This window comes from Pseudorca crassidens, chromosome X, assembly GCF_039906515.1.
Source record: "Pseudorca crassidens isolate mPseCra1 chromosome X, mPseCra1.hap1, whole genome shotgun sequence".
NCBI lineage: Eukaryota > Metazoa > Chordata > Mammalia > Artiodactyla > Delphinidae > Pseudorca > Pseudorca crassidens.
The window spans coordinates 80,437,487-80,725,844 of NC_090317.1; the positions used below are offsets into that span (position 1 = coordinate 80,437,487).

General features: G+C 36.3%; 1 protein-coding gene, 1 long non-coding RNA gene, 1 other non-coding gene and 2 pseudogenes across 4 annotated transcripts; 3 read left to right on the top strand and 2 right to left on the bottom strand.

The window, feature by feature from the left end:
* Nucleotides 1-1,055: 1,055 nt before the first annotated feature.
* Nucleotides 1,056-237,519, top strand: LOC137217213 (uncharacterized). 2 transcript variants are annotated; one of them, XR_010940057.1, is made up of 3 exons: nt 1,056-1,277; nt 6,140-6,299; nt 237,352-237,519. It is a non-coding gene; the product is annotated as an uncharacterized lncRNA (long non-coding RNA). The 2 variants fall into 2 exon arrangements; XR_010940058.1 differs by lacking the exon at nt 237,352-237,519 and adding an exon at nt 104,253-104,437.
* On the top strand, nt 9,639-10,872 carry LOC137216392 (thioredoxin-dependent peroxide reductase, mitochondrial pseudogene; annotated as a pseudogene).
* LOC137217264 (NADH dehydrogenase [ubiquinone] flavoprotein 3, mitochondrial pseudogene) lies at nt 143,392-143,737 on the bottom strand (annotated as a pseudogene).
* Nucleotides 178,414-182,334, top strand: SPIN4 (spindlin family member 4). The gene has a single exon (XM_067724664.1). It carries the CDS (start codon nt 178,731-178,733, stop codon nt 179,478-179,480), a length of 750 nt encoding a protein of 249 aa, XP_067580765.1. The 5' UTR covers nt 178,414-178,730; the 3' UTR covers nt 179,481-182,334.
* LOC137217739 (U6 spliceosomal RNA) lies at nt 192,561-192,667 on the bottom strand. The gene has a single exon (XR_010940239.1). It is a non-coding gene; the product is annotated as a U6 spliceosomal RNA (small nuclear RNA).
* Nucleotides 237,520-288,358: the final 50,839 nt, after the last annotated feature.

The window sequence follows — 288,358 nt, forward strand, 5'->3', positions numbered from 1 at the left end:
ATCTGGTGCTAGTGCAGTTGGTCATCTCTAAATTTTATGTGAATGCCAAAAAGCTTTGTTGACTCCATAACCATGAACTCAATAAACAGTTTACTCATGTGGCTCCTATTACTAAGTGTGGCTAATAGGCCTGTTCTGGCACATTTTGTCTCTCTGTGTTCCACATTTTACTTATTTATTTAACAAACATAGGACTTCCCACTAGCCAGACATTGTTTAAATATTAACTTGTTTAATTTAATTTTTATGACAAGCCATTAACAGATGAAGAAACTGAGGCACAGATAAAGCAACTTGCCAAATGTCCCATAACTTAGTAAAGAGCAGATCTGAATTCTGACCAAGGTAGCATGGCTTCAGAGTCCCTGTGCTTAATATTTCTGCAAAGTCTGAGTCTCCTAATTTTTTATCTTCATGGCTTTCTCTGTTTCTTCTTTAGGGACTTGACATTATTACTGATCACAAGAGGTTCTTTGTCTTGGTTAACTCTGATGTACATTCAACATGCAGCAGCTCTGTCTTTCTGACAGAAGTGCTCAGAATATCAGATTCTCCTAGGCCCTCTGACAGTAAAAGAGGGCTTTTCAAAATCCCTTTTGTGAAGATTCTTCCTGCTTGAATTCTGAACGGACATTTTCACATTGCTATTACCCCTCTTATAAAATATTACATAGTTCTAAAGCTACATAGGGTGCTGTCATCATTGGATTTTCCTGTATACATAATCCATTGTTATTTATTCATTACAATTTGTTTTCCCTTTGTTGATTTAATTACAAAATAACACACACTCATCCTAAGAATCCTAACAATACAGAGCTATGCATAGTTCTTGGTGAAAGTCTCCAATTCCTTTCATTCCTTTCTTTATAATTCCCAGTTTAATGCCATAGAAATAGACAACACTTCCAGCAGGCTATTCTGCATTTCGCTAGTCACAGCTATTTGAGCTGTACCTCTGGGAAGCACTCTCCGCATTCCTTGGGGTGGGTTACATCCGGGAGGAAGGAACCATTGCCTGGGAAACAAGTCACGTGGGAACCTCTGGACACAAACTGGGTGTCGGGATTCTGACCTGAGCTGGGGTCTGCGCTTCCAGTGAATGCTGTGGGAGCAAGTGTTGGTGACAGGTTAGTGGATGGCCCTGGCACCAATAAGGGCACTGGCTGGGCAGCCTGGGCGAGCTGGAGCCTACCAGAAAGCTTAGATCCTGTGGCCAAGGCACAGAAGTTGGCGAAGTGGAGCGTGGCAGGCAGCCTTATGACAGCTACTGTCCGGTAAGTTAGATTTGAACACCTGGTGGGAGTCAGTAAGGGAAGATGAGATTGGACACAGTTCCTTATGATTCTTCTTTTGTCCAGGGGGACGTTGAACTGACCAGCATGCCGCTAGAGGTAGGGGTGGGGGAAGCAAGGAACAGGGCCAGTGAAGTGGGAGGATCCTGAGACGCTCGGGTCCTGTTTTGCTGGTCCTCTTTCACTCTCTATTTCCTCCTTATTCTTGTTCTTTCTTTTCCTGTTTACACTTTTTCTTTGCTCCAGAACCTGAATTCTAATGTAAGCAGTTTGGCTCCTGAGCCAGTTCTCTGTTAGCCTTCCTGACAGGTGCAAAGAGCTGTTAAAAATATGGAAAAATGGGCAAAGACTCAGAAGACACTATTTACACACAGGAGCAGTAATCTTTTGAAAAAGTCAATTGCCTTCAATAATAAACACACATGAATAAAACAGGATAGCATATTAAGATTGACAAGAATGGGAAAAGATAGTTTATCCCCAGTGTTGTGCAGGGTTTAGGAAAACTGACACTAAATAACAGTGTTGTTAAGGGTGTAAGTTAGCAAAACAGTTTTGTATTAGGCAATTTGGTTTATGTAACAAATCTGAAAACCTGTTACTCTATGACCTAGAAATACTATCTGAGGAACTTATCCAACACAATTACTAATAGAAATGTAAACATACTCACACACATACATACAATGTATTCATTAAGCTTTATTTGTAGTAGCAATTAGGGATATCTGGACACTGAATATTTTATGATATTAAGAAATTATTGTTAGTTCTCTATGTGAAAATAGGATCATAGTTATGTTTTAAAAGAATCTTTGTCTTTAGGGATTAATTCAGATATATTTACATATGGAATAATATGATATCTAGGATTTGCCTGAAAATAATTGGTATTGACTAATGGATTAGGGAATAGATGGATTGATAATTACTGAAGTTGGGTGATGGGAACATGGGGGAGTTCATTATTATTATTCTCTCTACTTTTGTATGAGTGTACGGGATTTTCCATAAGTTAAAAAAAAAACTAATTCAAGGTAGAAAATTATGGAAGAGTATTAGTAAATAAAAATCATCTCTAAATCTACTGGATAATTATAACCAGTGTTAAATTTTGGTGTGTGTGTGTGTTGGGGAGGTGGATTGTTGTTCAACATTTGTTCCACTTTCCTGCACTTCAGGAAGAGCATTTAAAAGCACAGATTCAAGTCAGATTGTCTGGGTAAGAATCGCACCTCTGCCAATTACTAGCTGCCTGATGCTGGATAGGGTACTTTAGTCCTCGGAGCCTCAGTTTCCTCATCTATGAAATAATAACGATACTGTGTATTATCAAATCCAATCAATAGTAAGCTACACTATTACGATTTATGCCACTATGGCAGAAAAATCACTTCCAAATAAAATGATGCACATCTTGATTTCAGAGGTGTTAGAACATTAAAAGATATGAATCTTAGAATTAATGAGATATTGTGGTGTCTACCTTATCGGGTTTTTGTGACAAGTAAATAAGTTTAAAAGTGTAAAGTGTGTGGCACATGAGTACTCACTAAATATGAGTTATCATTATTACCTCATCACCATCACGATCCTAAGAGTGCTACCTAAGAGTGCTCATGTAGGCATCTTCATGCATTTTTCTCCCATTTGAGCAAGGAGACCAAATTATCAGATCTTGCTTAGGGTTTAATAGCATTACTTCTGGATTGTGGATTTTTTTGTGATATTCTAAATTGATAATGTATGAGAATATACATTGCAGCATGGTTGGTAAAAGAAAAAAAAAATATTTGTAATAGCTTAAGCACTCACAAACAGGTAATTGTCAAATACTTTATGGAGGTATTCACACTGTAATACTATGCAACTTTGAGAAACAGTGAGGGAGGAGCTCAATGTACTGACATGGAAAGATGTCTCTGTTATAATGATTAGTAAAGAAAGCAAATAATTGAATAAAATGTATAGTTTAAGTAGGAAAAAGCTTATGTTATTTATAGATATGTATATATTTGTGTGTGTGTGTGTGTTGTGTGCGTGTGTGTGCGCGCACGTAGATAGATAGATTCCAAACTTTTAAAAATGGCTGCCTCTGAGAGATTCACATTGGGGGAGGTGAAATGAGACTTTCACTTTTTTACATATGCGTTTGGTATTGATTTTTATACTATGTATTACTTTTGTAATTAAAATATAATTTTGAAAAACTCAAGCATGAGATTTTTTTCAGAGTATGTAAATCTATTCACTAAGTTTTTCTCCTACATAAGATTTGTCCTTTTAACATCTTGTCTTAGGTTTGTAACATGAAACTTTTAAGAATGAAATGAGTATATTTTAAAACACTCTGTATTTTGACAAAGGCCACCCTTTACAAATTGTGAAGTTCTTATAGCCAGCACATTATTTCCAGTCCTCACAGATGCTAAACCTGTGCATAATGGCTTCCTATTATGTAAGTATACTATTGATGCAGCAACACATAACTATTGCTTAGCCTAATACTATTAATTACTTATTTCCCTAAACAAGATTTGCCAAGGGATGTTAATAAACATTAAATTGGAATGTTAATAAACATTCCAATTTAATGTTCCTCTCATTAACTTGGAATACAGAGCAATTTCACTCCAGTTAGAGGGTATTATGATGCTTTACAAGTTATGTATCACCCACAGAATATTTTTTAAAAGAGTTCACAGTGAAATTTGGATTTCCTACATTCTGATTACCTTAGGCTGATGACTCCAGTATAGCTCACAGGTATAGACTTCAAGAGTTTAGGTTGGTAGAAGGTCTTTTCCTAGTGGTCTGAAGCTGCAAAATGGCTGCAAAGTCACTCTTTCTGCCAGCTCCCCAATCACCCGCCCCACATCAACAGAATTTGTAACTATTTCAAACTTCAGCTTAAACAGTTTGGAATTTCTTTCAGGTGTCAATGTGAATGTAATATATAATTCCAAGATATATTCTAAAATAAGAGTTACCATGATCTATTAGTTTTTGCTAGTTTATACTTTGAGAAGAAACAGCCCCCAAAATTCAATAACTTACAATAACAAAAAAATGTTACTTGTTGGCTTTGGGGTTCTTCTCTATATCATTTTCATTCTAGAATCTAGGTTGGAGGAGCAGCCCTTATCTGATACCAGCTGCTCTTATTATACAATGAGGAGGAATGATAGAACCATGCAAAGATGTCTCTAAGAGCTTAGGCATGGAATGTAAATATCAAACTTGATATCAATAGAGTAGGAAAGTATAATCCTTTCACAGGGAAGGGTAGAAAATAATGTGGAACACTAATGCAATGTGTTGCAAAAGGTATTTGCCAAATAATAATTTTGCAACATACCCAAGCTCCTAAGTATGCATTAATTTATATGAATATATATTCATAATTAAAACCCTCTCAGACAGGGGATCTTACAATACAATATTTTGGGAGGAACGTTATGTTACAAAAGTTCCAATCATATGAATTTTGGCTATAAATTTCATGGACATACCTACATGTATGTGTGTGTATGTCTTTTGTTTCTGTCATGTTTTACTTATGCAAAAACAAGATTGTGTAATAACATATTACTCTGCAACAGGATATCATGGCCATCCCTGTGTCATGATTGCAATTGCATATATGTGTGTGTATTTCAGATCAGTTAATTTGATGCAGTTCATAAGTTTGGCTTGTGCAGAAATATCTTTTCAAAAACTTTTTTTTGAAATAACATGTTTTAGTTCTTAATGTATGAAACTAATATCTCTTCATTGTAGGAAATTTGAGTATATATGTGGTTTTGTAATAGAGAGAGGAAAACATTTTAAAAGGAATATACTATGGTTGCTTTGTCTTCTATAGTGAGTGTCATAACTCATACCAGTGTGGAAGTAAGTGTGTTTATTGATCTCTTCCTCCCTAAGAGAATACTGGGGAAAAGGAGAATCATGATATTAAACATATTAAACATTTAAGGCCTCTGCTGGTTCTTTTGTGCTTCTAAAGTGTGGTCCACTGTTTAGCAGAGCCCATTAATTAGTCTGTGTAGAAGAAGGTGCAGAGCCTAACTTAAGATAGATGTGGGGCAGTAGTGATGTGAGTACATGTTGTATGTGTGGTGGGTGATGCCTAAGGGAAAGGTGCCTAGAAAGAGGGGACGCAAAACATCTAGAAGCGATGAATGGGGCCATGGAAGAAGGTGCAAGAATGGAGTCTACAGAAGTGGACAAGTGAAAAATTGCTGCTGGTAGAATTGTTGGACAGCATTTAGGTTGTAAATGTTCAGTGTTAAGTTGTTTCCCATGTCTTGTTGTGACTTAATTCCACTCCACTCTGCTTCTCAGACCTTCGGTGATGTGTGGATTTATACAAATATCTTGTGTGTGTGATTCTTAAGTGGGCGTATCATGAAACCACCCGGTCACCTGCAAGTAAATTAAAACAGTGATGAGTCAGCATTTTTAATTTTATCATATTGCCATAGAATAAAAAGAATGATGGGTGAGTGATCACTGTGCATTAATTTCCAGTCCATGAACTGGTCTGATAAAGCAGTAGAAACTAGCTTTGAATTCTTGCTTCATTACACTGTCATCCCAGTATACAGGATACATTTTTGTGTCCAACAAATATTTCTAATTTCGTTTAAATTTGTGGTCTTTTGAGGAGGAAGTAGGCTAGGGAAGTGAGGGGTGAGAGAAGACAAGCTCTGATGAGAGTGCTAGAGTATGTGCTGTTGGTAAGGATAATTACCAAACTATTACTGGAGGAGAGAAAGGGAGAGGCAGTCAGAAGAATGAATAGGGAGAAAGGAATTAAATTTTAGACCGTTTTTTCTTAGTGAGAACTCTTCATACAGATGAAGAATATCCAATAGCTGGAATGATGCAGCTTTGGAGGATCTAAAAATGGTGATGACTTCTACTCCAACTTAGAAAGGCAGTTCTGTGGTGGACCATGACCCCAAGCTTCCTTGATGAGACCACTGCCTGGATAATCAGGTGAGTAATCATAAACGAACCAGCTTTCCGTTTATGGTAGTATATTTGAATCTATAGAATATCTTCTGTGACACTTATGGAAGGTCCAGAAAATATAAAATCTAATGTAAGAATCCCCTTTCCCTGCTAGGATGACCAGCTTCACCAGTTTGTCTAGGCTTTCCTGGTTTTAGACTTGCATTCCAGGAATTCTCTCAGTCCTAGGCAAAACAGGGATGGTCACTCTGCTCCAAACCCCTCTCTCCTGCCATCCCCACCCTTTCCCATCCCCTCCACTGACTCAATTTCTCAAACCTTAGCATTGTCTTCTCCCTCTGCAAGGACCCTATTATCCAAAAAAAAAACAATGAAAATGAAAGTGCTCTGATGACATCATAAACAAGGAAGGTATTGGATTTCTTTTTATCCTTAAAATAAACTTTTCTTTAAAAAAATATTTAGAAAAAGTTAGCAAAGAAGTGTGCCAGAATATTAAGAAATGACTGAGTGGGGTAATTGTGAATTTTTTACTTCTTTACACGTCTTTATTTTTCAAAATTTACTCAAAACAGATTATGACACTTATATTTACCAGATTTAAGCAAGTATAAAAACTAAAAATCAAAAAAAAAACACTGGGTTTGGTTTCCAAGTTAATGTTAAAGTATCTTTCAAAGTTGTCTTTAAATCTATTTTTAAGTAAATAGCATGTCTTATATGGTCCAGGAAACAATGTGAGCTTCTGGGAAGATAGAAGATTCCATTTAATTTACTTAACATTTTTGACTGTCTATTCTGTTCCAATTATTGTATCAGGTGATAACTGATATATATGGTCTTTGGAATATTTTTATCTTTAATTTATTTAAATAATAAGAATGTGTTTAATGATAGGCATATGTTCTTGATAATTATAATGCTAAATAAGGACCCAAATAATATGTATATATTTATATTATCTTCTTCTGTGTAAATTTTTCAGTTTATACAGAACCCTGCATACAGTTTGATTCCATTTTTATAAAACATTATGTGTATATCTGTAGGTGGAAAACCTATAAGAAGAAAATGAAAGGAAATATCCCAAAATGATAACAATGGTTAACTTGGAATGGTTTAGTTATTTATTTCATTTGTTTTTACCAATAATTCATTTTTTACAATTTTTATATAAACTTTAAATTTTAGAACAGTTTTAGATTTACAGAAGTATTACAAAGATGGTACAAAGTGTCCCTGTATACCTTGCACCCAGTTTTCCCTATTATCAGCATCTTACATTCATATGATACATTTGCCCCACTTAATGAACCAATGCTGATATATTATTATTAACTAAACTCTATACTTTCTTCAGATTTCCTCACTTTTTTCCTAATATCTTCTCTCTTCGAGGATCCCATCTAGAATACCACATTACATTTAACAGTCATGTCTCCTTAAGCTCCTCTTGGCTGTGACAGTTTTCAGACTTTCCCTGTTTTTGATAAACTTGGCAGTTTTCAGGAGTACTGGTCGGGCCTTTTGTAGAATTTCCCTCAGTTGTGATTTACCTGATGATTTTGTCATAAATAGACCGAGGGAGTGCATTTGTTTGGAGAAAGAAAACAGAATACTTTTTAAATAATATCAAGGGTACATACTATCAACATGACTTACCATTATTGATGTTGACTTTGATCATTTGGGATGAATAGTGTTTGTCAGGTCTGTCCACTGTGAAGTTACTGTTTTTCTTTAGGAAGAAAAATCACTATATATAGCCTTCACTTACAGAGTAGAGAGTTATACTCCCACTTCTTGAGGGCTAAGTAGTACATAAATTATTTGGAATTCTTTTTTAAGGGAGATTCATCTCCTTCATTTGTTTTTAGTCAGTTATTAATATCAGTTTGGATTCATGGATAACTATTTCATGTTTTGTGTAATAGTCCAATACTGCATTATTCATTTATTTGTTCAAATTTTTCCAGCTTTGGCCATTCAGAGCTTTTTCAGTTGGCTCCTGTGCCCCTTTGGCATACTGCCATCAAAGTTTTGAGCAATCCATTACTTTCAGGCACATCAAGGAGGAGGAGTATGGGCTGCACATAATAACTTTCATCCAAAGAGTGGAGTATGGAACAGGAGAAAAAAGAGGAAATACATTGTGGAGAAATCTGAGAAACACTAATTAGCTTTGTAATAAAGGTCAATATCAACAGTGACACCATGTTAATAGTATGTACCTTTGATGTGATGTAATGAAAATGGAATTCAACTTCTTTGGTCTTCCTCACCAAAACATATTATCCCACTCTAGTCATAAGAAAAAAAATCATTAGACACATAGAGAGTTATTCTGCAACATCCTACAATATGCCTGACTAATACTCCTTGAAACTATTAAAGTCACCAGAAACATTATAAGTCCGAGAAACTGTCAAAACAAAGAGGAGCCTAAGGAGACATGATAACTAGAAGTAATGTGATATTCAGTGTAGGTTCTTGACAGAGAAAAATGATATTAGGGAAAAACTGAGGAAATCTGAGTAAAGTGTCTATTTCACTTAATAACACTCTATCAATTTTAGTTCATTAAGTGTAACAAATGTGCTGTAATAATATGGAAAATTGATGTGGAGGTTATGGGAACTGTCTCTACTATATTTGCAACTTTTATATAAATTAAATATATCCTGAAATGAAAACATTTATAAGCTAATCAATTGGGCATATTTTTGGGGTCTTTTTCTGAAGTCTCTCTTCTAATCCATTGATTTATGCATATATCCCTCCAACAATACCACAGTCTTGATTATTGTTGCAATGTACTAAACTTTTTAAAACTGCATTAACATTGGTTTATAATATTATATGTTTTATGTGTACAACATTATATTTCAACTTCTGTGTGCATATAGTATGCTTACCACCAAAGGGTTAGTTTTAATCTTTCACCATACTGTTGACTCCCTTTACCCATTTTGACCTTTTCTATCCATTACTCTCTGGCAGCCAATTTGTTCTCTGTATCTGTATGTTTCTTTTTGCTTGGTTTGTTCATTTATTATGTTTTACTTTTAGAGTTTTTTAATTCCACATTTGTGAAATCATATGGTATTTGTCTTTCTCCATCTGACTTATTTCACTTAGCATAATAACCTCAAATTCCATCCATGTCTTCACAAATGGCAAGACTTCATCTTCTTTAACGACTGAGTAGTACTCCATTATAAATATATACCATATCTTCTTTATACATTCACCTATGGATGAACACTTAGGTTGTTTCCATATCTTGACTATTAAAAATAATGTGATGAACATAGGCGTGCATATATCATATTGAACTAGTGTTCTTGTATTCTTTGGATAAATAAAGAGAAGTGGGGGTGCTGTGCACCCTGAAGATGGCGGCCGTGGCGGGAAGGTTGCTCCGGACTTCGCTTGTCCGACAAGTGAGTGCCATTCCTTGGGGCATTTCTGCCTCTGCAGCCCTTAGGCCTGCTGCTTCTCAAAGAACGTGCTTGACAAATGCACTGTGGTCTGGCTCTGCTCAAGCAAAATTCGCCTTTAGCACCAGTTCCTCATGCCATGCCCCTGCCGTCACCCAGCATGCGCCCGATTTTAAGGGTACAGCTGTTGTCAATGGAGAGTTCAAAGAAATAAGCCTTGATGACTTTAAGGGGAAATATTTAGTGCTCTTCTTCTATCCTTTGGATTTCACCTTTGTGTGTCCTACAGAAATTATTGCTTTCAGTGACAAAGCCAATGAATTTCATGATGTGAACTGTGAAGTCGTTGCAGTGTCAGTGGATTCCCACTTCACCCACCTGGCCTGGATAAACACACCAAGGAAGAATGGCGGTTTGGGCCACATGCACATCACACTCTTGTCAGATTTGACTAAACAGATTTCCCGAGACTACGGTGTGCTGTTAGAAGGTCCCGGCCTTGCACTACGAGGTCTCTTCATAATTGACCCCAACGGAGTCATCAAGCATTTGAGCGTCAATGATCTCCCAGTGGGCCGAAGCGTGGAAGAGACCCTCCGCTTGGTGAAGGCATTCCAGTTTGTAGAAACCCATGGAGAAGTCTGCCCAGCCAACTGGACACCAGATTCTCCTACAATCAAGCCCCATCCGACTGCTTCCAAAGAATATTTTGAGAAGGTAAATCAGTAGACCATCCCACGTGCACCTGCAGCTTCCCACACCAGAAAAGAACCACAGCTGGAACTCACTTTTAGCATTTCAAAGATCATTATTTATAGAAGGCAAAAAAACAATTATGCTTGTATTCGTAAATATTACTCTAAATGTTTTGTTTTTGTAACATTGGCCAAGGCTTTTAAAATGTGGTTAGTTACTAATGTAAGGAGTCCTTTATTAGCAGTGTATGGATGGATGGCTAGTTGCTATAGAATGTGCAGTTCCCCTATTTCTTGGATCATGTCTTCAAAGGGAAAAGGAAACAACTCTTCTTTATCAGCCTTACTTGAACCTTTGTGTACACTAGCGTAGTGTGACAGGCATCAAAAGCTTCTGATCAAGGGTCCTGAAATTTTCTTCTTGAGTTTCTTTGTATTAAACTGAATTTTCTTTTAAGATCATAGTTTTAAGTTGTTAGCATCAATTGTCTAATTTAACACTTGCAGGACTTCCCTGGTGGTCCAGTGGTTAATACTCTGTGCTCGCAATGCAGGGGGCGTGGGTTCGATCCCTGGTCAGGGAACTAAGATCCCACATACCATGCAGTGTGGCCAGGAAAAGAAAACAAAACAAAACACTTGCAATGAATGTGTATGTGATTGAAGCAGATGTGAATCATGTTTTTTAAAAAACCACCTACAGTGGCCAAGTGACTTAACTGACCATGCATGTTCCCCAGTCCTGAGATTTATACTTTATATGATTATTTTACTTATTTTGTTAGCTGACTTAGTGCCTACATACATTTCTAATATTTATTGGGCATAATTATAAAGGATAATTATTGAATCCAGGGATTGCATTTTGAATTATTCATGCATTTGAATCATTGTAATTATTTTATTTCCTGAAGTGTTCAATGTAAAAAAATATAAAAATAAACATTTTAAAATACTTGCAAAAAAATAAATAAATAAATAAATAAAGAGAAGTGGAATACCTGGACCATATGGTACTTTTACTCTTAAAATTTTGAGGATTCTCCACACTGTTTTTCATAATCGCTGAACCAATTTACATTTCCATCAACAGTGGATGAGGGTTACATTTGCTTGGATTCTCTACACTGTTTTTTATAATTGCTGAAACAATTTTCATTTCCATCAAAAGTGTATGAGGGTTACCTTTGCTCCACAACTTCTCCAATGCTTGTTGTTTCTTGTCTTTTTGATAACAGCCGTTCACACAGCATGAGGTGATAACTCATTGGTTTTGATTTGCATTTCCTTAATAATTAGTGATGTTGAAATTTTCAAGTGCCTGTTGGCCACATGTATGTCTTCTTTGAGAAAATGTCTACACAACTGTTTTGTTCATATATTGATTGATTGATTGATTGATTGATTTGGGCTGTGTTGGGTCTTCATTGCTGCCTGCAGGCTTTCTCTAGTTGGGGCGAGTGGGGGCCACTCTTCGTTGCAGTGATCAGGGTTCTCATTGCAGTGGCTTTTCTTGTTGCAGAGCACAGGTGCTAGGTGCATGGGCTTCAGTACTTGCAGCACGCGGGCTCAGCACTTGTGGCTCATGCACTCTAGAGTGCAGGCTCAGTAGTTGTGGTGTACGGGTTTTGTTGCTCCGTGGCATGTGGGATCTTCCCAGACCAGAGATAGAACCCGTGTCCCCTGCATTGGCACTCCCGTTGTGGAGCACAGGCTCCGGACACACAGGCTCAGTGGCCATGGCTCATGGGCGCAGCCAGTCCACGGCATGTGGGATCTTCCCGGACTGGGGCACGAACCTGTGTCCGCTGCATTGGCAGGCGGACTCTCAACCACTGCGCCACCAGGGAAGCCCGGCAGGTGGATTCTTAACTTCTGCGCCACCAGGGATGTCCTTCTTTCTTTCCTTCTTCCTTCCTTCCATCCTCCTTCCTTTCATTCTTTCTCTCTCTCTTTTTTTTAAACATCTTTTGTGGAGTATAATTGCTTTACAACGTTGTGCTAGTTTCTGCTGTATAACAAAGTGAAAGTGAAGCAGCTATATGTATACATACATCCCTATATCCCCTCCTTCTTGCATCTTCCTCCCATCCTCCCTATCCCACCCCTCTAGGTGGTCACAAAACACCCAGCTGATCTTCCTGTGCTATGCAGCTGCTTCCCACTAGCTATCTATTTTACATTTGGTAGTGTACATATATAAATGCTGCTCTCTCACTTCATCTCAGCTTACACTTCACCATCCCTGTATCCTCAAGACAATTCTCTATGTCTGCGTCTTTATTACTGTCCTGCCCATAGGTTCACCAAAGCCGCTTTTTCTTTAGATTCCAAATATATGTGTTAGCATATCGTATTTGTTTTTCTCTTTCTGACTTACTTCACTCTGTATGACAGACTCTAGATCCATCCACCTCACTACAAATAACTCAATTTCGCTTCTCTTTATGGCTGAATAATATTCCATTCTATATATGTGCCACATCTTCTTTATCCAGTCATTTGTCAATGGACACTTAGCTTGCTTCCATGTTCTGGCTATTGTAAATAGTGCTGCAATGAATATTGTGGTACATGACACTTTTTGAATTATGGGTTTCTCAGGGTATATGCCCAGTAGTGGAATTGATGGGTCATATATGGTAGTTCTATTTTTAGTTTTTTAAGGAAACTCCATACTGTTCTCCATAGTGTCTGTATCAATTTATATTCCCACCAACACTGCAAGAGGGTTCCCTTTTCTCCACACCCTCTCCAGCATTTATTGTTTCTAGATTTCTTGATGATGGCCATTCTGACTGGTGTGAAGTGATAACTAATTGTTGTTTTGATTTGCATTTATCTAAGGATTAGGGATTAGTGATGGTAAATTAGAGCATCTTTTCATGTGTTTGTTGGCAATCTGTATATCTTCTTTGGAGAAGTGTCTACTTAGGTCTTCTGAAGATTTTTGGATTGGGTTGTTTGCTTTTTAGATATTGAGTTGCATGAGCTGCTTGCATATTTTGGAGATTAATCCTTTGTCAGTTGCTTTGTTTGCAGATATATTCTACCATTCTGAGGGTTGCTTCTTCATCTTGTTTGTGGTTTCCTTTGCTGTGCAAAAGCTTTTAAGTTTCATTAGGTCCCATTTGTTTATTTTTGTTTTTCTTTCCATTTCTGTAGGAGATGGCTCAAAACGATCTTGCTATGATTTATGTCAAAGAGTGTTCTTATGTCTTCCTCTAAGAGGTTTATAGTGTCTGGCCTTACCTTTAGATCTTTAATCCATTTTGAGTTTATTTTTGTGTATGGTGTTAGGAAGTTTTCTAATTTAATTCTTTTACATATAGCTGTCCAGTTTTCCCAGGACCACTTATTGAAGAGACTGTCTTTTCTCCGTTGTATATTCTTGCCTCCTTTATCAAAAACAAGGTGACCATATGTGCATGGGTTTCTCTCTGAGATTTCTACCATGCTCAATAGATCTATATTTCTATTTGTGTGCCAGTACCATACTCTCTTGATTACTGTAGCTTTGTAGTATAGTTTGAAGCCAGAGAGCCTGATTCTTCCAGCTCTGTATTTCTTTCTCAAGACTGCATTCGCTCTTTGGGGTCTTTTGTGTTTCCATACAAACTGTGAAATTTTTTGTTCTAGTTCTGTGAAAAATGCCATTGGTAGTTTGATAGGGATTGCATTGAATTTGTAGATTGCTTTTGGTCATGTAGTCATTTTCACAATGTTGATTATTCTAATCAAAGGACACGGTATACCTCTCCATCTTATTGTGTTGTCTTTAATTTCTTTCAACAGTGTCTTTTAGTTTCCTGCATAGAGGTCTTTTGTCTCCTTAGGTAGGTTCATTCCTAGGTATTTTATTTTTTTTGTTGCAGTGGTAAATGGGAGTGTTTCCTGAATTTCTCTTTCAGATTTTTCATTGTTAGTGTATAGAAATGCAAGAGATTTCTTTTCATTAATTAATGCTGCTTCTTTACCAAATTCATTGATTAGCCATAATAGTTTTCTGGTAGCATTTTTAGGATTCTCTATATAGAATATCACGTCATCTGCAAACAGTGACAGTGTTAATTGTTCTTTGCCTATTTAAATTCCTTTTATTTCCTTTTCTTCTCTGATCACTGTAGCTAAAACTTCCAAAATTATGTTGAATAATAGTGGTGAGAGTGGGCAACCTTGCCTTGTTCCTGATCTTAGAGGAAATGGTTTCCATTGTTCACCATTGAGAACAATGTTGGCTGTGTGTTGTTATATATGACCTTTATTAAGTTGAGGTAGGTTCCCTCTATGCCTACTTTCTGGAGAGTTTTTAATCATAAATGGGTGTTGAATTTTTTCAAAAGATTTTTCTGCATCTGTTGAGAAGATCATATGGTTTTTCTCCTTCAATCTGTTAATATGGTGTATCACATTGATTGATTTGTGTATATTGAAGAATCGTTGCATTCCTGGGATAAACTTCACTTGATGATAGTGTATGATCCTTTTAATGTGCTTCTGGATTCTGTTTGCTAGTATTTTGTTTAAGTTTTTTGCATCTATGTGCATCAGTGATATTGGCCTGTACTTTTCTTTATTCGTGACATCTTTTCTGGTTTTGGTATCAGGGTGATGGTGGTCTTCTAGATTGAGTTTGGGAGTGTTTCTCCCTGTGGTATATTTTGGAAGAGTTTGAGTAAGATAGGTGTTAGATAATCTCTAAATGTTTGATAGAATTCACCTGTGAAGCCATCTGGTCCTGGGCTTTTATTTGTTGGAAAATTTTTAATCACAGTTTCAATTTCAGTGCTTGTGATTGGTCTGTTTATATTTTCTATTTCTTCCTGGTTCAGTCTCAGAAGGTTGTGCTTTTCTAAGAATTTGTCCATTTCTTCCAGGTTGTCCATTTCATTGGCATAGAGTTACTTGTAGTAATCTCTCATGATCCTTTGTATTTCTGCAGTGTCAGTTATTACTTCTCCTTTTCCATTGCTAATTCTGTTGATTTGAGTCTTCTCCTTTTTTTCTTGTTGAGTCTGGCTAATTCTTTGTCAATTTTGTTTATCTTCTCAAAGAGCCAGCTATTAGTTTTATTGATATTTAATATTGTTTACTTCAGATTTTTTCATTTATTTCTAATTTTATTTTTATTATTTCTTTCCTTCTGCTAACCTTTGGGGTTTTTTGTTCTTCTATCTCTAAATGCTTCAGGGGTAAGTTTAGGTTGCTTATTTGAAATTTTTCTTGTTTCTTGAGGTAGGATTCTATTGCTCTAAACTTCTCTGTTAGAACTGTTATTGCTGAATCCCATAGGTTTTGGGTTGTCATGTTTTTACTGTCATTTGTTTCTAGGGATTTTTTTTATTTCTTCTTTGATTTCTTCAGTGATCTCTTGGTTATGTCGTGGCGTACTGGTTAGCCTCCATGTGTTTGTATTTTTACATGTTTTTTCCTGTAATTGATATCTTGTCTCATAGTGTTGTTGTCAGAAAAGATACTTGATATGATTTCAATTTTCTTAAATTTACCAAGGCTTGATTTGTATCCCAAGATATGATCTATCCTGGGGAATATTCCATGAGCACTTGAGATGAAAGTGTATTCCGATTTTTTTGAATGGAATGTCCTATAAATATCAATTAAGTCCATCTTTTTTAATGTGTCATTTCAAGCTTGTGTTTCCTTATTGATTTTCATTTTGGATGATCTGTCTATTGGTGAAAGTGGGGTGTTAAAGTTCCCAACTATTTTTTTGTTCCTGTCATTTTCCCCTTTCATGGCTGTTAGCATTTGCCTTAGGTATTGAGGTGCTCCTATATGGGATGCATGTATATTTACAATTGTTATACCTTCTTCTTGGATCGATCCCTTGATCATTATGTAGTGTCCTTCTTTGTCTCTTGTAATAGTCTTTATTTTATAGTTTATTTTGTCTTATATGAGAATTGCTACTCCAGCTTTCTTTTGATTTCCATTTGCATGGAATATCCTTTTCCATCCCCTACTTTCAATCTGTATGTGTCCCTAGGTCTGAAGTGGGTCTCTTTTAGACAGCATATATATGGGTCTTGTTTTTGTTTCCATGCAGGCAGTCTGTGTCTTTTTGTTGGAGCCTTTAATCCGTTTACATTTAAGTTTGTTATACATATATGTGTTCCTATTACCATTTTATTAATTGTTTTAGGTTTATTATTTTAGGTGTTTTCCTTCTCTTGTGTTTCCTGCCTAGAGACGTTCCTTTAGCATTTGTTGTAAAGCTGGTTCAGTGGTGCTGAATTCTCTTAACTTTTCTTATCTGTAAATGTTTTAATTTGTCTGTCAAATCTGAATGAGATCCTTGCTGTGTAGAGTAATCTTGGTTGTAGGTTTTCCCCTTTCATCACTTTAAATATGTCCTGCCAGTCCCTTCTGGCTTGCAGAGTTTCTGCTGAAAGATCAGCTGTTAACCTTATGGAGATTCCCTTGTATGTTATTTGTTGCTTTTCTCTTGCTGCTTTTAATATTTTTTCTTCATATTTAATTTTTGATAGTATGATTAATATGTGTCCTGGCATGTTTCTCCTTGGATTTATCCTTTATGGGATTCTCTGTGCTTTCTCGACCAGTTTATTTCCTTTCCCATGTTAGGGAAATTTTCTCCTGTAATCTCTTCAAATATTTTATCAGACCCTTTCTTATTCTGGGACCCATATTATTGAAATGTTGTTGCATTTAATGTTGCCCCACAGGTCTCTGAGACTGTCTTCAGTTCTTTTTATTCTTTTTTCTGCCCTGCTGTAGTTATTTCCAGTATTTTATCTTCCAAGTCACTTATCAGTTCTTCTCTCTCAGTTATTCCACTATTGATTCCTTCTAGAGAATTTTAATTTTCCTTTATTGTGTTATTTATCATTTGTTTGCTCTTTAATTCTTCTATGTCCTTGTTAAACATTTCTTGTATTTTCTCCATTCTTTTCCCAAGGTTTTGTGTCATCTTTACTAACATTACTCCGAATTCTTTTTCAGGTAGACTGCCTGTTTCCTCTTCATTTGTTTGCTCTGGTGGGTTTTTACCTTGCTTCTTCATCTACTGCATATTTCTTTGTCTTATAATTTTTTTAACTTATTTTGTTTGGGTTCTCCTTTTTACAGGCTACATATTCGCACTTCCCATTGTTTTGGGTGTCTGCCCCCAGTGGGTAATGTTGGTTTGGTGGCTCGTGTAAGGCTTCATGGTGGAGAGGACTAGTGCCTTTGTTTTAGTGGGTGGGGCTGGATCATATCATTCTGGTGGGCAGGGCCAAGTCCGGCAGTGTTTTGGGGTGTCTGTGAACTTAGTATGATTCTAGGCAGCTTCTCTGCTAATGGGTGGGGTTGTGTTCCTCTCTTGCTATTTGTTTGACATGGGGTGTCCAGCAGTAGAGCTTGCTGGCTGTTGGGTGAAACTGGGTCTTAGCATTGAGGGGAGATGTGTGGGACAGCTCTTGCTGATTGGTACTTTGTGGGGCCAGGAAGTCTTTAGTGTTCCAACGTCCTGAACTCAGCTCACCCACTTCAGAGACTCAGGCCTGAACCAGGTTGGAGCACCAAGTCCCTGTCAGCTACATGGCTCAGAAGAAAAGGCAGAAAAAAAGAAAACATGAAAAAAATATTAAAATAAAAAATAGTAATAAAAAAGAAGAGAGCAACCAAACCAATAAACAAATCCACCAGTGATAGCAAGCGCTAAATTCTAAACTAAATGAACATAAAAATCAGAAACAAATCAGTTGCAGACAACAAACCCTAAGTCTACAGTTGCTCCCATAGTCCACCACCTCAATTCCGGGATTATTAGTTGTATGCAGGGTACATATGCAGGATACATGAAGTTGATTGTGGGGTTTAATCCACTGCTCCTAAGGCTGCAGGGAGAAATTTCCCTTTGTCTTCTTTCTTTGCACAGTTCCTGGGGTTCAGCTTTGGTTTTGGCCCCACCTCTGCATGTATGTCTCCTTCAGCCATCTGTTACCTGCCCAGACAGGAGGGGGTTAAAGCCACGACTGAATATGGCACTCTTGCTTGCTCAGGCTGGGAGGAAGTGAGGGGTACTATAGTCATAATTGGAATTCGTGGCAAGCCTGTAGCAGCAGAGGCCAGCATGATGTTGCAACAGCCTGAGGCATGCCATGTGTTCTCCTGGGGAATTTGCCCCTGGATCACAGGACCCTGGCAGTAGTGGGCTGCACAAGCTTCCAAGGAGGGTGTATGGATAGTGACCTGCTCTTGAACACAGGATTCTTGGTGGCAGCAAGAGCAGTGTTAGCTTTTCATGCCCATCTCTGGGGTCTGAGCTGTTAGTTGTGGCTAGTGCCTGTCTCTGGAGCTTGCTTAGGTGGTTCTCTGCCTTCTGTGGGCACACGGACATGGAATCCCCTCTCCTCAAGCACCCCAAAACAATGATCTCTTTCCTCTTCAGCAGGTCCAGACATTTTCCTGGACTCTCTCCTGACTAGCTGTGTCACACTAGTCCCTTCAGACTGTCTTCATGCAGCTACCCACAGTGTTCTCCCTGGGATCTGACCTCTGAACCCCGAGCCTCAGCTCCCAGGCCCCTCCTGCCCCAGTAGATGAGCAGACAAGCCTTTCAGGTTGGTAAGTGTCTGGTCAGCACTGATCCTCTGTGCGGGAATCTCTCCACTTTGCCCTCTGCACCCCTGTTACTGCACTCTCCTCAATGGCTCCAAAGCTTTTCCCCCGCCAACCCCTGTCTCTGCCTGTGAAGGGGCTTCTTAGTGTGTGGAAACTTTTCCTCTTTCACGGTTCCCTCCCAGAGGTGCAGGTCTCATTCCTACTCTTTTGTCTCTGTTTTTTCTTTTTTCTTTTGCCCTACCCAGGTATGTGGGGATTTTCTTGTCTTTTGGGAAGTCTGAGGTCTTCTGCCAGCATTCAGTAGGTGTTCTGTAGTAGTTGTTATGCATGCAGATGTAGTTTTGATGTATTTCTGGGGAGGAAGGTGATCTCTATGTCTTACTCCTCCACCATTTTGAAGGTCTGACCCTCTGTTCATATTTTAATTGAGGTTTGTTTGTTGTTGTTGAGTTGTATGACTTCATAGATTTTGGAGATCACACCATTATGAGATATATGATTTTCAAATATCTTCTCCCATTCTATAGCTATCTTTACATTTCGTTGATGGTTGCCTCTGCTGGGCAGAAGCTGTTCAGGTTGATGGAGTCCCATTTGTTTAGTTTTGCTTTTGTTTCCCCTGACTGTGGAAACATATCTAGAAATATATTGCTAAATCTGAAGGCAAAGAGCATACTGCCTATGTTTTCTTCTAGTTTTATAGTGTCAGGTTTTACATTGAAATCTTTAACCCATTTTGAGTTGATTCTTACTTGATTTTTGTGTGTGGTGTGAGATAATTACCTAGTTTCACACTTCTGCATGTGGCAGTCCAATTTTCCCAGCACCAGTATTTAAGAGACTATCCTTTCTCTATTGTATGTTTTTGCTCCTTAGGCATAAATGCATTGTCCATATATGGGTGGTTTTATTTCTATCCTCTCAATTCTGTTCCATTGATCTCTGTGTCTGTTGTTCTGCCAATACCATGCAGTTTTGATTGCTATAGTTTTGTAATATCATTTGAAATCAGAGAGTGTGATACCTCCAGCTTTGTTCTTTTTTTCTGAAGATTGCTTTGCCTATTCAGAGTCTTTTGTGATTCTGCCTAAGTTTTAAGACTTTTTGTTCTATTTCTGTAAAAAATATCAGTGGGATTTTGATAGGGATTGCACTGAATCTGTAGATTACTTTGGGTAATATAGACATCTTGACAATGTTAAGTCTTCCAATCCTTAAGCATGGGATATCTTTCTTTGTACCTTCTTCAATTTCTCTCAATAATGTCTTGTAGATTTAAAGTATGGGTCTTTTTCACCTCTATTTCATTTATTTCAATTCTGATCTTTATTATTTCCTTCATTCTACTGACTTTGGGCTTCATTTTTTCTTCTTTTTCTACTTACTTTAGTTGTAAAGTGAGATTGTTTATTTGGGATTTTTCTTGTTTCTGGTTGTAGGTTTGCAACTTTCCTTAGTACTGTTTTTGCTGCATCCCATAGATTTTGGTATGCTGTATTTTCTTTTCTTTTTTTTTTTTTTTTGAGTAGTATTTAGTTTCTTCTTTGATTTCCTTGTTGACTCAATATTATTCAGTAACATGTTGTTCAGTCTCTACATATTTGTGATTTTTCCAGCTTTCTTCTTTTAGTTGTTTTCTAGTATCATACCGTTGTGATCAGAAAAGCTGCTTAATATGATGTTAGTCTTGTTTTTTGTGTCCCAACGAATGACCTACACTTGAGAATGTTCCATTTTCACTTGAGAAGAATATTATTCTATTGCATTGGGTGGAATGTTCTGTACAAATCCGTCTAGTCCCTCTAATCTAATGTTTCCTTTAAGGCCATTGTTTCCTTGTTTACTTTCTGTCTAGATGTTGTATCTATTGATGTAAGTGTAGTGTTAATGTCCTCTACTATTATTGTGTGGCAGTCACTTTCTCCCTTTGGGTCTGTTAATAATTGCTCTTTATACTTTGATGCTCTTATGTGAGGTTCATATATATTAATAACTCTTATGTCTTCTTGGTGAATTGTCCTCTTTATTGTTATATAATGTCCACTTTATTTCTTGTTACCTTTTTTGGGCTGGAAATCTGTATTGTCTGATATGAGTATGGCTATACCCACTTCCTTTTGATTGCCGTTTGCTGTGAGTATCAGCTTTCATCCCTTCACTTTGAGTCTTTGTTTGTTTTTAGAACTGAGATGTGCCTCCTGGAGGCAAAGTATAGTTGGGTCTAGCCACTCTGTGTTTTTTGATTGGTTAATTTAAACCATTTACATTTAAGGTGATTATTCATAAATAAGGACTCAGTACTGCCATTTTAACTATTGTTTTCTTGTTTCTCCATTGTTTCTTTTCCTTGTGTTTTGTCTGCCATTTTAGTTTAGTAGTTTTGTGGTGTTTTTCTCATTTCCTCTTTTTTTATGTTTTTTGCCTCTGCTTTAGCTTTATGTTTTGTTTCTATAAAATGTCTCATAGACAAAATTGCCCTTTTTTTGCTGACAGTATCTTAACTTCATTTTCCTATATGGGTTCTGTCCTTTTCCTCTTCCACTTTTATGCTTTTGGTGTTTCAAATTGTCCTTTTTGATATTGTGAATTTGTTCAAAAACTGAAGGAGCTCGAGTTATTTTTACAACTTCTTTCCCTTTAACCTTTGTGATATTATTAAGTATTTAATAATCTATTCTGATATAGAGTTGCAATTTTCTGATTTTCTCTGTCCATTTATAACCTTATACAGTGTTTTGTGTACTTCTTCCTTTTCATTTCAGATAGAAGAGCTCCTTTCAACATTTCTTGTAAGGAAGGTTTTGTGTCGATGAATTCCCTCAGCTTTTGTTTGTCTTTGGAAAGCCTCATTTCTCCATATCTGAGTGATAACTTTGCTGGATAGGTACTCTTGGCTGAATTTTTATCTTTTAATATTTTGAGTATGCCCTTCCACTTTTCCAGGCCTGTAGAGTTTCTTCTGAGAAAACTTCTCATAACCTAGTGGGGTTCTTTTGTACATTATCATTTTTTCCCCTGGTTGCCTTTAAATTTTTTCTTTGCCACTGACTTTTGACAGTTTCAATATGTGTCTTGGAAAAGGGTCTTTTTTTGTTAAGGTAATATGGTGTCATCTTAGCTTCATGGAATTTTATATCCAGTTTCTTCTTCAGGTTTGAGAAGTTCTCAACAAATATTTTTAAAATTATACTCTCTGTTCCCTTCTGCCTCTTTTCTACTTCTGGGCTGCCCATTATTGTAATGTTGCTCTTCCTAATAGAGGGAGATATTTCTTGTAGAATTTCTTTATATTTTCATGTCTAAATTCTCTGTCCTCTTCTACCTGTTCTAGATTTCTATCTTTGCATTTGCTAATTTTCTTTTCAATTTGGTTTGTTCTATTTCCATTATTTTCTAATGCATTCTTCATTTTTTGAGTTTGTCAGCTCCAGAATTTGTTTCTTTTTTTTATGAGTTTTAATATCTTTGTTAAAGTGTTCCTTTTGTTCATTAATTTTATTCCTGATCTCATTGAACTGCCTTTCAGAATATTGAAGTTCACTGAATTTCTTCATGACAGTTATTTTGAATTCTCTATCAGTTAGATCACAATAAAGTAACTGGAGAATCGTCATGTCTTTTTGTTATACTGTGTTTCTCAGTAGTGCTTGATGATGTGTTCCTATGTCAGGTCATTGGAAGTAGTTAGCACCTTTTCTCTTTAGGTAAAGGTTTTTTTTTTTTTTTTTTTTTGACTTGATGGTAATGATTCAACAGGTTAGAAATTAGAGGTCTTTTTGTTTGTTTTCTGGTATGTTGCACTATAGCACAAGTTTTTGGTTTCTCTTACCTGAGCTGCTTTTGGATATATTTGCAAATTGGCACTTTCCACCCTCCCCCAACTCTGTCAGAAATGTTGCCTGGTGGTGCCCTCATTGTCAGTGCTTGTGAATTCAGCATTGTTGGTGCTTTGCTACTGCTGGTTTTGCTGATATCACTGCTGGGGGCACTGGGATGGTGGGCACCTTCAAAACATTTGGAGCCTCCTGAGTCATAGGTTCTGCTGCCATGAGGGGAGGGGAAGGGTGGGTGGGATCTGGGTTTGTGGGTACGTCTGCTGTGTTTGGGGTTGTCAAATTTGTGGGTGCTACTCCTGAAGGCAAGGTTAGGCAGTATTGTGGGCACTTTTGTGACTGGAGGGATGGACTTGCAGGCCCTGTTGCTGCTGACTGATTCCCTGTGGCTGTTGGCACTGCTGTGGCTGTGAGGTTAGAGTCATGTGTGCTATCTCTCCAGATGCTACTGGGTTTCCTGGGGCTTCAGGCTCAGCCACCATGTCCAGGGGTCTGGGATCACAGACACTCATTTTGCTCTTCCTCTGGTTCTGCCTCCTCTATGTGTTCTAGTTCACAAACCTTTAGATGTACAGATGTGTGGAATTCTCCAGTGTCCTGATGTGTTGGGCAGAGGCAACTTTGTTGAGTTATGGATGTTTTATTGGTTGTAGACTGAAGGGGAGAGACAAAGAGTGTATCACTACCCTTTTATAGTGGCATCACTCACAGCAAATTAATATCAAGGAAAAAAATCTTGTAATTTGTTCTCTTTTTTCAAAAATTAGTTTACCTATTTCATTTACTTGGCCTTTCTAATAACTTTGAAAATAATGTTGTCTACAACTACAAAGCTCTTGCTGGAATTTTGATAGGAATTGCATTAAATCTGTATTCATATTTTTATTATGTTGCTCTTTCAATCCATATACACTGTGTCTTTCAATTTATTTAGATATTCTTTGATTTTTCTCATCACCATGTTTTCATTTTTAGCATACAAGTCCTGCACATGTTTTGTTAGATTTATACCTAAGTATTTCATTCTATTGAACAATCATAAATTGCCTTGTATGTTTAGTATCACTCCCCATTATTAGCATATAGAAATAGAATTTTTTCTTTATTATCTTTATTCTGAAATCTTTTGAATTCATTTATTTGTTCGAGGAGACATTTTTCCTTGTAGACACTTTTGGATTTTCTGTGTAGACAATTTTGTTATCTATGAATTGTGATGGTTTTCTTTTTTTTATTGATCTGTATTACATTGTTTACTTTAGTTATTTTATTATAGTAGCTAGAACTTCCAGCACTAAGCGTTTAGCATTTCCCTATTAAGTATAATACTAGTGTAGGTTTTTTGTATGTGCTGTCTATCAACTTATCACTAGTTCATCTTTATTCCTATTTTTCTGTGAGTTTATCCTAAAACTCAGTTGACATTTGTCAGATGATTTATCTACATTGATTGATATGATTATGTGATATTTAGAGTTTGCTCTGTTAATATGGTTTATTACATTGATTACTTTAAAAATATTTGTACTCCTGGAATAGACCACATTTTGTCCTGGTGTATAATTGTTTTTATATATTTGTGCAGTTTAGTTTCCAATATTTTTTGTGTCTAATTTCATACGGGATATTTGTGTGTAATAATCTTTTAAAATATTTTCTTTGCCCAGTTTTGTTATTAGACATTACTAGCTTCAAAAATAGAAAGGGAAGTAATCTTTCTTCCTTTTTTTCTGAAGGAGATGGCTTAGAATTTATCTTAATTAATTTTTATATATTTGGTAGAATTCTCTGAAACCATATGGATGTGGAAATTTCTTTTTAGAGAGTTTTTATTTTTTTATTTTTATTTTTTTATTTTTATTTATTTATTTATTTTTTAACATCTTTATTGGGGTATAATTACTTTATAATGGTGTGTTAGCTTCTGCTTTATAACAAAGTGAATCAGTTATACATATACATATGTTCCCATATCTCTTCCCTCTTGCGTCTCCCTCCCTCCCACCCTCCCTATCCCACCCCTCCAGGCTGTCACAAAGCACCGAGCCAATATCCCTGTGCCATGCGGCTGCTTCCCACTAGCTATCTACCTTACTACGTTTGTTAGTGTGTATATGTCCATGACTCTCTCTCGCTCCGTCACAGTTCACCCTTCCCCCTCCCCATAACCTCAAGTCCGTTCTCTAGGAGGTCTGCGTCTTTATTCCTGCCTTACCCCTAGGTTCGTCATGACATTTCTTTTTTCTTAAATTCCATATATATGTGTTAGCATACGGTATTTGTCTTTTTCTTTCTGACTTACTTCACTCTGTATGACAGACTCTAGGTCTATCCACCTCATTACAAATAGCTCAATTTCGTTTCTTTTTATGGCTGAGTAATATTCCATTGTATATATGTGCCACATCTTCTTTATCCATTCATCCGATGATGGGCACTTAGGTTGTTTCCATCTCCAGGATATTGTAAATAGAGCTGCGATGAACATTTTGGTACATGACTCTTTTTGAATTTTGGTTTTCTCAGGGTATATGCCCAGTAGTGGGAATGCTGGGTCATATGGTAGTTGTATTTTTAGTTTTTTAAGGAACCTCCATACTGTTCTCCATAGTGGCTGAACCAATTCACATTCCCACCAGCAGTGCAAGAGGGTTCCCTTTTCTCCACACCCTCTCCAGCATTTATTGTTTCTAGATTTTTTGATGATGTCCATTCTGACTGGTGTGAGATGATATCTCATTGTAGTTTTGATTTGCATTTCTCTAATGATTAATGATGTTGAGCATTCTTTCATGTGTTTGTTGGCAGTCTGTATATCTTCTTTGGAGAAATGTCTATTTAGGTCTTCTGCCCATTTTTGGATTGGGTTGTTTGTTCTTTTGTTATTGAGCTGCATGAGCTGCTTGTAAATTTTGGAGATTAATCCTTTGTCGGTTGCTTCATTTGCAAATAGTTTCTCCCATTCTGAGGGTTGTCTTTTGTTCTTGTTTATGGTTTCCTTTGCTGTGCAAAAGCTTTGAAGTTTCATTAGGTCCCATTTGTTTATTTTTGTTTTTATTTCCATTACTCTAGGGGGTGGGTCAGAAAGAATCTTGTTGTGATTTATGTCATAGAGTGTTCTGCCTATGTTTTCCTCTAAGAGTTTGATAGTTTCTGGCCTTATATTTAGGTCTTTAATCCATTTTGAGCTTATTTTTGTGTATGGTGTTAGGGAGTGTTCTAATTTCATTCTTTTACATGTACCTGTCCAGTTTTCCCAGCACCACTTATTGAAGAGGCTGTCCTTTCTCCACTGTACATTCCTGCCACCTTTATCAAAGATAAGGTGTCCATATGTGCGTGGGTTTATCTCTGGGCTTTCTATCCTGTTCCATTGATCTATCTTTCTGTTTTTGTGCCAGTACCATACCGTCTTGATAACTGTAGCTTTGTAGTATAGTCTGAAGTCAGGGAGCCTGATTCCTCCAGTTCCTTTTTTTGTTCTCAAGATTGCTTTGGCTATTCGGGGTCTTTTGTGTTTCCATACAAATTGCGAAATTTTTTGTTCTAGTTCTGTGAAAAATGCCAGTGGTAGTTTGATAGGGATTGCATTGAATCTATAGATTGCTTTGGGTAGTAGAGTCATTTTCACAATGTTGATTCTTCCAATCCAAGAACATGGTATATGTCTCCATCTATTTGTATCATCTTTAATTTCTTTCATCAGTGTCTTATAGTTTTCTGCATACAGGTCTTTTGTCTCCTTAGGTAGGTTTATTCCTAGATATTTTATTCTTTTTGTTGCAATGGTAAATGGGAGTGTTTTCTTGATTTCACTTTCAGATTTTTCATCATTAGTATATAGGAATGCCAGAGATTTCTGTGCATTAATTTTGTATCCTGCTACTTTACCAAATTCATTGATTAGCTCTAGTAGTTTTCTGGTAGCATCTTTAGGATTCTCTATGTATAGGATCATGTCATCTGCAAACAGTGACAGCTTTACTTCTTTTCCGATTTGGATTCCTTTTATTTCCTTTTCTTTTCTGATTGCTGTGGCTAAAACTTCCAAAACTATGTTGAATAAGAGTGGTGAGAGTGGGCACCCTTGTCTTGTTCCTGATCTTAGTGGAAATGCTTTCAGTTTTTCACCATTGAGGATGATGTTTGCTGTGGGCTTGTCGTATATGGCCTTTATTATGTTGAGGAAAGTTCCCTCTATGCCTACTTTCTGCAGGGTTTTTATCATAAATGGGTGTTGAATTTTGTCAAAAGCTTTCTCTGCATCTATTGAGATGATCATATGGTTTTTCTCCTTCAATTTGTTAATATGGTTTATCACATTGATAGATTTGCGTATATTGAAGAATCCTTGCATTCCTGGAATAAACCCCACTTGATCATGGTGTATGATCCTTTTAATGTGCTGTTGGATTCTGTTTGCTAGTATTCTGTTGAGGATTTTTGCATCTATGTTCATCAGTGATATTGGTCTGTAGTTTTCTTTCTTTGTGACATCCTTGCCTGGTTTTGGTATCAAGGTGATGGTGGCCTCGTAGAAGGAGTTTGGGAGTGTTCCTCCCTCTGCTATATTTTGGAAGAGTTTGAGAAGGATAGGTGTTAGCTCTTCTCTAAATGTTTGATAGAATTCGCCTGTGAAGCCATCTGGTCCTGGGCTTTTCTTTGTTGGAAGATTTTTAATCACAGTTTCAATTTCAGTGCTTGTGATTGGTCTGTTCATATTTTCTATTTCTTCCTGATTCAGTCTTGGCAGGTTGTGCATTTCTAAGAATTTGTCCATTTCTTCCAGAATGTCCATTTTATTGGCATAGAGTTGCTTGTAGTAATCTCTCATGATCTCTTTTATTTCTGTAGTGTCAGTTGTTACCTCTCCTTTTTCATTTCTAATTCTATTGATTTGAGTCTTCTCCCTTTTTTTCTTGATGAGTCTGGCTAGTGGTTTATCTATTTTGTTTATCTTCTCAAAGAACCAGCTTTTAGTTTTATTGATCTTTGCTATTGTTTCCTTCATTTCTTTTTCATTTATTTCTGATCTGATTTTTATGATTTCTTTCCTTCTGCGAGCTTTGGGGTTTTTTTGTTCTTCTTTCTCTAATTGCTTGAGGTGCAAGGTTAGGTTGTTTATTCTAGATGTTTCCTGCTTCTTAAGGTGGGCTTGTATTGCTATAAACTTCCCCCTTAGAACTGCTTTTGCTGCATCCCACAGGTTTTGGGTCGTTGTGTCTCCATTGTCATTTGTTTCTAGGTATTTTTTGATTTCCTCTTTGATTTCTTCAGTGATCACTTCATTATTAGGTAGTGTATTGTTTAGCCTCCATGTGTTTGTATTTTTTACAGATCTTTTCCTGTAATTGATATCTAGTCTCATGGCGTTGTGGTCAGAAAAGATACTTGATACAATTTCAATTTTCTTAAATTTGCCAAGGCTTGATTTGTGACCCAAGATATGATCTATCCTGGAGAATGTTCCATGAGCCCTTGAGAAAAATGTGTATTCTGTTGTTTTTGGATGGAGTGTCCTATAAATATCAATTAAGTCCATCTTGTTTAATGTATCATTTAAAGCTTGTGTTTCCTTATTTATTTTCATTTTGGATGATCTGTCCTTGGGTGAAAGTGGGGTGTTTAAGTCCCCTACTATGAATGTGTTACTGTCGATTTCCCCTTTTATGGCTGTTAGTATTTGCCTTATGTATTGAGGTGCTCCTATGTTGGGTGCATAAATATTTACAATTGTTATATCTTCTTCTTGGATCGATCCCTTTATCATTATGTAGTGTCCTTCTTTGTCTCTTTTAATAGTCCTTATTTTAAAGTCTATTTTGTCTGATATGAGAATTGCTACTCCAGCTTTCTTTTGGTTTCCATTTGCATGGAATATCTTTTTCCATCCCCTTACTTTTAGTCTGTATGTGTCTCTAGGTCTGAAGTGGGTCTCTTGTAGACAGCATATATAAGGGTCTTGTTTTTGTATCCATTCAGCTAATCTGTGTCTTTTGGTGGGAGCATTTAGTCCATTTACATTTAAGGTAATTATCGATATGTATGTTCCTATTCCCATTTTCTATATTGTTTTGGGTTCGTTATTATAGGTCTTTTCCTTCTCTTGTGTTTCTCGCCTAGAGAAGATCCTTTAGCATTTGTTGTAAAGCTGGTTTGGTGGTGCTGAACTCTCTCAGCTTTTGCTTGTCTGTAAAGGTTTTAATTTCTCCATCAAATCTGAATGAGATCCTTGCTGGGTAGAGTAGTCTTGGCTGCAGGTTTTTCTCCTTCATCACTTTCAGTATGTCCTGCCACTCCCTTCTGGCTTGTAGGGTTTCTGCTGAGAAATCAGCTGTTAACCTTATGGGGATTCCCTTATGTGTTATTTGTTGTTTTTCCCTTGCTGCTTTTAATATGCTTTCTTTGTATTTAATTTTTGACAGTTTGATTAATATGTGTCTTGGCGTATTTCTCCTTGTATTTATCCTGTATGGGACTCTCTGTGCTTCCTGGACTTGATTAACTATTTCCTTTCCCATATTAGGGAAGTTTTCAACTATAATCTCTTCAAATATTTTCTCAGTCCCTTTCTTTTTCTCTTCTTCTTCTGGAACCCCTATAATTCGAATGTTGGTGCATTTAATGTTGTCCCAGAGGTCTCTGAGACTGTCCTCAGTTCTTTTCATTCTTTTTTCTTTATTCTGCTCTGCAGTAGTTATTTCCACTATTTTATCTTCCAGGTCACTTATCCGTTCTTCTGCCTCAGTTATTCTGCTATTGATCCCATCTAGAGTATTTTTAATTTCATTTATTGTGTTGTTCATCGTTGCTTGTTTCATCTTTAGTTCTTCTAGGTCCTTGTTAACTGATTCTTGCATTTTATCCATTCTATTGTCTATTCTATCTCCAAGATTTCGGATCAACCTTACTATCATTATTCTGAATTCTTTTTCAGGTAGACTGCCTATTTCCTCTTCATTTGTTAGGTCTGGTGCATTTTTATCTTGCTCCTTTATCTGCTGTGTGTTTTTCTGTTTTCTCATTTTGCTTATCTTACTGTGTTTGGGGTCTCCTTTTTGCAGGCTGCAGGTTCGTAGTTCCTCCTGTTTTTGATGTCTGTCTCCAGTGGCTAAGGTTGGTTCAGTGGGTTGTGTAGGCTTCCTGGTGGAGGGGACTAGTGCCTGTGTTGTGGTGGATGAGGCTGGATCTTGTCTCTCTAGTGGGCAGGTCTACGTCTGGTGGTGTGTTTTGGGGTGTCTGTGGACTTATTATGATTTTAGGCAGCCTCTCTGCTAATGGGTGGGGTTGTGTTCCTGTTTTGCTAGTTGTTTGGCACAGGTTGTCCAGCACTGTGGCTTGCTGGTCGTTGAGTTAAGCTGGGTGCTGGTGTTAAGATGGAGGTCTCTGGGAGATTTTCGCCGTTTGATATTATGTGGAGCTGGGAGGTCTCTTGTGGACCAGTGTCCTGAAGTTGGCTCTCCTACCTCAGAGGCAGAGCCCTGACTCCTGGCTGGAGCACCGAGAGCCTTTCATCCACACGGCTCAGAATAAAAGGGAGAAAAAGTAGAGGGAATTAGTAGAAGTATGAGGAAAGAAAGAAGGAAAGGAGGGAAGGAAGGAAGGAAGGAAGAAAGAAAGAAAGAAAGAAGCAAAGAAGGAAAGAAGGAAGGAAAGGAGGGAGGGATGGAGGGAGGAAGGAAGGAAGGAGGGAAAGAAGGAAAAACAGAAAGAAGATACAGTAAAAATAAAATAAAGTATAATAAAGTTATTGAATTAAAAAATTCTTAATTAGAAAAAAAGAAAAAGGGACGGATAGAACCTTAGGACAAATGTTGGAAGCAAAGCTATACAGACAAAGTCTTACACAGAAGCGTACACATACACCCTCACAAAAAGAGGTAAAGGGGGAAAAATCACAAATCTTGCTGTCAGAGACCACCTCCTCAATTTGGGATGATTCGTTGTCTAAAGGAGGGAAGGAAGGAGGGAAGGAAGGAAGGAAGGAAGGAAGGAAGGAAGAAAGAAAGAAGCAAAGAAGGAAAGAAGGCAAGAGGGAACAAAAGGAGGGAGGGAGGGAGGGAGGAAGGAAGGAAGGAGGGAAAGAAGAAAAAACAGAAAGAAAGAAGATACAGTAAAAATAAAATAAAGTATAATAAAGTTATTGAATTAAAAAATTCTTAATTAGAAAAAAAAAAAGGGACGGATAGAACCTTAGGACAAATGTTGGAAGCAAAGCTATACAGACAAAGTCTTACACAGAAGCGTACACATACACCCTCACAAAAAGAGGTAAAGGGGGAAAAATCATAAATCTTGCTGTCAGAGACCACCTCCTCAATTTGGGATGATTCGTTGTCTAAAGGAGGGAAGGAAGGAAGGAAAGAAAGAAAGAAAGAAAGAAAGAAACGACGAAGGTAAAGTATAATAACGTTCTTAAAATTAAAATTGATTATTAAGAAAAAAATTTTAAGAAAAAACCATGGACGGATAGAACCCTAGGACAAATGGTGGAAGCAAGACTATACAGACAAGATCTCACACAGAAGCATACACATACACATTCACAAAAAGAGGAATAGGGAAAAAAATCATAGATCTTGCTCCCAAAGTCCACCTCCTTAATTTGGGATGATTGGTTGTCTATTCAGGTATTCCACAGATGCAGGGTACATCAAGTTGATTGTGGAGCTTTAATCCGCTGCTTCTGAGGCTGCTGGGAGAGATTTCCCTTTCTCTTCTTTGTTCTCACAGCTCCCAGGGGCTCAGCTTTGGATTTGGCCCTGCCTCTGCGTGTAGGTCGCTGGAGGGCGTCTGTTTTTTGCTCAGACAGGACGGGGTTAAAGGAGCCGCTGATTCGGGGGTTCTGGCGTACTGAGGCCGGCGGGGAGGGAGGGTCACGGAATGCGGGGCGGGCCTGCGGCGGCAAAGTCCGGCGTGACCCTGCACCAGCCCGAGGCCCACCGTGTGCTCTCCCGGAGAAGTCGTCCCCGGATCCCGGGAACCCAGCAGTGGCGGGCTGCACAGGCTCCGCGGAAGAGGGGCGTGGAGAGCGACCTGCGCTCGCACACAGGCCCCTTGGTGGCGGCAGAAGCAGCCCCAACGTCTCCCGCCCGCCTCTGGGGTCCGCGCCTCCAGCCGCGGCTTGCGCCCGTCTCTGGAGTCCGCGCCCTCAGCCGCGGCTCACGCCTGTCTCTGGGGTCCGCGCCCTCAGCCGCAGCTCGCGCCCGTCTCTGGGGTCCGCGCTTTCAGCCGCGTCTCTCGCCCGTCTCTGGGGTCCGCGCTTTCAGCCGCGGCTCGCGCCCGTCTCTGGAGTTCCTTTAAGCAGCGTTCTTAAACCCCTCTCCTCACGCACCAGGAAACAAAGAGGGAAGAAAAAGTCTCTTGCCTCTTCGGCAGGTGCAGGCTTTTCCCCGGACTCCCTCCCGGCTAGCTGTGGTGCACTAACCCCTTCAGGCTATGTTCAAGCCGCCAACCCCAGTCCTCTCCCTGCGCTCCGTCCGAAACCGAAACCCGAGCCTCAGAGCCTCAGCTCGCAGCCCCGCCCGTCCCGGCGGGTGAGCAGACAAGCCTCTCGGGCTGGTGAGTGCCGGTCGGCACCTATCCTCTGTGCGGGAATCTCCCCGCTTTGCCCTCCGCACCCGTTGCTGTGCACTCCTCCGCGGCTTCGAAGCTCCCCCCTCCGCCTCCCGCAGTCTCCGCCTGCGAAGGGGCTTCCTAGTGTGTGGAAACTTTTCCTCCTTCACAGCTCCCTCCCACTGGTGCAGGTGCCGTCCCTATTCTTTTGTCTCTGTTTATTCTTTTTTCCTTTTGCTCTACCCAGGTACGTGGGGAGTTTCTTGCCTTTTGGGAGGTCTGAGGTCTTCTGCCAGCCTTCAGTAGGTGTTCTGTAGGAGTTGTTCCACGTGTAGATGTATTTCTGGTGTATCTGTGGGGAGGAAGGTGATCTCCGCGTCTTACTCTTCCGCCATCTTCCGAGAGTCTCCTAGAGAGTTTTTAAATTACAAAGTCAAGTTCCATATAGTTATGGGATATTAAAATTATGTATTTCATATTAGATGGCTAGTGGTAGTTTGTATTTTTTCTACAAATTGTACCATTACACATAAGTTGTTAAATTTATCTGCGTAATTTCTTATAATTTTATTTCCCTATTGTCTGTAATATGTGTAGTGATAACTGCTTTTCTTTCCTGATATTTGTTATTTGTTTTAATTTTTGTCAATCTTGCTAGAGATTTGTCTATTTTATTGATTTTTTTCAAAGAAACAGTTTTTTCTTTTATTGATTCATTCCTTTTAAAATTTCATTAATTTTCTGCTCTTATCTTTTTTTCCTTCTTCATACTTGTTTTGTATGGTATTTTTTTCTTGAGGTGGGAATTCACATTATTGGTTTGAAATTGTTTCTCTTTTCTTATACATATATTTAGTACTCTAAATATCCCTCTTATCACTGCTTTAACTGTGTCACACAAATTTTGGTATGTTGTATTTTCATTTTTATTTAGTTCAGTACATTTTTTTAGTTCCCTTGTGATTTAATGATTGACCCATGCATTATTTAGAAGTGTGTTGTTTAGTGTTTAAGTGTAAGTTGATATTCCTATTATTTTTCTGTATTTAACTTCCAATTTGATGCCATAGCCTTTGGAGGATACACTTTGTATGATTTCAATTCATTTAAAATTTTGGAATTTGCTCAAGCGTACGTGATACAGACCATATTGATGATCTAGTTTCCTGGATATTTGCAAAGAATCTATATTCTGCTGGAGTTTGAATGCTAAACAAATAGTAAAATTGCATTGTCTGATGATGTTGTTGAGTTCTTCTATAGTCTTCCTTGTTTTCTATGTCTTCCTGTCAAGTGTTAAGTTAGTTTAGCAGTGTTGAATTATCCACTGTAATTGTAGATTGTTCATTTTTCCTTACGTTTTGTAAATTTTTGTCACTTATTTTGCAGTGACAAAATATTCTATTGATGAGAACATACACATATATGATTATTTTGTCTTGGTGGATTGACCCCTTTATCTTTATATCATCTCCCTTTTGGTCTCTGGTTATTTTCTTTCCTTTGAAATCTAGTATATCTGATACTAATGTAGCCACTTCTGCTAATTTTTCATTTTTACTTTTTCTTTTTTTAATATAATTGATTTCCAATATTATATTTGTTTCAGGTGTACAACAAAGTGATACAACATTTTTTATAGATTATACCCTATTTAAAGTTATTACAAAATAATGGCTATATTTCCCTGCACTTTACAATGTATCCTTGATGCTTATTTATTTTATACATAGTAGCTGGTATCTCTCTCTCTATCTCTTTTTTTTTTCAGCCATGCTTGTGGCATGTGGGATCTTATTTCCTGGACCAAGGATCAAACCCATGCCCCCTGCATTGGGACCATGGAGTCTTAACAATTAGACCACCAGGGAAGTCCCAGCTTGTATCTCTTAATTCCCTACTTCTATATTGCTCCATACCCTTCCATCTCCCTGCTGGTAACCATTAGCTTGTTCTTTATATGTGTTAGTCTGTTTTGTTTTGCTATATACATTCATACGTTTTATTTTTATATTCTGTATGTAAGTGGTAAGATAGAGTATTTCTCTCTAACTTATTTCAGTAGCATAATATCCTCTTGGTCCATCAACATTGTTGTAAATGGCAGAATTTCCATGTTTTTATGGCTAATATTCCATTGTGTATGTGTGTGTATATATATATATATATACATACATATATATATATACACATACCACTTGTTTATCCATTCATTTCTTGAGGGACACTTAGGTTGCTACCATATCTTGGCTGTTGTAAACAATACTGCTATGAAAATTGGGGTGCATGCATTTTTTCAAATTAGTGGGGATTTTTTGTATATATACGCAGGAGTGGAAATTTTCTGTTTTGTATATATATTCATTTGTATTATATTTTAGATTTCACATATAAGTTATATCATGCAGTATTTTTCTTCTCTGATTTATTTCACTAAGAATAATATCTCATAGGTCCATTCATGTTGCTGCAAATGGCAGAATTTCTTTCTTTGTTATGTCTGAGTAACATTCCATTACTTGTATATATACCATACCTTATTAATCCAGTTATCTATTGATGGGCAGGGGGGTTGCTTCCATGTCTTGGGTACTGTAAATAATGCTGCTGTGAATATTTTGGAGCATGAAACTTTTTGAGTTAGTGCTTTTGTTTTTTCTGCATATATACCCAGTAATGAAACTGCTGGATAATACGGTAGTTCTATTTTTAGTTTTTAAGTACCCTTCATACTGTTCTCCATAGTGGCTGCACCAATTTACATGCCCAGTAACAGTGTAATAGGGTTCCATTTTATCCACATCTTCACCAACATTTGTTGTTTGTAGACTTTTTGATAATAGCCATTTTGACAGGTATGGGGGGGATATCTCAGTGTTGTTTTGATTTGTATTTCTCAGAGATATAGTGATATTAAGCATTTTTTTGTGTGCTTGTTGACTATGCATATCTTCTTCGGATATATATATATATATATATATATATATATATATATATATATATATATATATATATATAGTATATCTTCTTCCACTTCAGGCTTTCTGCCCATTTTTAATCAGGTTGTTTGGTTTTTGATAGTAAATTTTATGAGCTGTTATATATTTTGCATATTAACCTCTTATAGGTCATGTTATTTGCAAATATTTTCTCCCATTCAGAAGAGTGTCTTTTTCTTTTGTCAATTGTTTCCTTTTCTGTGCAAAAGGTTTTAAGTTTAAGTAGGTTCCATTAGTACATTGTTACTTTTGTTGCTTTTGCCTTAGGAGACAGATCAAAAAAAATATTGCTACAATTTTTGTCAAAGAGCATTCAGCCTATGTTCCCTCCTAGGAGTTTTATGGTTCCAAGTCTTACATATAGGTCTTAATCTACTTTGAGTTTATTTTTTCATGTGGTGTGAGAAAAATGTTCTAATTTCATTCTGTTTCATGTAGCTGTCCAGTTTTCCCAACACCACATATTGAAGAGACTGCTTTTTCTACATTGTGTATTCTTGCCTCTTTTGTCATAGATTAAAGACAATAGGTACATGGGTTTAATTCTGGACTCTATTCTGTTTCATTGAGCCATGTATCTGTTTTTCTGGCAGTACCATGCTATTTTGATTACTATAGCTTTGTATTATAGTCTCATCAGGGAGCATGATACCTCGAGCTTTTATTTTATTCCCAAGATTCCTTTGGCAATTCAACCTTTTATTGTGATTTCATATAAAGTTTAGGATTACTTGTCTAATTCTTTGAAAAATATCATGGGTAATTGATAGGCATAGCATTATATCTGTAGATTGCCTTGGGTAGAATGGACATTTTAACAATATTAATTCGTATAATCCAAGAACACAGAATGTCTTTCCATCTGTTTATATTGTCTTCAATCTCTTTCATCAATGTCATAATTTTCAGAGTTTAGGTCTTTTACCTCCTTAGGTAGGTTTATTCAGATGTATTTTTTTCAACACAATGATAAATTCAAGCAATATTATTTTGTTATTTCACAGACTAGAATCAGATATTTCAGCCTGTTTGCTACTTCACACTCCTATCTCAGTGAAGCTGATTTTCTGACTCTAGTGCTTTTAATTCTGGTTTGTTCTTCAATTTACAGTAAACTAGATACTGTGGATCTTTTATTTTTCTTATACCTTTTGTACCATGTGATTTTTTTTAATTGAGTGAAAACCTATAATAGACAATTTACCATTTTAACAATTTTTAAAGTGTACAATTGAGTGGAATTTAGTACATTCAAAATTTTTTGGAAGCCATTTCAACTCTCTCATTCCAGAACATTTTTGTCACCACAAAAGGAAGCTCCATACCCATTAAGCAGTTGCTCCCCATTTTTCCCCTAGCCCCTTGCAACCACTAATCTCCTTTCTTTCTCCATGGATTTTCCTATTCTGGACATTGCAAATAAATGTGATTATAAACTACGCTGCCAGGCTTCCCTGTTGGCGCGGGGGTTGAGAGCCCACCTGCCAATGCAGGGGACAAGGGTTCGTGCCCCGGTCTGGGAGGATCCCACATGCCGTGGAGTGGCTGGGCCCATGAGCCATGGTCACTGAGCCTGTGTGCCCGGAGCCTGTGCTCCGCAACGGGAGAGGCCACAACAGTGAGAGGCCTGCGTACTGCAAAAAAAAAAAAAAAAAAACACACACACAAAACACCACAACTATGCTGCCATTTCTCTCAGGTTTCTTTCACATAACATTTTCAGAGTTCATATGTATTGTAGCATGTGTCAGTACTTCATTACTTTATATGGGTGAATAATATTCCACTGTGTGTATATATATATATATATATATATATATATATATATATATATATATATATGCTGCATACTGTTTATCCATTCATCAGTTGGTGAAGATTTGGGATTTTTTCCAACTTTGGCTATTGTTAGAAGATTTTCTGTGAACATTCATGTTCAAGTGTTTGTTTGAGCACCTTTTTCAACTATTTTGTTTGCTCCAAGTCTTTAACCACTTCCTAGAGCTCTGACAAATTTGTTTCTCACAGCTTCTGCTTCTTATTTTCAATTTTTTGTCGGTGAGCAAGAGATTAGAGCTGCCTACTCTGCCATTTTGCTGATAACATGCAGTAATAACTACTGTATTCATGAACTTTAAAATAATTTCAATTATCCTTATTTTCCAAGAATAAACCTTGTTTATCCAGAGAGTTGCTACTTTTAAGCTCTATTGAATATTATTTACTAATATTTTATTTTGAAAATTTGCATTGATACTCATAAATGAAATTAGTTTATAGTTTTTTCTGTTATCCCCCCCAATATCTTTATACTTTCTGGTGCTAATGTTGTACTGAATTTATAAAATAACCGTGAAAGTCTTATAAAGCCCTATAAATGGACAGAAGTGTTTAAATAGTTTAACAGGATATTAGTTTACTTAAGAGTTTAAGTAATTTTCACATGATAGCATTTGCACCAGGCACATTTTTGTGAATAGTTTTTCGACAAATTTCTCCTTTTCTTTCATGCTTCTTGAATTATTTCGGTTTTTTATCCTGTTTTAATCGAAATTCATTAATTTATCATTTCTGTAAAACTTTTCATTTGACTTTTTCATTTGCATAGAATTATAGAAGTTGTGCACATGTTTTTGTAAGTTCCTCTTTCTGTGTTAATATCCTGCTTTCATAATAATTTGTGAGAAGTAGTATTTTCTGCCATTCATCTGGTGCATTGCATTTTTCACCAAATATCAACACTTTGCTCTAGTTATCATTCAAATGTGTTTTCAATTTAATTAATTTATATTTTAAAATTAATTACTAGCCCTTGTTCTTTCCTTAGGTTTATCCATTGTTATTTTCTTAAATTTTGTTGGATCTTAATTCATTTTAATTCACTTTAAACATCAAAATTCTTTAATATTAATGATTTTCTAAGTATTGCTTGTTGCATAGGGTTCTCAGCTTATTTTCAATATCTATATCAGAGGTGGAAAATAGGTTTCATTTCTCATAATTTCATGAACGGATATGATAATGGCTAAGCAAATTATTATGTTTATGAATGTTTGAAACTATAATCTCCATGCAGTGGGATAGGATTCCCTAATCAAAAAATTCTGCCAAGAGTTTGGAAAGGGAATGGAATTTTAAAAACATATATTTGACTTCCCAAACTATAACTCATTACTTTTAGTTGCTTTTTATTTTTAATTCAAAGTTGTTTAATAGTTTTTTTACATCTTTATTGGAGTATAATTGCTTTACAATGTTGTTAGTTTCTGCCCTATAACAAAGTGAATCAGCTATATGTATACATATATCCCCATATCTCCTCCCTCTTGCATCTCTCTTACACCCTCCCTATCCCACCCCTCTGTGTGGTCACAAAGCAGCAAGCTGATCTTCCTGTGCTATGTGGCTGCTTCCCACTAGCTATCTGTTTTACATTTGGTAGTGTATATATGTCAATGCTACTCTCTCACTTCGTTCAAGCTTCCCATTTCCCCCTCCACTTATCCTCAAGACTCTTCTCTGTGTCTGCATCTTTATTCCTGTCCTGCCTCTAGGTTCATCAGAACCATATTTTTTCTTTTTAGGTTTCATATATATGTGTTAGCATATGGTATTTGTTTTTCTATTTCTGACTTACTTTACTCTGTATGACAGATTGTAGGTCCATCCACCTCACTACAAATAACTCAATTTCATTTCTTTTTATGGCTGAGTAAAATTCCATTGTATATATGTGCCACATCTTCTTCATCCGTTCATCTGTTGATGGACATTTAGGTTGTTTCCATGTCCTGGCTATTGTAAATAGTGCTGCAGTGAACACTGTGGTACATGACTCTTTTTGAATTACAGTTTTCTCAGGGTATATGCCCAGTAGCGGGATTGCTGAGTCATATGGTAGTTCTATTTTTAGTTTTCTAAGGAGCCTCCATACTGTTCTCCATAGTGGCTGTATCAATTTATATTCCCACCAAAAGTACAAGAGGGTTCCCTTTTCTCCACACCCTCTCCAACATTTATTGTTTGTAGATTTTTTGATGATGGACATTCTGACTGGTGTGAGGTGATAATTCATTGTGGTTTTGATTTTCATTTCTCTAATGATTAGTGATGTTGAGTATTCTTTCATGTGTTTGTTGGTAATTTGTATATCTTCTTTGGAGAAATGTCTATTTAGGTCTGATGATTTTTGAATTGGTTTGTTTGGTTTCTTGATTTTTTTTTAACATCTTTATTGGGGTATAATTGCTTTACAATGCTGTGTTAGTTTCTGCTTTATAACAAAGTGAATCAGTTATACATATACATATGTTCCCATATGTCTTCCCTCTTGCGTCTCCCTCCCTCCCATCCTCCCTATCCCACCCCTCCAGGCTGTCACAAAGCACTGAGCCAATATCCCTGTGCCATGCGGCTGCTTCCCACTAGCTATCTACCTTACTACGTTGGTTAGTGTGTATATGTCCATGACTCTCTCTCGCCCTGTCACAGCTCACCCTTCCCCCTCCCCATATCCTCAAGTCCGTCCTCCAGTAGGTCTGTGTCTTTATTCCTGTCTTACCCCTGGGCTCTTCATGACATTTTTTTTTCTTCTTAAATTCCATATATATGTGTTAGCATACAATATTTGTCTTTTTCTTTCTGACTTACTTCACTCTGTATGACAGACTCTAGGTCTATCCACCTCATTACAAATAGCTCAATTTCGTTTCTTTTTATGGCTGAGTAATATTCCATTGTATATATGTGCCACATCTTCTTTATCTATTCATCCGATGATGGGCACTTAGGTTGTTTCTATCTCTGGGCTATTGTAAATAGAGCTGCAATGAACATTTTGGTACATGACCCTTTTTGAATTGTGGTTTTCTCACGGTATATGCCCAGTAGTGGGATTGCTGGGTCATACGGTAGTTGTATTTTTAGTTTTTTAAGAAACCTCTATACTGCTCTCCATAGTGGCTGAACCAATTCACATTCCAACCAGCAGTGCAAGAGTGTTCCCTTCTCTCCACACCCTCTCCAGCATTTATTGTTTCCAGATTTTTTGATGATGTCCATTCTGACTGGTGTGACATGATATCTCATTGTAGTTTTGATTTGCATTTCTCTAATGATTAATGATGTTGAGCATTCTTTCATGTGTTTGTTGGCAGTCTGTATATCTTCTTTGGAGAAATGTCTATTTAGGTCTTCTGCCCATTTTTGGATTGGGTTGTTTGTTTATTTGTTATTGAGCTGCATGAGCTGCTTGTAAATTTTGGAGATTAATCCTTTGTCGGTTGCTTCATTTGCAAATAGTTTCTCCCATTCTGAGTGTTGTCTTTTGGTCTTGTTTATGGTTTCCTTTGCTGTGCAAAAGCTTTGAAGTTTCATTAGGTCCCATTTGTTTATTTTTGTTTTTATTTCCATTACTCTAGGAGGTGGGTCAGAAAGAATCTTGCTGTGATTTATGTCATAGAGTGTTCTGCCTATGTTTTCCTCTAAGAGTTTGATAGTTTCTGGCCTTACATTAAGGTCTTTAATCCATTTTGAGCTTATTTTTGTGTATGGTGTTAGGGAGTGATCTAATCTCATACTTTTACATGTACCTGTCCAGTTTTCCCAGCACCACTTATTGAAGAGGCTGTCCTTTCTCCACTGTACATTCCTGCCACCTTTATCAAAGATAAGTTGTCCATATGTGCGTGGGTTTATCTCTGGGCTTTCTATCCTGTTCCATTGATCTATCTTTCTGTTTTTGTGCCAGTACCATACTGTCTTGATTACTGTAGCTTTGTAGTATAGTCTGAAGTCAGGGAGCCTGATTCCTCCAGCTCCTTTTTTGGTTCTCAAGATTGCTTTGGCTATTCGGGGTCTTTTGTGTTTCCATACAAATTGCAAAATTTTTTGTTCTAGTTCTGTGAAAAATGCCAGTGGTAGTTTGATAGGGATTGCATTGAATCTATAGATTGCTTTGGGTAGTAGAGTCATTTTCAAAGTGTTGATTCTTCCAATCCAAGAACATGGTATATCTCTCCATCTATTTGTATCATCTTTAATTTCTTTCATCAGTGTCTTATAACTTTCTGCATACAGGTCTTTTGCCTGCAAAGGTAGGTTTTTTCTGAGATATTTTATTCTTTTTGTTGCAATGGTAAATGGGAGTGTTTTCTTGATTTCACTTTCAGATTTTTCATCATTAGTATATAGGAATGCGAGAGATTTCTGTGCATTAATTTTGTATCCTGCCACTTTACCAAATTCATTGATTAGCTCTAGTAGTTTTCTGGTAGCATCTTTAGGATTCTCTATGTATAGGATCATGTCATCTGCAAACAGTGACAGCTTTACTTCTTCTTTTCCGATTTGGATTCCTTTTATTTCCTTTTCTTCTCTGGTTGCTGTGGCTAAAACTTCCAAAACTATGTTGAATAAGAGTGGTGAGAGTGGGCAGCCTTGTCTTGTTCCTCATCTTAGTGGAAATGCTTTCAGTTTTTCACCATTGAGGATGATGTTTGCTGTGGGCTTGTCATATATGGCCTTTATTATGTTGAGGAAAGTTCCCTCTATGCCTACTTTCTGCAGGGTTTTTATCATAAATGGGTGTTGAATTTTGTCAAAAGCTTTCTCTGCATCTATTGAGATGATCATATGGTTTTTCCCCTTCAATTTGTTACTATGGTTTATCACATTGATAGATTTGCATATATTGAAGAATCCTTGCTTTACTGGAATAAACCCCACTTGATCATGGTGTATTATCCTTTTAATGTGCTGTTGGATTCTGTTTGCTAGTATTTTGTTGAGGATTTTTGCATCTATGTTCATCAGTGATATTGGACTGTAGTTTTCTTTCTTTGTGACATCCTTGTCTGGTTTTGGTATCAAGGTGATGGTGGCCTCGTAGAAAAATTTGGGAGTGTTCCTCCCTCTGCTATATTTTGGAAGAATTTGAGAAGGATAGGTGTTAGCACTTCTCTAAATGTTTGATAGAATTCGCCTGTGAAGCCATCTGGTCCAGGGCTTTTTTTTGTTGGAAGATTTTTTTTTTTTTTTTTTTTTTTTACTTTTAGAATTTTTTTTTAACATCTTTATTGGGGTATAATTGCTTTACAATGCTGTGTTAGTTTCTGCTTTATAACAAAGTGAATCAGTTATACATATACATATGTTTCCATATGTCTTCCCTCTTGCATCTCCCTCCCTCCCACCCTCCCTATCCCACCCCTCCAGGCTGTCACAAAGCACCGAGCCAATATCCCTGTGCTATGCGGCTGCTTCCCACTAGCTATCTATCTTACTACGTTTGTTAGTGTGTATATGTCCATGACTCTCTCTCGCCCTGTCACAGTTCACCCTTCCCCCTCCCCATAACCTCAAGTCCGTTCTCTAGTAGGTCTGCGTCTTTATTCCTGCCTTACCCCTAGGTTCGTCATGATATTTTTTTTCTTAAATTCCATACATATGTGTTAGCATATGGTATTTGTCTTTTTCTTTCTGACTTACTTCACTCTGTATGACAGACTCTAGGTCTATCCACCTCATTACAAATAGCTCAATTTCGTTTCTTTTTATGGCTGAGTAATATTCCATTGTATATATATGCCACATCTTCTTTATCCATTCATCCGATGATGGGCACTTAGGTTGTTTCCATCTCCAGGATATTGTAAATAGAGCTGCAATGAACATTTTGGTACATGACTCTTTTTGAATTTTGGTTTTCTCAGGGTATATGCCCAGTAGTGGGGTTGCTGGGTCATATGGTAGTTCTATTTGTAGTTTTTTAAGGAACCTCCATACTGTTCTCCATAGTGGCTGAACCAATTCACATTCCCACCAGCAGTGCAAGAATGTTCCCTTTTCTCCACACCCTCTCCAGCATTTATTGTTTCTAGATTTTTTGATGATGTCCATTCTGACTGGTGTGAGATGATATCTCATTGTAGTTTTGATTTGCATTTCTCTAATGATTAATGATGTTGAGCATTCTTTCATGTGTTTGTTGGCAGTCTGTATATCTTCTCTGGAGAAATGTCTATTTAGGTCTTCTGCCCATTTTTGGATTGGGTTGTTTGTTTATTTGTTATTGAGCTGCATGAGCTGCTTGTAAATTTTGGAGATTAATCCTTTGTCGGTTGCTTCATTTGCAAATATTTTCTCCCATTCTGAGTGTTGTCTTTTGGTCTTGTTTATGGTTTCCTTTGCTGTGCAAAAGCTTTGAAGTTTCATTAGGTCCCATTTGTTTATTTTCATTTTTATTTCCATTACTCTAGGAGGTGGGTCAGAAAGGATCTTGCTGTGATTTATGTCATAGAGTGTTCTGCCTATGTGTTCCTCTAAGAGTTTGATAGTTTCTGACCTTACAGTTAGGTCTTTAATCCATTTTGAGCTTATTTTTGTGTATGGTGTTAGGGAGTGATCTAATCTCATACTTTTACATGTACCTGTCCAGTTTTCCCAGCACCACTTATTGAAGAAGCTGTCCTTTCTCCACTGTACATTGCTGCCACCTTTATCAAAGTTAAGGTGTCCAAATGTACGTGGGTTTATCTCTGGGCTTTCTACCCTGTTCTATATTTCTGTTTTTATGCCAGTTCCATACTCTCTTGATTACTGTAGCTTTGTAGTTTAGTCTGATCAGGGAGCCTGATTCCTCCATCTCCGTTTTTTCTTTCTCAAGATTGCTTTGGCTATTTGGGTTCTTTTGTGTTTCCATACAAATTGTAAAAATTTTTGTTCTAGTTCTGTGAAAAATGCCCTTGGTAGTTTGATAGGGATTACATTGAATCTGTAGATTGCTTTGTATAGTTCTTTGTTTGATAGGTTTCATTTGCTTTAGTAAGGCTTCAATAATGTGTACTATGGAGGATGCTGTGATAAGCCACCCTATGACCTTGAGGAATGATGGGCTTTTTACCCCAGATTCTTGGTGTACAGCAGGAAGACCGCTCTCAGCCTCAGCTGAAAGAACAAGGACATGTCCTATTCTGAGGTTGACTCAAAGCCTATGACTGATTTAAGCAAGCGTGTAAATGTCTAGCCTTCTAGTCCCACGTGTTGTTTTCTAAACTTAATTATATTTGATTTACAATATTATATTACTTTCAGGTGTATGACTTAGTGATTCATTGTTTTTATATATATACTCCACTGAAATTATTACAATATAATGGATATATTTTTCTGTGCTTTACAACACTTGCTTTTGGCTCAACTATTTTACACATAGTAGTTTGTTTCTCTTAATCCCATACCCATATCTTGCCCCTGCAGCCTTCCCTCTCCTCAGTGGAAAGCACTAGTTTGTTCCCCATTTTTTGGGAGAATTTTTCTATTTTGTTATATATGTGTTTGTTTTATATTTTAGATTTCACACATAATTGATAAAATCACCTTTCTCTGACTTATTTTACTAAACATAATACTCTCTAGGTCCATTTACGTTGTTGTAAATGGCAAAATTTTTATTATTTTTCATGGCTGAATAATATTCCTGTGTGTGTGTGTGTGTGTGTGTGTGTGTGTGTGTGTGTGTGTAGAGCACTTCTTCTTTATCCATTCTTCTGTTGATGGACACTTAGGTTGCTTCCATATATTGGCTATTGTAAATAATGCAGCCATGAACATTGAGTACATTTATCTTTTCAATTTAGTGTTTTCATTTTCTTCAAATATATATCTGGGAGTGGAATTTCTGAATCAAATGGTAGTTCTATCTTTAGATATTTGAGGAACATACAGTTTTCCACAGTGGCCACAAGAATACTCTCCCACCAACATTGTACAAAGGTTCCCTTTTTTCCACATCATTGCCAACATTTTTAATTTGTGGTCTTTTTGACAATAACCATTCTGACCAGAGTGAGTTGCTATCTTTTTGTTTTGATTTGTATTTCTCTGGTGATTATTGATTTTGAGTATCTTTTCATGTGCCTGTAGGCAATCTTTATATCTTCTTTAGTAAGATGTCTCTTCAGGCCTTCTGCCCATTTTTTAATTGAGTTGTTTGTTATTTTTGAGATTGAGCTGTGTGTGCTTTTTATATTTTGGATATTCATGCATTATTGGTCATATCACTTGCAAGTGCTTTTTATTGATGGTTTCCTTTGTTCTATAAAAAGGTTTTAAGTTTAATTAGGTCCAACTTGTTTATTTTTGCTTTTATTTCTTTTGAGTTGGGAGACCTACTGAAGAAAATATTGCTACAATTTATTTCAAAGAGTGTTCTGTGTTCACTTCTAGGGGTTTTATGGTTTCAGATTTCAAATTTAGATATTTAATCCATTTTTATTTTATATAGGATGTGGGTAAATGTTGTGACCTCATTTTTTTACATGTAACTGTTCAGTTTTCCCAGCACCATTCATTAAAGACACTGTTGTTTTTCTTTTCCACTGTATACTCCTGCCTCCTTTGTTGTAGATTAATTAACCATAGGTGTATCAATTTATTTCTGGGCTAACTATTCTCTTCCCTTGATCCATGTGTCTTTTTTGTGCCAGTAGCATTCTATTTGGATTACTGTAGCTTTGTAGTGTAGTCTGGGAGGGTGATACTTCCAGCTTTATTCCTTTTTCTCAAGATTGTTCTGGCAATTCTACATCTTATGTTGGTCCATATAAATTTTAAGATTATTTGTTCTAGTTCTGTGAAAAATGTCATGGGTATTTTGATAGAGGTTTCATTATTGCTTTGGGTGGTATGACCATTTAAGTATTAACTCTTCCAATTAAAGAATATGGGATAAATTTCCGTTTCATTTTATCCTTTTTAATTCCTTCATTAATATTTTACAGTTTTCATCCTATAGGTCTTTCACTTTCTTATTAAGTTTATTCCTAGGTGTTTTATCATTTTTGGTGCAATTTTAAATGGGATTATCTTGCTTTATCTTTCTGATAGTTCATTATTGTAGTATAGAAAAGCAACAGATTTCTGTATATTAACCTAGTGTCCTACTTTACTGAATTTATTCATTAGTTCTGATAGGTTTTTGGCGGTGACTTTAGGGTTTTATATATATAGTACCATGTTACCTGCAATTAGTGACAGTTTTACTTCTTCTTTTCCAGTTTAGATTCCTTTTGCTTCTTTTTCTTGTCTGATTGCTGAGGGTAAGCATTCCAATGCTATATGAAATAGAAGTGGCAAGAGTGGGCATCCTTGTCTTTTCCTGATTTTAGAGGAAAGGTTTCTCAACATTGCATATGATATTAGCTGTGTGTTTGTCATAAATGGCCTTTATTTTGTTTAGATATGGTCTCTCTGTGTCAACCATAATGAGAATTTTTATCATGAGTGGATGCTGAATTTTGTCAAAGGATTTTTCTAAATTTATTGTGATGATCATGTGATCTTTATTCCTCAGTTTGTTAATGAGGTGTATACATTGATTGACTTGTGAATATTGAACTATCCTTGCATCCCTGGGATAAATCTCACTTCATCATGGCATAAGATCATTTTTATATATTGTTGAGTTAAGTTTGCTAATATTTTGTTTAGGATTTTTGCATCTGTGTTCATTAAAGATATTTGCCTGTAATTTTTTAGAGTGTCTTTCTCTGGTATTGGAATCAGGAATTTTGGCCTTGTAGAATGAATTTGAGTGTGTTCCATCCTCTTCGATTTTTTGGAATAGTTGGAGAAGGATAGGGTATTAGCGTTTTTAATGAGTTTGGTAGAATTCCTCTGTGAAGCCAGACTTTTGTTTTCTGGGAGCTTTGTTTTGTTTTTTAAATCACAGTTTCAATTCCACTGCCAGTGATTGGTCTCCTCAGTTTGTCTATTATTTTCTGATTCAGTATTGGCAGTTTGTTTCTGTAAATTTGTCAATTTTGCTAGGTTCCCTACTTTGTTGGTATGTACCTGTTCACAGTATTCTCTTATGATTTCTTGTATCTCTGTAGTATTTGTTATTTCTCCTCTTTGTTTTCTTATTTTGTTTACTTCGGTCCTCTTTCTTTTCTTATTGGTGAGCCTGGCTAACAGTTTACCAATTTTGTTTCTTTGTTTAAAGAGCAATCTCTTGTTTTCATTGATATTTTCTACTGTTTTTGATCTTTATTTCATTTATTTCCTGTGTCTTTATTATTTCCTTCCTTCTGCTGACTGGGCTTTCATTATCCTTTTTCTAATTCCTGTTTTTAACTTTTTATAAAAATTTTTAAAAAATTATTGGAGTATAGTTGATTTACAATGTTTTGTTAGTTTCAAGTGTACAGCAAAGTGAATCAGTTGTACATATGCATATACATATATCCACTCTTTTTTTAGATTCTTTTCCATATAGGCCATTACAGAGTATTTAGTAGAGTTCCATGTGCTATACAGTAGGTTCTTATTAGTTATCTATTTTATATATAGTAGTGTGTATATGTCAACACTAATCTCCCAATTTATCCCTCCCCCCACCTTATCCCCTGGTAAGCATAAGTTTGTTTTCTACATTTGTGACTCTACTTCTGTTTTGAAAATAAGTTCATTTGTACCTTTTTCTTAGATTATACATATAAATGGTATCATATAATATTTGTCTTTCTGTGTCTGACTTACTTCACTCAGTATGCCAATCTCTAGGTCCATCCATGTTGCTGCAGATGGCATTATTTCATTCTGTTTTATGGCTGAGTAATATTCCATTGTAGATATGTACCATATCATCTTTATCCATTCTTGTGTTAATGGACATTTAGGTTGTTTCCATGTCCTGGCTATTGTAAATAGTGCTGCAGTGAACATTGTAGTGCATGTATCTTTTTGAATTATGGTTATCTCCAGGTATATGCCTAGAAGTGAGAATGCTGGGTCTTCGGGAAGGCCTGTATTACATAAACGTCCCTCTTAGAACAGGTTTTGTTGCATCCCTAGATTTAGGGGTGTTGTGTTTCCATTTTCATTTGTCTTGAGGTATTTTCTGATATCTTCTTTGATTTCTTCATTGACCCAATGCTTTCTAGTAGCATGTTGTTTAGTCTCCAGGTGTTCGTGCTTTTCCCATTTTTCTACCTGTAATTGATTTCTCATTTCATACTATTTTGGTTGAAAATAATGCTTGGTACAATTTCTAACTTCTTAAATTTCTTGAGGCTTGTTTTGTGCCCTAGCATATTATCTATGTTTTAGAACATTCCGTCTGCACTTGAAAAGAATGTGTATTCTGCTGTTTGGGGAGTGAATGTCCTGTACATATCCATTAGATCCAACTGGTCTATTGTGTCATTTAAGGCCACTGTTTCCTTATTGATTTTCCATCTGGATGATCCGTTCATTGATGTAAGTGGGTTGTTAATGTCCCCTAATATTATTGTATTATTGTTAATTTCTGCCTTTATGTGTCTTAATATTTGCTTTACATATTTAGATTCTCCCATATTGGGTGCATATATGTTAATGCGTGTAATATCTTTTTCTTTTTTGGTTCATTTGTCGTTTTTTAATGCTCTTCTTTGTCTTTTGTTATAGATTTTGTTTTAAAGTCTGTTTTGTCTAATATGAGTATTGCTACCCCCATATTCTTATCATTTTAATTTGCATAGAATACCTTGTTACATCCCTTCACTTTCCCTGTTTGTTTTCAGATCTGAAGTGAGCCTCTTTGAAGCACCTTATACATGTGTCTTGTTTTTTTATCCAATCGACCACCATATGTCTTTGTATTGGATCATTTAGTCCATTGCCATTTAAAGTAATTATTGACCAGTATATACTTACTTTCAATTTATCATTTGATTTCCAGTTGTTTTTGTAGCTCTCTGTATTTTTTCTTCTTTTTGTTTCTTCTTTAGTTTGATGATTTTCTTAATTGTATGCTTGTGTTCCATTCTCTCTAGTTTGTATGTATGTATGTATCTATTGTAGAATTTTCATTTGTGGCTACCATGGGGTTCATATATGTTGACCTATAAGTATATATACTTATTTTATACAGGTAGTCCTGTAATTTCAAATACATTCTAACAGATGTACATTTTTTTACTCTCCACATTTTGTGGTTTTGATGTCATATTTTGCATCTTCATGTTTATTCCTTTAATGAACTTTGTAGTTATATTTGATTTTATAATATTTTTTTCTATTCATTTTTTTCTAGTTTATTTTATTTGCCAATCCTCAGCCTTTACTACATATTTGCTTTTCCTAATGGGGATTTCCCTTTTCTATATATTCTCACTTATTTTCCAATTAGAGAAGACCCTTCAACATTTCTTTTAGGGTAGATTTAGATTTTATGAATTCTTTTAGTTTTTGCTTGTCTGAAAATTTCTTTATCTCTCTTTCTATTCTAAAACATAAACTTGCTCTGTAGAGTATCCTAGGTTGCAGGTTTTTCACTTTCATCACTTTGAATGTATCTTGACACTCATTTTCTCTCTTTATCTTTAATGTTGTCATTTTAATTATAATATGTCTTTGTGTGGGTCTAATTGGATTCATCTTGTTTGAGACCCTCTGTGTTTCCTGTTCCTGGATATCTGTTTCTTTCTTTGGGTTTGGGAATTTTTCAGCCATAATTTTATCAAATATATTTTCATTCCCCTTCTCTCTCTCTTCTCCTTCTGGGACTCCTATAATGTAAATGTTGATATGATTAATGTCCCAGAGTTTCCTTAAACTGTTCTCATTTTTTCAACTTTTTTTTGTAGTTTTGATTGGATGATTTCCATTATTTTATCTTCCAGATCACTTATGCCTTCTGTATCACCTTGTCTGCTCTTAATCCCTCCTAGCGTTTTTTTTTTCCTTTCAGTTATTGTATTCCTCAGTTCTGACTCATTCTTTTTTATATTTTCTAGTTCCTTATTAAGATTCTCACTGGGTCCATCTATTCTTGTTCCTAATTGGTTAGCATTCATATTACTAATGCTTGAATTCTTTTTCTAGAAAATTGTTTATATCTGTTTCATTAGGTGACTTTTGAGTGGTTTTCTCTTGCTGTTTCAATTGAGACAAATTCCTCTGTCTTCTCATTTTGCTTACCCTTCTCTGTCTGTATGAAATTTGGTGAAACAGTTAGCTATTCCAGTTTTGAATGGGCGTCATTATATGGGAGAGTCCCTATGGAGTCTTCATGTGTCCATTGTCTTTAGCAGGTACCTGAATTTAACATGAACACAAATTACGTCTTTCCTCAGGGTTTTCTATCAGTTATTACCTTCGTAGGAGGCAAGGCTGGAGATGGAGGAGCTAGAGCCAGAGCCAGTGTTAGCTGGGGCTTCCCCTCTGCTTGGTGGTTGTCACCACACTATCAAGGGCAGAGGTGGATCTCAAGTTGCTGGAGTAGAAGCCCTGTGAGTCAGTTCTGAGCTGAGTCTTTTCTCCTTGAGTGTGTTTTCTCCCCACTCCCAGCATAGGCACCCTCACCCCAAAGTGGATCAGTGCTGGAGTAAGGCAGGCTGGTGTGGGCACTTGGCGTGTGTTGTCCAACTAGGGTCAGAGATCCTGATTGCTTCTAATGCTCTGCCTGTGTAAGTGCCAGTAATGGCTGTCCCTGCCCTGCTCAGATGCCACTTCAGTTCTGAGCTGCCTCTGTGTCATACAATCGAGCCTCCAAGCAGGGCTACAGCTTTCACTTGGCACTGGGTATTGTGCACGCTGGGATGGTCACACAAAATTGACCAGCCACTCATGCAATATTCAATCTACCCCCTCTGCCTTGTTTTGGGAGCAAGCAGGCATGAATGAGCTTCTCATGAGGAGAGTTCAAGCTTCCCACAGTGTTCCTGTTAGTCCCAATGGCCATCCAGCCAGCCAAGGAAGGTCATATTCCCTCCGTTGGACCCCCAGCTCCTAGTGTGTGGCTCAAACTACTCACTCCCCGGGATGATCAATGCTCATGTAATCTCCCTTTTCCTTTGAGTCCCCTCCCAGGGGCACAGATCCTGACCTGATTGCTTCTTTCCCTTTCCTACCAGTTTCTGTGGGGTTCTTTCTTACAAATTGGGGTTCTTTTTGCCAGTCTCCAGTTTTCAGTGAGAATTGCTCTACATGTAGATGTATTTTTGATGTGTTCCTGGGGCGAGGTGATTTCTGTGTCTTACTAATTACACCACTAATCTCTAGTCCCAAAAGTTTTTAAAATAATATTTTATTAGAACATAGCCATGCTCATTTGCTTATGTATTGCTGTGGCCTTGTTCACATTACAATGGCAGAGTAGAGCAGCTGTTGTTGAACCTGTTCATGAAGGTGAAAGTATTTACTATCTGTCCCTTTAATTTAACAGTTTACAGATTTCTGTGCTAAAGGGTTGTTTTACCTCTAGATAGTACTAGTTGGGTTGTGTTAAGCTGTCATTGGGACTGAATTACAGTTAGACTTCTGCCCAGCCGCATGTCCTTCCCCTTCCTTCTGCAGATGTTGAAACCAAAGATCAACACAATCATTCTTCACACTAAATTGTCCCTCAGAGTTGGCTTCCTAAGAACACAACTTACAATATGGATTCTTTCCTTTTAGGTTATAAGTATCTCTTTCAATTTATAATCAATGTTATTACTTATAGCATTTATATATACAATATTCTAATTTATGTTTTGTTTTCACTTATCTTTAAATGATTGAAAGATGTAGGTTGAAGATTTCTACCACTGTTGGACATATGTTTATATTTCCTGCAATAATTGCTGTATATGTTTCAAAACCATATTTTTGTAATAAAAATTTTCATTATATTTATTCTTTGTGGATTGCATCCTGCATTGTTAAAAAAAGTACTACAAGTTTACTGTGTGCCTTTTGCCATGAATTCCAATGATCTGGACATCAGCTTACTTTCTAATTTTCTTTTGGTAAATTCTTACTTTCAGATTTTGAATTACTTTATTTTTGATAGGCCTTTTACAAGTAAAACATTTGTGTGTGTGTGTGTATTCAAATGTTTAGGTACATAGATTAATCCTAGAAATGGGGGAGAAAAGAGAAATGAAGCTGGTGATTTTAGATGAGGTCTAGCATCTTTTTTTTTTTTACATATTTATTGGAGTATAATTGCTTTAAAATGTTGTGTTAGTTTCTGCTGTATAACAAAGTGAATCAGCTATATGTATACATATATCCCCATATCCCTTCCCTTTTGAGCCTCCCTCCCACCCTCCCTATCATACCCTTTTAGGTGGTCACAAAGCACCAAGCTGATCTCCTTGTGCTAAGTAGCTGCTTTCCACTAGCTATCTATTTTACATTTGGTATTGTATATATGCCAATCCTACTCTCTCACTTTGTTCCAGCTTACCCTTTCCCCACCCCATGCCCTCAAGTCCATTTTCTACATCTGCTTCTTTATTCCTGTCTTGCCCCTAGGTTCATCATAACCTTTTTTTTGATTCCATATATGTGTGTTAGCATACAGTATTTGTATTTCTCCTTCTGACTTACTTCACTCTGTATGACAGACTCTAGGTCCATCCACCTCACTACAAATAACTCAATTTCGTTTCTTTTTATGACTGAGTAATATTCCATTGTATATATGTGCCACATCTTATTTATCCATTCACTTGTTGATGGAGGTCTAGCATCTTGAATTTCTTACATAGCCTCCAGTATTTTCTTACATCTGTGAGACTGATAAGCATAGCCAATAATTACAGTGTTTATGATCTTGATGGAATATCTTTACTATATTAAACTTAGGTTATGATTTTTAAAAACTTTTTCTTTAACATTTTGGCTCAAGCATAAATGTAAAAATCCAGTTCAGTGTAATACAGTAGATTTGGTGGCATATTCTTTGTTCAAAAGAATGGATGGAGAATATATATGAGAAGCAGCATTTACTATCTCTTTCTAATAATAGGGACTAAAATAAAAATGAGAGAAAGTAATTTTTAATCATCCTTTGTTTTATTAGTTATGTGTTGATCTTGTTCTGATCTATGTTGAAATTTAAATATTCTTAATGTTGAATTTGAGTGAGATATTATAAGATGTAAATATCTCCAACACTCATTTAATACATATTTCGAATATCTATGAAATAAGTTTTTGAACTGTTTTAAGTTTTGTAGTCATTGTGGCCCACTGATAATGTTTGCTATAAACTGTTGAAGAATAATATTGTAGGACTATGGTTTTTTAGATAAGCAATAACACAATATTTGTTTTATAAAACAAAGCACTTTCTCATAGATGATTTTTTGCTTGCATCAATATTGTTTCTCAATGTTTCTTTTGCTGTGCAAAAAATTTTAGGTTTAATTAGATCCCATTTGTTTATTTTTGTTTTTATTTCCATTATTCTAAGAGATGGACTAACAAGATATTGTTGCAAATTATATAAAAGAGTGCTCTGCCTATATTTTCCTCTATGAATTTTATATTATTCAGTTTTACATTTAAGTCTTTAATCCATTTTAAGTTTATTTTTGTGTATGGTGTTAGAGAATGTTCTAATTTCATTGATTTACATGTAGCTGTCCATTTTTCCAGGCACCATTTATTGAAGAGACTGTATTTCCTCCATTATATATTGCCTCTTTGGCAAAGATTAATTGACCATTGGTGCATGGGTTTATTTCTATCCTGTTCCACTGATCTATATGTTTGTTTTTGTGCCAGTACCATACTGTTTTGATGACTATAGCTTTGTAGTAGAGTCTGAAGCCAGGGAGCGTGATTCCTCCAGCTCCGTTTTTCTTTCTCAAGGTTGCTTTGGCTATTAGAGAAGACCTAAGTAAACATTTCTCCAAAGAAGACATAAAGGGGAATTCCCTGGAAGTCCAGTGGTTAGGACTCAGTACTTTCACTGCTGAGGGCCCAGGTTCAGTCCCTGGTCAGGGAACTAAGAACCCACAGCTGCAGAGAGTGGCAAAAAAAAAAAAAAAAGACATACAGATGGCCAACAGGAACATGAAAAAAAGCTCAACTTCACTAACTATTAGAGAAATGCAAATCAAAACTACCATGATGTGTCATCTCACTCTGGTCACAATGGCCATCATCAAAATGCCTACAAATAATAAATGTTGGAGAGGGTGTGGAGGAAAAGGTTGTGGGAATTTAAATTGGTACAACCACTATGGAGAACAGTATGGGGGTTCCTTAAAAAAACTAAAAATAGAGTTACCATAAGATCCAGCAATTCCACTCCTGGGCATATATCCAGAAAATAGGAAAACTAATTTGAAAAGATACAGGCAGCCCAGTGTTCATTGCAGGACTATTTACAGTAGCCAAGACGTGGAAGCAACCTAAATGTTCATTGACAGATGAATGGATAAAGAAGATGTATATATATACAATGGAATATTACTCAGCCATAAAAAAGAATGAAATAATGTCATTTGCAGCAACATGGATGGACCTAGAGATTATCATCCTAAGTGAAGTAAGCCAGACAAAGACAAATATCATATGATATCACTTATATGTGAAATCTCAAATAAAATAACTTATTTACCAAACAGAAATAGATCCACATACATAGAAAGCAAACTTATGGTTGCCAAAGGGGAAAGGAAGGGGAGAGATAAATTATAAGGTTAGCATTAGCAGGTACACACTAATATATATAAAATAGATAACTGACAAAGACCTACTGTACAGCATAGGGAACTATACTCAATATTTTCTAATAACCTATGATAGAAAAATGTCTGGAAAGGAATATACATATATATGTGTGTGTGTGTGTGTGTGTATATATGTATATATATACATATATAAATAACTGAATCACTGTGATATACACATGAAACTAACAGGACTTTGTAAATCAACTATACTTATAAAATAAAATAAAGGAAAAACTAAATATATTTTTATATTATATTATAAACATATATTTTATTTAATCCCCATATGTTTACTGATACTCAGCTAGAAGCTTGGCACTGCTAGTAATAGTTTGTATATTAAAACAAGATAAACATATAAAATAGAGCATTTAATCATAAAAATTGCATATTTTGGCTGTTCTCTCATATAGAATGTAATCATGTGATAGAGCATATGTCCATATATATAAGCATATTTGTGCTTTTTCTGTAGAAAAATAACCCAATTTTTTTAATATATACAAACACACACATATATACATAAACTCACATATACCTATATGCATATTGTAAATGAAATCATATGTGTGCAATAATTTTTACTATTATACTCTAGCAAAGTAGCCTTTTGGAATGAGAATAACTATAGAATGATAGAATTAATGCATTTACATTCAATGAAATGCCAAAGAGGATTTAAATTAAAAAGTTTTCAAATATCCACTCTAAATAATTATTTTGTTTATCTCTGAGTACAATTATTGAAATTGTGTATAAAGCAATTCGCTTTTAAAAATGTTTCAGGATTAAGAGTTTCAAATTATTTTGCATAATTTCTGCTAAAATGTATGTTAACACACTAAAAGTATGTTAGAATAATATTTTGATATATGTTCAAGAAGTTTTGGCTCCAGGTTAACATATACCAAAGCAAATATATTTAATTTTCATAGTTTTTCTGAAAACATCTTTATTGAAATGTAATTCACATTCCATAAAATTCACCAAAGTATATAATTTAATATTTATTACAGTATCTACAGAGTTGTACATCACTGTACTGCCCTTTCCATAGCCCCTGGCAACCACTACTCTATTTTATGTCTCTATGGATTTATGTATTCTAGATATATGATATAAATAGAATCATACAACATGTGGCCTTTTGTGTCTGGCTACTTTCACTTAGATAATGTTTTTATGATTAATCTTGTAACATATATAAATACTTTATTCCATACACTGCATTTTTAAAATCTATTCATCAATTTATAAACACTTTGTTTACATTCATACTTGGATATTTTTAAAAAAGCTTTTATGAACATTCACGTGCAAGGGTCTGTCTGGACATATGTTTTCAGTTGTTTTGAGTATATATCTGTGAGAGGACTTGTTGGGTCATATGGAATTTCTAGGTTTAACATTTTAAGGAAATGTCAGACTGTGTTCCAAATCAGCTGCATCATTTTACATTTATACCAGCAATATAAAAGTGTTTCAATTTTGGCACATTTTTGCCAACAATTGTTTTCATCCATTTTTATAATTATAGGCTTTCTAATGTGTGTGAATTTGTATCCCATTGTCATTTTGATTTGCACTTCCTTAATAACTAATGATGTTGAGCTTCTTTTTACTTTTTGTATATATGCTTATCACTATTTGTGTATGTTCTTTGGAGAAACGTCTATTCAAATAATTTGGCCATTTTAATTAATTATTTAACATCTTTATTGGAGTATAATTGCTTTACAATGGTGTGTTAGTTTCTGTTTTATAACAAAGTGAATCAGCTATACGTATGCATATATCCACATATCTCCTCCCTGTTGCGTCTCCCTCCCACCCTCCCTATCCCACCCCTCTAAGTGGACACAAAGCACCCAGCAGATCTCTCTGTGCTATGTGGCTGCTTCCCACTATCTATCTATTTTACATTTGGTAGTGTATATATGTCCCTGTCACTCTCTTACTTGTGCCAGCTTACCCTTCCCCCTCCCCATGTCCTCAAGTCCATTCTCTACGTCTGCATCTTTATTCCTGGCCTGAATTTGGCCATTTTTAATTGGCTTTATTTGTGTTTTCATTGTAAAGTTGTAAGAGTTCCATAATGCCCTCTGGATACAAGATCTTTGTTAGGTATATGATTTGAAAATATTTTCTCCCATCTTCTCATTTTCTTGATGGTGTCCTTTGAAGCACAAAAGTTTTAAATTTTTATGAGATCCAATTTATCTATTCTTTCTTTTGTCAGTTATGTTTTTGGTGTCATATCTAAGAAACTAGGGCCTGACCCAGGATCATTAAGAATTACTTCTCTTTTTTCTTCGAATAAAGTTTAGTTTTAACTCTTACATTTAGGTCTATCTTTCATTTTGAAATAATTTTTTTATATAATGTGATGTAGCATTCAATTTCACTCTTTTGCAAGTGCTTATTCATTTTCCCAGCACCATTTATTGAAGGATATCCTTTTCCCATTGAATTTCATGGTATCATTATCAAAAATCACCATAAATGTAAAGTTTTATTTATGGACCCCCAATTATTGATATAATTCATTGATCTCTACACCCATTCTTATGTCAATTTAATGCTGTCCTTTAGTTTTATTGGAGTATGGTTGCTTTACAATGTTGTGTTAGCCTCCACTGCACAACAGAATGAATCAGCCATACACATACAGATATCCCCTCCATTTTGGACTTCTCCCCTTCAGGTTACCACAGTGCATTAGGTAGAGTTCCCTGTGCTATACAGTATGTTCCCATCAGTTGTCTATTTTAAATGGTGTCTTGTTTGCTGTAGCTGTGTGGTACATTTTGAAATGAAACTGTGTGAGTCCAAAAAATATGTTCTTTTTTTCTCTTTATTATATATTTTGCTTAAAAATATATTGATTAATTAAAATAGTAAAAAAAGATTATCACTTTTTAATGGGTACTTACAAATTTGAAAGTAAAGTAACATTTTTGAGGTACATTTCACAATAAAGAATCACATATATTGAAAGTGTGTGATGGGATGATTTGATATACATAAATATTGTGAAATAATCTTAACATTAACAATAACATATCCAGTCACCGTATTTTCTTTTTTTTGGTAAGGACACTTAAAATCTACCCACTTAACAGATTTCAACTATTCAATAAAGTATTATTAACTATAGTTACGTGTTGTACATTACATCTCTAAATATCTTGCATAAGTGAAACTTTATACCCTTTGATGATCGTTGGATTCCCCACTGCCCCATCCCTGATACCATTATTCTTGTCTCTCCTTCTTTGAATTCAAGGTTTTTAGATTACACACATAGAAGTGAGATCATGCACTATTTTTCTTTCTTTATTGGTTTATTTCACTAAGCATAATGTCCCCCACGTTCATATATGTTCTGTCAAATGTCAGGATTTTCTTTTTTAATATAAAAAATATATAATTTAATATAAATTATATACATAAATTGTATATATGTATGTATCTGCATATATATAATTTTCTTTATCCATTGATGGCATTTACGTTGTTTCAATATGTATCTTGGCTCTTGTGAATAATGCTGAATAGAACATGAGAGTGCAGGTATCCTTTTTAGATTCTGATTTCACCATTGATATATACCCAGAAGTGGGGTTGCAGGACCATAAGTCTGTACCAGTTTATATACCCACCAATATTCTATAATAGTTCCCTTTTCTCCACATCCTGCCCTACACTTTTCTTTTTTTTAATCTTTTGGGCAATAGCTATCTTAACATGTGTGATAATGTTTCATTATGATATTGATTTGCATTTCTTGATGATTATTACATTTTTTCAGGTACTGATTGGCCATTTGTATGTCTTCTTTTGAGAAATGTGTGTTAAGCTCCATTGCCCATTTTAAAATCTGTTTGTTTTATTGCTGTTGAATTTTTTGAGCTCCTTATACATTTTGGATATTAACCCTCATCAGATAAATAGTAACTCCCATTTCACAAGTTGCCCTTTCATTTTGTTGATTATTTCTTTTGCTGTGTGGGATATTTTTTAGTTTTATGTAATCCCACTTATTTATTTGAACTTTTGTTGCTTGTATTTTTGGTGTCATATCCAAAAACTCACTGCCAATTCCAGTGTCAAGGAGCTTTCCCCCTGTTTTCTTCTAGGAGTTTTATGATTTCAGGTCTCAAGTTTGTCTTTATTCTACATCATTAAATTTTTGAAAGGTGTAAGGTAGGAGTCTAGTTCCATTCTTTTGCATGTGGTTATCCAGTTTTTCTAACAAAATTTATTGGCGAGACTATTCTTTCCCTGTGACTATTCTTGATTCTCTTGTAAAACATTAGTTGACGGTGTATGCAGGGGTTTACTTCTGGAATCTTAATTCCATTCCATTGGTTTAAGTCTGTTTTTATGCCATCATCATACTGTTTTGTTCACTCTAATTTTGTAGTATATTTTAAAATTAAGAAATGTGATACCTCTAAGCTTGCTTGTCTGTCTCCAGATTGCACTGGCTTATTGGAGTCTTTGGGGTTCCAAATAAGTTTTAGGATAGTTTTAAATATTTTTTCTGTCAAGAATGCAATTGGGGCTTCCCTGGTGATGCAGTGGTTGAGAGTCTGTCTGCCAATGCAGGGGACACGGGTTCGTGCCCCGGTCCGGGAAGATCCCACATGCCGTGGAGTGGCTGTGCCCATGAGCCATGGCTGCTGAGCCTGTGTGTCCAGAGTGTGTGCTCCGCAACAGGAGAGGCCACAACAGTGAGAGGCCCACGTACCACACAAAAAAAAATGCAATTGATTTTTTGATGGAGATTACACCTATACTGTAACAAAATAAAGTCTTCTATCCGTGAATATGGGATGTCTTTCCACTTATTTGTGGCTTCTTTAGTTTCTTTCAATAATGTTTTATAATTTTCATTGTACAAGTATTTCAGGTCTATAGTTAAGTTTATTCCTAAGTATTTTATTTTTTGCAATTTTACATGGAATTATTTCCATAATTTTATTTCAGATACTTGTTTGTGTTTGGAAAAACAATGAATTTTGCACATTGATTTTGTATCCTTCAGCTTTACTGAATTCCTTTATTAGTTGTAACAATTTGTGGTGAAGTCTTCACAATTTTCTACATATATGATCATGTCATTTTTCAAACAGATAATTTGTGTTCTTTCTGATTTTGTATACCTTTATTTATTTTTCTTGGCTAACGGTTCTGGCTAGGTCCTCCAGTACTATGTTGAAAATAAGTGACTAGAGTGGGCATTTTGACCTGTACAAGATCTTAAAGGGAAAGCTTTCTGTTTTTCCCCATTGATTTAGATGTTTGCTGTGTGCTTTTCATATATGGCCTTTATTGTGTTGAGGTAAGATCCTTCTATACTGATTTTGTAAGAGTTTTTTATCATGAATGGATGTTGAATTTTGTCAAATGCATTTTCTGCATCTGTTAAGGAGACCATGTTTTTTATTTTGTTATTATTGAAATATAGTTGATTAAAATATTGTATTATTAGTATCAGGTGTACAGCATAGGGATTTTTTCTTTTTGCAGATTATATTCCATAATAGCTTACTATAAGATATTGTACATAATTCCCTGTGCTATACAGTAAAACCTTGTTGCTAATTTACCTATTTTATGTATAGTGGTTTGTATTTGTTAATTCCATATTTCTAATTTGTCCCTCTCTCCCTCCCTCTTCCGTTTGGTAACCATATGTTTGTTTTCTATGTCTGTGAGTCTGTTTTTCTTTTGCATATAGATTCATCTGTATTATTTTTAGATTCTACATATAAGTGATATCATATAGGATTTGTCTTTCTTTGTCTGACTTACTTCCCAAGTATAATATTCTCTAGGTCCATCCATGTGCTGCAAATGGCAATATTTTGTTTTTTATGGCTGAGTAATATCCCATTATATATATATGTGTGTGTATATATATATATATATATATATATATACAGTATATTATATATATTGTATAAAGTATATTATATATATATAGCAAGTCCCCTACATACAAATGAGTTCTGTTCAGAGAGTGTGTTTGTAAGTCCAATTTGTTCGTAAGTCCAACAAAGTTAAACTAGGTACCCAACTAACACAATTGGTTGTATAGTACTGTACTGTAATAGGTTTATCATACTTTTCACACAACACATACATAAAAAGCAAACACAAAAAATAAAGGAAACATTTTTAAACTTATAGTACAGTACCTTGAAAAGTACAGCAGTACAGTACAACAGCTGGAATGCAGGGGCTGGCATGCACATTCACATCTTTGAAAGTTTGCAACTTGAAGGTTCATATTTACCAGACTTACTATATATATATAACTTACTATATTTATATCTATATCTATATATATCACATCTTTTTAAGCCAATTATCTGTTGGTGGGCACTTGGATTATTTCCATATCTTGGCTATTGTAAATAGTTCTGCTATGAACATGTCGGTGCTTGTATCTTTTCAAATTAGAGTTTTCATCTTTTCTGGATATATACCTAGGAGTGGGATTGCTGGATCACATAGTAGCTCTGTTTTTAGTTTTTTAAGTAAACTTCATACTTTTTTCCATAGTGGCTGCACCAATTTACATATCCACCAACAGTGTGAGAGGGTTCCCTTTTCTCCATACTCTCTTCAACATTTATTTTTTGAGGACTTTTTGATGATAACCATTCTGACCAGTGTGAGGTGATACCTCATTGTAGTTTTGAATTGCATTTCTCTAATAATTAACAATGTTGAACATCTTTTCACATGCTTTTGGGCCATCTGTATGGCTTCTTTGGAAAAATGTCTATTCAGTGCTTCTGCACATGTTTTGATTAGGTTGATTGTTTTTAATTGAGTTTTATGAGCTGATTTTATGTTTTGGATATTAACCCTTTTTTAGTCACATCATTTGCAAATATTTTCTATCATTCTGTAGGTTGTCTTTTATTTTTCTGGATGATATTCTTTGATATGCAAAAGCTTTTAAGTTTCACTAGGTCCCAATTTTACATTTTTGCTTTTATTTCTTTTGCCTTAGGAGACTGATCTAAGACAATATTTATATCAAAGAATGTTTTGCTTATGTTCTTTTTTAGGAGTTTTATGGTGTCATGTCTTAAATTTAGGTCTTTAAACCATTTTGAGTTTATTTTTGTATATGGTGTGAAGGAGTGTTCTAATTTCATTGATTTACATGTAGCTGTGCAGCGTTCCCAGCACCACTTGTTCAAGGAGACTATCTTTTATCCATTATATATTCTTGCCTCCTTTGTTGTAGATTAATTGACCATTGGTGTATGAGTTTACTTCTGGGGTCTCTCTTCTGTTCCATTGATCTATATGTCTGTTTTTGTGTCAATACCACACTATTTTGATTACTGTAGCTTTGTAGTATAATCTGAAATCTGGAGGGTTTTGCCACTAGCTTTGTTCTTTTTCCTCAGTATTTATTTGACAATTTGGGACCTTTTGTGCTACTGTATAAATTTTAGGATTATTTGTTCTAGTTATGGGAAAATATTTTTCCCATATGCATAATATTATGCATATTTTGATAGGGATTTCATTAAATCTGTAGATTGCTTTAGGTAGTACGGCCATTTCAACAATAATAATTTTTCGAATCCAAGAACATGGGATGCCTTTCCATTTATTTGAGTCATCTTCAACTTCCTTTATTAATGTTTTATAGTTTTCAGTCTGTAGGTCTTTCAACCCCTTGGTTAAGTTTATTCCTAGGTATTTTATTTTATGACACAATTTTTGACAAGATTTTTTAAAAATTCCCTTTCTCATATTTCATTATTAGTGTAAAGAAGTGCAACAGGTTTTTGTATGTTAATCTTGTATCCTGGTACCTTGCTGAATTCACTTATTAGTTATAATAGTTTTTGTGTGGAGACTCTAGGGTTCTCTAAATAGATTATCATGCCCTCTACAAATAGTGACAGTTTTACCTCTTCCCTTCCAATTTTGATACATTTTATTTCTTTTTTCATGTGACTGCTGTGGCTAAGACTTCCAATACTATTTTGAATAGAAGTGATGAAAGTGGGCATCCTTGTCTTGTTCCAGAATTTAGTGGCAAGGCTTTCAGCTTTTCACCATTGAGTATTATGTTGGCTGTGGGATTGTCATAAATGGCTTTTATTATGTTGAGATATGTTCCCTCTATACACACTTTTTTGAGAGTTTTTATCATGAATGGATTTCATATTTTGTCAAATGCTTTTTCTGTGTCTATTGTGATGATCATGTGTTTTTTTTCCTTTCTTTCTTTTTGTTAATGTGGTGTATGTATCACATTGATTGATTTGTGTATGTTGAACTATCCTTGTGACCCTGGAATTATTTCAACTTGTTGTGGTATATGATCACTTTTATGTATTATTGGATTTGGTTTGGTAACATTTTGTTGAGGCTTTTTCATCTATATTCTTCAAAGATATTGGCCTGCAATTTTCTTTGTTTTAGTGCCTTTGTCTCGTTTTGGAATAAGGAAGATGGTGGCCTCATAGAATGAATTTGGGTGTGGTTCCTTCGCTTCAATTTTTTGCAATAGTTTGAGAAGGGTAAGTATAATTTCTTTCTTGTATTCTTTGAATTCCCCACTGAAGTTGTCAGGTCCTGGACTTGTTTGCAGGGAGCTTTTTAAATTATGGATTTCAGTACACTTCTAGTGATTGATCTGTCCAAATTATCTGTTTCTTTTTGACTCAGTTTTGGCAGGCTTTATGCTTCTAGAAACTTGTCCATTTCTTCTAGGTTGTCCAATTTTTTGGCATATAACTGTTCATAATATTCTCTTATGATTTTTTGTATTTCTCAGGTATTGGTTGTTATTTCTCCTCTTTAATTTCTAATTTTGCTTTTGGGTTCTCTCTCTTCTTGGTGAGCCTGGCTAGAGATTTGTTGATTTTTTTTTTATATTTTCAAAAACCAACTCGGTTTTATTGATCTTATCTATTTTTTTAACTGATCCCCATTTTATTTCTTCACTGATATTTATTATTTACTTCTTTCTGCTCACTTTGGGTTTTGTATTTTCTTCATTTGCTAATGATTTTACTTGGTAGGTTAGGTTGTTTACTTGAGAATATTCTTGTTTCTTGAGGAAGGTCTGTATCACTATGTAATTCCAACATAGAAATAATTTTGGTGCATCTCATAGATTTTGTAAGGCTGTGTTTTCATTTCTTTTGTCTTCAGGTATTTTCTGACGTTTCTTTTTTCATGGAAATGATATATTTAATAGAGAATAGACATCATCACTATAAAATATCTGATTATATACAAATACATATTGCAAGTTAATTTGCTGGTTCAAAAATAAAAGTACATACATTAAATTGTCAATAGGGGCAAAAAGGTGATGAATCCTTAAACTTGAATGATCAAATCAGGAGCTATATATTTTTTCTCATTATTTACCAAAAAATGTGACTTATCTTCCTAAAGCAGAGTTATAAATATTCCCAACTTTTTTTTAACAATGTTATTGGAGTATAATTGCTTTACAATGGTGTGTTAGTTTCTGCTTTACAACAAAATGAATCAGTTATATATATATATATGTTCCCATATCTCTTCCCTCTTGAATCTCCCTCCCTCCCACCCTCCAGGTGGTCACAAAGCACTGAGCTGATCTCCTTGTGCTATGCGGCTGCTTCCCACTAGCTATCTACCTTATGTTTGGTAGTGCATGCCTCTCTCTCGCTTTATCACAGCTTACCCTTCCCCCTCCCCATATCTTCAAGTCCATTCTCTAGTAAGCCTGTGTCTTTATTCCTGTCTTACCCCTAGGTTCTTCATGACATTTTTTCCTTAAATTCCATATATATGTGTTAGCATACGGTATTTGTCTTTTTCTTTCTGACTTACTTCACTCTGTATGACAGACTCTAGGTCTATCCACCTCATTACAAATAGCTCAATTTCGTTTCTTTTTATGGTTGAGTAATATTCCATTGTATATATGTGCCATATCTTCTTTATCCATTCATACGATGATGGACACTTAGGTTGTTTCCATCTCTGGGATATTGTAAATAGAGCTGCAATGAATATTTTAGTACATGACTCTTTCTGAATTATGGTTTTCTCAGGGTATATGCCCACTAGTGGGATTGCTGGATCATATGTTAGTTCTATTTGTAGTTTTTTAAAGAACCTCCATACTGTTCTCCATAGTGGCTGTATCAATTTATATCCCCACCAACAATACAAGAGGGTTCCCTTTTCTCCACACCCTCTCCAGCAATTATGACTTCTAGATTTTTTGTTAATGGCCATTCTGACTGGGGTGAGATGATATCTCATTGTAGTTTTGATTTGCATTTCTCTAATGATTAGTGATGTTGAGCATTCTTTCATGTGTTTGTTGGTAGTCTGTATATCTTCTCTGGAGAAATGTCTATTTAGGTCTTCTGCCCATTTTTGGATTGGGTTGTTTGTTTTTTGTTATTGAGCTGCATGAGCTGCTTGTAAATTTTGGAGATTAATCCTTGGTCAATTGCTTCATTTGCAAATATTTTCTCCCATTCTGAGGGTTGTCTTTTGGTCTTGTTTATGGTTTCCTTTGCTGTGCAAAAGCTTTGAAGTTTCATTAGGTCCCTTTTATTTGTTTTTGTTTTTATTTCCATTTCTCTAGGGGGTGGGACAAAAAGGATCTCACTGTGATTTCTTTCATAGAGTGTCCTTCCTATGTGTTCCTCTAAGAGTTTGATAGTTTCTGGCCTTATGTTTAGGTCTTTAATCCATTTTGGGATAATTTTTGTGTATGGTGTTAGGGAGTGATCTAATCTCATACTTTTACATGCATCTGTCCAGTTTTCCCAGCACCACTTATTGAAGAGGCTGTCCTGTCTCCACTGTACATTCCTGCCTCCTTTATCAAAGATAAGTTGACCATATGTGTGTGGGTTTATCTCTGGGCTTTCTATCCTGTTCCATTGATCTATCTTTTTGTTTTTGTGCCAGTACCATACTGTCTTGATTACTGTAGCTTTGTAGTATAGTCTGAAGTCAGGGAGCCTGATTCCTCGAGCTCCTTTTTTCGTTCTCAAGATTGCTTTGGCTATTCGGCGTCTTTTGTGTTTCCATACAAATTGCAAATTTTTTTGTTCTAGTTCTGTGAAAAATGCCAGTGGTAGTTTGATAGGGATTGCATTGAATCTATAGATTGCTTTGGGTAGTAGAGTCATTTTCACAATGTTGATTCTTCCAACCCAAGAACATGGTATATCTCTCCATCTATTTGTATCATCTTTAGTTTCTTTCATCAGTGCCTTATAATTTTCTGCATACAGGTCTTTTGTCTCCTTAGGTAGGTTTATTCCGAGATATTTTATTCTTTTTGTTGAAATGGTAAATGGGAGTGTTTTCTTGATTTCACTTTCAGATTTTTCATCATGAGTGTATAGGAATGCCAGAGATTTCTGTGCATTAATTTTGTATCCTGCTACTTTACCAAAGTCATTGGTTAGCTCTAGCAGTTTTCTAGTCGCATCTTTAGGATTCTCTATGTATAGTCTCATGTCATCTGCAAACAGTGACAGCTTTACTTCTTTTCCGATTTGGATTTATTTTATTTCCTTGTCTTCTCTGGTTGCTGTGTCTAAACTTTGCATAACTATGTTGAGTAAGAGTGGTGAGAGTGGGCAACTTTTTCTTGTTCCAGATCTTAGTGGAAATACTTTCAGTTTTTCACCATTGAGGACGATGTTGGTGGGTTTCTCATATATGGCCTTTATTACGTTGAGGAAAGTTCCCTCTATGCCTACTTTCAGCAGGGTTTTTATCATAAATGGGTGTTTAATTATCTTGAAAAATTTCTCTGCATCTATTGAGATGATCATATGGTTTTTCTCCTTCAATTTGTTAATATGGTGTATCACGTTGATGGATTTGCATATATGGAAGAATCCTTGCATTCGTGGAATAAACCCCACTTCATCATGGTGTATGATCCGTTGAATGTGCTGTTGGATTCTCTTTGCTAGTATTTTATTGAGGATTTTTGCATCTATGTTCATCAGTGATATTGGCCTGTAGTATTCTTTTTTTGTGACATCCTTGTCTGGTTTTGGAAACAGGGTGATGGTGGCCTTGTAGAATGAGTTTGGGAGTGTTCCTCCCTCTGGTATATTTTGGAAGAGGTTCAGAAGGATAGGTGTTAGCTCTTCTCTAAATGTTTGGTAGAATTCGCCTGTGAAGCCATCTGGTCCTTGTCTTTTGTTGTTGGAAGATTTTTAATCACAGTTTCAATTTCAGTGCTTGTGATTCACCTGTTCATATTTTCTATTTCTTCCTGATTCAGTCTTGGTAGGTTGTGCATTTCTAAGAATTTGTCCATTTATTCCAGGTTGTCCATTTTATTGGCATAAAGTTGCTTGTAGTAATCTCTCATGATCTTATGTATTTCTGCAGTGTCAGTTGTTACTTGTCCTTTTTCATTTCTAATTCTATTTGTTTGAGTCTTCTCCCTTTTTTTCTTGATGAGTCTGGCTAATGGTTTATCAATTTTGTTTATCTTCTCAAAGAACCAGCTTTTAGTTTTACTGATCTTTGCTAACGTTTCCTTCATTTCTTTTTCATTTATTTCTGATCTGATTTTTATTATTTCTTCTGCTCTGCTAATTTTGGGGGTTTTTTGTTCTTCTTTCTCTAATTGCTTTAGCTGCAAGGTTAGGTTGTTTACTCGAGATATTTCCTGTTTCTTAAGGAAGGACTCTATTGCTATAATCTTCGCTCTTAGAACTGCTTTTGCTGCATCCCATAGATTTTGGGTCATCGTGTCTCCATTGTCATTTTTTCTAGGCATTTTTTTATTTCCTCTTTGTTTTCTTCAGTGATCACTTCATTATTAAGTAGTGTGTTGTTTAGCTTCCATGTGTTTGTATTTTTTACAGATCTTTTCCTGTAATTGATATCTAGTCTCATAGCGTTGTGGTTGGAAATGACACTTGATGCAATTTCAATTTTCTTTAATTTACCAAGGCTTGATTTGTGACCCAAGATATGATCCATCCTGGAGAATATTCCATGAGCACTTGAGAAAAATGTGTATTCTGGTTTTTTTTGGATGGAATGTCCTATAAATATCAATTAAGTCCATCTTGTTTAATGTATTATTTAAAGCTTGTGTTTCCTTATTTATTTTAATCTTGGATGATCTGTCCATTGGTGAAATTTGGGTGTTAAAGTCCCCTACTATGAATGTGTTACTTTTGACTTCCCCTTTTATGTCTGTTAGTATTTGCCTTGTGTATTGAGGTGCTCCTATGTTTGGTGCATAAATATTTACAATTGTTATACCTTCTTCTTGGATTGATCCCTTGATCATTATGTAGTGTCCTTCTTTGTCTCTTCTAATAGTCTTTATTTTTAAGTCTATTTTGTCTGATATGAGAATTGCTACTCCAGCTTTCTTTTGGTTTCCATTTGTATGAAATATCTTTTTCCATCCCCTTACTTTCAGTCTGTATGTTTCTCTAGGTCTGAAGAGGGTCTCTTGTAGACAGCAAATATATGGGTCTTGTTTTTGTATCCATTCAGCCAATCTCTGTCTTTTGGTGGGAGCATTTAGTCCATTTACATTTAAGGTAATTATCGATATGTATGTTCCTATTCCCATTTTCTTAATTATTTTCGGTTCATTATTGTAGGTCTTTTCCTTCTCTTGTGTTTCCTTCCTAGAGAAGTTCCTTTAGCATTTGTTTTAGTGTAGGTTTGGTGGTGCAGAACTCTCTCAGCTTTTGCTTGTATGTAAAGGTTTTAATTTCTCCATCAAATCTGAATGAGATCCTTGCTGGGTAGAGTAATCTTGGTTGCAGGTTTTTCTCCTTCATCACTCTAAATATGTCCTGTCTGTCCTTTCTGGCTTGCAGAGTTTCTGCTGAAAGATCAGCTGATAACCTTATGGGCATTCCCTTGTGTGTTATTGTTTTTCCCTTGCTGCTTTTAATGTTTTCTTTGTATATAATTTTTGACAGTTCGATTAATATGTGTCTTGGCATATTTCTCCTTGGATTTATCCTGTATGGGACTCTCTGTGTTTCCTGGACTTGATTAACTGTTTCCTTTCCCATATTAGGGAAATTTTCAACTATAATCTCTTTAAATATTTTCTCAGTCCCCTTCTTTTTCTCTTTTTCTTCTAGAACCCCTATAATTCGAATGTTGGTGTGTTTAATGTTGTCCCAGAGGTCTCTGAGACTGTCCTCATTTCTTTTCATTCTTTTTTGTTTATTCTGCTCTGCAGTAGGTGTTTCCACTATTTTATCTTCCAGGACACTCATCCGTTCTTCTGCCTCAGTTCTTCTGCTATTGTTCCCATCTAGAGTATTTTTCATTTCATTTATTGTGTTGTTCATCATTGTTTGTTTTATCTTTAGTTTTTCAAGGTCCTTGTTAAATATTTCTTGCATTTTGTCTATTTTATTTCCAAGATTTTGGATCAACTTTACTATTATTATTCTGAATTCTTTTTCAGGTAAACTGCCTATTTTCTCTTCATTTGTTAGGTCTGGTGGGTTTTTATCTTCCTCTTTCATCTGCTGTGTGTTTTTCTGTCTTCTCATTTTGCTTATCTTACTGTGTTTGGGGTCTCCTTTTTGCAGGCTGCAGTTTCGTAGTTCCCGTTGTTTTTGTTTTCTGTCCCCAGTGGCTAAGGTTGGTTCAGTGTGCTGTGTAGGTTTCCTGGTGGAGGGGACTAGTTCCTGTGTTCTGGTGGATGAGGCTTGATCTTGTCTTTTTGGTGGGCATGTCCACGTCTGGTGGTGTGTTTGGGGGTGTCTGTGGAGTTATTATGATCTTAGGCAGCCTCTCTGCTAATGGGTGGGTTTGTGTTCCTGTCTTGCTAGTTGTTTGGCATAGGATGTCCAGCACTGTAGCTTGCTGGTCGTTGAGTGAAGCTGGGTGTTGGTGTTGAGATGGAGATCTCTGGGAGATATTCGCTGTTTGATATTATGTGGAGCTGGGAGTTCTCTTGTGGACCAGTGTCCTGAAGTTGGCTCTCCTACCTTAGAGGCACAGCACTGACTCTTGGCTGCATCACCAAGAGCCTTTCATACACACTGCTCTGAATAAAAGGGAGAAAAAGTAGAAAGAAAAATTAGTAGAAGTAGAAAGAAAGAAAGAAAGAAAGAAAGAAAGAAAGAAAGAAAGAAAGAAAGAAAGAAAGAAAGAAGCGAGGGCGGGAGGCAGAGAGGAAGGAAGCAAGGAGGGAGGGAAGGAAAAAATAAAGAAATAAGATAAGGTAAAATAAACTAAAGTAAGATAAAATATAATAGTTATTAAAATTAAAAAAATAACTATTAATTGAAAAAAAACAGATGGATAGAACCCTCGGACAAATGGTGGAAGCAAAGCTATACAGACAAAATCTCACACAGACGCATACACATACACACTCACAAAAAGAGGAAAAGGGGAAAATATCATAAATTTTGTTCTCAAAGTCCACCTCCTAATTTGGGATGATTCGTTGTCTATTCATGTATTCCACAGATGCAGTGTACATCTAGTTGATTGTGGAGCTTTAATCCACTGCTTCTGAGGCTGCTGGGAGAGATTTCCCTTTCTCTTCTTTCTTCTCACAGCTCCCAGGGGCTCAGCTTTGGATTTGGCCCCGCCTCTGCTTGTAGGTCACCAGAGGGCATCTGTTTTTCGCTCAGACTGGATGGGGTTAAAGGAGCCGTTGATCCGGGGGCTCTGGCTCACTCAGGCTGGGGGGAGTGAGGGGCACGGAGTGTGGGGCGAGCCTGCGGTGGCAGAGGCCGTCGTGATGTTGCACCAGCCTGAGGTGCGCCATGTGTTCTCCCCGGTGAGTTGTCCCTGGATCCCGGGACCCTGGCAGTGGCGGGCTGCACAGGTTCCCCGGAAGAGGGGTGTGGATAGTGACCTGTGCTCACACACAGGCTTCTTGGTGGCGGCAGCAGCAGCCTTAGCATCTCATGCCTGTCTCTGGGGTCCGTGCTTTTAGCCGCAGCTCGCGCCCGTCTCTGGAGCTACTTTAAGCAGCGTTCTTAATCCCCTCTCCTCCCGCACCAGGAAACAAAGAGGGAAGAAAATGTCTATTGCCTCTTCAGCAGGTCCAGACTTTTCCCCGGACTGCCTCTCGGCCAGCTGTGGTGCAGTAACCCCCTGCAGGCTGTGTTCATGCTGTCAAGGGTTTTTTCCTTCCCATTCCTCTCCCTGCACTCTGACCGAAGCCCGAGCCTCAGCTCCCAGCCTCTGATGTTTCTTGAATTTCATTGTTGACCCCCATTTTTTTTAGTAGTATTTTGTTCAGTCTCCATGTGTTCATTCTTTTCCCATATTTCTTTCTGTAGTTGATTTCTAGTTTCATACCAGTGTATTCAGAAAAGATGCTTGAAATAATTTCTTTCTTCTTATATTTGTTGATGCATGTTTTTGACCTAGTATGTTGTCTCTTCTACAGAATGTTCCATGCACACTTGAAAATAAAGTGTATTCAATTTTTTAAATGTAGTGTCCTGTAGATATCATTTATGTCCAACTGTTCTATTGTGTCATTTAGAATCTCTTTTGCTTTATCAATTTTCCATCTGGATGATCTGTCCAGTGATGTCAGTGGGATGTTAAAGTCTCTTACTATTATTGTATTATGGTACCTTTCTCCCTTTATATCTGTTAGTATTTGTTTTATATATTTAAGTGCTACTATATTGGGTGTGTATATGTTAACAAGTGTAATATCCTCTTCTTGTATTGATCCATTTATCATTATAAAATGCTCTTCCTTTGTCTTTCATAATGGACTTTGTTTTAAAGTGTATTTTGTTTGGTATGAGTACTGCTACCCCTGTTTTTTTTGTTGTTTATATTTGAATGAAATATCTTTTTCCATCCCTTTACTTTCAGTCTGTGTGTGTCTTTCACCCTGAATTGAGTCTCTTTTGGGCAGCATATTTTACGTTCTTGTTTTATCCAATCTGCCGCTCTATATCTTTTGATTAGAGCATTTTGTCCACTGACATTTAGAGTAATTATTGATAGGTATGTAATTTTTGCCATTTTAATCCTTGTCTTCCAATTGTTTTTGTAGTTTTTCTTTGTTCATTTCTTTTCTTTTTGGTTTTCCTTTTGTAGTTTGATGATTTTCTTTTGTTGTATGCTTGAGTTCCTTTCTTTTTGGTTTTTGTGAATATATTGTGTATTTTTGATTTGTGGTTACCATGCAGTTCAAGTATGTTGACCCATAACTATATCTACTTGCTTTAAATAGTCATTCAAGTTCAAACACATTGCAAAAGATTTAAATTTTTATACTCCCCACCCCCACATTTGGTGAATTCAAATGTCCTATTTTACACCTTCAATGCTTATCCTTTTACTGTTAGCTTTCGTTATAATTGTTTTTCAATTTGGGGGGATTGTTTTTTAATCTGTGTACTGGCTTATTTGAGTGATCTTCAATCCTTTTATATATTTGCCTACTGTGATTTTCCCTACCTATAGATTCTTGCTTCCTTTCTATTTAGAGAAGATCCTGCAATATTTTTTAGGATTGGTTTAGTTTTGCTGAATTCCTTAGTTTTTGCTTGTTGAGGAATTCTTTATCTCTTTTTCTATTTTAGATAATAATCCTGCTTAGTAGCATATTCTCAGTTCCAGGTTTTTATCCCTTTCAGGATTTTGAATACATCATGCTGCTCCCTTCTGACCTGCAAAGCTTCTGCAGAGAAATCAGCAGATAGTCTTAATGGAGGTTCCCTTGTAACTGACTCTGTTTTTCTCTTGATGCCTTTAGAATCCTTTCTTTATCTTAACATTTTACATTTTAATTATGATGTGTTTGGAACCCTCTTTGCTTCTTGCACCTGGACATCTGTTTCTTTCCATAGTTTGGGAAGTCTTCCAACCATAATTTCTTAAAATACATTCTTAATCCCCTTCTTTCTCTCTTTTCTTTCTGGAACCCCTGTTATGGATAGGTTGGCATGCTTTATATTATCTCATAGATCTTTTTTTTTTTTTTCAATTGTCATTCTACCTGCTGTTTTGATTGGGCGATTTCCATTATTCTGCCTTCCAGATCACTTATTCGATCCTCCGTGTCACTTAGTCTGCTATTCATTGTTTCTGGATTGGTTTTAATCTAGACAATTTAATATTTTTTATTGTTTCATCTTTATAGTTTCTAGTTCCTTGTTATAGTGATTACAATCTATTGATTGTCTTTATTCCTTTAGCATTTTTATTACCTCCTTTTTTGAGCTCATGATCTTGTAGATGAGTGAGCTCTGTTTCATTATTTGTTCTTTCAGGTTACTTCTCTGTTTCTTTTATTTGTGAGTAGTTCCTCTGCCTTTTCATCTTACTTAACTTTCCCTGTCTCTATGAATTTAGGAGAAACAGTTATCTACTGTGGTCTTGAAGTGGTGTTTTTATGTGGGGACATCCCTGTGCAGACTGTGTTTCCAGTGTTTTTGGTGCTAGGCCCAATTTCAGTTTGGACACCATCCATGTCTTTCCTCAGGGTGTGCTAGCTGTTATCCCCTTGACAAGGGGGTGTGGTTGGTGTTGTAGTATCTAAAGCCTGTCCTGGATGTGAAGTGGGGCTACCTCTCTGCTCCATGGCTGTACTGCCCTGTCAGATGTTGGATGTTCTCCCTAGTTGGAGTAAAAGCCCTCAGGGTCAGGTTCGATCATTGTCTTTTATGCATGCCCTGCCCCAAAGGAGGTGATTGCTAAAGCAAGTGAGGCCCATGTGATCATAGAGGACCTATTTGCCATTCCACTCAGAAGCAGGCCAAGTTCGTGTCCCTTTCTCTGTTGTGATCAACCTGGATCTGGTTCAAGGCTTGGTGTGGAGTAGGCTAGGGCTGGATGTTGGGGTATTGTAACTGTGGGAATTGAGAGGACTGTGCTGCCACCTGAGATTTGGACTGCCTCTGTTGCAGACTTCTCCCAGGACATGTTTGCTCCAGATCTAGTGCTAAGCTGTGTTGTGAAGTGGGTGAAGCCAGGTTGTTTTTGTTGAGAGACAAACAACTGTGTACTCATGGGCATGCTGACAATGGCGTCACCCAGACCACACCCCAGGCCCTCTGGGCTGTCTCTGGGTAACCAAATGGAGTCTTCTCTCAGGGCTTGTCTGCCCAAGATTTGGTGCTTGGCTGCTGCACCCCCCTGTAGTGCCACCCTCCTTGCATGCTGACAATGTCCACCACAGCTACATCTGCTTCTCCATAAGTAAGCTGACACTGTTTTCTGTGGCTCCATCTGGCTCACACCCCAGGTGCACCAGTCTGTTTCTGCACAGCTAGACCAAGTCTCTGTCCGTATTTCATACCAGGATGTGGTGTGGAGTGAAGCAGGGCTGTGGTGTTTGCCCCTTCAGATTGGGAAGTGCAGCAAGGCATCTGCCACCAGTGCAAGGCTTTCTTTGCCCTGATTGTCAGAAAGTCAGCATGTGTGCTCTCCTCAAAAGCAGAACCTAGGCTTCTCTAGCCCTTCTATCTCTCTCAGTGTATTCCCCAGCAGGCAAGGGCGCCCATCTCCTCCATGCAAGACCTCAGGACTAGGATACCCAGGTTGTGGCTAGGCCTACTCACTCCCAAGGGCAAGGGTACACATGTGTGGATATTCTCCTCCTTACAGATCCCTTTCAGGTGTTCAAGTCCTGACCCAATGCCTTTTATTCCCCATCTACTGGCTTATGTGGAGATCTTTCTTACAGCTTTATTTGTATAGGAGTTTTTTCCAGTTTCCAGTTAGATTTCCATGAGAATTGTTCTGCATTTTGATGTGTTTGTGGGTGCGAGATGAACTCCACGTCCTCCTACTGTGACATCTTTATCCTCCATTCCAAAATCTATATTTCAAATCATTAATCTACAGTTCCCTCACTAAAATTATTGTTAAGTTTATTATTATTGTATTGTTATACAATACTGTATTTATTAGCTTAATTAATATTTTAGATTTAGAAAGTACTGTGGAATGACTCCAAATTATTTGTATTTAAGTCTGTGAAAATTTGTGTGGTATGCTTTTATACCACCCATTAATTAAACTTGGGAAAACTGGATGATAAAAATTATATAAAAATTTCATAATTATAATGACATGAATTTATTTCAGGAAGTTTCCTTCAGAAGTTGGAAATTTGCCAGGTGGTATATTTGACCTATACACTATGTTCAAATTGCAAAATTTATTTTTCTAAACCATAGAACTATGGAACCAAATCTTGGATCAACTTTAATTTGATCTAATTACTTTTTGCTTTAATATGTGTTAACCAGTATTGGTTTCTTAAATAGTGGATTTTCGTTGGTAGTTGGGGACTGCCAAGATGCTTTCTTCATGTTTTGTGACAGTCAGTAATTTGAAATTTTATTTCCAAAAAATCCCAGAGATTAAGTTAAATTTGTGTGGATGACCATAACAGTCACTGAAGGAGAAAATTATAAAGAAGACTGTGTTTTTAAAGGTTTCCTGCTGTAGCTAACAATATGCTTTTTTTTGGTATTGTGGTAAAAAACACACATCATAAGATTTACCATCTTAACCATTTTTAAGTGTACAGTTCATTAGTATGCTGGTATTGTTCAAATGTTTATAAACTTACCTGTGATTTTTAAAATCTTATGCTGGTAAAACCCTTTGCTAAGATGTTAACACCATCTTGTCCTGGAAATGAAGTATAAATTTATTTCATTTTATTATGGTAAATTTCAAACATATACAAAAATAAAGAGATTAATATAATGGATTCCCATTTTTGCAACTCAGCTTCAACAAATACCAATGCCTGGCCAATCTAGTTACCTTTATGCCTACATCCTCTCACACACATATATATATATATATTTTTTTTTTTTTTTTTGCGTTACGCAGGCCTCTCACTCTTGTGGCCTCTCCCATTGTGGAGCACAGGCTCCGGATGCACAGACTCAGCGGCCATGGCTCACGGGTCCAGCCGCTCCGCAGCATGTCACACACATATATTTTAAAGCGAATCATACACATCCTATTTTACATGTATAACTATTTCAGTAAGTATTTCTAAAGTAAAGGGACGTTTAAAAAACAAAACCACAATAATATTATACACCTACAATTAAAAATTCCTTAATTTAATTAACTATAGTTAGTATTTACATTTCTCAATTGTCTTATATTATGTTCTTTGGGTTTTAATTGGGTTCCAAATATAACTCATGCATTGTGATGTGTCAATATGTGTTTTAAATCTCTTTTGGTTATGGGACCTAACTGCATATCTTTTTATTCCTTGCAACTTTTCCTGTTGTTTTTGCTGATAAAGAAACCAGGGCATTTATGTTGCAGTTTTCTAAATTCTGGATTTTGATAACTGTACCCCATGAGTTGTTTAACATGCTAGTCTGTCTCCCATATTTCCTGGAAATTGGTAACTTCATCTAGAGGCTTAGTCATGTTTAGGTTGATTTTTACAGCAAGGTTACTTCATAGGTGGTGTGTATATTATCCAATACGAACCATTCATGGTTATTGCCTACAATAGAGCAAATAATTTATCATGGGTTGCATAATTGTGATATTTAAATTAAATTCTTATTTCTTCTTATGTTAGCTGGAATATTCGTTAAAGAGAAAATTTACCTCATCAAATATTAGGCTACTGTAAAAAGAAAAACTCATACAAGAAAGGAAGGTTAAATTCTTGATTATATTCCTTTATTTATCAGTTTTCAGAATGATGATCTCTTATCCTAGCATCCATCTTCCAGTTGTAGCCACTGAATGCTTTTATTTATTTATTTATTTTTATACTTCTTTTTTAAACATTTAAAAAATTGTATTTATTGGAGTATAATTGATTTACAATGTTGTGTCAGTTTCAGGTGTAGAGCAAAGTGATTCAGTTATACATATACATATATTCATTATTTTTTAGATTTTTTTTATCTTATAGGTTATCACAGAATATTGAGTAGAGTGCTCTGTGTTATACAATATAGTAGTGTGTGTGTTCACCACAAATTTCTGATTTATCCCTTCCCACCACATTTCCCCTGTGGTAACCATAAGTTTGTTTTTGATATCTGTAAGTCTGTTTCTCTTTTGTAAATAAATTCATTTATTACTTTTTTCAATTAGATTCCACAGGTGAGTGATATCATATGACATTTGTCTTATTCAGTCTGACTTACTTCATTTAGAATGATAATCTCTAGGTCCATCCATGTTGCTGCAAATGACATTATGTCATCTTTTTCATGGCTGAGTAATATTCCATTGCATATATGTACCACAGCTTCTTTATCCATTCCTCTGTTGATGGGCATTTAGGTTGCTTCCATGTCTTGGCTATTGTAAATAGTGCTGCAATGAACAGTTAGATCACGTATAATTATGGAATATGTTTTTCTCCAGATATATGCCCAGAAGTGGGATTTTAGTTCTTTAAGGAAATTCCATACTGTTCTCCATAGTGGCTGTACCAACTTACATTGCCAACAACAGTGTAGGAGGGTTCCTTTTTCTCTACACTCTCTCTAGCATTTATTGTTTGTAGACTTTTTGTTGATGGCCATTCGGACTAGTGTGAGGTGATACCCAATAGCCCAATATTTAGTTTTGACTTACATTTCTCTGATCATTAGTAATATTGAGGATCTTTTCATGTGCTTTTTGGCCATCTGTATATCTTCTGTGGATAAATGTCTGTTTAGATCTGCCCATTTGTTGATTGTCTTTTTTTTTTTATAGCAAACCAAATGAGCTGTTTGTATATTTTAGATATTAATCACTTGTCGGTTGCTTCATTTGCAAATATTCCTCTTATTCTGAGGGTTGTCTTTTCATTCCGTTTGTGGTTTCCTTCACTGTGCAGAAGGTTTTAAGTTTAATTATGTCCCATTTGTTTATTTTTGTTTTTATTTTCATTACTCTAGGAGGTGGGTCAAAAAAATCTTGCTGTGAATTATGTGAAACAGTGTTCTGCCAATGTTTTCCTCTAAGATTTTTATAGTGTCCGGCCTTACATTTAGTCTTTGATTCAATTCATATTTAGTTTTGTATATGGTGTTAGAGAAGTTTCTAATTTCATTCTTTTATATTTAGCTGTCCAGTTTCCCCAGCACTACTTATTGAAGTGACTGTCACTTCTCCATTGTATATTCTTGCCTCCTTTGTCATAGATTAATTGACCATAACGTGTGAGTTTATTTTTGGGCTTTCTACCCAGATCCATTGATCTATATTTCTGTTTTAGTGCCAGTACCATACTGTTTTGATGACTGAAGCTTTGTAGTATAGTTTGAAGTCAGGGAGTATGATTCATTCAGCTCCATTTTTCTTTCTCAGGATTGGTTTAGCTATTCTGGATCTTTTGTGTTTCCATGTAAATTAAAACAAAATTTGTTCTATTTTTTGCAGGGCAGGAATACAGAACAGACGTGTGGACATGAGGGGGTGGGGAAGGGAGGTGGCATGAATTGGGAGATTGGGATTGACATATATACAGTGCCAAGTGTAAAATAGTTAGTGGGAACATGCTGTATAGAACAGGGAGCTCAGCTCTGTGCTCTGTGGTGACCTAGATGGGTGGGATGTGGGGGTGCGGTGAGGGAGGTCCAAGAGGGAGGAGATATATGTATACATTTAGCTGATTCACTTCATTGTACAACAGAAACTAACACAACCTTTTAAAGCAACTATACCCCAATAAAAAATTTAAAAAAAATTTTTTTTGTTCTAGTTTTGTGAAAAATGCCATTGGTAATTTGATAGGGATTGCATTGAGTCTGTAGATTGCCTTGGGCAGTAGAGTCATTTTGACAATACTGATTCTTCCAATCCAAGAACATGGTATATACTTCCATCTGTTTCTGTCATCTCCAATTTCTTTAATCAACATCTTATGGTTTTCAGAATAGAGGTCTTTTGCCTACTTAGGTAGATTTATTCCCAAGTATTTTATTCTTTTAGATGCAATGGTAAATGAGATTGTTTCTTTAATTTCTCTTTCTGATCTTTCATTGTTAGTGTGGAGGAATGCAAAGGATTTCTGTGTATTAATTTTGTGTCCTTCTACTTTACTAAATTCATTGATTAGCTCTAGTAGTTTTCTGGTTGCATATTTATGATTTTCTATGTATAGTATGTCATTTGCAAACAGGGGCAGTTTTACTTCTTTTCCTGTTTGGATTTCTTTTATTAATTTTTCCTCTCTGATTGCTGTGGCTAGGACTTCCAAAACTTTGTTTAGTAAATGTGGTGAGAGTGGACATCCTTGCCTTTCTCCTGATCTTAGAGGGAATGTTTTTAGATATTCCCTGTTGGGAATGATGTTAGCCGTGGGTTTGTCATATATGACCTTTATTATGTTGAGGTAAGTTCCCTCTATTCCAATATTCTAGAGAGCTTTTATCGTATATCGGTGTTGAATTTTGTCAAAAGCTTTTCCTGCATCTATTGAGATGATCATATAGTTTTTATTCTTCAGTTTGTTAATATGGTGTATCACGTTCATTGATTTGTGGCTATTGAAGCATCCTTGCATCCCTGGGACAAATGCCACTTGATCATGACTTATGATCCTTTTAATGTGTTGTTGGATTCGGTATCCTAGTGTTTTATTGAGGATTTGTGTGTCTACGTTCATAAGTGATATTGACATGCAATTTTCTTCTTTTGTGGTATCTTTGTCTGGTTTTGGTATCATGGTGTTGGTGGACTCATAGAATGAGCCTGGGAATATTCTTTCCTCTGCAATTTTTTAGTAGAGTTTCAGGAGGATAGGTATTAACTCTTCTGTAAATGTTTAATACAATTTGCCTGTGAAGCCTGGACTTTTGTTTGTTGGAAGTTTTAAAATTACTATTTCAATTTCACTACTTGTGATTGGTCTGTTCCTATTTTCTGTTTCTTCCTGGTTTAGTCTTGGAAGATTTTATCTTTCTGAGAATTTGTCCTTTTCTTATAGATTGTCCATTTTATTGGCATATACTTGTTCGTAGTAGTCTCTTATGATCCTTTGTATTTCTGTAGTGTTTATCGTAACTGCTCCTTTTTCAATTCTAATTTTATTGATTTAAGTCCTCTCCTTTTTTTTCTTAATGAGTCTGGCTAAACGTTTATGAATTTTGTCTTCTCTTCTCAGAGAACCAGCTTTTAGTTTCGTTGATGTTTGCTACTATTTCCTTCCTCTCTATTTCATTTATTTCTGGTCTTATCTTTTTATATCTTTCCTTCTATAAATTTGGGTTTTGTTTGTTCTTCTTTCTCTAGTTGCTTCTGGAGTAACTTTAGATTGTTTATTTGAGATTTTTCTTGTTTCCTGAGGTAAGCTTGTATCACTATAAACTTCCCACTTAGAACTGCTTTTGCTGTGTCCCAAAGGTTTTCAACCATCTTGTTTTTATTTTTATTTTTTGGAAAACTTAACATTTACTTTTTATTGAGGCCCTAAAATGTGCTAAAAATGCTCTATGAGTAGGATTTTTTTTAAGACATAAGGCAAACTTTTAATCGCACTCTTGCTGAATTTAATTCCATTAGTTTTAGTGTTCTACTTGTTTAAGTATTTTTTTAAACATCTTTATTGTAGTATAATTGCTTTACAATGGTGTGTTACGTTCTTCTTTATAACAAAGTGAATCAGCTATACATATACATATATCCCCATATCTCCTCCCTCTTGCACCTCCCTACCCCACCCCTCTAGGTAGTCACAAAACACCGAGCTGATCTCCCTGTGCTATGTGGCTGCTTCCCACTAGCTATCTATTTTACAATTGGCAGTGTATATATGTCCATGCCATATGGACACTTCATCTCACTTCGTCTCATCTTACCCTTCTCCCTCCACATGTCCTCAGTTGCATTCTCTACATCTGCATCTGTATTACTGTCCTGCCCTTAGGCTTTTCAGAACCCCTTTTTTTCTAGATTCCATATATATGTGTTACCATATGGTATTTGTTTTTCTCTTTCTTACTTCACTCTGTGTGATAGACTCTGCATCCATCCACCTCCTTACAAATAACTCAATTTCGTTTCTTTTTATGGCTGAGTAATATTCCATTGTATATATGTGCCACATCTTCTTTATCCATTCATCTGTTGATGAACACTTAGGTTGCTTCTATGTCCTGGATATTGTAAATAGAGCTGAAATGAACATTGTGGTACATTAATCTTTTTGAGTTATGGTTTTCTCAGCGTGTATGCCCAGTAGTGGGATTGCTGAGTCGTATTGACCATCTTGTTTTGTTATCATTTGTCTTTAGGTATTTTTGAATTTCATCTTTGATTTCTTCAGTGACCCATTTGTTATTTAGTAACATACGGCTTGGCCTCCATGTTTTTGTGTTTTTTAAAAGTTTTTCTTTTTTCCTGGAATGGATTTATAATCCCATAATGTTGTGGTCAGAAAAGAGGCTTGATATGATTTCAATTTTCTTAGACTCATGTTAAGCACAGGGCAGTGAAACTATCTGTATGATACTTTGATGGGAAAAACATATGCAAAAAATTATTAAGAGAAACCTCAATTAAAATAGAGTCAGGACATTTCTCCAAAGAAGATATACCGATTGCCAACAAACGCATGAAAGGAGGCTCAACATCATTACTCATTAGAGAAATGCAAATCAAAACTACAATGAGGTATCACCTCACACCATTCAGAATGGCAATGATGAAAAAATCTAGAAACAATAAATGCTGGAGAGGGTGTGGGGAAATGGGAACCCTCTTGCTCTGTTGGTGGGAATTTAAATTGATACAGCCACTATGGAGAACAGTATGGAGGTTCCCTATAAAACTAAGAATAGAGCTACCATAGGACCCAGCAATCCCACTATTGGGCATATAACCTGAGCAAACCATAATTCAAAAAGTCTTGTACTACAATGTTCATTGTAGCTCTATTTACGCTAGCCAGGACATGGAAGCAACCTAAGTGTTCATTGACAGATGAGCTTATAAAGAAGATATCACACATATATACAATGGAATATTACTCAACCATAAAAACAAATGAAATTGAGTTATTTGTAGTGAGGTGGATGGACCTAGAGACTGTCATACAGAGTGAAGTATGTCAGAAAGGGAAAAACAAATACTGTATGGTAACACATATATATGGAATCTGAAAAAAAAAAAGGTTCTGAAGAGCCTAGGGGCAGGAGAGGAATAAATATGCAGATGTAGAGAATGGACTTAAGGACATGGGGAGGGGGACGGGTAAGCTGGGACGAAGTGAGAGAGTGGCATGAACATATATACACTATTAAATGTAAAATAGATAGCTAGTGGGAAGGAGCCACACAGCATAGGGAGATCAGCTCAGTGCTTTGTGACTACCTAGAGGGGTGGGATAGGGGTGGTGGGAGTCAGACTCAAGAGGGAGGAGATATGAGGATATATGTATATGTATAGCTGACTTACTTTGTTATAAAGCAGAAACTAGCACACCATTGTAATGCAATTATACTCCAATAAAGATGTTAAAAATAAGTAAATAAAATAAAACAAAAAATATAATAAAATAGAGTCAGGAGGCCAGAAGGGTATTTCTCATGCCCTACAACAATAACAGAGCCCAACAGGAAGAAGGAAGACTTCCTCTTCTGACCTAGCCAGAGATAAGCCAATGAGAAACCATCACAACCTACCCAGGGAAAAGCCCTATGTTTTGAACTCTTAATTTTTCCCAATAGACTCTTTGTTTACTATAGCCTTGCCAAATTTATTTTCCTCTCTTTAAAAGAGTTCTTCTCTCTTTGCTTTGGGGGACTTGCACATGTCTTGCTATGGTTGCAGACCCGAATTGCAGACAAAGAATTATTGATTCTTAATAAATGAATATTTTCCTGGAGAAATAACTGGCAGTCTATTTGTTTTAGATCAATGCATGACACTACGTTTGTCCAAATCCATAGAAATTTATAGCACCAAGAATATTCCCTAATGTATAAACTATTTTAAAAACTCATTTAGGAAGTTGGAGTATTCTAGAATGGAATTCGGAGTTTAAAAAATAACAATGTAACAATATTACAAATGTAGGAAACAGCCTCACTTATGTGGTGGGGGAAAATGTGCTGACTTAAGTAAATTTAGAAATGAGCAAGTATATAAAAATTGAGTCTAAAGAAACTGTATATATGTAATTTATAAATTTGTTTTTTTAGAGGAATACAGGTTAACAGTTCTCATACCACTCTACATGTATAGTATTATGAACAATTAAGTACTAAATAAATGGTAGATATGAGAGCTTGGTGTCTCAACGTTGGAATGATTTTAAAGTTAAGTAAGTAAAAGAGGCTAAAACGAACCATATAGTAATAGATTAGAGTTGTGGAAATCAGTATGAACTCATGTTTAGCTAAATATATATATATATACAAATAGTTACATATAGAAATACACACACACACACACGGGTTAATATGCATGTATATATTTTCTTGTTCTGTCAGCTGAGGGGACTTAGAAGCAAATGACATTCCATTAGCAATGAGCACGTGTAACACTCAGCTCTTGGTTTCTAAAGCCATTTCTGACAAAATGAACCAGAAGCTTTTGCATAAATGGCTGATTCTAGGATTGAGGAGGAAAATATACAGGATGAGCTTAGAGCATCTTGCAGTGCCAGAAAGTAAGGAAATGATAAACACACACACACACACAACACAGTGTTTGGAGGTATATCAAAGGAGCACAAGAGTCAACTGAAAGAACTCCAAATGACCAAACCTAGAACTATTGGAGAAAAATTTAAAACACTCATACTGGATTCTATCCCAAAGTATAAACTAAACATATAAGATTCCACATTGATATAAATAATTGGCTGAATAAGTAAATAATAATAACTTACCTTCAAAGACGTTTCTAACTTACCCTCAAAGATGTGAAACATAACTCCCCAGTTCTTAAGTCCCAGCATCACATAGTGACTTCCTTCCACTGAGTATATAGTATGGGTAGGGAAATAGAATGTTAAAAGAGGCAGGTGATAAGGTTAACATGAATTACTTATTTTGATAGCATATGCCCTTGATATGATGTGATAAGAAATACATTTTACCTCTGTGTTTTGCTTCCCAGAAACATATAAACTCAGCCTAATCAGGAGGAAAAAAATTATCAGACATATCCAATTCAGGGATATTCTATAGAATATTTAACCAGTACTCCTCAAAACTGCCAAGATCACCAAAAACAAGGAAAGTATGAAAAACTGTCAAAGCAAAGAGAGCAAAGAAGAACTGATAATTAAATATAATAGGGACTTTCCTGGTGGTGCAGTGGTTAAGAATCTGCCTACCAATGCAGGGGACATGTGTTTGATCCCTGGTCCTGGAAAATCCCACATGCCGTGGAGCAACTAAGCCCATGGACCACAACTACTGAAGACCATGTGCCTAGAGCCCATGCTCTGCAACAAGAGAAGTCACCACAATGAGAAACCCACACACCACAACGAACTGTATCCCCCACTCGCTGCAACTAGAGAAAGCCTGCACTCAGCAACGAAGGCCCAACACAGCCAAAAATAAATAAATTTAAGAAAATCACAGTGTCAATAGAGGGAGAAAAATTTTATAAAAATATAATATAATATCCTGGATGAGAGCCTGAAATAGGAAAAGGAAATTAAGTAAAAACTGAATATGGCAATCTGAATAAACAATGAATTTACATGAACAATAATGTACCAAAGCTTGTTCTTTAGTTGTAACAAATATACTATATTAATGTAAGATATCAATAGTACAAAAACTTTATGTGGGGACACATGGGTACTCTGTACTATCTTTGCAATTTTTATGTAAATCTAAAATTGTTAAAATGAAAAATTTAATACCATTGCTCTTTGGAATGCACTTTTGTGGTCCTCCCAAAGGCTTCTTCAAATATAAAATATAAGTGATTTCTCTTTTATCAACAGATATCAAATATGATAATTTTGTCACAGGTAATGGAAATCCCAAGTAAAATATCTTAATTAAAATTCAAACGTATTGGTCACATAATAGGTATATAAATAATACAACTCTCCTCAGGACTGGATTAATTTAGTGAGTGAAATCAACACCAAGAACTGAGTTTCTTTCTTTTTGTCCTTCTGTGAAATCAGATTCATAGTAAAGTTAGTATTTTTCTGAACCTGGCTATCAGATCAGGACATGTTTTCTTTTCTTTTTTTCTTTTATTTAGATTTTGTTTATTTATTTATATTGAGATATCATTCACATATAACCCTGTGTACGATTAAAGTGTACAACATGTTGATTTGGTACATTTATATATTGCAATATGATCACCACCATTAGTGTTAGCAAACACTTCTATCATGTCACATAAGTTTTTGTTGTGAGAACATTTAAGAGCTAGTGCCTTAGCAATTTTGAAGTATATAATACAGCACAAAATGTTTTTTGCTAACATTTATCAAGATAGAGTATCTATCTAAGAGAAATCAAGGGCTTGCATTCGAGTAAATCTTTCATGATTTCCAGAACTGAATGAATCACTATGTAAGAGGAAAGTGATTACCCTTATTGGGGTAGTTTAAGTAGGTCCAACTCATGGATATGTAGACATCAGTCCTACCAAAACTGCTGGATGGTGTACACTCAGGAGGTGGAATGGATTTGGGGAAAGCAACTGGACTTTAACAGTGGGCTTTATATATTTTAATTACGTAACTCTGAAGTTATTATGAGATATATCACCTGTATGTATGTTAATAGTAACAGGTTTCTATCATAAATTTAATCTTTTGTAAATTAATAATTAACGTATTTAAAATATTATTTTGAAATATAAAGCCTACACTGATATGATACCTACCATTATCCTTTTAAATAAAATTATAGAACAAGTTCTTCTTAACAGACAAATTTTATATTGTTTCATTCTCTCTTTGAACAAATATTTAAAATTCACTCTCTTCTCACAATGCTATCATAATATTATTGGTTTTATACATTTATTAACCACAATATTATATTTATTTGGAAAAAAATAATATGTTCTATATAGGAATTATGCTTTCTGGTTACACATGAAAATAGCTTGGAAGTTGCCACTTTATCCTACAACAAGTGAAAAGCTGAACAGATCTAAACATCAATAACCCTTCTAGGATCTGTAAGAAAGGTGAGACAAAGGGCAAACCACTCTTAGAAAGACAGACAGGTGAGTACAGAGAGTCATGGGTTACCAGAGCAGAGGCTCACAAGCAGAATCCACCATAAGAACCAATTACAGCATAGCACTTTGCAGTACACCTGAAACTAACACAATATTGTAAATAAACTATACTCCAATGAAAATTAAAAATAAATAACCAATGCCAGGGTAGGAAAACCTGAACTGTTATTAAAGAAGTGTTATCAGTGTGGAAAAGTCAAAAGTTAAAATTTCCAGGGGGACCCAGTCATATGGAGCCCTAAAATGTTGTGAGATTTACCTCTAGAAACTTGAACAGTTTCTCACAGTAAATATCTGAAAAAATTCCACAATATGCTTCTGGCAGGATGACTGAAAAGAGTTCTGTTTTTCTTAACAAGGTCAACAGGAGAAGCTAGTCAACTAGGGTCTAACCTGCTGGAGTATTATCAGACCTTAACTTACCTTGGTAAAGGGAAATCCCAAGTCCAGTCAGATCTAGGCTTTAACATGGGAGAAAGGAAATACCCAAGACATGAAAACAAACTAAGTCTCCATTGACAGGTGAATGGATAAAAAATAATATAAAAATTTATGGATAAAGAATATACACACACACATACATATATATTTCAGCCATAAGAAAGAATAATATCCTACCATTTGTAACAACATGGATGGGCCTTGAGGGTATTGAAACAATTTATAAAGAGAAGACAAATACTGTGTGATCTCATACGTGGAATCTAAAAAAAAAAAAACTCATATAAACATAGAACATATTGGTTGTTACCAAGGCAGGGTGTGAAGGATGGGAGAAATGGTTAAGATGATCAAAAAGTACAAACTTTCAGTTATAAGAAAAATTCTGGGGATCTAATTACAATATGGTGAATATATTTAAAAATACTATGTTGGAAAGTTGTTAAGAGAATAAATGTTAATATGTCTCATCACAAAAATAAATTTGCACTATATGGGGTGATGAATATTAACTAAAATTATTGTGGTAATCACTTTACAAAATGTATATATATCAAACTGTTATGTTGTACACCTTAAAATAATGCAATTATATATGTCAATTATATCTCAGTGAAACTGGGAAAAAAAAACCAGCTGTGATTTAATACATTAGGGGCTCTAATGGAAAAAAGGGAATAAATTGAAAAAACTATCCCAAGCAAATGGAAATCAAAACAAAGCTGGAGTAGCATACTCATATCAGACAAAACAGAATTTAGAAGATATAACAATTGTAAACAGACATGCACCCAACATAGGAGCACCTCAATATATAAGCAAATGCTAACAGCCATTAAATGAGAAATTGAGAATAACACGATAATGGTGGGGGATGTTAATACCCTATTCTCATCATTAGACCATCCAGACAGAAAGTTAATAAGGAAAAACAGGCCTTATATGACACATTAGACCAGATGGACTCAATTGATATTTATAAAGCATTCTGTCCAAAAGCAGCAGAATACACTTTCTTTTCAAGTGCATATGGAACATTCTCCAGGATAGATCACATGCTGGGCCACAAAGCGAGCCTCATTAAATTTAAGAAAATTGAAATCATATCAAGCCTCTTTTCTGACCACAACATTATGGAATTATAAATCAATTACAGGAAAAAAAACTATAAAATACACAAAAACATGGAGGCTAAGCCATATGTTACTAAGCAACCAATGGATAACTGAAGAAATCAAAGAAGAAATTCAAAAATACCTAAAAATACCTACAGACAAATGATAACAAAACAAGATCGTCGAAAACCTTTGGGACACATAAGTCCCCTTCTGGCCTCCTGACTCTATTTTAATTGAAGTTTCTGTTAATTATTTTTTGCATATGCTTTTCCCATCAAAGTATCATACAGATAGTTTCACTGCCCTGTGCTTAACCTATTCAATCTTCAACCCAAACCCTGGTCAATCACTGTTATATTTTCTATCTAGTTTTACATTGTTCAGAATTCCTATCGTTGTTACTAGACAATGCATCGTCTCCTCAGGATGGCTTCCTTCATTTAACAACAGTCACTTAAAATGCAGCTATGTCGTTTTGAAGCTTGTGTATCTTTTATTTTTATTACAGAATAATATTTCATTATAAGGATGATTCGACATTTGTCTACACATTCACTTATTAATGGATATTTAACTTGCCTCCAGTTTAATTTTGGAATTTAGAATATTCTCAGACATTATTACATCAATTATTTCTTTTGATCCATCCTCTTTCCTCTTCTGGTATTCTAATTATATGTATGTTACACCTTTTCAGGTTACCTTACTGTTGTTAAACTTCTTTACTGACCTTCCCTCATTCATTTTCTTTTTTTCATTTCAGTTCAATAAATTGCTATTCACCTATATTTAGGTTCACTGATTTTTTTCCTTCATCATGTCCAGTCCATTGATGAGTTTAACGAAAGCATTCTTCATTTCTGTTATAAAGTTTTAAATTTTTAGAATTTCCTTTGATTTTATTTAGAATTTCCACCTTTCTGCTTACATTGCCCCTCTGTTCTTGAATGTTGTCTATTTCTTCCACAAAAGCACTTAACATATAGTTATTTTTAAATTTCATGTCTGATAATACTAACATCTATGGCATACATTAATCTTGTTCTGATACTTGCTTTGCCTCTTCTGAATGTTTTTTTCTTGTGTTTTAGCACACCCTGTAATTTTTTGTTGGAAACAAAAGAAATATATTAGGGGAGAGAGATGGATGTAAATGTGCTTATATTGTAAGAATTTAAGTAGCCTTAACTAGGAGTTGGGCTGTGTTTAGTGTTGGCTGTTTCTGTAGGTGTCAGAGTCTTTAAAGTACTCTAGGGTCCTTGCTTTTGTCTATTCTCTTAATTTTCTGCTTCCCTAGGTATTACTCATTAGAGACAGTCTGTCTCATGTAGCTCTTTCAGCACCTATAATCTACTGCTATATAGGAATCCTGTTGATGTGGTTGTTAGGTGTGGGGCAAGGAAAATTTTGTTATAATATTTGATTGAATATCAGGCATTTAGTGAGCCTGTGCCACTTGACTATGGCCTTTACATATGTTTCTCCAGAAATATAGGTCCCCTCCTACTTTTGTATTCAGGAAGGGTAGATGTTGCTTTATGTGGGAGCAATTGTATTCCACAAGCTGGAACAAGCCTCTGGTAAACACTTTTCTCCTAAGGAGTAGACATTTGTCATGGAGGAGATTCTGAGTGTATTTCAGTTTTCTTACTTTGTCTTTTTACCTGCCAGAGTTATCAGGGTACCTTTCTCATATATTCATAATAAGAACTTGCAGGATTTGTAGAGTAAACCCAAAAAACTGTAAGAATCCTCCCAAGGCTGCAGCTTCTATGAAATTTTTATTCTCATTTCACACTCAGGCTCTATAAATTTATCAAAATTACCATTTAAGTGTTTCTACCAGTTTATGGATCCAGAACCTCCTGCTCCAGTAAAGCAGACCTCAAAGTGACCCTAGCTCTGCCTTTATATGCATAATTCAGGGTGCGGGTTTTTCCTCCAACCTCAGTTCTCTGATGGTTCTTAAAAAATAGTTGTTTTTCAGTTTGTTCAGCTTTTTCTGGTTTTATGGAAGACACTGATAACTTCTAAGCTCTCTACTGTCAGAGATACATCCCAAAATCTATCCCAGATATTCTTATACTTATGTTTAATCTTGTATGATGAGGATAATTAGGATTTTTCCTAAAGAAGAGAAAGACCAAGGTAACAGCACAGGCATGTGAATGGCAATATAGATAGCATGGCTTAGAGGAAGATGGTCAGACAGTTCAGTTCAACTAAAGAGTAGTGGAAAAGAAACAGTAGAATACAATATCTGCATTAGAAAATCCCAGTCTAGAGGGTCCATTGGTGGGCTTCATAAAGATTAATAATCATCATGATATGTATTTTAAAAGTTTAAACATATGTGCGTTTTTCTTAGCTTACCACTTTCTTTAAAATAAACCAACATATCACCAAAGAATTTATATAGTTCACAAAGATCCTTGCATGCTAGTAAACTTTATATTTTATCTTGTCAATGGGAAACATTTTATTGTTACTCAGGAATTAACATGTTTGAATTTGTGTTGAAATACTATCACTCTGACAATTGAAAAAGTAAGGTATAGTTAGCTCTCATTGTGTTCTCTAAACTTCTTAACAAGTGTTGATTACTCCTTAACCCTCAAGTGTCATAGGGACATTGCCTATTTTTTAAAAAAACAATCAGAGTCTGCTTGGACTTTTGCCCAGTTTTCTCCTCAAATTCTTGTGCTTTGTTTCAGCTAACAGGAATCACCACTCTGGACTCTGACAAAGACATTTTATAACTTACTAAGAAAACCTTGTTATGGAAGCAGAGAGTCCTAAAAGCAAATGCTTGACTGATGACTTCACTTAAATAAATAAATGAAATCTGCTACAAGATTCTGTTTTAATATACTTTCTGGAATGGTAGAGGAGTCTAATACTACCCTGGGGCCAAATTCAAATATTATTAATTATTCTGTGTGTAGAATTCTGCTTATAGGGTACTTCAAATTAATAATAATAAACAAATATATTAGAAAGAGAAATAATAAAAGTAATAAAAAATAAGAAGCATTATTCTCAAGGTCCTAATGGTGCTTCTAAGGTTGCAAGCTCTGCTTGATTGGTAGTTGTTAGTTTGTGCTTATATAAAAGCTGCTTTAACTCATTATTTTCAAGCTACACAATTGATTAATGACAAACAGACACATATTATCCAGAATCAGCTTTGAAAAATGGCAAGGCAATTAGGTTAGAACACATATTTTACAAACATTTTACAAGAGATAATTTAAGATTCCATATAGTTGTAAGAAATAATACAGGGAAGTGATGTCGGCAAAATGTCAAACTAAAAACTCTCCAAGTCCTTGTTCCCACATGGAAATACAAAGCAAGCAGACCAAAAAACTAGATTGTGACTAAAATAACTTTATAGGAGCTCTGCAAAATAGTCAAAGGTGTATAGCCACCAAGAAAATGCTCTGTCAAGAAAAAGCCAAATTCAAAATAGAAATAAATTTTGTGATGGCTTTATTCATCCTTGTCCCACTCTTTCCTCATTGAACTACAACACTGTTGAAGGAAGCAGTAGCCTGGTCCTCAGTTTCATTCCTCAATTTAGAAGGAGCAAAGCAGACCTAATTTTCAATATTCTAACCTGTCTGGGAAGTGCATGAGGGAACGCTCTATGTTTCTCCTGACTCAGACTTCAGACAGAGGAAAACAATGTAGTTTACATCTTATGCTAGGAAAAGCCTTAGGATAAGAAGGCACTGCTCATGAAAGCTGTAGGGTGACTATGGACCTGCAAGTGCCTGGTGGCAAGAGATTTGGGGTGTAGGAATACAATAGAAAGGTTAAGGTCCTGAGAAGAAGCAGGGTTGAGATTTGGGGGGAAAAGAATTAAGGTAAAAACAGTCACATAAATAGGGGTATCAAAAAAGAAGACACAGGGCCAGGCCATATGCATACTCAGAAGAAGTACAAGAACATCTTAAGCCTTCAACCAGTGATGATCCCAAGGTTTAGGATATGCCCTGACAATTTGTCAATGCCTTCTCTGGTGTGGAGTCAGTCTTCAGTGACTGGGAGATGTGGCTGTGCTTTCAAAAACTTAATTTTTAATAAATACTGCAATGCATTCAATGAAATCAGAAAACATTTTCCATTCGGAGAAAGAAAATAAAGACTTCACAAAATCACAGGCTTCCGATTACTAGGCAAATAAATTAAAATAGCTATCTCAAATGTGCTCAAAGAACTAAAGAGAAACATGGAGGAAGAAATAAAGGAAATTGGGGAGGACAGCTCCAGATCAAGATGGTGGAGTAAGAAAATCCTGAGCTCACTTCCTCCCATGGACACATACAAACTACAACTACATATAGAACGACTATCTGTAAAGCTAAGTATATAAAGAAAAGGCCACATTGAGATGGGTAGGAGGGGCAAAGATACCATCTAGTCAGAACCTCTCAGTGTGGCCACCCACAAGTAAGAGGAATATAACAACCATGACATTCCCCTCAGAGGAGTGAGGGGTCCAAGCCCCATGCCAGCCTCCCCAGTTCAGGAGTCCTGCACAAGGAAGGAAAAACCCCATAACATCTGGCTTTGAGAATAAGCAGGGATTATGTCCAGGAGAGCTGGAATGCTGTGGGAAACCAGGACTCTGCACATGAAGGGCTTGAGCACAAACACCCGCACTCCACGTCCCAGGGCAGAGGCAGCAGCATGTCCTACATGCCTGCCCTGGCCAGCCCTTGCAAAGTGGAATACCACAATAAGTTTAGTTAACATTTATTACCACACATAGTGATAATTTGTTTTCTTGTGATGAGAACATTTAAGATCTACTCTCTAAGAAACTTTCAAATGTACAATACAGTATTAATTGTATTTCAATACATTTAATATTATATTTTGATTTCCTCTTTGACTCAATAGTTATTTAAGATGTGTTGTTTAGTTTCAACATATCTGTGGATTTTCACATTGTCTTAGTGTTATTGATTTCTACTTTTATTCCATTCTGATCAGAAAAAGTATTTGGTATAATTTCAATCTTCTTAAGTTGTAAGACTTGTTTTGCGACCTAAAGTGATTTAACTAGAGATGTCCCATTTTTGCTTTAGAAGAATGTATATTCTTTCATTGTTGGTGGAAAGTTCTGTATATGTTTATTAGTTCCATTTTTTAGGGTAGTTCAAATAAACTATTTCTACTTTCATTTTCTGTTTGGTTGTTACATGTCTCATAAATAGTAGAATATTGAAGTCACCTACTATAATTACATTGCTTTCAATTTTCCTCTCAGATTTGTCAATATTTTCCATATGTATATTCTGACTTTTCCTGTTGAAATGACTCTTTTATCATTACATAATGACTTTTTGTCTTGAGTAACCATTTTGTACTTAAAATTCTGTTTTTCTTGTATAAGTTCTTTCTTTTATTTACCATTTGCATGAAATGTATTTTCTAACCCTTCACTTTCATTCTCTGTGTGTCCTTAAATCTAAAGTAGAGAGCATATCACTTTTTTTTAAGTCCATTCAGCCACTCTTTGTGTTTTATTAAGGGATTTTAATCCATTTGCCTTTAAAAGTAACTACTGCTAGATAAGGACTTAGTATTGTCATTTTCTCAATGTTTTCTGTCTGTTTTGCTATTGTTTTATTATTTCTTCTCTTGATGTCTTTCTTTGCTTTCTATTTTTTGTAGAGTTTTGTGCTTATTCTTTTACTTGTATTTCTGTTTACCTATTATAGATATTTCTTTGTGATTACTACAAGGCTTGCATAAAACAACTTGTAGGTAGAACCGTGTTTTTAATCTGATAAGAACTTAACTTCAATCACATTAAAAAATCCTACAGTTTTAGGGGAGGAGATCAAGATGGTGGAGTGGGAGAATGATGAGCTCAAATTACCCCATGAACATATCAAAAATACATCTACATGTGGAGCAATTCTCACTGAAAACAAAATGGAGAGTGGCAGAAGGACTTCTACAACCAAGACTGTAAACAAAGATCCACAGAGCGTCAGGTAGGAAGGGAGGAAAGCAATCAGGTTGGTACCTGTGCCTCTTGGAGGGGACACAGGATAAAAGGGGGATTACACAGGCAGAGATCCTCCCTGGGAAGTGACACTTCAATTCACATATTGGACATCCAGGCCCTGAAGCCTGACAATGGGAAGATGAGTCCCCTTAACTGGTTTGAAAACCAGTGGGACTTACAGGACGCCTGTAGCAAACCAAGAATCTGCTCATGAAGAATGTGCCCACATGCTTGCTTACTCCTGGGAACAAGGCAGAGGAAACAGATTAAAACTTCCCAGTGCACTATCTTGTTTCCTACAACCGTAAGGGTGCATGTCATGGCCCATGATGAGCACTGTCTGGCCACTGTAGCTCCAGTGCAGCTCCCCACTAGGGTCAAGGCTGCCATTGCCAAGGACAGTGCACAATGGGGAGAGAAAATAAATAAAATTGAGACCCTAAAAAGACAACAGAAAAGATCAAGGAAAGCAAGAGTCAATTGAAGAAAATAGAGAGCCCAGAAATAAAGCCATACACTTATGGCCAATTAATCTGCAACAAAGGAGGCAAGAATCTATAATGGAGAAAAGGCAATGTCTTCAACTACTGGAGAGCTACATATAAAACAGCAAGATTAGAACATTACGTCACACTACATACAAAAGTAAATACAAAATGGATTAAAGACCTAAATGTAAGACATGAAACCATATACTCTTAGAAGAAAGCATAGGTGGAACACTCTTTAACAATAATTGTAGCAATTTTTTTGATGTATCCCCTAAGCCAAAAGAAACAAAAGTAAATATAAACAACTGGGAGCTAATTAAACTTAAAACATTTTGCACAGCAAAGGAAACCATTGAGAAAATGAAAAGACAACCTACTGAATGATGGGAAATATTTGCAAATCCTTAGACTGCTCAGGAGTTAATATCTAAAATACATAAACAACCCAAAGAACTCAAGATTTAAAAAAAATCTGATTTTGAAAATGAACAGAAGCGTTTCCCTGGTGGCGCAGTGGTTGAGAGTCCGCCTGCTGATGCAGGGGACACGGGTTCGTGTCCTGGTCCAGGAAGATCCCACATGCCATGGAGTGGCTGGGCCCATGAGCCATGGCCGCTGAGCCTGCATGTCTGGAGCCTGTGCATCCAGAGCCTGTGCTCCGCAATGGGAGAGGCCACAACAGTGAGAGGCCCGTGTATCACAAAAGAAAAAATAAATAGAACAGAAGACCTGAATAGACATTTTTCACAAGAAATACAGATGGCTATTAAGCACATGAAACAATGCTCAACATTGTTAATCCACAGAAAACTGCAAATTAAAACCACAATGAGATATAACCTCACATCTGTGAGAATGGGTACCATCAAAAAGTCTACAAATAGGGGCTTCCCTGGTGGCGCAGTGGTTGAGAGTTTGCCTGCCGATACAGGGGACTCGGGTTCATGCCCCAGTCCAGGAAGATCCCACATGCTGTGGAGCGGCTGGGCCCATGAGCCATGGCCGCTGGGCCTGTGCGTCCGGAGTCTGTGCTCCACAACGGGAGAGGCCACAACAGTGAGAGGCCCGCGTACTGAAAAAAAAAAAAAATCTACAAATAACAAAAGTTGGTTAGTGTGTGGAGAAAAGGGAACTTTAGTACACTGTTGGTGGGAATGTAAATTGGTACAACTATTATGGAAATTATGGTAAAGCTTCTTCAAAAAATTAAAAATAAAATTCCCATATGATCCAGTAATCTCACTTCTGGTTATATATACAAAGGATATAAAATCACTATCTCAAAGATATATATATATCTGCATGCCCATGTTCTTTGCAGCATTATTTACAGTGCTCATTAGAGGCTGAGTGGCTGGAGTAAAAGGGAAAATGGTGACAATCGTTAATAATAATGGATCATATACTGGAAATTTACTAAGAGAGTAGATTTCAAGAGTTCTCACCGCACTTAAAAAAAATGATATCTATGTGAGTTCAAGGATATGTTGAGGAGTGACATCACATCATGATGGCACAAGTCATTCCTCTTTCCTCTCCCCTTTTTAAAAGAACTAATTAGGGATCCATAACCAAGCATAAGTACGTGTGCACAATGCACCAAGGAACCCTGAAAGATTTTACCCAGTTGTGAACTGAAAATGAAGAAACAGAACCTCAGAAATAGTTGAGGATCCAAGGAAGTGAATGAACCAGCCCCACACCCACTTTTCATGAACAGAAAAAAATGACCTGGAGGGAGCAAACCAGGGCAGATATCCAGGTGGGAGAGAATTTGTGGAAGTCCAGCCTGACTCACCAGAAATTTCTGCATGGTGTGGGAGTGGGATAGAGACACAGTTGGACACAGAGGAGAGAGAGGAACTTGCTAAGATGGTCCCTATCTCCAGGGCCACACGTTCAGAGTCTGGGCTTTTGACAGAGTGACAAAGTCTCTGACAGAGGAGGTTGAAAGCAGTGTCCTCTTCCACAGAGAAGGTGGAAAGTGACAATGGTGGGTGACTGCCCAGTTATCTCAGTCTTGTAGGTTGTAGCTGGAGAAACATGTTTCTCTCCAGCAGCACCTACATTTCTGAGGAGGGACCTTCATAACTGGGGAGAGGGAGAAGAAAGGACATGAAGCAGATAAGAATACCAAAGGGCATTAAATATGTTTCCTTCTGCCTGCTTTAGGACTTCACCAGGAAGCCTGCCTGCAAACTTCTGGTAGTACTCCTTTCAAGGATTCTACCACCAGGACTGAGGCATCCCCAAACCCCAAGGGTAAAAGACATATCACCCCCAGTCTCCTGCTGGTTTCTGTTTGTGCTCCCAAGTGTGTCTGCAAGAGAAAGCTCAGATAGACACTGAAGGTATTCAGATAATAGGCAAAAGTTGGTGGGCAAGGAAGAACTCACAAACTTGAGGTGTAATGTCACCTTCTGGAATACAAATGAAAGGTTTGTTATAGCTGGTCAATTAAATTGTAAAATCCAAACAAGACATAAAACTTTAATTAAGGGGGTTACTGCTATCTCAAATGCAAAACTGAAGTACATACCTACAAACTATAAAAGTTCAAAGAAACATTGTATCACAAAAAGAAAATATTTCTCCAGCAACCAAGATGAAAGGTTAGAATATTGTGATCAAACTAATAAAGACTTCAAAATAACTGTTATGTAGAAATTCAACAAGGTCCAAGAAAACTCAGAAAGAAAATTCAGTAAACTCAGGAATAGAATTAATGAAGAGAATTTGTTCTTTACCAAAGTGATTGAAATTATTTTTTAAAAAACCCTGAAAATCTGGAGCTGAATAATTCAATGAATGAGATAAAAATGCAAGAAAGAGCATCAGTTACAGGGCAGACCAGATGGAAGAAAGAATGTGTGACTTGGAGGAGAGGAATATAGAAATAATTCATAGAAATAATTCAGTTAAAATGGGAAAGAGAGCAAAGATTTTTTTAAAGTAAGGAAAACATACAAGAGCTATCATCTTTGTTCAGAAAAACAAATATAAGAAAAATTGGTGTACCAGAAGGAGAAGAGATGGAATAGGGGGCAGATAATTTTTCAAATAAATATCAACTGGGAACTTCCCAATCTTGGGAAAGGGTTTTGACATACAAGTCCATGAAGCTAATGGAACACCTTATTAACTCAATGCAAGAAGACCTTCTCCAAAACACATTATAAAGCATCTGTCAAAAATCAACACTATAGACTTCTTGATTGACATATTTTTTCTTTTAGCACTTTGAATACTGACTTCTAGGCCTCCATGATCCTGGGTGCTAATTATTTTTTTAATCTTATTAAAGATTTTTTGTATATGATGAGTCACTTTTTCTGCATTCAAAATAGCTCTTTATCTTTGTGTTTCCATAATTTGATTATGATGTGGTCTAAGTGTGGATCTGTTATCCTACTTGCAATTCATTAAGCTTCATGGATGTATAGATTAATGCTATTCATCATACTTGGCAGGAATTTGGGCATTATTTTTCAAATATTCTTTCTGCCTCTTCCACACTCTCCTATCTTATTCAGATTCCTACTACCCATTCTTTGGCTTGCTTGATTGTGTTCACAGCTCTCTGTGGCTCTGTTCAGATTTCTTCATTCTTTTTTCTTTCTGTTTCTCAGAACAGATAATCTCAATTGACAATTTGAGTTCACTGATTCCTTATTCTTCCTGCTCATACCTGCTGTTGAGCCGCTGTACTGAATTTTTCATTTTAGTTAATATACTTTTCAACTGCAGAATTTATTTTTTTTTCTTTCTATCTTTCTGTTGTTATTATCTACTTGGTAAGACATCATTCTCACACTTTCCTTTACTTTTGTAGATGTGGTTTCCTCTAGTCTTTGAAAATATTTATAATAGTTGATTTAAAATTACTCACTAAATTTAGCAGTGTCTGTGGAATTTGCCTGCAGCAATTACTACTAGGATGTTGAAACAGTGATTGAATTTTTATCCTCATTTCTTTTTCCTTTATTAATTGGAATTCTTCAATAAGGAATAGCTGTCCCTCTTCTCTGATTTATTTACCAATTGGTGTTTTTAATAACAACATAGACTCATGGATACTGATTTTATTCTTTAGATTTTAATTCAATATTTTTTTCACTTATTTTATTGCTCAGATTGTTTTAGGTTTGACCACTGGATGCTCTTTTCTGTTGGCTCCTGTATCTTTTAAAATTTCTTTCTTCTTTTCTACATTCCTTTCTTATTTCTAGAGAAAATTGTTTAATATCTCACATGACAAGATGCTCCAGGATTATCTATTTTCATTGCCCTTTCTGTGGCATCAACCACTTCTCCAAGTGGCACTTGTGCCTTTTATTATAAAATGGTATTTAGAAACTCATATCTGGGTGCTAGATGTGCTTGTTTCTACTGGATGTGCTAGATGTGCTTGTTTTACTACTTTTAGGCTGTCTCAGAGGACGGAGCTCTGTGTATGCATTCTAATCTATGTATTCACTTATATTACTTTCCCATTGCTGATTTAAAGTTTTATTTTATTGTGGAAAGAACACTTAACTTGAGACATATCCTCTTAAGAAAGTTTAAGTGTACAGCACGGTATTACTAACGATAGGCACAATGTTGTACAGAAATCTCTAGACATTGTTCATCTTGTGTAATTGAAACTTTATACCCATTGAAAGTTAATTACCCATTTACCTGTCCTTGCAGACACTGCAAACCACAATCCTACTCTCTGTCTCTATTTGACTACTTATATAACTCACATAATTAGAATCATCCAGTATTTGTCCTTAGGTGACTCATTTCACTTAGCATGATGCCTTCCAGATTCATACGAGTTTTCACATACAGCAGGATTTTATCCTTTTTTAAGGGTGGATAATATTCCATTTTAAGTATACACTGTTTTCTTCATCTGTTCTTGTGTCAATGGACATTTAGTTTTTTTCCATATTTTGGATACTGTGAATATGTGAATAATCTTGCAATGAACATGGTTATTATCCTAATTTCAGTTCTTTGGGAGTATAAATTTGTGTTTTTTTTCCTCATAATAATAATTTTAAAGTATTTGCCATATAAGTGGTGTGAGGTAATAGCTAAGTGTGGTTTTGATATTAATTTCTTTGATGATTAGCGTTGTGCATCTTTTCATATACTTGTTGGCCATTTGTAAGTTTCCTTTGGATAAATATCTATTTAAGTACTTTGCCCATTTCTTAATCAGGTTTTGTTTTGTTTTGTTTTGTTTTTTGTTTGGCTATTGAGTTGTAGATATTTCTTGTATATTTGGGATATTAATAATTGTAAGGTATATGGTTTGCAAATACTTTCTCCTAATTAATTGGTTGTCTTTTTAACTCTGTTTATTGTTTCTTTTGCAGTGCAGAATCTTTTCAAGTTGATGTAATTCCACTTTACTTTTTATTTCTTTGCCTGTGCTTCTAGTGTCATATGCAAAAAATTATTGCCTACACCAATGTCATGAAATATTTTCCCTCTATTTTCTTCTGGGATTTTTCTAGTTTCAGAACGTGGTTATGTTTAAGTCTTTAATCCATTTTTAGCTGACTTTTGTGTAATGGCGTAAAATAATGGTCTAATTGTATTCTTTTGCATGTATGTAGATATCCCGTTTTCGTAGCACCATTTGTTGAAGAGACTATCTTTCCCCATTGTGTATTCTTGGCACCTTTGTCACAAAACAGATAACCTTATATGTGTGTGTTTATTTCTGAGATTTCTATCTGTTCCATTGGTCTATATGTCTGTTATTATGCCAGTAATATACTGTTTTAATTACCGTAGCTTTGTAATATATTTTGAAATCAGAAGTGTGATGTCTCCAGCTTTTTTGTTCTTTTTCAAGGTTGCTTTGGCTATTTAGGATCTTTTCTGTTTCCAAATAAATAATAAAATTGTTTTCTATATTTCTGTGAAAAGGGCCTTTGGCATTTTGACAGATATTTCTTTGCATCTGAAAATTGCCTTTGGTATTATAAACATTTTAATAATATTAAGTATTCTGATCAAGGAATACAAAATACCTTTCCATGTGTCCGTGTCTCCTTTAATCAATGTGTTGTAGTTTTCAGTGTAGAAGTCTTTTATCTGCTTAGTGAAGTTTATTCCTAAATATATTTTTTTAATTAAAATTTTTTTTATTAGAGTATACTTGATTTACAATGTTGTGTTAGTTTCAGGTGTACAATAAAGCAAATCAGTTATACATATATATATATATCCACTCTTTTTTTTAAATATTATTTTCCCATATAGGTAATTAAAGAGTATAGAGTTGAGTTTTCTGTGCTATACAGCAGATTCTTATTAGTTATCTATTTTATATATAGTAGTGTGTATATGTCAGTCCCAATCTCCCAGTTTATCCCTCCCCCTTATCCCCTTGTAACCATAAGTTGGTTTTCTACATCCATGACTCTACTCTTGTTTTGTAAACAAATTCATTTGTACCCTTTTTTTTTTAGTTTCCACATATAAATGATATCATGCAATATTTGTCTTTCTGTGTCTTACTTCCCTCAGTATGACAATCTCTGGGCCCATCCATGTTGCTGAAAATAGCATTATTTTTTTCTTTCCTATGGCTGAGTCATATTCCATTGTACATATGCAACACATCTTTATCCATTCCTCTGTTGATGGATGTTTAGTTTGATTCCATGTCCTGGCTATTGGAAATGGTGCTGCAGTGAACATTGGGGTGCATGTATCTTTTTGAATTATGGTTTTCTCTGGGTACCTGCCCAGATGTGGGGTTGCTGGTCACATGGTAGTTTTATTTTTAGTTTTTAAAGGAACTTCCATACTGTCTCCATAGTGGCTGCACCAATTTACATTCTCACCAACAGTGTAGGAGGGTTCCTTTTTCTCCACACCCTCTCCAGCATTTATTATTTGTATACCTTTTGATGATGGCCATTCTGACTGATGTGAGGTGACACCTCAATGTACTTTTGATTTGCATCTCTCTAATAATTAGTGATGTTGAGCATCTTTTCATGTGTTTTTTGGCCAGCTGTACGTCATCTTCAGAGAAATGTCTATATAGACCTTCCACCCATTTTTTATTCGGTTATTTATTTTTTTGATATTGAGCTGCATGAGCTATTTGTATATTTTGGAGATTAATCCCTTGTCTGTTGCTTCATTTGCAAATATTTCTATTCTGTGGGTTGTCTTTTTGTTTTGTTTATGGTTACCTTTGCTGTTCAAAAGCTTTTTAATTTTAATTAGGTCCCATTTGTTTATTTTTGTTTTTGTGTCACTACTCTAGGAAGTGGATCAAAAACATATTTCTGTGATTAATGTAAGAGGGTGTTCTTGCCTATGTTTTCCTCTAAGAATTTTATAGTGTCTGGTCTTATATTTAGCTCTTTGATCCATTTTGAGTTTATTTTTGTATGTCGTGTTAGAGAGGGTTCTAATTTCATTATTTTACATGTTGATGTCCTGTTTTCCCAGCACTACTTATTGAAGAGGCTGTCATTTCTTCATTGTATATTCTTGCCTCCTTTCTCATAGATTAATTAGACATAGGTGCATGAGTTTATTTTTGGGTTTTCTATCCTGTTGCATTGACCTATATTTCTGTTTTTGTGCCAGTACTATACTGTTTTGATGACTGTAGCTTTGTAGTATAATTTGAAGCCAGGGAGTCTGATTCCTCCAGCTCCATTTTTCTTTCTCAGGATTGGTTTGGCTATTCAGGGTCTTTTGTGTTTCTATGTAAATTAAAAATGTTTTGTTCTAGTTCTGTAAAAAATGTCATTGTTAATTTGATAGGATTGCATTGAATCTGTAGTTTGCCTTGGACTGTGTAGTTACTTTGTCAATATTGATTCTTCTAATCCAAGAACATGGTATATACTTCCATCTATTTTTGTCATCTACAATTTCTTTCACCAGTGTCTTACAGTTTTCAGAGTTAAGGTCTTTTGCCTCCTTAGGTAGGTTTATTCCTAGGTACTTTATTCTTTTTGATGTGATGGTAAGTGGGATCGTTTCCTTGATTTCTCTTTCTGAATTTTCATTGTTAGTGTATAAGAATGCAAGAGATTTCTGTGTATTAATTTTGTATCCTGCAAATTAACCTAATTCATTGTTGTGCTCTAGTAGTTTTCTTGTTGCATATTTACTATTTCCATGTATAATATCATATGCAAACAGGCAGTTTTACTCTTCTTTTCCAGTTTGGATATCTTTTATTTCTTTTTCCTCTCTGATTGCCATGGCTAGGTCTTTCAAAACTATGTTGAATAAATATGGCAAGAGTGGACATTCTTGTCTTGTTCCTGATCTTAGGGGTATTGCTTTTAGATAATCCCTGTTGGGAGTGATGTTAGCCATGAGTTTGTCATATATGACCTTTATTATGTTGACGTAAGTTCCCTCTATTCCCACTTTCCAGAGAGCTTTTATCATAAATGGGTGGTGAATTTTGCCAAAAGCTTTTCCTGTGCCTATTCAGATGATTATATAATTTTTATTCTCCAATTTGTTAATGTGGTGTATCACTTTCAGTGATTTGTGGATATTGAAGCATCCTTGCATCCTTGGGATAAATCCCACTTCATCATGGTGTATCATCCTTCTAAAGTATTGTTGGATTTGGTTTGCTAAGGTTTTTTTGTTGTTGTTGTTGTTGAGGATTTTTGTGCCTTGGTTCATCAGTGTTATTGACCTGTATTTTTCTTGGTTTGTTGTATCTTTGTGTGGTTTGGGTATCAGGGTGTTGGTGCACTCATAGAGTGAGCTTGGGAATATTCCATCCTTTGCAATTTTTTGGAAGAGTTTCCGAAGAATAGGTGTTAGCTCTTCTGTTTGATAGAATTTGCCTGTGAAGCCATCTGGTCCTGGACTTTTGTTTGTTGGAAGTTTTTTAATCATGGTTTCAATTTCACTACTTGTGATTGGTCTGTTCATATTTTCTATTTCTTCCTAGTTCAGCTGTGGAAAGTTGTATGTTCTGAGAATTTGCACATTTCTTCTAGATTGTCCATTTTATTGATATATAGACATTTGTTGTAGTCTTTTATGATCCTTTGTAATTTTGTGATGTCAGTAACTTGTTTTTCATTTCAATTTTATTCATTTGAGCCCTTTTCCTTTTTCTCTTGATGAGTCTGGCTAAAGGTTTATCATTTTTTTATCTTTTCAAGGAACCAGCTTTTAATTTCATTGATCATTTTTATTGTCTTCATCTCTATTTCATTTATTTCTGCTCTGATCTTTCTTATTTCTTTCCTTCTACTAACTTTGGGTTTTGTTTGTGCTTCTTCCTCTAGTTGCTTTAGGTGGAATGTTAGGTTGTTTATTTGAGATTTTTTCATGTTTCCTGAAGTAAGCTTGTATCACTATAAACTTCCCTTTTAGAACTTCTTTTTCTGTTTCCCAAAGGTTTTGGACCGTTTTGTTTTCATTAGTATTTGCCTCTAGGTATTTTGAATTTCCTCTTTGATTTATTCAGTGATCCATTGGTTGTTTAGTAATATATTGTTTAGACTCCATGTTTTTGTGTTTTTACAACTTTTTCCTGTAATTGATTTATAATCCCATAATATTGGGGTTGGAAAAGAAGCTTGATATGATTTCAGTTTTCTTAAATTTAATGAAGCTCACTTTATGGCCCAGCATGTGATTTATCCTGGAGAATGTTCCATGTACACTTGAAAGGGTATTCTGCTGCTTTCGGATTCAATGCTTTATAAATATCAACTAAGTCCATCTGATCTAATGTGTCATATAAGTTCTGTTTTTCCTTATTGATTTTCTGTCTGGATGATCTAATGATGAGAATGGGGTATTAGCGTCCCCTACCATTATTGTGTTATTGTCGATTTCTTCTGTAATTGCTGCTAGCATTTGCTTATATATTGAGGTGCTCCTTTGTTGGGTGCACGTCTGTTTATAATTGTTATACTTTCTAATGTCTGTTTTGTCTAATATGAGTATTGCTATTTCAGCTTTCTTTTGATTGTCATTTGCATGGGACAGGTTTTTTTCCCATTTCTTCACTTTCAGGCTGTATATGTCCCTAGATCTAAAATGAGACTCTTGTAAACAGTACATATAAAGGTCTCTTTTTTTTTTTTTTTGCAGTATGCGGGCCTCTCACTGTTGTGGCCTCTCCCGTTGTGGAGCACAGGCTCCGGACGCGCAGGCTCAGTGGCCATGGCTCACGGGCCCAGCCACTCCGCGGCATGTGGGATCCTCCTGGACCAGGGCACGAACCCATGTCCCTTGCATCGGCAGGCGGACTCTCAACCACTGCGCCACCAGGGAAGCCCAAGGTCTCATTTTTGTATCCATTCATCCAATCTATGTCTTTTAGTTGGAGCATTTAATCCACTTACATTTAAAGCAATTATCAATATGAATGTTCGTATTGCAATTTTGTTAATTGTTTTGGATTTATTTTTGAAGGTCTTTTTTTCTTCTCTTCCTCTTTTGTTTTATTGTCTTGTCATTAGATTTCTATCTTTAGTGATGTGTTTCAATTGCTTTTTCTTTTTTGTGTGTATAGATTTTTGGTCTGTGGTTCCCATGATGTTTTGATATAGCAGTCTATATATGTAGAAGACTGTTTTAAGTCGCTGATCTCTTAATTTCAAATGTTTTTCCAATATCCTGCATTTGCACTCTCTTTTTCTCATGATTGCTTGTTTTAATATTATATTTGTGTGTGGATGATTTCCTACCTTTATTTTTGCAATTACCATTTAGCTTCCCCATTTGTAATTTTCTTGACTCTAGTTATGGCCTCTCCTTTTACCCTTCAAGAAGTTCCTTTAGGATTTGTTGTAGCACTGGTTTGGTGGTGCTGAATTCTCTTAGCTTTTGCTATTCTGTAAAGCTTTTGATTTTTCTGTTGAAGCTGCACAAGAGCCTTGCTGTATAGAGTATTCTTGGTTGTAGGTTTTTTCCCTTTCATCACTTGAAATTATCATGTGACTCACTTCTGGCCTGCAGAGTTTCTGCTGAAAAATCAGCTTATAACAATATGTGGGTTCCCTTGTATGTTATTTGTTGCTTTCCCTTGCTGCTTTTAATATTTTTTCTTTGTCTTTAATTTTTGTCAGTTTGATGAATATGTTTCCTAGTGTGCTCCTTCTTGGGTTTATCTTGTATGGGACTCTCTGTACTTTCTGGACTTGACTGAGTGTTTCCTTCCTCATCTTAGGGAAGTTTTAATCTACAATCTCCATATATTTTCTCAGGCCCTTTCTCTCTCTCTTCTTCTGGGACCCCCAAAATGCAACTGTTGTGTTTATTGTCCCAGAGGTCTCTGAGACTGTCCTCATTTCTTTTCATTCTTTTTTCTTCATTCTGTTCCATAGCAGTGATTTCCACCATTCTGTCTTCCAGCTCACTTTTTCCTTTTTCTGCCTCAGTTATTCTGCTATTGATTCCTTCTGGTGTATTTTTTATTCCAGATATTTTATTGCTCATCTCTTTTTGTTTATTCTCTAAATATTCTAGCTCTTTGTTAAATATCTCTTGTAACTTCTCCATTCTTGTGCCTCCATTCTTTTACTGAGATCTTGGATCATCTTTACTATCCTTACTCTAAATTATCTTTCATGTAATTTACCTATCTTCTCTTCATTTATTTGTTCCTGTGGGATTTTATCTTGTTCTTTCATCTGAGATATATTTCTCTGCTGTCTCATTTTGTCTAACTTTCTGTGTTTGTGGACTCCTTTCCACTGGCTGGAGGTTTGTAGCTCCTCTTGCTTCTGATGTCTGCCCTCTGGTGGGTGAGGTTGGTCCTGATGCTGTGGAGGCTTCTTGGTGGGAGGGACTGGTGCCTTCCCATGGGTGGGTGGAGCTGGGTCTTGTCCCTCTTGTGGCCAGGGCTGTGTCAGGTGGTGTGTTTATAGGTGGTTGTGAGCGCTGTATGGCTTTAGGCGCCCTGTCTGCTAGGGGGTGGATGTGTTCCTATCCTGCTGGTTGTTTGGCCTGAGGTGTGCCAGCACTAGAGTCTACAGGCTGTTGGGTAGGGCCAGGTCTTGAATCTGAAATGGCAACCTCCAGGAGAGCTCGTGCTGATCAATATTCTCTGGTGCCTCTGCTACCAGTATCTTTGCCCCCCCAGGGAGCCACAACTGACTCCTGTCTCCCCAGGAGACTCTCTAAGACTCGTAGGTAGGTCCAGCCCTGGTTCCTATCAAGTCACTGCTTTGTGCTGGGTCCCAGTGTATGTGCAACATTGTTTTCACCCTCCAAGAATGGAGTCCCTGTTTCCCCCAGTCATGAGCAGCTCCTGCACTCAAGCCCCGCTGGCCTTCAAAGCCAAATATTTTTGGGATTCTTCTTCCCAATGCAAGACTCTCAGGCTGTGGAGCCTAACATCAGGCTCAATAGACTAATTCTTTTGGGAGAACCTCTGTAATAAATTATTTTCCATTTTGTGGGTTGCCCATGTGGTGAGTATAGGATTTGATTATGTTGCCAAAGCACCCCTCCTGCAATCTCATTGTGGCTTCTTTTTATGTGAATGTAATATATATTTTTGGTAGGTCTCTTTCTTTTTCATCAATGGTTGTTCAGCAGTTAGTTGTTATTTTGGTGTTTTTGTGAGGGAAGATGAGCTCAAGTCCTTCTACTCCATCCTCTTTTCCATAATCAATGTGCTGTTTTTAGTTTGGATGCTTGCTACCTCTTTCCTCAGCATGTGCTGTCCATTATCACCTTGATATGTGGTGTGCAGGTACCGCAGTCCTTCACACTCCCAGGACAGCAGAGGTGGGTCCTGGTACCTTCTCACAGATTCCCTAGGGGAGGGTAATCTCTGCACCTTCCCAGGACAGCAGGGGCAGGGCCTGGTGTCTACTTGCAGATCTCCTAGAGATAGGTACTATCTGCGACGTTCTGGGACAGCAGGGGCAGGGATTGGCACCTTTAAGAGGATTTCCTAAGGACGTGTGCTATCTGCACCTTTCCAGGACAGTGGTGCCAGGGTCTGGTACCTGCTCGTGGATTTACTAGGAGTGGGTGCTATTTGTGCACTCCCAGGACAGCGGAGGGCAGGGCCTGTCACTTGCTTGCAAATTTCTTAAGGGTGGGTGTTATCAACACCTTCCTGGGACAGTGAGGGCAGGGCCTCATGCCTGCTTGTGGATTTCCTAGGGGTGGGTGTTATCCATGTCCTCCTGGGACAGTAGGACCAGGGCCTGCCACCTACTCACAGGTCTCATAGCAGCAACTCATCTCCACCTCTGGAGCCCAGGATGGTGGGGTGGCAACTCATGCCTGCCCCCAGAGCTCCCATTGTCTGGGAGCACTCATAGGAAAAGAAGCTCTTATGGTGGTTCCATCTCTCTCCTTGTGGTTCTGTCTCTCTCCTCATGTGCCCCCCAATAATGGCACCTTACCTATCTGGTGTGCTGAGGCTTCTTCCTAGTACACCCTCAGTTCCCACAGCCCAGCTTCTTCAAGCTGTTTATGTGCAGCCAACCCTGATCCTTTCCCTGGCTCTGGCCTCTGAAACCTGAGCTTCAGCAGCTAACCCCCACCCCCATTTACAGACGAGTGTCTTAGGCTGGGGAGTGCAGTGTTGCAGTGCCAACTTTCTGTGCAGGTTACTGTCCGTTTTGCCTTCCACAAATCGATTGCTGCACTTTCCTCCTAGGCTCTGAAGCTCCCCTTCCGTCTAGTCTGATCTCCCCACTGGTGAGGGGACTTCCCAGGATGCGGGAAACTTTTCTCCTTCACAGCTCTCTCCCTGGAGTGCAGGTCCTGTCTCTGTTCCTTCTTTTCCTTTTACTCTTGTCCTATCTGGTTACTTGGAGATTTTCTTGTCTTTTCGGAAGTCTGAGGTATTTTGTAATCATTCAGTAGCTGTTCTGTGTGAATAATTCCACTTGTAGATTATTTTTAATGTTTTTGTGGTAGAAGGTGTGCTCTACGTCTGCTATCTTGATTACCCTCCTCACCAATGAATGTTTTAATGTGTCATTATGAATTCATTGATGTAATCATGTTTGAAATGTTTGAAATCTATGGTCATTCTTATCCTTATTGTGTCCAATTGTCCAATGTTTGACCACTGGGAACATTTTTAGATTGACCCTTGAGTTCTTATGACATTTCCCTGGTAGTTTTTGAGAGATTTCTTTTTTACTGATATGAGAAGATCTTCCAGTCTCATTTTGTACATTTCCTGCCCCAAATCTCAAATAGCCAGTTTCCTCATCTGTAAAATGGGTATAAAAATATTACCCCTACTTACTAGGCTCATTGTGGGTATAAAATTAGTTAATGTGCATAAGGCACTTGTAACTGTGTCTCACATGTTATAAATGTCACATAAGTGTTAATTATTAGTAGTAGTACTTATGTAGTGATTTTGAAAGATGAAGGACTATACTTAAAGTGTGAATTTGGTAAAGTTGCAGGATACAGATTTTATATATAGAAATCTGTTGCATTTCTATACACTAATGACAAGCTATCAGAAAGAGAAATGAAGAAAATAATCTCCTTTACAATTGCATCAAAAACAATAAAAATGCCTAGGAATAAGTCTAACCAAGGAAGTGAAAGACCTGTACTATGAAAACTATAAGATGTTGAGGAAAGAAATTGAAAACAACACACATAAATGGAAAGATATACTGTGCTAATGGATTGGAAGATTCAATATCATTAAAATGTCCATACTACCCAAAGCACACTACAGATTCAATGCAGTCCCTATCAAAATACCAATGGTATTTTTCACAGAACTAGAACAAATAATCCTAAGATGTGTATGGGACCACAAAAGATACTGAATAGTCAAAGCAATATTGAGAAAGAAGAACAAAGCTGTAGGTATCATGCTTCCAGACTTGAACCTATCCTAAAAAGCTATAGTAGTCAAAACAGTATAGTACTTGTGAAAAACAGACACAAAGATCAATGGGACAGAATATAGAGTCCAGAAATAAATCCATGTTTATATGGTCAGTTAATCTATGTCAAAGGAGACAGGAATATACAATAGGGAAAGGACAGTCTCTTCAATAAACTGTGTTGGGAAAATTGGACAGCTACATGTAAAAGAATGAAACTAGACAACTTTCTTACACCCTATACAAAAATAAATTCAAAATGGATTAAAGACTTAAATGTAAGACCTGAAATTTAAAAAATCTTATACGAAAACATGGGCAGTAACCTCTTTGAAATCAGTCTTACCAGTAATATTTTTAGCAATGTCTCCTTGGACAAGGGCAACAAAAGCAAAAATATGCAAATAGGACTAGTAAACTAAAAGGCTTTTGTACAGTGAAGGATACCACTAGCAAAACAAGAAAGCAATCTACTGAATGGGAGATGATATGTGTAAACAGTATATTCAGTAAGGGGTTGATATTCAGTACAATTCAGTATCAAAAAATAACCCAATTAAAAATGCAGAGAGGACCTGAATTGACATTTTTCCAAAGAAGACATACAGATGACCAACAGGCATATGAAAAATTGCTCAACATCACTAATTATCAAGGAAATGCAAATCAGAACCCAATGAGATACCACCTCATACTTTTCAGAATGGCTATTATCAAAAAGACAAGTAATAGCAAGTGTTAATGAAGATGTGGAGAAAAGGGAGCCCTTGAGCACTGGTGGTGGGAACATAAATCAGTGAAGCCACTGTGGAAAACAGGATGACAGTTCCTCAAAAAACAAAAAATAAAACGACCATATAATCCAGCAATTCCACTTCTCGACATTTATCTGAAGATAATGAAAGTACTACTTCAAAGAGATATACGTATCCCTATATTTATTGCAGCACTACTTACAATATACAAGGTGTGGAAGCAACCTAAGTGTCCATCCATAGATGAATGAATAAAGAGGATACATTATGTACATACAATGGAATATTATTCAGCCATAAAGAAGAGTGACACCTTGCCATTTGCAACAACTTGGATGGACCTTGAACGTACTCTGCTAAGTAAGACAAAGGTTGAAAAAAAATACCATATAATTTCACTTATATGTGGAATCTAAAAATCAAAACGAATGGACAAGCAAACAGACTTACAGGTAAAGAGAACCAATGGGTTGTTGCCAGAGGGCTGGAGGTTGGGGGACTGGACAATCAAAAGGGATTAAAAGATATAAACTGCCAGCTATAAAATGCATAAGTCATTTGAATGTAACATAGGGAATACAATCAGTGATACTGTAACAACATTGTATGGTGATGGATGGTAACTAGTCTTATTGTGGTGATCATTTAATAATGTATAAAAATATTGAATCACTATGCCATACACCTGAAACTAATATAATATTGTATGTTAATTATAACTCAATTAGAAAAGAGTGTCTGTGTTAGATAAGTGTTAAATATTCTTATTCTTACTGATAATAATCTTATCCTATTATTATTATCAATTTTGAAAAATGAAGTGTTATGTTATTGTGTGAAACTGTTATTGAGTTATAATTGACATATAACATTACATTAGTTTCAGGTGTATATCATAATAATTCGATATTTGTATATAATGCAAAATAATCACCACAATAAGTCTAGTTAACATCCATCACCATACATAGTTACAAACTTTTTTTCTTGTGATGAGGACTTTTAAGTTTTACTCTCTCAACAACTTTCAATTATGCAATACAGTATTACTAACTATAGTCATCATGCTGTACATTACATACCCATGACTTACTTATTTCATAACTGGAAGTTTTTACCTTTTGACCCCCTTTATCCATATTGCCCACCCCCACTCTCCACTTCTGGCAACTACCAATCTGTTCTCTGTATCTATGAGCTTGGTTTTGTTTTTTGTTTCTTGTTTTATATTTCACATATAAGTGAGATCATATAGTATTTGTATTTCTGTCTGACTTATTTCACTTAGTATAACACCCTCGAGTTCCATCCATGTTTTTGCAAATGGCAAAATTTCATTTTTTTAATGGTTGAATTATATATATATATATATATATACATAATATATGTATACATGCACACACCATATCTTAATTCATTCATCTATTGATGGGCACTTAATTTGTTTCTATCCTTATCAAAAATAATGCTGCAACGAACATGGAGATTTATGTATCTTTTTGAGTTACTGTTTTGGTTTTCTGTGGATAAGTACCCAGAAGTTTAATTACTGGATCATATAGTAGTTATATTTTTAACTTTTTAAGAAACCGCCAAACTGTCTTCCATAGTGGCTGGACCAATTTACATTCCCACCAACAGTGCATAAAGGTTCCCTTTTCACCACATCCTCATCAACACTTATTATTTATTGACTTTTTTTTTCTGATACACGGGCGTCTCACTGTTGTGGCCTCTCCCATTGTGGAGCACAGGCTCCGGACGTGCAGGCCCAGCGGCCATGGCTCAGGGACCCAGCCACTCCACGACATGTGGGATCTTCCCAGACCGGGGCAAGAGCCCGTGTCCCCTTCATCAGCAGGCGGACTCTCAACCACTGCACCACCAGGGAAGCCCTATTTATTGACTTTCTGATAGTAGCATGTGTGCGATGATACCTCATTATGGTTTTGATTTGCATTTCCTTGATGATTAGTGATGTTAAGCATCTCTTCATGTACCTGTTGTCTGTCTGCATGTCTGTGAAACTTCTTTGTCCTTAGTATGAGTCCATAAGTTTACTCACAGTCAGTTCAAGTATAACTGCATATCATTCAGCCTCAGAAGGCATTCTCAAAGGATTGATGTGACTGAGAATTATAAAGAACTCATGTAATAGGTTAGTGCCTTGGGCACGAAGAGAAAACAGTTTATATGGGCATTCCCTCTAGGATGTGCACTGAAGCCCTTGCAAAATTTAGAGTATATGATGTTGATGCTTTCTCTATAGTGTCAGTAAGGCCCAGTTTATAGTCTGGTGTTTCTGATGATTAATTTTAAAAAGTTAGGCACATCCTTTATTTTAAGGCACATATCACTGGGGTCTAAAGTGTCTCTAAGCTGCAACAAGTTCTGTTGTGAGTTTGGCCTTCTGTAGAATGTTGGAGACACTGTTACGTGACCAGTGTGTTTATTTAAGAAGATAAAGTTATGGAGAATTTCTTTTCTCATTATATGACCTGAAATATATTTATATTACCACCTGTCTATCAGATGTTGGGAAGCCAATTTTCCCTTTATCTCACATATAAATTGGTCATATAACTTAATCAACTCACATGTTGTTGGCAGTCAACTCACTGGGTACTTCTGGGCCTGTGCCCATCCCTCATATAATCTTATATGGAGAAGGGAGCAAGGAGAAACCACATAGTACAGTATGTGGGCAACTTTGCCCAAGAAATAGCTCCAGGTCACTTCCTTCAGTTGGGCTATGGACAAGGAATCCCCTTCTGAAGGGGCAGTGAATGTGGAAAGCAGTGGTTTTTTACAGCTAGTAAAAATCAGTCTTTTCATTACAGACCACAAAATATACAAATGAGCCTAGCCAGACAAGTATAAATAAAGATATATGTGTTCAAATTTATATATAAAATATAAATATAAATATTGGCCCTTAAGTGTTATGTGTGGCATTTCATGCAAATAAGGAAATATTTAATGATACTCTTTCTAAAACAGCCAAAGTATCAGCAAATTCAGAAAATGTCTGCCAGTTAAGACAATTAGATACTAGATTTAGACATGAAAGACATTCACTGACATTCACTCACAACCTTAATGATGTCTACATGAACAGAGGATATATTTCTTAAAATAAATTAAAAAAGCAAAAAGGAATGAGTGTTAGACAACTAATTATGAAGTCTTATACTGTGATTAAAGATAATATAGGAAAATGGAGATAACATTCTTATTGAACAAGTATTTGTAGATATTTATTTATAGAAATTGTATAAGTAGCTATATGCCTTAAAAAATAATTGTTGCCAAATTGATTATTTATAATCTTTTAGGTGCAAATTAGTAAACGTGAAACCAATTAGTTCCAAGGAAATTCTCAGAGTATAAAGATATTTACAAATATTATGTCACACTGTACACATATATGGTCCAGTTTTTTTCCATGTAATTATGAATGGGCCACAAGGATTGGGAAAGTGAATAGGCTTTGGACCCACATATTCCTAGGTTTGAATCTATGCCCCACTACCTTCCAGCTGTATGACCTTGGGCAAGTTAGCTAACATTTCCGAGACTTAATTGCCTCATCTATAAAATCAGAATAATTATACCTCATAGGATTGTTCTTTTGGTATTTGTAATTTTCTAAGCCTGTCGAAAACAAGGAGCTATTTGAATTCAAGTTATGTCTGTTACTGTATTTGGAGTTTATTTTGTTAATTTATTTCAATTAACAGAGAGCATAAATGGCTTGTAATCTTTATAAGTGTAGGATGAGTGGTCATCTTACTCATCACTTCATACCTAGGGCCTAGCATAGTGCCTGATACATGACAGATAGTCATTAAGTGTTTTTGGAAGTAATGAATGAAAAAGCTTTATCACATTTATACTATAATTCAGCAATTTAGAACAACTGTGGAATGTTCAGACTAGTACAAGGAATGCATCTTAGAATGCACAGGAATTTTAACAACCTGAAGTGACTGGAACAAATTTTAGCAAAATACTTTCTAATAGAAGTTTTCTTGAGTCAGCCTTAACAGGTCAATGGACTAAGTTCTAAATAAATAGCGACAGTATTTTATATAATGGCAAATTTATCAGCACTACAAAATCTTGAAAATGCCTAAGCCTGTGAACTGTTTTAATTTTAATTCATTTAAGAAATATAGCATTTTTGGGTTGGCTAGTTACTGAAGAGAGGGAGATGAGTAAGATAAGGCCCTTGATCTCAACAAGCTTACAGTCTAATTCAGACAGCAAGATGAGACAACCAGTGATTTCTTGCTGGGGTGGCAGAGGGCAAGAGGTACAATCTCACACTAGGGCCAAGTGTGCTGTTGTGGGGTGTGGTAAGATTGTGAGATGGTGCCAGGAAATGCATCTCAGAGGTATTAACCCATGGAGCTGAATCATGAAATATAGATAAACTTTAGTCATGCAAATGAAGAAAGGTGTTATAGGCAGATGAAACAATATTTTTAAATGCCCTGAGCTGAAAGGAAGAAAGACATACTTTGGGACCACCAAGGAACTTGTATAGCTGGAGGATGTTTTAGATATCTGGAGAAGGATATGAATTAGACCTAATATACAAAGCTTAGGAATTTATATTTTATTTATCAGAGTATAGTAAACATAATTCTACCCTTTTCATGATAACTCAGGGCTACCAATAACATTTCAATTACCAAACTAAACATAATAGAATAACACTTTCAGTCCTGTGGTTTGTAGGACCAGTACACTTTATATAAAATCTTGTTGCAATTTTGTAATTTTGATCTATGACTACAATAATATCAAGTTTATATCCTTACTTTTAGCTGCTACATTTTGCCTCTTACAGTGGGCCGACTTTAGCAACCCTTCTTCTGATCTTCTAAATTATGTTTTCCACTCTGCTATAGGCTAGCAAATTAAATAATTACATTTACTAAAATTATGTGTGAATTAAGACTAAGCTCCATGTGAAGATATAGAGCATATTTGCTACCATAGCACATCTCTTGTCAATGGCACAAATTGCCAATTGATCATGACATCTTTTCCTATAGAGTCAACTTAAGGCCTTTAAATTTCTTCTGAACACAATTCAGGCAGCTACTATTAATTAGTTGAAGTTGGTAAGAGGGATTAACTCATTTCTTAATGACTTGTCTCAGCTCTCCTTTGAGTGCGTTTTGTGAATCTTAGTACAGGAAATATTTGGTTTTCACAGAGGTATATTTTGCTTAATTTCTATTTCTCAGCTGTGTTCACAGAGGTAAGGGTATCAGAAAGTGGAGGTGTTCTTGCCCTAAGTACTTGAATTCAGACAATACACATGTTAATGTGCTTTAAATGATTAGATTCTTTTATTTATTTTATTTTTTGACTGCGTCGGGTCTTAGTTGCAGCACGTGGGATCTTCGTTGAGGCATGCAGGATCTTTTACTTTGCGGTGTGTGGGCTCTTTGTTGTGGCGCGTGGGCTTGTCTAGTTGTGGTGTGCGGGTTTTTCTCTCTCTACTTGTGGTGTGCGGGGTCCAGGGCACATGGACTCTGTAGTTTGTGGCGCACGGGCTCTCTTGTCGAGGCACGTGAGCTAAGTAGTTGTGACGCATGTGGGCTTAGTTGCCCCATGGCATGTGGGATGTTAGTTCCCCGACCAGGGATGGAGCCCACGTCCGCTGCATTGGAAGGCAAATTCTTTACCACTGGACCACCGGGGAAGTCCCCTAAATGATTAGATTCTTAAGTAAATTAATCTTTCTAACAAACTCTGGCTTGCCCAGCAAACCCCAGACAACCAGAGGCTCTTCTAAGGGTTTCCATGGTTTGGTCTAGGAAAAATTGTTCTCGGAATCACAGAATTATAGACTATTAGAAAACCAAAGACCCATAAAAATTATTCAATCCACTCAACTAATTTAATGGAAAAGAAAACTGATGACTACAGTGATTTCCAAACTAAGTGACTTCCAAGATCACACTGTGAAAGCAAGCCTAGAAAACAAGGCTCTAGATTTTATACATTCCTCAGTTGTGATGGCTAATTTTATATGTCAACTTGATTGGGCTACAGGGTGCCCCGATTAAATGTTATTTCTGGGTGTTTCTGTGAGGGAGTTTCCAGATGAGGTTGATGTTTTAATTGACGGACTCAGTGAAGCAGATTGCCCTCCCCAATGTGGGTGAGCATCAACCTATCCATTGAGATTATGAATAGAAAAAAATGTGGAAGGAGGTAAGATTCATTCCCTTATTGCCTGCATGCTTGAGCTAGGGCATTGGTCTTCTCTTGTCCCTGGACTGGGATTTACACTATCAGTTCCCCTGGTTCTCAGGTCTGCGGACTACAACAGGAATTATACCACCAGCTTTTCTGGGTATCCAGCCTGCAGATGGCAGACTGTGGGACTCAGTCTCCATAATTGCATGAACTAGTTCCTTGTAATAAATCTCATTTCATATATATATCTCCTATTGGTTGTGTTTCTGAACCCAGATCAATATATCTGTACACTCTTTCAAAAATGAAAAGGTAAACACTAATTGAAGTGAAATTATCCTCAAGTTGATTTCAGACTAGACTGAGTTAATGAGGTTTTCTTGTTTAGAAGCATAGAAAATACAACTTTTTTTTTTGTTTAGATGACTATCACTCTCTGAAATTATAAGAGAGAGATATTCCAAAATTGGGCTCCTGACATTTTCTCATTACTCGTTTGTTTCTCCAGGAGAGCTAGAGGAGAGACTGAAGACATCTTAAATTTAATAATCCAATTGGACCTTCCTGTGATTAACTTACTCAGTTGTCTACCTGAGGCTCCAACTGTCCCCTTAGCAATGTTTTGACACATTCTTCATTTAATCATGCTTCAGGCTCAAAGATTCTAATAAAAAGATTACTTTATTTGTAGATTTATAGGAATAGGTAGCTTTTCAACTACGTAAAATATACCCCAGAGTAGTCAAAAAACACTTTATTGTTATTTACAAGAATCATACTCTTTACTGTCTTCCTGGGAACATAGAAAAATCTCTTAAATGGAGAGCTTGCCCTTGTGAAAAAACCTTGTTCTCTTCCCCAGGAGACTAATTTCCTGGGGACATTTTAGAAGGCACAATCATAATTGTTAATAAAATGTTCTACAGCTATATATAAATGTGTATTAGTAAGTATTAATTTACATGTGGAATGCCAATTGGTGCTAAGAAAATTTTTTTTAACATCTTTATTTGAGTATAATTGCTTTACAATGGTGTGTTAGTTGCTGGTTTAAAAAAAGTGAATGAGCTATAAATATACATATATTCGAATACCCGTCCCTCTTGCTTCTCCCTCCAACCCTCCTTATCCCACCCCTCTAGGTGGTCGCAAAGCACTGACCTGATCTCCCTGGGCTATGTGGCTGATTCCCACTAGCTATCTATTTTACATTTGGTAGTGTATATATGTACATGCCACTTTCTCACTTCATCCCAGGTTACCTTACCTCCTCCCTGTGTCCTCAAGTCCATTCTCTACGTCTGTGTCATTATTCCTGTCCTGCCCCTAGGTTCCACAGACCTTTTTTTTTTTTTCAATTCCATATATATGTGTTAACATAAGGTATTTGTTTTTCTCTTTCTGACTTACTTCATTCTGTATGATAGACTCTAGGTCCATCCACCCCACTACAAATAACACAATTTTGTTTCTTTAAATAGCTGAGTAATATTCCATTGTATATATGTGCCACATCTTCTTTATCCATTCAACTATTGATGGACACTTAGGTTGCTTCCATGTCCTGCTTACTGTAAATAGAGCTGCAAAGAATGTCGTGGTACATGTCTTTTTGAATTATGGTTTTCTCAGGGTATATGCCCAGTAGTGGGATTGCTGGGTCATATGGTAGTTTTAGTTTTAGATTTTAAGGAACCTCCATTCTGTTCTCTATAGTGGCTGTATTAATTTATATTCGCACCCACAGTGCAAGAGTGTTCCCTATTCTCCACACTCTCTGCAGCAATTATTGTTTGTAGATTTTTTGAGGATGGCCGTTCTGACTGGTGTGAGGTGATACCTCATTGTAGCTTGGATTTGCATTTCTCTAATGATTAGTGATGTTGAGGATCCTTTCATATGTTTGTTGGCAATGTGCATATCTTCTTTGGAGAAATGTCTGTTTAGGTCTTCTGCGCAGGTTTGGATTGGGTTGTTTGTTTTTTTGATATTGAGCTACATGAGCTGCTTGTAAATTTTGGAGATTAATCCTTTGTCAGCTGCTTCATTTGCAAATATTCTGAGGGTGGCCTTTCCATCTTGTTTATGGGTTCCTTTGCTATGCAAAAGCTTTTAAGTTTCACTAGGTCCCATTAGTTTATTCTTGTTTTTATTTCCATTTCTCTAGGAGGTGGGTCAAAAAGGATCTGCCTGTGATTTATGTCATAGAGTGTTCTTCCTATGTTTTCCTCTAACAGCTTGATAGTGTCTGGCCTTACGTTTATGTCTTTAATCCATTTTGAGTTTAATTTTGTGTATGGTGTTGGGGAGTGTTCTGATTTCATTATTATACATGTAGCTGTCCAGTTGTCTAAGCACCACTATTGAAGATTCTGTCTTTTCTCCATTGTATATTCTTGCCTCCTTTATCAAAAGTAAGGTGACCATCTGTGCGTGGATTTATCTCTGGCTTTCTATCCTCTTCCATTGATTGATATTTCTGTTTTTCTTCCAGTATCATACTGTCTTGATAACTGTAGCTTTGAAGTACAGTCTGAAGTCTGGGAGCCTGATTACTCCAGCTCTGTATTTTGTTCTCAAGATTGCTTTGGATATTCCGGGTCTTTTGTGTTTCCATACAAATTGTGAAATGTTTTGTTCTAGTTCTGTGAAAAATGACATTGGTAGTTTGGTGTGGATTGCATTGAATATGTAGATTGCTTTGGGTAGTATAGTCACTTTCACAATGTTGATTCTTCCAATCAAAGAACATGGTATGTCTCTCCATCTTCTTGTATCATCTTTTATTTCTGTCATCATTGTCTTATAGCTTTCTGCATACAGGTCTTTTGTCTCCTTAGGTAGGTTTATTCCAAGTTATTTTATTCTTTTTGTTGCCATGGTAAATGGGAGTGTTTCCTTAATTTCTCTTTCAGATTTTTCATCATTAGTGTATACGAATGCAAGAGATTTCTGTGCATTGATTTTGTATCCTGCTACTTTACCAAATTCATTGATTAGCTCTAGTAGTTTTCTGGTAGCATCTTTAGGATTCTCTATGTATAGTATCATGTCATCTGCAAACAGTGACAGCTTTACTTCTTCTTTTCCAATTTAGATTCCTTTTGTTTCTTTTTCTTCTCTGATTGCGGCCACTAAAACTTCCAAAAATATTTTGAATACGAGTGGTGAGAATGGACAAACTTGTCTTGTTCCTGATCTTAGAGGAAATGTTTTCAGTTTTTCACCATTAAGAAGGATGTTGGCTGTGGGTTTGTCATATATGGTCTTTATTATAAGGAGATAAGTTCCCTCTATGCATACTTTCTGGAGGATGTTTATCATAAATGGGTGTTGAATTTGTCGAAAGCTTTTTCTGCATCTATTGAGATGATCATATGGTTTTTCTCCTTCAGTTTGTTAATATAGTGTATCACATTTATTAATTTGTGTATATTGAAGAACCCATGCATTCCTGGGGTAAACCCCACTTGATCATGGTGTATGATCCTTTTAATGTGCTGTTGGATTCTGTTTGCTACATTTTGTTGAGGATTTTTACAACTATGTTCATCAGTGATATTGGTCTGTAGTTTTTTTCTTTGTGACATCTTTGTCTGGTTTTGGTATCAGGGTGATGGTGGCCTTGTAGAATGAGTTTGGGAGTGTTCCTCCCTCTGCTATATTTTGGAAGATTTTGAGCAGGATAGGTGTTAACTCTTCGCTAAATGTTTGTTAGAATTCACCTGTGGAGCCATCTGGTCCTGGTCTTTTGCTTGTTGGAAGGTTCTTAACCACAGTCTCAATTTCAGTGCTTGTGATTGGTCTGTTTATATTTTCTATTTCTTCCTGGTTCAGTCTCAGAAAGTTGTGGTTTTCTAAGAATTTGTCCATTTCTTCCAGGTTGTCCATTTTATTGGAATATAGTTGATTGTAGTAATCTCTCACAATTCTTTGTATTTCTGCCATTTCAGTTGTTACTTCTCCTTTTTCATTTCTAATTCTATTGATTTGAGTCTTCTCACTTTTTTTCTTGACAAGTCTGGCTGTGGTTTATCATTTTTGTTTATCTTCTCAAAGAACCAGTAGTTATATTGATGTTTGCTATTGTTTCCTTCATTTCTTTTTCATTTATATCTGATTTGATCTTTATGATTTCTTTCCTTCTGCTAACTTTGGGGTTTTTTTGTTCTTCTTTTTCTAATTGCTTTAGGTGTAAGTTTAGATTTTTTTTTTGAGATGTTCACTGTTTCTTTAGGTAAGATAGTACTGCTCTAATCTTCCCCCTTAGAACTCTTTTGCTGCATCCCATAGGTTTTGGATCATCTTGTTTCATTGTCATTTGTTTCTAGTTATTTTTTGATTTCCTCTTTGATTTCTTTAGTGATCTCTTGTTTGTTAAGTACTGTATTGTTTAGTCTCCATGTGCTTTAATTTTTACAGATTCTTTCCTGTAATTGATATCTAGCCTCATAGCATTGTGGTTGGAAAAGATAGTTGATAAGATTTCAATTTTCTTCAATTTACCAAGTCTTGATTTGTGACCCAAGATATGATCTATCCTGGAGAATGTTCCATGAGCATTTGAAAGTGTACTCTGTTGTTTTTGGATGTAATTTCTGATATCAATTAAGTCCTTGTTGTTTAACATATCATTTAAAGCATGTGTTTTCTTATTTATTTTCATTTTGCATTATCTGTCCAATGGTAAAAGTGGGTGTAATCTACCCTACTATGATTGTTTTACTGTAGATTTCCCCTTTTATGGCTGTTCACATTTGCCTTATGTATTGAGGTGCTCCTATGTTGGGTGCATAAATATTTCCAGTTGTTATATCTTCTCCTTGGATTTTTCCCTTAATCATTATGTAGTGTCCTTTGTCTTTTGGAATAGTCTTTATTATAAAGTCTATTTTGTCTGATATTAGAATTGCTACTCCAGCTTTCTTTTGATTACCATTTGCATGGAATATCTATTTCCATATCCTCACTTTCAGTCTGTATGTGTCCCTAGGTCTGAATTGGGTTTCTTGTAAACAGCATATATATGGGTCTTGTTTTTGTATCCATTCAGCCAGTCACCGTCTCTTGGTTGGAGCATTTAATCCATTTACATTTAAGGTAGTTATCCATATGTATGTTCGTATGACCATTTTCTTAACTGTTTTGGGTTTGTTATCGTAGGTCTTTTCCTTCTCTTGTGTTTCCTGACTAGAGAAGTTCCTTTAGCATTTGTTGTAAAGCTGGTTTGGTGGTGCTGAATTCTCTTAACTTTTGCTTCTCTGTAAAGATTTTAATTTCTCCATCAATTCTGAATGAGATCCTTGCTGTGTAGGGTAATCTTGGCTTTACGTTTTTCCCTTTCATCACTTTAAATATGTCCTACCTCTCCCTTATGGCTTACAGAGTTTCTGCTGAGAAATCAGCTGTTAATCTTATGGAGATTACCTTGTATGTTATTTGTTGCTTTTCCCTTGTTGCTTTTAATATTTTTTTCTTTGTATTTAATTTTTGATAGTTTGATTAATAAGTTTCTTGGTGTGTTTCTCCTTGGATTCATTTTGTATGGGACTCTCTGTGCTTCCTGTACTTGCTTCACTGTTTGCTTTCCCGTATTAGGGAGGTTTTCAACTATCATCTCTTCAAATATTTTCTCAGTCCCTTTCTTTTTGTTTTCTTCTTCTGGGACACATATAATTCAAATGTTGGTGTGTTTAATGTTGTCCCGGAGGTCTCTGATACTGTCCTCAATTCTTTCATTCTTTTCTTCTTATTTTGCTGTGCAGTAGTTATTTGCACTATTTTATCTTCCATGTCACTTATCCATTCTTCTGCCTCAGTTATTCTGCTCTTGATTCCTTCTAGAGAATTTTTAATTTTATTTATTGTGTTGTTCATCGTTTGTTTGCTCTTTAGTTCTTCTAGTTCCTTGTTTTACATTTATTATATTACCCCCAGTCTATTTCCAAGATTTTGTATCGTCTTTACTATCATTACTCTGAATTCTTTTTCAGGGAGACTGCCTATTTCCTCTTCATTTGTTTGATCTTGTGGGTTTTTCCTTGCTCCTTCATCTGCTGTAGGTTTCTCTGTCTTCTCATTTTGCTTAACTTACTGTGTTTGGTGTCTCCTTTTCGCAGGCTGCAGGTTCATAGTTCCTGTTGTTTTTACTATCTGCTCACAGTGGCTTAGGTTCGTTCCATGTGTTGTGTAGGGTTCCTGGTGGAGGGGGCCGGTGCCTGTGTTCTAGTGGATGAGGCTGGATCTTGTCTTTCTGGTGGGCAGGATCGTGTCAGGCAGTGTGTTTTGGGGTGTCTGTGACCTTATTTTGATTTTAGGCAGCCTCTCTGATAATGGGTGGGGTTGTGTTCCTGTCTTACTATGTGTTTGGCGTAGGGTTTCCAGCACTGTAGCTTGCTGGTCGTTGAGTGGAGCTGGTTCTTATCTTTGAGATGGAGATCTCCAGGAAATGTTTCGCCATTTGATATTACATGAGGCCTGGAGGTCTCTGGTGGACCAATATCCTGAATTCAGCTCTGCAACCTCTGCAGCTCAGGCCTGACACCAGCCTGGAGAACCAAGACACTGTCAGCCATGTGGCTCAGAAGAAAATGGAGAAAAAAAGAAAGAAACAAAGAATAAAATAAAATAAATTCATTAAAATAAAAAATAAAAAGTAATAAAAAAAGAAAGAAGGAAAGAAGAGAGCAATGAAACCAAAAAACAAGTCCACCAATGATAACAAGCACTAAAAATTATACTGAAAAAAGCCAGAAAGCAAAAAATGGACAGAGAGAACCCTAGGGCAAATAGTAAAAGCAATGCTATATAGACAAAGTCAAACAAAGAAGCATACACATACACACTCACAAAAAGAGAAAAAGGAAATATATATATATATATATATATATATATATATATATATATATATATGAAAAAAGGAAGAGGGAAATGAATTCAATAAACAAATCTACCAATGATAATAAACTCTAAATACTAAACTAAGATAAAAATAAAAGCAGAAACAAATTAGATGCAGAAAGCAAACCCCAAATCTACAGTTGCTCCCAATGTCCACTGCCTCAGTTTTGGGATGATTCATTGTCTAATTCAGGTATTCCACAGATGCAGGGTACATCAAGTTGACTGTAGAGATTTAATCTGCTGTTCCTGAAGCTGCTGAGAGAAATTCCCCTTTCTCTTCTTTGCTCACACATCTCCTGGGCTTCAGCTTTGGATTTGGCCCTGCCTCTATGTGTAGGACACCTGAGGTCCTCTGTTCTTTCCTCAGAGAGGACAGGGTTAAAGTAGTAGCTGATATGGGGGCTCTGGTTCACTCAGGCCGGGGATAAGTAGGGGTACAAAATGTGGGGTGAGCCTGCCTTGGCAGAGGCTTGCCTGATGTTGAAACAGCCTGAGGCTTACCATTTGTTCTCCCGGGGAAATTGTCCCTGGATCACGTGACTCTGGCAGTGGCAGGTTGCACACGCTCTTGGGAGAGGAGGTGTGGATAGGGAGCTGTGCTTGCACACAGGCTTCTTGTTGGCTACAGCAGCAGCCTTATCATTTCATGCCTGTCTCTGATGTCTTCACTGATAGCCGCATCCCATGCCTGTCTCTGGAGCTTGTTTAGCCGGTGTTGTTAGTCCCCTCTCCTCACACACCCTGAAACAATGATCTCTTGCCTCTTAGGCAGTTCCAGACTTTTCCCAGGACTCCCTCACAGCTAGCTGTGGTGCAGTAGCCCCCTTCAGAGTGTTCACACAGCCAATCCCAGTCCTCTCCCTGGGATCTGAGCTCTGAAGACAGAGACTAAGCTCCCAGCCCCTGCCTGACCCTGCGGGTGAGCAGACAAGCCTCTCGGGCTGGTGAGTGCTGGTCGGCACTAACCCCCGTGTGGGAATGTCTCCACTTTGCCCTCTGCACCCCTATTGCTGCACTCTCCTCTGTGGCTCCAAAACTTCCCCCCACCACCCCCTCCTGTCTCCGCCATTGAAGGGTCTTTCTAGTGTGTGGAAACTTTTCTTTCTTCACAGCTCCCTCCTAGAGGTGCAGGTCCTGTCCTTATTCTTTTGTCTCCGTTTTTCCTTGTTTCTTTTGCCCTACCAAGGTACGTGGGGAGTTTCTTGCTTTTGGGGAAGTCTGAGGTCTTCTTCCCTCGTTCAGTAGGTGCTCTGTAAGAGTTGTTCCACACGTAGATGTATTTCTGATGTATTTGTGGGGAGGAAGGTGATCTCCATGTCTTACTGCTCTGCCATCTTGAAGGTCTGTCCAGAAATTTTTTGATAATATCCAATAACTACTGGTGTTAAGCATACTTACCTGTAGGCAAATTATAAATATTTTGAATTATTTGAATTTGTTGTTAGTGTGAGCACTTAAATAATATTAAAATAGTTGGTTTTTATAAAGATGTTTGTAAAACAATATTCTCTGCTGTCCTGTCCCCACATCTGTCCTGAAGTGATAAAATGTAAATTTTGACTCTGCATCAATTAAAATGGGGGCAGTTACTTTAATAGATCCCTCTGTCTCTGATTGCAGTGGTGTGTGATTGATGAACTCCAGGTGGTGGGGTCTTGCTCTCTTAGGCTGTGAAAAAGATGACCCAAGGGCTGGAAGCCCTGGATATGCATTCCCCTTGTTCTCTACCTGTTGTGCCTACCTTTGGGTGTTGTGTTTCCTGCTAAAATTTTAAACCTCTTCTTTGGGATTCTGGAACTTAGGAATGGTGGTTACTAGAAGAAAACAGTATATTTGCTTAAGTGTCCATTCAGAATTTCATACAGTGGAAAGTTACTCTTCATAAATCTACTTTGCACATAACTCTAATTAAGCTTCCTTTGAGTTGGAATTGGCAGCTGTTTACTGATGTGTATTGGAAACATACACAGCTTAAAGAGGATTTAGAAAAGAACCAAATGACATAGGAAACTTCAAGGGAACATCAAATAAATCGAAATTTTAATCTACATCCTTGTTAGCATTTCTTATCATGGAAAGAAAATAGTGTTGAAAATACCCAATATGGTAGCATGACACCTTTTATGAAATATTTTTTTTTAGATTCATCATGATCCTGAGCACTCTACCTAAGAGGAATTAATGCAGGCTTGAAGGAGATGTTTCTGAATTACTGTTAGGTAAAGCCTACTGACATAAGACCCAAAGGTAGACAAAGAAAAAATACATAAGTATAGCAATGTATGTTCCCTTATCCCTTCCTCTCCTGGCTCCACGATTCTGAGCTACATGGATCTTATGAAAATAACATGACAAAGTAAATGGAGTATCATTATGGAAGCACAGATTTATTGCCCAAACCAGCTTAGAGCAGAATAGTTGCTAGTCTTACCAATGTCAGTATCTATAATGAACTTTAATTACCTCAGGTATGGAAGAAAACTCAGCTGGGATTTTCTAGGTATTGAGCAATTGGGGAGAGACTATGGAGACATGGGTAAAGGGAAGGGGAAAGTTTCTGTGGCCTTCATATACTGGCAGAAAAAGTTTTAGCATGGGTAAAAGCTCCTATCTGATGTGATTATGCCTTCACTTGCTCCCAGTCAAGGTTATGCTGTTTTGGAGAAGTTTTTTTACCATTGTCTTGCATCCATAAAAAACTACCATTTTTGTTCCCTTGACTGCCCAGGGTAGATTATGCTGTTTTTAAAAGGGCCCTTGTTTAAGTTACTTGTAATTATATTCTGTCTTCTGAGGTACTGACAACTACAGTGAATTTCCTGTCACCTGCTAATTTAATTGAGTTCTGTAAAGCAGTTTTTCACAAAAAGAAAGAAACTTGATCTTCTTGGGATCCAGACACTGATTAAATGTTCCTGAAGAGATTTATGATCTATACATCCAAAAGTAATACTCAGATTAAAAGCTACTCACCGGGCTTCCCTGGTGGCGCAGTGGCTGGGAGTCCGCCTGCCGATGCAGGGGACACGAGTTCGTGCCCCGGTCTGGGAAAATCCCACATGCCGCGGAGCGGCTGGGCGTATGAGCCATGGCTGCTGAGCCTGTGCTCCGCAATGGGAGAGGCCACAAGAGTGAGAGGCCCGTGTACTGCAAAAAAAAAAAAAAAAAAAAAAAAAAGCTACTCACCACCAATTAAATCTGGATTGAATCTTCAGTTTGTTTTAAATTTGGAATTAATATTAGTGAAGGTGATAATCCTCTCTCTATATTTTTATGGTCAACACCAACTATATTTATTTTGTTTTGCTCACTTTCTAATTAGAGAATAGTGTTCAAATAAGAATGTACTTAAGTAACTATGAAAATGGTTATAAATAAGCAGGGGAATTTTTTCTCAATTATTATATAACAGCATCTAGTAACTTTTTTGACCAGTATGAAAATCTATACTTGGTCTAGCAAACATTGTTGAATATGCTGTTATTTTAAACTAAATTCTACTGAATTCTGCTGTGTCTTGTCCCAAATGCTTTGTCCTATATTTAATAAAACTTAATTATGTGTGAAAACATGGTACCCCATTCTTGTTTTAGCCTGCATTTCTTTGATTACCATACAAGTTAAACAGTTTTTTATGTTTCTTATAACTACCTTCCTTCAGGATATCTTGACTTGTGTTGCAGTGGGCCTTCTTTCCCACCCCTCTCACTAGTAGCCCACATTGTTTAACACTGTTCTCTGATATTTTGAGATTCTGTTGTGTCAATCCCCTTTAGGGAGCAACACCTTGTATGTTGTAATTAGTGAAAATGTTTTCTTTGGAGTTATAATTGTCACTTTAAAAAAATAAACTGAGATTCCAGTTTGTAAATCAGTTTTATGACTGGTGTTTTCATGAACATATTCATTGGGGCGTAATCACAATAGCTTGAACTAAACGCAAAAAGATTTTTTAAGCTGCAAACCTGGGGAAGTGACAAATGGGGAAGTGGAAACTATACTGTTCAGCCTATTCAGGTAAATTTTGCTTATCTTGAGTTATAACCCTCTATATGCTCAACACTGCTAAGCACTGAGGGAGCTCTAGAAGTGCATATCTTCTGTTTCCGGAAGCTTATATTCTAATTAAGGAGTTTAAGCAGTTTCAGAGAGCATATAATTAAATGCTAAATTGTGTAATAAATAAGTTCTGCAGGAATTTAGAGAGGGAATAAGCTCCACTTGGACTTTTAAAATGACATAATCTAAGTGCTCATTTTATGTTTACAAAAATTGAAGCCTAGACCTGTTAAGAAACTTAGCCAGGGTCACAGAGCTCTTAGTCTCACAACTGGAACTAGAATCTGCATCTCCTGATTCATTTTAGCATCCTTTACACTAGAGAAAATTCCCAATTTGGACCCCAGTTAGTTCTCTTTTTTTTCACCACCCCCAACACCCCCGCATGGTGTCCATAGTTTATTCTCTACATCTGTGTCTCAATTTCTGCCCTGAAAACCAGTTCATCTGTACAATTTTTCTAGGTTCCACATATATGCATTAATATACGATATTTGTTTTTCTCCTTCTGACTTACTTCACTCTGTATGACAGTCTCTAGATCCATCCACGTCTCAACAAATGACCCAATTTCCTTCCTTTCTATGGCTGAGTAATATTCCATTGTATATATGTATCACACCTTCTTTATCCATTCGTCTGTCGATGGGCATTTGGGTTGCTTCCATGACCTGGCTATTGTAAATAGTGCTGCAATGAATATTGGTGTGCATGTGTCTTTTTGAATTACGGTTTTCTCTGGGTATATGCCCAGTACTGGGAATGATGTATCATATGGTAATTCTATTTTTAGTTTTTAAAGGACCCTCCATACTGTTTTCCATAGTGGCTGTATCAATTTACATTCACACCAACAGTGAAAGAGGATTCCCTTTTCTCCACACCCTCTCCAGCATTTGTTGTTTGTAGATTTTCTGATGATGACCATTCTAACTGTTGTGAGGAGATACCTCATTGTAGTTTTGATTTTCATTATTCTAATAATTAGTGATGTTGAGCATCTTTTCATGTGCTTCTTGGCCATCAGTCTGTCTTCTTTGGAGAAATGTCTATTTAGGGCTTCTGCCCATTTTTGGATTGGGTTGTTTGTTTTTTTAATATTGAGCTGCATGAGCTGTTTATATATTTTGGAGATTAACCCTTTGCCCATTGCTCTGTTTGCAAATATTTTCTCCCATTCTGAAGGGTGTTTTTTCGTCTTGTTTATGGTTTCCCTTGCTTTGCAAAAGCTTTTAGGGTCCCATTTGCTTATTTCTGTTTTTATTTCCATTACTCTAGGAGGTGGATTAAAAAAGATCTTGCTGTGATTTATGTCAAAGAGTGTTCTTCCTATGTTTTCTTCTAAGAGTTTTATAGTGTCCAGTCTAACATTTATGTCTCTAATCCATTTTGAGTTTATTTATATGTATGGTGTTAGGGAGTGTTCTAATTTCATTCTTTTACATGTGCCTGTCCAGTTTTCCCAACACCACTTATTGAAGAGACTGTCTTTTCTCCATTGTATATCCTTGCCTCCTTAGTCATAGATTAGTTGACCATATGTGAGTGGATTTATCTCTGGGCTTTCTATCTTGTTCCATTGATCTATGTTTCTGTTTTTGTGCCAGTACCATATTGTATGGATTACTGTAGCCTCATAGTATAGTTGGAAGTCAGGGAGTCTGATTCCCCCAGCTCCGTTTTTTTAACCTCAAGACTGCTTTGGCTATTCGGGGTCTTTTTTGTCTCTATACAAATTTTCAGATTTTTTTGTTTCAGTTCTGTAAAAACAGCCGTTGGTAATTTAATAAGATTGCACTGAATCTGTAGATTGCTTTGGGTAGTATAGTCATTTTCACAATATTGATTCTTCCAATCCAAGAACGTGGTATATCTCTCCATCTGTTGGTATCATTTTTAGTTTCTTTCATCAGTGTCTTATAGGTATATGCATACAGGTCTTTTGTCTCCCTAGGTAGGTTTATTCCTAGGTATTTTATTCTTTTTGTTGCAATGATAAATGTGAGTGTCACCTTAATTTCTCTTTCATATTTTTCATCATTAGTGTACAGGAATGCAAGAGATTTCTGTGCATTAATTTTCTACCCTGCAACTTTACCAAATTCATTGATTAGCTCTCCTAGTTTTCTGGTGGCTTCTTTAGGATTCTCTTTGTATAGTATCATGTCATCTGCAAACAGTAACAGTTTTACTTCTTCATTTCCAATTTGTATTCCATTTATTTCTTTTTCTTCTCTGATTGCTGTGGCTAGGACTTCCAAAATTATGTTGAATAAAAGTGGTGAGAGTGGGCATCCTTGTCTTGTTCCTGATCTTAGAGAAAATGCTTTCAGTTTTTCACCATTGAAAATGATGTTTGTTGTGGGTTTGTCATATATGGCCTTTTTTATGTTGAGGTAGTTCCCCTCTATGTCCACTTTCTAGAGAGTCTTTATCATAAATAGCTGTTTAATTTTGTCAGAAGCTTTTTCTGCATCTATTGAGATGATCATATGGTTTTTATTCTTCAATTTGTTAATATGGTGTATCACATTGACATATTTGCGTATATTGAAGAATGCTTGCATCCTTGGGATAAATCCCACTTAGTCATGGTGTATGATACTTTTAATGTGTTGTTGGATTCTGTTTGCTATTATTCTGTTGAGGATTTTTGCATCTATATTCATCAGAGACATTGGTCTGTAATTTTCTTTTCTTGTAGTATCTTTGCCTGGTTTTGGTATCACGGTGATGGTGGCCTCACAGAATGAGTTTGGAAGTGTTCCTTCCTCTACAATTTTTGGGAAGAGTTTGAGAAGGATTGGAGTTAGCTCTTCTCTAAATGTTTGATAGAATTCACCTGTGAAGCCATCTACTCCTGCACTTTTGTTTGTTGGAAGATTTTTAATCACACTTTCAATTTCATTGCTTATGATGGTCTGTTCATATCTTCTATTTCTTTCTGGTTCAGTCTTGAAAGGTTATACGTTTCTAAGAATTTGTCCATTTCTTCCAGATTGTCCATTTTATTGGCATAGAGTTGCTTGTAGTAATTTCTCATGATCTTTGGTATTTCTGCAGTGTCAGTTGTTACTTCTCCTTTTTCATTTCTAATTGTATTGATCTGAGTCCTCTCCCTCTTTTTCTTGATGAGTCTGGCTAATGGTTTATCAATTTTGTTTATCTTCTCAAAGAACCAGCTTTTGGTTTTATTGTTCTTTGTTATTGTTCTTTGTTTCTATTTCATTTATTTCTGCTCTGATCTTTATGGTTTCTTTCCTTCTGCTAACTTTGGGTTTTGTTTGTTCTTCTTTCTCTAGTTCCTTTAGGTGTAATGTTAGATTGTTTATTTGAGATTTTTCTTGTTTCTTGAGGTAGGCTTGTACAGCTATATACTTCCCCCTTAGAACTGCTTTTGGTGCATCCCATAGGTTTTGGATCATCGTGTTTTCATTGTCATTTGTCTCTAGGTATTTTTTGATTTCCTCTTTGATTTCTTCAGTGGTGATTTAGTATTGTATTATTTAGCCTCCATGTGTTTGTTTTTTTACGTTTTTTTCCCTGTAATTCATTTCTAATCTCATAGTGTTGTGGTCAGAAAAGATGCCTTGATATGATTTCAATTTTTTAAAAATTTACTGAGGCTTGATTTGTGACCCAAGATATGATCTATCCTGGAGAATGTTCTGTGTGCACTTGAGAGGAAATTGTAATCTGCTGTTTTTGGATGGAATGCCCGATAAATATCAATTAAATCTATCTGGTCTATTGTGTCATATAAAGCTTCTGTTTCCTTATTTATTTTCATTTTGGATGATCTGTCCATTGGTTAATTGAGGTGTTAAAGTCCCTACTATTATTGTGTTACTGTCGATTTCCTCTTTTATAGCTCTTAGCAGTTGCCTTATGTATTGAGGGGCTCCCATGTTGGGTGCATATATCTTTATAATTGTCATATCTTCTTCTTGGATTGATCCCCTGATCATTATGTAGTGTCCTTCCTTGTCTCTTGTAACATTCTTTATTTTAAAGTCCACTTTATCTGATATGAGTATTGCTAGTCCAGCTTTTTTTTGATTTCCATTTGCACGGAATATCTTTTTCCATCCCCTCACTTTAAGTCTGAATGTGTTCCTAGGTCTGAAGTGGGTCTCTTGTAGACAACATATATATGGGTCTTGTTTTTGTATCTATTCAGCCAGTCTGTGTCTTTTGGTTGGAGAATTTAATCCATTCATGTTTAGAGTAATTATCAATATGTATGTTCCTATTACCATTTTATTAATTGCTTTGGGTTTGTTTTTGTAGGTCCTTTTCTCCTCTTGTGTTTCCCACTTAGAGAAGTTCCTTTAGCATTTGTTGTAGAGCTGGATTGGTGGTTCTGAATTCTCTTAGCTTTTGCTTGTCTGTAAAGCTTTTGATTTCTCCTTTGAATCTGAATGAGATCCTTGCCAGGTAGAGTAATCTTGTTTGTAGATTCTTCCCTTTCATCACTTTAAGTATATCATGCCACTCCCTTCTGTCTTGTAGAGTTTCTGCTGAGAAATCAGCTGTTAACCTTATGGGAGTTCCCTTGTATGTTATTTGTCATTTTTCTCTTGCTACTTTTAATAATTTTTCTTTGTCTTTAATTTTTGCCAATTTGATTACTATGTGTCTCGGCATGTTTGTACTTGGGTTTATCCTGTATGGGACTTTCTGCCCTTCCTGGACTTGGGTGGCTATTTCCTTTCCCATGTTGGGGAAGTTTTCTACTATAATCTCTTCAAATATTTTCTCTGGTCCTTTCTCTCTCTCTTCTCCTTCTGGCACCCTTATCATGCGAATGTTGTTGCATGTAATGTCCCAGAGGTCTCTTAGGCTGTCTTCATTTATTTTCATTCTTTTTCCTTTATTCTGCTCTGCAGCAGTGAATTCCACCATCTCTCTTTCAGGTCACTTATCCATTCTTCTGCCTCAGTTATTCTGCTATTGATTCCTTCTAGTGTAGTTTTCGTTTCAGGTATTGTATTGTTCATCTCTCTTTGTTCTTTCATTCTTCTAGGTCTTTGTTAAACATTTCTTGCATCTTCTCGATCTTTGCCTCCATTCTTTTTCCAATGTCCTGTATCATCTTCACTATCATTATTTTGAATTCTTTTTCTGGAAGGTTGCTTATCTCCACTTCATTTAGATTTTTTTCTGGGGTTTTATCTTGTTCCTTCATCTGGTACATTGCCCTCTGCCTTTTCATCTTGTCTGTCTTTCTGTGAATGTGGCTTTTGTTCCACAGGCTTCAGGATTGTAGTTCTTCTTGCTTCTGCTGTCTGCCTTCTGGTGGATGAGGCTATCTAAGAGGCTTATCCAGTTAGTTCTTAGACAATGAGTTTGAGAGGAAACATTAAGCCAGATGCTTATTTTCCATAGGTCTAAGTAATATTTCAGCATTACATTCATGGAAACCCATTGAATACTAATGAAATATTAAAATTGATCATAAAATAAATGAAAATTAAATAACTATATTTATTTACAAGTTAATATTAAATATATAAAATCAGTTAAGGTTTTAAAAGCTGCATATAAATATCCCTTTTAGGGAAAAGTTTCACATAACTAGGTTGACTTAACATTCTTAAATATGAGTCGAAAAAATTGGGACTAAATATGACTTCATTTTTATCTGGTAGGTATCTCTGAAGCAATTCATCATTGTTCCAAGAACCTTTGGATTTAATTCAAAATTAGGGTTCTCTGTTTTGAATTTTTTTCTTGAAATTTAATATGCATGCATGTTTCTGAAGGTGTTTTAATGGCATATGTTTGCAAAAAGGCGTTTTCCAAGGCAAAGCCAAGTCACTTCACTTCTAGACAGGCTTGCCAGTGATGGCAACTGATACAATGGAAAGGAATTTGGATTTCAGTGATGACATCAACAGAGTTATTAGGCAGTCTAATAGGATGTTGGTGAAGGGCCACTACTCAAGGTATTTTAAATCAGGGATTTCCTATATATCTTATTGGATATAAGGGCTGAAGAAGAAGAAGGAATAAAGTTTAGGTTTAAAGAGATGGAATTGCTGTGTATTGGGCAGAAATGGGGAAATGCAAAATTAAATACTACTACTGCTTCTGATAAAAATAAAACAGGCATGTTTTTATTGGGGTATGTGGGGACAATAGAGATGCTTTCCTTGAATGAAGATTTGGGGCCCTTCAGTTGATGTCATGTCTAAGTGCTGACAGCCCACCTTGAGCCCACACACATCACTCTTCCCTTCCCATCAGCCCTCACTCCACAGTGGCCAGATTTATGACTTCCTCTTACACTTGGAACACACTGACTTCAAGCAGTTGTCTCAGTGATGCTTTCCATTTGTTTTTTCTTGAGACCAAGCCAGAGCAAAGCTGGTTGAGATGTAACCAATCTGCCAGATGCTGCTGGATGTTATTTTCTACTCTCTAGGGAAAAGCATTGTTTTTCAGTGAAAATTGCAATAATTTCTTATGAAAACTATTCCTGGAAAGTTGACTGAAAGAAAGAAATGTGAAAAACCTAAGAAGCCTTTGGATATATGAGGTTCTAGGAGACAGTGTTTTTGTGTGTCAGAAACATCTATGTAGGCTGGAAAAAATTGATGAGCAAATAGTGGATGTGTCATGCAAGAAGTATTTAGACTTGGTGTTATTGTGGATTTTTTTCTCAATTCCTACTACCATGCCAATTTCCTCTACTGTGAGTATATTCTTAATTGGAGCATACCTCTTCCAGAGTTTGCCTGTATTACATAGAAGTATTTTACTCCACTTGTCTTATTACCTTTCTAAGATATGAACTCTTTGAGGGCTGCTTCTTATTTCTCACTGTGTCCAAAAAAGTCCTTAAGATAGGCACTTGCATAATGGTAGGGCCTCAACCATTATTTGTTGAAATGATTTGCATGAGTGGAATTATTATATAAGGCAGAGTATGAGAGAAATAGGAGAGGAAGTAATGATATAGAGAAGGTCAGAGGACAAATAACACAGGAAGAAGGGCATGAGAATGAAGTAGTTTTTGAGAGAGCTTAAATAGTAAAAGATATAAGAGAAAACTAGTGAAAGGGAAGAAAGAAGGTGTAAACTAAAGATGTGATATCAGTTGAAGAAGGTCTGTGAAAGTAAGAATTAATTTCTTGTGTGTAATATCTAATATCTGCTTTCCCAGTTTTTTAAAATTTGTAGTCAAATTTCAATGTTAAATATTCATTGGATACTTAGCTGCATATTTTAACAAATATAAAAGTATCTTTCACTAGCAACAGAATGGAACTTCTTCAACCTGATAAACCGCCTCTACAAAAATCATGCAGGTAACACCATCTTTGACCATTTAAGATTGCATGCTTCCCCTAAGATCAGGAACAATACAGGGAGATTTTCCCTTTTGACTTATATTCAGGATTAAATAGACATTCTAGCCAGTGAATTATGGAAAGAAAAAAATACGGCACCTAGATTTGGAAGGAAGGAGTAAAATTGTCTTTTTTTTTTGCAGACTACATGGTCACCTATTTAGAAAATATAATGGAATATAGAAAAAAGCTTCTAATACTAATATGTGAGTTTAGCAAGCTTGCAAGACATAAGATGAATACACAGCATTCAATTGTATTTCTGTATACTAACAATGAAAAATGGGAAATTAAAAAAACAGTGCCAAAATATGAAATACTTTGGTGTAAATATGATAAGATATGTGAGCAACATATACACTGGAAACTATAAAACACTGCTGAAAGCAATTTAATAAGACCTAAATAAACTGAATGCAATACTTTATTCATTAGCCAGAAGACTATATTTTTTAAAACTATGAATATGTATATTTTCTATAAACAATATTGACAAGCTAGTTCAGACTGCCCTCTGATCTCTCAGACCTTAGTATAGGATTATATTAATCATTAGTTCATGTATTTCAATCACTGTTTTTTACATTAAAAAAAATTTTATTGAAGTATAGTTGCTTTAATTTTTTTGTTATTTTCTACTGTACAGCAAAGTGAATCAGCTATATGTATACATATGTCCCCTCTGTTTTGGATTTCCTTCCCATTTAGGTCACCACAGAGCATTGAGCAATCCCCTGTGTGATATAGTAGATTCTCATTAGTTTTCTATTTTATACATAGTATCAATAGTGTTTATATGTCAATTCCAATCTCCCAATTGTTAAGATGTCTTTTCTCCTTAAATATATCTATAAATTAAATGCAATCCCAATTAGAATCTGAGCATGTTATTTTGTAGAAATTGACAAGATTATTATATATTTCATATAGAAATACAAAGGTTCTAGAATCACCAAAACAATTTGAAGAAAAACAAAGTTGTAGGGATAACTCTACTTAATTTCAAGAATTATTGTAAAGCTACAGTTATCAAAGTAGTGTGGTATTAGCCTAAAGACAAAGAAATAGATCAACGGCACATAAGATATAGCCCAGAATAAACCTACACATAGAGGGACAACTGACTTTTACAAATGTTTAAAAGCAATTCATTGGAGAAAATAGAATTTTGTAAACAAACGATGATAGAGCAAACTTATATCTGTAGTGAAATGTTATGAACTTTGATCCATTCTTATGCTATACCCCAAAATTTTTCAAAACAGATCACACACCTAAATGGAAAACCTAAAACTATAAAACTCATTGAACAAAACAGGAGCAAATCTTTGTAACTTTGATTTAAGCAAGAGTTTTAGGTACCACTTAAAAAACATAATTTATAAAAAAAATAAATTGATACAGTTGACTTCATCAAAATTTAAAACCTCTGCTCTTTGAAAGACACCATTAAGAAAATTGAACAGGCTTCCCTGGTGGCACCGTGGTTGAGAGTCCATCTGCTGATGCAGGGGACGCAGGTTCGTGCCTCGGTCTGGAAAGATCCCACATGCCACGGAGTGGCTAGGCCCATGAGTCATGGCCGCTGAGCCTGCGTGTCCGGAGCCTGTGCTCCACAATGGGAGAGGCCACAAGAGTGAGAGGCCCGCGTACCGCAAAAAAAAAAAAAAGAAAATTAAACGACAAGCCATAGAATAGAATATATTTCCCAGTGGTATAGCTAATAAAGACCTTGTATCCGTGATATATAAAGAAATCTCAAGCTCAATAAAAAGCAAACAACCTAATGAACTTAAGCAAAATATTTGAATACATACTTCACCACTGAAGATATATGAATGGCAAGTAAGCACACAAAAAGATGTTTCACATCATTAGGTGTAATGGAAATGCAAATTAAACCACAATGAGATGCCATTACAAACCGAGTATTATAGCTACAATTGAAAAAGACTGACCTCATCAAGTGTTGCCAAGGATGTGCAAGAACTGGAACTCCAAAACAATGCTAGTGGAAATGTAAAATGGCACAATCACTTTGAAATACAGTTTGACAGTTTCTTAAAAATGTAAACAGCCAACTACCAGGTGATCCACACTCTCCACTGCTAGATATTTACCCAAGGGAAAAAAAGAAATGGCTGTCCATGCAAACACATGGACATGAATGTCCATAACATTTTTGTTGCTAATCATCCACAAATGGAACAACTTAAATATCTATCAGTGGATGAATAGGTAAGCAAATTGTGATATATTCATAGAATTGAATACTACTCAGCAATAAAGATGAATGAGCTACCAATAAGTATTGCTGAACATAAAAATAACTATGCTGAATGAAAGAGGAAACAAAGTGAAGAGCATGTATAAGATTATTCAATTTATATAAAACTCCAGAAAATTCAAACTAATTTGTAATGACAGAGAGCACCTCAGCTGACCAGCATCAAAGAGACATGGGGAAACTTTTGGAGATAATGGAAAGGTTCACTCTCCTGGTTGTGGTGATGGTTTCTCAATTATCAAAACGTATGAATTTATACATTTTAAATATTTACAGTTTATTTTATTTTAATTATACCTCAAAAAGGTTCTCTAAAAATAAGTTTTTAAAATTAATTAATTAATTTGTTTATTTATTTATTTTTGGCTGTGTTGGGTCTTTGTTGCTGTACATGGGCTTTCTCTAGTTGCAGTGAGTGGGGGTTACTCTTCATTGTGGTGCACGGGCTTCTCTTGTTGTGGAGCATGGGCTCTAGGTGCACAGGCTTCAGTAGTTGTGGCACGCTGGTTCAGTAGTTATGGCTCATGGGCTCTAGAGTGCAGGTTCAGTAGTTGTGGTGCAGGGACTTAGTTGCTCCGTGGTATGTGGGATTTTCCTGGACCAGGGCTCAAACATGTGTCCCCTGCATTGGCAGGCAGGTTCTTAACCACTGTACCACCAGGGAAGTCCCTAAAAATAACTTTTTTTAAAAAATTTTTTGCGGTACGCGGGCCTCTCACTGTTGTGGCCTCTCCCTTTGCGGAGAACAGGCTCCGGATGCGCAGGCTCAGCGGCCATGGCTCACGGGCCCAGCCGCTCCGCGGCATGTGGGATCTTCCCGGACCGGGGCACGAACCCGTGTCCCCTGCATCGGCAGGCGGACTCTCAACCACTGCGCCACCAGGGAAGCCCTAAAAATAACTTTTTAAAGACCTTTTGAAAAATAATGTCATGGAAAGCAAAAACTATATTACAGATAATATAGAAAGGAGAAATCTAGGTACTCCTGAGTTTACCACATCATGTTAAACTCAAGTAAAGAGCAGATAATTAAAAATTAAAATATCTTTGGAACAGGAGTGCATTTTTGGAAATTATATTTAAATTTGAATAAATCTGAAATTTATTATCTGAATTCTCAATATTTCAAATATCATCATAGATCCTCCATTAAATTTTGATTCAGAACTCAACCAATCCTCCTCTCTAAATTTCCTTCCTGACTAATTTACATCTCCCCAGAGAAATGAAAAATTTCTGTTCCTAAGAACTTTCTAGTGAATCTAATTGATTTATTAAACATACAAATTGGTAAATATTATTAGGGCAACCAAACTTTAGCTGATAGCTAATAAACCAATTAAACCTTATATTCCAAATTGCCTCAGAATACGTTACCAAAAGTAAAGTGAAAAGTGAATTGTTACAAAGAGGGGGTAAGTGATGAGGGTAGGGGTTATAATTGCTAAATGTTAAGGTAAAACTTTGGAGTTTCTTTCTTTCTTCTCTTCCTGTTTCTGGTATCTTCTCTGTAGAAATAAAGTACTCTATTCTACTCTAAAGTCACTGAAGCAAAATTATTTTAGCAAGCTACAGGCTGTTAAATAAAGTGGTCACTGGAATGGTCCTGAGGTGAAATAGTCCTGACAAGCCACCATGATAAATAACCAGAGGACCTTTTACACTAGTACTCCAGAGAGTAAGAATAATCTGCCAGGAAGTTATCGTGGCCCCAGGCAAAATTTAGCTATTTGATTTACTGAATAATATTTTACAGAGGTCTACATGTAAGGCTAAATTTTAATATTGATTACTAGGTTTCAAAAAATATTGGGGAGGTTTATTTCTTCAAAATTGTTGTTAACATTTTAAAATAAAAACTTTATTTGATATTAAGTTCAGCAGTAACCAAAAGCTTTTGTCAGGGTATTGTTGAAGAAGAAAATAAATGACCTTATATTATTTTATATAACTCTGAAGTGAGTTTACAGAGTGGACCTTTTAGCCAAAGTAGAATTAGTACAAAAGTAAAAAAAATCAGTGAAGTTTTTTGACACGTAAATGTTTGTTATTGGAATTACTGCCTCACTAACTTGCTTTTATCTTCCCTCACTCTGGGCAGGAAGGGAACAGTTTAGAGAGAATAGCAATAGCTCTTTCCTGACACAAAACCAAAGGAATTGCAATCTGAAAGGTAATGATTTGGTGAGGTGGCTTATGGAAATGAAAAAATTCTAAGTTCTGCTACTGAGCATGTATTTTTGGTTTCAACCCAGCAAATATTTGTAAGATTTATAGCATCACTCAAGAGAAAGAGCAGAGTCTAGAGGGTTTGATTTCACGCATTGCTAAGATCCAGAAAGGGAATTGGAACTTTGAATATGACTACATAGGTATTAAAATAGATCAGACTTGAAGAAAAATGCTGTTTTTAATCCAGTTGATATTGAGAGGCCTTGAAGTACCACTTAAAATTTTCTTTTATTCCCCATCAGCGAATTAAAATGAGAAAAATAGTAGGAGACAATGAATGTTACATGGTTTTGTAATTTAGGTAGGATTATCTCAAGCTTCCTTGGAGTTTTAACCCTTTACCACCCTTCTCTCTCTTTCCCTTTTTCTCCTCTTTATTTACCTTTCACCTAAATCATTTTATATTACAAGGTTTTATTAAATTTTATGTTTCTGTTATCTTTTCTTTTGGGCACCAAAGTTGCTGGATTGAAACCCAGTTTGGTATTCCTCCTCTTTTTCTCAGACTAGTGTTTTCTGAGTACTAACTCCTGTAGGAGAGGAAAATGTTTTCCTTGACCCTCTTAGGGTCCCTACCTACATCTTAAAATTGACAAATGTACTGGAAGAAAAACAGAAATATCGATCAATGGAAACAGGATAGAAAGCCCAGAGATAAACACACGCACATATGGTCACCTTATCTTTGATAAAGGATGTAAGAATAGACAGTGGAGAAAAGATAGACTCTCCAGTAAGTGGTTCTGGGAAAACTGGACAGCTACATATGAAAAATGAAATTAGAACACTCCTTAACACCATACACAAAAATAAACTCAACATGGATTAAAGACTGACATGTAAGACCAGTCACTATAAAACTCTTACAGGAAAACATAGGCAGAACACTCTATGACATAAATCACAGCAGGATCCTTTTTGACCCACCTCCTACAGAAATGGAAATAAAAACAAAAATAAACAAATGGGACCTACTGAAACCTAAAACCTTTTGCAAGCAAAGGAAACCACAAACAAGATGAAAAGACAACCCTCAGAATGGGAGAAAATATTTGCAAATGAAGCAGCTGACAGAGGATTAATCTCCAAAATTTACAAGCAGCTCATGCAGCTCAATATCAATCAAACAATCAACCCAATCCAAAAATTGGCAGAGGACCTAAACAGACATTTCTGCAAAGAAGATATACAGATTGCCAACAAACACATGAAAGAATGCTCAACATCATTGATCATTAGAGAAATGCAAATCAAAACTACAATGAGGTATCATCTCATACCAGTCAGAATGGCCATCATCAAAATATCTACAAACAATAAATGCTGGAGAGGGTGTGGAGAAAAGGGAACCCTCTTGCACTGTTGATGGGAATGTAAATTGATTCAGCCACTATGCAGAACAGTATGGAAGCCCCTTAAAAATGTAAAAATAGAACTATCATACAACCTATCAATCCCACTACTGTGGATATACCCTGAGAAAACCATAATTCAAAAAGAATCATGTACCAAAATGTTCATTGCAGCTCTATTTACAATAGCCAGGACATGGAAGCAACATAAGTGTCTATCAATAGATGAATGGATAAAGAAGATGTGGCACATACATACAATGGAATATTACTCAGCCATAAAAGGAAGTGAAATTGAGTTTTTTGTAGTGAAGTGGATGGACCTAGATTCTGTCATACAGAGTGAATTCAGAAAGAGAAAAACAAATACCATATGCTAACACATATATATGGAATGTAAAACACAAACAAAAAAATGGTCATGAAGAACCTAGTGGGAAGACATGAATAAAGATGCAGACTTACTAGAGAATGGACTTGAGGATAAGGGGAGGGGGAAGTGTAAGCTGGGACAAAGTGAGGGAGTGGCATAGACATATATACACTACCAAATGTAAAATAGATAGCTTGTTGGAAGCAGCTGCATAGCACAAGGAAATCAGCTATGTGCTTTGTGACTACCTAGGGGGTGCGATAGGGAGGTGAGAGGGAGGGAGATGCAAGAGGGAAGAGATATGGGGATATATGTTTATGTATAACTGGTTCACTTTGTTATAAAACAGAAACTAACACACATTGTAAAGCGATTATACTCCAATAAAGATGTTTAAGAAAGAAAAAAGACTCCATTTAGAATTTGATTTCGGGAAGTTGTCAAAAATGTCAAAAAAATTGACTAGAATCATAAGTTACTATGAAACAATACTTAGTTATCTATTTAACAAAAGTGGTAATAAAAGAACTCAATGGTAAATAGAGAATATTACATAATTATGAAAGCAAAACAAAACAGAAGTTTAGTTCTTTAACATTTTGGAGGTTCAGTTTACTTAATAATTCTAAGACCTGATAAAGACAACATGAAGCATGGGAAATTGTTTTAAGACAGAAACTCTTGGCTTCCCAGGCAGATTACTAAAAAGATAATGAAAAAAATTTTTTTCTTTACAATTTCTTATTAAGAGCCGATCAGTAATCTGAAAAAAACTATCATTTTAATGGAGAGAAAATCATAGAATTGTTCTTTTTCTTTATCAGTGTACTATTAATACTAAGGCTAATATTAAAAAAGTTATAAAGGTGTCCATCCAATCTTAGCCAGCTTTGAACACACAAGATGAAGATTAATTTTCCAAGATTCCTTCTACAACTTTTATTTATAATGTCCATTCAGTTTTTGTCCTACTCTTTTTCTCTTTCTCATTCGGGACCAACCACTGATTCTACTTTAGGACAGAATTACTCTTTTTCCCTTAACAGAAGCATGTCTTTTATAGATTTCTTATTCAAAAACATCTTACTTTCATTGAATATAGAGTTTTTAAAAAGTTTACTCTATCATTCCTAATGGTTTTATTTACATACATTGATTATAATTTTATCCATTACTAATCTTTCTTTTACAGAGGAAACTAGGAATTTTGAATTGCCTGCCACGTACTATCATCCTGTAGCAAATATACGAATATATCATTTCATAATTTCTAATGGCATATGTCTTTTCATAGTACATTTTCTCATGTTTATTAACGCACTCATGTATATTTTTTCTATACCATATAAAACAAGTTGTCAAATTAGATAAGCTTATGTTCATCAGTTGATGTTTCAATATTTTATCTCGATTTGAAATGTTCTAGATATTCAATGAATATCCATCATTTAATTTATGTTAGTATAGTTTTAAGGTTTCAAGTTATTAACATATTTTTGAAACTATTTTTAAGTAGATATATCAAAAAGCATAATTATTGTTTAAAAGTTCATTTATAAATTACATTTATTTAATTCATTTGTTCTTAATTATGCCTGAATTGTTCATGAAAATTTCATGTGACATTAAACAAAACTAGCTATTATCTTATTTTTCTTGTTGACAAATCAGGCAGTATCAAAAATGTACAGAAGAAAAGAATATAAAATGTTAAACATATGGTTCTTCTCACTCTCTCACTGTATCTCTCTCTTTACTGTCACCCTTGGTATGTGTCAAGCAATTCATAAGTTGGCTTTATAGTTTTAAGATCTTAAACATTTAATAGAAATAACATAAGCTCGTTTGACTAGTCAACCTAGGTAGACGAAAATTGTATGTTTGTATTATATTTAATGCTGAGAACTTAAAGGCATGCCCTTTTCACCCCAACAATTTAAAAACTACCTCTATTTACCAAAGATTATCCCAGATTATGTGAACTTAAAAATTTGGGGTTAGTTTATATATTTCTGAGAGTTTTAAAAATACCTAATTTATATGGTAGCTCATTTATATCTAAGCCGATTTTAGTAGAACTTTTTTAAAGGATTTTATGCATAACATATAAGACAGATAAACATGCAGACATAAACAGAGATCTTGTTATAATTTTAGTTGTGTGTCAGGTATATTAACATAAAACTCATTAGTTTATTTCCTCTTTATATTTTTATTCAAACTGTTTCTGACACAAATGGTAAATAGGTAACTATTTACCAATATTTGTGGAGACTTTTAAGATTTTTCATGTGTTTAGTTTCCAAATAGCTTTTTGTTTTCTTTTTTCCTTCTGATGAGAATCATCTCCCTGAAGTTTGTATTTCAGCAGAAATGAACACAACATTGTAAAGCAATTATACTCCAATAAAGATGTTTTATAACTAACTAAATAAAAAATATACATCTATCAAATTTAAAAAAAGAGAGAGAGAGATGGCTTTCAGGACCTAGAGAAGACATGGTAGAAAATTTACATCTCAAAGGAACAGAGAAAGAATGTAAGTTTTCTCCAGAAAGGAGTTTGGGGGCTTATTTGTCTATTATCAGAGGTCTAAGGTAATTATCATTCAAATGTTCCTTCTTTTTCTTAAGTGCAGGAAAATTAATTATGTTTCCAATGTCTTGATCTTTTACAATATCTGCAAGCATTTTTAGGTGAGTAGAGGAAGTTTGGGGATTGATTAGCATCAGGTGGACTTTGAATTTCTTCTAGAACTGCTTTTCAGGTTTTGTAAAGATTTGTAAGAAAAGGATAGTTGTATTTTTTTTTCATGACTGCTGAGTGGATTTTATTTTTGCCAAGGATGCAGAAAGACACCGAAGGTTAAGATTTAAGCTGAGCTCTCAGTGGCGAGGTGACTCTCCTCCTGAAGAGGGCTGAAGCATCCTGAACTTCGAAAGCTCCAGGTTTAGGTCCAAGAATGTGTACGTGCTGTAATCATGATGCTGGAGATTCTTGTAGGTGGTGTTGTCAAACAGCTCAGCTGGGGTGGCAGCTGGCGTGGACTTTTTTGGTGGACTTTGCTTCTTGGGATTCGGTGGCAATCCCTTTTCATTCTTTCCTGATTCTGCAGAGAGAGAAACTGTAGAAACAAGTCCCCGAAACACTCCTGCTTCTAGGAGCACAGTCTGCTCCTCCTTGCCGCAGCAGAAGCGAGGCTGCTATGGCCATGACTCAGGCGCAGGCAGGGCGACCGGCCAGGCGGGTGCAGGTCGCACCGGACTGACGCGGCCACAGCGTGCTCAGGACAGTTGTTTTTTAATTCCTCAAATAACTGACTCACAGCCTGAATGATATCAAGGGGCTGACCCATTCATCCAGCTATATTAACTTTATATCAGGGAGAAAAGATCAAGCTAAGATGGTTAAAAAACTCCTGTGTTTTAGATTTAGAGTTGTGTGTCTTTGGAATGATTTAATAAATCCTCCCACAAAGACTTCACAATGTTTTCTTTTCCCTCTAAGTACATAGCTCTATTTTAGCTTGGGGGGAATAACTTTTAAAATGTATTTCTATCAGGCTCTGAATATCAGCCTCCAATTTGGCCAACATCAGACCTAGAGCTCCTTTAAAAAATCCTTTCAAGTATTTAAACTAAAGTTTTACCTATCAGGTGACTCAAAACCAAAACCAAAAACTAATCATGGATGCAAAAGTTGTTCCCAAAGAGGGTGCAAATGTGAAGGCTTCCCAAGATCCAGACCCACTCCCAAGATAGCCAAAAGAAAGAAAGACTTAACTCCCTAAGAGCTGGCAATTGTCAGTAGGACTTTAGTTGCAAATAGGGTGCAACACACATTTTTGTCCAGCCACATTCTTGGGGCCTTGAATCTGACAGTTAGCCACCTGCACATGCAAGAACCAATACTTGCATGTCCCAACACGTGGAAAGCCAAGTTGAGTCCTCAGAGCACAAAATGAGAGATAAATAAGAAAGCAATAGCTGTTCCCAGGAGGAAAGTAATCAATGGGTACCCCGCAAACCAAATTCACAGGAGTTACAAATTAAAGAACTAATTCTCCAATTTTTTTTGCTAATCTGAATTTGGGAAAGAAAAGACTTTTACCACACTTGCTCAACGGGTCCCCACAGGCAGAGATATGAAAGGCTGACATCGTAAGAATTCTTACCTACTGACAGCTGTTGCCAGAGGTCCAAGATCTCTGACTTCAGCTTCTGGACCAAGCAAGGTGTCTCCAAATGATGGAGTCCCTTAATAGTCACCAGAAACTCTAAGGGAGGAAAAGTTTTTCCTCGACCCTAATAGGGTCCCTGGCTGGGTTTGACAATTAAACTGACAAATATAGATTAACAGGTAAAATGCCTACAAATTTATTCAGTATAAGTTTCACATGAGACTGGAGACTTCATAAGGAAATGAAGACCAAAAGAAACATTTAGACATGCATATTTTATGCTATGTTTGATGAAGAATACACAGTCAAGGAGGAATATTATAGGTTAAAGAGTATGATGTAATTGTAGTAAACTGGGGGAGTCTTGGCAAAGCTGTTCTTGGTGTCCCTTTGTCTTTGGAGCTATGGATGTTCCTTTCCTTGTAGTGTAGGGAGGGCATCGCTCACATGAGGGTTTTATGTCCTGTTTCGGAGAAATGGGGGGAGTCAGAGTGACTTCCTGCTTCTGCAACTTTATCAAACTTTTTCAGCTTAAAATATTCAATATGGCAAGGTGCCATATTTTGCGATAGCACTTCCTGAACCCCATCACTCTCCAGTTAATTCTTTTCTGTTTTGCCCCTTATATCATTGGAAACTTCAAGTTGATCTCCTTTTCCTTTTTTTCTTCATGAGCCACATTTAAATGCATGGCACTTCACCAGATTTAATCAGCACTTCCCACTGTATTCTGAACACATTTACGGTGTACATTTAATTAATTTAGTTTCATCTTCTTTGCATCATTTGATAGTTGAGGATAAAGAAGAATCTCTATCCAAAACTTAAGCTTTTTTTGGAGTTAATTACTAAGAATAGCAACGTGTTAATAAGAATCGCCTTTCCCTGTCTTGGATGAACACATATGACATACATATGTATGTATGTCACAACATTTTTAATAAAGGCGAACTTGAATTTCATGAGATATAAATGATATCAAATGTTATATAAAATGAGTTTCTGAGTTAATTAGGGAAAGAAAGTAACTTGAGTAAACATTATGGAAAATAACCTAGGACACGTTAACTTAAAAAGGCTGTTTGCTTACATTTTGTGGCTATCTGTTTGTCAAAATTAAGACTTTAATAAATACCATGTAGAAAGTTTCTGGCACCAGGTAGAATTTTGTGATTTGGTTCAGTCCTACCTCTTGCCCTTCAAAGATTTTTCTGAATGACTAGTTTAGAATGCATCTATGATAATTTTCCAACTTTTTTTCTAGAAAAATTCTTAATTTTGGAATCATACAAATTTTTCCTCTGTTTCCCACTTTAGTATTGATTAGTACACACATTCTTATTCATTATAATATGTTCAGTGTGAACTCAAAGTCACAGTTTATTTATTCTCCTTCAGAATAAATTAAGTATACAACTCTTTCTGTGATATTCTTTTGTTTTCATTAAAGAACATGTATTTTTATACTTGTTAAAAGAGTAAGGAAGACTTTATTCAGGATATTTGCTATCGTTGTCAAGACTACCAAAATAAAGGAGAGAGATCAGCCGCAACTCTGAATATAGCTAAGACAACTGGGGATTTATAGCTAGTGAGCAGAATGAGGGGATCATTAAATGGAATATTACTAAAATAATACATTAAGGGTAGGGGATTTCTTCCTAAACCAACTTAACAGGATTAGTACTAAAAGAAGGCCAGGGTGATCAGATATCAAGGGTGGGGGATCATCTCTAAACTGACTTAGCAGCATTTTTGCTACAACTGGACTAGGCAGGCCAAATACAGGGCCCAAGGATGAGGCCTAGTTTAAAAAAGGATTCAGAAGAGTCTATCTAAAGTCTAGTCAATGGCAGAGCCTTTGTCAGTTCCTCCTCTTGTTCAAGGACAGAAGAGAAATAATTCTTTTTTTTGAACAATACGAGTTTTTCATTTGGTCACCTTTCATTCAGTAAAGGCCAGCTGAACTATCTGTTGGGACTTGGTAGTAGAGGACATTTGCTAGATAGTGCAAACCCCCAGGCATTTCAATGATGTTGTAGGTTATGAAAAGAAAGACAAAGATTAATGGCTAGAGCAGACTATAAACTCATTTTCTGTGTCCAGAGGACAGCCAGTTGAGATTTCTAGATGTTGGGAGAAGATTTCCAGATATTAAACTTCTGCTCACAGATCTTCTCTAGAAAGTCCTAATAAGGATCTGAGCAATCCGGTTTTAGTTATTAATGATGTCAAGTCAATGGAGAGGGAGAAAAATTAGTAACATTCGTTTGGAGTGTTGTATCTAGATGTTGGAGGAAATTAGAGGAATTGAGGATTTGGTAAGGAATAGCAAAATGTGCAATCCAGTTTATAGGTAGACAAAAAAAAAAAATATGAGCCTCAGATCATAAATTAATGTGTTTAGGAAGAAAGGTATCCTTAGACTTTCTATGTTTTGATTAAAGATTTTGTTTTTCTCCCCTGTAAAGCAATATATCCTAATTATATAAAAAGTTAAAAATTAAAACAAGTAGAAGGAAGAAAAACCACTCATAGTTCTGCATCACAGAATCACTATTTATATTAAATTTAACTCCACTGTATTTTCTCCCATTCTTTAAATACTTAAAATTTTTCCTTTTTACATAAGTATGATTATAATATAATACAAATTTATCTTTTTAAAATTTTCTCAAGTTGGGACTAGGCATTTTTCAACATAAATTTAATAGCTATAGGATATGATATTGAATTAATATACTAGAATTTACTTCAAAATTGACCTATTGTTGTATATTAGGATGTTTTATTCATTTTCTGTTTATCATAGTGTTTAGAAATCTGTAATTATTTAGACTGTTTTTACCACACATCGTGTTAGGAGGGATCCAAAAGCACTGTATTATAAAAGTAAGGTACAGTCTTCACTGCAGAGATAAATCACAACAAATTGGTGACAAAAAAATTAGTCATAGCATAGAGAAAATTGTTTTACTGTCCAGTTATTAGCTTTAAAATATTATGGTATAAAGTTGAATGCAAGGCCTGTAGATACACATATTTCTTACATTGAAATCACTCAGTAAACAAAAAAAAACAGTACTTATGGTTAAACCATTTGGAAAAGGACATTTCTGAAAATTGAAAAAAATTGATAAAATAAATCAGACCGTAGCACTGGCTAACACAGACTTTCTTTAAAATATTGATAGTTGCAGAATGCTGTCTGGGGCTTATATCAAAATTCTTTCACTTATATGCCAATTATAACTACACTTACTTGGGCCATTTGACATTCATCATCTGGAGAGACTTCTAAGGTAATTAACTATCCAAGTATTTGTTTATTTATAGTCTATTTGGTTACACAAAGGACCTTCAAATCTGCTCTAGGCCTCTTTTCTGCTAGACTTATGCAGCTGCCTAATCAAAGCACTATATTAGGCAAGCAGAGAGAAACTAAAATTCTTGGAGACCATCATTTTTACCCTAATTAAATAACAGAAAAGTACATACATACAGAATAAAAAATAGAGGACCAGTAAACCATACAAGGTGGCCTGTGATAGACCACTTAAAATCACAAAGAGTACTTATGCTTGCCCAGATTACCTTCAAGGAAGAGGATTTATTATTAAATTGCACAGAAAACTTAGGTATCATGGGAACCATTTTGGCAACCATCTAGTCACCCTGGGCCTAAGCAGTTCTAAGACTAAGCTTCCTGAAGAATCAGAGTTACAGTAGTTCATTATCATCCATAATACATACATAGCTCATTATCTTGTACTCTGTGTTTATGGGTTTACCTCCTTACTGAACAAAGTTTCACATCAACCCACCATGTGGGAGGATGAACTCCCTCATGCACATCACCTCAGATAACAAATCCTGGTTGTCAGATTTGATGAATTTGACACACATGTGACAAGCCTACAAGGCCCTCTATGATCTGGTGCTTGATTGCCTTCTAAATATAGGTTGTAATGTTCTCCTCCTTGCTCACTTTATTCTAGCTAGTGGGCCTTTCTGTTCTCTAAAACACTTTCACACCAGCCTCAGAGCTTTTGCATTCACTGTTCCAATTGCCTGGGATGTATTTCCACCAGATCTTCCTATGGCAGACTCCGTTCACTTCAAATGTAATTTTTATGGTCCTTTGTAATACTGACTACCCACATCACATCTTTCTCTTTTCCCTTACCTCTCTTATTTTTCATAATTCTTATTACAACCTGATATTATATTATATACTTGTTTATTTGCTTATCAGTCTGTCCCTTCACTAGAATATGAGCTCCTTGAGAGCAAGGACTGTCTGTTTGGTTTACTGCTCAGTTCCCAGAAGAAATATGGAACAAAGGAATGTCTATCATTTGAAGTTCTTTACAAATTGTAGTACTTGCTCGTGGTGAAGTTATTCATATGAATATATACTTACTTACAAGACCTTTGACAAAGAATATCTCCTCAACCAAACTCTAGCCAGGCTCCTCTGAGTCCTCTTATCAACTAAACCTCAATGTTGGCCTATAAAAACACTTGAATAAATACTAACATAGTTTCTAACAGCTCCAGGTTACATCCCTAGGATGACTCTTGTCCCCCTTAAAGTGCCTACTTGAGAAAACAAAAAGCTTCTCAAAGAATTTACTGTTTTTTTCAGTCAAAACCTTAAAATGGAAGACCTCTCTCCAGATCTGTGTGGGAGGGAAGGAATCTAACTTCAAGAAGTACCAGTTAACCAATCCAGATAGATTTCACATGGATTAACCCAATCCTTTCCCTTTTTTTGTAATTTTTCATTTTCCTAACTCTATTAAGCCTCTATTCAATCCCCTTTCTATTCCCTCATTCTCTTTTTAAAATACCCTGTTACCTCTGCACAAATCAAATTTGAGTTTAGTTAACACTGGGCTCTTTTATTTATTGCAATACTATATTCATAATTTAAAAGACAATCTCTGAAATAAATGGTGCTGGGAAAAAAATGGATATTCACTGTAAAAGAATAAAACTACCACTGTATCATACCACTCACAAAAATTAACTTGAAATGGGCTAAAGACTTAAATGGAAACCATAAAACTTCTAGAAGAAAACAGAAGAAAAAACCTCCTTGAAATGGGTCTTGGCAATGATTTTTTGGATATGACACCTAAAGCTTAAGCAATAAAATCAAAAATAAACAAGTGGGACTACATCAAACTAAAAAGATTCTGGACACTAAAATACATGATCAACTAAAAGAAAAGAAAATGTATGGAATGAGAAAAATATTTGCAAAACATATATCTAATAAGGAGTTACCATCCAAAATATACAAATAACTCAGTAGCAAAAATAATTAAAAGAATAAAAAATGGGCAAAAGACCTGAATAGACATTTTTTCAAAGAAAATATATGAATGGCCAATAGGCACATGAAAGGTGCTCAACATTAGTGATAATTATGGAAATGCAAGTAAAAACCACAATATCTCCTCATGCCATGTTAAAATAACTGTTATTAAAGACAAGAAATAGCAAATGCCAGCAAGAATGTGGAGAAAAGGGAACGCTTGTGCACTGTTGGTGGAATTGTAATTGTTACAGCCATTATGGAAAATAGTATGCAGATTCTTCAAAAAATTAAATATAGAACTACCATATGATCTGGTAATTTCACTTCTGGGAATATATCTGAAGGATATAAAAACACTATGTCAAAGAGATAGCTGCACACCCCCATGTTCATAGCAGCATTATTTACAATAGACAAGACATGGAAATAACCTCAGTGTCAAATGACAGATGAATATATCTGTCATAGGTACAAACTCATAGAAAAAAAGATCAGATTTGTGGTTAGTGGGGTGGGGAATTGGGTAACAGTCATCAAAAGTTACAGACTTCCAGTTATGAGATGAATAAGTTCTGGGGATATAATGTACAACATGATGACTATAGTTAACATTGCTGTATTAGGATATTTGAAAGTTGTTAAGAGAGTAGATTCCAAGAATTCCCATCACAAGGGAAAAAAAATGTTTTTTTCTTCTTTTTATTTTTGAGTTTTTTTGTATGTATATGAGATGGTGGATGTTAACTAAACTTACTGTGGTAATCATTTCACAATATATGAAAGTCAAGTCATATGTTGTACACCTTAAATTTATGCATTGCTATATGTCAATTATATCACAATAAAACTGAGAAAAAAATCTGTCCTTACCACTTTAACTAGAGTCTAGGTTTTTTTTATCTTTGACACCTTTTATAGAGCAAAGCATGTATATTTTAGATAACCTTATTCCTATTATTATTGGCAAAGTGAAACTATAGAAGAATATCAACTTTTATATTAATGTCTTTTCCAAAACAAAATAAGAAGTCATATGTAATTTTTCTGGTTTTTGATGCAATAGTGGAAGAACCACCTTTCCAAATAAATTGACATTGGCTTAATTTGGTTTAAAACATATTCTTAAGAAAGAAAAAGTAGTAAATTTTTAGGAATGTAAGAATATTTCCATACACACTTTTTTTTAGCATGAACTGTTCCAAATTTAAAATACTGAAAATGTCCTTAACTTCCTGAATCCTGAAAGCGTTGTTCTTGGCTCAAAAATATTTTTAAGGGTTTTGAATCCTTGTTGATTTATATAACATTGTGACAGGTTTAAATTCCTCAAAATACATGTAGAGGGCTTTGTTTGCTTTGTTTTGTTTTGTTTGGATCTTCCTATACTTTTTTAAATTCCAACATTCATCAAAAAGAAGCAGGCAGACATAGAATAAACAGAGCAACACGTTATTTAAAGCCAATGACAGCAATCAGGGCAAATGACACAAGAGACTGTAAGAATCAGCTAGAAATCCCTTACCTTTATCCAATTTTCTCTTTCTCTATGTTACTTGAGATTTATGAACAAGGGGAAATTTACTCCCTGTGTAGATTGTTTTAAACATTGGCAAAAGAGAGCATGTGAAATAACACATACTGAACTATCCAGTAATATACCTACAGTGCATTTTCCTAATCTGTCACATTGGTGCATAATCAAGGTGGCTTTTATAAAGAAAATTATTATGGTATTATAAATTTTTATGCCTACAGTATTAGCCATTGTCAAATACTCTTGACTTTCTTCCTCTGAGCTTTCTTCCATATTCTTGACATTATTAGATTTTTAGGTCATATATGGTATAAACAAAAGACTTGGCTTACACAGCATTGTTGGAGAGCTAACTTTAAACAGAATAAAGAGTTCCTATTATATCTACCTGAATATTTTGGGTAACATCTCCCAACTACTGTCCTACCAGAGTCTTTTCTTTACAATTTTGAGTTATATAGCCCTTTGAAAAGCAAACACAGCCATTTTGTTATCTATATTGTATTGTTAAAATATTAAGTTTCAGAAAATTTTGTCCGAATCTGACCATTTAAAAAACTCAAAGTCATCCTTGTCTATATTAAACCTCAAACTGAAATTATGCCTTGCAAAAGTTTTATATCTCCTTCCGTTATTATTTTTTTAACATCTTTATTCGAGTATAATTGCTTTACAATGGTGTATTAGTTTCTGCTTTATAACAAAGTGAATCAGCTATACATATACACTTTTAGTTTGGTTCCATTGTTTTTAAACTTCTCACAATAAAACAGAATAAATAACATTCTGATATGACACAGGAAGAGGGTTTCCTTTGACTATATTTTAGGAAGTAGCTAGACTTGTGTTGCTGAGCAAGACAAATAAATGAGACCATCATATTGCTTTAGGTTAATAACAACAATTACAGAGCAACTACCCCATAGTAAGTGCCACTTGTTAAGTAAGTGCATAAAGAAGTAATGAGATCTTGATAACTGCTGCATTGGGAAAATAACTTCTAAAGAGATGAAAATAGCAACACTGAATTCTTTGCAATCAGTTGCTAGCTCTCACTTGCAGTCAAAGATTTACTCCCTACTGGAGACAAGGCCAAAATTTGTGGCTGGTCAATTACAAGAAACTAGCAAACATTTTAAAATTCTACATTTCTAGAACAAGCCACATGGACAACAAAAAGTAGCCAAGAAACTTGACCTGAGCCTTTAGAAGGGTTTATTTTGCCTATATTAAAAGGTGATTTAAGGGCTTCCCTGGTGGCACAGTGATTGAGAGTCCACCTGCTGATGCAGGGGATGCCAGTTTGTGCCCCAGTCTGGGAAGATCCCACATGCCGTGGAGTGGCTAGGCCCGTGAGCCATGGCCGCTGAGCCTGTGCTCCACAACGGGAGAGGCCACAACACTGAGAGGCCCGCATACCACAAAAAAAAAAAAAAAGTGATTTAAGAAATGAGTTACAATTACAAAGCTACAAATATTAAAACAGTATGGTACTGGTGTAAAGATAGATATATAGATCAATGGAACAGAATAGAGAGCCCAGAAGTAAATCCATGCATTTACAGTCAACTGACCCTTTAACAAGTGTGCTGAGAACACACAATGGGCAAATGATAGTCTCTTTAATAAATGACGCTGGTAAAGCTGGATATCCCATGCAAAAGAATGGAATTGGATCCTTATCCCACATCATATACAAAAATCAACTCAAAATTGATTACAGACTTGAGCATAACACCTGAAACAGTAAATGACTAGAAGAAAACATAGGGGAAAATATCCTTAATATTAGTCTTGACAATGACTTTTTAAATAAGACACCAAAAGCACATGCAACAAAAGCCAAAAGGCAAGTGGGATTGCATCAAATAAAAAAGCTTCTGAACAGCAAAGGAAACAATTAACAGAATGAAAGGTAACCTACAGAATGGGAGAAAATATTTGCAAACCATATATCTGATAAGTAGCAAAAATTAAAAATATATAATGAAATCATAACTCAGAGTAAAAAAAACCAGAATATACTGATTAAAATATGAGCAAAGTAACTGAATAGATATTTCTTTAAAGAATACCTCCAAAAGGCCAACAAGTACATGAAAATATGCCCAACATCACTATTCATCAGGGAAATGCAAATCAAAACCACAATGAAATATCATGTCACACCTGTTAGAATGAGATATCAACTCACACTAGTCAGAATGGCAATCATCAAAAAATCTAAAAACAATAAATGCTGGAGAGGGTGTGGAGAAAAGGGAACACTCTTACACTGTTGGTGGGAATGTAAATTGATACAACCACTATGGAGAACAGAATGGAGGTTCCTTAAAAAACTAAAATAAAAACTACCATACGAACCAGCAGTCCAACTACTGGGCATATATCCTGAGAAAACCATAATTCAAAAAGAGTCATGTACCAAAATGTTCATTGCAGCCCTATTTACAGTAGCCAGGACATGGAAGCAACCTAAGTGTCCATCAACAGATGAATGGATAAAGAAGATGTGGTACATATATACAATGGAATATTACTCAGCCATAAAAAGAAACTAAATTGAGCTATTGGTAATGAGGTGGATAGACCTAGAGTCTGTCATACAGAGTGAAGTAAGTCAGAAAGAGAAAGACAAATACTGTATGCTAACACATATAAATGGAATTTAAGAAAAAAATGTCATGAAGAACCTAGGGTTAAGACAGGAATAAAGATACAGACCTACTAGAGAACGGACTTGAGGATATGGGGAGCAAGAAGTGTAAGCTGTGACAAAGCGCGAGAGAGGCATGGACATATATACATTACCAAATGTAAGGTAGATAGCTAGTGGGAAGCAGCCGCATAGCACAGGGAGATCAGCTCGGTGACTTGAGACCTCCTGGAGGGGTGGGAGGGAGGGAGACGCAAGAGGGAAGAGATATGGGAACATATGTATATGTATAACTGATGCACTTTGTTATGAAGCAGAAACTAACACACCATTGTAAAGCAATTATACTCCAATAAAGATGTAAGAAAAGAAAAAAAAAGAGTCATGTACCAAAATGTTCATTGCAACATAGTTTACTGTAGACAGGACATGGAAGCAACCTAAGTGTCCATCAACAGATGAATGGATAAAAAAGGTGTGGCACATATATACAATGGAATATTACTCAGCCATAAAAAGAAACGAAATTGAGTTATTTGTAATGAGGTGGATGGACCTAGAATCTGTCATACACAGTGAAGTAAGTCAGAAAGAGAAAAACAAATACCATATGCTAACACATATATGGAATCTAAAAAAAAAAAAGTGGTTCTAAAGAACATAGGTGCAGGACAGGAATAAAGACGCAGACGTAGAGAATGAACTTGAGGACACAGGGAGGGGGAAGGTTAAGCTGGGCTGAAGTGAGAAAGTGGCATGGACATATATACACTACCAAATGTAAAATAGATAGCTAGTGGGAAGTAGCCACATAGCACAGGAAGATCAGCTCAGTGCTTGTTACCACTTAAAGGGGTGGGATAGGGAGGGTGAGAGGGAGATGCAAGAGGGAGGAGATATGGGGATATATGTATATGTATAGCTGATTCACTTTGTTATAAAGCAGAAACTAACACACAATTGTAAATCAATTATACTCCAATAAAGATGTTAAATAAATAATAAAATTCAATAAAAAAGAAAGAGAAAAGCAAATACTATATGATAACACATATATATGGAATCTAAAAAAAAAAAAAGTCATGAAGGACCTAAGCGCAAGATGGGAATAAAGACACAGGCCTACTAGAGAAGGGACTTGAGGATACGGGGAGGAGGAAGGGTAAGCTGGGACAAAGTGAGAGAGTGGCATGGACATATATACACTACCAATTGTAAAATAGATAGCTAGTGGGAAGCAGCTGCATAGCACAGGGAGATAAGCTAGTTGCTTTGTGACCACCTAGAGGGATGGGATAGGGAGGGTGGGAGGGAGGGAGACACAAGAGGGAAGAGATATGGGGACATATGTATATGTATAACTGATTCACTTTGTTACAAAGCAGAAACTAACACACCATTTTAAAGCAGTTATACTGTAATAAAGATTTTTTTTAAAGAAAATGTGATATACACACACACATATGCAAAATGGCATAGTAACGGCCTTAAAAAAGCATGAAATCCTGACACTTGTGACAACATGGATAAACCTGGAGGACATTATGATAAGTGAAATAATCCAGCCACAGTAAGACAAATATTGCATAATCTCATGTGTATATGGAATCTAAAATATTCAAACTCATAGTAACAGTAGAATGGTGGTTGCCAGGGTTTGGGTTTGGAAAAGTGATGAAATGTTTGTCAGAGTTTACAAAGTTTCAGTTATGTAAGATCTATAAGTTCTGGAGATCTAATGTAGTGACTATAGTTAACAATACTGTGTTGTATACCTTTGTGTACTTGAAATTTGCTAACAGGGTAGATCTTAAGTGGTCTCACCACAAAAAAATTAGGTTAACTATATGAGGTAATACATATACTAATTAGTTTGACTGTGGTTATTTCACAATGTATACACATATAAAAACAACAAGTTGCACTGTTAAAATACATATAAGTTTAATTGTCAATTATACCTCAACAAAGATGAATTTTAAAAAAGATATGAGAGAAAAACGATTTAGCCTTGCTAATCAACAACCTTCCACCCTGCTAATATTTCCTCTTAGGTTGATTGTGTCCAATTCTCAGAAAGACAGGGAAAGCTTGTGAAGGCTTGAACTGTGAAAATGGGTGTTTGGGTGGTAACACATTTCTATTTAACTTTGGGATACAGCCAGCTTTGGCTCAACTTGACTAGCCTTCTCTAAACATTTTTTTTGTCATATGTATATAATTTTAACACAGTCAAGAGCATTGACACAATTTGCCTATGTTTTGTCAAGTCCACTCAGAGGAGGATTTCATTTTAGCTGATCCCATCAGTGTGTTAGAAATGTATACTATGGAATGTTTATATATTAATTTGCATGCATTTCCTAACTTAAAGCCATTTAAAATGACTGTATATGTTTTCATAAAAGTCACCAGTGACTTCTTTAAGCCAGATCCTGTATCTTTGTCACTGACTGGACTTTTCTGAAGCAGTTGTTACTATTGACCAAAGGACAGAGATGGGATTGGGGAGGGGGCATGGGTTAGAGTTGATGAAACTAATTCCTTGCCTATATAAGGATATAGGCTATAAAGAGAGAGATGAATGGGAGCTTTCCCAAAAATAGACAGTGGGCCATTATTGGTACAGAAATAGGTAGGAGAAGCCTGATTATTATCTTAGACTTGATTCATTGAGCAAATAATATGGAATTTACGTAAAGAGATGTTGACTAAGTAAAGTGATAATTATGAGTTTAGCAGTTCTAGTACAGAGAGACTGAGGGAGGATGAATTAGAATCACACGTCCTGTTAATTTTCTTTCGTATTTTAGCTTCATTAACTCTCTGGGTTTAAAAAATGCAATTTTTAACATTTTTATGATATTGTGTTCATATCATAAAGAAAAATCATTCTAATCTATGAAAATTAAGAGGATATTATTTTCCCATAAAAGGGTAATGCCCAAGTTGTAATGTCAAGTTATAAATCCCAAACTGTCTTGTCATTACTACACATATGGTTCTAGATATAAAATGATCATGACTTCCTAAGTATATGGAAAATCTGAAACATAGTTAAACTAAATTAATGATATGTGCTAAATCTGAGTCTTGTAACTCAAAGAAAGAATATTTACACATTAAAGCCCTTGGGAACAGAAGCATAGAGAAATGTATTTATGTGGTTTTATTGTAATGTTTCTTAAAGTGAAGATCTGGGGAGGTTGTGAAACAAGTATCCTTATAGAATTCACCACAGACATTCTGGATCAGAGTCTCTGAGGCATGGGACCTGGGATATGTTTATATTGCAAGCTTTGCAGCAAAGTCAAATGCCTAATAAAAGTTGAGGTCCACTGACTTAAGGTGTAATCTTTGGTTCCACCCCAGACTGTTTCCAAGCCAGATCTCCTTTTCAGCCTGTATGCCATGGACTTGAAAAAGTTCTTGAGAATAAAGAATATGTCTTAGTGGGCAGGTATGTATTTCAGTACTCTGAATTTCCTTAAACAGGTGTAAATACCAATTCCTTTTTATTGACCTTGCTTTGGTCCGAGAATTATTTTTGGAGAACTGTAAGGCTGAGTTTCAATTGCTTTTTTGTTTTTAAAGACTGTCCCTTTCCAAAGCATGTACATATGTTATAATTTTGCTTCTATAGAGGTAATCTAACATGTAGTTCTAAAGAATATGGGAATATAAAATGATTGCCATATCTCCTGGAAAACATATGTATGGGTGGTGGGTTTTGGGGTGATTATTTTTCTTTCATTTTTACATTTTTATGTATAGTTTGAGTTCTCATAGAGAGCTAACCCTTCCTCTAAGCAGTCTCTATTCTCAAAAACTATGGTCTAAAGGTTCCTATCTCAGCTGTGGGATTGGGAAACAACTCCTTGATGATCGTTTGGGAATTTTTCAGTTCAGTCATGTCCAATCTAAGTTTCACTAACTTTATAACTGTGTTTTGTTTCAGTGTAGAGCAACAGAAAATTGTTATTTTTTATTAATCTCATAATAAAATAACCCTTCACTTTAAGAGGTTTTTTTAGTAACCCACTTACAGGATTGTGGTGGGGGTTCTATTGTGTCATTGTTCTTTCTGTATGGAAGAAAATTCATGTATCAAGGGAAAAAGCTAAGGACTAGTTCCTCAGATAATTCTCATTAGTCAGAGAACTTACTGTTTTCAAAATAATTTTCAAAGAAATACCTAAAAAATAAAAGTTTCATTTTATGCTTTACCTTAACCTTTAGGGTGGTAATACCTTTTTAAATATATTGCATACAAAATAGAACATATGCAATATTTGTGATTTCATAGTAATTGAACCCAATCTGATTTTGTAATAAATAAGAACTTTAATAAAAAGGAAATAAAATTCATTACTCTTAGTGAACAAGCAGAGTAAGTTTTGACATTCTGTTTTATAAGGTCATTTTTAAATTTATCTGTATTTCTTCATATATAACAAATTGAACTGATCTTATATTCACATAGTATTATTCTTTAGCTTAAAACATTAAACAGACCTTTTACCTAAATAAATTCCATATTGTTTTCTGAAAAGTAGGAACTAGATAGTATTTTCCTTCTTTTATATATACTAAACTGTGGCACAGGAAGTATGAGTCATACAGAAATATAGTAACAGGGTCGAATAATAAAACCCAGGATTTTTAGTGCTAGTTTATTACTCTCCATAACATAGAGGGCTTTTTCTCTCTGCTCATTGAATTTATCCATCCCCTATAGCATTAAAAAGCTATTTTTGCAAAAATAAAATAACTATACTTAGGGATCAAACTAACAGAGAAAATTTAGTTGGCTTTTAAACATTGGTCTCCATCTTCAATCCAGTACTTAGAGGAAATCTTTGATAATAGGATGAACATAGTCAAATCCTAAACCAACACCTTTGAAAATCAAAGCCAAAGCCTTTATTCAGAATATATACAACTGGCCAACTCACAATTTTACTCTTCTCATCAACTCTCATTATCAAACCTGCCAAAATACTATATGACAAGATAAGATTTTTACAGGCAATTTAGCAGCTCCACAAATCTCTGTACAGTTCTCAAGAGAGAAAACAAAAATCTTGATCTGTTGATTTAAAAATTCTCTGTCACTTTACTCTCAGCTTACTTAGCTGCATTTTCTCCTTATAAAAGTTTACACGCAATGGTTAACTGGAAAACTACATCCCAAACTCATTTCTTAATCCCAGCTTTCTTTCCCAGCTTTTCATTTTCCTTGAATCATAGAAATATGGAGCAAGAAAGGACTTTAGAGCTGAATCAGTCCAAATCTCTTATTTTTTGTCTGATGAAATGGAAGCAAAGAGAGATTTAATGACTTCTTCAAAGTTGCATACTTATTTTTTCCTGTAAATCAAAGAACATTTTTTATTATTTATTTAATAAGAAATATTATCATATTATATAATTTTCTGCATCTTATTTGTTATTCATATATAGAATAATTTTCCTTATCTATTAAATTTTACAATTTCAGCTTTTTCTTTTTTAAAAAATTATGAGATAATTGTGGATTCATATGCTGTTGTAAGAAATAATAGAGATATTCTGTGTAATTTTTGCCCAGTAAACTCCAGTGGTAACACTTGGCATTATTAGAGTGCAAAATCACACCAAGAAAATAACATTGATAAAATCTGTCATATTTATTCAGATTTCACCAGTTATATGTGGACTTCTGTGTGTGTGTATTTACTACTATGCAGTTTTATCACACGTGTAGATTAGTGTGACAACTACCACAGTCAAGATGAAAAAAAGTTCCACCACAAAGATACCTCATGCCACTCATTTTTAACTACAGCCAACTCTCTCCCACTCCAGATCCCTAATCCTTGGAAGTCATTAAACTATAATTTGTCATTTAAAGAATGCTATATAATTATAATAATACAGTATGTAACATTTTGTGACTGGCTTTTTTTTAACTCAGCATAATTCCTTATAGTAAAAATACAAAATTTGATAATATCAATAGCATATTCCTTTTTATTGCTGAGTGGTATTCCATGGTATGGCTGAATTATTGTATTTTAGTCATTCACCATGAAGGACATATGGTTTGTTTCTAGATTTTATGAATTATGAATAAAGCTTCTATGATCATTTACATACATGTTTTTGTATAAACATAAGTCTTTATTTCTCTAAGATACATGTCCAAGAGTATAATTGCTGATTTATATAGTATTTCCATGTTTATTTTTGTAAGAAACTGCCAAATGTTCTCCAGGGAGAACACATCATTTTTTTTCTCCACTGCTTACAAATTAATTATTTTATTTTTATTTAACATATTTATTGGAGTATAATTGCTTTAAAATGGTGTGATAGTGTCTGCTTTATAACAAAGTGAATCAGTTATACATATACACATATCACCATATCTCCTCCCTCTTGCGTCTCCCACACACACTCCGTATCCATTCCCTCTAGGTGGTCACAGAGCACCGAGCTGAGCTCCCTGTGCTATGCGGTTGCTTCCCACTAGCTAACAACTACATATTTGTTAGTGTATATATGTCCATGCCACTCTCTCACTTTGTCCCAGCTTACCCTTCCCCCTCCCCGTGTCCTCAAGTCCATTCTCTACAACTGCGTCTTTATTCCTCTCCTCCCCTTAGGTTATTCAGAAGCATTTATTTATTTATTTAGATTCCATATATATGTGTTAGCATACGGTATTTGTTTTGCTCTTTCTGACTTACTTCACTCTCTATGACAGATACTACGTCCATCCACATCACTACAAATAACTTAATTTCGTTTCTTTTTATGGCTGAGTAATATTCCTTTGTATATATGTGCCACATTTTCTTTACCCATTAACCTGTCAATGGACAGGCTTCTATGTCCTGGCTACTGGAAATAGAGCTGCTATGACATTGTGGTACATGACTTTGTTGAATTGTGGCTTTCACAGTGTATATGCAATGTAGTGGGATTGCTGGGTCATATAGTAGATCTGTTTTTAGATTTTTAAGTAACCTGCATACTGTTTGCCATAGTGGCTATATCAATTTACATTCCCACCAACAGTGCAAGAGGGTTCCCTTTTGTGCACACCCTCTCCAGCATTTATTTTTTGATGATGATCATTCTGATCAGTGTGAGATGATATCTCATTGTAGTTTTCATTTGCATTTCTCTAATGATAAATGATGTTGAATATCCTTTCATGTGTCTGTTGGCAATCTGTATATCTTCTTTGGAGAAATGTCTACTTAGGTCTTCTGCCCATTTTTGGATTGGGTTGTTTGTTTTTTTGATACTGAGCTACATGAGCTGCTTGTAAATTTTGGAAATTAATCCTTTTACAGTTGCTTCATTTGCAAATATTGTCTCCAATTCTGAGGGATGTCTTTTCATCTTGTTTACGGCTTCCTTTGCTGTACAAAAGCTTTTAAGTTTCATTAGGTCCCATTTGTTTATTTTTGTTATTATTTCCATTTCTCTAGGAGGTGAACCAAAAAGGATCTTGCTGTGATTTATGTCGTAGAGTATTCAGTCTATGTTTTCCTCTATGAGTTTGATGGTGTCTGGCCTTACATTTAGGTCTTTAACCAATTTTGAGTTTATCTTTGTGTATGGTGTTAAGGAGTGTTCTAATTTCATTCCTTTACATGTAGCTGTCCAGTTTTCCCAGCACCACTTATTGAAGAAGTTGTCTTTTCCCCATTGTATATTCTTCTATCCTTTATCAAAGATAAGGTGACCATATGTGTGTGGGTTTATCTCTGGGCTTTCTATCCTATTCCATGCATGTATATTTCTGTTTCTGTGCCAGTACAATACTGTCTTGATTACTGTAGCTTTGTAGTATAGTCTGAAGTCAGGTGGCCTTGTTCCTCCAGCTCCGTTTTTCTTTCTCAAAATTGTTTGGCTTATTCGGGGTCTTTTCTGTTTCCATACAAACTGTGAAATTTTTCATCTAGTTCTGTGAAAAATGCCAGTGTTATTCTGATAGGAATTGCATTGAATCTGTAGACTGCTTTGGGTAGTAGAGTCATTTTCACAATATTGATTCTTCCAATCCAAGAACATGGTATATCTCTCCATCTGTTTGTATCATCTTTAATTTCTTTCATCATTGTCTCATAATTTTCTGCAGACAGGACTTTTGTGTCCTTAGATTTTTCCTAGATATTTTATTCTTTTTGTTGCAGTGGTAAATGGGAGTGATTTCTTAATTTCACTTTCAGATTTTTTATCTTTAGTGTATAGGAATGCAAGACATTTCTGTGCATTAATTTTGTTTCCTGCCACTTTACCACATTCATTGATTAGCTCTAGTAGTTTTCTGGTAGCATCTTTAGGATTCTCTATGTATATTATCATGTCATCTGCAAAGAGTGACAGGTTTACTTCCTCTTTTCCGATTCGGATTCCTTTTATTTCTCTTTCTTCTCTGATTGCTGTGGCTAAAACTTCCAAAACTATGTTGAATAATAGTGGTGAGAGTGGGGAACCTTGTCTTGTTCCTGATCTTAGTGGAAATGGTTTCCGTTTTTCACCATTGAGGACGATGTTGGCTGTGGGTTTGTCATATATGGCCTTTATTATGTTAGGAAAGTTTCCTCTATGCCTACTTTCTGGAGGATTTTTATCATAAATGTTTGTTGAATTTGTCGAAATCTTTCTCTGCGTCCATTGAGATGATCGTATGGTTTTTCTCCTTCAATTTGTTAGCATGGTGTATCACATTGATTGATTTGTGTATATTGGAGAATCCTTGCAGTCCTGGGATAAACCCCACTTTTTCATAGTGTGTGATCCTTTTATTGTGCTGTTGGATTCTGTTTGCTATTATTTTGTTAAGGATTTGGCATCTATGTTCATCAGTGACATTGGCCTGTAGTATTCTTTCTTTGTTACATCTTTGTCTGGTTTGGTATCAGAGTGATGGTGGCCTTGTAGAATGATTTTAGGAGTGTTCCTCCCTCTGCTATATTTTGGAAGTGTTTGAGAAGGGTAGGTGTTTGCTCTTTTCTAAATGTTTGACAGAACTCGCCTGTGAAGCCATCTCGTCCTCCCTTTTTTTTGTTGGAAGAGTTTTAATCACAGTTTCAATTTTAGTGCTTGTGATTTGTCTGTTCATATTATCTATTTCTTCCTGGTTCAGTCTCAGAAAGTGTGCATTTCTAAGAATTTGTCCATTTCTTCCAGGTTGTCCATTTTATTGTCATATTGTTGCTTGTAGTAATCTCTCATGATCCTTTGTATTTCTGCAGTGTCAGTTGTTACTTCTTTTTCATTTTTAATTTTACTGATTTGAGTCTTCTCCTTTTTTTCTTGATATGTCTGCCTAATGGTTTATCAAGTTTGTTTTTTTTCTGAAAGAACCAGCTTTTAGTTTTATTGATCTTTGCTATTGTTTCCTTCATGTCTTTGTCATTTATTTCTGACCTGATCATAATGGTTTTGTTCCTTCTGCTAAGTTTGTTTTTTTGTTTTTCGTTCTCTAATTTCTTTAGGTGTAATGTTAGGTTGTTTACTTGAGATGTTTCTTGTTTTAAATATAGGATTGTACCGCTATAAACTTCCCTAATAGAACTGCTTTTGCTGCATCCAGAGGTTTTGGGTCACCCTGTTTTTTTTTTCACATTACACCAGACTCATAGTGACATCGTTTTTTATTTTTATTTTTTACATCATTTTTGGTGTATAATTGCTTTACAATGGTGTGTTAGTGTCTGCTTTATAACAAAGTGAATCAGTTATACATATACAAATGTTCCCATATCTCTTCCCTCTTGCGTCTCCCTCCCTCCTACACTCTATATCCCATTCCTCTAGGTGGTCACAAGTCATCGAGCTGATCTCCCTTTGCTATGCAGCTTCTTCCCACTAGCTATCTATTTTACGTTTGGTAGTGTATATATGTCCATTCCACTCTCTTGCTTTGTCACAGCTTACCCTTCTCCCTCCTCATATCCTCAAGTCCATTCTCTAGTAGGTCTGTCCCTTTATTCCTGTCTTACCCCTAGGTCCTTCATGACATTTTTTCCTTAAATTCCATATATATGTGTTAGAATATGGTATTTGTCTTTCTCTTTCTGACTTACTTCACTCTGTATGACCTACTCTAGGTCCGTCCACCTCATTACAAATAGCTCAATTTCGTTTCTTTTTATGGTTGAGTAATATTCCGTTGTATATATGTGAAATGCAAATCAAAACTACAATGAGATATCATCTCACAACAGTCAGAATGGCTATCATCAAAAAATCTAGAAACAATAAATGCTGGAGAGGGGGTGGAGAAAAGGGAACATTCTTGCACTGCTGGTGGGAATGTGAATTGGTACAGCCACTATGGAGAACAGTATGGAGATTCCTTAAAAAACTACAAATAGAACTACCATATGACCCAGCAATCCCACTACTGGGCATATAACCTGAGAAAACAATAATTCAAAAAGAGTCATGTAGCAAAATGTTCATTGCAGCTCTATTTACAATAGCCCAGAGATGGAATCAACCTAAGTGTCCCTCATTGGATGAATGGAGAAAGAAGATGTGGCACATCATGTTTTCATTGTCATTTGTTTCTAAGTATTTTTTGATTTCCTCTTTGATTTCTTCCGTGACCTCTTGGTTATTAAGTAGTGTGCTGTTTAGCCTTCATGTGTTTGTATTACTTAAAGTTTTCTCCTGTAATTGATATCAAGTCTCATGGTGTTGTGGTCGGAAAAGTTACTTGATACAATTTCAATTTTCTTAAATTTATCAAGGCTTGATTTGTGACACAAGATATATCTCTCCTGGAGAATGTTCCATGAGCAATTAAGAAGAATGTGTATTCTGTTGTTTTTGGATGGAATGTCCTATAAATATCAATTAAGTCCATCTTGTTTAATGTATCATTTAAAGCTTGGGTTTCCTTGTTTATTTTCATTTTGGATGATCCATCCATTGGTGAAAGTTGGGTGTTAATATCCCCTACTGTGATTGTGTTACTGTCGATTTCCCCTTTTATGGCTGATAGTATTTGCCTTATGTATTGATATGCTTCTATGTTGCGTGCGTAAGTATTTACAATTGTTATATCTTCTTCTTGGTTTTCTCACATGATCATTATGAAGTGTCTTTCTTTGTCTCTTGTAGTAGACTTTGTTTTAAAGTCTATTTTGTCTGATATGAGAATTGGTACTCTAGCTTTCTTTTGATTTCCATTTGCATGGAATATCTTATTCCATCCCCTCACTTTCAGTCTGAATGTGTCCCTAGGTCTGCTGTGGGTCTCTTGTAGACAGCATGCATATGGGTTTTTTTTTTTTAATCCCTTCAGCCAATCTATGTCTTTTAGTTGGAGCATTTAAACCATTTACATTTAAGATAATTATCTATATGTATGGTCCTATTACAATTTTCTTAATTGTTTTGGATTTATTATAGTAGGTCTTTTCCTTCTCTTGTGTCTCCTGCCTGGAGAAGCTCCTTTAGCATTTGTTGTAAGGCTGGTTTGGTGGTGCTGAATTCTCTTAGCTTTTGCTTGTCTGTAAATGTTTTAATTTGTCCGTCAAATCTAAATGAGATCCTAGATGGGTAGAGTAATCTTTGTTGTAGGTTTTACTCCTTCATCACTTTAAATATTTCCTGCCACTCTCTTCTGGCGTACAGAGTTTCTGCTGAAAGATCAGCTGTTAACCTTATGGAGATTCCCTTATGTGTTATTAGTTGTTTTTCCCTTGCTGCTTTTAATGTTTCTTTTTGGTATTTAATTTTTGAAAGTTTGATTAATATGTGTCCTGGCATGTTTCTCTTTGGATTTTCCTGTATGGTACTTTCTTTGCTTCTTGGACTGGATTAACTCTTTCCTTTCCCATATTAGGGAAGTTTCCAACTATAACCTCTTCAAATATTTTCTCAGTCTCTTTCTTTTTTCTCTTCTTCTGGGACCCGTATCATTCGAATGTTGGTGCGTTTAATATTGTCCCAGAGGTCTCTGAGACTGTCCTCAATTCTTTTCATTCTTTTTTCTTTAATCTGCTCTGCAGTAGTTATTTCCACTATTTTATCTTCCAGTTCATTTATCCGTTATTCTGCATCAGTTATTCTGCTATTGATCCCTTCTAGAGAATTTGTAATTTCCTTTATTGTGCTGTTCATGATTGTTTCTTTGCTCTTTAGTTCTTCTAGGTCCTTGTTAAACGTTTCTTGTATTTTTTCCATTCTATTGCCAAGATTTTGGATCATCTTTACTATCATTATTCTGAATGCTTTTTCAGGTAGACTGCCTATTTCCTCTTCAATTTTTAGGTCTGGTGCATTTTTATCTTGCTCCTTCATCTGCTGTGTGTTTTTCTGTCTTCTCATTTTGCTTATCTTACTGTGTTTGGGGTCTCCTTTTTGCAGGCTACAGGTTTGTAGTTCCTGTTGTTTTTGGTGTCTGTCCCCAGTGGCTAAAGTTGGTTCAGTGGGTTGTGTAGGCTTCCTGGTGGAGGGGACTAGTGCCTGTGTTCTGGTGGATGAGGCTGGATCTTGTCTTACTGTTGGGCATGTCCACATCTGGTGGTGTGTTTTGGGGTGTCTGTGGCCTTATTATGATTTTAGGCAGCCTCTGTGCTAGTGGGTGTGGCTGTGTTCCTGTCTTGCTAGTTTGTTTGACCCAGGGTGTCCAGCACTGTAGCTTGCTGGTTGTTGAGTGGAGCAGGGTCTTGGCGTTGAGATGGAGATTTCTGAGAGTTGTTTGCTGTTTGATATTACGTGGAACTGGAAGCTGTCCTGTGGACCAGTGTCCTGAATGTGGCTCTCCCACCTCAGTGACACAGCCCTGACGCCTGGCTAGAGCACCAAGAGCATCTCCTCCACACGTTTCAGAATAAAAGGGAAGAAAAAAAGAAAGAAAGAAAGAAAGAAGATAAAATAAAATAAAAATAAAGTAAAATAAAATGTTATTAAAACAAAAAATAAAAAAATAATTATTAGGAAAAAACAGTTTTAAGTAATTAAAAAAACACACACATAAAAGAAATGGACAGACAGAGCCCTAGGAAAAATGGTAAAAGCAAAGGTCTACAGACAAAATCACATGCAAAGCATACACATACACACTCAGAAAAATAGAAAAAGGGGAAAAATATATATATTATGGCTTCCAAAGTCCACCTCCTCAATTTGGGTTGATTCATTGTCTATTCAGGTATTCCACCAATGTAGGGCACATCACGTTTATTGTGGAGATTTAATCCGCTGCTCCTGAAGCTGCTGAGAGAGAGTTCCCTTTCTCTTCTTTGTTCACACTGCTCCTGGGGTTCTCATTTGGATTTGGATCCGCCTCTGTGTGTAGGTCGCCTGAGAGTGTCTGTTCTTTTCTCAGACAGGACAGGGTTAAAGGAGCAGCTGATTCAGGGGCTGTGGCTCACTGAGGCCGTGGGGACAGAGGTGTACAGATGTGGTTTGAGCCTGCGACGGAAGAAGCAGGTGTGACATTGCACCAGCCTGAGGCACACCGTGCATTCTACCATGGGAGCTGTCCCTGGATCACGGGACCCTGGCAGTGGCAGGCTGCACAGGCTCCTGGGAGGGAAGGTGTGGGTAGTGACCTGTGCTTGCATTCAGGCTTCTTGGTGGCTGCAGCAGCAGGCTTAGCGTCTCATATTCGTCTCTGTGGTCTGTGCTGATAGCCACAGCTCAAGCCCGTCTCTGGAGCTCCTTTAAGCAGCGCTCTTAATCCCCTCTCCTCGAGCACCAGGAAACAAAGAGGGAAGATGATCTCTCTTGCTTCTTCAGCAGGTCCAGACTTTTTCCCAGACTCCCTCCCAGCTAGCTGTGGCACTCTATCCCCCTTCAGGCTGTGTTCATACAGCCAACTCCAGTCCTCTCCCTGGGATCCGACGAAAGCCCAAGCCTCAGCTCCCATACCCCACCCGTTCCAGCAGGTGAGCAGACAAGCCTCTCGGGCTGGTGAGTGCCTGTCGGCACCGATCCTCTGTGTGGGAATCTCTCTGCTTTGCCATCCACTCCCGTGTTGCTGTTCTCTCCTCCGTGGCTCTGAAGCTTCCCCCCTCCACCACCCATAGTCTCTGCCTGCAAAGGGGCTTCCTAGTGTTTGGAAACCGTTCCTCCTTCACAGTTTCCTACCACTGGTGCAGGTCACGTCCCTATTCTTTTGTCTCTGTTTTTTTCTTTTTTCTTTTGCCCTACCCAGGTACTTGAGGATTTTCTTGCCTTTTGGGAGGTCTGAGTTTTTCTGCCAGTGTTCAGTAGGTGTTCCATAGGAGTTGTTCCACATGTAGCTGTTCTGCCATCTTGAAGCTCTATTGGGTTTTTCTTTTTGGTAGGTCTTTCCCTTCCCTTGTGTTTCCTGCCTAGAGAAGTTCCTTTAGCATTTTTTGTAAAGCTGGTTTTGTGGTGCTGAGTTCTCCTAACTTTTGCCTGTCTGTAAAGGTTTTAATTTCTCCATCGAATCTGAATGAGATCCTTCCTGGGTAGAGAAATCTTGGTTGTAGAATTTTCCCTTTCATCATTTTAAATATGTCCTGCTACTCCCTTTTAGCTTGCAGAGTTTCTGCTGAAATATCAGCTGTTAACCTTTTAGGGATTCCCATTTATATTATTTGTTGCTTTTCTCTTGCTACTTTTAATATGTTTTCTTTGTATTTAATTTTTGATAGTTTGATTAATATGTGTCTTGGTGTGTTTCTCCTTGGATTTATCCTGTATAGGACTCTCTGTGCTTCCTGGACTTGATTGACTCTTTCCTTTACCATACCAGGGAAGTTTTCAACTGTAATCTCTTCAAATATTTTCAGTCCCTTTCTTTTTCTTTCCTTCTTCTGGAACCCTTATAATTCGAATGTTTGTGCTTTTAATGTTGTCCCAGAGGTCTCTAAGACTGTCCTCAATTATTTTCTTTCTTTTTTCTTTATTCTGCTCCCCAGTAGTTATTTGCACTACTTTATCTTCCAGGTCAGTTTCCCGTTCTTCTGCTTCAGTTATTCTGCTATTGATTCCTTTTAGATAATTTTTAATTTCATTTATTGTGTTGCTCATCATTGTTTGTTTGCTCTTTAGTTCTTCTAGGTCCTTGTTAAACGTTTCTTGTATTTTCTCCATTCTATTTCCAAGATTTTGGATCATCCTTACTATCATTGCTCTGAATTCTTTTTCAGGTAGACTGCCTATTTCCTCTTCATTTGTTTGGTCTGGTTGGTTTTTACCTTGCTCCTTCATCTGTTGTGTATTTCTCTACTCATTTCAGTTAACTTTTTGTGTTTACCATCTCCTTTTTGCAGGCTTCAGTTCTTAGTTCCTGTTGTTTTTGGTCTCTGCTCCCAGTGGCTAATGTTGGTTCAGTTCCTTTTGTAGGCTTCCTGGTGGAGGGGACTGGTGCCTGTGTTTTGGTGAATGAGGCAGGATCTTGTCTCTCTAGGAGTCAGGACTGTGTCCTGTTTTGTTTTTTGGGGTGTCTGTTACCTTATTATGATTTTAGCCATTTTGTCTGCTTATGGGTGGGGTTCTGTTCCTGTCTTTCTTGTTATTTGGCATAGGGTGTCCTGCACCTTAGCTGCTGGTCGTTGAGTGGAGTTGGGTCTTAGCATTGAGATGGAGATCTCTGGGAGAGTTTTTGCTGTTTGATATTATGGTGAGCCGGGAGGTCTCTGGTGGACCAATGTCCTGAACTTGGCTCTCCCACCTCAGAGGCACAGTCCTGACACCCGGCCAGAGCACCAAGACACTTTCAGCCACATGGCCAGGTAAGTGGGATGTTTCTTGCCTTTTGGGAAGTCTGAGGTCTTCTGCCAGTGTTCAGTATGTATTCTATAGGAGTTGTTCTACATGTAGATGTATTTATGATGTATTTGTGGGGAGGAAGGTGATCTTACTCCTCTGCCATCTTGAAGGTCTCTATCAGAATACATCATTTTACATTCTAACCATGAATGTTAGAGAGAACTAGTTTCTCTGCATCCTGGTCAACATTTGGTATGGTCTCTATTTTAAAAATTTTAGCTATTTTAATAGATGTGTAGTGATATCTTATTATGGTAATAATTTATATTTTCCTAATGGCTAATGATCTCTTCATGTGCTTATTTACTGACTGTATATCCTCTTTGTGAAATTTTTTGGTCATGTCTTTTACCATTTTCTAATTGGATTGTCTTCTATTTTACTGTTGAGTAAAATAGTTTTACTTTATGTTTTCGAGATACGAGCCTTTTGTTAGATGTATAATTTGCAAATATTTTCTCACTTTCTGTAGCTTGTCTATTCATCCTCTTAACAGAGTGTTTCATAGATCATATATATTTTTTAATTTTAATGAGATCAAATTTATCAATTGTTCCTATGAAGAATCCTACTTTTGGTGTCAAGTGTAAGAACTTTTCAGCTGGCACTAGGTACCAGAGATTTTCTTCTGTTTTTTGTAAAAGTTTTATAACTTTATATTTTACATTTTAGTTAGTTTTTCATTTCAAGGTAATTTTTGTATAAGATAAGAGGTTTCCATGTAGGTTGTGTGTGTGTGTGTGTGTGTGTGTGTGTGTGTGTGCTTTGTGATGTCCAATTCCCCCAACACCATTTGTTGAAAAAGCTATCTTTTCTCTATTGAATTGCTTTGGAACATCTGTCAAAAATCAGGTGGATGTAAATGTGAGTCATTTTCTGAGTTCTCTCTCTGTGTGTCTGTTGGTCTGTAAGCACCGTACTTTCTTGATTACTGTAGCTATGCAACTTTAAGGTAGAATGATTCTTTCTACTATATACTTCTGTTTCAAATTTGTTTTAGACATTCTAGATATTGAACATTTCCATATAAATATAAGAAGAATCCTGCGTATTTCTATGAAAAACCATGCTCAAATTTTCATAGAAATTGCATTAAATTCATAGATCATTTTGGAGAGAATTAACATCTTTATTGAGTCCTGCAATCTGTGAAAACTGTATATCCTTCTATTTACTTACATCTTTTTAAATTCCTGGCATTAACATTTAAAATTTTCAGTATACAGATCTTGTACATGTTTTGATATATATATATATATATACATATATATATATATATATATATATGTAAGAATTTCACTTCCATTAAAGGAATTGCAAATGTTAGCTCTTTTGTTATTGTCTCACAGTTTCCTGAGATTGCTCTTTATATCTAAGTTTGTTTCCTCTCTGCTGTTCAATGGGGCAAATTCTATTTTTCTAACCTCAAGTTTGTTGATTCTACCTTCTGTTCTCTCTAGTCATAAATTGATTCCATCCCAGGAGATTTTTATTTTGGTTATTTCATTTTTCAATGCTAAATTTCCATTTTGTTCTTTTTTATAGATTCTATTTCTTTGCTGATGTTTTCTATGTTTTTCAATTGTTTCAATATAATTCAAAATTGTGTATTAAAGCATTTTAATGCTTTAGATGATTTAAAATCTATTTCAGATAATTTCAATATTTTATTTATCTTGGTTTTGGCATTATTATGTGTATTACCTCATTCAAGTTGTGATTTTCATTGCATCTTTGTTATTTTTGATATCATATTATGAGACTATTTTATTTGACTTTTCTTTATCAGCTAGTCCCACTGTTGTTATGTAGCTGGAGTGTTGGGTGTGCGTGCATGTTCACCTTCTCTGTGGGATCTCTTGGCACTACCTTTGCAAAAGTGGAGTACTGACTCACACTGCCTCATTGCACATGGGTGGAATGGTTAGAAGTTTAGCTCCCTTCTTAAATCTGCCAGTACCTTAGTGATGAAAGTTGTGTACTGACTCATACCATCTCATTGCCTCCAAGTGTGGGTGGTGGCTTATCTGACCACTAGGCTTCACTGACTCCAAGGGCATAGGGAGAGTTGAATACCATTTATTCCCATCTTGTTACCCTGGTTGAGTTTCATTGACAGTGGTTGGGGATGAACGCTCAACTCCTCAGTGGGTTTCACTGATACAGTGAGCGTTGGGAACCAGAGTTCTGACTAGGCCTGCCTTGCTCTGCATTGTTCAGTCTCACTGCTGTTGATTTGATGTAGGGGGATGGTTAGGAGAAGTTATAGCATAGCTGTCACTAGCACTACTTTATACCTCTAGATGACTGTGGAGGAACAGCTCATCCTAAACCCTCACTGATGCTACTCTGGCAAGAAAATCAGAGCATAGCACTGCTTGCTTCTGATGAGTGGGGGATGGAAGATCAGCTCTGTGCTCAGTACCATACCACTTAATACTACTCTGACAGGGAAGTACTATCTGCTTAGGGAAGAATCACGTGCTTCTGCTAGATGGGGCATGGAAGATCAACTCTCTACTTCGTCCTGCCAACATTACACTATCAGAAGTGTTGGAACATCATCTTCTTCCACCCAGCAGTGGATGGAATGCTAAGTCTCTGCATTTGAGGCTGTTGACTAACCTTGTTTCCCACCACATCCCCTGCTCCTTAACCTGGCACGTGCTATGCTACAGCCGCAAGCTCCTTACAAATTTTTTACATATCCTATGCCCAGGCCTGCCCCTGTGCTTTTAGCTGTGTTCTGATTGGACTGAAAAGGTCTCACTATTCTACCACCTTCTGAATGTCTTCTTTTTGTTGTCTCACCCTTTCAAGTTGTCTTTACCAATTTTCCCACCCATAAGAAATCACTCCCTCCTTTTTGTCCCCAGTGCTTAATTTGTACCTCTCAGAGCATGTATTATAATCTACCTTGTACAATGGAATTATATTTATGCCTATATCCATAACCCCTCCAGTTATAAATTATCACTGTATCTCCCAAATTTATTCTCAATAATGTTTTGTTTATCCAGAATTTGGGCTTCCAGAAACTTGCAGCATTTGAAAGACTGCTCTGAAACTGACTATAAAGAACAAAACCCTGCTACAGTGTCTCCTTGATTCACACTCAGGCCCTGACCAAGAGAGCTTGAGTGTGAAACAGAGCAAAGGTTCAGAGGTCTAGCATGAGCCAGGTGGTTTATAGACAGATCTGATCAGTGAAAAGGGCTTATTTTAAGGAATGACTAGTTAAGAGTCTATGAGTACTTGCCATGAACAAGTTCATGTGCTAAGAAATTTACTTGCATTTTTCTTATTTAATCCTCACAGCTACACCTTGTGTTGGCTTTTATAATTATCCACATACAGGTGTATCTTGTTTTATTGTGTTTCACTTTATTGTGCTTCACATTTATTGAGTTTTTTTTACTAATTGAAGATTTGTGGCAACCTCGTGTCAAGCTAGTCTATTGGCACCACTTTTCCAACAGCATTTCCTCACTGCATATGTCTGTGTCATATCTTGGTAATTCTTGCAATATTTTAAACGTTTTCATTATCATTATATCTGTTATGATGATCTGTCATCAGTGATCTTTAATGTTACTATTATAATTGTTTTGGGGCACCACAAACAGCATCCATATAAGATGACAAACTTAATGGATAAATGTTGTGTGTGTTCTGACTGCTTCACCAACTGGCCACTCCCTCCTCTCTTTCCCTCTCTTTGGCCTCCCTATTCCCTGAGATACAAAAATATTGAATAAGCCTATTAATAACCATACAAAGGCCTCTAAGTTTTCAAGTGAAGGGAAGAGACATGTCTCTCACTTTAAATCAAAACGTGGAAATGCTTTAGCTTAGTGAGGAAGGCATGTCAAAAGCTAAGATGGGCCAAAAACTAGGCCCCTTGAGCCAAACAGCCACATTGTGAATGGAAAGAAAAAGTTATTCAAGTAAATTAAAAGTGCTACTCTAGTGAACACACAAATGATAAAAAAAAAAATAAAAGCAGCCTTTTTTCTGATACAGAGCAAGTTTTAGTGGTCTGGATAGAAGATCAAACCAGCCACAGCATTCCCTTAAGCTAAAGCCTAATTCAGAGCAAGGCCCTAACTCTCTTCAATTCTATGAAGGCTTTGAGAGGTGAGGAAGCTACAGAAGAAAAGTTTGAAGCTAGCAGAGGTTGGTTCATGAGGTTTAAGGAAAGAATCCATCTCCAAAGCATCAAAGTGGAAGATGAAGCAGCAAACGCTGGTGTAGAAGCTGCAGCAAGCTTTCCAGAAGATCTAGCTAAGATAATCAACAAAGGTAGCTACACTAACTAAACAACAGATTTTCAATGTAGACATAGTTGTCTTATATTGAAAGCAGATGCCCTCTATGACTTTCATAGCCGAAGAGGAGAAGTTAATGCCTGGCTTCAAAGATTCAAAAGACAGACTGACTCTCTTGTTAGGGGATAATGCAGCTGGTGACTTTAAGTTGAAGCCAATGTTCATTTACTATTCAGAAGACAAAGATCCCTTTCAAAATATTAGTGCTCATTGGACAGGAATAAAGATGCAGACATAGAGAATGGACATGAGGACACAGAGAGGGGGAAGGGTAAGCTGGGACAAAGTGAGAGAGTGGCATGGACTTATATATACAACCAAATGTAAAATAGCTAGCTAGTGGGAAGCAGCTGCATAGCACAAGGAGATCAGCTCAGTGCTTTGTTATCACCAGGAGGGGTGGGATAGGGAGGGTGGGAGGGAGACACAAGAGGGAGGAAATATGGGGATATATGTATATGTATAGCTGATTCACTTTGTTATAAAGCAGAAACTAACACACCATTGTAAAGCAATTATACTCCAATAAAGATGTTAAAAAAAATACTACTGCTCATTGACAATGCACCTAGTCACCCAGAGCTCTGATGGAGATGTACAATAAGATTAATGCTGCTTTCATGCCAGCGAACACAACATTTATTCTGCAGCCGATGGATCAAAGAATAATGTTGACACTCAAGTCTTATTATTTAAGAAATACATTTCATAAGGCTATAGCTGCCATAGATAGTGATTCCTCTGATATCTGGGCAAAGCAAATTGAAAACCTTCTGGAAAGGATTCACCATTCTATATGCAAGTTAAGTACATTCATAATTCATGGAAAGAGGTCAAAACATCAACGTTAACAGGAGTTTGGAAGAAGTTTATTCCGATTCTCATGGATGATTTTGAGTAGTTCAAGACTTCAGTGGAGGAAGTAACTGCAGATGTGGTGGAAATAGCAAGAGAACTAGAATTAGAAGTGGAGCCTGAAGATGTGACTTGGTACACTCTCATAATAAAACTTAAATGAATGAGGAGTTGCTTCTTATGGATGAGCAAAGAAAGCTGTTTCTGGTGATGGTATCTACTCCTGGTGAAAATGCTGTGAAGATTGTTGAAATGACAACAAAGGATTTAGAATATTACATAAACTTAATTGATAAAGGAGCAGCAGGTTTAAGAGGATTAACTCCAATTTTGAAAGAAGTTCTCCTGTGGGTAAAATGCTATCAAATAGCATTGCATGCTACAGAGAAACCTTTTGTGAAAAGAGTTAATGGATGCAGCGACTTCACTGTTGTCTTATTTTAAGAAATTGCCACACCACCCCAACCTTCACCAGCCACCACCCTAATTAGTCAGCAGCCAATCAACATTGAGACAAGCAAAAAGATTGTGACTTGTAGAAGATCAGATAATGGTTAATACTTTTTAACAATAAAATATTTTTAATTAAGGTATGTTATATACCTCGTATTTTTAAACATAATGCTATTACACACACATTATACTATAGTATAATGTAAACATAATGTTTACATGCATTGAGAAACCAAAAAATTTGTGTGACTTCCTATATTGAAATATTCACTTTATTGCGGTGGTCTGAAACTGAACCCACAATATCTCCGAGGTATGACTATGTTGCATTTGATGGTGTTCTCCTTATCATTTTCAGACTTATAGACACATATTTATAGGATCAGTAATCTGGGTGTTTTGAAGGGATAAATAAAGCTGCCCTAGGAGATTTTAAGTCACCAGAACTGTAGTCTTCAGAGGCTTGTATAAGACCACTTGTTTCATTTTGGAGGATTTCTTTGGATTGGAGCAGGGCAGTTGAAACCACTTATTTATTCATATAACAAATACTTATTGAGTACCTATTCTGAGTAAGGCACTTGAGATAAAAGTCCTTTAAAAGTCCTTTCTTGAATGGGTTTGTAGTCTAGTGGGCAGACATACAAAGTAAACATTACATCTTAGTGTAGTGAGGCTCATTGAATCCATAATGCTAGGGAGTGATTTAAACATCAGAATCATAGTTCTAGAGAAGGAAGGATACTGGAAATTCTTTGTCTCTTCAAATTGCTTTGTAAGGCTGTGAGCAAGAATTCCATTAAAGTATATAACCAAAGAGCTTGAGTTAACTGTCCTGAGTTTTCATGCCTGGTGGGTGGTCTTCTCCCACCTGTCAATTGCTCTTCTAAGCAAAAATAACTTGGCACATCTTGGTCTGGGGAGTTACTTGGGGAGCATTATTTGTGGAACATAATGACATGACATTTACACATACTTTCTGACTTTCACTGTGTAGGTTGTATATATGTGTGAATATGTACACACCACTATGTAATTCTAAAGAGTTTAGAAATACATTTTAGTATATGTAGTTTTCTTGCTTACTTCAAATTTTCTCCTTGGAATTACTTTCTTATAATATAGTACTGGAGAGTTATCTCATCTCAAAAGCCTTTGGCCTGGGAAATGTGGGGAATTGAAGGATCCACACATACTCTGCCCAATCAGCTATTAAATGGTATGAGGACTAGGTTTTTCTTTCCCTGCCTTGGAAGGTAATGTAATGTGGAGGCAGCCCGAATTTCTGCCTTGCACCTCTCTTCCCTGCTTTCCTACATTTCCAGAAGAATTAATGGTCTTTTTTACCCATGATGATATGAGCCTTTCTCTTCTCACTAGTATAGAGTGGAGGAGTGAGAATGAGGAGCCTAGACTTCCCTGGTTTATATTGCCATCTTGTAAGTAGGATACAGGAATAAAAGACATACAGACATTTTCATTTAATTTTGATAAGAGCCCTGTGACTTGAAGTAGGTGAAATTATGGATACTTTCTTTTCTATCGTTCATATTTTCCACATGAGCATGCAGTACTTTTATAATCAGAAAGACTGCAAATATATACCACAAAAACCTTTTAATTTTTTCTCTCTACAAAATTGGAGCCACAATTTTGTTTCAATATCCTGCTTTCTCACACATTGTTATTATCTCATATGTAGATCTCCATGTCATTAAATATTCTTTGAAAAAATGTTTTATACCAGCTCAATAAATCCATATATGAGAGTAAACTAATTTTGTTTACCGTCATAGACATTTTAGGATAAATAACGGAAGATCTATACAAAGGAATATTATGGAACCATTAAAAAACATATTTTCAGAGTATTTAATAATTTTGGAAGATACTAATGATATGAATTTAAAAAGAAGTTATAAAGATGTGAAACCTGCTACCAATTTTGTAAACTACAAGCATAGATTTATTGAGATATCAGAACTGTTAACATTTTGCTGTACATCTAGATGTTAAGATTAAGGCTAGTTTCGGTTTTTATTTCACTGAATTTCAGAAAATCTCCACAGTGTCAGTACATTTACTTTACATTCAGAAAAATATATGTATTAAAAAAGCATTACCGTGAGTGACCAGATAGAAAATAAAAAGGAAAGTTCGGATCAAGATGGTGGACCATACACGGCATTTACTTATCCGGTCTCATAATCCTTAAAGTGAAAAAAAATTTTTTTGTATGTACAAACTCTGTGTATGTATGTGTTGAATATTAAAAAAAAATGTTTTGTGAGGAATTCCTGGACGATAGAAAGCAGTTGGAGAAGCTGTTGAGGAGGCTGGTGGACGACAGACGGCCACAGAGGAGTAAGGGAGCCGGCCAGTCTGGCTTGGGTTTGAGAGAAGCGGTCGGGGGACGCGTGAGGAAATGAAGGAGTGAGCGCCTGTGACTGTGTGGACAGAACGCACTGTGCACAGTAACCCGCCCAGTTGCTGCTGGCTGAGCGGAAGGCGGAATGGCGGGGGCGGGGCCGAGGCTCAGGCGGGCTCTGAGGGGTCGGGTTCCCGAAGCGGCAAAAACCCTGGCGCCAGAGCTAGGCCGAGCAGAGCAACATTGCTAAACCGAGACCCCGCGGACTTCTCAGAGACCCGCCGCCGCCCGTGACTTTGGCGCTGCAGCCATCGCTCTTATCCCTTTCCCGTCCTCTCCTTCTCCGTCGCCGTTCCACAGCCGCAGCACCATCGATAACAGCTAAGTGGTCAATTCGGGAGACTTAGGGTTGGGAGTCGGGGCGGGCGCAAGGCGCGGGCAGCACACGCAAGCCCGCCATCTCCTGCGGCAACTGCCACTGCTGCAGATACCTCTGCCGGGCGGGAGAGAAGAATACTGTCAAGAGGCCCCCGCTGTCCTAGTGCCCACGGTCAGAGTTAGAGCGTTTCTGCCGAGCCTTGGTGAGAGCCTTGCCTTTGGGGAAGTGAGAAGGAGAACGGACAGGACAGGATCTTTCTGTTTTCGGAGATCACGAGAAAAGATCTCATACTGGATAGTGCTGACTTTTTGTCAACTTAATCTAGTAAGTGGTAGCGTTGCTGAGTCTCCTTAAAACCCCGAGCCATGTCGCCCCCAACAGTGCCTCCGATGGGCGTAGATGGTGTGTCCGCATACCTGATGAAGAAAAGGCACACCCACAGGAAACAGCGGCGCAAGCCCACTTTCCTCACCCGTAGGAACATTGTGGGCTGTCGCATTCAACACGGCTGGAAGGAAGGCAACGAGCCTGTGGAGCAGTGGAAGGGCACCGTGCTTGAGCAGGTTTCCGTGAAGCCCACTCTCTATATCATCAAATATGATGGCAAAGATAGTGTGTATGGACTAGAACTGCACCGAGATAAGAGAGTTTTAGCGCTAGAGATCCTTCCTGAGAGAGTGCCAACTCCTCGCATTGATTCGCGCCTGGCAGATTCCCTGATTGGCAAGGCAGTGGGTCATGTGTTTGAGGGTGAGCACGGTACGAAAGATGAATGGAAGGGCATGGTCCTGGCGCGAGCCCCCGTGATGGACACTTGGTTTTACATCACCTACGAGAAAGATCCAGTCCTTTATATGTACACGCTGCTGGATGACTACAAAGCTGGTGACCTGCGCATCATTCCAGATTCCAACTACTATTTCCCTACAGCAGAACGGGAGCCTGGAGAAGTTGTCGACAGCCTTGTGGGCAAGCAGGTGGAGCACGCCAAAGATGATGGGTCCAAGAGAACCGGCATTTTCATCCATCAAGTGGTGGCCAAGCCATCTGTCTACTTCATTAAGTTTGATGATGATATTCACATTTATGTCTATGGTTTGGTGAAAAACCCCTAAATTCATTGTGCTATTGCAAAAGTTGTGGAACTGTTAAATGTAAAATATGTCGTGCGAAATTTTGAGAACATTTTTGAAGTCAGAGATTAAAGAATTTATTATTACTTACGGTGCCTCCAAATCTTACATTGACTAGTTCCACAGTTTTGTCCGAAGTATACTTTGGTACTTTTGATATTGCCTTGTTCTGTAATCAAAATTTTAAATCGGGTGCTAATAGAAACTTGAAAAGTTTTTGTAAAATTTGGAACAATGGAAAACTAGATAAAGAAAAATAAATGGTGTACACACACTATATCCTCCACCCTCCTCCATTTCTTTCTTTGCCTTACCAATTTTTTTCTCCCCAGGTAACAAGTGTTAAGAACATAATGTATATCCTTCCATGTTTTCCCAATCCTCTTAAAGAAAGTTTGTTGTAGTCCTTTCTACAGAAACAGCAAGCCCCAGTATTTCTCTGTAATTGCTTTTCTCCCTTGACATATCCTTCTGATCAGTAGCTACAGATATCTCTCTCTCCCCCATGCCTCCCTCTCCATATGGTATAAGATAGATGTCCAACTATACATTTTATTCACATTGGATATCTGATTGTACCATCACATTTATTAAATAAATCACCAATTCCCCCTCTCCCTCTATTTCTCCTTGTCTTCCTCCCTTCTCCTAAAAGCTGCATACACAGTACATATTTATGTACCAAAATGGTACCATTTATGTACCATTCTATTATTGATGGTCTTTAAGTTTTCTCTTTTTTTTTCCACCATAGCACAGCTACAATACATACTGGTGCTTTTATTTCTATAGGGTAGCTTCCCAGAAATGGGACTGCTAGGTAGGTGTTTATTTAATTTTAAGAGATATTACAAAATTACCATCTAAAATGAAAGTGCTCATTTTCCAGCATCCTCTCCAGCACTCTTTAATGTTTGCAAATCTGAACAGTGAAAAATTACATAGTATTGTTTGTTTAATTGAAAAACTCAGTGAGGTTTTTTTTTACCATTTGGACTTTTTTTGTGATTTGCCAGTGCTTATCCTTTGCTCATTTGTCTATTGAATCTTTGATCTTTTCCTTATAAATCTGTAGGAATTCTAACTATATTTACTATGTGGTGTGTATTAATCAGTTGTAGCCCATATGTGTTATGATTTTCTCCATTCTACCATTAATCTTGACTTTGCTGATATCTTCTTTTTTTACTTTACAGGTTTTAAAAAAAAGTTAGATAGATTCCTTTCTTCTTTTTAGCTTTTCGGTTTCTTGTTTTTTTCAGCTGAATGTCCCCACCGCTAGTCATACAAATATTTACCTACATGTTTTCTAAAAAAAATTTTTAATTTTAAGCTTTAACTGTTTGATCCATCAGGAATTTATTTTTCTATATGGAGATAGAGGTCCAAATATACATTTTGTTCATATTGGATACCTGATTATGCTATCACAGTTATTAAATAAATCACCCATTTTCAAGTTCCTGAGCCAGTATCACATTGTTTTAATTGTACTGGCTTGACCATAAACTTTGGACTCTGGTAATGAAAGTCCCCTATCATTAGTTTTTTTGTTTTTGTTTTTGTTTTTTGTCTTTTCTTCTATTATGTAATTTGTCTTTCATTCTTTCACGTAAAAATTGGAAGCATCCTTTCCATATTTAAAAAAATTGTGATGCCTTAGAATTGTATTACATTTCTGCATTTCTGTTTAGAGAGGTATTTTAATAATAATATTAATCTTTAATACTCGAGAATTTTGGTACATCATTAAAATCTTTTGTTTTTGTAATGTTATATAGGTCCATCACATCTGATTAAATTTATCTCTATATATTTTTACAGTTTTTGTCACATTTTGAATTGGGTATTTTTTCCTCCTCATTTATATTTTTGGCAATATAGACAAACTAGAGATTTTTTATTCCTTCTATTTTCAGCTTACTAAATACTCTGAATTACACTGGGTTTTTTAAATAGAATGTTTTGGACTTTGTAGATATATAGTCATCTCACCTGCAAATAGAGATCATTTTATTTCTTATAATGTTAATATTGTTATTACATGATCTGGATTCTCCAAAACAATGTTGAATAATGATTATGACAGACATGCCTGTCTGGTTCTTAATTTTCGTGGAATTGTCTTTAGTGTTCCCTATTAATATGACATTTGCTGTTGGTTATTGGTAAATAGTCATTAACCATTAACATGTTTAGGGTATTTCTTCTATTCCTGTTTTACATAGGATTATTACTAAAAGTGGCTCCTGAATTTTATCAAATGTCTTTTCAGCGTCTATTTACAAAATAGTATAACATTTTTTTTTCCTTTAGTTTGTTGACACGGTGAATTAGAGTGGTAGATATTTGATGTTTTGAAACAAATTTGATTTTCTGGAATAAATCCTACTTGATCATGGTGTAATAAGCATTTGATACATTGCTGGGTATTATTTACCAGTATTTTATTTAGTATTATTGCATTTACATTACAAAATGAAATTGTTTTTTTCAAGTTTTGTTGTTAAAATTATGCTAGCTTTAAAAAATGAAATTGTGTGTTTTCAATCATTTTTCTGTGTCCTGGAACAGTTTAAATAGCATTAGAATTATTTGTTCTTTAAAAATTAGCTAGTAGTGAGCTGTAAAAACAGCCTAATCCTGGTGACAATTTTTATGGTAGATCTTTAATCAGCTTTCTTATCTCTTCAAAGGTAATTGGTTTATTCAAGCTTTCTATTAAAAAGGAATGTATATTTTCTGTGAAATACAAAATTTAAAGCTTTTTCTATTAACAAGCTTCTTGATTGTAGTATTCAGATGCTTTATGTCCTTCCGTGTTGCACGTGCGTATGTCTTAGGTATGTTCAATTCTGAAAACATTGTAATAAAATCATCATCTATAACAGTTCTAAGTTCTCTTTGTATTTTATTTATTTTGAAAAATTAAAACTTAATATGGAAAGCATGAAAGATATAAAAAACGTCCGTTTTTACCTTCATCCCAAATTAACAAATGTTAACATTTTGGCATATTTGCAAAATATAACATCTCCATCCACTGCAGAAGCACACACTATCATGAATTTAATGCGAATCTTGTCTATGCTTTATATATTTACTGAAAATATAAACATAGTTGAAAATAGTATTGATTTTGTGGTTTTAAAAAAATTTCAACATGAAATTTTTTTATTAACTTTATATCGTGACATTTCTTTTAGTTTTTATTGTATGGAATCTTCTTTTTTTAAAATTGGGATATGGATTGCAACAACAACAAAAAAACAATAACACTGACTTTAGAATGCAAGTTGCTGTTCTAGGTACTTTTGCCACTCCTAACACTCAGGGAGTCTTCACCCTAACCACAGTATTGGCAACTGAATGAAAAAGACAAAATTTCAGCTGTCAAGAAGGTTTTATCCTGGCTGTAGTGAGACATTTATCTACCACCAACCCCTGACCACAAGACTAGAAATAGACCTTATGTTTTCCCATAATTTTGGAGTTATCCCTCTTTATGACACTCGGATTAGGGCTAGCGCCAAACCTGGCACTTCTTTTATTTATTTTTTAACATCTTTACTGGATTATAATTGCTTTACAATATTGGGTTAGTTGCTGCTGTATAACAAAGTGAATCACCTATACGTATACATGGAACCCCATATCACCTCCCTCTTGCATCTCACTCCCATCCTCCATATAACACCCCTCTAGGTGATCACAAAGCACGGAGCTGATTTCCCTGTGCTATGCAGCTGCTTCCCACTAGCTATCTATTTTACATTTAGTAGTGTATATATATATCCAAGCCATTCTCTCACTTCGTAACAGCTTACCTTTCCCCCTCCACATGCCCTCAAGTCCATTCTCTACGTCTTCGTCTTTATTCTAGTCCTGTCCCTAGATTCTTCAGAAACTTTTTTTTTTTAGACTCCATGTATATGTGTTAACATACAGTGTTTGTTTTTCTCTTTCTGACTTACTTCACTCTGTATGACGGACTCTAAGTCCATCCACGTCACTACAAGAAACTCAATTTCGTTTCTTTTTATGTCTGAGTAATATTCCATTGTATATATGTGCTACATTTTCTTTATCCATTCACCTGTCGATGGCACTTTGGTTGTTTCATGTCCTGGCTACTGTAAATAGAGCTGCAATGAACATTGTAGTACATGACTCTTTTGGAATTGTGGCTTTCTCAGGGTATATGCCCAGTAGTGGGATTGCTGGGTCTTATGGTAGTTCTCTTTTTAGTTTTTTAAGGAACCTCCATACAGTTCCCCATAGTGGCTGTATCAATTTACATTCCCACCAACAGTGCAAGAGGGTACCCTTTCTCCACACCCTCTCCAGCATTTATTGTTTCTACATATTTTGGTGATGGCCATTCTGAATGGCATGAGATAATATGTCATTGTAGTTTTGATTTGCATTTCTCTAATGATTAGTGATGTTGAGCATCCTTTCATGTGTATGTTGGCAATATGTATATCTTCTTTGGAGAAATGTCTATTTAGGTCTTCTGCCCATTTTTGGATTGGATTGTTTATTTTTTTCATATGGAGCTGCATGAGCTGCTTCTAAAGTTTGGAGATTAATCTTTTGTCAGTTGCTTCATTTGCAACTATTTTCTCCCATTCTGAGGGTTGTCTTTTTGTCTTATCTCTGGTTTCCTTTGTTGTGCAAAAGCTTTTAAGTTTCATTAGGTCTCATTTCTTTATTTTTCTTTTTATTTCCATTTTTCTTGGAGATGGGTCATAAAGGATGTTCCTGTGATTTATGTCATAGTGTGTTCTGCCTATCCTTTCATCTAAGAGTTTTATACTGTCTATCCTTACATTTTGGTATTTAATCCATCTTGAGTTTATTTTTGTGTATGGTGTTAGGCAGTGTTCTAAGTTCATTCTTTTACATGTAGCTGTCCAGTTTTCCCAGCATCAATTTTCAAAGAGGCTTTCTTTTCTCCATGGTATATTCTTGCAGCTTTTATCAAAAATAAGGTGACCAGGGCTTCCCTGGTGGTGCAGTGGTTGAGGGTCCGCCTACCGATGCAGGGGACACGGGTTCGTGCCCCAGCCTGGGAGGATCCCACATGCCGCGGAGTGGCTGGGCCCATGAGCCATGGCCACTGAGCCTGCGTGTCTGCAACGGGAGGGGTCACAACAGTGAGAGGCCTGCGTAACACAAAAAAAAAATAAATTAAAAAATAAATAAGGTGACCATATATGCATGGGTTTATCTCTGGGCTTTCTATCCTGTTCCATTGATCTATATTTCAGTATTTGTGCCAGTACCATACTGTCTTAATTACTGTAGCTTTGTAGTATAGGCTGAAGTCTGGAAGCCTGATTCTTCCAGTTCCATTTTTCATTCTCAAGAATGCTTTGGCTACTCAGAGTCTTCTGTGTTTCCATACAAATTGTGAATTTTTTTGTTCTAGTTGTGTGAAAAATGTCATTGGTAGTTTGATAGGGATTGTATTGAATCTGTAGATTGCTTTGGGTAATATAACTATTTTCACAATGTTGATTCTTCAATTCAAGAACATGGTATACCACTCCATCTGTTTTTATCATCTTTAATTTCTTTCATCAGTGTCTTATAATTTTCTGCATATAGGTCTTTTGTCTCCTTAGGTAAGTTTATTCCTAGATATTTTATTCTTTTCATTGCAATGGTAAGTGGGAGTGTTTCCTTAATTTCTGTTTCAGATTTTTCATCATTAGTGTATAGAAATGCAAGAGATTTCTGTGCATTGATGTTGCATCCTGCCACTTTACCAAATTCATTGTTTAGCTCTAGTAGTTTTCTGGTAGCATCTTTAGGATTCTCTATGTATAGAATCATGTCATGTGCAAACAGTGACAGTGTTATTTCTTCTTTTCTGATTTGGATTCCTTTTATTTCTTTTTATTCTCTGATTGCTGTGGCTAAAACTTCCAAAACTATGTTGAATAAGAGTGGTAAGAATGGACCACCTTGTCTTGTTCCTGATCTTAGTGGAAATGTTTTCACTTTTTCACCATTGAAAACAATGTTGACCGTGGGTTTGTCATATATGTCCTTTATTATATTGAGATAAGTTCCCTCTATGCCTGCTTTCTGGAGGGATTTTATCATAAATGGGTCTTGAATTTTGTCAACAGCTTTTTCTGCATGGATTGAGATGAGCCAAAGTTTTTCTCCTTCAATTTTTTAATATGGTTTATCACTTACATTGATTTGCATATATTGAAGAATCCTTGCATTACTGGGATAAACCCCACTTGATCATGGTGTATGATCCTTTTAATGTGCTGTTGGATTCTGCTTGCCTGTATTCTGTTGAGGCTTTCTTCATCTCTTTTCGTCAGTGATATTGGCCTGTAGTTTTCTTTCTTTGTGACATCTTTGTCTTGCTTTGGTATCAGAGTGATGGTGTCCTCATAGAATGAGTTTGGGAGTGTTCCTCCCTCTGCTATATTTTGGAAGAGTTTGAGAAGGACAGGTGTTAGCTCTTCTCTCAATGTTTGATAGAATTCCCCCGTGAAGCCATCTGGTCCTGGGCTTTTGTTTGTTGGAACATTTCTAATCACAGTCTCAATTTCAGTGCTTGTGATTGGTCTGCTTGTATTTTCTATTTCTTTCTGATTCAGTCTTGGAAGATTGTGCTTTTCCAAGAATTTGTCAATTTCTTCCAGGTGGTCCATTCTATTGACATATAGTTACTTGTACTAATCTCTCATGATCCTTTTGTATTTCTGGAATGTTAGTTGTTACTTCTCTTTTTTCATTTCTAATTCTGTTAATTTGAGTCTTCTCTCTTTTGTTCTTGATGAGTCTGGCTAATGGTTTAGGAATTTGTTTCTCTTCTCTAAGTACCAGCTTTTAGTTTTATTGATCTTTATTATTGTTTCCTTCATTTATTTCTGATCTGATCTTTATGATTTCGTTCCTTTTGTTAACTTTGTAGGTGTTTTGTTCTTGTTTCTCTAATTGGTACAGGTGCAAGGTTAGGTTGTTTATTTGAGACGTTTCTTGTTTCTTGAGGTCAGAGTGTATTGCTATAAACTTCCCTCTTAGAACCGCTTTTGCTGCATCCCGTAGGTTTTGGGTTATCATGATTTTATTTTCATTTGTTTCTCGATATTTTTTGTTTTCCTCATTGATTTGTTCAGTGATCTCTAGGTTATTAAGTAATATATTGTTAGCCCCCATGTGTTTGTATTTTTTACAGACTTTTTCCTGTAATTGATAACTAGTCTCAAAGCATTGTTGTGGGAAAAGATACTTGATACAATTTCAAATTTCTTAAATTTACCAAGGTTTGTTTTGTATTCCACTAGCACTTGAGAAGAAACTGTATTTTTTGTTTTCTGAATGGGATGTCTTATAAATATCAATTAAGTCCATCTTGTTTAATGTATCATTTAAAGCTTGTGTTTCCTTATTTATTTTCATTTTGGATGAACTGTCCATTGTTGAAAGTGAGGGTTTAGAGTTCCCTACTATGATTGTATTACTGTCAATTTCTCCTTTCATGGCTGTTAACATTTGCGTTATGCTTTGAGGTGCTCCTGTGTTGGGTGCATAAATATTTAAAATTGTTATATATTCTTCTTGGATTTTTCCCTTGATCATTATGTAGTGTCCTTCTTTGTCTCTTGTAATAGTCTTTATTTTAAAATCTATTTTGTCTGATATGAGAATTGCTACTCCAGCTTTCTTTTTATTTCCATTTGCATGGAATATCTTTTTTCATCCCTTCACCTTCAGTCTGTATGTGTCCCTAGGTCTGAAGTGAGTCTCATGTAGACAGCATATATATGTGTCTTGTTTTTGTATCCATTCATCCTGTCTATGTCTTTTGGTTGGAGCATTTAATCCATTTACATTTAAGGCAGTTATCCATATGTATGTTCCTGTTACCATTTTCTTAATTGTTTTGGGTTTGTTGTTGTAGGTCTTTTCCTTCTCTTGTGTCTCCTGACTAGAGAAGTTCCTTTAGCATTTGTTGTAGAGCTGGTTTGGTGGTGCTGAATTCTCCTCGCTTTTGCTGGTCTGTAAAGATTTCAATTTCTTCGTTGAATCTGGATGAGATTTTTGCTTGGTAGAGTAATGTTGGTTGTAGTTTTTTCCATTTCATCACTTTAAATATGCCTGCCACTCCCTCCTGGCTTGCAGAGTTTCTGGTGAAAGATCAGCTGTTAACGTCATTGGGATTCCCTTGTATGTTATTTGTTGCTTTTCCATTGCTGCTCTTAATATTTTTTCTTTGTATTTAATTTTTGATAGTTTGATTAATATGTGTCTTAGTGTGTTTCTCCTTAGATTTATCCTGTATTGGACTCTGTGTGCTTCCTGTACTTTATTGACTATTTCCTTTCCCATATTAGGGAATTTTTCAACCATAATCTCTTCAAATGTTTTCTCAGTCCCTTTCTTCTTCTCTTCCTCTGTTTTTTTAATTCTTCTTTTCAGTGGTTTTTCCCACTATTTTATCTTCCAGGTCACTTATCTGTTCTTCTGCCTCAGTTATTCTGCTATTGTTCCCTTCTAGAGAATTTTTAATTTCATTTTTTTGTTGTTGTTCATCAATGTTTGTTTGCTCTTCACTCTCATTACTCTTAATTCTTTGTTAGGTAGACTGCTGATTTCCTCTTGATTTGTTTTTCTGGTGGGTTTTTACCTTGCTCCTTCATCTGCTGTGTGTTTTTCTGTCTTCTCATTTTGCTTAACTTACTGTTATTGGGGTCTCCTTCTCCAGGCTGCAGGTTCATTGTTCCCATTGTTTTTGCTGTGTGTCTCCAGTGGCTAAGGTTCGTTCAGTTCGTTGTATAGGCTTCCTGGTAGAAGGCACTGATGCCTGTCTTCTGGTAGATGAGGCTGTATCTTGTCTTTCTGGTGGGCAGAACCATGTCTGGTGGTGTGTTTTGTGGTGTCTGTGACCTTATTGTGATTTTAGGCCCCCTCTCTGCTAATGGGTGGGCTTTGGTTCCTGTCTTACTAGTTGTTTGGCACAGATGTCCAACACTGTAGCTTGCTGGTCGTTGAATGAGGTTGGGTCTTAGCATTGATGTGGAAATCTCTGGGAAAGCTTTCACCATTTGAAAGTATGTGGAGCCTGGGCGTTTCCTTTAGACAAATGTCCTGAAACCAGCTTTCCCCCTTCAGAGGCACAGGCCTGATACCTGGCCAGAGCACCAAGACCCTGTTATCCACACGGCCAAGTACGTGGGGAGTTTTTTGCCTTTTGGGAAGTCTGAGGTCTTCTTCCAGCATTATGTTGTTGTTGTGTAGTAGTTGTTCCAAATATAGATGTATTTCTGATGTATTTGTGGGGAGGAAGTTTATCTCCATGTCTTACTCCTCCGCCATCATGAAGGTCTCCACAGCTGACTGATTTTTAACAGGGTGCCAAAGAAATTTAACGAAGGAAAGAGAGTGTTTTCAACAAACGATACTGGAACATCTGTGGCAAGCTCTGTGAATGCATGAAGATTCCCATAGCCCAAAGCCAACAGCTGCTCCTTTGTCTCCACCTGTCCACCTCCAAGGAGGATATGGGCAGCCCTGGCTCTGTTTTAAGAGTTTGAGACATAGCAGTGGACAAAACAAAATCTTCCTTTAGCACATGGTCTTTTATCTTTCAAGTAATCTTCAGTCCAATAACAAAGGTATAAGGTGGGTATAAAATGTTACATAAGAACATAAAAAAAGTGTGATAAATATCATTAAAGTCTTAGAGGGATGAATATGTACTATATGACAAACTGTATAGTTTGTCTTTAGAGAACAACAAAAAATACAACTGTATATAAATTTTAGGTATATGATAATGCCTCCTGTTCCTTGCTCTCTCACTAGGCCCCAAGTCCTGAACCAAGAATTATATTATTCCATGATGACATTGGGCTTTTAATATACAGTAAGAGAGAGAGGCTCAGCCCTGGCCTAAAATCTGGAGATAGAACAGTAAACAATCTAAACAAAATCCCTGCTCTTTTAGAGCATATATCCTAATGGGAGGAGGAAGACAGCCACCACCACACTTATATCCCTGGCCTTTAGGCCTCATATTGTCTCATCGTGATTTGGAAATATCTCACAACTTTTTATTCAGACATAGCAAAGTTTCACTCTAGTTCTATCTCTGTTTTAGAGGTTAAGTATACAGCAGTGAGCAAAATATGGAACGATGTTTCAGTGGGAGGAAAACAGAAAAAAAGATCAATGTAGAATTCTGTGTTCACCAACTATGCCTTTACCCCCTAACTTTCTGGACTCCTCGACTAGAACCAAGTTTCAGACTATTCCATGATAATATTGATATCATACCTGGTTGCTTTGAGTCAGAGGGAGGCTCAACCTTGACCAGGCAGTGAACAAAACTGCCAAAGTCTTTATTCTCTTGAAACTTACATTCCTTCTATTTGGAAGAGCCAGACAGTCATCTCCTTCTCCTTGGACCACCAGTCTAGAATAAGGTCTTTTATTGTTCCTTGGTGATATCAGAGTTCTCTCATATTCTGACACTAAATCAGAGGCAGGACCACACAATGGTCATGACACTGTTTTAGGAGAGGAAAATAGCCAGAAACAAAATCCTTGCTCCCATAGTGCTTACAGCTTACATCATGCTGGGTGGAGATAGATTCCCATCTTCTTCCTCCCAACACACTTTATACATACGTCAGGCTGTGATGATTGCTTTGAAAAAAATGTAAAGCAGCGTAAGTAAAGTGACAGAATGGGGTCTTGGACATGCTATTCTATATATATATGGATAGAGAAGTCCTCTCAGAACAGACGGCATTTGAGTAAACACCTGAATAAAGTGAGGTGCAAACCATGTTGCTGATGCCTTCAGATATAATGTGCCAGGAGGTTTGTGATAGCAGTCTAGTGTGGCCAGATTGGAAGTGAGCAAGGAGGAGAATGGGAGTAGATGAGATCAGAGAGTTTGTCAAGGGCCAGATCTACGTACAAATCTTGTGGATCACTGTAAAGCATTTGGAATTTATTCTCAGTGAGATAGGAGATCATCCGTTTTGAGCAAAAATATGAAATTGTCCCAGTTTCACTCATTAAATAATCTGATTTAAAATACCTCATTCATCATCAAACAAGATCTCACTTGTGCTTTGTCTCCTTTGCTCCATTGGACTATGGGTCTTCTTTGCTCTTTGACATCCCTGGAGAACCCCCCATTTCTACTGTATCCATGCCCTGGCTCTGCCAGCTTGCTAACTCTGATTCCCGGTTTCTTCAGATAAGGAGATTGAAGAGAGATGAAGTCAAAATGAGTATTCAAGTTTGCATACCTCCAGACTTCCACCAGACAGTCTTGAATGATGTGGTAAAAATGTCAGAGACTGGAACAAAGGATTCTATTTGAATGGTTGCAACAGAAATTCACATAGACATTTGTAAGCTAATAAGTTTTTAGAAATGAATGTTAAGGACCATTGTGAAGAAGAATTAATATTGCAGCTGATTAACTATGTAAGGAAAGACCTCTGGATTATGATTTATCTGTGGAGATTAGAGAGTTAAGGTGCAGGGTGGGGATGGGCAAGATTTTGAGAGTGTGAATTTAAAAGGAAAGAACACAGAATCAAAGGTTAAACTAGTAAATATAGGTGTGAAATGATCTTCCTTTTTTCTCTTTTAGTCTGTATCTGAACAGGCCCAAACATGAGAATGAGAGGTAAAAGGTCTATACTGTCCATTGTTTGGACAAAATTTTTTTTATAAAGATAGAAAAAAGATATCAATAAATTGGCTCTTTATTTTACTGAACTTATTAATTCTGTTTCTGGATTTACTCATGACTTCTTAAACCATATTCAGGGCTTTTGAAAATGAAAAGAATTCATGTTTTCTTTCCTTCACTTATTTTCCACATCCACCCTTCATTAAGTATTCATAACATAAAGAATATAGGCTCGTTTTTAAAGACATCTTCTAAATTATTCCCAAAGAAAGCTACATACATATGTGTTTCTCAGAAATCAGGCTTTCTGCTGTAGTTACTTTGATTAGTACTTGGTTACTTTATCTTTCATTTATTCATAAAATGAAACAAAATGTGCAAGACATTTTTCTAGAGGGTATGTTGGAATATCATGATGAATAACACATAGTCTTTTATCTTTCAAGTAGCCTTCAGACTAATAAGGTGTGTATAAAACTGTACAAAACAACGTAAAAGGAATGTGATAAATATCATTAAAATGTTAGAGGGGTGCATATGCACCATGTGAATTCAGACGTATTGGTGTATAGTCAGCGTTATCCAGAGAAACAAAACCAATAAGATTCATTCATTCATTCCTTCATTCATTGTAAGAATTATCTCATGTGATTATAGAGGCCAAGAAGTCCCATGACTTCTTTTTTGGTTGTAGAAGGTTCAGATGCAACAATTCATGTTAAGCAATTCATGTTAGAAGGAATATATTGACTTGACCCCTAGAAATTTCACTGAGGTAGAAGGCCCCTTAATTTTAGTTGTATTTATTTCTCACCCTCTAACATGCAAATGTCTTACTAATGAATATAGAGAAGTTGCTACTTCTTGATCACTGGGTCCAATCAGCATAATGTCATCAATGTAATTGATTAGTGTGATATTTTGTGGACGGAAAAGGTGAACAAGTTCCCTGTGAACAAAATTATGACATAGGGATGAATAGTTGTCATACCGTTTCAGGTAGGACAATGAAGGTGTATTGCTGGCCTTACTAGTTGAAAGCAAACTACTTCTGGAGGACCATATGGACAAGATTGGAGGAAAAAATCATTTATTAGATCAATAGATACACACCAAGTATCAAGAATTATGTTAACTTGCTCAAACAATGAAACCACATCTGTTACAGGAGCTTCAATTGGAGTCACCACCTGCTTAAGCTTATGATAATCCACTAACATTCTTCAAGATCTGTCTTCCGCACAGGCCAGATAGGAGAGTTGAATGGGCATGTACTAGGAATCACTACTCCTGCACATGTTAAGTCCTTGATAGTGGCACTAATCTTTGCAGTCCTTCCAAGAATGCAGTATTCCTCTTTTTATTATTATTATTTTAATATGGAATGCTTCACGAATCTGCATGTCATCTTTGCACAGGGGCCATGCTAATGTTCTCTGTATCACTCCAATTCTAGTATATGTGCCGCCGAAGTGAGCACAAGTATTCCTCTTAATTTACTAGTTGCTCAGAGGTAATTCTAATGGCTTCCACTTAGCCTTTCCACCTTTATATTCCTCATTCCACAAATTAGGAAACCTATGTGGGGATTCTGCCAACTGCTAAGTGTGTCTATTCTAATAATGCATTCTGGAACTGGGGAATTAATCAGGGGATGAGTTCAGGAACACACTGGGCCCATTGTTAGACAGATATGAACTAAAACTCCATTGCTCACCTGACCTTCATTAGCCCCTACTCTGATTGGAGGGCCACAGTGATGTTTTGGGTTTCCTGGAATCAGTGTCAGTTCAGAGCCAGTGTCCAGTAGTCCCCAAAACATCTGATTATTTCCTTTACCTCGATGTACAATTTCCCTGGTAAAAGATAATAGGTCCCTTTTGGGAAGTCCCTTTGGGAAATATTAACAATATAAAATTTTGGTACTGTATTGGTGTCTTTCCTTTAAGGGCACCCAGTCTCCCTTTAATTCAAGAGGTTCTGGTATATTAATTGGCTCGTTATGGGAGTTCATTGAGGGCCTGTGATTCTCTGTTTTTGATCCAAGTTATACTTTTGCTTACTTACTTAGAACTTTTCGGCTTATATAGACCAAGTAAAAATTTAGTAGGCTTCTTATCTATTTCACTTTTAGGAACATCATGATTAGCTAACCAATGCATCAGACTATTCTGATTGCTGCTTTGACTCTGCTGTCCATTACAGTAGTCACTTCCACCTTGCCTTTGGCAGTTGAGTGCCACCACTTGGCCCCTAATACCCCTATCCAATTACCTCAGTCACATTTATGTTTTCCAATTGGGTGGCTATGGTTCTCAATATAAGGTCTGGCTTACAGAGAAGAGTGATCACAAAATTCTTCAAGGATGTTGGGGCTCCCCTCACAGATATATTTCTTAAAGTATCAGAGAAAGTTATGCCCTCTGGACTCTCAGTGTGTGAGTAGGTTTTAAATGACAAATCCACTCTAACATCCCGATCTACCTATGCCTCTGAATCCCTTCATTAAACCATTGATTATTTCCAATTTACTGGTGGTGGGCTATCTTTTGGTCCATGTTTCAGCCAACCAACCAACCAACAGTTAAAGCTCTTTCTAACCACCCAAGCTTCAATATTAAAGGCAGAATCTCTGCTTCATGAGCCCATATCAATAAATTTGACATGATCCAACTTTATTTTTCTTCTACCATTATCCCATATCTACAGTATCCACTTCCAAATATGTTTCCACAGGATTTCTGCTTGTATAAATTAGAAAATCCAAGTGGTTCTTTTGGAGCATAGTGTACTTCCTCATGGGTCAAAATGTGTATCTCACTTTCAGGAGCCTGCTAGCACTTGTGTCTAGTTGTAAGTCTAGAAGTAAAAGTGGGTGATGGAGGTGGATCCTTAGGAAAATCAACATTGCCTTGCATGGCAACTATCTCAAAGGAGGTCATTGTCATTTCCTCAAGCCGTACAAGTTAATCCTCTCAGATAGGGGTGGAAAGGCTTATTCTACTGTTGGTGAGGAGATCAGTACCACAGGGGATGGGGATTCCCCTTCCACTGGGGTTCAGGAGGTCACTTCCACTGAGATTGTGTAGGCAACTTCCACTGGGAATGGGGAGGCCTCTTCCACTAGCAATAAAAACTCATCAGGATTTAGAGGTTCAAAGTCTCCAGATTCATGAGGATCTTCCCACACATTCCAATCTCAATTTACAGGATTCTATTATTTCCCAGTATATGACCTCACTTTAACAGTAGACAAGGCTGGGAGTTCAACTAACACTTTAATTTAGCCAATACAAGATGAAGTTCTGCACATAATTTTCAACGATTTCAGCCCTCTAACTACAGGAAATAAGGGGCTCCTTCAGGGTACACATAAAAGCTCTTAGGTTGTTATGCACCTCTTTAATTGAAATTTGAGTCCTTGAGCTCATTCTTTTCTTTCACCACTTTATCTAGAAGTGTTAGGGGTAATCAGTTTTCTAAAAATGTTTGAAAGCTTCATATATATTATCTCATTATCTTATTTAAATCTAATCAGATTAGAGAGTCAATTCCAGAAAGCCCAGAACACTTTCAGAAAATTCATATTTAAAATTATTTTACTCTTTAATCACTCTCTGTAACAAAATCTATTTTACTCAGAGATCTCCAGAGGGGGGGAAAAACAATAAGGCATTTATTTATTTATCTATTTATTTATTTATTCATTCATTTATTTATTTATTATAGGAATTGTTTAAAGTGATTACAGAGGCCGAGAAGTCCCACAATCTACCGTATACTATATAGAGACCCAGGAAAGCCAGTAGTATAATTCTGTCTGAGTCTGAAGACCTGAGAACCAGGGAGCCAGAGGTTTAAGTCACGGATCGAGTTTTAAGGCCTGAAAACCAAGAGCACCAATGTCTGATGGGGAGAAGATGGATGTCCCAGCTCAGGCAGAGAGAACAAATTTGCCCATCTTCTTCCTCATTGTTCTACTCAGGACCTCAATAGATTGGATGTTTCCCAACAGCATTGATGATGGTGATCTTCATTACTCAGTCTAGCAATTCAAATGATAATCTCTTCCATAAATACCCACAAAGATACACCCAGAAGTAATGTTTTACCAGATATCTGGGCATCCCTTAGCCCAGTAAAGTTGACATGTTAAAAGTAATCATAATAGCAAGTAAAGGAGTTTCTCATTGATGATTGCATAGCCCTGACATGGCAAATTATATATACTTTTTAGAAATGTATAATTACATATATTATAAAGCATAGATCTTCAGTGTATAACTCCTTGACTTTCAACACATGCATATACCTGTGTAACCTGTAACACTATCAATATTTCCATAATTTCAGAAAGTTCCCTGATGTCTAGTCATAATCAATTACCTGCCATCATCTGACCAGCCCCTTTTCTGATCTTTTTCCACCACAGATTAATTTTTCCAGTTTTAGAACTTATATAAATGGAATGATACATATATAGTATAGTATTGAGTCTGGCTTGTTTCACTGAGCATTTATCTTTTTGAAATTTATGTATGTTGAAGCAGATATCAGTAATTTGTTCCTTTTGACTTTATAATATCCCATTGTATAAATATATCACAATTTGTTTATCCATTTCCCATTACTGTATATTTATATTGTTTCAAGTTTTCATTAGTTATAACACACTTAAGCTCTAAGGATAAGAAGCTATGAACTTTTCTGTACAAGTATTTATGTAGTCATATTTTTTTCAAGGGTGAATATATAGGAGTTTAATTGCTATGTTGTATTGTAAATGTATGTTTAACACTTTAAGCACTGACACACTGTTTTCCAAAGTACTTTTACAATTTTATACATATACTAGCCAAGTCTGAGAGTTCCAGTTGCTCCATATCCTTGTCAGTCATTAATTTTAAGCATTACAGTGGATATGGAGTTGTGTCTTTTTTTTTTTTTTTTGGAAAGATTAAAGTTTTTTAGTTGCATTAAAAAATATATATATATATCACAAAATTTGCCATTCTAACCATTTTTATGTGCAATTCAATGACATTAATTACACAATTCACACAATTATGCAGCCTTCACCACTATCTGTCTCCAAAACTTTTTATTACCCCCAAACAGAAACTCTGTAACCACTCAACAATAACACCCTATTATCCCCTCTCCCCAGCCCCTGGTAAGCTCTAACATACTTTCTCTATATATAAATTTTCCTATTCTAGATATTTCATAAAAGTGGAATCATACCATATTTGTCCTTTATAATCTGGTTAGCTTCACTTAGCATGTTTATAAGGGTGATATATGTATCAGAACTTCATTCCCATTTATGATTAAATAATATCCTATTATATCCTATTATATATATATATACACATACAACATTTTGTTTATCCATTTATTTGTTAATGGACACTTGGGTTAATTCTACCTTTCGATTCCTGTGAATAATGCTGCAATGAATATTGATATACAAGTATCTGTTTTTAATTCGTCTGAGTATTATATGTAGGAGTGGATGGCTAGGTCATATAGTAATTTTACATTTAGCCATTTGAGGAACTGTCAAACATTTCTATAGTGGCTGTATCCTTTTACACCCCACCAGCGACATATGAAGATTGCAATGTCTCCATGTTCTCATGAACACTTTTTTTTCTTTTTTTAAAATTACAGTCATCTTACTAAGTGTGAAAAGAATTTGTAAGTGTGTAACTTATTTTGGTTTTAGTTTGAATTTTCCTAATAACTAAGAATGTTGAACAGTTATTCAGTGCTAACTGGTTATTAGTATATCTTCTTTGGAGAAGTGTCTATACAAGCCCTTTGCCTATTTTAAATTGTTGTTTTCTTTTTTGTTGTTGAATTTTAAGATTTCTTTATATATTTCAGATATTAAACCCGATTTTTTGTGTGTTGAACTTGTGGTAGTTTACAACTTTGTTGTATTTGTTAAATAGTCATAACACCTTTCTTGTGGATTCTTTGAAATTTTCTAATACAGGTTATGTCATCTAGAATAGAAATCACCTTTACGTTCCAATTCAGATGACACTTACTTATTTTACTTGTCTAACCAGTCTGGTAGAACTTTCAGTAAATTGTTCAATAGCAATGGTGAAAGCAAGCATTCCATGAATTCATTTGTGTTAATTTGTGTGTATGGTGTAAGACAGTGGTCTACTTACAGTATTTTGCATGTGACTGTCCAGTTTTCCCACCACCATTTATTGAAGATACCTTCCATTCTCCATTGTATGTTCTTTGCTTCTTTATCAGAGATTAATTGACCATAAGTGCCTGGGTTTATTTCTGGGCTCTCAATTTTGTACTATTGATCAGTGTGTCTGTTTTTCTGCCAATACCATGCTATTTTCATTATTGTAGCTTTGAAGTATAATTTGAAATCAGGGAGCATGATATCTCTAGCTTTTTCCTTTTGTTCTCAGGATTGCTTTTGCTATTTGGGGTCTTTTGTGATTCCAAATAAATATCAGGAATTTTAATTCTATTTCTGTGAAAAACGTCATTGGGATTTTCACAGGGATAACATTGAATATGCAGATTGCTTTAGGTAATATGGACATTTTAACAATATTAATTCTTCCAATCCATGAGCATAGAAAAAATTTCCCATTTCTTTGTGTCTTCAATTTCTTTCAAAAATCTCTTATTATTTTCAATTTACACGTTCTTTACCTCCTCGGTTAAATTTATTATTTTTGTTCAAGTTCAAAATAGGATTGTTTTCTTAATTTCTCTTTCTCTTTTTACTGTACACAAGCACAGAAGATTTTTTATTATTTATTTTATACCCTGCAACTTCAATGTATTCATTTTTCATACTAATCTATTATAATTTTTGTATTTCTGTGGTATCCATTGTAATGGATTTTTCATTTCTGATTTTCTTCATTTGAGCCTTTTCTCTCTTTCTTTTAGACAGTCTAGATAAAACTTTGTCAATTTGACCTTTTCAAAGAATCAGCTATAGAACAAACAAAACCCAAATTTAGTAGAAGGAAAGAAATCATAAAGATCAGAGCAGAAATAAATGAAATAGAAACGAAGAAAACAACAGCAAAGATCAGTAAAACTAAAAACTGGTTCTTTGAGAAAAACAAAATTGATAAACTTTACACCAGACTCATCAAGAAATAAAAGGAGATGACTCAAATCAGTAAAATTAGACATGAAAAAGGAGAAGTTACAACTGACACCATAGAAATACAAAGTATCATAAGAGATTACTACAAGCAAGTATATGCCAATAAGATGGGCAACCTGGAAGAAATGGACAAATTCTTAGAAAAGCACAACCTTGCAAAACTGAACCAAGAAGAGATAGAAAATATGAACAGACCAATCACAAGTAATGAAATTGAAACTGTGATTGAAAATCTTCCGACAAACAAAATCCAGGACCAAATGGCTTCACAGGTGAATTCTATAAAACATTTAGAGAAGAGTTAATACCTACCCTTCTCAAACTCTTCGAAAAAATTGCAGAGGATGGAACACTACCAAACTCATTCTGCAAGGCTACTATTACCCTGATACCAAAACTAGACAAAGATGTCACAAAGAAAGAAAACTACAGGCCAATATCACTGATGAACATAGATGTAAATATCCTCAACAAAATACTAGCAAGCAGAATCCACCAATATATTAAAAGTATCATACACCATGAGCAAGTGAGATTTACTCTAGAGATGCAAGGATTCTTCAATATATGCAAATCAATCAATGTGATACACCATATTAATAAATTAAAGAATAAAAACCATATGATCATCTCAGTAGATGCAGAAAAAGCTTTTGAAAAAATTCAACACCCATTTATGATGAAAACTGTCCAGAGAGTGGGCATAGAGGGAACCTACCTCAACATAATAAAGGCCATATATGACAAACCCACAGCAAACATCATTCTCAATGGTGAAAAAACAAAAGCATTTCCTCTAAGATCAGGAAAGAGACAAGTATGTCCACTCTTGCCACTATTATTCAACATAGTTTTGGAAGTCCTAGCCTTGGCACTCAGAGAAGGAAAGAAATAAAAGAAATACAAATGGGAAAAGAGGTAAAACTGTCACTGTTTGCAGGTTACATGATACTATACATAGAAAATCCTAAAGATGTTACCAGAAAAATACTAGAGCTAATCAAAGAATTTGGTAAAGTTGCAAGATACAAAATTAATGCACAGAAATCTCTTGCATTCCTATACAGTAACAATGAAGGTGGGGAAGAGAAATTAAGGAAACAATCCCATGTACCATAGCAAAAAAAAAAAAAAAAGAATAAAATACCTAGGAATAAACCTACATAAGGATGAAAAAGAGCTGTACTCAGAAAACTATAAAACACCTATGAAAGAAATCAGAGATGACATAAACCGATGGAGAGATATACCATGTTCTTGGATTGGAAAAATCAATATTGTGAAAATGACTATACCACCAAAAGCAATCTAAAGATTCAATGCAATTCCTATCAAATTACCAATGGCATTTTTCACAGAACTATAACAAAATTTTTTTCAATTTGTATTTAAACACAAAAGACCTTGAAGAGCCAAAGCAATCTTGAAAAAGAAACATGGAGCTGGAGGAATCAGGCTCCCTGACTTCAGACTATACTACAAAGCTACAGGAATCAAGACAGTGTGGTACTGGCACAAAAACAGAATTATAGATAAATGGAACAGGATAGAAAGCCCAGAGGCAAACCCACACACCTATGCTCACCTAATCTATAACAAAAGCATCAAGAATATACAATGGAGAAAAGACAACCTCTTCAATCAGTGGTGCTGGGAAAATTGGACAGCTACATGTCAAAGATTGAAATTAGAACACTCCCTAACACCATACACAAAATAAATTCTAAATGGATTAAAGACCTAAAAGTAAAACCAGACACTCTAAAACTCTTAGAGGAAAACAAAGGCCAAACACTCTTTGACAGAAGTCACAGCAAGATCTTTTTGACCCACCTCCTAGAGTAATGAAAATAAAAATAAACAAATGAGGCATAAATAAACTTAAAATCGTTTGCACAGCGAAAGACACCATAAACAGGACAAAAATACAACCTTCAGAATGGGAGAAAATATTTGTAAATGAAGCAACTGACAAAGGATTAATCTGCAAAATATACAAGCAGCTCATATAGCTCAATGTCACTAAAAGAAACAACCCAATCCAAAAATGGGCAGAAGACCTAAATAGACATTTCTCCAGAGAAGACATACAGATGGCCAACAGACACATGAAAAGATGCTAAACATCACTAATTATTAAAGAAATGCAAATCAAAACCACAATGAGGTATCACCTCACACTGGTTGGAATGGCCATCATCAAAAAATCTACAAGCAATAAGTGCTGGAGAGGGTGTGTAGAAAAGGGGACCTTCATACACTGTTGGTGGGAATGTAAATTGATACAGCCACTATTGAAAACAATATGGACGTTCCTTAGAAAACTAAAAAAGAACTACCATATGATCCAACGGTCCCACTATTGAGCATATACCCAGAGAAAACCATAATTCAAAAATACACATGCACCCCAATGTTCATAGCATCGCTATGTACAATAGCCAGGACATGGAAGCAACCTAAATGCCCATCAACAGGGGAAATGGATAAAGATGTGGTACATATATACAATTGACAATATATACAATATTACTCAGCCATAAAATGGAATGAAATTGGGTCATTTGTAGAGACATGGATGGACATAGAGAGTGTCATACAGATTGAAGTAAGTCAGAAAGAGAAAAGCAAATATCTTATAATAACACATATATGTGGAATCTAGAAAAATGGTATAGATGATCTTATTTGCAAAGCAGAATTAGAGACATAGACATAGAAAACAAATGTATGGATACCAAGGGGGAAAGGGGTGGGGAGGGAGGAATTAGGAGACTGGGATTGACACATATACATTACTGATACTATGTATAAAATAGACAACTGATGGGAACATACTGTATGGCGCAGTGAACTCTAGGTAATGCACTATGGTAACCTAAATGAGAAGGAAGTCCAGAAGTGATGGGATATCTGTGTGTGTATGATTGATTCATTTTGTTGTGCAGTGGAGGCTAACACAACATTGTAAAGCAACAATACTCCAATAAAAATTAATAAAACCCCCAATATTATGAGATTTAATCTTTAATGTAAAGGGTATGAGAAAGCCAGAGAGCAGATTAAAATTAAAAAAAAATGAATCAGGTATAAGTTTCATTGATATTTTCTAGTATACTTTCAGTTTCTATTTCATTAATTTCTGCTCTGATTTTTATTTCTTTCCTTCTATTGATCTGGGGTTAGTTTGTTCTCTTTCTATTTCTTTTAGGTATAAGGTTAAATTGTTTATTTGATATTTATCTTGTTTCTTGCAGTAAACCTATATTGCTATTAACCTCTCTTAGTACAGCTTTTGCTGCATCTTATAGATTTTGGCATGTCATATTTTCATTTTTAATTGTCTTCAGATATTTTTAAAACTTTCTCTTTTGATTTATTTGTTAACCCAGTAGCATGTTGTTTAGTATCCACATATTTGTGATTTTACCAGTTTTCTTCTTGTACTTGATTTTTATTTTCATACCATTGTCATTGAAAAAGTTGCTTGATATGATTTCAGTCTTTTTAAATTTATTGAGACATTTTGTGTCCCAAAATATGATTGATCCCTGAGAATGTTCCATGCACACGTGAGAAGAATGTGTATTCTGCTGCTTTTGGATGGAATGTGCTATAAATATGTATTGTCAATTGATCTAATGTTCCATTTAAGGCCATGGTTTCCTTGTTGACTTTCTGTCTGGATGATCTATCTTTTGATGTAAGTGGAGTGTTAAAGTTCCCTACTGTTATTGTGTTGCTATCAATTTCTCCCTTTAGTGGTGTTAATAATTGCTTTATATATTTTGGTGCTTTTATGTTAGGTGCATATATATTAATAAATGCTATGTCTTATTGATGGATTGTTCCCTTTATCATTATATGACGTTCAACTTTGTCTCGTTACCTTTTTGGCTTGTAGTCTATTTTGTCTGATAAGAATATAGCTACATCTGATTTCTTTTGGCTGCCATTCACTTGCAGTATCATTTTCCATCCCTTCACTTTGAGTCTATGTTTGTCTTTAGAGCTGAGTCTTCCATAGGCAGCATATTATTGGGTCCTGTTTCTAATCCATCCAGCCACTCTGTGTCCTTTGGAGAATTTAATGCATTTACATTTAAGGTAATTTATTACTACATACAGACTTAGTTCTGCCATTTTATCTTTTGTTTTCTGGTTCTTCTGTATCTCCATTACTTTTTTTTTTTTCTTGTGTTCCTGTCTGCCATTTTAGTTTGGTGTTTTCTGATGTTTTCCCAACATCCTCTTTTTTATATTTTATGACTCTGCTCTATGTTTATGTTTTGTGGTTACCCTGAGGTTTGCATATAACTTCTCATAGATAAAATTGTCCTTTTTATGCTGACAATATCTTATTTTCATATAGCTATACAAGTTCCAAACTTTTCCTCTTCCCCTTTTACATTTTTGTTGTGTTAAATTATCCATTTTTATGTTGTGAGTTTGTTAGCAAACTGAGATAGCTATAGTTCTTTTTCCTTCTGTTATTGATTTCATTCCATTTTAGCAATTAAAGATACCTTATATGATTTCAATACATTTTAAAATGTTGAGAATTGTTTTGTGGCTTAACATTTGGTCTATCCTGGAGAATGTTTCATGTGCACTAGAGAATAATGTATATTCTGCTGTTTTTGGATGGAATGTTCTAAATCATTCTAGTTGGTTTATAGTGTTGTTCAAATCCTCTATTTTCTATTGACATTCTGCTTAGATACTGTATACATTTTTAAATGTAGTGTAAGTCACCAAGTATTACTGTATAACCATTGATTGCTTAAATTTTTAAAATAGTTTATTATTTTTATAGAAATTGTATATATGTAAGATGTATAACATGATATTTTGATATGTAAACATTGTGATGATTACTACCAGTCAAGTTGATTAAAATATCCGTCACCTCACATACTTACCATTTTGTGTGTGGGGGTGGGAAAACAAAAGCTACACTCAAAAAATTTCAATTATACAGTACAGTATTATTAACAATAGTATCATGCTGTACATTAAATTTCTGGAGATTATTTATCCTACATAACTGAAGCTTTTTATCCTTTGACCGACATATCCTTATTTTTCCCACTCCCCATCCCCTGGCAACCACAACTCTACTCTCTATATTTATGAATTCCACTGTTTTACATTCCACATATAAGTACAATCTTGCAGTTTTTTTCATTCTGTCTGAATTATTTCAGTTAGCATAATGTCCTCCTGATATATCCATGTTGTGGCAAATGGCAGGATTAAAATTTTAGAGAATAAATAATATTCCATGTTTTAGTCCATAAATAATATTCAATAGATATATGTGTGTGTTTCACATTTTTTTAATCTATTATCCATTGATAGAAACTTAGGTTGTTACCATATCTTGGCTACTGTGAATAATGCTGCAATGACCATGAGACTGCAGATAACTCTTCAGCATAATTCTTTTATTTCCTTTGGAAATATACCCAGATGTAGAATTGCTGGATGAAAGGGTAGTTTTATTTTTAATTTTTTTCGGAACTCTCATACTCTTTCCCATAATGGCTGTATGAATTGACATCCCTACCAAGAGTGTACAAGCGTTCCTTTGCTCCACATCCTTGCCAACACCTGTTATCTTTTTTCTTTTTCATAATAGCCATCCTAATACATGTGAAATATCTCACTGTGGTTTTGATTTGCATTTCCCTGACAATTAGTGATGTTGAGCACATTTTTATATACCCGTTGGCCATTTGTACAACTCTAGAAAAATGTTTATTCATGTCATTTGGCCATTTTAATTAAGTTGTTTGTGATTTTGCTCTTGAGATGTGCAAATTCCTTATATATTTTGGATATTAAACCCTTATGAGAAATATGGTTTGCAATTATTTTCTCCAAATTCATGGGCTGACTTTTAATTTTAGTGTTTTCTTTTTGAGGAAAGTTTTTTAGTTTGATGTAGTCCCATGAAAGTTTTTTAGTTTGATGTAGTCCCATTTGTTTACTTTTGGTTTTGTGCCTGTACTTTTGGTGTCATATCAAAAAATCATTGCCAAGGCCAATGTCAATGAGATTTTCCCCTATTTTTTCTTTATTGATTTTAAGGTTTCTGGTGTTATTTTTAAAGTCTTTATTTATAAATTTTTGTGTATGGTGTAAGATAATGGCCCCACTGCATTCCACTGCATGTTGATATCAAACTGAATAACTGGAAAACTGGCCCAGCACCAGTTGTCAAAAAGACTATCTTTTTCCCACTGTGTATTCATGGCACTTGCATCAAATATTACTTGATTGTATATGTGTGAGTGTTTTCTTAGGCTCCTTATTCTATTCCGTTTGTCCAAATATCTGTTTTTATTTCAGTAACATACACTTTTGATTACTATAGCTTTGTAGTATAGTTTCAAATCAGGAAATATGATGTCTCTAGCTTTGTTCTTCTTGGTCAAGATTGTTTTGGCTATTCTAGGTCCCTTGAGATTCCATATGAATTTTAAGGATAGCAATAAACTTATAGATCACTGTATTAAAATCTTAATAATATTTTCTTCTGGACATACAGATGGCCAGTAGGCATATGAAAAGATGCTCACCATTGCTAATTATTAGAGAAATGCAAATCAAAACTACAATTAGGTACTACCTCACACCAGTCAAAATTGCTATCATAAAAAGTTTACAAGTAACATGCTGGAGAGGGTGTAGAGAAAAGGGAACCTTCCTTCAATGTTAGTGGGAATGTAAATTGGTGCAGCCACTATGGAAATCAGGAGGTTCCTCAAAAAACTGAAAAAAACAGAGTTGCCATGTGATCTAGCAATCCTACTCCTGGGTATATATCCAGACAAAACTATAATTTGAAAAGATATATGCACCCTTATGCTTATAGCAGCACTATTTACAATAGCCAAGACATGGAAACAACCTAAATATCCATCAACAGATGAATGGATACAGAAGATGTGGCATACACACACACACACACACACACACACACACACACACACACAATGGATCACTACTCAGACATCAAAAAGAATGAAATAATGTCATTTGCAGCTACATGGATGGACATAGACAATGTCATACTAAGTGAAGTAACTCAGAAAGCAAAATATAAATACCATATGATATCACTTATATGTGAAATCTAAAATATGACAAAAATTCATTTATCTATGAAACAGAAACAGACTCACCAGATATACAGAACAGACTTGTGGTAGCCAAGGGAGAGGGGGATGGGGAAGCATGGATTGGGAGTGTGGGGTTAGCAGATACAGACTTTCATATATAGAATGGATAAACAACAAGGACCTACTGTATAGTACAGGGAAATATATTCAATACCCTCTAATAAACCATAATGGAAAGAAATATGAAAAAGAATACATATACATATAACTGAATCACCTTGCTGTACAGCAGAAATTAACATTGTAAATCAACTATACTTCAATAAAATAAATTAAAAAAATTATCTTGCAATCCATTAATGTAGGATGTTTCATTTATTTATGTTTTCTTTAATTTCTTTCAGCAATATTTGGTAGTTTTAGAATACAAGCCTTTCATTTCCTCAGTTAGTTCCTCAGTATTTTATTCTTTTAGATGCTATTGTAAATGAAACTGTTTTCATATTTTTTCCAGATTGTTCATTATTTGTGTAGAGAAATAAAACTGATTTTTGCATATTGATTTTTCTCCTGCTACTTTCCTCAATTTAGTTCCACCAGGGTTTCTTTTTGTGAAATATTTGGGGTTTTCTACATATAGGACCATTTTATCCACAAACAGAAAAAAAAAATTATTTCTTCCTTTCCAATTTGTATGTCTTTTATTTACTTTTCTTGCCTAATTTCTCTGACTTGAACTTCCGGTACTATGTTGAACAGAGTGGTCAAAATAATCATCCTTGCCTTGTTCCTAATCTTAGTGAAAAAGATTTCAGTCTTTCATCATTGAGTATGATCTTGGCTATGTGTTTTCCCTCATATGGCTTTTATTATGTTTAGATAGTTTATTTCTAAATCTACTTTGTTCAGTGTTTTTTTTTTAATCATGAAAGGGTGTTTAATTTTGTCAAATGCTTTTTCTGTATCAACTGTGATTATGCTGTTTTCCCTTCATTCTGTTAATGTGATGTATTACACTGATTTTTGTATATTGAATCATTCTTCAAGTCCAGGGATAAATATCACTTGGTCATGGTGTATAATTCTTTTAATATGTTGCTGAATTTGTTTGGTCATGTTGCTTAGGACTTTGCTTCAACATTCATAAAGGATATTGATCTATAGTTTTTGTTTTGTTTCTTTTTAGTGAATCTGCCTGTTTTAGGTATCAGAGTTAATGCTGACCTCATAAAATGAGCTATAAAGTGTTTCCTCCCCTCAATTTTCTGGAAAAGTTTGAAAAGGATTGGTATTAGTTCTTCTTTAAATGTTTGATAGACTTCATTCAGTTAAACCAACTGGTCTAACACATTTCTTTTCTGGGAGTTTCTTTTACTACTAATTCAAATTCTTGCCAGTTAGAGACCTAGTCATATATGCTATTTTTTCACGATTTAGTTTTGGCACAGATTCTGTTTTTGGAAATGGGTCCATTTCATCTAGGATTTCTAATTTGTTGGTGTACAATTATTCATAGTACTCATAATCCTCTTTAAACAAGTGGAATTGGTAAATAAGTCCCCATTTCCATTTCTTAATTTAGTAACATATGTGTTCTGTTTTTTTTTTTTTTTTTTTTTTGCGGTACGCGGGCCTCTCACTGCTGTGGCCTCTCCCATTGTGGAGCACAGGCTCCGGGCGCGCAGACTCAGTGGCCATGGCTCACGGGCCCAGCTGCTCCGCGGCATGTGGGATCTTCCCAGACCGGGGCACAAACCCGTGTCCCCTGCGTCGGCAGGCAGACTCTCAACCACTGTGCCACCAGGGAAGCCCATGTGTTCTGTTTTATTCTTTTTCTATCTATCTAAGAATTTTTTTATTTTATTGATCTTTCCAAGAAACAATCTATTGTTTTTATTAAATTTCTCTATTTTATATTCTCTTTTTCTTTTATCGTTTCTCTAATATTTATTTCTTTTAATATGCTATATTGGGTTTAGTTTATTCTTTTTCTATTTCCTTAAATTGTAATGTTATGTTGTTGATTTGAGATCTTTCCTTTTTGAAATATAATATAAAAAGTGTCTTTCTTACAATTGTTTCACTGTGTCCCATAAGCTTTGGTATGTTCTGTTTTCATATTCATTTGTCTTATTTTTTTTAACATCTTTATTGGAGTATAACTGCTTTACAATGGTGTGTTAGTTTCTGCTTTATAACAAAGTGAATCAGCTATACCTATACATATATCCCCATATCTCTTCCCTTTTACATCTCCCTCCCACACTCCTTCTCCCACCCTTCTAGGAGGTCACAAAGCACCAAGCTGCTCTCCCCATGCTATGCAACTGCTTCCCACTAGTTATCTATTTTACATTTGGTAGTATATATAAGTCCATGCCACTCTCTCACTTTGTCCCAGCTTACTCTTCCCCCTCCCCATGTCCTCAAGTCCATTCTCTATGGCTGCATCTTAATTCCTGTCCTGCCCCTAGGTTCTTCATAATCATTTTTTATTAAGTCAATATATATGTCTTATCATACGGGATTTCTTTTTCTCTTTCTGACTTACTTCACTCTGATTGACAGACTGTAGGTCCATCCACCTCACTCAAATAACTCAATTTCATTCCTTTAATTGGCTGAGTAATATTCCATTGTATATATGTGCCACCTCTTCTTTTTCCATTCATCTGTTAATGGACACTTAGGTTGTTTCCATGTCCTGGCTATTGTAAATAGAGCTGCAATAATCATTTTCGTACATGACTCTTTTTAAATTATGGTTTCTCAGGGTATTTGGCCAGTAGGGGTTTTACTGGGTCATATTGTAATTCCATTTTTAGTTTTTTAAGAAGCCTCCATACTGGTCTCCATAGGGGCTGTATCAATTTACACTCCCACCAACAGTGCAAGAGGATTCCATTTTCTACACACCCTCTCCAGCACTTATTGTTTGTAGATTATTTTATGATGCCCAGTCTGACTTGTGTAAGGTGAGAAACTACCTCATTGTAGTTTTGATTTGAATTTTTCTAATGATTAATGATGTTGAGCATTCTTTCATGTGTTTGTTGGCAATCTATATATCTTCTTAGGAGAAACGTCTATTTAGGACTTCTGCCCATTTTTCGACTGGGTTGATTGCTTTTTTGATATTGAGCTGCATGAGATGCTCGTAAATTTTGGAGATTAATCCTTTGTGCCTTGCTTCATTGGCAAATATTTTCTCCTGTTCTGAGGGTTTCCTTTTGGTCCTGTTTATGGTTTCCTTTGTTGCACAAAAGCTTTTAAGTTTCATTACATCCCATTTGTTTATTTTTGTTTTTATTTCCATTTCACTAGGAGGTGGGTTGAAAAGGATCTTGCTGTATTTATGTCATAGAGTGTTCTGCCTATGTTTTCCTCTAAGAGTTTTATAGTGTCTGGACTTACATTTAGGTCTTTAATCCATTTGAGTGTATTTTTGTGTATGGTGTTAGGGAGTGTTCTAATTTCATTCTTTTACATGTAGCTGTCCAGTGTTCCCAGCATCACTTATTGAAGAGGCTGTTTTTCTCCACTGTATACTATTGACTCTTTAATCAAAAGTAAGGTTACCCTTTGTGATTGGGTTTATCTATGGGATTTCTATCCTGTTCCATTGATCTATATTTCTGTTTTTGTGTCAGTACCGTACTGGCTTGATTAGTGTACCTTTGTAGTATAGTCTGAAGTCAGGGAGCCTGATTCATCCAGCTACGTTTTGTTTTCTCAAGATTGCTTTGGCTATTTGGGATCCTTTGTGATTCCGTACAAATTGTGAAATTTTCTGGACTAGTTCTGTGAAAAATGCCATTGGCATATTGATAGGGATTACATTGAATGTGTAGATCACTTTGGAGAGTACTCATTTTCACAATGTTGATTCTCCCAATCCAAGAACATGGTACATCTCTCCATCTGTTTGTATCATCTTTAATTTCTTTCATCAGTGTCTTATAGTTTTCTGCATACAGGTCTTTTGTCTCCTTAAGTAGGTTTATTCCTAGGTATTTTATTCTTTTTGTTGCAATGGTAAATGGGATTGTGTCCTTAATTTCTCTTTCAGATTTTTCATTATTAGTGTATATGAGTGCAAGTGATTTCTATGCATTAGTTTTGTATCCTGCAACTTTACCAAATTCATTGATTAGATCTAGTGGTTTTCTGGTAGCATCTTTAGCATGCTCAATGTATAATACCATGTCATCTGCAAATAGTGACAGCTTTACTTCTTATTTTCTGATTTTGATTCCTTTTATTTCTTTTGCTTCTCTTATTACTCTGGCTAAAACTTCAAAAACTATGTTGAGTAATAGTGGTGATAGTGGGCAACCTTGTCTTGTTCCTGATCTTAGTGGAAATATTCTCAGTTTTTACCATAGAGAACAAGGTTGGCTGTGGGTTTGTCATATATGTCCTTTATTATGTTGAGGTAAGTTTCCTCTATGCCTACTTTCTGTAGGGTTTTCGTCATAAATGGGTGTTGAATGTGGTCGAAAGACATTTCTGCATCTATTGAGATGATCATATGGTTTTTCTCCTTCAAGTTGTTAATATGGTGTATCACATTGATTCATTTGCTTATATTGAAGAATCCTTGCATTCCTGGTATAAACCCCACTTGATCATGGTGTATGGTCCTTTTAATGTGCTGTTGGATTCTGTTTGCTAGTATTTTGTTGAGGATTTTTGCATCTATGTTCATCAGTGATATTGGCCTGTAGTTTTCTTTCTTTGTGACATCTTTGTCTAGTTTTGGTATCAGGGTGATGATGCCCTCGCAGAATGTGTTTGGGATTGTTCCTCCGTCTGCTATATTCTGGATGAGTTTGAGAAGAATAGGTGCTAGGTATTCTCTAAATGTTTGATAGAATTCACCTGTGAAGCCATCTATTCCTGGGTGCTTTTTTTTTGGAAGATTTTTAATCACAGCCTCAATTTCAGTACTTGTGATTGGTCTGTTTATATTTTCTATTTCTTCTTGGTTCAGTCTCAGAAGTTTTTGCTTTTCTAAGAATTTGTCCATTTCTTCCAGGTTGTCCATTTTTTTGGCATATAGTTGCTTGTGGTAATCTCTTATTATCCTTTGTATTTCTGCAGTGTCAGTTGTTACTTGTCCTTTTCATTTCTAATTCTATTGATTTGAGTCTTCTCCCTGTTTTTCTTGATGAATCTGGTTAGTGTAAACATTTATCAGTTTTGTTTATCTTCTCAAGGAAGCGGTTTTACTTTTATTTATCTTTGCTTTTGCTTCCATCATTTCTTTTTCATTTATTTCTGCTGATTTTTATGATTTCTTTCCTTTTGCTAAATTGGGGATTTTGTTCTTCTTTCTCTAATTGCTTTAGGTGCAATGTTAGGTTGTTTATTTGAGATGTTTCTTGTTTCTTGAGGTAGGATTGTATTGCTATGAACTTCCCTCTTAGAACTTATTTTGCTGCATCCCATAGGTTTTGGTCGTCACGTTTTCATTGACATTTGTTTCTATGTATTTTTTGATTTTCCATTTGGTTTGTTCAGTTATGTCTTCATTATTAAGTACTGTATTGTTTAGCCTCCATGGGTTTGTATTTTTTCCAGTTTTTTCCTGTAATTGATATCTAGTCTCATAGCATTGTCATTGAAAAAGATACTTGATACAATTTCAGTTACCTTAAATTTATCAAGGCTTGATTCGTGACCCAAGATATGATCTATTCTGGAGAATGTTCCATGAACACTTGAGAAGAAAATGTATTCTGTTGTTTTTGAATGGAATTTCCTATAAATGTCAATTAAGTCCATCTTGTTTAATATATCATATAAAGCTTGTGTTTCCTTAATAATTTTCATTCTGTATGATCTGTCCATTGGTGAAAATTGGGTGTTAACGTCCCATACTATGATTGTGTTACTGTCGATTTCCCCTTTCTGGCTGTTGGTGCTTGCCTTATGCATTGAGGTGCTCCTCTATTGGGTGCATAAATATTTACAATTGCTATATCTTTTTCTTGGATTGATCCTTTTATCATTATGTAGTGTCCTTCTTTGTCTCTGTAATAGTCTTTATTTTAAAGTTTATTTTGTCTGATAAGAGAATTGCTACTCCAGCTTTGTTTTGATTTCCATTTCCATGGAATATCTTTTTCCATCCTTTATCTTTCCATCTGTATGAGCCCGTAGGTATGAAGGGGGTGTCTTGTAGACAGCATATATACTGGCCTTGTTTTTTTATCCATTCAGCCATTCTGCGTCTTTTGGTTGGAGCGTTTAACCCATATACTTTCAAGGTAATCATAGTTATGTATGTTCCTCTTCCCATTTTCTTAATTGTTTTTCATTTGTTATTGTATGTCTTTTCCTTCTTTTGTGTTTCCTGCCTAGAGAAGTTCCTTTAGCATGTGTTGTAAGGTTGGTGTGGTGGTGCTGAATTCTCTTAGCTTTTGCTTGTCTGTAAAGGTTTTAATCTCTCCCTAAAATCTGAATGGGATCCTTGCTGAGTAGAGTAATCTTGGTTGTAGGTTTTTCCCTTTCAACACTTTAAATATGTCCTGCCACTACTTTCTGGCTTGTGGAGTTTCTGCTGAAAGATCAGTTTTTAACTTTATGGGAATTCCCTTGTATGTTATTTGCTGTTTTTCACTTGCTGCTTTTAATATTTTTCTGTGTATTTAATTGTTAATAGTTTGATTAATATGTGTCCTGATGTGTTTCTCCTTGGATTTATCCTGTATGTGACTCTCTGTGCTTCCTGGACTTGATTAACTATTTCCTTTCCCATATTATGGAAGTTTTCAACTATAATCTCTTCAAATATTTTCTCATTCCCTTTCTTTTCTCTTCTTCTGGGACCCCTATAATTAGAAAGTTGGTGTGTTTAATGTTGTCCCAGAAGTCTGTGAGACTGTCCTCAATTCTTTTCATTCTCTTTTCTTTATTCTGCTCTACAGTAGTTATTTCCATTATTTTATCTTCCAGGTCATTTATCCATTCTTCTGCCTCAGTTATTTTGCTATTCATCCCTTCTAGAGAATTTTTAATTTCATTTATTGTGTTATTCATGATTGTTTGTTTGCTCTTTAGTTCTTCTAGGTCCTTCTTAAACGTTTCTCATATTTTCTCCATTCTTTTTCCAAGATTTTGAATCATCTTTACTACCATTACTCTGAATTATTTTTCACGTAGACTGCCTATTTCCTCTTCATTTGTTTGGTCTGGTTCGTTTTTACATTGCTCCTTCATCTGCTGTGTGTTTCTGTGTCTTCTGATTTTCCTTAGCTTATTGTGTTTGGGGTGTCATTTTCACAGGCTGCACGTTCGTAGTTCCTGTTGTTTTTGGTGTCTGCACCCAGTGGCTAAGGTTGTTTCAGTGCGTTTTTTGTCTTGAAGTAGTTTTTTGATTTTATTTTTGATCCATTGTTTGAGTGCTTTTTAAATTTCCACCACTTTGTGAATGTGTCCATTTAACTTCTCTTAGTGATTTCTAACTTTATCCTGTTCTGTTAGGAGAAGACATTTTGTATGATATCTATATTTTAAATCTTTTGTGACAGTTTTGGCCTACCATATGGTATCTCACAGGAAAAGTCCAATGTACACTTGAGAAGATTGGGTATTCTTTTGTTGTTGGGTAGACTATTCTGTATATGTCTGTTTGGTCTGGCTAATTTTTACATTAATTCTTCTATTTCCATGATATCTCCTGTCTGGTTGTTCTAATATTTTTAGTGAGATCTTGAAGTCTACAGTTATTAATATAGACCTGCCTACTTCTCCCTTCCATTCTGTCCCTTTTCTCTTCATGTGTTTTTATATTTTGCCATTAGGTGCATAAGTGTTTACAGTGTCATATGTTCTTGCTGTTTCATATTTTTTAAATATATAATGTCCTTTGTCTCTTGCAATATTTTGTATTTAAAGTCTATTTTATCTAATATTAGTATAGCCACCCTGCTCTACTTTGGTTACTAATTGCATGGAATAGCTTTTTCTATCCTTTTAATCTCAGTCTATTTGTGCTTTGAATCTCAAGTGAGTGATTTGTAGACAGCATTTAGTTGGAGTATGTGGTTTAATCCATTATGTTAATCTCTGTCTTTTGATTGAAGAGTTAAATCCATTTACATTTAAGGTAATTACTGATATGAAAGGAGTTATTTCTGTCATTGTGCTATTTGTTTCTTTAGATGTCTTATAGCTTTTTGGTCTATCATTTCTTGCATTACTGTGTTATTTGTGTTTAGTCAATTTTTTTTGTAGTGAAATATTTAAGTTCTTTTCTCGTGTTATTTTACCTATAGTCTGTAGCAGTTTTCGTTTTGGTTACCATGGGGATTACATTTTAATATCCCAAAGTTATAACATTCTTATTTGAATTTATATCAACCTGACTTCAATAACATAAAAAAACTATGACCTTTTCCAGTTTCATCCCTACCCCTTTCAGTAGTTGAACTCAAAAAGTTATATCATTATACATGACCCCCAAAGTATAAACTAATAATTATTTTAGTTGCATTAGTCTCCTAAGTTACATAGGAAACAAAACGTGAAGTTACACACCCAAGTTACAATAATACTAGCTTTTAGACATATACTTGTTTGTTTTTAAATGTTTTAGTCCCTTAAATCATGTAGAAAACAAAAAGTGGAGTTACAAATCATTGTTACAGTAATACTAGTTTTTACCTTTATATATTTATTTACTTTTATTGGGGTCTTTATTTCTTCATTCAGCTTCAAGTTACTGTCTGCTATGCTTTTATTTTATGCTGAAAGGCAGGTATAGTGCTAACAAACTCAACTTTTGTTTATCTAGTAATGTCTTAAATTCTTCATCACTTTTGAAGGAAAACTTTACCAGATATAGGATTGTTGGTTGATTTTTACTTTTCTGTTAACACTTTGAATCTATTAACCCACTGCCTTTTGGTCTCCAAAGTTATGATGAAAATCTGATGATAATATTATAGAGGATCCCTTCTATGTTATGATTTTCTTCTCTCTTGATGCTTTGAAGAGTCTTTGGGTTTTGAAGTTCAGTTATAATATGTCTCAGTGTGCGTCTCTTTTAGTTTACCTTATTCAGACATTTTTGAGCTTTTGAATGTTTATATTCATGTATTTCATCAAAATTTTCAAGTATTTATCCAATATTTCTTCAAATATTCTCTCTTCTTTCTTGCTTCCCTTCTGGGACTCCCACAATACATGTATTGATTCACTTAATGACCTCCCACAGTTTCCTTAGATTTTGTTCATTTTTCTTCAATCTTTTTTCTTTCTGTTCTTTAGGATTTATAATTTTTATTGTCCTATCTTCAAATTCATGAAGACTTTCTTCTGTTTACTCAAATCTATCTAAGAATTCCTCTAGTGAATTTTTAATTTCAGGTATTGTACATTTCAGCTACAGAATTGCTTTTGATTTCTATTTAGCTTTGTATCTCTTTACTGATATTTCCATTTTGTTCATACATTGTTTTACTGACATTTTCCACATCTTCCTTTAGGTCTTTGAGCATCTTTAAGATAGTTGTTTAAATTTTGTGTCAAGTATATCTGCCATTGGGACTTTTATAGGGACAGTTTTAGTTATTTTTTCCCTTTGAATGAGCGATTCATTGCAGATTTTTGTATGTCTTGTGATTGCCTTGTTGAAAACTGGATATTTGAATCTGAAAATATAGTAAGTCTAGAGATCAGATTATTCCCTTTCTCCAAGGTTTGCAACTTTTGTGGGTTTTTGATCATTGGCTTAAAATTTTTTTAATACATTCTCTCTGTGGCAAGCATCAGCTTGAGGTGCACATTTAAGGTCTTCTCAGATCTTTTCTGAAATTTTATTAGGCATGCATGGTCATCTTCTAATTTTTCTTGTATATGCACTTGTTTTATGATGTTCTAGTCCTTAATGTCTGTCTCCAGAAGAGGGAAAGACGAAAAGGTGTGTGTGTGTGTGTTAACACTTTAAATATCTTAAAAGTCACTCAGCCTGATGGGAAGGAGCTTGCAACAATGGATGGAGGTTCGACTACAGTCATTATCTGCCTCTTTGTCTACATCTCTGTGATCACCAGCAGAAATCAGAGTACAGTTCCCTAGTATTTGTAGGGCAGGGTCTTTTGTGTCCTCCCTGAGTTCCATGAACTGCATGCAAGGTGCTATGGAAACTCATTCACAACTGCCTTCCTAGAGGTGTGTTACAGGTAGCTTTTCCTATGCTAAGAGTTATAATGAACAAAATGAACCACAATTTATTATCCAAGACTTTCTCTGGAAATCGCAAGCTTTCAATATTCTCTGTAGTTCCAAAAGAGTTACATCAGCGAGAGACTGTCAGTGCAATTGTTGTCTAGGTGGAGATAGACCCCTGATGTGTGCTGTTTTATTAATGCTTCCTGCTTTTTTAGCCTGAGTTCCACATTAGGTAAAATAGAGATGATAGTCTTGTGCTAGTCCTTCCAGTAGTGCCCAGAAAGTTTAGAACAGACAGGTGTAATAATTTTTATTAAGGTTTGCTTTTGTCTTTCTAGAACCAGGGAAGTAGTCCCCACACTGGCAATGCAAGCTTCTGGGTCTTGATTCAGCATATGCTTGATGGTAGTAAAGTTTGGCTGTTTTCCAGAGTTCTAATGAAATTGATTCTCAATTTCTGTTTGTTGTTCTCCTTTCATGGAGGAACTAGAAATCTAAGCGTCCTACTCTGCCATATTGCTGATATCACTTTCTCATTCAGTTTCAATTTACATTTCCCTGACAGCTAATCATGTTGAGCATCTTTTCATGTGATTATTGTTGTTTTTGGTTTTTTGTCCAAGGTCACTTTCAATTCTTTTTCTCCCACTTATTGGTTTTTTATGTCTTATTACAAAATTCTTGTAACATATTTTTTATGTATTTTGAAGATAAATTTTTTATGAGATCTATGTGTTGTCCTTTTTTCTCCTTATATTTGTGTTATTTTTGTAATGCTGTATTTCAAGAGCAAAATGATTAAATTAAATGAAGTACACTTTATGAATTTTTTGATATTAAGATATCTTTTCATACTCCAAAGGTGCAAAGATATTCTCCTATATTTTCTCTAGGAATTTTATAGTTTGGGCTTTTAAGTTTACATCCTTATCGACTGTGAGTTAACTTTTGTTTAGATTGTTATGTATGAGTCAAGACACAGAGAGATTGTTTATTTTTCGATAGTGTTATCCCCAATTATTCCAGGAAAATTTATTGAAAAATATTTGTATCATCACTGAATTTTATTAGTGTCTCATAAAAATTAATTTATCTTATATGTGGCTGTATTTCTACACTCTGTTCTGTTTTATAGACTTATTTTGTGACATTTGGCATATTAAATTAATGTAGCTTCACACAAGGTTTAATTTTTACATTTCTTTTTAAAATTTTTTTTTTTCTGTGTGTGGTACGTGGGCCTCTCACTGTTGTGGTCTCTCCCACTGTGGAGCACAGGCTGCGGACGTGCAGACTCAGTGGCCATGGCTCATGGGCCTAGCCACTCCACAGCATGTGGGATCCTCCCAGACCAGGGCACGAACACGTGTCCCCTGCATTGGTAGGCGGACTCTCAACCACTGCCACCACGGAAGCCCTAAAATTTTTATTAGAGTATAGTTGATTCACAATGTTGTGTTAGTTTCTGCTGTACAGCAAAATGTATCAGTTATATGTAAACATATATCCACACTTTTTTAGATTCTTTCCCATAAAAGTCATTACAGAGTATTGAAAAGAGTTCCCTGTGAAATACAGTAGGTCTTATTAGTTATCTATTTTACATATAGTAGTGTGTATTTGTCACTCCCAGTCTCCCAATTTATCCCTCTCCCCCCCGTTTTACTCCCTGGTAACCATAAATTTGTTGTCTGCATCTGTGACTCTATTTCTGTTTTGTAAATAAGTTCATTTGTACAATTATTTTTAGATTCCACATATGAGCAATAACCTATGATATTTGTCTTCCTCTTTCTGAGTTCTTTCACTCAGTATGACAGCCTCTAGGTCCATCCATACTGTTGCAAATGGCATTATTTTGTTCTTTTTTATGGCTGAGTAATATTCCATTGCATATATGTACCACAATTTCTTTACCATTCCTCTGTCGATGGACATTTAGGTTGCTTCCATGTAGTGGCTATTGTAAATAGTGTGCAATGAACATTGGGGTGCATGTATCATTTCGAATTATGGTTTTCTCCAGATATATGCCAAGGAGTGAAATTTCAGCATCGTATGGTAGATCTATTTTTAGTTTTTGAAGGAACCTCCATATTGTTTTCCATAGTAGCTGTACCAATTTGCATTCACACCAACAGTTTAGGAAGGTTCCCTTTTCTCTATGCCCTCTCCAGCATCTATTGTTTGCAGAGATTTGGTTATGGCCATTCTGTCTGGTATGAAGTAATATCTCTTTATAATTTTGATTTGCATTTCTCTAATAATTAATGATGCTGAGCATCTTTACATATTCTTTTCAGCCATCTGTATGTCTTCTTTGGAGACATGCCCCTTTAGATTTTCTGCCCATTTTTTGATTGGGTTGTTTGTTTATTTCATTTTGAGCCTCATGAGCAGCTCAATATTTTGGAGACTAATCCTTTGTCAGTCACTTTGTTTGCAAATATGTGTTGCCATTGTGTGAGTTGTCTACTTGTTTTGATTATGGTTTCCTTTGTTGTGCAAGAGCTTTTAAGTTTAATTAGGTTCCATTTGTTTATTTTTCTTTTTATTTTCACTACTCTAGGAGGTGGATCAAAAAAGATCTGGCTGTAATTTATGTCAGAGAATGTTCTGCCTATGTGTTCCTATAGTTTTATAGTATCGGCATTACATTTAGCTCTTTAATCCATTTTGAGTTTATTTTTGTGCATGGTGTTAGGGAATGTTCTAATTTAATTCTTTTACATGTAATTGTCCAGTTTGCCCAGCACCAATTATTGAAGAGACTGTTTTTACTCTATTGTATATTCTTGCCTCCTTTGTCATAGTTTAGGTGACTATAGGTGTCTGGGTTATCCTTTTCTGTTGATCTATATTTCTGTTTTTGTACCATACTGTTTTAATGACTGTAGCTTTGTAGTGTAATCTGAAGTCAGGGAGCCTGATTCCTCCAGGTCCGTTTTTCTTTTTCAAGTTTGCTTTGGCTATTTGTAGTCTTTGGTGTTTCCATGCAAATTGTAAAATTTTTTTGTTCTAATTCTGTGAAACATTCCATTGGTAGTTTGATAGGGATTGCATTGTATCTGTAGATTGTTTTGGGTAGTATAGTCATTTTCACATTGTTGATTCTTCCAATCCAAGAACATGGTATATCTCTCCATCTGTTTGTATCATCTTTGCTTTCTTTCATCTGTATCCTATAGTTTTCAGAGTATAGGTCTTTTGCCTCCTTAGTTAGGTTTATTGCCTCCTAGGTATTCTTCTTTATTCTTTTTTATGTGATGCTAAATGGGGTTGCTTCCTTAATTTCTTTCTCTGATCTTTCTTTATTAGTGAATAGGAATGCAAGAGATTTATGTATATTAATTTTGTGTCCTGTAACGTTACCTAATTAATTGATGAGCTCAGTAACTTTCGGGTAACATCTTTTGGATTTTCTATGTATAGCATCATGTTGTCTGCAAGCAGTGACAGTTTTATGTCTTCTTTTCTAATTCAGATTCTTTTTATTTCTTTTTCTTCTCTGATTGCTGTGCCAAGTACTTCCAAAACTATGTTGAATAAAAGTGGCGAGAGTGGACATACTTGTCTTGTTCCTGATCTTACAGGAAATGATTTCAGTTTTTCACCATTGAGAATGATGTTTGCTGTGGGTTTCCCATATATGGCCTTTATTATGTTGAGTTAGGTTCCCTCTATGCCCACTTTCTGGAGAGTTTTTATCATAAATCGGTGTTGAAGTTCATCAAAATCTTTTTCTGCATCTCTTGAGATGGTCATATGGCTTTTATTCTTGAGTTTGTTAATGTGGTGTATCCATTGATTGATTTACGTATATTGAATGAACCTTGCATCCCTGGGATAAATTGCATTTGATCATGGTGTATTAACTATCTAGTAGGTTGTTGGATTCTGTTTGCTAGTATTTTGTTGAGGATTTTTGCATATATGTTCGTCAGTGATATTTGCCTGTAATTTTGTTTTCTTTGTGGTATCTTCGTCTGTTTTTGGTGTGAGGGTGATTGTGACCTTCTTGAATGAACTTGGGAGTGTTCCTTCTGCAATTTTTTGGAAGAGTTTGAGAAGGATAGGTATAACTCTTCTCTAAATGTTTAATAGAATTCGCCTGTGAAGGCTTTTGGTCCTGCACTCTTGTTTGTTGGTAGTTTTTTAATCATAGTGTCAATTTCAGTACTTGTGATTGGTCCATTCATATTTTCTATTTCTTCTTGCTTCAGTCTTGAAAACTAGTACTTTTCTAAGAATTTGTCCATTATTTCTAGGTTGTCCATTGTTTTTGTTGTAAAGTTACCTCTAGTAGTCCCTTATGATCCTTTGTATTTCTGTGGTGTCTCTTGTAACTTTTCCTTTTTCATTTCTAATTTTATTTATTTGAGTTGGCTCCCTATTTTTCTTTTTCTTTTAAACACCTTTATTGGGATATAATTGCTTTACAATGGTGTGTTAGTTTCTGTTTTATAACAAAGTGTATCAGTTATATATATACATATGTTTCCATATCTCTTCCCTCTTGCGTTTCCTTCCCTCATACCCTCCCTATCCCACCCTCCAGGCTGTCACAAAGCACCGAGCCAATATCCCTGTGCCATGCGGTTGCTTCCCACTAGCTATCTACCTTACGTTTGTTAGTGTGTATATGTCCATGACTCTCTCGCGCCCTGTCACAGCTCACCCTTCCCCCTCCCCATATCCTCAAGTCCGTACTCTAGTAGGTCTGTGGCTTTATTCCTGTCTTACCCCAGGTTCTTCATGACATTTTTTTCTTCTTAAATTCCATATATATGTGTTAGCATATGGTATTTGTCCTTTTCTTTCTGACTTACTTCACTCTGTATGACAGACTCTAGGTCTATCCACCTCATTACAAATAGGTCAATTTCGTTTCCTTTTATGGCTGAGTAATATTCCATTGTAAATATGTGCCACATCTTCTTTATCCATTCATCGGATGATGGGCACTTAGGTTGTTTCCATCTCTGGGCTATTGTAAATAGTGCTGCAATGAACATTTTGGTACATGACTTTTTGAATTTTGGTTTTCTCAGGGTATATGCCCAGTAGTGGGATTGCTGGGTCATATGGTAGTTCTATTTGTAGTTTTTTAAGGGGCCTCCATACTGTTCTCCATAGTGGCTGAAACAATGCACATTCCCACCAGCACAGCAAGAGTGTTCCTTTTTCTCCACACCCTCTCCAGCATTCAGTGTTTCTAGATTTTTTGATGATGGCCATTCTGACTGGTGTGAGATGATATCTCATTGTAGTTTTGATTTGCATTTCTCTAATGATTACTGATGTTGAGCATTCTTTCATGTGTTTGTTGGCAGTCTGTATATCTTCTTTGAAGAAATGTCTACTTAGGTCTTCTGCCCATTTTTGGATTGGGTTGTTTGTTTTTTTGTTATTGAGCTGCATGAGCTGCTTATAAATATTGGAGATTAATCCTACGTCAGTTGCTTCATTTGCAAATATTTTCTCCAATTCTGAGTGTTGTCTTTTGGTCTTGTTAATGGTTTCCTTTGCTGTGCAAAAGCTTTGAAGTTTCATTAGGTTCCATTTGTTTATTTTTGTTTTTATTTCCATTACTCTAGGAGGTGGGTCAGGAAGTATCTTGCTGTGATTTATGTCACAGAGTGTTCTGCCTATGTTTTCCTCTAAGAGTTTGATAGTTTCTGGCCTTACATTTAGGTCTTTAATCCATTTTGAGCTTATTTTTGTGAATGGTGTCAGGGAGTGATCTAATCTCATACTTTTACATGTATCTGTTCAGTTTTCCCAGCACCACTTATTGAAGAGGCTATCCTTTCTCCACTGTTCATTCCTGCCACCTTTATCAAAGATAAGGTGTCCATACGTGCGTGGGTTTATCTCTGGGTTTTCTACCTTGTTCCATTCATCTATCTTTCTGTTTTTGTGCCAGTACCATACTGTCTTGATTACTGTAGCTTTGTCGTATAGTCTGAAGTCAGGGAGCCTGATTCCTCCAGCTCCTTTTTTCGTTATCAATATTGCTTTGGCTCTTCGGGGTATTTTGTGTTTCCATACAAATTGCAAAATATTTTGTTCTAGTTCTGTGAAAAATGCCAGTGGTATTTTGATAGGGATTGCATTGAATCTATAGATTGCTTTGGGTAGTAGAGTCATTTTCACAATGTTGATTCTTCCAATCCAAGAACATGGTATATCTCTCCATCTATTTGTATCATCTTTAATTTCTTTCATCAGTGTCTTATAATTTTCTGCATACAAATCTTTTGTCTCCTTAGGTAGGTTTATTCCTAGATATTTTATTCTTTTTGTTTCAATGGTAAATGGGAGTGTTTTCTTGATTTCACTTTCAGATTTTTCACCATTAGTATATAGGAATGCCAGAGATTTCTGTGCATTAATTTTGTATCCTGCTACTTTACCAAATTCATTGATTAGCTCTAGTAGTTTTCTGGTAGCATCTTTAGGATTCTCCATGTATAGTATCATGTCATCTGCAAACAGTGACAGCTTTACTTCTTCTTTTCCGATTTGGATTCCTTTTATTTCCTTTTTTTCTCTGATTGTTGCGGATAAAACTTCCAAAACTATGTTGAATAAGAGTGGTGAGAGTGGGCAACCTTGTCTTGTTCCTGATCTTAGTGGAAATGCTTTCAGTTTTTCACCATTGAGGAAAATGTTGACTGTGGATTTGTCACATATGGCCTTATATGTTGAGGAAAGTTCCCTCTATTCCTACTTTCTGTAGGGCTTTTATCATAAATGGGTGTTGAATTTTGTCAAAAGCTTTATCTGCATCTATTGAGATGACCATATGATTTTTCTCCTTCAATTTGTTAATATGGCGTATTACACTGTTTGATTTGCGTATATTGAAGAATCCTTGCATTCCTGGAATAAACCCCACTTGATCATGGTGTATCATCCTTTTAATGTGCTGTAGGGTTCTGTTTGCTAGTATTTTGTTGAGGATTTTTGCATCTATGTTCATCAGTGATATTGACCTGTAGTTTTCTTTCTTTGTGACATCCTTTTCTGGTTTTGGTATCATGGTGATTGTGGCCTCGTATAATAAGTTTGGCGGTTTTCCTGCCTCTGCTATATTTTGGAAGCATTTGAGAAGAATAGGTATTAGCTCTTATATAAATGTTTGAAAGAATTCGCCTGTGAAGCCATCTGGTCCTGGACTTTGCTTTGTTGGAAGATTTTTAATCACAGTTTCAATTTCAGTGCTTGTGATTGGCCTGTTCATATTTTATATTTCTTCCTGGTTCAGCCTTGGCAGGTTGTGCATTTCTGCGAATTTGTCCATTTCTTCCTGGTTGTCGATTTTATTGGCATATAGCTGCTTATAGTAATCTCTCATGTCTTTTTTTATTTCTGCAGTGTCAGATGTTACTTCTCCTTTTTCATTTCTAATTCTATTGATTTGAGTCTTCTCCCTTTTTTTCTTGATGAGTCTGGTTAATGGTTTATCAATGTTCTTTATCTTATCAAACAAAGGGCTTTTAGTTTTTTTCATCTTTGCTATTGTTTCCTTCATTTCTTTTTCTTTTATTTCTGATCTGATCTTTATGATTTCTTTCCTTCTGCTAATGTTGGGGTTTTTTGTTCTTCTTTCTCTAATTGCTTTAAATGCAAGGTTAGGTTGTTTATTCGAGATGTTTCCTGTTTCTTTAGGTAGGATTTTATTGCTATAAACTTCTCTCTTAGAACTGTTTCTGCTGCATCCCATAGGTTTTATGCTGTCATTTCTCCATTGTCATTTGTTTCTAGGTATATTTTGATTTTCTCTTTGATTTCCTCAGTGATCACTTCATTAATAGGTAGTGTATTGTTTAGCCTCCATGTGTTTGTATTTTTTACAGATCTTTTCCTGTAATTGATATCTTGTCTCATAGTGTTGTGTTTGGAAGCGATACTTGATACAATTTTAATTTTCTTAAATTTACCGAGGCTAAATATGTGACCCAGGATACGATCTATCCTAGAGAATGTTCCGTGAGCACTTGAGAAAAATGTGTATTCTGTTGCTTTTAGATGGAATGTCCTATAAATATCAATTAAGTCCATCTTGTTTAATGTATCATTTAAAGCTTCTGTTTCCTTATTTATTTTCATTTTGGATAATCTGTCCATGGGTGAAAGTGGGGTGTTGAAGTCCCCTACTATGAATGTGTTACTGTCGATTTCCCCTTTTATGGCTGTTAGTAATTACCTTAGGTATTGAAATGCTCCTATGTTGGGTGCATAAATATTTACAATTGTTATATCTTTTTCTTGGATCGATCCCTTGATCATTATGTAATATCCTTCTTTGTCTCTTGTAATAGTCTTTATTTTAAAGTCTATATTGCCTGATATGAGAATTGTTACTCCAGGTTTCTTTTCCTTTCCATTTGAATGGAATATCTTTTTCCATCCCCTCACTTTCAGTCTGTATTTGTCTCTTGGTTTGAAGTGGGTTTCTTGTTTTGGGTTTGTTATTGTAGGTCTTTTCCTTCTCTTGTGTTTCTTGCCTAGAGAAGATCCTTCAGCATTTGTTTTAAAGCTGGTTTGGTGGTGCTGAACTCTCTCAGCTTTTGCTTGTCTGTAGTTTTCAATTTCTCCATCAAATCTGAATGAGATCCTTGCTTGGTAGAGCAATCTTGGTTGTAGATTTTTCTCCTACATCACTTTAAATATGTCCTGCCACTCCCTTCTGGCTTGCACAGTTTCTGCAGAAAGATCAACTGTTAACATTATGGTGATTCCCTTTTGTGTTATTTGTTGCTTTTCCCTTGCTGCTTTTAATACGTTTTCTTTGTATTTAATTATTGACAGTTTGATTAATATGTGTCTTGGCGTGTTTATCCTTGGAATTAACATGAATGGGACTCTCTGTGCTTCCTGGACTTGATTAACTATTTCCCTTCCCATATTAGGGAAATTTTCAAATATAATCTCTTGAAATATTTTCTCAGTCCCTTTCTTTTTTTCTTCTTCTTCTGGGACCCCTATAATTCGAATGTTGGTGTGTTTAGTGTTGTCCCAGAGGTCTCTCAGACTGTCCTCATTTCTTTTCATTCTTTTTTCTTTCGTCTGCTCTGGAGTAATTATTTCCACTATTTTGTCTTCCAGGTCACTTATTCTTTCTTCTGCCTCAGTTATTCTGCTATTGATCCCTTCTAGAGTATTTTTAATTTCATTTATTGTGTTGTTCATCATTGCTTGTTTCATCTTTTGTTTTTCTAAGTCCTTGTTAAATGTTTCTTGCATTTTCTCTACTTTATTTCCATGATTTTGGATCATGTTTACTATCATTATTCTGAATTATTTTTCAGGTAGACTGCCTACTTCTTCATTTGTTATGTCTGGTGGGTTTTTATCTTGCTCCTTCCACTGCTGTGTTTTTTTCAGTCTTCTCATTTTACTTATCTTACTGTGTTTGGGGTCTCCTTTTTGCAGGCTGCATGTTCATAGTTCCCGTTGATTTTGGTTTCTGTCCCCAGTGGTTAAAGTTGGTTCAGAGGGTTGTGTAGGCTTCCTGGTGGAGGGGACTAGTGCCTGTGTTCTGGTGTATGAGGCTGGATCTTTTCTTTCTGGTGGGCAGGTCCATGTCTGGTGGTGTGTTTTGGGGTGTCTGTGCCCTTATTTTGATTTTAGGCAGCCCTTCTGCTAATGGATGGGGCTGTGTTCCTCTCTTGCCAGTTGTTTGGCATAGGTTGTCCAGCAATGTAGCTTGCTGGTTGTTGTGTGAAGCTGGGTTTTGGTATTGAGATGGAGATCTCTGGGAGATTTTTGCCATTTGATATTACGTGGATCTGGGGGGGGTATCTCGTGGACCAGTGTCCTGAAGTTGGCTCTCACACCTCAGAGGCACAACACTGACTCCTGGCTGCAGCACCAAGATCCTTTCATCCATACGGCTCAGAATAAAAGGGAGAAAAACTAGATAGAAATAAAGAAAGAGGATAAAAGAAAAGAAACTAAAGGTAAAATAAAAGTTATTAAAATAAACATAATTATAAAGAAAAAAGTTTTTAAAGTAAAACGAAACAAAACAAAAAAACGGATGCATAGAATCCTAGGACAAATGGTGAAAGGAAAGCTATACAGACAAAATCTCAGACAGAAGCGTACACATACACACTCACAAAAAGGGGAAAAAGGGAAAAATAAATCTTTCTCTAAAAGTCCACCTCCTCTGTTTGAGATGACTTTTTGTCTATTCAGGTGTTCCACAGATGCAGGGAACATCAAGTTGATTGTGGAGATTTAGTCCACTGTTCCTGAGGCTGCTGTGAGAGATTTCCCTTTCTCTTCTTTGTTCGCACAGCTCACAGGGTTCAGCTTTTGATTTAGCTCCACCTCTGCATGTAGGTCACCGGAGGGCGTCTGCTCTTTTGCCCTACACAGGTTCGTGGGCAGTTTCTTGCCTATTGGGAGGTCTGAGGTCTTCTGCCAGTGTTCAGTAGGTGTTCTGTAGGAGTTGTTCCACGTGTAGATGTATTTCTGATGTATCTGTGGGGAGGAAGGTGATGTCCGTGTATTACTCCTCCGCCATCTTACTCAATAATTCTATGTTGACTTTTTGATAATAGGTATCCTAACAGGTATGTGGTAATATCTCATTATAATACCGATTTGCATTTTCCCAATGACTAGTAATGTTGAGCATGTTTTCATATACCTGTTGACTGTATGTCTTCTTTGGAAACATGTTTTTCCAAGTTCTTCAGCCATTTTAATAAGGTTAATTTTTTGTGCCATTGAGTTGCATGAATTTAATGTGTATTTTGGATATTAACCTCTTATTAATTATAGGTTTTGTAAATATTTTATCCCATTCCATATGTTGCCCTTTTATTTTGTTGTTCATTTCCTTTGTTGTGCAGATTTTTTGATTTGATGTAGTACCACTTGTTTATTTTTGCTTTTGTTCTCTGTGCTTTTGGTACAACATCTTTAAAAAATCTTTGCCAGAACCAATGCCAACAGCTCTTCCCCTATATTTATCTTAGAAGTTTTAAAGTTTCAAAACTAATCCTTTGTGAGGTTGATTTTCCTGTGTGTAATAGATAAGGATCCCATTTTATTTTTTGCATGTGAACATACATTTTCTCAGCAAAATTTATTGAATACACTATACATTCTACACTTTGTATCCTTGGCACCTTTGTAAAAAAAATTACTTGACCGTAAATATGAGGGTTTATTTCTGAGCTCTATATTCTGTTCCATTGATTCATGTGTTTGATTTTATGCCTGTACTATACTCTTTTGATTACTACAGGATTGTAACATACTCCAAAGTAAAAAATGTGTGAGGTTTGCAGATTTGCTTTTTTTGTTCCAGATTCTTTTAACTATTTGAGCTTTTTTTTTGCATACAAACTTTAGGATTACTTTTTTTCTATTTATTTAAATAATGCTATTGAAATTTTCATCGGGATCCCAGTATGTTGTTTTCAGTAGAATGGAAAATTTAACAAATTAATTATTTCATTACAGGAACAAAGGATATCTATCCTTTTATTTGTGTCTTACTAGATTTACTTCATATTTTCTTAACATCTTTATTGGAGTAGAATTGCTTTACCATGGTGTGCTAGTTTTTGCTTTATAACAAAGTGAATCAGTTATACATATACATATGTCCCCATATCTCTTCCCTCTTGTGTCATCCTCCCTCCCACCCTCCCTATCCCACCTATCTAGGTAGTCAAAAACCACTGAGGTGATCTCTCTGTGTTATGCGGCAGCTTCCCACTAGCTATCTATTTTACATTTGGTAGTGTATATATGCCCATGCAACTCTGTCACTTTATCACATCTTACCCTTCCCACTCCCCATATCCTCAAGTCCATTCTCTACAAGGTCTGTGTCTTTTTTGTGTGTGTGTGGTACGTGGGCCTCTCACTGTTGTGGCCTCTCCCGATGTGGAGCACAGGCTCTGGATGCGCAGGTTCAGTGGCCATCACTCACGGGCCTAGCTGCTCCGTGGCATGTGGGATCTTCCTGGACTGGGGTATGAACCCATGTGCCCTGCATCAGCAGGCGGACTCTCAACCAGTGTACCACCAGGGAAGCACCTGTTCTGTGTCTTTATTCCCGTTTAACCCCTAGGTTCTTCATGACCTTTTTTTTTTCCCCTTAGATTCCGTATATACATGTTAGCATACGGTATTTGTTTTTCTCTTTCTGACTTACTTCACTCTGTACAACAGACTCTAGGTCCATCAACGTCACTACAAATATCTCAGTTTCATTAATTTTTATTGCTGAGTAATATTCCATTGTATATATGTGCCACATCTTCTTTATCCATTCATCCATGATGGACACTTAGGTTGCTTCCATGTCCTGGCTATTGTAAATAGAGCTGCAATGAACATTTTGGTACATGACTCTTTTTGAATTATGGTCTTCTCAGGGTATATGACCAGTAGTGGGATTGCAGGGTCATATGGTAGTTCTATTTTTAGTTTTCTAAAGAACCTCCATACTGTTCTCCATAGTGGCTGTATCAATTGACATTCCCACCAGCAGTGCAAGAGTGTTCCCTTTTGTCCACACCCTCTCCAGCATTTATTTTTTTCTAGATTTTCTGATGATGGCCATTCTGACGGGTGTGAGATGATATCTCATTGTAGTTTTGATTTGCATTTCTCTAATGAGTAATGATGTTGAGCATTCGTTCATGTGTTTGTTGGCAATGTGTATATCTTCTTTGGAGAAATGTCTATTTCGGTCTTCTGCTCATTTTTGGATATGGTTTGTGTGATTTTTTGTTATTGAGCTGCATGAGCTGCTTGTAAATCTTGGAGATTAATCCTTTGTCAGTTGCTTCATTTGCAAATATTTTCTACCATTCTGAGGGTTTTCTTTTGTCTTGTTTATGGTTTCCTTTGCTTTCAAAAGCTTTTCAGTTTAATTAGGTACCATTTGTTTATTTTTGTTTTTATTTCTATTTATCTAGGAGGTGGGTCAAAAAGGATCTTGCTGTGATTTATGTCATAGAGTGTTCTGCCTTAGTTTTCCTCTAAGAGTTTGATAGTGTCTGGCCTTACATTTAGATCTTTAATCCGTTTTGAATTTATTTTTGTGTATGGTGTTAGGGAGTGTTCTAATTTCAGACTTTTAGATGTACCTGTCCAGTTTTCCCAGCACCAATTATTGAAGAGGCTGTCTTTTCTCCACTGTATATTGTCTCATTTAACAAAGATAAGGTGATCATATGTGCGTGACCTTATCTCTGGGCTTTCTCTCATGTTCCATTGATCTATATTTCTGTTTTTGTGCCAGTACCATATTATCATGAATACTGAGGCTTTGTAGTATAGTCTAAAGTCCAGGAGCCTTACTCCTCCAGCTCCATTTTGCGTTCTCAAGATTGCTTTGGCTATTCAGGGCCTTTTCTGTTTCCATACAAATTGATAAATCTTCTATTCTAGTTTGGGGAAAAATGCCAGTAGTAGTTTGAAAGGTATTGCATTGAATCTGTAGATTGCTTTGGGTAGTAGATTCATTTTCACAATGTTGATTCTTCCAGTCCAAGAAGATGGTATATCTCTCCAACTATTTGTATCATTGTTAATTTCTTTCACCAGTGTCTTATAATTTTCTGCATACAGGTCTTTTGCCTCCTTAGGTAGGTTTATTCCTAGATACTTTATTCTTTTTGTTGCAATGGTAAATGGGAGTGTTTTCTTAATTTGACATTCAGATTTTTCATCATTAGTGCCTAAGAATGCCAGAGATTCCTGTGTATTAACTTTGTATCCTGCCACTTTAACAAATTCATTGATTAGCTCTAGTAGCATTTTGGTAGCATTTTTAGGTATCTCTATATATAGTATCATGTCATCTGCAAACAGTGACAGCTCTACTTCTTCCGTTGTGATTTGGATTCCTTTTATTTCATTTTCTTCTCTGATTGCTGTGGCTAAAACTTCCAAAATTATGTTGAATAACAGTGGTGAGAGTGGGCAACTTTGTCTTGCTCCTGATCTTAGTGGAAATTGTTTCAGTTTTTCACCTTTGAGGATGATGTTGACCGTGGCTTTGTCATATATGGGCTTTATTATGTTGAAGTTCCCTCTATGGCTACATTCTGCAGGGTTTTTATGGTAAACGGGTGTTGAAATTTGTCGAAATATTTCTCTGCATCTATTTAGATGATCATATTTTTTTCTCCTTCAATTTGTTAATATGGTGTATCACGTTGATTGATTTGCCTATATTGAAGAATTCTTGCATTCCTGTAATAAAATCCACTTTATCATGGTGTATAATCCTTTTAATGTGCTGTTGGTTTCTGTTTGCTAGTATTTTGTTGAGTAGTTTTGCATCTATGCTCATCAGTGATACTGACCTGTAGTTTTATTTCTCTGTGATATCTTTGTCTCATTTTTGTATCAGGATGATTGTGGCCTTGTAGAATGAGTTTGGGAGTGTTTCTCACTCTGCTGTATTTTGGAACAGTTTGAGAAGGATAGGTGTTAGCTCTTCTGTAAATGTTTGATAGAATTCGCCTATGAAGCCATCTGGTCCTGGGCTTCTGTTTGTTGCAAGATTTTTAATCACAGTTTCAATTTCAGTGCTTGTGATTGGTCTGTTCATATTTTCTATTTCTTCCTGGTTCAGTCACGGAAGGTTGTGCCTTTCTAATAATTTGTCCATTTCTGCCAGGTTGTCCATTTTATTGGCATACAGTAGCTTGTAGTAATCTCTCAAGATCCTCTGTATTTCTGCAGTGTCAGTTTTTACTTCTCTTTTTTTATTTCTAATTCTATTGATTTGAGTCTTCTCCCTTTTTTTGTTGGTGAGTCTGGCTAATATTTTATCAATTTTGTTTATCTTGTCAAAGAAGCAGCTTTTAGTTTTATTGATCTTTGCTCTCTGTTCCTTCATTTCTTTTTCATTTATTAATGATCTCATCTTTATGATTCCTTTCCTTCTGCTGACTTTGCAGTTTGTTTGTTCTTCTTTCTCTAATCGTTTTAGGTGCAAGGTTAGGTTGCTCATTTGACGTCTTTCCTCTTTCTTAAGGTAGGATTTTATTGTTGTAACCTTCCCTCTTAGAACTGCTTTTGCTGCATCCCATAGGTTTTGATTCGTTGTGTCTCGATTGTCATTTTTATCTAGGTATTTTTTGATTTCCTGTTTGATTTCTTCAGTGATCATTTGTTTTTTAAGTAGTGTATTGTTTTGCCTCCATGTGTTTTTATTTTTTACAGGCCTTTTCCTCTAATTGGTATCTAGTATCATAGTGTTGTTGTCAGAAAAGATACGTGATACGATTTCAAATTTCTTAAATTTACCGAGGCTTGATTTGTGACCCAAGATATGATCTATCTTGGAGAATGTTCCATGAGAACTTGAGAAAAATGTGTATTCTGTTGTTTTGGATACAATGTCCTATAAATATCAATTAAGTCCATCTTGTTTAATGTATCATTTAAAGCTTCTGTTTCCTTATTTATTTTCATTTTTGATGATCTGTTCATTGGTGAAAGTGCGGTATTAAAGTCCGCTACTATGATTGTGTTACTGTCGATTTCCCCTTTTATGGCTGTTAGTATTTTCCTTATGTATTGAGGTGCTCCTACTTTGAGTGCTTAAATATTTACAATTGTTATATCTTCTTCTTGGATCGATCCCTTGATCATTATGTAGTGTCCTTATTTGTCTCTTATAACAGTCTTTATTTTAAAGTCCATTTTGTCTGATATGACGTTTGCTACTGCAGTTTTCTTTTGATTTCCTTTTGCATGGAATATCTTTTTCCATCCCCTCACTTTCAGTCCCTAGGTCTGAAGTGGGTCTGTTGTAGACAGCATATTTATAGGTTTTGTTTTCATATCCATTCAGCCAGTTTGTGACTTTTGGTGGGAGCATTTAGTCCATTTACATTTAAGGTAATTATCAATATGTATGTTCCTATTCCCATTTTCTTAATTGTATTGGGTTTGTTATTGTAGGTCTTTTCATTCTCTTGTGTTTCTTACCTAGAAAAGTTCCTTTAGCATTTGTTGCAAAGCTGGTTTGGTGGTGCTGAAGTCTCTCAGTTTTTGCTTGTCTGTAAAGATTTTGATTTCTTGATCAAATCTCAATGAGATCTTTGCTGGGTAGTGTAATCTTGGTTGTAGGTTTTTCTACTTCATAACTTTAAATATGTCCTACCACTCCCTTCTGGCTTGCAGGTTTCCTGCTAATGTTCAGCTGTTAACCTTATGGGGATTCCCTTGTGTTTTTTTGTTGTTTTTCCCTTGCTGATTTTAATATGTTTTCTGTGTATTTAATTTTAATGGTTTGATTAATATGTGTCTAGGCGTGTTTCTCCTTGAATTTATCCTGTACAGAACTCTCTGTTCTTCCTGGATGTGATTAAGTATTTTCTTTCCCATATTAGGGAAGTTTACAACTATAATCTCTTCAAATATTTTCTCAGTCCCTTTCTTTTTCTCTTCTTCCTCTGGAACCCCTATAATCGAATGTTGGTGCATTTAATGTTTTCCCAGAGGTCTCTGAGACCGTCCTCAGTTCTTTTCATTCTTCTTCCTTTATTCTCCTCTGCAGTAGTTATTTCCACTATTTTATCTTCCAGATCACTTATCTGTTCTTCTGCGTCAGTTATTCTGCTATTGATGCCTTCTAGGTGTTTTAAATTTTATTTATTGTGTTGTTCATCAGTGCTTGTTTACTCTTTAGTTCTTCTAGGTCCTTGCTAAATGTTTTTCATTTTCTCTATTCTGTTTCCGAGATATTGGATCATCTTTACTATCATTATTCTGAATTCTTTTTCAGGTAGACTGCCTATTTCCTCTTCAATTGATATGTCTGGTGGATTTTTACCCTGCTCCTTCAACTGCTGTGTGTTTTTCTGCCTTTTTATTTTGTTTATCTTACTGTTTTGGGGGTCTCCTATTCACAGGCTGCAGGTTCATAGTTCCCGTTGTGTTTGGTGTCTGTCCCCAGTGGCTAAGGTTGGTTCAGTGGGTTGTGTAGGTTTCCTGGTAGAGGGGACTAGTGCCTGTGATCTGGTGGATGAGGCTTGATCTTGCCTTTTTGTGGGTAGGTCCATGTCTGGTGGTGTGTTAGGGGTGTCTGCCCTTATAATGATTTTAGGCAGCCCCTCTGCTAATGGATGTGGCTGTGTTCCTGTCTGGCTAGATGTTTGACATAGGTTGTCCAGCACTATAGCTTGCTGGTCGTTGAGTGAAACTGGGTGTTGATGTTGAGATGGAGATCTCTGGGAGATTTATGCTGTTTGATATTACGTGGAGCTGGGAGGTCTCTTGTGGACCAATGTCCTGACATTGGCACTCCCACTTCAGTGGCACAGCCCTGATGCCTGGCTGGAGCACCAAGATCCTGTCCTCCATTTGGCTCAGAATGAAAGGGAGAAAACATAGAAGGAAAGAAAGAAAGATAATAAAGAAATATAAAATTAAAAAGTTACTAAAATAAAAAATAATTATTAAGGAAAAATTTTTAAGGAGAAAAAAATATAGGATGGACAGAACCCCAGGACAAATGGTGAAAGCAAAGCTACACAGGTAAAATTTCACACAAAAGCTTAAATATACACACTCACAAAAAGAGGAAAAGTGTAAAAAATAATCTATCTTGCTTCCAAAGTCCACCTCCTCAATTTGAGGTGATTCATTGTCTATTCATGTATTCCACGGATGCAGGGTACAGCAAGTTGATTCTGGAGGTTTAATCCATTGCTTCTGAGGCTGGTGGAAGAAATTTCCCTTTCTCTTCTTTGTTCACACAGCTCCCAGGGTTCAGCTTTGTATTTGGCCCTGCCTCTGCATGTAGGTCGCCTGAGGATGTCTGTCCTTCGCTCAGATAGTACAGCGTTAAATGAGCAACTGATTTGTCTGCTCTGACTCACTCAGGCACATTGGGAGGGAGGGGTACAGATGCGGGGCAAAACTGCAGCAGCAGAGGCCAGCGTGACTTTGCACTAATCTGGGCCGCGCTGTGCATTCACCTGGGGAAGCTGTCCGTGGATCACGGGACACTGGCAGTGGCAGGCTGCACAGGCTCCCTGGAGCGGAGGTGTGGAGAGTGACCTGTGCTTGCCCACAGGCTTCTTGGTGGCTGCAGCAGCAGCCTTAGTGTCTCACGTCTGTCTCTGTGGTCTGTGCTAATATCCGCGACTTGCGTCCATCTCTGGAGCTCCTTTAAACAGTGCTCTTAATCCCCTCTCCTCACGCACCAATAAACAAATGAGCAAGAACAAGTCTCTTGTCTCTTCGGCAGCTTCAGACGTTTCACAGACTCCCTCGCGTCTAGCTGTGGTGCAGTAACCCCTTCAGGCTGTGTTCTCGCAGCCAACTCCAGTCCTTTCCCTGCATCAGACTGAAGCCCGAGCCTCAGTTCCCAGCCCTTGCCCATCCCGGTGGATGAGCAGAAAAGCCTCTCGGGCTGGTGAGTGCTGGTCGTTACCAATCAACTGTGCAGGAATCTCCCCACTTTGCCCTCCGCACCCCTGTTGCTGCGCTCTCCTCCATGGCTCTGAAGCTTTGCCCCTCTGCCACCCGCACTTTCCACCCATGAAGGGGCTTCTAATGTGTTGAAACCTTTCCTCCTTCACAGCTCCCTCCCACTGGTGAGGGTCCCATCCCTATTCTTTTTTCTCTGTTTTTTCTTTTTTCTTTTGTCCTACCCAGGTATGTGGAGGAGTTTCTTGCCTTTCAGGAGGTCTGAGGTCTTCTGCCAGCGTTCACTGGGTGTTCTGTAGGAGCAATTCTACGTATAGATGTATTTCTGATGTATCTGTTGGGAGGAAGGTGATCTCCACGTCTTATTCTTCTGCCAGCTTCTAGGATTGCTTTCTTTTTTTTCTTTCTTTTTTTTTTTTTTTTTTTTTTTTTGTGGTTCGCGGGCCTCTCACTGTTGTGGCCTCTCGCATTGCAAAGCACAGGCTCCGGACCTGCAGTCTCAGTGGCCATGGCTCATGGGCCCAGTCACTCTGCGGCATGTGGGATAATCAAAGACCAGGGCATGAACCCACGTCCCCTGCATCGGCAGGCAATCTCTCAACCACTGCACCACCAGGGAAGCACTAGGATTGCTTTTTATACTGGGAGTTTTTTTCTTTTTTCTTGTGGTTCCATATAAATTTGTAGGATTGACCTTTTCGATTTGTCTGAAAAATGCTGTTGGAATCCTGATAAGGATTGCAATTAATGTATAAATTACGTTGGTTTGTATGGATTTTTTAATATAAATTCTTTGGATATTTCATCACAAATTATCTTTATATTTGCATGTGTCTTCTTCAGTTTCTATCGTTAGAGTCTTGTATTTCAGTGTACACATCTTTCACTTCCTTATTTAAAATTTTTAAGTATTTTTTTCTTGTTGATGCTGTAAATGGGATTGTTTTCTTTATTTTAAGCTATATTATTGTTATATAGAGAAATGCAACTGATTTTTACCTGTATCATGATTTTCTAATCCTACTTTACTGAAATTATTGATTAGTTTTAACAATTTTCTTGTGTTTTAGACTTTTCTATATATACAATCACTTCATATGGAAAACGATAACTTTACTCCATTTCCAATTGAGATGTCTTTCTTTAAAATTGTCTAATTGCTTTAGCCAGAACGTCCAGTACTATGTTGAATAAAAGTGGTTAGAGTGGGCTCCCTTGTCTTGTTTCTGATCTTAGAAAGCTTTGAACAGTTCATTGTTGAGTATAATGTTAGTTGTGAGCTCTTCATATATGGTGGTTATTATTTTGAAGTATGTTCCTTCTATACCCAATTTGTTAAGAGTTTCTTTTTTATCATAAAATGGTATTGTACTCTGTCAAATTCCTTTTCTGCATCTATTGGGATAATTATATGATTTTTATCTTTCATTCTATCGATGTGGTGTATCATTGACTAATTTGTTTAAGTAGAGCATCTTTTTACCGTGATGTTGAATTCACTTTGCTAATATTTCCTTGGGAATTTTTCCATCTAAAATTATTGGGAGCAGTGGTCTGTATTTTTCTTTTCTAGTAGTGTCCGTGTGTCTTTGGTGTCAGGGTACTGCTGGCCTCATAGAATGAGTTTGGGAATGCTCCCATCACTCTGATTTTTTGGGAAGAGTTGAAAAGGATCAGAGTGGATTGTTGTTTAAATATTTAGTAGAATTTACCAGGTAAATCTATATCTGCTCTTGAACTTTTCTTAGTTGGGAAGTTTTTGATCACTGACTCAATCTCCTTATGTGTTATTGCTTCATTTGTATTTCCTATTTCTTCATGATTTAGTCTCTTTTAAAAAATATTTTTTAATGTGAACCATTTTTAAAGTCTTTATTGAATTTTTTACAATATTCCTTCTGTTTTATGTTTGGGTTTTTTTGGCCCCGAAGCTTATGGCATCTTAGCTCTCTAACCATGGATCAAACCTGCACCACCTGCATTGGAAGGTGACATCTTAATCACTGGACTGCCAGGAAAGTCCCCATGATTTAGTCTTGATAATCATATTTCTAGAAATTTATCTATGTATTTTAGGTTTTCTGATTTGTTTGCATATAAAGGTTCATAGAAGTCTCTTATGATTTCTTTGATATTCATTTTAATGTCTCTTTTTGATTATCAATATCATTTATTTGAGTCTTCTCTCATTTTTCTTAGTCTCATAAAAGTTTTGCAATTTTCAAAAGGCTTTTCAATCTAAAATCTTGCTCTTAGTTATGTTGATCTTTTCTGTTAATTTTCTGGGCTATATTTTACTTGTTTATGCTTTGATCTTTGTCATTTCCTTTTTTCAGCTAACTTTGAACTTAGTTTGTTTTTCTTTTCTTAGTTCCTTGACATGTACTGTTACTTTGATTATTTGAGATCTTACGTTTTACATAATGTATGTATTTATCACTTTAAGCTTCCCTGTTAGAACTGTTTTTGCAGCATCCCATCCGTTTTGGTACATAGTGCTTCCATTTTCATTTGTTTTGACATTTCACACATTTAAAAACATTACTTCTTTGACCTATTTCTTGATCATAAATGTTTTTTTTTAATTTTCACATATTTGTTAATTTTTCAGCTTTCCTCTTGTTGATTCTAGTTTTATGCCTTTATTGTCAGAAAAGATACTTGGTAATTTCACACCTCTTAAATTTGCTAAGACTTGTTTTGTCTTCTGTCATATGATCCTTCCTGGAGAATGTTCTGTGAACATTTGAGAAAAATAATATGTATTTTGCTTTGGTTAATGGAATGTTTCATATACACACACACACAATTCTGTTAGGTCACTTTAGTCAAAAGTACATTTCAAATTCTATGTTTTCTAGTTGATTATTTTCTCTGGGTGACCTATCCATTGCTGAAAGTGGGGTATTGAAATGTCCTACTCTTCTTGTATTGTCTACTTCTCCCTTCAGCTCTTTTAATATTTGCTTACTATACTTAGCTGTTCCAATGTTGGGTGCTTATATATTTATTATTACTGTACCTTCTTGATAAATTTACACCTTTGTCATTATCTAATGACCTTCTTTGTCTCTAGTTACCATTCTTCACAGCTGGGGAAGCTGAGCACTTACTCTCACACTCCCTTTCACTTATTGGAGAGATAATCAGCTAGTTTAGTTCTAAGCTGTGCCATCTTTGGGGAAGGGTGACCTTGGGAAAGTAAACCTGTTCCTGTTATGCATTCACTTTCATCTAAACTCGTTTTTACTCCCTCAGAGTGCTGGAATTTCTCCTCTGGAAAACTGGACTTCCACAATGGCTTTCTTGTCTCTGAACGTCTGCCCAATTCAGATGTTCCCAGACCACAGCCATGAGGTTATAGGGCTGAATCACAGGCCCTGTCATTTCCACAGTCTGTACTGAAGTCCATCTGCCAGTTGTCAGATCCACAGGTGAGCAAGACTCCTCCCAGTTCCCTTGGTGTATGGTGCTATATCTTACTACTCCCACAGCAGCACTGTTGTTCATGAGTGAATGTGAGATGTTATAGAATGGAGGTACAAAAACAAGGAAGATCTTATTCCATTATGATACTGATATCTTGAAAAGACAGTTCCCTCAAAATATAGGGCCAGGAAAAATGGTTGTCTACATGTGAAAAAATGAAGTTGGAGCCTTATCTAGCAAGATGTTAAAAAATTAACTCTAAATGGATCAAAGGCCTAAAATCATAAAATTCCTAGGTGAAAACATAGGGCAAATGCTTCATGACATAGAATTTGGTAAAGGTTTCTTGGATATGAAAAGAAAAACACAGGCAACAAAGAAAAAAATAGACAAATTGACTTCACAAAAATTTTAGAAATGTGTGCATTAAAATAATAACAGAGTAAAAAGGCAACTCACAGAATGGGAGGAAACACTTGAAATCATATATAACAGATTAATATCCAGAATGTATAGAAAACTAAAACTCAACAACAAAACAGTGAACCTGATTCAAAACTGGAGAAAAACTTGAATAGACATTTCTCCAAAGAAGATATACAAATTGCAATAAGCACATAAGAGATGTTCAACATCAGTAATAATTAGGCAAGTGCAAATCAAAACTACAGTGAGATACCCCCTCACACCCTTTAGGATGGCTACTATATTAAAAACAGAAAATGACAAGTGTTGGCAATGAAGTGGAGAATTTGGAACTCTTGTACACCTTCATAAAAAAGAGTATAACCATTCCTCAAAAATTAAAAATAGAATTACACTCAACAGAATTGATAGCATTGTCTCAACGAGATATTGTACACCCATGTTCATAGCAGCATTATTCATAATAATGAAAACAGATAAGTTTTCTAAGTGTCCACTGATGGATAAACAAAATATATGTACATACAATAGAATATTTTTAGACTTATAAAAGAAGGACATTCTGACATATGGTAAAAGTATAATTCTTGAAGACAATATGCTAAGTGAAATAAGCCTGTCATATAAGACAAATATTACACAATTCCAAGTATATGAGATACTTAATCAAAATCATAAAGACAGAAAGTAAAAATGTGGTCATCAGGGGATGGGGGTAGGGACGCATGGGAAATTATTATTATTATTTTAACATCATTACTGGAGTATAATTGCTTTACAATGGTGTGTTAGTCTCTGCTTTATACCAAAGTGAATCATTTATACATATACTTATGTTTCCATATCTCTTCCCTCTTGCACCTCACTCCCTTCCACCCTACTTTTCCCACCCCTCTAGGTGGTTACAAAACACTGAGCTGATCTCCCTGTGCTATGAGGCTGTTTCCCACTATCTATCTCTTTAACGTTTGGTAGTGTATATATGTCCATGCCACTCTCTCACCTTGTCAGAGCTGACCCTTTACCTCCCAATATCCTCAACCCCATTCTCTAGTATGTCTGTATCTTTATTCTGGTCTTCCCCTAGGTTCTTCATGACCGTTTTTTTCCCCTTTTTCCTTAGATTCCATAAATATGTGTTAGCATGTAGTATTTGTTTTTCTCTTTCTGACTTACTTCACTCTGTTTGACACACTCTAGGTCCATCCACCTTACTACAAATAACTCAATTTCATTTCTTTTTATGGCTGAGTAATATTCCATTGTGTATATGGGTCACATCTTCTATATCCATTCATCCTTTGATGGACACTTAGGTTGGTTCCATGTCCTGGTTATTGTAAATAGAGCTGCACTGAACATTTTGGTACATGACTCTTTTTGAATTATGGTTTTCTCAGGGTATATGCCCAGTAGTGGGGTTGCTGAGTCATATGGTAGTCCTCTTTTAGTTTATTAAGGAACCTACATACTGTTCTCCATAGCCGCTGTATCAACTTACATTCCCACCAACAGTGCAAGAGTGTTCACTTTTCTCCACACCCTCTCCAGCATTTATTGTTTCCAGATTTTTGATGATGGCCATTCTGACTGGTGTGAGATGATATCTCATTGTAATTTTGAATTGCATTTCTCTAATGATCAATGATGTTGAGCATTCTTTCATGTGTTTATTGGCAATCTGTATCTCTACTTTGGAGAAATGTCTATTTAAGTGTTCTGCCCATTTTTTCATTGGTTTGTTTGTTTTTTGGATATGAAGCTGCATGAGCTGCTTGTAAATTTTGTAGATTAATCCTTTGTCACATGCTTCATTTGCAAATATTTTCTCCCATTCTGAGGGTTGTCTTTTGGTCTTCTTTATGGTTTCCTTTGCTGTGCAAAAGCTTTGAAGTTTCATTAGGTCCCATTTGTTTATTTTTGTTTTTATTTCCATTTCTCTAAAACGTTGGTCAAAAAGTATCTTGCCGTGATTTATGTCATAGAGTGTTCTGTCTATGTTTTCCTCTAAGAGTTTGATAGTGTCTGGCATTACATTTAGGTCTTTAATCCATTTTGAATTTATTTTTGTGTATGGTGTTAGGGAGTGTTCTAATTTCATACTTTTACACGCACCTGTCCAGGTTTCCCAGCACCACTTATTGAAGAGGTTTTCTTTTCTCCACTGTATATTCTTGCCTCCTTTATCGAAGATATGGTGACCATATGTGCAAGACTTTATCTCTGGGCTTTCTCTACTGTTCCATTGATCTATATCTCTGTTTTTGTGACAGTACCATACTGTCTTCATTACTGTAGCTTTATAGTTTAGTCTGAAGTCAGGGAGCCTGGTTCCTCCATCTCCATTTTTCATACTCAAGATTGCTTTGGCTATTCGGGGTCTTTTTTGTTTCCATACAAATTGTGAAAAGTTTGGTTCTACTTTTGTGAAAAATGCCAGTGCTAGTTTGATAGGGATTGCATTGAATTTGTAGATTGCTTTGGGTCGTAGAGTGCTTTTCACAATGTTGATTCTTCCAATCCAAGAACATGGTATGTCTCTCCATCTACTTCTTTCATCTTTAATTCCTTTCATCAGTGTCTTATAATTTTTCTGCATACACGTCTTTTGTCTCCTTAGGTAAGTTTATTCCTGGATATTTTATTCTTTTGGTTGCAATGGTAAATGGCAGTGTTTTCTTTATTTCACTTTCATATTTTTCATCATTAGTGTATAGGAATGCCAGAGATTTCTGTGCATTAATTTTGTAACCTGCTACTTTACCAAAATTCGACGATTTTCTCTCGTCGTTTTCTGGTAGCATCCTTAGGATTCTCTATGTATAGTATCAGGTCATCTCCCAACAGTGACAGATTTACTTCTTATTTTCTGATTTGGACTCCTTTTATTTCTTTTTATTCTCTGATTTCTGTGGCTAAGACTTCCAAACCTATGTTGAATAATAGTGGTAAGAGTAGACAACCTTGTCTTTTTCCTGATCTTAGTGGAAATGCTTTTAGTTTTTCACCACTGAGGACGATGTTGGCTGTGAGTTTGTCATATATGGCCTTTATTATGTTGAGGAAAGTTCCCTCTATGCCTACTTTCTGCAGGGTTTTTATCTAAATGAGTGTTGAATTTTGCTGAAAGCTTTCTCTGCATCTATTGAGATGATCATATTTTTTTTTCTCCTTCAATTTCTTTTTATGGTGTGCCACATGGATTTATTTGCATATATTGAAGAATCCTTGCATACTGGAATAAACCCCACTTGATCATGGTGTATGATCCTTTTAATGTGCTGTTGGGTTCTGTTTGCTAGCATTTTGTTGAAGAGTTTTGCATCTAGGTTCATCAGTGATATTGGCCTATAGTTTTATTTCTTTGTGACATCTTTTTCTGGTTTTGGTATCAGGGTGATTGTGGCCTCGTGGAATGAGTTTGGGAGTGTTCCTCCCTCTGCTATATTTTGGAAGAGTTTGAGAATGATAGGTGTTAGCTCTTCTCTAAATGTTTGACAGAATTAGCCTGTGATGCCATCTGGTCCTGAGCTTTTGTTTGTTGGAAGATTTTTAATCACACTTTCAATTTCAGTGCTTGAGATTGGTCTGTACATATTTTCTATTTCTTCCTGATTCAGTCTTGGCATGTTGTGCATTTCTAAGAATTTGTCCATTTCTTTCAGGTTGTCCATTTTATTGGCATAGAGTTGATTGTAGTAATCTCTAACGATCCTTTGTATTTCTGCAGTGTCATTTGTTTCTTCTCCTAGTTCATTTCTAACTCTATTTACTTGAGTCTACTCCCTTTTTTCTTTTTTTTAAACATTGACTAATTTAATCCTCACATCCACGGTGGCATTGGTACATTTGTTTTAAATTAGTTTATTTATTTTTGATGTGTTTCACCTTCATTTCTGTGCAAGAGCTTTTTCTAGTTGTGGTAGGTGGGGGCCACTCTTCATTGTGGTGCATGGGCCTCTCACTATCGCAGCCTCTCTTGTTACGGAGCACAAGCTCCACACGTACAGGCTCATTAGTTGTGGATCACAGGCCTAGTTGCTCTGTGGCATGTGGGATCCTCCCAGATCTGAGCTCAAACCCATGTCCCCTGCATTAGCAGAGAGATTCCAACCACTGAGCCACCAGGGAAGCCCGAGTCCTCTCCCTTTTTTTCTTGATGATTCTGGCTAATGGTTTATCAATTTTGTTAATCTTCTCAGAGAACCAGCTTTTAGTTTTACTGATCGTTGCTATCATTTCCTTCATTTCTTTTTCATTTATTTCTGATCTGATATTTATGATTTCTTTCTTACTGCAAACTTTCGGGTTTGTTTGTCCTCCTTTCTCTAATTGCTTTAGGTGCAAGGTTAAGTTGTTCATTTGAGGTGTTTCCTATTTCTTAAGGTAGGATTCTATTGCTGTAAACTTCCCTCTTAGAACTGTTTTTGCTGCATCCCATAGGTTTTGGTTAATCGTGTCTCCATTGTCATTTTTTTCTAGGTATTTTTTTATTTCCTCTTTGATTTCTTCTGTGATGACTTGGTTTTTAAGTAGTGTATTGTTTAGCCTCCGTGTGTTTGTATTTTTTACAGGCCTTGTCCTGTGACATCTAGTCTCATAGCGTTGTTGTCGGAAAAGATACTTGATACGATTCCAAACACCACGCCACAAGGGAAGCCCTATTTTTAGTTTTTAAAGAACTTCCATACTTTTCTCCATAATGGCTGTATCAATTTACATTCCTACGAAGAGAGCAAGAGTGTTCCCTTTTCTCCACACCTTCTCCAGCATTTATTGTTTTTAGATTTTTTCATGATGGCCATTCTGACTGGTGTGAGATGATATTTCATTGTAGTTTTGATTTGCATTTCTCTAATGATTAATGATGTTGAGCATTCTTTCATGTGTTTATTGACAATCTGTATATCTTCTTTGGTGAAATGTCTATTTAGGTATTCTGCTCCTTTTTGCATTGGGTACTTTGTTTTTTGCAATGGAGCTGCATGAGCTGCTTGTAAATTTTGAAGACAAATCCTTTGTCAGTTGCTTCATGTGCAAATATTTTCTCCCATTCTGAGGGTCGTCTTTTGGTCTTGTTTATAGTTCCTTTTCTGTGCAAACGCTTTTAAGTTTCATTACGTCCCATTTGTTTTTTTTTTTGTTTTGTTTTTATTTACATTTCTCTAGGAGGTGGGTCAAAAAGAATATTGCTGTGATTTATGTCATAGTGTGTTCTGCCTATGTTTTCCTCTAAGAGTTTGATAGTGTATGGCCTTGCATGTAGGTCTTTAATCCATTTTGATTTTATTTTTGTGTATGGTGTTAGGGAGTGTTCTAATTTCATACTTTTACATGCACTTGTCCGGGATTCCCAGCACCAATTATTGAAGAGGTTGTCTTCTCTCCACTCTATACTCTTGCCTCTTTTATCGAAGATAAGATGACCATACGTGCCAGGGTTTATCCCTGGGCTTTTTATCCTGTTCCATTGATCTATATTTCTGTTTTTGTGCCAGTACCATACTGTCTTGATTGTGTAGCTTTGTAGTATAGTCTGAAGTCAGGGAGCCTGGTTCCTCCAGCTCCATTTTTCATTCTCAAGATTGCTTTGGCTACTCAGGGTCTTTTTTGTGTCCATACAATTTGTGAAAATTTTTGTTCTAGTTTTGTGAAAAATTCCAGTGGTAGTTTGATAGGGATTGCATTGAATCTGTATATTCCTTGGGGTAGTAGACTCATTTCTACAATGTTCATTCTTCCAATCCAAGAACATTGTATATCTCTCCATCTAATTGTATCATCTTTAATTTCTTTCATCAGTGTCTTATAATTTTCTGCATACAGGTCTTTTGTCTCCTTACGTAGAGATTTTTTATTCTTTTTGTTGCAATGGTAAATGGCAGTGTTTTCTTCATTTCACTTTCAGATTTTTCATCATTAGTGTATAGGAATGCCAGAGATTTCTGTGCATTAATTTTGTATCTTGCTACTTTACCAAATTCATTGATTAGCTCTAGTAGTTTTCTGGTAGCATCTTTAGGATTCTCTTTGTATAGTATCATGTCATCTGCAAACAGTGACAGCTTTACTTCTTCTTTTCCAAAATGGATTCCTTTTATTTCCTTTTCTTCTCTGATTGCTGTGGCTAAAACTTCCAAAACTATGTTGAATAATACTGGTGAGAGTGGGCAACCTTGTCCTGTTCCTGATCTTAGTGGAAATGCTATCAGTTTTTTACCATTGAGAATGATGTTGGCTGTGGATTTGTAATATATGACCTTTATTATGTTGAGGAAAGTTCCCTCTATGTGTACTTTCTGCAGGGTTTTTATCTAAAGTGGTGTTGAAGTTAGTCGATAGCTTCTCTACATCTATTGAGATGATCATACGGTTTTTCTCCTTCAGTTGGTTAATATGGGATATTACATTGATTGATTTGCGTATATTGAAGAATCCTTGCATTCCTGGAATAAACCCCACTTGATCATAGTGTATGATCCTTTTAATATGCTGTTGGGTTCTGTTTGCTAGCATTTTGTTGAAGAGTTTTGCATCTAGGTTCATCAGTGATATTGGCCTTTAGTTTTATTTCTTAGTGACATCTTTGTCTGGTTTTGGTATCAGGGTGATTGTGGCCTTGTGGAATGAATTTCGGTGTCTTCTTCCCTCTGCTGTATTTTGGAAGAGTTTGAGAATGATAGGTGTTAGCTCTCTCTAAATGTTTGATAGAATTCGCCTGTGAAGCCATCTTGTCCTGGGCTTTTGTTTGTTGGAAGATTTATAATCACAGTTTCAATTTTAGTGCTTGAGATTGGTCAGTTCATATTTTCTATTTCTTCATGGTTCAGTCTCTGCAGATTGTGCATGTCTAAGAATTTGTCCATTTCTTTCAGGTTGTCCATTTTATTGGTATAGAGTTGCTTGTAGTAATCTATCATGATCCTTTGTATTTCTGCAATGTCAGCTGTTACTTCTCGTGTTTCATTTCTAATTCTATTTATTTGAGTCATCTCCCTTTTTTCTTTCTTTTTTTTTTTTAAGCATTCACTAATTTAATCCCCACATCCACGGTGTCATTGGTACTCTTGTTTTTAATTAATTAATTTATTTTTGCTGTTTTGGTTGTTTGTTTCTCTGCGAGGGCTCTATCTAGTTGTGGCAAGCGGGGACCACTCTTCATTGTGGTGTGTGGGCCTCTCACTATAGCGGCCTCTGTTGTTGCGGAGCACAGGCTCCACATGCGTAGGCTCAGCAATTGTGTCTCACGGGCTTAATTCCTCCATGGCATGTGGGATCCTCCCGTGCCAGGGCTTGAACCCGTGTCCCCTGCATTACCAGGCAGATTCTCAGCCACTGTGCCACCAGGGCAGCCCGAGTCATATCACTTTTTTTAATTGAGGACTCTGACTAATGGTTTATCATTTCTGTTTATCTTCTCAAAGAACCAGCTTTTAGTTTTATTGACCTTTGTTAGCGTTTCCTTCATTTCTTTTTCATTTATTTCTCATCTGATCTTTATGATTTCTTTCCTTCTGCTAAATTTGGGGTTTGTGTTTTCTTCTTTCTCTAATTGCTTTAGGTGCAAGATTAGGTTGTTCATTTGATATGTTTCCTGTTTCTTAAGGTAGGATTGTATTACTCTAAACTTCCCTCTTAAAACCACTTTTGCTGAATCACATAGGTTTTGGTTCATCGTGTCTCCATTGTCATTTGTTTCTAAGTATTTTTTTCTTTCCTCTTTAATTTCTTCAGTGATCACTTGGTTATTGAGTAGTGTATTGTTTAGCTTCCATGTATTTGAATTTTTTACAAAATTTTTCCTGTAATTGATATCTACTCTTATAGTCTTGTGGTCGGAAAAGATACTTGATATGATTTCAATATTCTTATATTTACCAAGGCTTGATTTGTGACCCAAGATATGATCTATCCTGGGGAATGTTCCATGAACACTTGAGAAAAATATGTATTCTGTTCGTTTTGGCTGGAATGTCCTATAACTATGAATTAAGTTCATCTTGATTAATGTATCATTTAAGGCTTGTGTTTCCTTATTTATTTTCATTTTGGATGATCTGTCCATTGGTGAAAGTGGGGTGCTAAAGTCCCGTACTATGGTTGTGTTACTGTTGATTTCTTCTTTTATAGCTGTTAGTATTTTCCTTACGTATTGAGGTGCTCCTATGTTGGGTACATAAATATTCACAATTGTTATATCTTCTTCTTGGATTGATCCCTTGATCATTATGTAGTGTCCTTCTTTGTCTCCTGTAATAGTCTTTATTTTAAAGTCTATTTTTTCTGATATGAGAATTGCTACTCCAGCTTTCTTTTGATTTCCACTTGCATGGAATATCTCTTTCCATCCCCTCACTTTCAGTCTGTATGTGTCCCTAAGTCTGAAATTGGTGTCTTGTCTACAACAGATATATGGTTCTTGTTTTTGTATCCATTTAGCCAGTCTGTGTCTTTTGGTGGGAGCATATAATCCAGTTACATTTAAGGTAATGATCGATATGTATGTTCCTCTTCCCATTTTCTTAATTGTTTTGGGTTTGTTATTGTAGGTCTTTTCCTTCTCTTGTGTTTCTTGCCTATAGAAGTTCCTTTAGCATTTCTTGTAGAGCTGGTTTGGTGGTGGTGAACTCTCTCAGCTTTTGCTTGTCTTTAAAGGTTTTAATTTCTCCATCAAATGTGAATGTGATCCTTACTGGGTAAAGTAATCTTGGTTGTAGGTTTTTCTCCTTCATCGCTTTAAATATGCGTGGCCACTCCCTTATGTCTTGCAGATTTTCTGCTGAAAGATCAGCAGTTAGCCTTATGGGGATTTCCTTGTGTTTTATTTGTTCTTGCTCCTTTTCCCTTCTTTGTATTTAATTTTCGATTGTTTGATTAATATGTGCCTTGGCGTATTTCTCCTTGGATTTATCCTGTATGGGACTCTGTGTGCTTCCTGGACTTGATTAACTATTTCCTTTCTCTTATTAGGGAAGTTTTCAAGTATACTCTCTTCAAATATTTTCTCAGTACCTTTCTTTTTCTCTTCTTCTTCTGGGACCTCTATGATTCATATATTGGTGCTTTTAATGTTATCCCAGAGGGGTTTGAGACTGTCCTCAGTTCTTTTCATTGTTTTTTCCTTATTCTGCTCTGCAGTAGTTATTTCCACTATTTTATCTTCCAGATCACTTATCCGTTATTCTGCCTCAGTTATTCTGCTATTGATCCCTTCTAGGGTATTTTTACTTTCATTTATTGTGTTGTTCATCATTGCTTGTTTCCTCTTTTGCTCTTCTAGGTCCTTGTTAAATGTTTCTTGCATTTTCTCTATTGTATTTCCAAGATTTTGGATCATCTTTACTCTCATTATTCTTAATACTTTTTCAGGTAGACTGCCTATTTCCTCTTCATTTGTTAGTTCTGGTGGGTTTTTACCTTGCTCCTTCATCTGCTGTGTGTTTTTCTGTCTTTTCATATTGTTTATCTTACTGTGTTTGGGGTCTCCTTTTCACAAGCTGCAGGTTCGTAGTTCCCACTGTGTTCGGTGTCTGTCCCCCATGGCTAAGGAGGTTCAGTGGATTGTGTACACTTTCAGGTGGAAGGGACTAGTGCCTGTGTTCTGGTGGATGAGGCTTGAACTTGTCTTTCTGGTGGGCATGTCTACGTCTGGTGGTGTGTTTTGGGGTGTCTGTGGCCTTTTTATGATTTTAGGCAGCTCTTCTGTTAATGGATGGTGCTGTGTTCCTGTCTTGCTATTTGTTTGGCATAGGGTGTCCAGCCCTGTAGCTTGCTGGTCGTTGAGTGAAACTGGTTCTTGGTGTTGAGATGGAGATCTCTGGGAGATTTTTGCCATTTGATATTACATGGAGCTGGGAGGTCTCTTCTGGACCACCGTCCTGAAATTGGCTCTCCCACCTCAGGGGCACAGCCCTGACGCCTGGCTGGAACACCAAGAACCTGTCCTCCACATGGCTCAGATTAAAAGGGAGAGAAAATAGAAAGAAAGAAAGAGGATAAAATAAAATAAAGTAAGATAAAATAAAATAAAGTTATTAAAATAAGAAATGAAAAATAATTATTAAGGAAAATATTTTAAAAAGAAAAAAAACGGAAGGACAGAACCCTAGGACAAATGGTGAAAGCAAAGCTATACAGACAGAATCTCACACAGAAACATACACATACACACTCACAAAAAGAGGAAAAGGGGAAAAAATAATCTATCTTGCTCCCAAAGTCTACCTCCTCAATATGGGGTGATTCATTGTCTATTCAGGTATTCCACAGATGCAGGCTACACCAAGTTGAATGTGGACTTTTAGTCCACTGCTTCTGAGGCTGCTGGGAGAAATTTCCCTTTCTCTTTTTTCTTAGCACAGCTCCCGGGTTTCAGCTTTGGATTTGGCCCCGTCTCTGCATGTAGTTCGCCTGAGGACGTCTGTCCTTCGCTCAGACAGGACAGGATTAAAGGAGCAACTGATTTGGCAGCTCTGGCTCACTCAGGCCCCGGGTGGATGGAGGGGTATGGGTGCAAGGTGAGGTTGTGGTGGCAGAGGATGGCGTGACATTGCATTAGCCTGGGGTGCACCATGTGTTCCCCCGGGGAAATTGTCCCTGGATTATGGGACCCTGGAAGTTGCGGGCTGCACAGCTCCCGGGAACAGAGGTGTGTAGAGTGACATGTGCTTGCACACAGGCTTCTTGGTGGCTGCAGCAGCAGCCTTAGTGTCTCATGCCGGTCTCTGGGGTTTGTGCTGATAGTGGCGGCTCGCGCCCATGTCTGGAGCTCCTGTAAACAGCACTTTTAACCCCCTCTCCTCTTGCACCAAGGAGCAAAGAGGCCAGAAAATGTCTCCTGTCTCTTCGGCAGCTCCAGACTTTTCCCGGACTCCCTCCTGTCTAGCCATGGTGCAGTAACCCCTTCAGGCGGTGTTCACACAGCCAAATTCAGTCCTCTCCCTGCATCAGATCGAAGCCTGAACCTCACCTCCTAGCCCCTGCCCATCCCGGTGGGTGAACAGACAAGCCCCTTGGGCTGGTGAGTGCTGGCCGGCACCAATCCTCTGTGCGGAAATCTCTCCACTTATCCCTCCACACCCCTGTTGCTGCGCTCTCCTCCATGGCTCTGAAGCTTCACCCACCACCCCCCGTAGTCTCTGCTCATGAAGGGGCTTCTAGTTTGTGGAAACCTTTCCTCCTTAACAGCTCCCTCCGACTGGTGCAGGTCCCATCCTTATTATTTTAACTCTGTTTTTTCTTTTTTCTTTTGCCCTACCCAGGTACGTGGGGAGTTTCTTGCCTTTTGGGAGGTCTGAGGTCTTCTGCCAGCATTCACTGGGTGTTGTATAGGAGAAGTTCTATGTGTAGATGTATATCTGATGTATCATGGGGAGGAAGGTGATCTCCCTATCTTATTGTTCCGCCATCTTCTAGGATTGCTTCTTATACTGGGTGTTTTTCTCTTTTATCTTGTGGTTCCATATAAATTTTTAGGATTGGCCTTCTCTCTTTGTCTGAAAAGTGCTGTTGGAATGCTGGTAAGGATTACAATTAATCTATAAATTACTTTGGTTTGTATGGATATTTTAATATTAATTCTTCTGATCTTTGATCACAAGATATCATTATATTTGCCTGTGTATTCTTCAGTTTCTAACATTAGAGCCTTGTATTTCAGTGTACAAATCTTTCATTTCTTTATTTTAAAATTTTAAAGTATTTTATTCTTGTTGATGCTGTAAATTGGATTGCTTTTTTTGTTTTAAGCTATATTATTCTTATAGAGAGAAATGCAAGTGATTTTTACCTGTATGTTGATTATTTTTATCCTACTTTACTGAATTTATTGATTAGTTTTAACTATTTTGTTGGGTTTTAGAATTCTCTCTATATAAAATCATTTCATATGGAAAAAAGTAACTTTACTCCATTTCCAATTTAGATGTCTTTAAAAAAATTGTATAATTGCTTCAGCCACAACTTCCAGTACTATGTTGAATAAAAAATAGTGAGAGTGAGCGCCCTTGTCTTGTTTCTGATCTTAGAGGAAATCTTTGAACAGTTCATTGTTGAATATAATGTTAGCTGTGAACTTGTCATATATGGTCTTTATTATGTTGAAGTATTTTCCTTCCTTACCCAATTTGTTGAGAGTTTCTTTTTTTATCATAAAACGGTGTTGTACTTTGTCAAATTCCTTTTCTGCATCTATTGAGATAATTATATGATCTTAATCTTTCATTCTATTGATGTGGTGTGTCATTGACTGATTTGTTTAAGTAGAGCATCTTTTTACCATGATGTTGAATTCACTTTGCTAATATTTTCTTGAGAATTTTTTTCATCTAAACTTATTGGGGGTAGGTGTCTGTAGTTTTTTTTCTGGTAGTGTCCATATGTCTTTGGTGTCAGGGTACTGCTGGCCTCACAGAATGAGTTTGGGAATGCTCTCTTGCCTCTGATTTTTTGGGAACAGTTGAAAAAGGTCATAATGAATTCTTTATATATTTAGTATAATTTACCAGTAAATCTATATCTCTTCTTAAGCTTTTCTTAGTTGGAAAGTTTTTGACCACTGACTCAATCTCCTTATGTGTTATTGCTTCATTTATATTTCCTATTTCTTCATGAGTTAGTCTCTTTTAAAAAATATTTCTTAATGTGAACCATTTTTAAAGTCTTTATTGAATTTGTTACAATATTCCTTCTGTTGTATGTTTGGGGTTTTTTTGGCCCCAAAGCTTATGTGATCTTAGCTCTCTGACCAGGGATCAAACCTGCACCCCTGCATTGGAAGGTGAAGTCTTAACCACTGGACTGTCAGGGAAGTCCCCATGATTTAGTCTTGGTAATCATATTTCTAGAAATTTATCCATTTATTTTAGGTTTTCTGATTTGTTTGTGTATAAAGGTTCATAGAAGTCTCTTATGATTTCTTTGATATTCATTGTAATGTGCTTTTGGATTATCGGTTTAATTTATTTGAGTCTTCTCTCATTTTTCTTAGTCTCTTAAAAGTTTTTCAATTTTCAAAAGGCTTTTCAATCAAAAATCTTGCTCTCAGTTATGTTGATATTTTCTGTTAATTTTCTGGGCTATATTTTATTGTTTATACTTTGATCTTTGTCATTTCCTTTTTCAGCTAACTTTGAGCTTAGTTTGTTTTTCTTTTCTTAGTTCCTTGATATGTAATATTACTTTGATTATTTAAGATCTTACATTTTTCATAATATATGTGTTTATCACTTTAAACTTCCCTGTTAGAACTGCTTTTGAAGCATCCTATAGGTTTTGGTACACTGTGCTTCCATCTTCATTTGTTTGAGATTTTTAAACATTTAAAAACATTTCTTCTTTGACCTATTTGTTGATCATAAATGTTTACCTTAATTTTCACACGTTTGTAAATTTTTCAGCTTTCCTCTTGTTGATTCCTGTTTTATGCCTTTATTGTCAGAAAAGGTACTTGGTATAATTTCAAATTTCTTAAATTTGCTAAGCCATGTTTTTGTATTCTATCATATTATCTATCCCGGAGAATGTTCTGTGAACATTTGAGAAAAATAATATGCATTTTGCTTCTGTTAATGGAATGTTTCATACACACACACACACACACACACACACACACATACACACACACACACACACATATCTGTTAGGTCCATTGAGTCTAAAGTGCATTTCAAATCCTATGTTTTCTAGTTGACTTTTTTCTCTGATGAACTATCTATTGCTGAAAGTGGTGTATTGAGATCTCCTACTCTTTTTGTGTTGTCTATTTCTCCCTTCACCTGTTTTAGTGTTTGCTTACTATATTTAGGTGTTCCAATGTTGTGTGCTTATATATTTATTATTACTGTATCTTCTTGATCAATTTAAACCTTTGTAATTATATAATGACCTTCTTTGTCTCTAGTTACCATTCTTCACAGCTGGGGAAGCTGAGCACTTACTCTCACACTCCCTTTCACTTATTGGAGAGATAATCAGCTAGTTTAGTTCTAAGCTGTGCCATCTTTGGGGAAGGGTGATCCTGGCAACGTAAACCTGTTCCTCTTATGCACTCACTTTCATCTTAACTTGTTTTCACTCCTTCAGTGTGCTGGAATTTCTCCTCTGGAAAACTGGAGTTCCACAAAGGCTTTCTTGTCTCTGAACGTCTGCCCAATTCAGATGTTCCCAGACCACAGCCATGAGGTTATAGGGCTGGATCACAGGCCCTGTCATTTCCACAGTCTGTACTGAAGTCCATCTGCCTGTTGCCAGATCCACAGGTGAGCAAGACTCCTCCCAGTTCCCTTGGTGTATGGTGCTATATCTTACTACTCCCACAGGAGCACTGAGTTCATGAATGAATGTGAAATGTTATAGAATGGAGGTACAAAAACAAGGAATATCTTATTCCATTATGATATTGATATCTTGAAAAGTACAGTCCCCTGAAAATATAGTGCTAGAAAAAATGGTTATCTACATGTGAAAGAATGAATTTGGAGCCTTATCTTTCAAGCTGTAAATAATATAAGCCTAAATGGATCAAAGACCTAAAATCATAAAATCCCCAGTTGAAAACATAGGGCAAATGCTTCATGACATTGAATTTGGCAGAGGTTTCTTGGATATGAAAAGAAAAACACAGGCAACAAAAAAAAATAGACAAATTGACTTCATAAAAATTTTAGAAATGTGTGCATTAAAATAATGTCAACAGTTAAAAGGCAACTCACAGAATGGGAGGAATCATTTGAAATCATATATAACAGATTAATATCCAGAATGTATAGAAAACTGAAACTCAACAATGACAAAATGAACAACCTGATTCAAAAATGGACAAAAACTTGAATAGATATTTCTCCAAAGAAGATATACAAATTACAATAAGCACATAAGAGATGTTCAGCATCAGAAATAATTAGCAAGTGAAAATAAAAACTACAGTGAGATACCACCTCACACCCTTTAGGATGGCTACTATCTTAAAAACAGAAAATAACAAGTGTTGGCAATGAGGTGGAGAATTTGGAACTCTTGTACACTCTTTGGGCAGTATGAGTTTTAGCCTCATAAAAAAGAGTATAACCATTCCTCAAAAATTAAAAATAGAATTACCATATGATCCAGCAACTCTAGCTCTCGGTTTACTCCAAAAAGAATAGATAGCATTGTCACAAAGAGATATTTTATACCCATGTTCATAGCAGCATTATTCATAATAACCAAAGCATAGAAGTCATCCAAGTATCCATTGACGGATAAACAAAATATATGTACATACAATACAATATCTTTAGACTTAAAAAAGAATGAAATTCTGACATATGCTACAAGTATAAGTCTTGAAGACAATATGCTAAGTGAAATAAGCCTGTAATATAAGACAAATATTACACAATCCCATTTATATGAGATACTTAATCAAAATCATAAAGACAGAAAGTAAAAATATGGTCATCAGGGGCTGGGAGAAGGGATGCATGGGAAATTATTATTATTATTTTTAACATCTTTATTGGAGTATAATTGCTTTACAATGGTGTGTTAGTTTCTGCTTTATTCCAAAGTGAAACAGTTATACATATACTTATATTTTCATATCTCTTCCATCTTGCATCTCCGTCCCTCAAACACTACCTCTCCCACCCCTCTCGGTGGTCACAAAGCACTGAGCTGATGTCCCTGTGCTATGCAGCTTCTTCCCACTACCTATTTATTTTATGTTAGGTAGTGTATATATGTCCATGCCACTCTGTCACTTTGTCACAGCTGACCCTTCCCCCTCCCCATATCCTCAACTCTATTCTCTCGTATGTCTGTATCTTTACTTCCGTCTTGCCCCTAGACTTTTCATGACATATTTTGTTTTCCTTTTCCTTAGATTGCATATATATGTGTTAACATACGGTACTTGTTTTTCTCTTTCTGAATTACTTCACTCTTTATGACAGATTCTAGCTCCACCCACCTCACCACAAATAACTCAATTTCGTTTCTTTTTATGGCTTAGTAATATTCCATTGTATATATGGGCCACATCTTCTTTATCCATTCATCTGTTAATGGACACTTAGCTTGCTTCCATGTCCTGGCTATTGTAAATACAGCTGCAATGAACATTTTGGTACATGACTCTTTTTCAATTATGGTTTTCTGAGGGTATATGCCCAGTAGTGGGATTGCTGCATCCTATGGTAGTTCTTTTTTAGGTTTTTAAGGAACTTCCATACTGTTCTCTATAGCGGCTGTATCAATTTACATTCCCACCAACAGTGCAAGAGTGTTCCCTTTTCTCCACACCCTCTCCAGCATTTATTGTTTCTAGATTTTTTTGAAGATGGCCATTCTGAATGGTGTTAGATGATATCTCATTGTAGTTTTGATCTGCATTTCTCTAATGATTAATGATGTTGAGCATTCTTTCATGTGTTTCTTGGCAACCTATATATCTTCTTTGGAGAAATGTCTATTTAGGTCTTCTGCCCTTTTTTGGATTGGTTTGTTTGGTTTTCTGATATGGAGCTGCATGAGCTCCTTGTAAATTTTGTAGATTAATCCTTTGTCAGTTGCTTCATTTGCAAATATTTACTCCCATTCTGAGGGTTTTCTTTTGGTCTTGTTTATGGTTTCTTTGCTGTGCAAAAGCTTTGAAGCTTCATTAGGTCCCATTTGTTTATTTTTTTTAAATTTTCATTTCTCTAGGACGTGGGTCAAAAAGAATCTTGTGGTGATTTATGTCATAGAGTGTTCTGCCTAGGTTTTCCTCTAAGAGTTTGATAGTGTCTGGCCTTGTTTTTAGGTCTTTAATCAGTTTTGAGGTAAGTTTTGTGTATGGTGTTAGGGAGTGTTCTAATTTCATACTTTTACATGCACCTTTCCAGGTTTCCTAGAACCACATACTGAAGAGGCTGTCTTTTCTCCACTGTATATTCTTGCCTTCTTTATCGAAGTTAAGATGACCATATGTGCAAGGGTTTATCTCTGAGCTTTCCATCCTTTTCCATTGATCTACATTCCTGTTTTTGTACCAATACCATACTGTCTAGATTACTGTAGCTTTGTAGAATAATGTGAAGTCAGGGACCCTGGTTCCTCCAGCTCCATTTTTCATTTTCAAGATTTGTTTGGCTACTCAGGGTCTTTTGTATTTCCATATAAATTGTGAAAAAAATTTTTCTAGTTTTTTGAAAAATGCCAGTGGTAATTTGATAGGGATTGCATTGAATCTGTAGATTGCTTTGGGTTGTAGAGTCATTTTCACAATGTTGATTTTTCCAATCCAAGAACAAGATATGTGTCTCCATCTATTTTTATCATCTTTAATTTCTTTTTTCAGTGTCTTATAATTATCTCCATACAGGTTTTCTGTCTCCTTAAGTAGATTTCTTCCTAGATATTTTATTCTTTCTGTTGCAATGGTAAATGGGAGTGTTTTCTTGATTTCACTTTCAGATTTTTCATCTTTAATGTATAGGAATGCCAGAGATTTCTGTGCATTAATTTTGTATCCTGCTACTTTACCAAATTCATTGATTAGCTCCAGTCATTTTCTGGTAACATCCTTAGGATTCTGTATGTATAGTATCATGTCATCTGAAAACAGTGACAGATTTTCTTCTTCTTTTCAAATTTGTATTCCTTTTATTTATTTTTCTTCTCTGATTGCTATGGTTATAACTTTCAAAACTATGTTGAATAATAGTGGTGAGAGTGGGCAACCTTGTCTTTTTCCTAATCTTAGTGGAAATGCTTTCAGTTTTTCACCATTGACAACGATGTTGGCTGTGGGTTTGTCACATATGGCCTTGTTATGTTGAGGAAATTTCCCTCCATGTCTACTTTCTGCAGGGTTTTTATCTAAATGGGTGTTGAATTTTGTTGAAAGTTTTCTCTGCAACTATTGAGATGATCATATGGTTTTTCCCCTTCAATTTGTTAATATAGTGTATCACATTGATTGATTTGCATATATTGAAGAGTCCTTGCATTCCTGGAATAAAGTCCACTTGATCATGGTGTATGATCTTTTTTGTTGTTGTTGTTGTATGCAGGCCTCTCACTGTTGTGGCTTCTCCCATTGCAAAGCACGGCCTTCAGATGCGCAGCTGCAGAGGCCATTGCTCATGGGGCTAACCCCTCCGCGTCATGTGGGATCTTCACGGAATGGGGCATGAACCTGTGTTCCCTATATCGAATGGTGGACTCTCTACCACTATGCCACCAGTGAAGCCATGTATGATCCTCTTAATGTGCTGTTGGATTCTTTTTGCTAGTATTTTTTGAAGAGTTTTGCAGCTATATTCATCAATTTTATTGGCTTGTATGTTTATTTCTTTGTGACATCTTTGTCTGGTTTTTGTATCAGGGTGATTTTGGCCTCATGGAATGAGCTTGGGAGTGTTCCCTCCTCTGCGATATTTTGGAAGATTTTGAGAAGCATAGGTGTTAGCTCTTCTCTATTTGTTTGATAGAAGTCGCCGGTGATGTTATCTGGTGCTGAGCTTTTGTTTTGTGGAAGATTTTAATCACAGTTTCAATTTCAGTGCTTGTGATTGGTCTGTTCATATTTTCTATTAATTTTTTTAACATCTTTATTGGGGGATAATTGCTTTACAATGGTGTGTTAGTTTCTGCTTTATAACAAAGTGAATCAGTTATACATATAAATATGTTCCCATATGTCTTCCCTCTTGCGTCTCCCTCCCTCCCACCCTCCCTATCCCACCCCTCCAGGCTGTCACAAAGCACCGAGCCAATATCCCTGTGCCATGCGACTGCTTCCCAATAGCTACCTACCTTACGTTTGTTAGTGTGTATATGTCCATGACTCTCGCCCTGTCACAGCTCACCATTCCCCCTCCCCATATCCTCAAGTCCGTTCTCCAGTAGGTCTGTGTCTTTATTCCTGTCTTACCCTTAGATTCTTCATGACACATTTTTTTTAAATTCCATATATATGTGTTAGCATACAGTATTTGTCTTTTTCTTTCTGACTTACTTCACTCTGTATGACAGACTAGAGGTCTATCCACCTCATTACAAATAGTTCAATTTTGTTTCTTTTTATGGCTGAGTAATATTCCATTGTATATATGTACCACATCTTCTTTATCCATTCATCCTATGATGGGCACTTAGGTTGTTTCCATCTCCGGGCTATTGTATATAGAGCTGCAATGAACATTTTGGTACATGATTCTCTTTGAATTATGGCTTTCTCAGGGTATATGCCCAGTAGTGGGATTGCTGGGTCATATGGTCATTCTATTTGTAGTTTTTTAAGGAACCTCCATACTGTTCTCCATAGTGGCTGAACCAATTCACATTCCCACCAGCAGTGCAAGAGTGTTCCCTTTTCTCCACACCCTCTCCAGCATTTATTGTTTCTAGATTTTTTGATGATGGCCATTCTGACTGGTGTGACATGATATCTCATTGTAGTTTTGATTTGCATTTCTCTAATGATTAATGACGTTGAGCATTCTTTCATGTGTTTGTTGGCAGTCTGTATATCTTCTTTGGAGAAATGTCTATTTAGGTATTCTGCCCATTTTTGGATTGGGTTGCTTTTTTTTTTGTTATTGAGCTGCATGAGCTGCTTGAAAATTTTGGAACTTAATCTTTTGTCAGTTGCTTCATCTGCAAATATTTTCTTCCATTCTGAGGGTTGTCTTTTGGTCTTGTTTATGGTTTCCTTTGCTGTGCAAAGCTTTGAAGTTTCATTAGGTCCCATTTGTTTATTTTTGTTTTTATTTCCATTAATCTAGGAGGTGGGTCACAAAGGATCTTGCTGCGATTTATGTCATAGAGTGTTCTGCCTATGTTTTACTCTAAGAGTTTGATTCTTTCTGGGCTTACATTTAGGTCTTTAATCCATTTTGAGCTTATTTTTGTGTATGGTGTTAGGGAGTGATCTAATCTCATACATTTACATGTACCTGTCCAGTTTTCCGAGCACCACTTATTGAAGAGGCTGTCCTTTCTCCACTGTACATTCCTGCCACCTTTATCAAAGATAAGGTGTCCATATGTGCGTGGGTTTATCTCTGGGCTTTCTATCCTGTTCCATTGATCTATCTTTCTGTTTGTGTGCCAGTACCATACTGTCTTGATTACTGTAGCTTTGTAGTATAGTCTGAATTGAGGGCGCTTGATTCCTCCAGCTCCGTTTGTCCTTCTCAAGATTGCTTTGGCTATTCGGGGTCCTTTGTGTTTCCATACAAATTGCAAAATTTATTGTTCTAGTTCTGTGAAAAATGCCAGTGGTAGTTTGATAGGGATTGCATTGAATCTATTGATTGCTTTGGGTAGTAGAGTCATTTTCACAATGTTGATTCTTCCGAATCAAGAACTTGGTATATCTCTCCATCTATTTGTATCATCTTTAATTTCTTTCATCAGTGTCTTATAATTTTCTGCATACAGGTCTTTTGTCTCCTTAGGTAGGTTTATTCCTAGGTATTTTATTCTTTTTGTTGCAGTGGTAAATGGGAGTGCTTTCTTGATTTCACTTTCAGATTTTTCATCATTAGTATATAGCAATGCCAGAGATTTCTGTGCATTAATTTTGTATCCTGCCACTTTACCAAATTCATTGATTAGCTCTAGTAGTTTTCTGGTCGCATATTTAGGATTCTCTTTGTATAATATCATGTCATCTGCAAATAGTGACAGCTTTACTTCTTCTTTTCTGATTTGGATTCCTTTCATTTCGTTTTCTTCTCTAATTGTTGTGGCTACAACTTCCAAAACTATGTTGAATAAGAGTGGTGAGAGTGGGCAACCTTGTCTTGTTCCTGATCTTAGTGGAAATGCTTTCAGTTTTTCACCATTGAGGATGATGTTGGCTGTGGGCTTGTCATATATGGCCTTTATTATGTTGAGGAAAGTTCCCTCTATGCCTACTTTCTGTAGGGCTTTTATCATAAATGGGTGTTGAATTTTGTCAAAAGCTTTCTCTGCATCTATTGAGATGATCATATGGTTTTTCTCCTTCAATTTCTTAATGTGCTTTATCACATTGATAGATTTGCGTATATTGAAGAATCCTTGCATTCCTGGAATAAACCCCACTTGATCATGGTTTATGATCCATTTAATGTGCTATTGGATTCTGTTTGCCAGTATTTTGTTGAGGATTTTTGCATCTATGTTCATCAGTGATATTGGCCTGTAGTTTTCTTTCTTTGTGACATCCTTGTCTGGTTTTTGTATCAAGGTGATGGTGGCCTCATAGAAGGAATTTGGGAGTGTTCCTCCCTCTGCTATATTTTGGAAGATTTCGGGAATAGGTGTTAGCTCTTCCCTAAATGTTTGATAGAATTCGCCTGTGAAGCCGTCTGGTCCTGGGCTTTTGTTTGTTGGAAGATTTTTAATCACACTTTCAATTTCAGTGCTTGTGATTGGTCTGCTCATATTTTCTATTTTGTCCTGATTCAGTCTTGGCAGGTTGTGCATTTCTAAGAATTTGTCCATTTCATTGGCATAGAGTTGCTTGTAGTAATCTTTCATGATCTTTTTTATTTCTGTAGTGTCAGTTGTTACTTCTCCTGTTTCATTTCTAATTCTATTGATTTGAGTCTTCTCCCTTTTTTTCTTGATGAGTCTGGCTAGTGGTTTATCTATTTTGTTTATCTTCTCAAAGAACCAACTTTTAGTTTTATTTATCTTTGCTATTGTTTCCTTCATTTCTTTTTCATTTATTTCTCATCGGATTTTTATGACTTCTTTCCTTCTGGTAGCTTTGGGGATTTTTTGTTCTTCTTTCTCTAATTGCTTGAGGTGCAAGGTTAGGTTGTTTATTCGAGATGTTTCCTGCTTTTTAAGGTGGGCTTGTATTGCTATAAACTTCCCCCTTAGAACAGCTTTTGCTGCATCCCATAGGTTTTGGGTCGTCTTGTCTCTGTTGTCATTTGTTTCTAAGTATTTTTTTATTTCCTCTTTGATTTCTTCAGTGATCACTTCATTATTAAGTAGTGTATTGTTTAGCCTCCATGTGTTTGTATTTTTTACAGATCTTTTCCTGTAACTGATATCTAGTCTCATGGCGTCGTGGTCGGAAAAGATACTTGGTACAATTTCAATTTTCTTAAATTTACCAAGGCTTGATTTGTGACCCAAGATATGATCTATCCTGGAGAATGTTCCATGAGCACTTGAGAAAAATGTGTATTCTGTTGTTTTTGGATGGAGTGTCCTATAAATATAAATTAAGTCCATCTTGTTTAATGTATCATTTAAAGCTTGTGTTTCCTTATATATTTTCATTTTGGATGATCTGTCCATGGGTGAATGTGGGGTGTTAAAGTCCCCTAATATGAATGTGTTACTGTCGATTTCCCCTTTTATGCCTGTTAGTATTTGCCTTATGTATTGAGGTGCTCCTATGTTGAGTGCATAAATATTTACAATTGTTATATCTTCTTCTTGGAACGATCCCTTGATCATTATGTAGTGTCCTTCTTTGTCTCTTCTAATAGTCCTTATTTTAAAGTCTATTTTGTCTGATATGAGAATTGCTACACCAGCTTTCTTTTGGTTTCCATTTGCATGGAATATCTTTTTCGATCCCCTTACTTTCAGTCTGTATGTGTCTCTAGGTCTGAAGTGGGTCTCTTGTAGACAGCATATATAAGGGTCTTGTTTTTGTTTCCATTCAGCCAATCTATGTCTTTTGGTGAGAGCATTTAGTCCATTTACATTTAAGGTAATTATCAATATGTATGTTCCTATTCCCATTTTCTAAATTGTTTTGGGTTAGTTATTATAGGTCTTTTCCTTCTCTTGTGTTTCTTGTCTAGAGAAGTTCCTTTAGCATTTGTTGTAAAGCTGGTTTGGTGGTGCTGAACTCTCTCAGCTTTTGCTTGTCTGTAAAGGTTTTAATTTCTCCATCAAATCTGATGAGATCCTTGCTGGGTAGAGTAGTCTTGGTTGCAGGTTTTTCTCCTTCATCACTTTCAGTATGTCCTGCCACTCCCTTCTGGCTTGTAGGGTTTCTGCTGAGAGATCAGCTGTTATACTTATGGGGATTCCCTTGTGTGTAATTTCTTGTTTCTCTCTTGCTGCTTTTAATATGCTTTCTTTGTATTTAGTGTTTGACAGTTTGATTAATATGTGTCTTGGCGTATTTCTCCTTGGATTTATCCTGTATGGGACTCTCTGTGCTTCCTGGACTTGATTAACTATTTCCTTTCCCGTATTAGGGAGGTTTTCAACTATAGTCTCTTCAAATATTTTCTCAGTCCCTTTCTTTTTCTCTTCTTCTTCTGGAACCCCTATAATTCGAATGTTGGTGTGTTTAATGTTGTCCCAGAGGTCTCTGAGACTGTCCTCAGTTCTTTTCATTCTTTTTTCTTTATTCTGCTCTGCAGTAGTTATTTCCACTATTTTATCTTCCAGGTCACTTATCCGTTCTTCTGACTCAGTTATTCTGCTATTGATCCTATCTAGAGTACTTTTAATTTCATTTATTGTGTTGTTTATCATTGCTTGTTTCATCTTTATTTCTTTGAGGTCCTTGTTAAATGTTTCTTGCATTTTGTTCATTCTATTTCCACGATTTCGGATCATCCTTACTCTCATTATTCTGAATTCTTTTTCAGGTAGACTGCCTATTTCCTCTTCATTTGTTAGGTGTGGTGCATTTTTATCCTGCTCCTTTATCTGCTGTGTGTTTTTCTGTCTTCTCGTTTTGCTTACCTTACTGTGTTTGGGGTCTCGTTTTTGCAGGCTGCAAGTTCGTAGTTCCTGCTGTTTTTGATGTCTGTCTCCAGTGGCTAAAGTTGGTTCAGTGGGTTGTGTAGGCTTCCTGGTGGAGGGGACTAGTGCCTGTGTTGTGGTGGATGAGGCTGGATATTGTCTCTCTAGTGGGGAAGTTCACGTCTGGTGGTGTGTTTTGGGGTGTCTGTGGCCTTATTATAATGTTAGGCATGTTCTCTGCTAATGGGTGGGGTTGTGTTCCTGTTTTGCTAGTTGTTTGGCATAGGTTGTCCAGCACTGTAGCTTGCTGGTCGCTGAGTGAAGCTGGGTGCTAGTGTTAAGATAGAGGTCTCTGGGAGATTTTCACCATTTGATATTATGTGTAGCTGGGAGGTCTCTTGTGGACCAGTGTCCTGAATTTGGCTCTCCTACCTCAGAGGCAGAGCCCTGTCTCCTGGCTGGAGCACCAAGAGCCTTTCATTCACACGGCTCAGAATAAAAGGGAGAAAATGTAGAGAGAATTAGTAGAAGTATGAAGAATGAAAGAAGGAAAGGAGGGAAGGAAGGAAGTAAGGAAGAAAGAAAGAAAGAAAGAAATAGGCAAAGAAGGAAAGAAGGCAAGAAGGAAAGAAAGGAGGGAGGGAGGGGGGAAGGAAGGAAGGAGGGAAGGAAGGAAAAAGACAGAAAGAAAGAAGATATGGTAAAATAATATAAAGTATAATAAAGTTATTGAATTAAAAAGTAATTATTTACCAAAAAAAAAAAGGGATGGATAGAACATTAGGACAAATGTTGGAAGCAAAGCTATACAGACAATATCTTACACAGAAGCATACACATACACCCTCACAAAAAGAGGTAAAGGGCAAAAAATCATAAATCTTGCTCTCAGAGACCACCTCCTCAATTTGGGATGATTCGTTGTCTAAAGGAGGGAAGGAAGCAAGGAAAGAAAGAAAGAAAGAAAGAAAGAAGGAAAGAAAGAAAGAAAGAAAGAAGGTAAAGTATAATAAAGTTATTAAAATTATAATTAATTATTAAGAAAAAAAATTTTTTTTAAAAAACCATGGACGGATAGGACCCTAGGACAAATGGCGGAAGCAAAACTATGCAGACAAAATCTCACACAGAAGCATACACATACACATTCACAAAAATAGGAAAAGGGGAAAAAATCATAGATCTTGCCCTCGAAGCCAACCTCCTCAATTTGGGATGACTCGTTGTCTATTCATGTATTCCACAGATGCAGGGTACATCAAGTTGGTTGTGGAGCTTTAATCCACTGTTTCTGAGGCTGCTGGGAGAGATTTCCCATCTTTGTTCTCACAGCTCACAGGGGCTCAGCTTTGATTGGGCCCTGCCTCTGCATGTAGGTCTCTGTAGGGCGTCTGTTTTTTGCTCAGACAGGACGGGGTTAAAGGAGCCGCTGATTCGGGTGCTCTGGTGCACTCAGGCCGGGGGGTACGGAGGGGCACAGTGTGCGGGGTGGGCCAGTGGCAGCAGACGCCGGTGTGACATTGCACCAGCCTGAGGCCCGCCGTGCGTTCTCCTGGGGAATTTGTCCCTGGATCCCAGGAACCTGGCAGTGGCGGGCTGCACAGGCTCCACGGAAGAGGGGTGTGGATAGTGACCTGTGCTCGCACACAGGACCCTTGGTGGCGGCAGTAGCAGCCTTAGCGTCTCCCGCCCGTCCCTGGGGCCCGTGCTTTTAGCTGCGGCTTACGCCTGTCTCTGGGGTTCATGCTTTTAGCTGTGGCTCGCACCCGTCTCTGGAGTTCCTTTAAGCAGCACTCTGAAACCCCTCTCCTAGCGCACCAGGAAACAAAGAGGGAAGAAAAAGTCTCTTGCCTCTTCGGCAGGTGCAGACTTTTCCCAGGACTCCCTCCCGGCTAGCCGTGGTGCACTAACCCCTTCAGGCTATGTTCAAGCTGCCAACCCCAGTCCTCTCCCTGCGCTCCGACGGAAACTGAAACCCGAGCCTCAGCTCGCAGCCCCGCCCGCCCCGGTGGGTGAGCAGGGAAGCCTCTCGGGCTGGTGAGTGCCGGTTAGCACCGATCCTCTGTGTGGCAATCTCCCCGCTTTGCCCTCCGCACCCGTTGCTGTGCACTCCTCCGTGGCTCCGAAGCTATCCTCTCCACCTCCCGCAGTCTCCGCCCATGAAGGGGCTTCCTAGTGTGTGGAAACTTTTCCTCCTTCACAGCTCCCTCCCACTGCTGCAGGTGCCGTCCCTATTCTTTTGTCTCTGTTTTTTCTTTTTTTCTTTTGCCCTACCCAGGTATGTGTGGAGTTTCTTGCCTTTTGGTAGGTCTGAGGTCTTCTGCCAGCCTTCAGTAGGTGTTCTGTAGGAGTTGTTCCACGTGTAGATGTATTTCTGGTGTATCTGTTGCTTGTTCAAAACCTCTAGAGTTCCAGGGGTGAAATCCGAAACTGGCTCCCCTACCTCTCATTTATTTCTGATCTGATATTTATGATTTATTTCTTTCTGCTAACTTTGGGGTTTGTTCGTTCTTCTTACTCCATTGCTCTGGGTGCAAGGTTAGGTTGTTCATTTGAGATGTTTCCTGTTTCCTTTTCTTTTTTTTTACATCTTTATTGGAGTATAATTGCTTTACTATGGTGTGTTAGTTTATGCTTTATAACAAAGTGAATCAGGTATACAAACACAAATGATCCCAAATCTCTGCCCTCTTGTGTCTCCCTCCCTCCCACTCTCCTTATCCCACCCCTCCAGGCAGTCACAAAGCACCGAGCTAATCTCCTCGTGCTATGTGGCTGCTTCCCACTAGCTATATACCTTATGTTTGGTAGTGTATAAATTTCGATGCCTTTCTCTCACTTTTTCACAGCTTACACTTCCCCCTCCCTGTATCCTAAAGTCCATTCTTTAGTAGATCTGTGTCTTTATTCCTGTCTTACCCCTAGGTTCTTCAATACATTTTTTTATTCTTAAATTCCATATATATGTGTTAGCATACAGTATTTGTCTTTCTCTGTATGAATTACTTCACTCTGTATGACAGACTATAGGTCTACCCACCTCATTAAAAATAGCTCAGTTTCATTTCGTTTTATGGCTGAGTAATATTCCATTGTATATATGTGTCACATCTGCTTTTTCCATTCATCTGATGAGGGACAGTTAGGTTGTTTCCATCTCCGGGCTATTATAAATAGAGCTGCAATTAACATTTTGGTACATGACTCTCTTTGAATTATGGCTTTCTCAGTGTATATGCCCAGTAGTGGGATTGCTGGGTCATATGGTCATTCTATTTGTAGTTTTTTAAGGAACCTCCATACTGTTCTCCATAGTGGCTGTACCAATTCACATGCACACCTGCAGTGCAGAAGTGTTTCCTTTTCTCCACACCCCCTCCAGTATTTATTGTTCCTAGATTTTTTGAGGATGGCCATTCTGACTGGTGGTGAGATATCTCATTGTAGTTTTGATTTGCATTTCTGTAATGATTAATGATGTTGAGCATTCTTTCATGTGTTTCTTGGCAGTCTGTATATCTTCTTTGGAGAAATGTATATTTAGGTCTTCTGCCCATTTTTAGATTGGGTTTTTTTTTTTTTTTCTTATTGAGCTGCATGAGCTGCTTGTTAATTTTGGAAATTAATCCTTTGTCAGTTGCTTCATTTGCAAATATTTTCTCCCATTCTGAGGGTTGTCTTTTGGTCTTGTTTATGGATTCCTTTGCTGTGCAAAACGTTTGAAGTTTCATTAGGTCCCATTTGTTTATTTTTGTTTTTATTTCCATTTCTCTAGGAGGTGGGTCAAAAAGGATCTTGCTGTGATTTATGTCATAGAGTGTTCTGCCTATGTTTTCCTCTAAGAGTTTGATAGTTTCTGGACTTACATTTAGGTCTTTAATCCATTTTGAGCTTATTTTTGTGTATGGTGTTAAGGAGTGATCTAATCTCATATTTTTACATGTACCTGTCCAGTTATCCCAGCACCACTTACTGAAGAGTCTGTCCATTCACCACTGTACTTTCCTGCCCTCTTTATCAAAGATAAGGTGACCCTATGTACGTGGGTTTATCTCTGGGTTTTCTATCCTGTTCCATTGATCTATCTTTCTGTTTCTGTGCCAGTAACATACTGTGTTGATTACTGTAGCCTTGTAGTATAGTCTGAAGTCAGGGAGCCTGATTCCTCCAGCTCCGTTTTTCATTCTCAAGATTGCTTTGACTATTCGGGGTCTTGTTTCCATACAAATTGTGAAATTTTTTGTCCTAGTTCTGTGAAAAATGCCAGTGGTAGTTTGATAGGGATTGCATTTTATCTGTAGATTGCTTTGGGTAGTAGAGTCATTTTCACAATGTTGATTCTTCCAATCCAAGAACATGGTATATCTCTCCATCTATTTGTATCATCTTTAATTTATTTCATTAGTGTCTTGTAATTTTCTGCATACAGGTCTTTTGTCTCCTTAGGTAGGTTTATTCCTAGATATTTTATTCTTTTTGTTGCAATGGTAAATGGGAGTGCTTTCTTGATTTCACTCTCAGATTTTTCGTCATTAGTGTATAGAAATGCCATAGATTTCAGTGCATTAATTTTGTATCTTGCAACTTTACCATATTCATTGATTACCTCTAGTAGTTTTCTGGTCGCATCTTTAGGATTGTGTATGTATAGAATCATGTCACCTGCAAACAGTGACAGCTTTACTTTTTCTTTTCCGATTTGGATTCCTTTTTTTCTCTGATTGCTGTGGCTAAAACATCCAAAACTATGTTGAATGAGAGTGTTGAGAGTGGGCAACCTTGTCTTGTTCCTGATCTTAGTGGAAATGCTTTCAGTTTTTCACCATTGAGGATGATGTTGGCTGTGGGTTTGTCATATATGGCCTTTATTGTGTTGAGACAAGTTCCCTCTATGCCTACTTTCTGCAGGGTTTTTATCATAAATGGGTGTTGAATTTTGTCAAAAGCTTTCTCTGCATCTATTGAGATGATCATATGTTTTTTCTCCTTCAATTTGTTAATATGGTATATCACATTGGTTGATTTGCTTATATTGAAGAATCCTTGCATTCCTGGAATAAACCTCACTTGATCATGGTGTATGATCCTTTTAATGTGCTGTTGGCTTCTGTTTGCTAGTATTTTGTTGAGGATATTTTCATCTATGTTCTTCAGTGATATTGGCCTGTAATTTTCTTTCTTTGTGATATCCTTGTCTGGTTTTGGTATCAAGGTGATGGTGGCCTCGTAGAATGAGTTTTGAAGTGTTCCTCCCTCTGCTATATTCTGGAAGAGTTTGAGAAGGGTAGGTGTTAGCTCTTCTCTAAATTTTTGATAGAATTCCCCTGTAAAGCCATCTGGTCCTCGGCTTTTGTTTGTTGGAAGATTTTAAATCACAGTTTCAATTTCAGTGCTTGTTATTAATCTGTTCATATTTTCTATTTCTTCCTGATTCAGTTTTCTCAGGTTGTGCATTTCAAAAATGTGTCCATTTCTTCCAGGTTTCCATTTTATTGGCACACAGTTGCTTGCAGTAATCTCTCATTATCTTCTGTATTTCTTCCATGTCAGTTGTTACTTATCCTTTTTTATTTCTAATTCTATTGATTTGAGTTTCTTCCCTTTTTCTCTTGATGAATTTGGCTAATGGTTTATCAATTTTGTTTATCTTCTCAAAGAACCAGCTTTTAGTTTTATTGATCTTTGCTATCGTTTCCTTCAATTCTTTTTCATTTATTTCTGATTTGATATTTATGATTTCCTACCTTCTGCTAACTTTGGGGTTTGTTTGTTCTTCTTTTTCTATTGCTTTAGGTGCAAGGTTAGCTTGTTCATTTGATATGTTTCCTGTTTCTTAAGGTAGGATTATATTGCTATAAACTTCCCTCTTAGAACTGCTTTTGCTGCATCCCATAAGTTTTGGTTCATCATGTCTCCAATTGTCATGTTTCTGGGTATTTTTTGATTTCCACTTTGATTTCTGCAGTGATCACTTGGTTATTAAGTAGTGTATTGTTTACCCTCCGTGTGTGTGTTTTTTTTTTTTTTTTACAGACCTTTTCCTGTAATTGATATCTAGTCTCATAGCGTTGTGGTTGGAAAAGATACTGGGTACAATTTCAATTTTCTTAAATTTACCAAGACTTGGTTTGTGACCCAAGATATGATCTACCTTGGGGAATGTTCCAACAGCAATTCGGAAAAGTGTGTATTCTGTTGTTTTCGATTGGAATGTTTTAAAACTATGAATTAAGTCCATCTTGTTTAACGTATCATTTAAAGCTTGTGTTTCCTTATTTAATTTCATTTTGGATCATCTGTCCATTGGTGAAAGTGGGGTGTTCAAGTATCCTACGCTGATTGTGTTATTGTCAATTTCCCCTTGTAAGGCTGTTAGTACTTTCCTTATGTATTGAGGTGCTCTGTGCTGGGAGCATAAATATTTACAATTGTTATATCTTCTTCTTGAATCAGTCCATTGATCATTATGTAGTGTACTTCTTTGTCTCTTGTAATAGTCTTTATTTTAAAGTCTATTTTGTCTGATATGAGAATTGCTACTCCAGCTTTGTTTTCATTTCTGCATGCATGGAATATCTTTTTCGATCCCCTCACTTTCATTCTGTATGTGTCCCTAGGTCTGAAGTGGGTGTCTTGTAGACAGCATATATATGGGTCTTGTTCTTGTATCCATTCAGCCAGTCTGTGTCTTTTGGTGCGAGCATTTCATCCATTTACATTTAAGGTAATTATCGATATGTTTGTTCCTCTTCCCATTTTCTTAATTGTTTTGGGTTTGTTATTGTAGGTATTTTCCTTCTCTTGTGTATCTTGCCTAGAGAAGTTCCTTTAGCTTTTGTTGTAAAGCTGGTTTGGTGGTGCTGAACTCTCTCAGCTTTTGCTTGTCTGTAAAGGTTTTAATTTCTCCATCAAATCTGAATGAGATCCTTGCTGGGTAGAGTAATCTTGGTTGCAGGTTTTTCTCCTTCATCACTTTAAATATGTCCTGCCACTCCCTCCTGGCTTGTAGAATTTCTGCTGAAAGTTCAGCTGTTAGCCTTATGGGGATTCCATTGTGCTTTATTTGTTGTTTTTCCCTTGCTGTTTTTAATATGTTTTCTTTGTATTTAATTTTTGATGGTTTGATTAATATGTGTCTTGACGAGTTTGTCCTTGGATTTATCCTGTTTGGGACTCTGTGTGCTTCCTGGACTTGATTAACTATTTCCTTTTCCATATTAGGGAAATCTTCAACTATAATCTCTTCAAATATTTTCCCAGTCCCTTTCTTTTTCTCTTCTTCTTCTGGAACCCCTATATTTTGGATATTGGTGCTTTTAAAGTTGTCCCAGATGTGTCTGAGACTGTCCTCAGTTCTTTTCATTCTTTTTCCTTTATTCTGCTCTGCAATAGTTATTTCCACTCTTTTATCTTGCAGATCACTTATCCGTTCTTCTGCCTCAGTTATTCTGCTATTGATCCCTTCTAGGGTATTTTTAATTTCATTTTTTGTGTTCTTGATCATTGCTTGTTTCCTCTTTTGTTCTTCTAGGTCCTTGTTAAATGTTTCTTGCATTTTCTCTATTCTATTTCCAGGATTTTGGATCATCCTTACTATCATTATTCTGAATCCTTTTTCAGTAGACTGCCTATTTCCTCTTCATTTGTTAGGTCTGATGTGTTTTTACCTTGCTCCTTCATCTGCTGTATGTTTTTCTGTCTTTTCATTATGTTTATCTCACTGTGTTTGGGGTCTCCTTTTGCAGGCTGCAGGTTCATAGTTCCCATTGTTTGTGGTGTCTGTCTCCAGTCGCTAAGGTTGGCTCAGTGGGTTGTGTAGGTTTCCTGGTGGAAGGGACTAGTGCCTGTGTTCTGGTGGATGAGGTTTGATCTTGTCTTTCTGGTAGGCAGGTCCACGTCTGGTGGTGTGTTTTGGGGTGTCTGTGGCCTTATTATGATTTTAGATGGCCCTTTTCTTAATGGATGGGGCTGTGTTCCTGTCTTGCTAGTTGTTTGGCCTAGGGTGCCCAGCACTGTAGCTTGCTGGTCCTTGAGTGAAACTGGGTGTTGTTGTTGAGATGGAGATCTCTGGGAGATTTTTGCTATTTGATATTATGTGGAGCTGGGAGTTCTCTTGTGGACCACTGTCCTGAAGTTGGCTCTCCCACCTCAGGATTACAGCCCTGATGCCTGGCTGGAGCACCAAGAACCTGTCCTCCACATGGCTCAGAATAAAAGGGAGAGAAAATAGAAAGAAAGAAAGAGGATAAAATAAAATAAAGTAAGGTAAAATTAAATAAAGTTATTAAAATAAAAAAAATTATTAAGGAAAATATTTTTATAAAAATTCAGATGGACAGAACCCTAGGACAAATGTTGAAAGCAAAGCTATACAGACTCAGAAACATACACAGACACACTCACAAAAAGAGGAAAATGGGAAAAAATAATCTATCTTGCTCCCAAAGTCAACCTCCTCAATATGGATGATTCATTGTCTATTCAGGCATTCCACAGATGCAGGGTATACCAATTTGATTGTGGAGCTTTAATCTGCTGCTTCTGAAGCTCCTGGGAGAAATTTCCCTTTGTCTTCTGTGTTTGCACAGCTCCTGGGGTTCAGCTTTGGATTTGGCCCCACCTCTGCATGTAGGTCGCCTGAGGGTGTCTGTCCTTCACTCAGACAGCACGGGGTTAAAGGAGCAGCTGCTTCAGGGGCTCTGGCTCACTCAAGCCGAGGAGAGGGATGCGTACGGATGTGGGGCAAGCCTGCGGTGACAGAGGCCAGCATGTCATTGCACTAGCCTGGGGCATGCCGTGCATTCACCCAAGGAATTTGTCCCTGGATTAAGGGACCCTGGCAGTGGTGGGCTGCACAGGCTCCCGGGAGGTGTGGTGTGGAGAGTAACCTGTGCTTGCACACAGGTTTCGTGGTTGCTGCAGCAGCAACCTTAGTGTCTCATGCCCGTCTCTGGGGTCCGCACTGCTAGCCGCAGCTCGTGTCCATCTCTGGAGCTCCTTTAAACAGTGCTTTTAATCCCCTCTCCTCTCACACCAAGAAACAAAGAGGCAAGGAAAAGTCTCTTGTCTCTATGGCAGCTCCAGCCTTTTACCAGACTCTCTCCCAGCTAGCCGTGATGCAGTGACCCCTTCAGGTGGTGTTTACGCAGCCAACACCAGTCCTCTCCCTGCATCTTACCGAAGCCTGAACCTCACATCCCAGCCCCCACCTGTCCCAGCAGGTGAGCAGACAAGCTTCTCGGGCTGGTGAGTGCTGGGCGGTACCAATCCTATGTGGGGGAATCTCTCCTCTTTGCCCGCCACACACCGCTTGCTGCACTCTCCTCCAAGGCTCTGAAGCTTCCCCCTCCGCCCCCCACAGTCTCCGCCCGTGAAGGGTCTTCTAGTGTGTGGAAACCTTTCCTCCTTCACAGCTCCCTCCCACTGGTGCTGGTCCCATCCTTATTCTTTTGTCTCTTTTTTTTCTTTTTTCTTTTGCCTTACACAGGTACGTGGGGAGTTTCTTGCCTTTCAGGAGGTCTGAGGTCTTTTGCCAGCATTCATTGGGTGTTGTATAGTAGCAGTTCTACGTGTAGAGGTATTTCCGATGTATCATGGTTTAGAAGGTGATTTCCAGATCTTACTCTTCCGCCATCTTTTAGGATTGCTTTTTATACTGGGTGTTTATTTCTTTTTTCTTCTGGTTCCATATAAATTTTTAGGATTTGCCTTTCCTATTTGTCTGAAAAATGCTGTTGGAATTCTGATAAGGATTGCAATTAATCTATAAATAATTTTCGTTTGTATGGATATTTTATTATTAATTTTTCTGATCTTTGATCACAAGATATCTTTATATTTACCTGTGTCTTTTTCAGTTTCTATCATTAGGGCCTTGTATTTCAGTGTACAAATCTTTCACTTCCTGATTTAAAATTTTAAAGTATTTTATTCTTGTTGATGCTGTAAATGGGATTGTTCTCTTTATTTTAAGCTATATTATTTTTATATAGAGGGATGCAACTTATTTTTACCTGTATGTTGATTTTTTTTATCCTACTTACTGAATTTATTGTTTAGTTTTAACAATTTTGTTGGGTTTCAGAATTCTCTATATATACAATCACCTCAAATGGAAAAAGGTAACTTTACTCCATTTCCAATTTAGATGTCTTTTTTAAAAATTGTCTAATTGCTTTAGCGAGAACTTCCAGTACTATGTTGAGTAAAAATGGTGAGATTGGGCGCCTTTGTCTTGTTTCTGATCTTAGAGGAAATCTTTGAACAGTTCATTGTTGAGTAAACTATTCGCTGTGAGCTTGTCATCTATGGTTTTTATTATGTTGAAGTATGTTCCTTCCTTACCCAATTTGTTGAGAGTTTCTTTTCTTATCATAAAACGGTGTTGTACTTTGTCAAATTCCTTTTCTGCATCTATTGAGATAATTATATGATTTTAATCTTTCATTCTATTGATGTGGTGTATCATTGACTGATTTGTTTAAGTAGAGCATCTTTTTACCATGATGTTGAATTCGCTTTGCTAATGTTTTCTTAACAGTTTTTGCATCTAAAATTATTGGGGGTAGTGGTCTGTAGTTTTCTTTTCTGGTAGTGTCCAAATGTCTTTGGTGTCAGGGTACTGCTGGCCTCACAGAATGAGTTTGGGAATGCTCCCTCGCCTCTGATTTTTTAGGAACAGTTGAAAAGGATCAGAGTGAATTCTTCTTTAAATATTTAGTAGAATTTACCAGGTAAATCTGTATCTGTTCTTAAACTTTTCTTAGTTGGGAAGTTTTTGATCACTGACTCAATCCCCTTATGTGTTATTGCTTCATTTATATTTCCTATTTCTTCATGAGTTAGTCTCTTTTAAGGAAATATTTCTTAATGTGAACCATTTTTAAAGTTTTTTTTGATTTTGTAACAATATTCCTTCTGTTTTATGTTTTGGTTTTTTTGGCCCCAAAGCTTATGAGATCTTAGCTGTCTGACCAGGGATCAAACCTGCATGCTCTGCATTGGAAGGTGAAATCTTAACCACTGGACTTCCAGGGAAGTCCCCATGATTTAGTCTTGGTAATCATATTTCTAGAAATTTATCCATTTGTTTTAGGTTTTCTGATTTGTTTGCATATAAATGTTCATAGAAGTCTCATGATTTCTTTGATATTCATTTTAATGTCTCTTTTTGATTATCAATATCATTTATTTGAGTCTTCTCTCATTTTTCTTAGTCTCATAAAGTTTTTCAATTTTCAAAGAAAAATCTTGCTCTTAGTTATGTTGATCTTTTCTGTTAATTTCCTGGGCTATATTTTATTGTTTATGTTTTGATCTTTGTTATTCCCTTTTTTCAACTATCTGAGCTTAGTTTGCTTTTCTTTTCTTATTTTCTTCACATGTAATGTTACTTTGATTATTTGAGATTTTATGTTTTTCATAATATACGTATTTATCACTGTAAATTTCCCTGTTAGAACTGCTTTTGCAGGATCCCATAGGTTTTGGTACACTGTGCTTCCATTTTCATTTGTTTTGAGATTTTGAAACATTTGAAAACATTTCTTCTTTGACCTATTTGTTGATCATAAATGTTTTGTTTAATTTTCACATATTTGTAAATTTTTCAGCTTTCCTTGTGTTGATTCTAGTTTTCTGCTTTTTTTTTAGTTTTATGCTTTTATTGTCAGAAAAGGTACTTGGTATAATTTCAAATTTGCTAAGCCATGTTTTGTGTTCTATCATATTATCTATCCTGGAGAATGTTCTGTGAACATTTGAGAAAAATAATATGTATTTTGTTTCTGTTAATGGAATATTACATACACACACACACACACACACACATCTGTTAGGTCCATTTAGTCTAAAGTACATTTCAAATTCTATGTTTTCTAGTTGATTTTTTTCTCTTGGTGACCTATCCATTGCTGAAAGTGGGGTATTGAAATGTCCTACTCCTCTTGTGTTGTCTACTTCTCCCTTCAGCTCTTAGTATTTGCTTACTACGTTTTGGTGTTCCAATGTTGGGTGCTTATATATTTATTGTTACTGTATCTTCTTGATCAATTTACAACTTTGTCATTGTATAATGACCCTCCTTGTCTCTAGTTACCATTCTTCACAGCTGGGGAAGCTGAGCACTTACTCTCACACTCCCTTTCACTTATTGGAGAGATAATCAGCTAGTTTAGTTCTAAGCTGTGCCATCTTTGGGGAAGGGTGATCCTTTCAAAGTAAACCTGTTCCTCTTATGCACTCACTTTCATCTTAACTCGTTTTTACTACCTCAGAGTGCTGGAATTTTCCTCTGGAGAACCGGACTTCCACAAAAGCTTTCTTGTCTACGAACGTATGCCCAATTCAAATGTTTCCATACCACAGCCATGAGGTTATAGGGCTGGATCACAGGCCATGCCATTTCCACAGTCTGTACTGAAGTCCATCTGCCTGTTGCCAGAGGTGAGCAAGATTCCTCCCAGTTCCCTTGGTGTATGGTGCTATATCTTACTATTCCCACAGGAGCACTGTTGTTCATGAATGAATGTGAGATGTTATAGGATGGAGGTACAAAAACAAGGAAGGTCTTATTCCATTAAAATATTGATATATTGAAAAGGACAGTCCCTTCAAAATATAGGGCCAGGAAAAATGGTTATCTACATGTGAAAGAATGAAGTTGGAGCCTTATCTTGCAAGATATAAAAAATTAACTCTAAATGGATCAAAGACCTAAAATCATAAAATCCCTAGATGAAAGCATAGGGCAAATGCTTCATGACATTGAATTTGGCAGAGGTTTCTTGGATATGAAAACAAAATCAGAGGAAACAAAGGAAAAAATAAACTAATTGACTTCATAAAAATTTTAGAAATGTGTGCATTAAAATAATATCAACAGAGTAAAACGGCAACTCACAGAATGGGAGGAAACATTTGATATCACATATAACAGATTAATATCCAGAATATATAGAAAATGAAAACTCAACAACAAAAAAATGTACAACCTGATTCAAAAATGGAGAAAAACTTGAATAGACATTTCTCCAAAAATGATATACAAATTGCAATAAACACATAAGAGATGCACGGCATCAGAAATAATTGGCAAATGAAAAACAAAACTGCAGTGTGATACTAACTCACGCCCTTTAAGATGGCTACTATATTATAAAGGGAAAATAACAAGTGTTATTTGTGGAGAGGTGGAGAATTTGGAACTCTTGTACCCTCTTGGTTTCAGTGTGTGTTTTAGCCTCATAAAAAAGAGTATAACCATTCTTCAAAAATTAATAATAGAATTACCATACGATCAAGCAACTCTACATCTCGGTTTACTCCCAAAAGAATTGATAACGTTGTCTCAAAGAGATATTTTACACCAATGATCATAGCAGCATTATTCATAATAACCAAAACATAGAAATTTCCCAAGTGTCCATTGATGAATAAACAAAATATATGTACATAAAATAGAATATTTTTAGACTTATAAAAGAAGGAAATTCTGACATATGCTACAAGTATAAGTCTTGAAGACAATATGCTAAGTGAAATAAGCCTGTCATATAAGACAAATGCTATACAATTCCATTTATATGAGATACTTAATCAAATCATAAAGACAGAAAGTAAAATTGTGATCATCAGGGGATGGGGGAAGGGATGCATGGGAAATTATTATTATTTTTTTAACATCTTTATTGGAGTATAATTGCTTTACAATGGTCTGTTAGTTTCTGCTTTATAACAAAGTGAATCAGTTATACATATACATATGTTCCCATATCTCTTCCCTCTTGCATCTCCCTCCCTCCCACCCTCCATTTCCCACCCCTCTAGGTGGTCACAAAACACCGAGCTGATCTGCCTATGCTATGTGTCTGCTTCCCACTAGCTATCTATTTTACGTTTGGTAGTGTGTATATGTCCATACCACTCACTCACTTTGTCACAGCTTACCATTCCCACTTCCTACATCCTCAAGTCCATTCTCTAGTATGTCTGTGTCTTTATTCCCGTCTTGCCCCAAGGTTCTTCATGACCTTTTTTTTTCTTTTTACTTAGATTCCATATATATGTGTTAGCATACGGTATTTGTTTTTCTCTTTCTGACTTACTTCATTCTGCATGACAGACTCTAGGTCCATCCACCTCACTACAAATAACTCAATTTCATTTCCTTTTATGGCTGAGTAATATTCCATTGTATATATGGGCCACATCTTCTTTATCCATACATCTGTTGATGGACACTTAAGTTGCTTCCATGTTCTGGCTGTTGTAAATAGAGCTGATATGATTATTTGGTACATGACACTTTTTGAATTATGGTTTTCTCAGGGTATATGCCCAGTAGTGGGAAATGGGATTGCTGGGCCATATGGTAGTTCTATTATTTTTATTTATTTATTTATTTATTTATTTATTTGTAGGACTCGGGCCTCTCACTGCTGCGGCCTCTCCTGCCACGGAGCACAGGCTCTGGTCGCGCATGTCCAGCATCCACGGCCCATGGGCCCATCCGCTCCGAGACACATGGGACCCTCCAGGACCGGGCATGAACCCACACCCCAGCAGTGGCCAGCCAACTCCCAACCACCGCACCACCAGGGAAGCCCTATTTTTAGTTTTTAAAGAACCTCCATACTGTTCTCCATAGTGGCTGTATCAATTTACATTCCTACCAACAGTGCTCGTGTTTTATCTTGTCTCCACACCCTCTCCAGTGTTTATTGTTTCTAGATTTTTTGATGATGGCCATTCTGACTGGTGTGTGATGATATATCATTATAGTTTTGTGGGTTTTTTTGCGGTACGCGGGCCTCTCACTGTTGTAGCCTCTCCCGTTGCGGAGCACAGGCTCCGGACGCGCAGGCTCAGCGGCCATGGCTCACGGGCCCAGCCGCTCCACGGCAAGTGGGATCCTCACAGACCAGGGCACGAACCCGGGTCCCCTGAGTCAGCAGGCGAATTCTCAACCACTGCGCCACCAGGGAAGCCCTCATTATAGTTTTGATTTGCATTTCTGTAAGGATTAATGATGTTGAGCATTCTTTCATGTGTTTATTGACAATCTGTATATCTTCTTTGGAGAAATGTCTATTTAGGCCTTGTGACCATTTTTGATTAGGTTTTTTTTTTTTTTTTATGGAGCTGCATGAGCTGCTTGTAAATTTTTTTTTTTTTTTTTTTTTTTGCGGTACACGGGCCTCTCACTGCTGTGGCCTCTCCCGTTGTGGAGCACAGGCTCCGGACGTGCAGGCCCAGCAGCCATGGCTCACGGGCCCAGCCTCTCCGCGGCATGTGGGATCCTCCCGGACCAGGGCACGAACCCGCATCCCCTGCATCGGCAGGCGGACTCTCAACCACTGCGCCACCAGGGAAGCCCTGCTTGTAAATTTTGAAGACTAATTCTTTGTAAGCTGCTTCATTTGCAAATATTTTCCCCCATTATGAGGGTTATCTTTTGGTTTTGTTTATGGTTCCTTTGCTGTGCAAAAGCTTTTAAGTTTCATTAGGTCCCATTTGTTTATTTTTCTTTTTATTTCCATTTCTCTAGGAGGTTGGTCGAAAGGATCTTGCTGGGATTTAGGTCATAGTGTGTTCTGCCTATGTTTTCCTCTAAGAGTTTGATAGTGTCTGGCCTTGCATTTAGGTCTTTAATTCATTTTCAGTTTATTTTTGTGTATGGTGTTAGGGAGTGTACTTAGTTTTTTTTCTTTATTTTTTTCTTTCTTGCTCTCTCTTTTTATTTTTTTAATTTTTATTTATTTATTTATTTTCTTTTAACATCTTTATTGGGATATAATTACTTTACAATGGTGTGTTAGTTTCTGCTTTATAACAAAGTGAATCAGTTATACATATACATATGTTCCCATAACTCTTCCCTCTTGCATCTCCCTCCCTCCCACCCTTCCTATCCCACCCATCCAGGTGGTCACAAAGCACCGAGCTGACATCCCTGTGCTATGTGGCTGCTTCACATTAGCCATCTACCTTACGTTTGTTAGTGTATATATGTCCATGTGTCTCTCCCACTTTGTCACAGCTCACCCTTCCCCTCCCCATATCCTCAAGTCCGTTCTCTAGTAGGTCTGTGTCTTTATTCCTGCCTTACCCCTAGGTTCTTCATGACATTTTTTTCTTAAATTCCATATGTATGTGTTAGCATACAGTATTTGTCTTTCTCTTTCTGACTTTCTTCACTCTGTATGACAGACTCTAGGTCTATCCACCTCATTACAAATAGCTCAATTTCATTTCTTTCTATGGCTGAGTAATATTCCATTGTATATATGTGTCACATCTTCTTTATCCATTCATCCGATGGTGGGCACTTAGGTTGTTTCCATCTCTGTGCTATTGTAAAGAGAGCTGCAATGAACATTTTGGTACATGACCCTTTTTGAATTATGGTTTTCTTAGGGTATATGCCCAGTAGTGGGGTTGCTGGGTCATATGGTAGTTCTATTTGTAGTTTTTTAAGGAACCTACATACTGTTCTCCATAGTGGCTATATCAATTCACATTCCCACCAGCAGTGCAAGAGTGTTCCCTTTTCTCCACACCCTCTCCAGCATTTATTGTTTCAAGATGTTTTGGATGATGGCCATTCTGACTGGTGTGAGATGATATCTCATTGTAGTTTTGATTTGCATTTCTCTAATGATTAATGATGTTGAGCATTATTTCATGTGTTTGTTGGTAGTCTGTATATCTTCTTTGGAGAAATGCCTATTTAGGTCTTCTGCCCATTTTTGGACAGGGTTGTTTGTTTTTTTTCTTACTGGGCTGCATGAGCTGCTTATAAATTTTGGAGATTAATCCTTTGTCAGTTGCTTCATTTGCAAATATTTACTCCCATTCTGAGGGTTGTCTTTTGGTCTTGTTTATGATTTCCTTTGCTGTGCAAAAGCTTTGAAGTTTCATTATGTCCCATTTGTTTATTTTTGTTTTTATTTCCTTTTCTTTAGGTTGTTGGTCAGAAAGAATCTTGCGGTGATTTATGTTATAGCGTGTTCTGTCTATGCTTTTCTCTAAGAGTTTGAGAGTGTCTGGCCCTGTTTTTAGGTCTTTAATCCATTATGAGTTAAGTTTTGTGTATGGTGTTAGGGAGTGTTCTAATTTCATACTTTTACATGCACCTTTCCAGGTTTTTCAGCACCACGTTTTGAAGAGGCTGTCTTTTCTCCACTTTATATTCTTCCCTATCTTTTCAAAGATAAGGTGGCCATATGTGCCAGGGTTTTTCCCTGGGCTTTCTATCCTGTTCCATTGATCTATATTTCTGTTTTTGTGCCAGTAACATACTGTCTTCATTACTGTAGCTTTATAGTATTGTCTGAAGGCTGGGAGCCAGGTTCCTCCAGCTCCATTTTTAATTCTCAAGATTTCTTTGCCTATTAGGGGTTTTTGTGTTTCCATACAATATGTGAAAATGTTTGTTCTTGTTTTGTGAAAAATGCCAGTGCTAGATTGAAGAGTCTGTCCATTCTCCACTGACCATTCCTGCCTCCTTTATCAAAGATAAGGTGACCATATGTGCGTGGGTTTATCTCTGGGCTTTCTATCCTGTTCCATTGATCTATCTTCTGTTTCTGTGCCAGTAACATACTGTGTTGATTACTGTAGCCTTGTAGTATAGTCTGAAGACAGGGAGCCTGATTCCTCCAGCTCCGGTTTTCATTCTCAAGATTGCTTTTACTATTCGGGGTCTTTTGTTTCCATACAAATTGTGAAATTTTTTGTCCTAGTTCTGTGAAAAATGCCAGTGGTAGTTTGATAGGGATTGCATTTTATCTGTAGATTGCTTTGGGTAGTAGAGTCATTTTCACAATGTTGATTCTTCCAATCCAAGAACATGGTATATCTCTCCATCTATTTGTATCATCTTTAATTTCTTTCATCAGTGTCTTATAATTTTCTGCATACAGGTCTTTTGTCTCCTTATGTAGGTTTATTCCTAGATATTTTATTGTTTTTGTTGCAATGGTAAATGGGAGTGTTTTCTTTTCTTTTTTTTTTTTGCAGTACGCAGGCCTCTCACTATTGTGGCCTCTCCCGTTGCAGAGCACAGGCTCCGGACACGCAGGCCCAGCGGCCATGGCTCACGGGCCCAGCCGCTCCACGGCATGTGGAATTTCCCCAGACCGGGGCACGAACCCGTGTCCCCTGCATCGGCAGGCGAACTCTCAACCACTGCACCACCAGGGAAGCCCGGGAGTGTTTTCTTGATTTCAATTTCAGATTTTTCATCATTAGCGTATAGGAATGCCAGAGAATTCTGTGCATTAATTTTGTATCCTGCTACTTTACCAAATTCATTGATCAGCTCCAGTAGTTTTCTAGTAGCATCTTTAGGATTCTCTATGGATAGTATCATGTCTTCTGCAAACAGTGACAGCTTTACTTCTTTTTTTCCTATTTGGATCCCTTTTATTTGTTTTTATTCTCTGATTGCTGTGGCTAAAACTTCCAAAACGATGTTGAATAATAGTGGTGAGAGTGGGCAACCTTATCTTGTTCCTGATCTTAGTGGAAATTCTTTCAGTTTTTAACCATTGACCACAATGTTGGCTGTGGGTTTGTCATATACGGTCTTTGATATGTTGAGGAAAGTTCCCTCTCTGCCTATTTTCTGGAGGGTTTTTATCATAAATGGGTGTTGAATTTTGTCAAAAGCTTTCTCTGCATCTATTGAGATGGTCATATGGTTTTTCTCCTTCAGTTTGTTAATATGGTGTATCACACTGATTGATTTGCGTATATTGAAGAATGCTTGCATTGTTGGAATAAACCCCACTTGATCACGGTGTATGATCCTTTAATGTGCTGTTGGTATCCGTTTGCTAGTATTTTGTTGAAGAGATTTGCATCTATGTTCATCAGTGATATTGGCCTATAATTTCATTTCTTTGTGTCATATTAGTCTGGTTTTCGTATCAGGGTGATTGTGGCCTTGTGGAATGAGTTTGGGAGAGGTCCTCCCTCTGCTTTAATTTGGAAGAGTTTGACAAGGATCGGTGCTAGCTCTTTTCTATATGTATTATAGAATTTGCCTGTGAAGCCATCTGATCCTGCGCTTTGGTTTGTTGGAAGATTTTCAATCACAGTTTCAATTTCAGTACTTGAGATTTGTCTGTTCATATTTTCTATTTCATCCTTGTTCAGTGTCAGCAGGTTGTGCATTTCAAAGAATTTGTGCATTTCTTTCAGACATGCAAATGCAAACCAAAAGAAAGCTGGAGGAGCAATTCTCATATCGGACATATAGTCTCTAAAATAAAGACTATTAGAAGAGACAAATAAGGACACTGGATAATGATCAAGGGATCGGTCCAAGAAGAAGATATAACAATTTTAAATATATCTGCACCCAACATAGGAGCACCTCAATACATAAGGCATCTACTAACAGCCACAAAATAGGAAATTGACAGTAACACATACATAGTATGGGAGTTTAACACCCCACATTCACCAATAGAAAGATCATGCAAAATGAAAATAAATAAGGAAACAGAAGCTTAAAATAATACATTAAACAAGATGGACTTAATTGATATTTATAGACAAAGACAACAAAATACACATTTTTCTCAAGTGCTCCTGCAACATTCTCCTGGATAGATCATGTCTTGGGTCACAAATCAAGACTTGGTAAATTTAAGAACATTGAAATTGTATCAAGTATCTTTTCCAAAAACAATACTATGAGACTAGATAACAATTACAGGAAAAAACCTTTAGAAAATACAAACACATGGAGGCAAAACAATACACTACTTAATAACGAAGTGATCACTGAAAAAATCAAAGATGTAATCAAAAAATACCTAGAAAAAATGAGAATGGAGACACGACGAAGCAAAACCTATGGGATGCAACAAAAACAGTTCTAAGAGGGAAGTTTATAGCAATACAATTGTACCCTAATAAACAGGAAACATCTTGAATAAATAACCTAAACATGCACCTAACACAATTAGAGAAAGAACAAAAAAAATAACACAAATTTAGCAGAAGGAAAGAAATCATAAAGATCAGATCACAAATAAATGAATCAGAAATGAAGGAAACAATAGCAAAGATCAATAATACTATAAGCTGTGTCTTTGAGAAGATAAACAAGATTGATAAACCATAGCCAGACACAAAATAAAAGGGAGAGGTCTGAAATCAATAGAATTAGAAATTAAAAAGGAGAAGTAACAACTGACATGGCAGAAATACAAAAGTTCATGAGACATAACTACAAGCAACTCTATGCCAATAAAATGGACAAATTCTTAGAAAAAGCACAACCTGCTGAGACTGAATCAGGATGAAATAAAAAATATGAGCACACGAATTACAAGCACTGAAATAGAATCTGTGATTAAAAATCTTCAAACAAAGTGATATGGGATCATAGGTTTATGTATAACTGATACATTTTATTAAAAGGCAGATACTAACACACAATTGTTAAGCAATTATACTCCAATAAAGGTATTAAAAAAATCTTCCAACACACAAAAGCCCAGGACAAGATGGCTTCACAGGCAAATTCTATCAAACATTTAGAGAAGAGCTAACACGTATCCTTCTCAAATTCTTCCAAAATATACCAGAGGGAGGAACACGCCCAAACTCGTTCTACAAGGCTACCATCTCCCTGATACCAAAACCAGACAAAGATGTCATTAAAAAAACAAAAACTGCAGGCCAATAACACTGATGAACATAGATGCAAAAATCCTCAACAAAGTACTAGCAAACAGAAAGCAACTGCGCATTAACGGGATAATACACCATGATCAAGTGGGGTTTATTCCAGGAATGCAAGAATTCTTCAATATACACAAATCAATCAATGTGAAACGTCATATTAACAACTTGAAGGAGAAAAACCATATGATCATCTCAATTGATGCAGAGAAAGCTTTTGACAAAATTCAACACCCATTAATGATAAAAACTCTGCAAAAGTAGGCATAGGGGGAACTTTCCTCAACATAATAAAGGCCATATATAACAAACACACAGCCAACATCATCCTCAATGGTGAGAAACTTAAACCGTTTCCAATTAGACCAGGAACAATACAAGGTTGCCCACTCTCACCAGTCTTATTCAACATAGTTTTGGAAGTTGTAGCCACAGTAATCAGAGAGAAAAATGAAGTAAAAGGAATCCAAATCAGAAAAGAAGAAATAAAGCTGTCACTCTTTGAAGATGATATGATACTATATATAGAGAATCCTAAAGATGCAACCAGGAAACTATTAGAGCTAATCAATGAATTTTGTAAAGTAGCAGGATACAAAATTAATACACAGAAATCTGTGGCATTCCTATACACTAATTATGGAAAAGCTGAAAGTGAAATTAAGAAAATGCTCCCAGGGACGATGGTGGAAGAGTAAGACGTGGAAATCATCTTCCTCCATACAGATACATCAGAAATACATCAAAACGTGGAGAAACTCCTACAGAACATCTACTGAACACTGGCAGAAGAACTCAGACCTCCCAAAAGGCAAGAAAATCCCCACATACCTGAGTAGGGCAAAAGAAAAAGAATAAACAGAACCAAAAGAAGAGGAACGGGACCTGCCCAATGGGTGGGAGCTGTGAAGGAGGAAAAGTTTCCACACACTAGGAAGACCCTTTGTGGGTGGAGACTGCGGGTCTCGGAGGGCGGAAGCTTTGGAGCAGCAGAGGACAGCACAGCAAAAGTGGTGCAGAGGGCAAAGAGGAGAGATTCCCGCACAGAGGATTGGTGCTGACTGGCATTCACCAGCCCGAGAGGATTGTGTGCTCACGTGCTGGGGTGGGCGTGCCTGAGAGCTGAGGCTCAGGCTTCGTTCGGAGTGCAGGGTGAGTACTGCTGTTGTCAGCGTGAACACAGCCTGCAGTGGGTTAGTGCACCACGGCTAGCCATGAGGGAGTCCGGGGTAAAGCCTGGACCTGCCAAAGGGGCAAAGACTTTTTCTTCCCACTTTCTTTCCTGGTGTGACAGGAGAGGGGATTAAGAATGCTGCTTAAACGAGCTCCAAGATGGGCACAAGCCGCGGTTAACAGCCCGAACACCAGAGACCGGACTGAGACAGTAAGCCTGCTGCTGTGCCACAGAGAAGCCTGTGTGTGAGCACAGGTCACTATACACACCTCCCTTCTGGGAAGCCTGTGCAGCCCGCCACTACCAGGGTCCCAGGATCCAGGGACAACTTCCCCGAGAGAGCACACGGCACGCATCAGGCTGGCGCAAAGTCACGCCAGCCTCTGTCACTGCAGGCTCACCCCGCACTACATACCCCTCCTTCCCCCCAGCCTTAGTGAGCCAGAGCCCCCAATCAGTGGCTCCTTTAACCCCCTCTTGTCTGAGCGAAGAAGAGATGCCCGCCAGCGACCTACATGCAGAGGCAGGGCCAAATCCAAAGCTGAGCCCAGGGAGCTGTGCAAAAAATGAAAAGAAAGGGAAATCTCTCCTGGCAGCCTCAGGAGTAGTTGATTATATTTCCACAATCAACTTGATGTACCCTGCATCTGTGGAATACCTGAATAGACAATTAATCATCTCAAATTGAGGAGGTGGACTTTGAGAGCAAGATTTATTATGTTTTCACATTTTCTCTTTTTGTGAGGGTGTATGTGTTTGCTTTTGTGTGAGATTTTGTCTGTATAGCTTTGTTTTCACTATTTGTCCTAGGGTTCTATCCATCCAGTTTTTTTGTTTGTTTGTTTTTTACTTTAAAAAAATTTCTTAATAATTACTTTTTATTTTAATAAATATTTTATTATATCTTACTTTATTTGCTTTCCTTTTATCCTCTTTCCTTCCTTCTTTCTACTTTTTCTCCCTTTTATTCTGAGGAGTGTGGATGAAAGGCTCTTGGTGATGCAGCCAAGTGTCAGTGCTGTGCCTCTGGGGTGGGAGAGACAACTTCAGGACACTGGTCCACAAGAGAACTCCCAGCACCACGTAATATCAAATGGTGAAAATGTCCCAGAGATCTCCATCTCAGCAACAACACCCAGCTTCACTCAACGACCAGCAAGCTACAGTGCTGGACACCCTATGCCAAACAACTGGCAAGAGAAGAACACAAACACACCCATTAGCAGAGAGGCTGCCTAAAGTCATAATAAGTCCACAGACATCTCAAAACTCATCACCAGACGTGGAATTGACCACCAGATAGACAAGATCCAGCCTCATCCAGCAGAACACAGGCACTAGTCCCCTCTACCGGGAAGCCTACAAAAGCCACTGAACAAACTTTTGCCACTGGGAACAGACACCAAAAACAACGGGAACTACAAACCTGCAGCCTGCAAAAAGGAGACCCCAAACACAGTAGGATAAGCGAAATGAGAAGACAGAAAAACACACAGCAGATGTAGCAGCAAGATAAAAACCCACTGGACCTAACAAATGAAGAGGAAGTAGGCAGTCTACCTGAAAAAGAATTCAGAATAATGATAGTGAACATGATCCGAAATCTTGGAAACAGAATAGAGAAAATGCAAGAAACATTTAACAAGGACTTAGAAGAACAAAAGATGAAACCAGCAATGATGAACAGCACAATGAATGAAATTCAAAATACTCTAGAAGGGATCAATAGCAGAATAACTGAGGCAGAAAAACGAATAAGTGACCTGGAAGATAAAATAGTGGAACTAACTACTGTAGAGCAGAATAAAGAAAAAAGAATGAAAAGAAATGAGGACTGTCCCAGAGACCTCTGGGACAACATTAAACTCACCAACATTCGAATTATAGGGGTTCCAGAAGAAGAAGAGAAAATGAAATGGGCTGAGAAAATATTTGAAGAGAGTATAGTTGAAAACTTCTCTAATATGGGTAAGGAAATATTTAATCAAGTCCACGAAGCACAGAGAGTCCCATACAGGATAAATCCAAGGAGAAACATTCCAAGACGTATATTAATCAAATTGTCAAAATTTAAATACAAAAAAAACATATTAAAAGCAGCAAGGGAAAAACAACAAATAATACACAAGGGAATTCACATAAGGTTAAGAGCTGATCTTTCAGCAGAAACTCTGAAAGACAGAAAGGAGTGGCAGAACATATTTAAAGTGATGAAGGAGAGAAACCTGCAACCAAGATTACACTACCCAGTAAGGATCTCATTCAGATTTGATGGGGAAATTAAATCCTTTCCATACAAGCAAAAGTTGAGAGTTCAGCACCACCAAACCAGTTTTACAACAAATGCTAAAGGATCTTCTCTAGGCAAGAAACAAAAGAGAAGGAAAACACCTACAATAACAAACTCAAAACAATTAAGAAAATGGGAATAGGAACAAACATATGGCTAATTACCTTAAATGTAAATGGATTAAATGCTCCCACCAAAAGACACAGACTGGTTGAATGGATATAAAAACAAGATCCACATATATGCTCTCTACAAGTGACCCATTTCAGACCTAGAGATGCATACAGACTGAAAGTGAGGGGATGGAAAAGATACTCTATGCAAATGGAAACCAAAAGAAAGCTAAAGTAACAATTCTCATGGCCTTTAAAATAAAGATTATTAGAAGAGACAAAGAAGGACACTAGATAATGATCAAGGGATGGATCCAAGAAGAAGATGTAACAACTGTAAATATTTCTGCACACAACATAGGAGCACCTCAATACGTAAGGCAAATACTAACAGCCGTAAGAGGTGAAATCAACAGTAACACATTCATAGTATGGAACTTTAACACCCCACCTTCACCAATGGACAGATCATCCAAAATGAAAATAAATAAGGAAACACAGCTTTAAATGATACATTAAACAAGATGGACTTAATTGATATTTATAGGACACTCCATCCAAAAACAACAGAATACACATTTTTCTCAAGTTCTCATGGAACATTCTCCAGGATAGATCATATCTTGGGTCAAAAATGAACCCTTGGTAAATATAAGAAAATTGAAATTGTATCAGGTATCTTTTCTGGCCACAATGCTATGAGACTAGATATCAATTACAGGAAAAGACCTGTAAAAAATTCAAACACATGGAGGCAAAACAATGCACTACTTAATAACGAAGTGATCACTGAAGAAATCAAAGAGAAAATCAAAAAATACCTAGAAACAAATGACAATGGAGACACGATGAATCAAAACCTATGCGATGCAAAAAATAGAGTTGTAAGAGGGAAGATGAGAGCAATACAATCCTTACTTAAGAAACAGGAAATATCTCGAATAAACAACCTAACCGTGCACCTGAAGCAATTAGAGAAGGAACAAAACAAACCCAAAGTTAGGAGACGGAAAGAAAACAAAGATCAGATCAGAAATAAATGAAAAATAAATGAAGGAAATGATAGCAAAGATCAATAAAACTAAAAGCTGTGTCTTTGAGAAGATAAACAAGATTGACAAATCATTAGCCAGACACATGAAAAAAAAGTCTCAAATCAATAGGAGGAAAGGAGAAGTAACTGACACGGCAGAAATACAAAAGATCATGAGAGATAACTAAAAGCAACTCTATGCCAATAAAATGGACAACCTGGAAGAAATGGACAAATTCTTAGCAATGCACAACCTGCTGAGACTGAATCAGGATAAAATAAAAATATGAACAGACCAATCACAAGCAGTGAAATTGAATCTGTGATTTAAAATCTTCCAACAAAGAGATATGAGAACATATGTATATGTATAACTGATACACTTTATTAAAAGGCAGAAACTAACAGAGAATTGTAAAGCAATTATCCTCCAATAGAGACATTAAAAAAAATCTTCCAACACACAAAAGCCCAGGACAAGATTGCTTCTCAGGCGAATTCTATCAAACATTTAGAGAAGAGCAAACACATATCCTTCTCAAACTCTTCCAAAATATAGCAAAGGGGGGAACACGCCCAAACTCATTCTACGAGACCACAATCACCCTGATACCAAAATGAGACAAAGAGTTCACACACACACACACAAACAAAACCTGCAAGACAATATCACTGATGACTATAGATGCAAAAATCCTCAGCAAAATACTAGCAAACAGAATGCAACAGCACATTAAAATGATAATACACCATGATCAAGTGGGTTTTTTTCCAGGAATGCACGGATTTTTCTATATACGCAAATCAATCAATGTGATGAACCATATTAACAAATTGAAGGAGAAAAATCATATGATCATCTCAATAGATGCAGAGAAAGCTTTCAACAAAATTCAACACCGATTTATGATAAAAAACCCTGCAAAAAGTATGTGTAGAGGGAACTTTCCTCAACATAATAAAGGCCATATATGACAAACCCACAGCCAACAGCATCCTCAATGGTGAGAAACTGTAACTATTTCCAATAAGAAAAGGAACAATACAAGGTTGTCCACTCTCACCACTCTTATTCAACATGGTTTTGGAAGTTCTAACCAGAGTAATCAGAGAAGAAAAGGAAGGAACATGAATCCAAATCGGAAAAGAAGATCTAAAGCTGTCACTGTTTGCAAATGATATGATACTATATATAGAGAATCCTAAAGATGCTACCAGAAAACTACTAGAACTAATCAATGAATTTTTTAAAGTAGCAGGATACAAAATTAATGCACAGAAATCAATGGCATTCCTATGCACTAATGATGAAAAATCTGAATGTGAAATTAAGAAAACGCTCCCAGGGAAGATGGCAGAAGATTAACATGCGGAGATCACCTTCCTCCCCACAGATCCATCAGAAATACATCAACACGTGG

Coding starts and splice junctions, on each gene's coding strand:
- SPIN4 (XM_067724664.1), top strand. CDS start 178,731: ATGTCGCCCCCAACAGTGCCTCCGATGGGCGTAGATGGTGTGTCCGCA.